Source organism: Acomys russatus, chromosome 9 (assembly GCF_903995435.1).
Source record: "Acomys russatus chromosome 9, mAcoRus1.1, whole genome shotgun sequence".
Taxonomy (NCBI): Eukaryota; Metazoa; Chordata; class Mammalia; order Rodentia; family Muridae; genus Acomys; species Acomys russatus.
The window spans coordinates 29,923,919-30,212,276 of record NC_067145.1 but is presented as its reverse complement, the minus strand read 5'-3'; the positions used below and the strand labels follow the sequence as shown (position 1 = coordinate 30,212,276).

At 44.6% G+C, this 288,358-nt stretch overlaps 1 protein-coding gene across 2 annotated transcripts; it reads left to right on the top strand.

Moving 5' to 3' along the window:
• The first annotated feature begins 148,394 nt into the window (after positions 1-148,394).
• On the top strand, positions 148,395-266,495 carry Adamts16 (ADAM metallopeptidase with thrombospondin type 1 motif 16). 2 transcript variants are annotated; one of them, XM_051151063.1, is made up of 23 exons: positions 148,395-148,661; positions 148,772-148,865; positions 154,606-154,940; positions 185,217-185,478; positions 188,681-188,880; positions 190,569-190,652; positions 192,880-193,039; positions 194,342-194,447; positions 200,559-200,696; positions 214,259-214,412; positions 216,543-216,638; positions 219,086-219,234; positions 220,153-220,325; positions 222,044-222,174; positions 223,532-223,655; positions 224,207-224,451; positions 227,926-228,064; positions 239,413-239,539; positions 256,817-257,018; positions 257,151-257,345; positions 258,765-258,989; positions 265,310-265,457; positions 266,288-266,495. In XM_051151063.1, the coding sequence occupies exons 1-23, from the start codon at positions 148,602-148,604 to the stop codon at positions 266,401-266,403; spliced, it is 3,663 nt and encodes a 1,220-aa protein (XP_051007020.1). In that variant the 5' UTR covers positions 148,395-148,601; the 3' UTR covers positions 266,404-266,495. The 2 variants fall into 2 exon arrangements, with proteins under 2 accessions (XP_051007020.1, XP_051007019.1); XM_051151062.1 differs by having other exon boundaries at positions 148,769-148,865.
• The last annotated feature ends 21,863 nt before the right edge of the window (positions 266,496-288,358 follow it).

The following is a 288,358-nucleotide window of genomic DNA, read 5'->3' as shown; positions in this document are numbered from 1 at the left end:
AGAGTCTCAGAACTATCATCCTCTAGGCCCACACTCTTTCTATGTCAAAAGACACACAGGGCATTTCCACTTCTGTCCAACAGGAATCTCAGTCAGCAATGCCTCCTGAAAGAGTTTTTGGCAGGCCATATCCCACCATTAAGAGAGATGAAAATTCTGCATTGTTTGGGGTTACCCTTGTGGCCTGCAGTAGGAATGGTGACCCATTACCCTGAGGTCAGTCCTCCCTGCCTGGGAGCTGCAGGAGACAGAACTGTGTGATGTGTGTGTGTGCACACAGGTTATATTTTTGCTTGGTTCATGGGGCATTCGTTTTTATTCAAATTCTTTTATCATTATCACACCACCTCTAGTCTTTCCGTGTGGACTTGAAACCTGACTCTCAGAGTCCTAATTAGTAATATCCAATGGGGAAACCATACATTCTATCAGTGTCTGCCACAATAAATCTTTCTAGAAGTTGCTGTACTCCACTGAGTCACTTCTCATTACACCAAGTGTCTTCATAAACTGATGTGACAGGTTGTGTGACCACACAATTCATCAACTTCAAAAACAGGTTTGGATGGTAGCTCATAGAGCCACAGTGTGCACCATATTAGAGTGGATAAGTAGAGTGAGATCACGTGACTTCATAAATAGCCACTTTGATATCCCCACGATAAACAACTGTCGGCAGATCACCTTCTATCTGAATAAGGAAAGTAAAAAAAAAAAAAAAAAAAAAAAAGCCACGTATGCTACACAGGAGGCAGGGTCAAGGAAAGATGGTAAAGATTAAATATCCTGTGGACTTTAAGGAGAAGGGAAGGTTTCTCCCTAACTGTCAGTTTAGAGCAGTAGGGAGATTCTCATTCATTATACATAAGAATGAGAAGCTAAGGCACCCCCACATCTTCCTAATGAGTCTCCAGAAGTTTCTCTGGTCAAGGGAAATGACGTCCAAATGAAGAAGACAGGTAACATTCACACTAATGCTTATATCCCGAAACCTGGTTGTTAGTATGTTGCCTTGTCAAGTTGGATCTTGGTATTTTTCTTTTTGCCACTTGAATCAATATATTAACAGATGGATAATTATAACACTGAGAGATATTACCTAGATTGGGTGTGTGTAGAGTGATTTATCTAATGAAGCAATATTAAGAATTCTGTACAGTTTATAGGTAAGATGCAACTACAAATGAAGATGATTTTCATGGGCGTCTCATTATCACAAGAGACAGCTGCACTTCAGTCTCACACAAAGACTCTCATTACTTACTAAGTTGATTTTCAGGTGGCACCAAGGTCATTATTCTCTTGCTAAGAGAGATCCCTGAGAGGTCAGAGATCTCAGGATCAATGGGGAGGTGAAAATTTTGGAAGAAAGTCAGAATCTTCTAGTGAAGGGCTTCCAAGTCAACATATGTGAACTAAGGCATCACTGGTCTCCTTAGGAAGTGAACACAGTGGGCTCGGGGAGATGGCTTGGTCAGTAAATGCACTGGGACAAACACTAGGACCTGAGTCCATATCCCCAGAAATCAAATGAGAAGCCAGGATGGCGAGTGCATGCATGTAAGGGCTAGTGGTGGAGACAGCTGGGTCTTTGAAACTCATTGGCCAGTTAGTCCAGCTGAATTGAAGAGGGTTTGGTTAATGGAGAGACCCTCTATCAAAATGAGATACAGAACGAAGGAGAAATAAACTCTGTCAACTTTTGGCCTCCAAACATACTTGCACACAGCCTCATGGTAACAAATCCATAGACAGCGTACACACACATACACACACACACATGTGCATACACACACACACACACACACACACACACACACACAGTTTTAAAGAAAGTATCTAGATATGCCCCTTCAGGTAAAGGCAGGAAAGAGTGGAGAGCAAAACTGAGCAAGAACATGAAAGAGTTCTAAGAACAAAACAAATTCTCGACAGAAGTGCACAACACCATGGGTGAGTATTTGTGGCCAGAAAGGAGCACAGGGAAACCCATTGAGACATAGGAGAATAAGTATCAAAGGATAAAATAGAAACTGAGAGTGCACTGATAATTTGTAGTGAAATCAAGGCAGACTTAACCTCTTTTATTTGCTGATGATAAATCAAGTTATAAGCAGATCTGCACTGTGGCCCTTGCTCACAAAAAGGGTAGGATCAGAGACCTCAAGTTAAGTATCTCAACAATAACATGAAAGTGACAGGAGAGGACGGTGGATCTTACAGGCTGAGGGGAGGGAAACATGCGTGGGTCTCACAGGACCTGTAATTGTGATGCAGTTTAAAGTAGACCCTGCCAAACAGAGGAAAAACAGTGTCACATCGCATTTCCCTTCCCAAAGCCAACAAAATAATGATAAAAAAACCACCTTATCAAAAATGAGTGAACACACAGACATACACAAAAACTGTCATGGGAACCTCCTCTACTATTCAAGTAAAACCTCTAATGAATTAAGATATGTTTCAAATAATATTAAATGAAATCAGTAAGGTTCATGGGTATGGAAACTCAATAACACATCTATTAACAAGTGGACTAGGTTGGTGCTGACAAATATAAATCACAGTTGATGCTAACGTGGTGCTCAGCAAAATTTAGCATCGACTTATTTCTAAAATAAAACGATCTTAAAATGAACATAGAAATGTTTTCTAAAACACAATTAGGCAGTCAGATGAGCAGGCTGTTCTTGAGTGTTTGAGATAATGTGTTTTCTGTTTCTCCAATCCCACTACCTGCCCTGGCATCCCAGAACCCAAAAGATAAGGAACAAGGAAGTCACACATGCAGTCATAGGACAGCAGGAATGCTCAACACTAGAGACTCAGGAGTCACTCAAGAACCAGCCTCATTTCAAGTGACCAGAGTTCACACTAGGCCACCTCCAGGAAGCAGATGCATGGGAGCATAGACACAGAAAAGCAATTGTAATGTAACACGAAATGCTTCTGCCCTTGACTTACCCAGAATCAGATGCTGAGTGACAGGAAGTCCAGACTCTGAAGTGGCTCTTAGGGCACAAAAGAATGCTGCTTCACCTCTTGCCGGGATCCTGAGCAGAAGCAACCATAGGAGGTGTTGGTACGCATGGGAGCCAACGGTAATAAGAAGGAATGGTGTCAGATAAACATGGAAGTGGCTCGCGAGCCTCAGGTCCCTTCCGTCCCATACATCAGTGAGCCCAGTCAAATGCTCTTATGGCTTTACGGTAGATGCTGGAGTGAAGATGAAGAAAAGAGCATTGCTGACAATGGGGTAGCAGCACACAGGCCTAGAACTTGATGCGCATCCGACACCATCAAAAGCGGTTTACCCAGACTGATCTATCCTCAACAGCAGGACGGAGTAGATACATGCCACACCCGCTTTACAGGCTCCTGCCTTCTACCTTGGGGTGTTGGTCATAATTTCTGCTAGCCCAGTTCTCCCCTGGGGTCTGTTCTGTGCATATATTTTCCCCTCTGCTTCTGTTTCTAAAACCAGATACCTGCTGCCACATCTCAAGCGGGTAGGCCTGTGGTACCTGTGGAAGGCATGCGGGCTCTGGAGTTGCCCTGTGCACACGCATACTCAGTAAGGAAGTGAGGTCTGCCATCTCAGAGAGTAAAGAAAGTCAATGTGTGAAGGTCTCTGTCGTCTTGAGGACCATAGACTGGTTGTCTGGACTAAGTGTCTAGGCCAGGGGCTGTTTTCCATCCCGACATTTTGCAGCACCCAATCACTTTGAGATCACACCTTCTTCCAGGAACATCAGTCTATTATTCACATCATACAAATATGTATGTTTTAACATGTCTAAACAAGGAATGGCCACTTTCTGTCTTGTGTGCTCAAGGAGCTGCTGGGCGGCGACTTCAGGATGAGGTATGTTACACACAATGTGTCATTATTCCTCAAAAATGGCTTCCACTGCTCCCCCATCACAGGCAGCTATACCACAGGGTTCCAATTTTATCCAATAGTTTGAAGGAAAAAATTAACTTTAGTAACATGAAGATATTAACCACTCCAAACAAAATTCAGGATATGCATGATTTGATAAATACAAAAGAATTTGTCTCTTGGGCCATTTCAGCTTCTTCTAGAAATTTTAGGTAAGGTTTAGGCAAGGCTGTGTTTTCTCATAGCTCTCAACTGGTCAGCTCTTGCTTACTGTTTGCCCTGATGCGTGGTGTGTGTGTGTGTGTGTGTGTGTGTGTGTGTGTGTGTGTGTGTGTGTGTGTATCATATATAATATATTATATATATAATCTACCTCTTGTTAATTTTTTAATAAATGTTCAATTTTACCAATAGTGACTCAGGAACCAGATGCTGGGGTAAACGCCTGCTAGCTCAGAGAGGCAGAGAAAGCACCCAGCTGACCTTCTTCCTCAGCCTATGTCCTCAAAGGAATGTTCTTTTCCCATGCCATCTCAAAAAAAAAAAAAAAAGAGTACTTCCTTTTCCCTTCATGTGCGTCTCTCTATCCATCCTCCTGGCTTCCTCTCACTCTCTATGGTTTTTTTCTCCTGTGTTCACTCCCTGTCAAATAGCTTGCTCCACCTCTTGACCTACGGTTAATTTTATTTAATCCTGTTTACAATATTCAAGAAGAAAGTTCTTGAACTAAAAATGTATGCTAAGTGGACTGGACCACACCACAACTAGAAACAAGTTTTTCCAGTAAACAATACTATCTTGGGGTTCACAGTGTGATCAAATATCCTGCAACATCCTAAATTAAATCCTTGGTTAGCCAACTCTTCAGAAATCATGATGTCACAGACCCTGAGACCATGAAACAAAAGCTGAAACTGACCTCTTCCTGTTTGGGTCAATTCAGAAAACTGGGCCTTATATATGTAAATAAACCAACTGGAGCATTCACAGGGTATGCTCACCTTCACCCTGCTCTTAAATCTTCTATCTAAGCACAAGGGGCTGCAATAGGAAAGACAACATTAAGAAGTAAACATCCGAGTACACCTTTAATCCCAGCACTTGGGAGGCAGACAGATTGGATCACTGTGAGTTCGAGGCCAGCCTGATCTATAAAGCAAGTCTAGGACAGCCAAGGCTACACAGAGAAACCCTGCCTTGAAAAAAAAAAAAAAAAAAAGTCAACATCCAACCTCTCTCAAAGGGAGCCACAAAGAATTAAATCTTTTGGAATTCATTCCAGGCCCCACACCCACCTCCCGCCAATATTCCTGTGTGAATGGGTAGCACTTGTCTCAAAAACTTCAGCCAACATCCATGAAAAATTTTACACCTCTTTCTTCCTAAACTATCCAGGTGGTTTCTGCCTGCAAAGTTTTTGAGTGTTGGGAAAGAGGGCACTGAGCTGGGGGGGTGGCGGGGGGCGGGGTGATCAGCTCATATTGTGCATTTAAGGTGTGTGTGTATGTGTGTGCGCGCGTGTGTACAGAAAGAAGCACCTCATACCCATTCATTCGCTTGTTTGTAAAACACCATAGATATTTTTACTAATAGACATGGCATTAAAAAGGAACACTTGCCCTTGTCCTAACATGGAGCTGATCACAAGCCTTCCAAAGTTTAGCTCGGAGTGCCCTCTCCTGGTCACAAAAAATCCCTAACTCAATAATATGGTACACCTCTCTACATCAGGGGCTTGCACTTCTTTTTCTTATTTATTGTAGTTTATTAACTATTACTTTTAGTTTTATACTTACATGGCCGAGTGGGCTAGTTTAGTGAGTGTACTAATATGTAATTATTACAGAAGAGTAATTAGATTTTCATTTTCTTTTTTTTTGTTTTGTTTTGTTTTTTAGATTTTCATTTTCAAACATATTTCTTAGCATTCTTTTCATGAGCTCATAATTATAATTGCAATGAACATATTATAGAATTTCTAATAATTTTAACCACATAATAATGTATAGCTCTATAAACAAGCTTCTCTGGAAGGTGTTAGTTGCTAATTAAGAACTTTTCTGACAAAGTTGGTGAGTTAGATAAGAGAGAGGCAGAGTAAAGAAGACAGGGAGATTGGCTCTGTGATCACAAGCATGTTTTTCTGATCTTGGATTCGCACCATCCTATGTATTCTAGCACTCTGATGGACACTGTAAAATGGATATAAGGATGTGGATGGCATTCCACCCCACCTTGACACCACAAGTCCTATCTCTTAGTACTACAGGAGGTGACTTCCTTTGAAGTTGGACTGGTGCAGACATTAGCCGAGATGAAGTCAGGCTGGTGTGGGTTGCCCTAATCCAACAAGTCTGGGGTCCTTATAGAAAAGGAGGATTTGTTCAGAGACACACAGGACAATCACTGGCTAAGGAAGGGAGGGGGTGATGCACCTGCTCTGTCACCCAAGAGTGATGATGACCACACACCACAGCCAGGGAGCAGCTGGCACCAAGTGTCCTTCGCAGCCTCAGGAGAAGCAGGTCAGCCTGGCAGCCTCGCTGCATGCAGGACTTCCACCTACAGCACTGCACGGCCATGCTTCTGTGACTCTCAAGGCTATTTGTGGTACATTGCTAAGGCAATCCTGAGGGACAGTATAAATCAAGGGTCCAAAGCATAGAGTTTATGGAATGTTGAGGGTGCAAAGCCCAGGGACATAGCTCCATTATGCTAAAGCCCGTAGCAGACTATCAGCCCTATAGGGCCATATAGATGCCACCGTGCCTATTTACCATGCAGGAAAAGCAGTTGCTCAAAGGCACAGCAGCCAGGTCTGCTGGAGTTCAAAACTGGGACTCTTGCACTTGTCTCACAGCTCATGGCGTGTGTGTGTGTGTGTGTGTGTGTGTGTGTGTGTGTGTGTGTGTGAGAGAGAGAGAGAGAGAGAGAGAGAGAGAGAGTATGTGTGAGTGTATGTAAGTGTGTGTGTGTGTGTGTGTGTGTGTGTGTGTGTGTGACTGTGTGTGTGCAGGTGAACTCACAGGAATTCAAATGGTCAGTTACACAGCCAATGGTCAGACAAGCTGAAGTCTAAGCTAAGGAGTGTGAAGCCAGTGGTGCTTCTGTCATGTGTGTTGGCTCTGGCTATTTGATAAGGATTCTCTCTCTACCCTCAGCCCTAACTGTACATGTGACCAACATGCTTGTGTCTAAGCAGTAGCTCCAATCTTATTTGGTGTCTGACCTTTTGTGTCCTCATGAGGTTTTGCTATGTGGTTATTTCTTTGTTGTGATCTGCAAGGTGAGTCTATGTAGCCAAGCAGCCAGTGTGTGGTATTCCCGTAGAAATCCACTCAGACTGCTACAGTGAAACACCACAGGCTGAGGTGTCAATGAAAAACAGAATGTGTCTCTCACAGCTCTCTGGTGGCAAAGTACGAAATCCTGGTATCAGGAGATTAGGGGTTCTGTTTACACTGGATTCTGGTTCCCACCTGATGACCCTCTTGCTGTGTTCTCATGTGTGAGGCAGCTCTCTGAGTGTCTTTTATAAAGGCACCTACTTCATTCATGATACCGCAACTGTACAACCTCGTCATCTCCCCAAACTCCACAGCCTAGTATTTCCAATTAGGAGTTCAAATGTTACCTAATAAAACTTAGAAGACATAGATACACACAGAGAGACCACAGGCTTGGTGGAGAGTGTGCTGGCATCATGGTGTGGCCAAACAAATTGGCAGACATTAGTATGCCCAGGACAGTGATTTCTCCCTCGGGATGGATGGTGTGTTGTTTAGTCTTAAGCAAATTTGACAGAGGCCAGGGTGATCTGGGAAGAGTCAGCTTCAGATGAAAACTGTCTCTAACAGACTAGCCTGTAGTCAAGTCTGTGGTGGCATTTTCTTGATTAATGATTAATACGGGAGAGCCAAGCCAATGATGGGTGGTGTCATCTCCCCTCCCGCCGCCCCCCCCCCCCTCGCGTTGTATAAGAAAACAAGCTGAGCAAGCCACGTGGAACAAGCCAGTGAGCAGCATTCTTCTATGGTCTCTATTTCAGTTCCTGCCTCCAGGTTTCCCCATTGAGCTCCAGGAATAGAGCCCAGGAGGAACAAAGCCTTTCCTCTCCCCCCCCCCCCTACTCCAAGATGATCTGTCCTGTAGAAGGGTCAGGCAGCACCTGAGAGAGGAAGAGGATTCCGGGACCAGGCAGGCCTATAGCTTAAGGACTCCATGGGTTAGTCACAGCATCTGGATTGATACATAGAAAACAAGAAAGGCCATCATGGGTGCTCCTGGGAGGGTGAAAAATTAAAAGGTGAAGTAGCCAAGTTCTTAGGGGCCATAACTGAGCCTGCCCTAGGCCTGGAGGTGCATCAGCCCCTTGTCCTGAGCCCTGGAACAAGTGCTATGGAACCAAAAATCTTACGGACAACAGGAACCAAGAGTTCCAGCGGGAGTAACAAGCATTGATTGGGTGCCTCGTGTAGCCTGGATACTTAGAAACCTGCCCTTTGCTTAGAGTCTCATGTGATGCTTAAACTAATTTCATGAAGGCTAAAATCTATCCAATGAAGGGACGTGCTTTCCTCTTCATTTGTTTCATTTAGTTCAATACAAACAAAAATAAGATGTAATGCCAGTGAGTTTCAGTTTTCTACGCAAGCTCAGACTCTTGAGAATAGTCACCCAGAATGGACAGAAAGAATTGGCTGTGTAAAATAGCCCTCTTACCTCCACATGGAAGTCTACATGTACAACAATAGCAAATAAGTAAAGTAATTTTTAACTTAGCCATAGGGCTAGGAGGATGGTTCTGTCAGCCTAGTGACAAGCCTGAGGACTTGGGTTCAAATCAAATGGCTAAGTGCAGGGTGTCTGTACCGGGGTGTCTGTCTGTAACCAGTGGTGTGTGTGTGTGTGTGTATGTGTGTCTGTAACCAGGGTGGTGTGTGTGTGTGTCTGTAACCAGGGTGGTGTGTGTTTATAAGGCCGTGGGTGGGGTGTACCTGTAACCAGGTGGTGTGTATGTGTCTGTAACCAGAGTGGTGAGTGCCTGTAACCAGGGTGGTGTGTGTCTGTAACCAGGGTGGTGTGTGTCTGTAACCAGGGTGGTGTGTGCCTGTAACCAGGGTGGTGTGTGTCTGTAACCAGGGTGGTGTGTGTCTGTAACCAGGGTGGTGAGTGCCTGTAACCAGGGTGGTGTGTGTATATAACCCTAGCACAGGAAGTGAAGATACAATCAAGGAAAAACACCCATAGAGCTCTGGCTTCCACACACAGAGGCACCCACATGCACACACATATACATTACACATACACTATATCACACACATACATGCACACATACATGTACAAACAAATAATAAATATATTTTAAATGTGTGCTATAATAAAAAGGAAGAAAAATAAATTAATGAAATCTCTGTCTAATATATAGTCAGTGGCTGCCAGAATTCCATCTAATATTTGGCTCTGTCCTAACAGAATGACATGACTTTGCTTTTTAAGCTCCAGTTCTTTAGATATGTGTTAATCATAAATTTTATAAGCAAGGAGATAAGTTTTTAATTTTTATTTTATTAATTTGTTCAGATTACATCTCAATTGTGATCCCATCACTTGTATCTTCTCATTCCTCCCTCCCTCCCGCTTTCACCTTATTCCCCTCCCCTAGGTCTATGACCTAGATAGATATTTAAGGCATACTTAAACCTCTCCAGTCCTCCAGGTGTGAGTAGTGTGGTTCAGGGCCAGCCCTCTACTTACCACCAGACGGCGGCGCTGCCGAGCTAGGAAAGACTCCCTGGCCATGCAGTATACCAACCACTTGGAAAGATTTTTGTCCCTTCTCTGAGTGAAAACATTTTTTATCCAAACCATATTAACATCTCTAAAATAGATAAAGGACAATTGTTGGACAAATTTTGTTTCTAATAGTTTTCTTCTTGCTCTCTCAAAGTCCCTAAGCGAGTCACTCTTTTTATTCTTCTGTTGATTATGTACCCTGAAAATACTTGACGGTCTTAACTGGCCAGCAGCAAGGATCACGTCCACAATCCTAAAGAGGATTCCTAGTCCTTGGGCAGAGTCAAAAACTCCAGCCTGGGGAGCACAGCTGTTCCTGCTTCCAAATAGGTGCTTCCGGGAGCCAGAGCACCGGGACAAGAGCCATGAGTAAAGGCAAGGGCAGCTGTGCAAGGCCCGGGACAAGTGTGCTGTGGGCAGGACAGACCTGCTGAACTGCAGTTTGGTCGTCTTTTTAAAGAGTGACACAGGCCTACACCGGATGCAGTGTGTAGGGGAGTCTCTGGGTCAGACGTTACTCACTCTCTATGCTGACAGTTAAGAAGCAGACCGGAGGGAAAAGGCATCCTAGGATTCAGCAGTGCGGGCTGACTTCTTTTGTTCGAGAAGAATTGCTTTCCATACACTACCTCGTGATCATGGTTTCCTGTCTGAACATGGTCCAAGAATGCGTTGTGAGAGGACAATTCTGAGTGCTTGTGAAAAATATTCCTAGAAAACAGGAGTCTTGTGACCTCAGTTTCTTAAAAACAACAACAACAACAACAAAACATGGAATTGTTCTTGACATGAGCTTTTGTGACCTCACACCTGTAGCGGGTAGGAGTGAGCCTATTTTAGACTGTTCTTTACAGCTGCTATTGTTAATGTGCACCTGCGGCCAAGCATTGTCTTTGTCCTGTGTGGCTTGCCTGCCTTCCCTGTGTGGCTCTTCCTTGTGACTGGACACCTTACTCGGGTGACTCTTCTTAACCCTCAGAGTACAAACTGCCTGGTGCTCTGATGAAAGCTGGCTACCGCATGAGACTTTAGTCTGCTGTGGTTTTAGGCTCCACTCCCCCAGGCTCACACAACCAATTAGAGCAGAGAACAGTTTCGCATCCTTCACTTCTTCCCAGATCCTCCCTGCCTCCCCACCTATCCGGCCCTGCGTCCTCTTTGTCTCTCTTTAGAAAACAATAAGACAAATTATTTTAAAAAATGAACAGAGCATACTTTAAAAATAAATACAAAACAGAAGAAGCACAAACACACAAATCATAAAAAACATAAAATCAGAAACTATAATGGACTATTAAGATTTAGGGGGCGGGGAAAGCCCAAACAAAGCTCTATGAGAGCCATCGACACCACCATTGAGTTCATTTGTGCTGACATCTGCTGCTGGACACGGCGTCTGTCCCTGGTGAGGTTTGTGCACCTAGTGAGACTCCATTGGAGAAAATGGTCTTTCCTTTGCAAATAGTTGTCAATTAGAGACAGTTCCTTGGTTCACGATGGGTGCGTGTGTCTAATTCGCCCCTGTCAGCACTGGAACTCCATCTGGCCTGAACCTGTTGAGTCCTGTGCATGCTGCCAGAGTCTCTATGAGTCCGTGTGAGCATCAGTCCTTAGCGTCATCCATCCCCTCTGGCTCTGTCTTCTGCTCAGTTTTCTGAGCCTTGCAGGGAGAGCCCTGATGAAGACATCCCCTGAAGACTGAGTTACAAAGCCTCCCGTTCTCTGAGCAGTGGCCAGATGTGGGGCTTCCTATGAGTTCTCATACACTACAGGAGGAAGCTTCTTTGATGATGCACAAGTGAGACCCAGATCCATGGGTACCGCACAATACTGTTAGGAGTAACTTCATCGCTGTGTTCCCTTAGCAGAACAGCCGTATTTGGTCTCCCACTAGGCTCATGGCCTACCCAGTCTCATATTCTCAGCCACCAGAGAAGTGTCAGGTTATACTCCATGGATCACGCCTTAAATTCAACCAGACAGTGGCTGCTTGTGCTGCTCTTGCACCAGTGTGTCAAGCAAGCAGGCCACTGTTGTAGGTCATGGGGCTTGTAAGTTGGTGGTTACCCTTCTGCTCTGGTAGCAAGCAGAATAAAATTTCCAGAACCATGAAAGCTAGACAGCAGGAGTGAAGTCTCTGGTTAGGCACCAACTTGACTTTTCTGTGTTCAATGACATATGTGAGTTTTGTCTCCAACAATAGCACCTTACCATCCATTTGTGCAGAGCAACCAATAGCTCAGGCTTACTTCTAACTAAAAGCAAAGCTCTAGTTTGGCTTAGTGCTCACAGGTGAGTTAATCCTGCAAGGTGCTAGCTAACCATAAGTTTCTGGTGTAAAAGATGAATTTCACTGGGGCCCACCGTGAAAGTGGCCTATATGTAGATGTCTCTTTGTAGAAATACTGTGATAATTGAAGACCCCACTGCAAATTCCTGTAAGATCAAAGGAAAGAGGCATGCAACTGGGACTTTTTTTTTTCCCTCATCCTGTCACTTTGAGGACAGGGCAGACTTCCAGATTCATGTGTGGGCACAGCTTGCGTCTCAACTTCTGTTGCTCTTTCCTTTGAATTTGGGCTTCTCTGGTGTTCTGGATGTGCCCTCTGAGCCGTTCAGGAGCCCTATTTTACTAGTAAATCTCTTCTATGACTCCTAGAACATCCTGTCTGACACACTGCATTGTAACAGAAGACCACACGCCCCAAGGGTCGGGGGCGGGGGTGCGTTGAGACCTATCATGGGAGAGCGGGAGCACACCTTGGTCAAAGCCATCCACGCTATGCAAGCAGCCGCTCAGAGCGCTCAATCTCTAACACAGTGCTCGTGGGTCTCTCTTTGCTTAGCCTGATGTGATCAGAGTGAACGTGTATTTCAAATTGGTGGTGGGGAAACTGTCTCCCCCAGTTACCTCACCCCCTGTTTGAACAAGAAACGTTTTCTGAGCACTCGCAAGGTGTGCGAAAGCTTGTGAGAGACACTAACCTACTGCATTGGTTCTTTCCTTCTTTTCATAACAAAACAGAAAGTTAATTAGCTCAAGCCCCTGATTCTTCTACCTTTCTCACCCCTCAACTCAGAGGAAGACAGGTGGTGGTGAATCCAAGATGGTGATGGATGGTTCTTTTCTCTGAGTTCTGGCCTCGATACTTTGCATCTAAGTCAGTGTTTGAGACTGGGGGAGCAGCCTGCTACTGGTCTGTCTGCCATGGCAGGATGTCTATCCACTCAGCTCAGTAGCTCTCTCATCATGCCTAAGGCCTGCCAGGTGCGAGACGATGAGCAGCGGCTTCCCTATGTGAGGGAAGGCAGACAGCAGGAACAACTTCTATCATTAAGGGGACTGTGGTTCTGGGGGAGCCATTACCGTGGGATATCCTGTGAGCTGCCTTATGTTTACCTAGCCCCCATGCCACCCATCTTCTTGTGTCCCTTCTACTCCAGCTCAGGTGTACAATATCCTCCAACCCTCCTCTTCTTTGATGGCCAGAGTCTTCTCCAGGTCACTCAGAGCCTGGCACCAAACCAAGGAAGAGTACTCACAATAAAGAAGCTTCCATAAGTGTCAAGGAATCTGGGACTGTGAGTCTCTGAAAAGCTTATGAAAAGGGGAGAGAAGTCATTCAGCCTCCTAGGAAGTACGAGCGTCTGCAGCAGGGGGCTAAGCCACCACTATAGAGGGTTCAATCCTGATGTGCTGCTATGCATAAACTAATTCTATCCTCTTCGCCCAAAGTGGGGGATATGATATTGAGGAAGTTACCACAGTTGTCCAAATCACAGACAGTTCTCACAGTATCAACAGCAAAGACTGGCTCCTGGTGTGGGGAGCTGGGGTGGAGGTCCTCAGCCATGGTGCAGTTAATGACAGCAGGCCAGCATTTCCGTTCTCCCTGAAAAGGCGTTAATAGTGTGTCTTCTGTACTCAATCCCAGCTCTGCCACTAACTCCCACTCAGCAGGAAGATCATGACAGCCATGGGTTGTGAGAACTGTGGAGCTCCCAACAGGCTAACCAGGCCCAGCCTCCTGCTCACAGGCAACAGTTCTCATATTCACACAGGCGGGAGAACTCACACTGCCACCCCACACACCCTCACCACCATGTCCTTCACAACATTTAAGGAACTGAAGGGGGATGGGGATACACACAAATGTGTACCAAAAGGCTTAAACTTTCAACAGCTTTGCCAGGAAGAAAGAACTTTGCCCTCCCTTCACCTGCCATGGCAGCAGCTGTCTCAGCTGATATTATGTCCCAGATATAGCGCAATGTTAGTAGTGTCCACATCTGTGCATGTCAGCATGCACACACAGAACCACAGACACGTGGTGTGTGTGTGTGTGTGTGTGTGTGTGTGTGTGTGTGTGTGTGTGTGTGTGTGTGTGAGAGAGAGAGAGAGAGAGAGAGAGAGAGAGAGAGAGAGAGAGAGAGAGAGAGAGACCTGTGCTTTTGAAAAATTACTTCTCTTGCTTTGATTAAAAACCACGTCAGTACTTTTGTCCAAGAATTAGACAATAAGGCAGAAGGTTTTGAAATGTCAGCTGCGGTGAAATTGAGCAAAATTTTTACAGAGTTGACATTGTTCAATGTTTGCTTAACTGACCCAGTGTTTTGCTCTCTTTCTTGTCTGGTTTCAGGAGGTATACATTTCAGAACAAAGCTAGTGATGTCTGTTGCTGCTAAAAGGCAGCTCTTGATTCTTGGGGCCTGTCTCCCTGGCAACTGCCCACTACCTTGACCCGGTCACCTACAGGCAGCAATTCATGGTCAGGACGGCTACATTTTCTTATGGATCTTTGACTTCACATTTGTAAATATTTGCTTAGGTTTTACTTTTTTATGTTCTCAGCTTAAAAAGTTTCCATTTGGGAAAAAAGATTTGAAAATGTCCCTTTCACTTTAAAAGAATGGCCAGAACTCTCTCCCACAAGCTGCCTGGTGTAATTACCAATGCCATTAATCTGCCCAGGGGAACCTTTTGTGGGTTGTGACAGCATTGGGTAAAGAATCCTTGGCTGAAGAGCTTTCTGGGCTCTGTGGAGAGGTCAGGACCAGTGGCTGACAAAGCTGCTGGCTCTGGGCCCTGTACCTTGCTGGGAATAAAGAAACCCAGCCAGCCCTTCCTTTGCCCAAGCCTTTCCCCAAGCTGCCTCACAAAGGTCCAGAGTGTGACTGCAAAGCATTTGTGTTCTTTTCCTGACAGGTGCCTACATCAGCCTTGGTCAGTTGGTGGGGAATGAAATGGCTGCGGTCAGCAATTCCAAAGCAGGAACGGTACCCACCGTTCTCTTTTCTCTCCAACCCTTATCTCTCCTTGGCTGGTGCCATGCTCCCCTCTCCTGAAACTTAGCCACGCAGGCATCATCCATCAACGCCCTAGATGGTTCCAGAGAGAGAGATCAGTAGTTGGCAAGAGAGATGCCTGACCATGGAGGTGCCATGTATGTGCCAACCAAGAGAACATAAGAATCTATAAAAGGAATTCTGTCTCGTGTTTTACATTACAATATTCTCAACAGATAAAGTTTTGCTCGTAAAGGTTGAAAGAGGCATTGTGGTCCAACCTGGTTCATTTTCTTTTTCTTTTGTTTCTTTTCTAAACATATACATTTATATTATTACATATGAATAAAATAAACCACATACAGCAGGAAGAACCATGAGACAATCAAGAGTTATATAAATGTTACATTCATAGTGAGTTGGCTCTTTGTATTTGTCAAACTTGAAGACAGCATCTTTCCTATCTTGTTGGGTCTAAATTTCTGAATGAAAATCAATATCTATCACATCTCATCTCTATTGATTCTTATTGTTTGTGTTGCTTTGTTTCCTTATTTCAACAGCGGCATTTCATGGTACGCTCGCTAAGCTTGATCACTGACAATTGACAAGTTCTTCTGAACTCATAATGGTCATAACATCACTGTCCATCCAAATAAGTCAAAAAGCTGTACATGGAGTGCAGATGCGGAGTGTATCATCATGAGGTAAGGGTCCTACCTTCTGGGCTGGTCCCCTGTCACCCCAACAGGTACCGACTCACCAGTTTCCCCCAACTCTTCCTGATTTTAGTCCCAAAGGCCCTGTGCATCTCAGACCCCCCCCCCCAACTCACACCACACACACACACACACACACACACACACACACACACACACACACACACACAGTCCCAGGCAAGTGACCTTGTTTGAGCCTTTTTGCCAATAAAGGTCATCTCACTCAAGCACTTCAAGGCTCGGCCGCCAGAGGGGAGCACAGGACTGTGGCTGGAAAATAGATGCACAGATGCTTCCGTTGTGGGAACTCTCAGGCCAGGAAGATTCCTCCTGATAGGCCCTTTGAAGGGGGTGGGGCCACATCTGTCCTATAAGCCTGGCATTTGGATGTATGTATACCATGCCTAATCTGGTCCTCATACTCAGATGGTTCCAAATCTCCGTAACCTGCTTTTTATTGCATTTGAAAGACTTACTATATATTAGCAGAAACAAATGAACATTAAAGTACTTTTCCTGAAAGTCACAGATTAATGTGTGACTTTAATGTCTCCTCAGGGTCATAGCGATATGAAGAGATTGAAAGGAGCATGAGGTCCCGGCCCCCTGGGGATGGAGAGAGGCCATTATCAGGAGGTGACAGCACAGAGGCAGGCTCTCCACCCTGTGTTGCTGACAAGGCTTCCAGGTGAAAGGGGTGGAGCTTTCTGGCTCTGCCAGGACTTGGGGATGCTACCCAGAGCAGCACACATATGCCATGGTCAATCTCAGCGACACACTCCATTCCAGGAGTCAGGCTGCTTGGTGGTGAGTGTGTTCTGGCATCAAGGGGAAATGGGGGTTGGGGGGAGCACTTTTTCTTCATGCTTAGCACAGCTACGTGTGGCTCAAGGAGGGCACTTTATACTTGTCTGTTAGTTGAGCCATATTCGTAGCTGAGGGACTTCCTGGACAGAGATCTCAAGGGTACCTGTCTTTGTTTTGCTTTGATCCATGAGTCTCATGCTGGGCTATATTCTGCTGCTCCGTAGCACAACCATGACAAATTACCATGAAATTGATAGCTTCCAACAGTATAAACTAATTCTTCAGGGCTCTGGAGAAAAAAAAAAAAGACTGGAATCAAAGTGCTGGCAGGTCCCTACTCACGCCAAAGATAGCTTCCAACAGTATAAACTAATTCTTCAGGGCTCTGGAGAAAAAAAAAAAAAAAAAAACCAAACCTGGAATCAAAGTGCTGGCAGGTCCCTGCTCACGCTAAAGATCTCTGGGCTGGTTCCTTCCTGCCTCTGCCAGCTGCCCATCACTCTTGGCTTATGGCAACTCCTCCCCCAATCTTGTCTCTATCTGCATGGGGCCTTGTCTTACCTTGTCTCGTGTCTCTCTGGAATCTGTTTCTCACTTGGGACACATGCTCACATCTGCCTCCCCTCCAGCCCATGTGCACTCTGCAGGCATGCTGTTCAGCTCACTAGGTGTTCAAGCCATGAAGTCATGACAGTGCAGGATTCAGTAACAGGCTCTGCTGAGTAAACACCATAGAGCACCTGTGATTAACAGTCTGATATGTCACTGTTCAAGACCTCAAGTCAAAAAGGTGACAGATCTGGGGCTAAGTTGCAAATGGAGCTGATCCAGAGAACCACCTGGAGAGCCAGGATGCCTTGCCAGTGAATTCCTACCCAGAAGGCCCCTCTCACACATCTCAGCTTCACCAAGGAGTGCTCAGACACCTGGGCACCTTTAGTGAAGGAAGATTGATTGGGAAAACGTGTGCTTTCTAATTGTTGGACGATTGTATGATACAAGAGAAAACCTAGCTGTCTGTATGCAAACATTCATCTACTCTTGTTCTTGGTCCAGCACATCCCACAAGGAGTCTTCACTGGTCCTCTTTCCTGGAAGTGAAAAAGATAAGTCCATCACTTGATGCAGTTGAGGACGAGTAGGACAGGTGCCCAGTGGGGCAGTGTGTTTGGGCATCACAGGGTTCCTGATGTGGATGGCATCCCACCAGGCAAACGCATAACAAGTGGGACCACACCTGCCAACTGCTGGTCACAACCCTTCATAGCACCCACCACAGTGCCCAGACCTTTACATTGTGTGTCCTTAAGAGCAACAGCCAGAATATTCTAGAAAGGCTTGACCACGGATTCTCCTCCATGGTCTGTTTTGTGAATCCTACAGTACCTCTGCTCATTCTTGGACAAAGATCCACAACTCTTTGTAAGCCCATGAACCCCTCAAGCAAGCTCATACTTTTCTTCAGGAACCAGGTGCAGCTGCTCTTCTTGGTTGTTACCTTGACAACATTTGGAATTACTTAAAACCCAGACATGGAGGGAACACCTGTGACAGTTTCCTGCTGTATTTTAAGTGGGAAGATCCACTTTAAAAAATTATTTTTGTTCACTTTACATCCAGATTGTAGCCCCCTCCCAATCCTCCCTCCGTCATATCCCTTCCTCCCCTAGTCCTCGTAAAGGGAGCCTTTCTCCCCTAACATATGGCCTCAGCCTATCAAATCTCATCTGGACTGCCTGTATCCTCTCTCTCTCTCTGTGGCCTGGCAAGGCTGCTCCATCAGGGGAATGTGATAAAGTGGGGACCAGAGTCCATGTCAGAAGTAGTCCCTACTCCCCATACTATGGGACCCACAAGGAGACTGTGCTGTCTATCGACTACATCTGAGCAGAGGGTCTAGGTCCTCACCATGCATGGTCCTTGGTTGGTGCATCAGTCTCTGCAGCCACCCCCCTCCTCTGGCCAGATATATATACTCACTTATAAGCAGATATTAGGCAAATAATACAGGATAACCACATTACAATCCATAGACCAAAAGAAGCTAAATAACAAGGAGGACCCTAGGGAGGATGCTTCATTCTCATTCAGAAGGGCAAATAAAATAGACCCTGGAAGCAGTTGAAGAGAAGGGACAGGGTGGGGACCTATCATAGAGGTCCTCTGAAAGACTCCACCGAGCAGGAATTCCAAACAGATGCTGAGACATAGCCAAACCCCAAACCCCAGGGTGGAGCACAGGGAGTCTTATGGAAGAGTCAGGGATTAGAGGGACCTGGAGGGGGTCAGGGGTTCCACAAGGAAGATCCACCTCTAACCCAGATTATTAAGGTTGGATGACACCTTTAGTCCAGGCCACACTTTCTGCATGAGGCCTGTATAAGGACACAGAAAAAGGAAGCCTCTCTTTGCCTACTTGCTCTCACCTCACGACCAAGTGCATTTCTTCACTGGCATTAGAGCCTGCTTCGTGGGGATTACAGTGTATACTGAAAATCAGTTGAGACATTCAGCCTTGGAGATCTCTGGACCTTCCAATCACAGGCAGCCATTATTAGATTAGGTGGATTAGCTGGGATATAGCCTGTAAGTCATTCTAATGAATGTGTGTGTGTGTGTGTGTGTGTGTGTGTGTGTGTGTGTGTGTGTGTGTGTGTGTAGAGAGGCAGGGAGAAGGAGAAGGAGAACTCTGTAAGTTCTGTGACTCTAAGGACCTCTGACAATACACCATGAAGCCACCCCAAAGTCTCTTTGCTCATTTTCTCCTGCAATAGTGACCCCGCATCACCCTGCACGTTGGTGTCTTCCAGTCACAGGATGTGAGAATTTGTGCTTCACAGATAATGCTGCCAAATGCATCTGACCAAGTGGGGTGCAAAATCATGATCAAGACCACAATTCTGGGGCAAGAATCCCCCTAGCCTCAGGAGCGGTGATTAGAATCCTCTCTCAGGAAGTCTAGTGGAGACTGAGCCTCTGAGGAGACCACCCTGAGATGGAAATCTATGCGCCTGGACAAATGAGCCAGAGGCAAGACATGGATAAAGTGCCAAGAGGGAACAAGATGGATTTTCCTGAGAAAATCTAGTGGAGAGATCCTTGCTTACTGAGATGGGATTGGTCCAGCACAGGGGATGTCACTGGATAGTCATGAGGCTGGAGAGCCTGGCCACTGGAGATTCAGTCAGGGAAAAGATATGCCGAACGTGGCAACACACAGCTCAGGATGGCCACTGAGCTAGCCTTAGCTGTGCATGCCTGAATCTGAATCCTAACCCAGCTGGGTCTGTGTAGAGTGCACCTTTGTACCCTGTGCAGAAATCCTCAAGGTTCAGCCTTGCAGAGAGGGCTAACAGGGACCAGAGGAGACTTGGGTTCCTAGGTCCTGGCTGAGAAGCATCTGCCCGACCCGCAGAATTGCTGGGAAGCCAGGTCTGGCCTCTCCTGGAAGTTTGACTCCAGGCGTGTTCAGCTGAGGTTTTCTTTAGCTTTGTGATATCTTCCCAGGCCTTTGGTCATGTGCACCATGGCTCCTGCAGGATACCCAGGACTCACTGTGAACAGAGCTGAAGACTCACCGTCTAAAGTTCCACGTTGAATATTGGCTCCACAGGAGAGAGGGAGTGTACAGTCTGCCAAGTGGTGTGAAACAAATGAAGAGCGAGGCCTTGAGGCCTTCAGCCTTCAGAGAAACAAACAAGATAGATAGATCTTCAGTGAGCAAGCGCAAGGGCATGCTGTTAGTACCACAAAAGGGACTGAGGTCAGGGGATCATATAACTGTCACCTCCAGAAAGACAGAGCCTGATGCATGAATGAGTCAGGATGTGAGTCCTTGATTCATATTCAATTCATGACATTCACCAGCATTTCTGTGCCAATACGTTTAATTTAATAAGCCCATGTGTCAGGGGCCACTTCAGATGGATCGCAGCTGCTGCCTTCCACACCCTTGGCCCTTGGGAAGTTCTGTTCTCTGGCTCTCCTTCTTTCCACTGTGTCCCAGGATGCTGTGTGTTTGCAATCACTGACTTGTGCCCTTCTCCACTCTGGACACCCTGGACAGGAGATTCCACTCTGAAGATGATCCACAGTGTTTGGGGGAGCATTTTCTCTGCAGGGAAGAAAAATCCCAAGGGATATTATGTATATACATGATTATATGTACACATAAATGTACATATAAGTACATACACTCAATTGAATTTGATGACAAATATGAATATTTCTCAAATTTCACGTTGAAGGCATTTTTATCATTAGCCATCTCACCCAAGAATAAACAACAGAAAGAAAACATGTAGGTTGTGCTTTCTGAGAGGAAAAGGCACGTGGGGCTGGGGAGTGGTTACGACCACTTGGGGCTCTGCTGAAGGACTAAGTTGCTTCCCAGAATCCATGGCAGGTGGCTCACAACCACCTGTAACTCCATCTCCATGGTATCCAAGGTCCTCTTCTGGCCTCTACAGATACCTCCACACATGTAGCGCACACACAGAGCGATACACACACATATCTGTGTTACAGTTATTTTACCAATAAGGCCTGATAGTGTTTATTATTAGGCCTAAATTATTATCACAATAGTATTTTCTAAAACACTAGTAATCAATCAAGACACAGACACCTGTTATATTTTTAAATAGCTTTAGTTAACCTGGGGCAGGGCAGATATTAATCCTCTAAACTATCTCCCATAGAGGGGCAGGTATCCCATACCCTGCCTCAATCCCTTGCCATCTGCTTCTAAAAATTTCTATCAAGATACCTCCCATCCACAATCCCAAGTACTTGCTAATTATCATCATCTGGGCTAAGTCTCCAACCATGCCAGGAATGTGTTTCTCATCCACCTAACCCATGGCGCAGCATTCTTCCTCTCCTTCCTCCAGTCTCCTCTCCTCCCAAGATTCTCTCTGTCTCCCCAAGCCCTGGAACCTTAGCCACACCAATCACATTTGCCCTGCTCAGGTGTGATGGCCTTTTATTGGTCAAACAGGTTAGGCTCTTAGGCAAGCTACAGGTGGGGCAGAGATAGGAAGCAGGAATTAGCATCAAAATACATCCGTCCAACCGCCAGTATATCTGTTAGTAAAAATAAAGACACATTTATAAAAGAATAAATAAAAACAGTTAAAAATTTCTTGTTCGATATAGAGGTTATTGGGGCTTATCCTTATACACAACAAAGAAGAAAGGCTAATCCTAAAAATACAAGGGATATACATTTGTGCATGTGTGCCTTCCTCTCTCTCTCTCTCTCTCTCTCTCTCTCTCTCTCTCTCTCTCTCTCTCTCTCTCTCTCTCTGTGTGTGTGTGTGTGTGTGTACATGCATGTGTACACATGTATATGCATATACATGCATTTGGTACTACAAAGAATTCGTTCAGGGGGACCTCACTCATGCTAGGCTAACACCCCAACACTGAGCTATATCTGCAGCCTCAAAATATTTATTTTCACAGCTCTAACAAGGCCATAAATGTATCCAAGATAAAGGATAATATTTCCCCACATTTCACAAAAATCCCACCCTTAAGCAAACATACACAAAAATATCAGAAGAAAAGTAGAATTGAGATGACTTACAACGTGCGATGCACAGAGGAACGACGTTGGGGCCAGTGCTCCTTTGGGCTGGGAGCGCTTCTTCAGCCCAGGTCATTGATCTGTCAGCGGCTTGATCAGTGGCCCTCTACGTTTGTTTCTGAACTAATCTTTTGTTCAATGATCAATTTTTGTTTTCTACACCCAGGAACATACGAGAAAACAAACAGACATTAAAGCCCCACAGCTTAACATGACAGAGCCTGCACTGCAGTGGGAGCTGTGTGTAGTGTAGTGAGAATGAAAAAGCTGTCTGAACTAGTGTGTTCCAACAACACCGCCGGCCGACTCCAGCCGCTGGGCTCTCACCTATCAACACTCATCCTCTCCTGGGCTGCTATTTGTGTGGTGTTTGCCACTGCTTCTCTTTCTCTCTGCGTTATTGACACTGCCTTTTCTTCCTCTGAAGTTTTCCACCTGCGAGAGCGCAGGTCGTCAGTGCACTCCATGAAATCTTTGGGATTCACTGTGGTGAGCTTTCATGCTGTCTGGTTTACCTGCCAGTGTCTGCTGCATGACTGCTTACACTTTTTCCTCCCCCTCTCTAACTTGAACAGCCTAAGTATTGCTGGTTTGATTTGTGGCAGGAGACAGCATTGATGTCACTTCCTAGGCACCCTGTCTTAGTTAGGGGTTTCATTGCTGTGCTGAAACACCAGGACCAAAGTGTAAATTGTAGAGAAAAGAGTTTGTTTGGCTTATACTTTCATATCACTGTTCATCATGGAAGGAAGTCAGGACAGGAACTCAAGTATGACAGGAACCTGGAGGCAGGAGCTGATGCAGAAGCCATGGAGGGGTGCTGCTTGCTGGCTTGCTCCTCATGACTTGCTCAGCCTGATTTATTACAGCACCCAGGACCACCAGCCCAGGGATGACACCACCCACAATGGACTGGGCCCTCGCCATCAATCACTGATGGAGGAAATGCCTTACAACTGGATCTTATGCAGGCATTTCCTCAACTGATGCTCCATCCTCTCAGATAGCTCTTAGTTTGTGTGTCAATGTGATGTTTAAGATTAGCTTGCATATACCTAAACACACAGATTCTGACCTGATAGCTGCCAGGATCCCAAGCTTTTCACAGCCACTTGCACCCTGACTGTCCACTGCCTGTTGCTTCTCTTAGATGAGGTCTTTCAGCACAGTGGGTCAAACTGGCACACAAGGAAGTAGATATACGGAAGCAGGTGGTGAGGGAGCGATGTGCTCAGTTCCCTACCAAGAAGGGCTGACTGCAGAAGAGCAGTTGAAATCTGAATCAAAAACACAATCTTGTCTAGACAGGCAGGGCAAGGGGAAAAGAGTCATATTTTAGACAAAGCGGGGAGGAGGGTGAACAAGGCTAAAAGGGAGAATAAAAGTAGCGCCCGTGTGTTAAAAGTATTGCTCCATGGAGAGAAAGAACAGTGTGAGGAGGCACAGAGGTGACAGATGGAAGCTCAGAGTGGTCCGTGAGAGGATGTCCTAGTCACTGAAGCATACAGCCCCAGTGACCAGCAGGAAAGAATCCATGTAAGTAAGATTACCTGCGCATAAGCAACTGCGAAAGAAACTGTTGTGGTTGGTACCTGCTGTAGCCAGGAGGCAACCCCCTGGGCATGTCTGCAAGGGGCTTTTTAGACTGAGTTCATTTTGGTAGAAAGACTCACCCTAAGGGTCTCCTACAGGATCACATGGGCTGGGGTCCCCCAGACTGAATACAAAAGAGTAAGTGAGGAGAGTGTTCATCTCTCTGCGTCCTGACTGTGGGGCAGTGTGACCGGTGCCTCCTGCTCCTGCTACTGTGATTTCCCCAGGATAGACTGTCCCTTGCAACTGTGAGACAGGATAAACCCATGGCTTCCTTAAGATGTTTTTGTCACAGTAGTGAAAAGGGTGACTAGAACAAGAGAATGGCTCCAGGACATCACAGGCTGACCAGCCAGAGGGTTCTTTGTTGGCTTTGGCTATTTGAGTTGTCTCCTGTGTGTCACACTGTCCCAAAGGGGAAGCCATGAGCATCTATCTGAAGGAGTGCCACACTTACAGCAGGGTACCGCAGATACAGAATATGGGATACAGGATAGAATGCAGTGAGAAACTAACACAGGGAAAGAAGGTGAACACTTGGCAGTCAGAATTGCTCCTAACCAGTCACCAATAACAGAAGATACAAGAGAGAAGGTGAGATGATGTTCTGGGGGGAAAGACTGCAAGTAGAGAGTGAGCAGAGGTGGAGAGTGCAGGGGGATTTTACACTCAGTCAAAAGTGATGGGCAGCAGACAGACCCAGGAGAAAGAGGACCTGATTTGTTTTTGCTGTTTGGAGTTGAAATTAATCCTGGAGATTCAAATTCCTAGTAAATAAATCCCTGTTTATACTTGGGTTTGAAATCAGTTGAAAAGTAAGTGGAGGTGTTGAGATTTACCACTGAAATGAACTCCATGGGATATAAAGCTTAGGTGTGTAATCGACATACCTCCCTGGAGATGTGGAGACCAGGAGATATGGCCAGGAGTACACAGTGCGGAAGCTGAGCTGGGCACCTCTAGGTGCTAGAAGCATAACAACCAGGGGACATTTCTCAGTGTGGCCCCGATCGAAAGTCCATGCACAAAGACACACTGAAGATATACTATCGGCTTACAGAGGAAGAAATCTCAGAGGCCAAGGGGCCCCAGAAGGAGTGTGGCTTAAAGAAAAGGTGTTTGAGGCTGGAGCCCTCAATTTCATTATGATCTAAAGAGGGACAATCAAGGAGATAGAACCTATAGAAGTATAAAGGCAGCTTGGAAATAGAATTCTAGAGGTAAACCAGAAAGAGGGGGTGACAAAAAGCCACCAACAAACTTTATACACTCAAAGGCAAAACCTTACATGCTCGTGCTCCATGGTAGTGTAAGCACAATGCGTGACACCCAGAGAAAGAGCACCCTTTAGCATGCTGCCGAGAGACTCAGCCCAGGTTTGCCATGCACCTGCTAATGTGGTACTATTAGGAGGTGTGGCCTTCCTTCCTGGAGGAAATGTCTCTGTGGATGGGCTTCGGGATTTCAGAAGCTCAAGCCAGGGTCAACGTCACTCTCTCCTCCTGCTGCCTGCGGATCTGGTTGTACAACTCTCAGCTCCTCTCTAGCACTGTGTCTGTCCATAGGCCATCATGCTTCCCACCATGCCAATAATGGACTAAATCTCTGAACTGTCTGCCAGCCCCAATTCAGTTCTTCTTCTCCTCCTTCTTCTCCTCCTCCTCCTCCTTCTTCTTCATCGTCGTCGTCATCATCATCATCATCATCATTCCCTCCCTCCCTCCCTCCCTCCCTCCCTCCCTCCCTCCCTCTCTCTCTCTCTCCTCTCTCTCTCTCTCTCTCTCTCTCTCTCTCTCTCTCTCTGTTTACAAGACGCGGTTTCTCTGTGTAGTCCTGGCTGTCCTCGACTCACTTTGTAGACCAGGCTAGCCTCAAGCTCACAGCGATGCGCCTGCCTCTGTCTCCCCAGCTCTGGGATTAAAGCCATGCGCCACCACGCCCAGCCTCATCATGTCTCTTTGCAGCAGTAGAAACCCTAAGTAAAGAAAAGAAGGGTGCGTGGGACACAGAAGCTGCCTATACCCTGTGAGAAAGCACAAGCCAATGACCTAGAGCAGAGCTATCTAGTGTTGACGTCCAAAATAAAAACTCTTCCCGCCAGCTGTGCTCATGGGAGGGGCGTCACGCCCTGAGTCTGATTGTCGCACTGTGTACTGTGTCAGCTAATAGTTTTTTCATCTTTGCTCTCAGGGATCTGAATAATGTAGGTTTCTCTCAGGATCCACAGATTTGAAAATTGACCTCACTTCAGCCTGAATATGTGTGAACAGAGAGACCAAGCTTCTCACTCTATAACTGATGCTTCCGCTGGACAAAGATCCTAAGCTGTCGCTGGAAGTTTGGAGAATATTCATAGAGACTGGAGGGCAGATCTGTACAGAAGTCACTGAATAAATTAAGATTATGTATGCAATGATAATCATTAAGAAATAATAGTTAATGAATTAGAGATAGAGGGGAGGAGATGGGTAAGAGTGGGGGAAGGGTAAATGATATCATTATATTTTAGTTAAATAAAAAGATTGAAATGTTTTCCACATAGGTAGAAAGCATAAATGTAAAGATTAAATGTTTGTCTCATCTTGGCTCTAAATTTTAAATTTAACCAAGTTAAACTTAATACAGTTGAAATATCTTTGAAAGAATAACACTACAGTCTGAAGAAAGTTAAATCAAAAGTAATTCTTTTGAATATCATCGAGTTAAATGGGCATGACTTTTTTTTTGCCTGTAAAAAGGAATAGATTAGGATAGTCAGCTTCAAGAGTGGCTCCTAACAGGTGACACATCTTCACTGTAGGCCATGCAGCAGAAAATATAAATAAAAAGGGTATGCTTCCATCAACCGTGATTTATATGCATGTATAATTTTATATTTAGTTATATAACATGCTCTGTTACACAAGGTATGGGGTCCTAAGAGAGTTATCTTTCTAGAATTTTCCCTAGGTTATGTAAGACAGCCATTCATCTCTGTCTTAGCTGACAGCTTGACACAGAGGTAGGGGCCAGTGGGATGGAGTGCTGAGAGTGGTAGGGACTCGGCATCTGAAAAGCAAAGGGACTCAGAGGGGACAGGCTAAGGCTTGCATCCCCAAGAAAGGAAGTCATGTTGCTTAACACCATTGATAACAGAGGTATGAGTGAGCCCCAACCTTACGCTTAGTCCATCTGTTTATAGCATTTGGGAGAGTTTTCCTCACTGTGCTCATTCTCAGTTTTGTTTTTGTTTTTGTTTTTGTTTTTGTTTTTTGCTGTATTTGTTTTAGTTTTTGAAATGATTTCTTCATCTGTTATATTTTCCCCATTTTTTGTTTGTGTTTACTGATTAGTATGAGAAATGTACACACCTGTTTTGTGCTCCTTTCCCCCACCTACTTCTCACACTCCCTTTCCCCTGCTCCCCGAGTCCCCTTCCCACTCTAGTCTTTTTTTCTACTTTCATTCTAACTCAAGTATCCTTACTTTCCACCTTTCTCTTTCCCTAACATTCTCGAGCACCAAATGTTGAGAGTGCTCAAGCAAGGTGATGTCACACCTGTGAGCCCCCCGTGAGACCCTCAGACAGGAAGGCTGGTGGGTGTGTTACATTTCATATAATTCTCAGAAGTTTAGTGTCTGAATAAACTAAGGAATGGCGAAGGATTGTGGGATAGACGGAGTGTCTTCTAGGAGATTTCTTCGTGAGGGGCTGATCCTGCTTCCTTCTACTCAATGGCATCGCCAGTTTGCAAAGTGGAAGCAATATTATCCTCCTTGTCTTTTTCTCCAGCTCCTAAGAGTACAATGTACTATATACACGTTTCTTGTCCCATTGTTGTTGACATGGGCAGACAGGACGACTTCCAAGTGATTTTCATGGCTTTCCACTGTTTTAAACCCCAGAGGTGCAGGAAGAACATCTTTAAAATGTTAGCAATAGAAACCAATATGTCTTAAGACAGGAATGATGATTTTTCTACTCAGCCTCAAAGCTCAGCATGAGTCCTGGGACGTTCCAAGGCACGCTTGGCCACTCCAGCAACCGCAGAAGCCTCAGGACCGTGAAGGCATTTAGGTTAAGGGCCCTGATTCCAAGGTAAGACAAATGGAAGTATTTTACACAGATAGAAAATGTGCCATGGAATGAAAGCCCTTCTTGCTAGTTTGTGAAGTGTAGAATCTGAAGAGAACAGGTACACCATACATCCCAATCCATAGGGAAGTACAGAGCATACAGCCTCTTAAACAGAGACAACGTGCATCCTTGACTATACTGAAGCTTGTAGTCCTTGTGAAAGGATGGCAGATCCTCCGGCTGATGTCAGGACCAGACAGCGCCAATGACTCCCAGGCCCTCTTTTACACGAAGAAAGGGAATGCTTTGAGATGTCTGGGAATACAATCCACAGAAAACAATTCCCTCATTTCCAATAAAGCACAAGGCCCTGCGTCTTCCTACTTTTAGCTACTTTCACTGTATTTGTAGAGCAAGGAGACACGAGGATCCATGGCTGTCCACCTCAGTGACTGAGGAACTCAATAAGGATTAAAACAGATAACTACTCCTGGGCTCCAGCCTAAGGGATGCTGACCGGTCAAGTAGGCTCCCAGACATGTAACTCCTGATATTTTCTCTTGTTCTAGAAGCCATCTATTCTCTCTCATAACTCTCAAGCATGCCTTCTTTCTACCCCAAGATGAGATTCAGCAGCCCAGCTCAACACATCTGATTCCCTGGACTGCAAATCTGTTTACCTCCAAGCTCAGTCATCCAGATCCCATTGGCTTCTACTCATTAGATTTAATTTTACATCTATTGATTATTTTATCACTTCGATAGGATATTCTCAAATGTCTGTCCTATTAGAAGGTGTAATTAAGAGTGGTAACGTTTTCAGAGGCAAATGCCATTATCATTCTGGTAGTACACACACACACACACACACACACACGCACGCACACACACACGCACGCACATACACACACATACACACACACACGCACGCACGTACACACACATACACACACACACACACACACACACACACGTTTTCTAAATTATCTAAGTTAAATAAAATCACCCCAGGGAAATAAAGGCAAGCTGTTTTCCCACTGACTCAATGGCACTTTCACTACACCGTCATCTTTCCAGGAGTTTCTCTCTTCTTCATGAAGGCCCTGTGGGAAAAGTTGTGCTACAATATTGCCTGTCTGTGGTGTGGTTCCTATATTGGAAGAAATATAATTCAGAGCACTTGGAAATATACTGTACATCCCCACGAGACATATAAATTTCTGTAAATAGTTTCTTTTAGTTTCCCTTTCAGAACTGGATTAGTTCATCCCAAATGAGAATGACTGCCCTGGGTCTATTGTTTCAGAGCAGCACTGTAGCATACAGCCCTGTGAAAATGGTTATTAATGTATTTGGGAAATACAATCACTGGACACAGATTATTTCAATTAAGCTTTACCTAGCTCACATATTGTGTCCCATTTTGTTAGGGAGCTGGGTAACATAGCATAGTTCCTACTGTTATATTTATTGGTGAGAGTTTAAGTGTCCATCTCTAAGGAAATATTCTGGGTTGTATGCATGCACCTGGTAGCAGCTGAGAAAAGGCTTATCCTCCAAAGGTAGAATGCATGTAATGTCAATGCTAGGCATTAACAGAACAGAACAGAGAAGGACCACCACCACTCAGGTCCCAGGGGCAGACCAGTGTCCCATCATAGAACCAGGGCCCATGCTTTGAAAACCAGGCAAGTTGATGTAATACAGGGTGTGTGTGTGTGTGTGTGTGTGTGTGTGTGTGTGTGTGTGTGTGTGTGTCTATGTGTGTGTATGGTGGAGTGTGTGTGTGTATGTAGCGTGTCGGGTGTGTGTGTCTATGTGTGTGTATGGTGATGTGTGTGTGTGTGTGTGTGTGTGTGTGTGTGTGTTCAGGGCCATCTAACTCAGCTGTCTACTGCTTCTCCGTTCTGTCTCTGGGGATGTGACTGATCATTCACTGTTAGATAAAAGCAGTTTCTTTAAGTTTATTTGTTTTTTCAATTCTCTTAAAACAGCACAGTTCTCAGAGTGATTTCAAAAAAAGAGCTGGCCATGTTTTCTCCATGCCCACCTTGGCTACCAACTGTTCCCTTGTTCCCTTGTCTATTGATTAGCCGGGGGAGGAGGGATCATACTCTCAGGCCCAGCCCATGGGTGTCTTGGGAGTGTGGTGGCCTTTCTATATATAACCTGCTCTTCTGTGAGATGACCATGTGCTGTGAGCTTCCTGCTATGGCTTAGAAAGCTTTTCTAGCAGAGGATACATTAATGCTGGCCCACTGGCCGTTGTTGTCCCTTGAATTTTTATTTTTTTAACCTGTGTTATTTTGTTCATGTTAATTTGATAAAGAATGACTGAGTCTGACTTCTTGCAGGGTTCCCATCAGTCCCCATCATCAATGTGTCCCAGAATAAAGTCAGGTGAATATCAGTCCCAGCCATGTGGCCCAAAGGGCACCAGGAGGGGCTTTCGGTGCATTTACAGTCAAGTGTCTTTCTAAAAGTTTGCAAAGGATAGCTTAACTGCTGTTCAATCCTGGCCTGCTACATACAGGTTACCACCAGCCCTTGCCAGGAGTCTCCCCTCAGCTAGTGAACCTGAGTAGCCACTGTCATTTTAGGGACAAATCAGTAGGATGGCTTTAGGGACACAACTGGCCTGTCATTTATCTGATGCATGCCGAGGGTTTGCAGCTGCTTCACTGTGTGACATCCATTGGCTGTGGTCGCTACTGACTCAAAGGGCATCTGCAAAGAACGTCACTATAGAACAATCTCTCAGCATTGGTACCAAGGTTTGTGCGAAATGAATGACAAGGCAACTTTAAAACATGTGGCTCTATTGATTAAAAAAAAAAAAGGAGGCCACGAATTTGAAAGAGAGTAAGGAGCGGCATATGGTAGGGTTCAGAAGAAAGAGAGGGAAAGGGGAAATGACATACTATAATCTCAATTAGTAAAGCACATGCCTTTAGAAACTTGTCTATAGAAGTGACATTTATATCTTCAGGTTCATAAAATTATAAACAAATTTCTTCATCCTATGGGGACATTCTTAGTAAGAAACCACTGATAACGTATCAAGGATATTCATTAACACTTTAGAAGTAAACCTCATAAAATAAGACTCCACCAAGATTGTGTTGGTAGGGCACAAGCTAGTAGTTCACAAGCCTATTTGCTGGCCTGCTAGCCCATCTGATCTGCTTTTAGGTTGCTTAACAACCTCTGACATCATCATCTGCCACCTGAGGCACCTCTTTCTTGCACTCTCTCTAAGGAGTGGCCCCCCTCCTGTTGGCATAATGTTCTTGGGGACTGTGTACAGTTTACCCTGTTCATTCAAATGTTGACTTCTCCACCCCACTCTCTGGATCAATCTGTACATTGCATTGTGGTGTTTATTTTAAGTATCTCCAGTTTCAAGTTTGTTTAAATGTGTCACCATTTGTTCTCTGTCTTGCCAATAAAAGCGATTAACCAATGCTGAGCAATAACAGAAAGTAGGGTGGGACATCCTGATGCAGTGAGGGGAGGAGAAAGGAGAGGAAGGAGAGGCTGGACCCAGAAGGAGAAGACCTGGGGAACATCAGGAGAAATGAACCAGGCTTAGGAGTTAATTTAAAAGCAAGTATAAAATGGGAAATCAGAATGAGAGCAAACTAGACTAGCAAGGAGGGTTAGGATGGAGTAAGTATTGTGCAGCCTTGTGCTATAGGCTAATTAAATAGATCCCACTCTCTCTGCGTGGTTATTTGGGTATAAAGCTGGTTAAGGAGTAACCACTGATTTTACTAAAACAATAATTCAATATTAAATATTCAATATTCATTCAATACCCTCCTATTGTCTCTCTGTCTCTGTCTCTCTAAACCCTCATGGCCCATGGCCCACTCAGGCCCTAACTCCTATTCCTTTCTCTTCCAAAACAAATCTCTCCATAACATATTTGTTGCATGTCATCTCACTCTTAATCATAATACCACCTCATACCACAACTACAAAAAGCAAAATTCTTCAAATTTTGCTTGGTTTTATATTCAATGGTTTAAAAAAATATGTATTTAACAAAGGGCAAATTGTTTTGCTCCTTTAAAAAATTCTGCCCTTTAAAAAGGTGGCAGAAGAATAGGAGCCTATAATGTGCTGAAAAAGACAAAATCTCTAGTGGTGCCCTATCGAAGTACTCAGGTATGTTTCTGATAAATTGAGATTTTTTTTTTTTTTTATGGTTAGTTTTATCCCTCAGAAGCAATGTTTTCATTGGTGCTCTGCCTTGCTTGTTAGAAACAAGCTTCAAGTTTCACAACAGGAACCATAAAGAGGTCTGCAGGTCCTGCTAACCCCCACTCCTAGCCTTCCCCACACCACCTACCCCACACCACCTCTCCCCCACCCCTACCTCCTGCCCTGGAGTGTTGCACAAGCAGGCTGAGGTATCCTCTCTTCTTCCTGTATTGCAAATCCTAGTTCCCTGTAGCCTCCACTCTTCTGGCTTTCTGTCCCAGCATTGCTCAGGAGTGTCACAAGGCACCTGCTTGTTCTCCAAGCCTCTGGCAGGGCCCCTGAGTCTCCCCCATGGCCATCCATTCTCCTCCTCGTAGACTTGTTTACAATGCTTTGTCCCTGATCCCTGGCAGGAGATGCTTACCTCTTCATCCCCGCTCACACACTTGCAAGATGACATCTTCCATATGTAACTTGGCTGGCCCATCGCCCTCTGTCACCAAGGCTCCCACAGCTCTGAGACAAACTGGTCAGGAATCCCTTTGCCTTCTTGGCTGTTCCTGCCACCATAGCACCCTTGGGTCTACTTCTGAGTTATGCCACTTTAAGGTCCTGAAGACAGGAACGGGGACTTTAATTTGGCTATTGGCGCAGATGGACTGAACGTGGGATTGTGAAATTGTGCCAAAGAGGAGTCTGATTTGCAAATCTGATACTAAACCTTAGTTTTTGTAATCATGATTTGGGCTCGATGTTGTGGGATGCATTTCCTTCACTGAATCCAAGAGCAGGAGGTTTCCTTCATCTAAAGAATGACATGTTCTCAGTGAATGTGTTGTCTTAGGTCAGCTTTCTATACTGTTTCTAACAGTGAGCCTCTATGTTCACTGTGTACCTCTGGGATCAACTCTCCAAGCCTTGGTTATTATTTTTTTACACAGTGAACCCTGCCTCACTTTTGTATCTCCTTACAGGCAGATGTGCCGCCTGGGATTGTTCTTCCAGACCTCTCCATTTCCTGCTCTGTCAGCATAGCCCCTTGTGACTCTACAACACAGACCTCAATCATTTCACCTGGCACAACTAACATCTATCCCACATCCCAACAAAATAGAACATTGTCCCCCACTCTTAGGAGTTCCAGGTTCACATCAGTGTGATAAAACCAAACCCTATCCAGTCCCAGAAAGACCCAACTTCCACTGGGAAACTTATGTCATCCCAAATGTATTTACTCATATAGACTGCTAAGTCAAGTCTGGATTTTTCTTCTTCCACATCCTCCATTGCAAATCTCTCTGAATTTATGAAGTGCCTTTCTTTACTGAAAAATATCGCAATGTAAGAGGATAATTCTAAAATAATCAAGATGCCAGTGAAAGGATGTGAAAATACTCAGGTTGGGGAGATGTGTGTGCCTCTTTGCAATTATTTGACTTTGTGTGCACCATAATACACAAAGAGAAGTTTGCTGAAAACTTAGCCTGATGCTTAAAAGATGCATGCTTGGAACTTTTGTTCATAGAGTCGTATTAGATTAGAATGCATTTAGAAGAGGCATTTTCTCTGGTTGGGGAGAGGTTCCAAGCATTTCCAGTACTTTCTGGTTGGGCTTTGTGTTTCCTGTAGAACACATAGGAGGTCAGCTTGAAATGTTTCACAGAACTGCCAATATAAAGAGAAAGATCAGAGTCTGCAAGTATCCATGTTAAGTCCCTTCCCAATGAATATTCTGACCAGATACTAAGTCCTGTCACTCACCAATGAAGTTAGAAAAGGCATGATGAAATTTGCAGATAGCTGTGGCTCTCACTCATCATCAAAAAAGCTTATTTTTGCAACAGTTGAAGACTATTACAGAGAAACAAAACTGATCAAATTGAAGGAAGAAAATGAGTGTGGATATTCAACCACAACTGACATGTCTCAGTGCAATCTCTACACCTAAGGCACAGAAGGAAACATGAAGAGAGGGTAGAAAGAAGACCAGGGCATCTATTTGTTGATGAACATTTTCCCTAGAAATGACAGCGAAAATATACCCAGGAGCTCTCAACAATATAGTTACCCGAACAAGTCCAGTATAATCACAGCACCACTTGGCAAAAGCAAGGACAGGAAGAGTCTGACTCCTGGCACGCCCTAGGAGAAGAGCTACAGTTGCTCATTAGCTCCTAAAATGGAGACTCAGTTTTACTCAGGGACAAGATCCATCCTAGTTATCCAAGCCCATGTGGTCATCCCTAGATAAATGCACATATTAGCAAAGCTAAATTGAATCAGAAGGTTATATATGCATGTGCGGATATATATGTAACAATAATACTTAAAGATATCATGAATTTTGAAGGGAAAAGAAGGAATTAGGGGATGGAAGGGTAGAGTGATATAGACACAGGGCTTACAACTGAAATTATGAAAAAATCTATTGAATTTAATTAAAAAATGAAAACAATACACAGAAAATTAAGGCATATAGAGACATATAAGTAATATTGTCAAAATGTATTGCTTCTTTGAGAGTAGTGCTCACATTTACTTCTCCCAAGTATAGCAGGCCTAACACAGAAGTCTTATGTACAACTTTGTGTCTGTTTTATTTTTTAAAGTTTTCAAGACCCAGTGATATTTTTAAATTCAGAAAATTTAACAGAGAAATGACCACAATGTGCAAGCACAAAATTTCTGACATAATAGCCTGATATGATGAACACCTGCTGACTCAGTGAGGACCTTCTGAACCTGCATTTCATCGAGTATCCCAAGTAGACCCTGCAGGTGTGGTGGTGCACACCTTTAATCCCAGCACTTGGGAGGTAGAGGCAGGTGGAGTGCTGTGAGTTTAAGGCCAACCTTGTCTACAAAGTGAGTCTAGGATGCCAAGGTTACACAGAGAAAGCCTGTCTCAAAAAACCAAAAAAAAAAAAAAAAAAAAAAAAAGCGTCTCAAGTAGATGATCAACAGAGAGACAGAGGAGTCCACCACTGTCCTTCTATGGTGATGAGGCAATCCTCCACAGACCTTTCATGGTAATGAAAAAGTCCTCTGCAGTCCTACAATGATGACGAAGAAATCCTCCACAATCTTACCATAAAGATGAAAGGAGTCCTCCACAGTCCTTTCATAATGACAAGTTCTCCACAGTATTTCCACAGTGACGATGAAGTCTTCCAAAGTCCTTCTATAGTGATATGGAGTCCTCCATAATCCTTCCATAGTGATAACAGAGTCCTCCACAGTCCTTCTATAGTGATGATGGAGGGCTCCATAATCCTTCTATAGTGATGATGGAGTCCTCCACAGTGTTTCCATAGTGATGATGGAGTCCTCCACAGTGTTTCCATAGTGATGATGGAGTCCTCCACAGTCCTTCCATAGTGATGATGGGAGTCCTCCACAGTGTTTCCATAGTGATGATGGAGTCCTCCACAGTCCTTCCATAGTGATAATGGAGTCCTACACAGCCCTACCATAGTGATTAGGAAGTCCTCCTTAGTCCTTCCATAGTGGTAAGGGAGTCCTCCACAGTCCTTCCATAGTGATAATGGAGTCCTCCACAGTCCTTCCATAGTGGTGAGGGAGTCCTCCATAGTTCTTCCATAGTAATGATGGAGTCCTCCTTCACCCTGCAAGGATCGTCTGTGGTGATAAAGGAGTCCTTCCCAATCCTTCCCTAATGATGCAAAGAGCAGAGTTGATGCAGGACATAGATCTGTGCTCTTCAAATCCATAGTGTTGAAAAACAGAAAATGTGATAAAGGCACATAAATTAGACTCTTCACTTGTAAGTAAAAATTCTGTTCATGCACATAACTCCATGTATAAATATTCACATATAGTATTAATAACTTTTCTCATCTGGGCTGACAGTGCTTCCTCCCTGAACCAAGGACTACTTAGCAAAACCCCTAATGCCAGACATGAGATGCTCTCCTCTGAGTTGTGATCCAGTGATGTCCAAGACACCTCCAAAACACACAGTCTTTGCTGTTGCTCTGGGTTACCTCCCATAGACAGAAGTAAGTCCTATTTGCTGAAGAGATCATGCACTTCAAAAACAGAGCCCAGCAACTCCTCAAGTGGAGCTGACCCAAATGCCTCTTCCCTAATGACTAGTTTTCATGGTACCAAAAGACAACATTTACTCTTCCAAAGGAGGGAGAAACCCAGAAGTCCTACCCAGCTGGAATGTCTAGAACTACATCAATGACTAGCATAATATGATAACCCTAAGCTGAAATAGCAGCACGTATACCTTTGTGGTACCCAATAGCTCTCTAATTGGATGTAAGACTCGTGCAACAAGAACAGAGTCATAATACCGGCCCCTAGCCGACTGATCAGTGCTGGTGAAGTCATAGTTGTTGGAGGATAATCTACAACAACTGATTGACTAAATAATCCCTAACATTAATCCATAAACATTTGTCCTTATACTCATAGGGAAGTGTAATCCTCGCCCTTACAAAGGAAACGTCTCTTGGCATCATACAGAAACACTGCAGAAAACCACAAGAAATCAAAATGCAAAGTTGTATAGCCCAGTCCCAATAAATACCTATACAAACCAGCCCCACGCCTAAGGCTCATTGCATAAGTGGGGTGCAAAGTCTGTAAGCCAGAAGACCAGGGAGTTCGCTGTATGATGTTGTATCTCCTGCTTAGATCAGATGTTGTACCTATCCAGTCTCGCCAATATGACTACCCAAATGTGAGGCGAACAATAATGATAACAATGGACCTGACAAAGTCAACAGGGAAAATCCCATGAGGCCTCATCCCAACATAACCCACTACGGGCAACAGAGGAGAGGGGAGAGTGGGCATAGTCTTCCCCAAAGAAGATGGCACCAACCAGTTGTTCAATGTCAAATGTCCAGCCCTGAAAACATGCAAACAAGTACAATTTACATTTTATATTACATTTACATATCATACATGAACAGGTTACATTTAGGAATATATATATATATATATACGAAATAACAATTAGCTAAGAAAATGGCCATGGATTTGAAGAAGAGTGGGGAGGTTTAAATGGGAGAGTTGGAGGGAAGAAATGGAAGAGAGAAATACTGTTATTATATTATAATCTCAAATATAAAAGACACCTTTCAGATGAATTAAAATCAGTGTGCTCTGCCGCATACCTGTGTGCTAACTACCTAACGGGCATCAGGCACTGAGTCACTGAGTGTTTTGTGATGACTTCCCCTATCCCAGGCTTGATCACTCTCTGTATATTACAGTGTATCTGCTCTGTGACCTGACAACTTTCACTGTAATTAGCTCTAATTTCTCCCTAACTGTAAATGTGCACATACACTACACTCATGTGCACCTGACCAGGGTCAAGCACATGCACAGTCACATGTATATGACGTTTACTCCCTATGGATGAAGGCTTTATACTTCTAGATGTAGGCTTGAGATCGGAGAACCCTACAGCCAACCTGGAGCTCAGGACAAGGGTCTCACCTTGCTTGTCGCATGGTGGAGGAGGAGGCCAACTTGCTATATTTCACCTCCTATCTCCCCAGCTGAACCTTCACTGTCCACAGAGCAGGTCCCCCTTGAAGCTTCCCTTTCCACACATTCCTTTACTCATCATCATCTGCAGTGGCTTGTTCTGTGAATGCTGGGGTTTGCTTGGGAGAAGGAGGAGTATTGTGTCCATATCACTCCAGTGGAATGTATAGAGAGGACAAATGAGTGTGAGGTCAGGCCTCTCTGTGGTGCCATTGTTGGTATCAGAGAGAATGGGGATGGAGAGGGAGAAGTACAGAGATGGAGATGGATGGAGATATGTGGCGATGGGGATGAGGATGAGGATGAGGATGGATAGGGATGGGGTAGGCATGAGGATGAACGGAGATGAGGGAAGAAATGACTGTATGGATGGAGATGAGGATAGGGGATAGGGATGATGGTGGGGAAAAGGAACGAGATGAGGATAAGGAAGCAAAAGAAGAAGAAGCTGGCAGCTATCCTACGCATCTTGCCTTTTATTTTTGCCTTTATTTCCCAAGAGAGAACATCTTAAGATGTGGGTGAACAGAGCCTGCCAGAAGCTCTGTATAAGTAGAGGGAAGCAATGAAAGGGATCCAAGTCGGCACCACCAAGCTAGAAGTCAGGAAGCCAGCTGCGGGCTGAGATGTGCTGGATAGAGGACACCAGAAGGCAGGTAGCATTGTAACTAGTGGGCTGTGACCCAGGAGCCTGGATGTGAGGGGAGTCCAGAGGAGCTCTCAGAGCCTCCATGGCAACAAGAGTGTATGTTAGCCGCCAGACGACCCAACAACCACACACACACACCAGAGAAGAGGATGCTGTTCTTGAGATCCAAGTGGGCAGTTGTGCTTAGGAAGGCGGCATTCCCATGGGGACTTGGAATTGAAGTTTTTGTATTGAAGAGTTGGCTCTTTTCCGACAACTCCTGTCCTTAAACAGAGTCTGTGCTCCAGGAAGCTGATAAGGGAAACCAAGGAGAGTGTCACCAGCGAAACATGTGCAAGCCAACCAGTGTTATCTCTCCACACATGCCTGGCTACCTGGCCACCTTGGAATCCCCAGCAACTGAGAAATTCAACTCATGTCAAGACCTAGGGACACAACATCCTGTCACAGACTGAACATCTCTATCCCATTTACTCGTTTTGAACAGCTGTGTCCCTGATGGGTTGAAGATGGGAATAGAAATGTTTAAACACTCTCATAGCATGGAGGTTACTTGCAAAACTGTGACCCAAAAAGAAGACATTCAAGAAAAACAGTGACCAAGAAGAAAGAGAAAAAGAGTTTAGCACCTTAAGTTGATTCAAATATACTTCATCCTGTTAAGGAGAATTATATTATCAGAAGCTACCTGACTGATTTAAGTTATGCTTCTCAAGTTTCTTGAGATTGTGTTTACTATAGTCCAGAGTGTCTTCCAACTTGCCCAGGTTGGCCTTGACTCTTTCTTTCAGGCAAAGACCTTGAATTCATGACCTTTCTGCCTTCACCCATGAAGCACTGGCATTAAAGACTTGTGTCATAACCATTAGCTTGGACTCAATGCTGGGTACTGAACTCAGGAATTCCCTCATAGAAGTCAAACATCACCGATAAAAGTACAACTCCAGTCCATGCTTCATTTTTAACAAACAATTGTTTGTCCTACTCCTGCCCAAAAGAATAGCTACCTGAAAATATGTATTCACAGTGGCACAAGTTTTCACATTGCGGGTCTAGATGATTCTTGATTAAGGCATTAACTTCTTCAGAATAACAATAGCTTCAACGTTTAATCTTTTAAAATGCTAAGTGAATTTTGTCCATTTCTTAATGGCGCTTAAAATGATGCATGAAATGGTGCATAATCAGTGGACAGGAATAAACTCATCACCAAATTCATGGGACAGACTCTGGCAGCCTGTGGCCTGTTAAAGCAACTGATGACTTCCTCCACACTGAGCTCTTGGGTGGCTTGGGGCCACTGTGCCATGTGCTTTGAGTTGCTTCTTCTGGTGTCATGGAATTGGTCTGGCACAACTGCTGCCTCCAACCTAATGTCCTTGTGTCCAGAGACATGTGTTTACAGAAAGATGTGTATTGCTAGAATGAGACCAGTGACTCTCAGGCCTGCCAGATAATTGTTTCCTTGTAGCCTAAGAAGGTTGTCATTGTGACAGCTGTACACAAATGCCCAGACTCCATGAAATGCAGTCTCCAGTCACCTGGAAGTAAATATTGCAGCAATTAAGAGGAAGCAGAGTCACACCTTTGGTCTGGGTTTTCTTTCCCTTTGCTATGAAAAAAACAAACAAACAAACAAACAAACAACAACAACAAAAAAAAAAACGCCCTAACAAAGTCACTTAAGAGGATGAAGTTTACTCAGCCTGCAGGTCCAAGTTCTAGTTCATCGTGACAGTGGTCAGTGGTCAGATCACTTCCACAATAAAGAGCAGACAGCAATACATGAAGGCATTTATTCTGATCCTCAGCTCACTTTCCCCATTATATAAGTCCAGCATCCCTTGTCCCAGAAATGATCCTGCCCACATTGAAGATGGATCCTCCCATTTTGAATAATTTAGTCAAGAAAATTTGCCACAGACGTTTCCAGAGGTTTTCCTTAATCTAGAAAGTCCCTCACAGGCACGTGCAAAGGCCTACGTAGCAGGTGTCAAGTTGCAGTTTGTGTCACCACACCTCTAGAGTGGCTTTCTGGGATGAAGGCAAGCATAGGTGGTCAACATTCCTGTGTGAAGTTTGTGCTCCTCTTGCAGTTCTCCCAGAGGGTCTCAGGAAGATGGAAATAATAAAGACATTGTCACATGTCTTATGCCAGGGCTGTGGAGACAGCACAGTTGGTAAAGTGCTAATTCTGCACCCTTAAGAGCCTAAATTCATTTCCCAGAACTCAGAAAAAAATGCCACATGTGGTGGCTCCCTGTAACCCATCACTGAGGAGGGGGAGACAGGATCCCAGCCAGTCTTCCTTAATTGGGTTGCCTCATGTCCCAGCGAGAAGATGAGCAGCGTCGGGGAAGCTCACCAAGCTTGTCCTCTGGCCTCCTTGTGCACATGGGCAGTCACCTCAACATTCAAACACACGCACACAGGGAACACATCTTTTTTAAATGTTTTTAATTGAAGTAGTACTGCATCACTTCCCAGCTCTGCTTTCTCTGTCCAAAACCTCCAAGCTATCGTCCCTAAAGCCCTCATGCCTCCCACTATTGAATTAATAGCATTTTTCTTTGATTATATATTTATGCTTACACAAATACATGCTATACCAAACATTTCCACAGAGTGAAAATTGTAACCTATTCAAAAAAAATTAATATAGTAAACTAAACCCCAAACATTTCCAAACAAATTGAATTCCAAGTCTTTCATGAAACTATTTCAAGTAAAATCAGAACTATAGCCCAATATTTCCAGAGCATTAAAAAAAAAAAAAAAAAAAAAAAGAGGATTTCAGGCCTGTTTGGAGCCAATAGAATTAAAGGACTTAGACCAAAGGACTTTTAATGTTGAATCTGATAGAAAATAAAAGGAAGAAGTCATCCCTCCCCTCTTCATTCTGGAATATTTTCAAGATAGTGAATTATTTGAAAATATGCATTCCTCACAAAGAGCTGTGGGGAAAGGCCAAGGCAGGACCTGGCAACTCATGAAGTTAGCATGTGACCTGTGCGATTTGTGTCAGGGGAATGTGGGAGGAAAGGAGAACCAGTGCTAAAGAGACGGTGGTATCCTCTAACTCGGGGATTTGAAATCTGCAGCTTTTCTGTTAGCGTGCCTGAACATGGCGTGACCTGACTTCAGTGAGGTTCCTTGGAAGCAGATACTACGCTGTAAAAACTCTGCAGAGCTCCCCCCAGTCAACTGTCAACAGGATGTTTTAGACTATCCTGGTGACAAACACACACTTTCAGCTCTACTCTAACTATTTTTTGAAAACATAGTTGTCACCTGCTGGGGTCTTGGGACCTTCTGCACAGCGACTGGAAGCTGCCCACAGAGCTCTCTGGTAACCTAACCTCTGACCTCAGGCTTATGGGCACTGTCAAGAAGTACCCAGGACCAGAGCCATCTTCTTGGATTTGTCTCTGGCACAGATTGGTAGAAAGGCTTGTGTGTGTCACAATCAGCAATTTTGTAACAATTTTAATAGTTATTTACAATTTTTGATGGCTTGCAATTTTAATAATTCTTTTTCAAACATTAAAAGATGAAATATTCCGTGACCCATGAATATTACTCAAATATTCCAATTTCATTATGTACATAAAACACACAGGCAAAACACCAATGCACATAAAAATAAAATAAAACAATTGAAAGGTAAAAAGTTTTCATTCTACACATAAAAAAAAAAAAGCTATAGTACTCGTGATTCCAAGACTAGCTTATTTTGCTTGACGTGATGGTCTGCAGTCCATCATCATCCTGCTAGAAAAATGGTTTCATTCTTGCCTCTGGCTCATTAAAACTCCGTTGTGTGGATGCACCACACTTTCTTTGTTCAACCCACCATTAATGAGATTAGGCTGATTTCATGACATAGCTATTGTGAAACATGAATGTGCAGGTGTCTCCATCCTACCCTGACTTAGCGTCTTTCTGGAATGTACGCAGAAGTGGGATAGTTGGAACACATGGCACCTCTGCTTTCCCGGTTGAGTGAACTTCACCCTGGTTTCCATGGACACTGCGTTCCTTTACATTCTCTGACTACCATGGCAGGAATTACAAGTCCAGTGTCATAGTTCGGGTTTCTATTGCTGTGAATTAATGCCACGACCACAGTAACTTTTATAAAAGACTCTTAACTGGCACTGGCTTACAGTCCAGAGGTGTAGCACATTGCTGTCATCATGAGAAGCATGGCAGCATGCAGGCAGACATGGTGCTGGGGAGGCAGCTGAGAGTTCTACCTCTGGATCAGTGGGCAGCAAGAAAAGAGAAGGAGCCCCTGGGCCTGGCTTGAACCTCTAGGCTCACCCCAGTGACACACTTCCTCCAACAAGGCCACGCCTACTCCCACAAGGCCACGCCTACTCCAACGAGCCCACACCTACCCCCAACAAGGCCACGCCTACTCCAACAAGGCCACCCATCTCGATCCTTTCTATGAGCCTATGGGGAGGGGTCATTTTCTTTTTTCTTTTCTTTTTTTCTCCACTTCATCACACTTGCACTATTTATTTTCCTTATGTGGCTTTCTCTTCTCCCCTCTTCTCCCATTCCTTCTCTCCAGTCCACCTCCCCTCCCTTCTTCCTCCCCCTCTCTTTCCCTCCCTTTTTCCTTTAATCTCCCCCTCTCTCCCTTCCTCCATCTCTCCCTTACAGAGGGTCTCCTGCAGCCCAGGCAGGTCTCAAGCTTACCATGCAGCCAGGTTGTCCTTTAGCTCTTGATCCTCCCAAGGCGTTGGAGTTACAGACAAGCACTGTTAAGATCAGCTTGATGTAGTCCTTGTGAGTATAATCTCCCTAGCCAGAAGCTGTCCTTAAGAATGAAGGTGCACTTTCATTCAGGAGTGTACGCAGCCTTTCATTTCAGGTCCCTTCGTGTTGCTTGTCTGGGATTGTTCATTTCCTTGTTGTCTACCTCTAGTGACCATGCGTGTGTAACACAATACCTTGTGCCATGAGCTTCCCTACACTGTCAGAGACACTTGAGGGAAAGTGACAAACAGGTCTTCATTTGTTCAAGTGAGCTATTGGCAGTCAGTAGAATGTACTGTCTTTATGGGTGGAGGCACAACAAGACACTTGATTTCGTGACTGGGAAAGAGTATTTTATATTCCATCAATGCTGGAAGTTTAGACCACTGTATCATTCTGTGATGTACCTTTATCCCTAGTCACATACACAAATATGGGCAGAAATCTTCTTCTTTTTTTTTTTTTTTTTTTTTTTCATTCAAAACAGAATATCCTGTTAGAAGCAGATCTCTAGGGGCAGTGCGCTCTGGCAGTGTTCTCCTAAAAAGACTGTCCTTTGTCAAACATGAGTGTGACCAAATCAGGGGGTGAAAGTGCAAATTACTAATAACAACGGCTAAACGCTAAGTACTCACATTCTTGCGGAATGTGAGGGGAATGCTGAGCACATTTCCTGTGAGCCAAATGGCTGTGAGCCCCGCTTTCCTCAGGGGAACCTCTCTGTTCCAGTAACTAAGGCTTCTGAGAATGGAGGAGCTACACCGTGGCTCTTCAAGATTCACACCAGATTTTGCCATAGCACTTGGAGGCCTGGCCTGAGTAAAGCAGCCAATTGGTTGCAGTTGCAACAGGCTCCTCCACCAGGCAGGATTGGGATTGGCTACTGGCTGCAACACCCTCCTACAAGGCAAGTTTGGGATTGGTTGCTGGTTGTAACCAGGCAGGCTTGGGATTGGTTGCTGGCTGTAACACCCTACAAGGCAGGTTTGGGATTGGTTGCTGGCTGTAACACCTGCCTACCAGGCAAGCTTGGGATTGGTTGCTGGCTGTACACACTTCTCCACCAGGCAGGCTTGGGATTGGTTGCTGGCTGTAACACGTGCCTCCTACAAGGCAGGTTTGGGATTGTTGCTAGCTGTAAACCTTCTCCACCAGGCAGGTCTGTGCAGAGCCCTATCTCCAGGCCACACGTGAAGTATCAGACCACATTCCATGCCCACTGAGACTTATAAGTCTATCTAAATTGACAGTTAATAATACTGGGTCAGAATGAGAGCAGAAACTGAGATGGCACTGCTCTTTAACAATTAGCCTAGTGACTACTGTTTGCCTGGAACCCTTGCTCACTGCTGCACAAACTAGGAAACCCATTCACTCTCCTTCGTGCAACCCAGCAGGCACTGAAAAATCTCCGGCCATTCTGATGCGGCCAGCTTACCCAAGTGCCTGCCCAGGTACCCATTTTTTGACCATACTTGAGCATGGTCCCAGATCTAACTGACATATAACCATCCCTTGCCTAAGATCTATATAATCAGTTTCGGCATGAGACTTCCAGAGCCCTGCCCTTTGGTACCGATAGACTCGCCCGGGAGTAGCATCTTAAAAACCTGCCTTCATTTACTTTTATTCTGGTCTCATCTGTTTTATACTGCATCAGCAGAGAACACACACACACACACACACACACACACACACACACACACACACACACAATTCATGGGAGGCAGGTGCACAATAATCGGTCCATGCAGAAGCTTAGCATATGCTTATCCACATTTCAAGCTCTCCACCTACCACTTTTGGCAAGATAGCCCTGGAACCACTGCAGCTTCTTTAAAGCGAGAAGAGAGCTGGGAATCCATTGTATGTCAATGACACCGTGGGCTGCATGGAAGAGGGATCTGGGCATGAGTTTATAACATCTTTACTTGTTGCTTGATTCAAAACATGTGCAGGCAAAGAACGCAGTGGGACTGTGTACAGCCAAAACACTGGCCAAAAGATGACAGCTTTTATGACCCTGACACTTGTTCCTATGACAGTAATTAGCATTTGGTGTGGACCAGGCACTCTGTGTCACTTTCAATCTTGTTCTGTTACTCAAGAGCTTAAAGTGCAAACTTAGCATGACATCACCATCCCATGTTGAAGACCCAGGAGACCCTGTAGTGCTGGGTATGTGTTATTGCTGCCACCTTTTTTTTTTTCCCTCTTGGAAACTATGTTTGTGTGACATCCTGGGGCAGGAGCACTTGGGTGCATTTGGTTCCCTGTCATCCCTCTGGTACTTCAGCCAGGCTGACAGCTGGTTGGCGTAGCCTCAAGCTATCCTCCATACAGACAAGCCAACAGTCACCACAGTGCACAATGGCGGCTCCATCCCTTGAGTTCTTTGCTGTGTGGCAGTCTCCTTGAAAGTGCCACACACAGAATGCCAGTCTTTTCTCTCTGGCATCAGGTTTGTGCCTCCTGTTTATTGCAGAGAAAGATCCTGGTGATTTTGAATTCAGATCCTGGGAGAGGCTCAGAGACCTGTCTTCTGTCCTAGCCTGGAGGTCTTTGACTGGGGAATTAGTCATTTTGTCAAGCATCACTCACCCACCCGCCCCCCACCCTGAACCAGCTCACCAGTGCTAGCATGGAGAGCTGTCAGCACACTCTTTTCTTCTTACATTTGGGCTTGTTTTTAAGGAGGCACAGTGCATTGCTTACTGAAGGAAGCCCCAGGAACAAACAAGCTTCTCAGCACTTAAATGCCTGTGAGGTGAGACGTGACCTGATGCCAGCTTCTTTTCAATCCTTACTGCCTCCTTAGTTTAGTCAAGTACACAAGTGATTACAAACACAGACTGGCCAAATCCCCGAATCCCCACATATATCTATCTCACCTGGGTCTCTGCAGCGAATCAATGCAGGAGAGTTCAATAGGCAGAATCAACCAGCATCTGTGGCCCTGTTAAAGTCCTCAGAATCCTTGGCCAAATAAACAAAGAGAAAATGCTAAGTGCAGGCAATGCCGAGGTCCTTTACCGCACCATCCAGCCCCATAGGCGTAGGGGAGCACAGAGTGGGCTGCCGTCCAACTAGGCTTAGCTCCGCCTGGTGCCACTACACAGTGAAGGCCGCTACGCGTCGTTAAGTACAGTGGATGTGGTATGCTCCTTACAGGTTTTCAGCTGTTACATTATTAGTTTGTTGTTGCTATTACATGTGTGTCCTTTGACAGGAATCTTGCTGTTTAGCCCAGGATGGCCTCAACTTTATCATTCTCCTGCCTGGAGGCTATGGCATGTCTGTCTCATCGCCCTCAGTCTAATTTAAGAATTATTAACATTAAGTCGTTTTATTAATTCTTTATTTTAACCCTTCAGTCTAAAAAAAAAAAAAAAAAAAAAAGTAATGTTTATTTTCTGAGGTCTGTATTGAAATGCTATTACCAGGTTGAATGCCTTTAAAAAACAATAGCATAGACCTGTCTCTGTTATAAAAACATAGCTATATGATGTAGGTATAGGTAACACAGGTAGGATTGTGTCCTTGATGGAGCCTCTTTAAAATGAGAGAAAAGGTGTGCCACTCATAACAAGGATCTTAGCACTGGCTGGACTTTTCTGTGTGAGTTGTGTGTTGAGTTGAGAGGGGGTCTTGTAGAAAGAATATATCAACTGACACTTTTTGGAAGGATAGCTCAGCTCTGGACACTGGGGAATACGTAGGCCACCATATCACATTTCATCTCCAGGCTTCTCTGCATTCCTGGGCCTTTTCAGCAGCTGGGCATTTTTTGTAGTCTTCCCCACGGATTTTCCAGTGAGGCCAATATCTGCTAACATGTGTGTGTACACACGAACACACGTGAAACAGAGTTCAAAGGGGAAAGAGACTGGTTGTCAAATGCGGCATATTCACAGGAAACAATGAGGTGGGCATGAGGTATAGGAGACATAAAAAGGGTTAAGTCCTCCGAGTTTTTATATGTCATGAGCATCATTACAAAATTGGCCCCTCTTGAATCATTGTCTAAGAAATTGAAAACCAAGTTCTAAGACTACATGCCAATCGATGCACTGGAGAGTTGTCAGAAAACCCGGGAAATTTTCTGTTTTTATCACTGAGTGGGAGGTAGTGCACTAACTTCTTTATTGCACCATATATTTAGGTTTTCTTAATAATTTTGCCCTGAAAATTTAGAGATCAAATATCATTATTATTTTCATAGAATCTTACATTATAAAAGCCTGGCTTTTCCCAGGTGAACACTCAAACGATAAAGTTGAGGACACATTTACTAACCTAGAGAGAACACAGGATGTCTGAGTTTGAAGCCATTAGACACTAGTAATATGACACTTTGATTAAAACTTTTGTGGAGTTGAATATGGATCACACGTGAAGCTAAAATGTTCTTCCAAGTCATATTATGAGAATGTTGTACTGTGGGAAAGAACACACAGAAGACAATCATATGTACCTATAAATATATATGTGTGTATATATATATATATTCATATGGACACTTTATGCTGGCAGCCAAGAAGGAGTTGTTTAATTTCAAGTTTTATTTTTATGAATAGGAGATCTCCATAAAGAAGGTACCATTTCATAATTACAAGGAGTCACTTTATTAAGTGGACACGTAACCATGTGTGCACACAATAAGACTCTAGAATACACAAAGCCAAACCAAATAGAACAGAAGAAAGAAATTGTCTGTAGTTACAGTTGGAGATTAAAATTCCTTTATCAACAATTGAGAAAATTTACAGAGGAAATCCATATGGACATGGATTAGATACAATGATCAAATGTCCATGAATACACTAAACAGCAAGGCACAGGACACAGGCGTTTTAAGGAACCACAAAAATAAATCAGCAGCAACAACAAATCCTCGCTGAGAATGATTTTACTCTGGGACACTACACAAGTTCCAGTGGTATAAAAACATGCAGATGGGGATGGTTTCTGACCACACTGCAATTAAAATAAAAGAAATATCTCTATACTTAAAAACTAAATATAACCAATAAAGAAATAAAGGAAAATGTAAAAATTCTCATACTGGAATGAACTACAAGAAAAATTGATTGTATTTTGGGTGCTTGTGATATTCATACCATAAATGAAGAATTAATCAGTTATGTCGACATTTACCCAAGAATTACAGGAAACAGATACACAAGTAGATAGAAACCAATGTTGACATGCCCATAGCCAGATTAGTCAGGCAAAGAGGGAGAATTATGAATGGGCGCCATCAGGCTGATATGGTGGAATTTCTTCACTAATTATCAGGGAAATGCAAATCACAACCATGAAGAAGTGTTACTCCTGCTCACTAAAAATGTTTAGAGTAAAAATAAAACAGCAAGTCTGCTGATACTCTGAGGAAATCCTTCAGGCACACTCTTCACAATAAACTAAAGGGTCATTGGGTATGGTGAACAGGAACGTGGAATCCCCACAGGTACCCAGAGACTCCTGTGAGCACAATACAAAGAGATAAAGCTAGGTTATCAAACATGCTTGCATACTGATGCTTGCGGCAACGTTATGTGACATAGACAAGGTATGGGAAACCCTCATTGATGCAGATGGGTGAATGCGTAAACAGATGAGGTCTGTTCACAACATGGAAAGCGGAATTTACGACGTGTAAGAGCCTGTTGAGCCCTGGGGCCTTATGCTCAGTCGGCTAAGCTAGTCAGAAAACGCTAGCTGCCTTTCCCCCCTTTTCTTTTTTGAATATAGTATTTTCTGTTTGTTCTTGGAAATTTTCCTACATGTGTGTATGTGTGTTGATCACCTCCTCCTCCTCATTCCAACCATTTTTAATCCACTTCCACCAGCTCTTCTTTCCAATTTTTTTGGTTCTTTGTTGGGTTTGTTTTTTTTAAAAAAATATTTATTTATTTATTATGCACACAGTGCTATGCCTGCATGCACCACTGTAGATGGTTGTGAGTCACCATATGATTGCTGGGAATTGAACTCAGGAACTTCGGAAGAGCAGCCGGGCCTCATACATAACCTCTGAGCCATCTCTCCAGCCCCTGGTTTGGTTTTTTGAGACAGGGGTTTTCTGTGTAGCCTTGGGTGTCCTGGACTCGTTTTGTAGACCAGGCTGGCCTCAAACTCACAGGAATCTGCCTGCCTCTGCCTCCCCGACTGCTGGGTTTATAGACATGAGCCACCGCACCCAGCTTCCTTCCAATTTTGTAACAGCCCCCCAGACAGTAGCACAATTGATGCCACAATGGAAGTACCACTCAGGCCTCGGAACCCAGCATGTAGGCAGTACCACCCTTCCAGAATGAGGACAAAATTCTAATCCATCAAAGTCCATAGTTCTGAGAAAGTCCCTAAATATTCTAACCTTGCTTTTTTGGCTTCTGTAGATCTGCTGTCTGGATAACTGTTTTTGCCAACTGAATTGTGTCAATACAAAATACAGTTTTTGTGCTTAAAACCTCACCATGAGAAATGCTCAGGACTGCCCTTGGGCCCTGTACTCCCACTGTAGTTGCCAGCTGTCTAATAAAGACGTTCTATTGGCCTGAACATGTGTCTGAGTAGTCTTCCCTGATGGATACCTCACAATGACTTACCTTCATATCTTCTTTTAAAAAATTAACCCACTGAGCCCCCATTAGTGCTGCCATCGTATCCATGGCATCCACGAGAACATGCCAGGCTACCAAGTGCCACAACACACAAGAACTGACGTTCAATAAGTCTCATGAGTCATTTAGAGAACCCACATACCTAGAGATAGGACCTATAACAGCAGTCTCCAGAGTTAGAGGGAAGGACACAGGTAGATGCTTCAGTGCACATGAAGCAAGATGAAAGACGCCGGGGATGACTGCACAGTCATGCAAATGCATGCAACGTGATAAGATGTGCTCAGAGTGTTAAAACAAATGAAGTTTTACAAAGGCAGTAAGGAAATATTATGAACACTTTTATGGTAGCAAATTTTATAAGTTAAAGTGAGATGACCAGTCCTTCTGAACAGAAATTTCTAAAGCCAATTTAGAGAGACAGCTGAGAAAGAGACGCCTTGTGTGTGTGAGGAGTGAAATTTGTAGTGAAATAATTTCCCCCCAAGAAGACACAAGGCACCAATGAAGACAGAGATTAATCATCCTCACCACGGGGGGGGGGGGGCGGGGGAATGATTTAACTCCACAGAAACTCATCATAAGAAGCCAACTCTATGCTAATTTTATAAAGAAGACGGTGGTGGTGGTAGTGATTGAGGAAAAGGGAGAGTGAGAACAGGAGGGGAGCAGGAAGAAAAGGAGAAAAAAGAAGAGGAGGAGAAAGATAAAGAGAGAGTGGGGTGGTTGAGGTGAGCTAGGGGCAGAAGAGCAGCTGGCAAGGAGAGCTCAGTCCTGTGCTGCAGTGGCAGCTGCTGTGAGTTTCTGAGTACAGGGGTCTTATCATGTCCAGAAGACCCTGCTTGTCTCCAGTCTTCTGAGACCTCTGGCTCATAGAATATCCACTCCTTCTTCTGCAAAGGGTCCCTAAGATCTGTGTCATGTGCTTCATTTGTGACTCAGCACTGCACAGGCACTTGCTCTGTGCTTTTACTAGTTTCTTCAATAACCTCTGTACACTGTACAAAGAACCCTCATGGTGATGTCTGAGCTTCACTAACCTGTGGGTACAGACATATGGATTTAGAAGGCATTTTGATGCTGTGTCCATTTAGCAGAGTCCGAGGATTGAGTTCACCTTGGGGCATGAGAGCTACACAGTCATGAATTCATGGCCAGACTTACAGGCATAGTCACGAGTTTACACTTGTGGAATGGACCGAAAATCTAACCAGAAAGTATTTGGTTACCCCTGTAACATTCATGCTATTCTTGTGCCCCTGGGAATATCTTGACGGATTTGTTATTTATTTATTTATTTTAGTTCACAAAGTTCACAGCTATGTAGGATTAGAGGTGACAGGCAGGCTCCAGCCATAGCTGACTGGAAAACAGCATGGCACAATCTCTTTGGAAAACAGTATTCTTTCCAAAAAGCAGAATGTGTACCTCTCTAAGGATCTAGCCATTTTATAAACAGTCATCTGCTTACCTGACAGAAATAAAAAAGGACTTCCTTCCATGCAGACCCTGTTCACATGAATGCATAGTTGCTTTATTTGTCAGAGCTGAAAAGTGAGGACAAAACAAATCACTGTCAATGGGCTAATATCTATCCAAGGCCAGCTTCTGTGAAGCCCTACACAGCATTGCGGAAGGACACTCAGGACGCAAACAACAAACAACCTCAATGGATCTCGAGCAGCTCAGCAGCTAAATGTATAGAGAGGGGTTTGTATCCTCTCATTTCAAAAAGTCTAGAGGAAAAAATGAGTGTTTGGTGACAGAGATCTTACTAGCTTCCTGGTTCTTGGAGAGCTCGGAAGAAAGAACATTTAGTAGAGGCCTCTAGGAGTAGAAAAGCACACAGGAAAGCAATTTGTATTAGTGTCTGTTATCTGCACAGGTATATCATCCCACCTCACTGCTACAAGTGTCCTGCATGCCTTTGTGGCACTTATATTTATCACCTTTTACTTAAAAAAAAAAAAATACTGAGTCCAGTTGGTGCTCCTCATATGTGAGTGAGTGTAGGGTCAGGTCATCCACTGGGATGTGGACAACCTAGCAATGGCCACACACACCCCAAAGAAAAATGGCTCTTCCTCCCCCCAGCAATGAATGTCCCTGCATCTACAGGTAAAGCCTCCGAAGCCCTTCCTCCTTCCACCGATCTCATGCCGACGCATGTAGGAAACCACAGCTGCTGTAGGTTGTGTGCAATCACTGCATCTACAGAACAGCATTTCATTGCTCCTCTTATGCCAACCCCCCAGGATGTCATATGCTTTTCACCCTCTCTTCCATGATGCTTCGTGAACACTGGAAGAAGATGATATGCATGCCACATGTGTGGCTAAGCACTCACACTTGATTATTCCCAGTACTCTGATCAGTTCCAAGCCTCTGCATTGACCTCTGCCCACTACAATGAGAAGCGTCGCTGGTTAGGAGACACACAAATCTACTGGCGTAAATGTATATATTTAGAAAGCAGTTCAATAATAGGCCTAATTAGAAAAACAGTATGAAAATGTTCTCTCTTTGGCCGTGTGACCCCCTCCCCAACCATGGGTTTTTAACCATGTGTACCAGGTGTGGAACTTGGTGATATTCTTCATCCTCCAGGTTTAGACAGGACATTGATAATCTTGATAAGGAAATATATGGTGAGTACAGAGTGGGAGGGGTCATGCCCCACCCTGGGTAGAAGCTCTGTGTACAAGAATAACACACTACCAGCAAGCATTGTTTTGAAGCATCTCCAAGGACAGTGGCCTGAGAAAGAACATTTGTACCCCAGAACTAAATATGAGATTCCCCCAGAACCCACAAATGCCTCTGAGGGGCAGCCCTTTGCCCTTCTGCCTTGGGAAAGCACGAACATTTCTAAAGCTGTTGAAGTCAATGAGAAGATGAGCCCATCTCTTAGAGACAAATGATTCTTCAACTGTGGAAACTGGCTTGTGAGGTCAGCAAACCCGAGAACTGCCTCTGAGGATACACAGGGTGTGGGTAGCGCCCTTGTAACCACTTGCCTCATGATAAAAGATGAATGTAATTCCTCAGAAACGGTGAATAATGGATCACATATGCAGCTCCGGAGCTGGGTGAGCCTCTGTTAGCTGCTCTCAATGTGGTCCAGTGTCAAGGTCCATCAGCCTCGCGGGAAGATCTCAGTTGTTGGCCAGCTGGGATGGCCAGAGCATTCCCTAGGGAACAATATCTCTGCAATATCTTTCTTTTTCTAGCTGCCCGATGTATTGAAAACGGCTGGAGGAGGAGGAGATCAAGACAAATTGACCGTGTTATCCGTGATTCTTTCTGATAAAGCATCGCCAAGATCTGGGAGAACCTTCCAAGTTATTAGATGAACTGATACAAATGTCACCACGGAGATTAGCTAGTCTGGCGATGGTTGCTGTGCTTGTATATGCACTTTCTCCTTAAAAACTAAAATGAACAATTGAATCCAGAGTGACTCTGAGACTTTGATCTCAGCAAGATGCTGCTGGTGCGTGGTAGGACAGGGAAGGGAAGCCATCCCTCATTGCACCTTTGCTTTGCTCTGACATAAATGAACACTGCTCCCTTAGTCACAGAGCCCAAGACTCTGGACAACCAACCCCCTCAATACCAAGGATAAGATCAGCTTTGTGATCAAGCATATCTTTATGTGACCAAACAGACAAGGGTAACAGAGGCAGAAAAGACTAGAATTTTTTTTTTTACCCACATCCACACTCACACATGGACACACCACACACTGTAGGCAAAAGAACTTATCTCTGCCATGAGGTTTTAATGATCGCTCTCTAGAGTGATATATATCTCACTACAACACCCAACACATAAGTTCTGGAATTGCCTTTGTTGATGGCTAACAGTGGGTGGCTGGAAGCCCTATGCTGTCCTTGAGAATACTCTGGCTCTTTAAGAACCAAACCACTCATGGCAGATGCTCCACAAAATACAAGAACGTCCTCCCATGTGTCCAGCCTGGCAGCGACCATTCTATCTGCACTTCCCAACGTGAAGCATGGGTGCCTTTTGAACAATACTGAGGAGGCAGGTCTCTCCTCTCAGAGAAGTCACACTGCCGTGGAGGGGAAAACAAGCTACACAAATGCATTATTACTATAGAAATACATATATGGCGTGGCATGGCAGGGCGTACTTGGCAAAGGATTTTGAAAGGATGAGGCTGTGTTGATAAAAGACTTACAATGCCCAGCCCAGTGCATCACCAGGAATGGCTGGGTTGAGCCCTCCTCACTGTAGCACCTGATGCTCCCCTGAGTCTGCTGCAGGACCCCAGGGGCTTAAGCAACCAGAATGCAAGTAATAAAATCTATCAGAGGATATGGTCTGCACACCACACTGAAGACAGCATCCTGCACTTACTAACTTTGTTAGTAAAGAAGGAATTACCCTGGGGAGTCAAACAGTCTGCCATCCAGCAGGTGCCTATCAGAGCCACGGATGGCATGTGCCATCACTTGTTAGGACCTCCAATTCTTTCTGGTTCTGCAATGAAATAATCCAAGGCATGTTAGTTGAAAGCCCTACTAAGTTCCTGCCTGCCTAATGACATGTGGAGCTCTGCCGAGCAATGGCAAACTCCCTATGAGGTATCAAGTCTCTTCTTGGCTACTTGCTGTCCTTCCTCTGAGTGCCACCAGGTCTCCCCCTCCAGGGGACATGGTCAAATGTGAGGCACCAGAGTAAGTGAGAAAGTCGTATCACACTCTCCACTCAACTGTGGAGAATATTCTGACCATTGGCTAGATCTGGGAAGGGGTTTAAAGTTTACCTCCTGGAGGATACAAGGGATGGGATAAACATTGAGATGTAACAAGAATAAATTAATAAAAAAAAACAATAAATAAATAAATAAATAAATAAATAAATAAATAAATAAATAATAGCAAAAAAAAAAAAAAAAAATCCCTATGAGGGCAATTCCCTTATAGGCAGGCATGGTAGGACCTGCTCTTGGGAAAAATGGCACAGTGCTGTGTGCCATGTCTTCCCGTGTGTGGGAGGAGCAGGATATGTCTCTAAAGAGGGAAGGGGACCAATGCAAGCAGGAACATCTGGGAAATATCAAATGCAATCAAGGGCCAGCCTGGCAGTAAAAGAAGTGAGAAGAGGGTGAGCCTGTCTCTGACCATCCAGAGTAAGTTTCCACTTCACGGCCAGCAATAGGGATGTGTTCTGATCGCACTTGGCTTCCATGCCAGGAACAGACAGAACATGTTCTTTCACCCTGCCTCTGCTGCATGCTACTGCTGTACCCAGGAAACAGCATTCACATAGATCTGTGACAAATGCAGCCACCTCAGAGCTGTAACTCTAAGAGGAGGAAATTCGCACTGCAGCAACTGCCCCAGGGCCATAACCAGAGAGGTGTGAGCATGTCTCAAAGCCTTTGTCTGTCCTTATGGGCTGCCAGGGCCCCACAAAGGAATCTGTGCATGCTTTAGTTCATCTTACTACTGGCCTTAGTGAGTCCTCTCCAAAGAGGCTGAGACAATAGGCTCTCCATGGGTGTGTGAGGGAAGAGACAGAAAGCAGAGACTGAGCTTAATCCTAGAGCTTTGTCCACACAGTTGTGGGGATTTGCATTCTAGGCTCAGACAAGATCTGACATTGCCCGTCTGATATTCTCTGGGCACCAGCCTGGAAGCATGAAGCAGAGAGAACACACTGGAAGCAGTGGGAGGCCTTCTTATGAGAGGCCGGCCGCAGTGGCACACTTCTTCTGTCAAGGTTGTACCACCTAAGCTATCCCAAATAGGACTCATACTGGGAACCAACCACTCAAATGCCTTAGAGTACAGGCTGCTTTTCTCTTTAGAAATCACTGCACTTACTTAAAGCACTGAGGTATCATCCTTAATTGTTTCTGACCAGATTGCATAGCCCCTGATGAATGAACTTGGTAGACAGCGATATTATATTGCAATGCCTGGTATGAGTTTCCTAATTTCTGTCCCAGAATGGCTGTGGCCAAGGCTGGGGACTAGGGACTGAAAGCTCACACAACTGACTCTCCAGAGTTGGTTCAGGAAGATTTGCTTCTGGGGTGAAGAACTGCAGTGTGGACTGGGAGCACCTTGCCACACCAGGAAGAAAGCAAGCTCACAAAGTCTCTTTGACATATCACTTCGCTGCCATGGAGAAATATGACAACTGGTGGTGGAGAGGACACAGGGCAATAAGAGTTTTACCCACTTCTGTTGGGAGTGGGAACACGTGCAGCCATCATGGGCATCAGTATGGGGGATCCTTGGAAGAGTAAAAGATAGAATAACCACACAACCAACTATTCTACTGGTCATAGCACAGGCTGGCTGGCACCATGGAGGGACATTGCCACCAGCCCTCTTGGGATCTAGCGCACATTCTGCTGGGAAAGATGATATGACATCTTAAGGGCCACTTACCACTGCATTCATCCAGCTTTGAGGAACAAGAGGGAACAATCCCTTACACAATGTGAGTTTTTTCTTTTCTTTTTTTTTTTTTTTTTTTTTTTTTTTTTTTACATTCTGCCCAAGTAACAGACATATGGGCTCCTTATTTTCCACCATAACTGCCTGAATTGTTCTAGGAACTCATGTCTCAGGCTGGTGAGAGTGGTGTTTAAAATAGAATCTAAGCTAAAAATAATTAATTAGCCTGTAGCCCTTCTCTGCTGCTTACAGACTTTGGAGTGCTGATCTTTGCGTTTGTAAGAGTCGTGGAATGGCCTTACTTCATTTCATCTAATTTTCAGTGGCTATTTCCTAGAAGTCTCAACACTTCTACCCTGTAAATAACTCTCAACATGCCTGCTTCATTCCCAGCTGCCTGCAGCGGAGTGCGTGAGCTGCCCCACTCCTTCCCCGGCCCTTTGGGCACTAGTCCTTCCTGTGATGACCTTGGGAAGCCCTTGACATCTGCCAATGGTGGATCCCTAAGAGAGTCGCTGGCATGACCTCGCCAAGGGAAGGCTTTGCCTGCAAACACGTGTTGTAAGTAAGCAGCGAGCCTTTTTCAGCTAAGAGATGGCCTAGGGTTTTCTTAATCTGCCTTTGTCAGACTGAGGGACTAAAGTGCATCTATTTGTAAAATGAGTCCTTGGTGTTTCTGTCACACCAGCCCAACTATGGGAGTTCCCTTGGCTTTGACATCATGCGGGTACGGGCTGGAAGTCACACTGCCAACTTCTGCCGGGCAGATGTGAGTCCAGGGACGGTGATTGGTCACAGACCCTGAAGCACCTTGTGATGGTAGTGACAGTTACACTGTTGCTGCTGGAAACCAGTCTCTAGGACCCAGCAGGCAAGGCTCTAACATGCGACCACTGTCCTCTTCTGCAGCAGGTGCAAGGGAAACCTTTATTCTCACAGTTGAGGGACTTCACTTCCTGCGATGGTGTGTGACATCATCAGTGCAGCTTCTGCATTTAATGCCAGATGGGAATTCGGAGCACCCAGGGAACTATAGAACAGCAGCATGTCTCCTCCTCACGGCAGCTCTCTTTGCACTTCTCTTCAATGAACACCTCCCATTCCTCAGATCTCAGGTTGCACATAGCGTCATTCTTGTCCTTGTCCTGTGGCAGCTGAGATCGAAGGCTCCATCTACTCCAACAACTATCTCATCTTTCTGGGCACTGTGAATCTCCTGCATGTAGCTGCCCTCAGCTTCACACATCCTACAGTGAGTTAGTCTAAAAGACTTGTATGTTGGAGTTGGGACACTGCCCCATCGTCTGAGGTGGGGAAGGGCCAAAGAGCCAAGTTACTGACACAGCAGGACCACGGAGGCCTCCACTGTTATTTCACGTGTGAGTCATGTATAATATACATGACATGTGATCTTGCAGAGTCGTCTAAATCCTGGCTCTAAGGCAGTTCATTCGATGACAAAAGATGTGTCTTTGGGGACTCAAAGATAGCACAAAGCTTTGCTGGCTTCCGTTGTAAGCTCTTTCTGCTTTGACTTGGACTGTCAGCTGTCGTGGTGTGGCATTAAGATTCTTGAGTCTGAACAGAACCAGCAGATGAGGGTTCTTGCTCCTATGTTGCTCAGACTCCTTCTGTTTTGCCCTGATGGAAGGAGGGAATGGGGCGCTTGCTTCTGAGCATCCGTGAGTACAACTGCAGTTGGGCTTTGTGGCTGAGCCTGAGCGTCCTGTCAAGTACCTCAGGATGCTATTTCATGAGGTGGACCATAATCTCTCCGAATCTTACCTGGAGAGAGTCTTCAAGACGAAAAATCCAAGAATGTCTAAATCACATCCCAGGGAAAGGGTTCTAGTGGATAGAAAGTGCAAAAACATTGAGAAGGCGCCTCTGACATGAAGGTATGTTATAGCTGGCCCTGCGTGTGCCGACCTTGGTTCAGGCTGCCCTATCCCACCCTGACACACTGAACTCTGTAAGGCAGAGTCACTCATGATGTCATGACTGTAGCTAAGGAAACAGTAGCACCAACCCCCAGGTCAAGAGCCTCCCGATGACAGTATCTCTTTAAGATGTGTAACATTGCCTGTCACCCCTTTTCTCTGGCACCCAAGAGTGTCAGGATACCACCAAGGCTGACATCTCCCCCTCCAAAGCGCACCTCAACTCCATTCTTAAAGTTACACACTAACATTTCTTACTGTCAAAGAAAAACAAATTCAGTCAGATGATTGGAGCCCTGGCGTATGAGGCCTTCTGTATTGCAAAGCTTTCCCCCAGCTGGTGCTGGGTGGGTGGGGGGGCGGGGGAGAAGTCAGAGATGAGGTGATGCCTCCAGCTGGGACTAAAAATACTGCAGCCATTCGTGTCGTGCATCACGCTCTGTGAGTGCTGCATCCAGCCTTGTAAATGGACTTGCAAGAAGTAGCCAGATGTCAGACTGTGGGCATCTCGTTCACAGATGGACCTCTGGAGTGCATTCCCGTGAGTAACTTCCTGTTAGAAGAGGCACTTCGCTTGGTCGAGGGCAGCTCTGTTCCCCTGTTACATGGCTTTCAGGTATATTTAGTGAATGTCTCAGGCAGGCCAGGGACTCTCACAGGCTTTGTGGACTCAGAGAGGATGGGACCTGAGGCCTTGTCCCTTGGTTGATGGTTTTCCTGCACACCTATCTGGGAGTAGAATTGCTATTTGTTCCACAGGTTTTCCCCAGGATATAAAGATAACACCCTCAGACCATGCCGCTGTGGCTGGGTGTCCTTGTCTCAGCCCAGATGAGACTTCATAGGCTTTGAACATATGATGGGGAAGGAGGTCCCCTTCTGTCACAGACCTAGGGGATGGGAACAGGGTGAAAGAGAGAAAAAGGGAGGACTGGGAGGAGACAAACAAGGGGATAAAAATTGAAATGTAACCTGAGTAAATTAATAATAAAAAAAAAAAAGATAACACCCTGAAGAGGGAGAGAAAGTGCCTCCTCCTGAGCAGAGGAAAGGCTCACTGGCACGACAGTATACACAGTACCTTCCTTCAGTCCAAGGACACTTGTGAGGTTTTACAGAGCTGGAATAGTATCCCCTGCTTATGAATTTCTTAAGGGTGGAAATACTCTTCTTCTACATTTTCCAGTCGCATAGGAGAGGAAGGTGTCTAGATGAGCCTGCATTGCCTACAGGGAATGTCCATACTCAAAGACAACACATCTTTTTCCAGTATAAATTACCAAGGTTTCTGTGTGAGGGAAACCACACCTGTCAGGATTCATGTTGTGAACAATCTGCTGCCACTCACTCTATTTGGAATCTATGTCATTGTTGTTTCTAGTATATTTTCTTATTCACACATACAGTACTTACGGAGAAAACGCAATCAAAAATTTCATAAAAAGACAGAAGCAATGTGCTTTCTATGGAAGTAGTCTTTGAGTTGATAAAAGGCTAAACTCTCGGCCCAAAGAAATTATTTAAATACTTAAGAAACAGATACAGTAGATTCCATTTTTACTGTTCTGTCACTAGACCCAATTAATATTCAATCAATAAAAAAGAAATCACCTGAAAGGAAGAGAGAGCATCCTCAGCAGCTCCTGGGGTATCAGGCTTCCCAAGAGCAAGAGCAGCCCCAGAAGCTGCATCTGGGGAGCCAGCATCATCCCCACTGCTTCACCAAGGGGGGGTGGCTGCTCTTCCACACCCACCCCGGTGAACATACTGCTGTCCCCAGTTCATTTCCTCCTAACCATGGCTGCACACAGTGGGTGTGGCAGTGGGCGTGGCTCCATTATTGCAGCTTAGATCAATGACTGCTGTGGGCATTTGAAATAGTAATTGATTTCCATACTCAGTTTGAAGTTAATTTAGTAATTATTTATAGACTCTGTTTTATGAGGACGGTGGCCCTGCCAAGTGCCACGAGCTGGAGGACACCGCAGCCGAACTGACACAGGCCTGGCTCAGCGGGAACCTTGCCAGAGCTATAATAGTACTGTGTACACTTTGGGCTGTGTCACTAAAGAAGTAACTGCCCTGATGGCTTATTGAGTTGGCGCTCCATGGCAATATCACGTTTTCTTACACTTCTCTTAAAAATTCAATGTGTAACTTGTAATATCTTTAAAAGCTATGACATCATATACTTATGTTTCAGCATTGGGTTGATATTCTTAACAATTCCAACACCAGTATGGGTACATATTTGTGAGACTCCATATCAACACACGCACACAGACACACACATACACACAGACACACACACCAATTATGAAAACAAGCATATCTGGGCCTCTTTCTTGGTGGGGATAGAAGCCAATGAGAGGGCAATTGCCTCATGATAATACATGAATGATTGGAAATGAAAGGTGATGGGTGAGACTCAGCCTAGCTATAAGAAGGTCCTGCCCAGTTTTCTCTGATGCTGTGAGCTCTTGTATATTAATTTTTATGTTCAATATTTGTGCTAATCAGCAAACAAGGTTCAGAGAGAGATCCTGTTAAAAGTAAAAACAGAATACAAGGTGTAGAGTAACTGAGGAAGACAGCTAGTGCCAACCTCTGGCCTCCATATGCTTGGTCACACATGTGCACACGCACGCACACACACACACACACACACACACACAACTAATGAAGCTTCCCTTCATAGCCCCTTTGAAGTTGGGGACTTGCCTTGTGTAGAGACAGAATATAGTCACGCCCAGGTCCTGGGGCTGTGCCATCTTCTTTTTAGGCAAGTATGAGTTACACCCTTCTGAAGCAGCTCAGCCCCCACTGTCAAAGCCACTGACGACACTGCCCACCCCTCCTCTCCTTTCCTCTCCTCTCCCTTCCCCTCCCCTCCTCTCCCCTCCCCTCCTCTCCTCTCCCCTCCCCTCCCTTCTCCTGTCCTCTCTTCTCCTTTCTGAATCATAGTATCATTCTATCTGAACTCTGACCTCAGCCTTCTGCATTTCCAATAGCTCACACTATCATGGAAAATCCAGACCCTGAGTAAACTGCCGTTCCTCCTCTTGCTCCTCCACCACCAGCACCATCACCACCACCTTGACCTTCTGACCTTCTTGAATGCCCTCCTTGAGCCTTCTGTCTCTGTTCAGCTTGCTCCCCTAGTTCCTATGACAGTCTCCCTCCTCGGTGGGAATCGTTCCAAGAAGGAGGCTTGCCTTTTGATGTGGTTGTGATGTCTGTCCATGGAGACTAGGCTTGTCCCTCTGGAGATACCACCCTACTGGCCACACATTCTGCAAGGTCTAAAGACCCCTAGCATCTTGACCACCTGGCCCATTGGTGTGATGCTGCCACCTAGGGGTCACTCCATGTGCTGCAGGAAACAAGCCACAGTGCTGTCAGTTACTGGAAGGAAGGTCCAGCTGGCTCTACAGAGAAAACCGGGCAGGCATTGGTCATGCATTGGCTCTCTGCAGAGCCACTTGTGAAGACTGGCCTAGATACTCTGTACTCAAGAAATGCCGACACTATGGTCACCTAAACAAGGCCTGCACAATGACAACACCAATTGACATGCTGACTTGGGTGGGGGAATATCACAAGGCCTAACCCTAGATGAAGAGCAACAACCAGTTGATGACTGCTACGAAAGGCAGAGTTTTCTCCAAGGATGAGGACATTGATCATCCCCAGTCTTCGGTTCTAAACAGATATACCTAAAAGCAACACTAAATGTACTCACTAAGTTGTATTTATATATACACATATATGTGTTTATGTGTGTATATAGCAATAATGACTAAAGAAAAAGAGGTCATGACTTTGAGAGCGAGTTGGGAGGATACTGGAGGGAGGAAGGGGTTCATATATTGGACTTTTAAAATAACTAAAAAATGATACTCTGTGGGTATCTATATGTACAGTGGGCCGGTAGCAGAAGCGTGCAGGTTGGCTCACCCTTCCACGCTTTTCATCACGCCCTGGCCTGTAGCCCCCACAAGATTCCTGAAGCATCTCTAGCTGGCCTACCTGGTGCTACCAAGAGTATCCTATGGAGTGAGCTATGACCTAGGGAACAGTTTAAGGTCTGTGGAAATGATGGTGGAGTCAGGGAGGACAGAGCTTTTTGACCTCAAGGCAAGATCAGGAGTGCGGATTCTCCACAGATGGCAAAAGGCAACAGAGGCCCGAGAACAGAGGTGGAAGATGCCTGAGGGAGGGGACTGATCTATCAGACATTGTACTGGTGAGTTCCCAGCATCTTGATTCTACACAGAGCTGGTGTCAGAGTTAGTGAGATGATCATCATGGGGAAGGATGCTTACACTGAGAGTCTAAACACTAGAGGCACACTGTACCACCTGGAGGCACTCAGTAGATGCAGCATCTGCCTTGGGGAGAAGGAGAGGACTATGGGGCGCTTGAGTTATGGCCCTGGGTTTGGCTGCTTTATCTGGCAAAAAGCACAATAGCGAGCTTCTTGGCAAGTCATTTGCCATCTCTAGAAACAAGTCACCTTTAGGAGGGGCAACTCCTCCAGATCAGCAAAGTCCTACACGTTTCAGCACCAGAACACTGAAAATAAAAGATAAGTGCCGAGCTATTTCCACAACAGAGGCTATTTCCAAGACTCATTCCCTAGTCATATGAATGCAACCCCAGGTCCTGCAGGTGATATGGGGCCCCGGCTCTTCCTCTCACTGGGTGACCACACTAAAGCGGCTTATCCTCTGGCTATGGATCATCTTTGGCACAGCGGAGACCATGGTAAAGCCTACTCCAGGAGCTTTCTGTGCAGGTGAAGTGAGTACCTATGTCATGAATGTTTAACAAAATGCACAACACCTGTCGGATTCTCTAGTCTCAAGGCTAATGAGTTTCAGCTTGTGATTGATGGCCATTGGGGATGGCGATTTAGATTCGTGGCCCATTCTTTGGAACCTGAGGATGCTCCCCTCCATGAGAAGTTCTGCACAGGAGATTGCTCTTGGTGTCTCATATTCCACTGTAGCTCTCTTTCTATGCTCTCTTGAGAGTTCCTGCCTCCTAGTCTTCAGCCAGCAGGGAGGGCTTTGCACTGTCTTCTGCCATGTGAATGCCACCATGCTATAGAACCGAGAAGCCTTGCGTGGATTTTCTATGATGTATGGAGGTGGGATGTTTATCATTGCATCACAGTCTACTGAGACCATGTGACTGAGCAATGAGGGTCCTGGAGTGTGTGTTCTCTCCTGAGTGCATTGCTTTGTCAGGCAGTATCTAGAATAGGGTGAAATTCCTCTGCATGTACTATTGCTGTTGTTATTGTTATTCTTATTATTACCTTTGTTGAAGACATGTGAGGTTGACCTTGCTTTTTGTCAACGGAGCCCTATATGTTAAGCACACCCTGGCTCTGTGCACTGAGAGGCCACCTCGCCTTCATTACACCATGACGTGAGTTGTTCTATAAGATGTTTCATTAGTAGAGGGAGAGAGAACACCGGGTTCACATAGATCTTTCTTATCTGCCACACTGGGGGAAGTTCTTTTCCTAAAAAATAACTGGATCCTCAAACTTCCAGAACAATCTGCAAGGATGCCTCATTACTCACCATTGACATGATGTATTTCTTTTGGCTCCATATAGTCTGATTTAAAATGTGCTTTCCCCCCCTTGTTCTTAGGAACAATTTGATCCTCTTCATTTTCCTATTTGAGCTCTGACTTCTGAGAGGCCAAGAGCCAAAAGAGTACTTTGGTCTCCCAAAGTCCCCAGCTGCAGCCTCCTCTCAATAAGTCTCTAGAAGAAGAATAACACTTCCCAGGTCCAAGACACAATTTTACAATTCTTTTTCATCTGCTGATGAAATGACAACTGTATTTTTGCATCACATGGGCCGAGGCTAAGAGAATACCAAGAGTCCTCCAAAGTAGTTGGCACCTTAGAGTATCTCACAGTAACTCCAGATTTCTTTGCACTTGAAAGCACAAAGCATTTGGTCACTGCAAAAAAGTAATATATTTGGCACAAGGAGGTGATGCTTTGCAAAATGTTTTAATTTGTGGGGAGTGAGTTAAAGACTTCATTTGTTCTCCTATCATAAATTTGATACAGACTATGATAAAATGCCAGGCCACTTTCTAGTTCATAACTTAGGGTCCTTTGATGTTGGCTTCTGTAACCCATTAGCCCATGTCTCTTTATCACAGCACCTGTGTGGTTCACGCTCTTCCTCTTACCTTTTCATAGTAGAAGCTCTGGCGAAGCCAGGATGGGTGGCCCTAATTGGGAGAATGAATGGAAAATATCCTTTGGAGAAATGAAGCCCTTCACGGATAAAATTAACTTTCCGTTGACTCACAGCCTGTGCTCAGTAGTCTCCGTTGGAGTGTCTATGTTGTCAAAGTTTCTACCCACACTTGGGATTATCATCTCCACTGGCTCTGAACTTGCAATATCCTCAACCTGACAGGAAATGTCTAGCCATCCATAAATGATGGTGATGTCACATTTAAATTTTCACTAATTTCAAAGTAACAGCAACGGTGCCACAGAATATGAAAATGCTTCTTGTGCAACAGTAAGAATCGTCACAGTGGGGGCAACGGTCGCTGTACCCTGCAGGGTGTAAAGAGAGGTTCATATCAATTATGGTTCTAATGTTATAGTTGAGTCACCGGTGTTCCAAACACAATCTGTAGGGACATTTTTAAGAATTCTGGAATTTTGGTATCTTTAAAGGATACAGAAATGTTTTAAGAATGTGCTTTCATATTAATCCCAGGTGTAGGGGTGTGGTGCCACTTAGGCCTGTCTGCATCAGCTGACTATGATTTGTCCCGTGCTCTAGCAGAAGCATGGTTCTGCCAGCTGCAGATAATTTCTGCAAGTGTGTGACATCTGGAATGCTGGGAATTTTTCAGAGGGCACAGAAATTTAAGGGCCCTGGGAGGCCGGGTGGGGGTTGCTGTCAGTTTAGGGGAGGCTGATTGTACTCTGTTAGTAGCCAGGGTCAAAGGAGCAACAAAACGAAAGAAATTGGATCAGGGAGTAGCAGAGGCTGCTACAACGATCCACATAGTTTATAAAAAAGGAGGTTTCCTTTCTAACGGCAGCATCAGCAGACACCTAGACCATAAGAGCAGTGTAGGTAAGACTATGCTTCTGGGACAATCTAGGATGAAGCTGATGGGTTGTCTTCATTATTTCAGCTTCGAGGCTTCACTTCACCAAATGTTCCCTGAGTACTCAGCAGCCTTCAGCTTCCAGCCAACCGCAGCAGAATGACCTTATACTCTTCTCAAACATCTCAGTGAAGCTTATCCCTGGCTGTGTTTATCTGGAAGCCCAAGCTGACAAGATGAACTGGGTTATGGAGGTAGGAAGGAGTTCAGGGGGTGGGTCCTGTGAGACACATGGTACCTGGACTCACTCTTGAAGTAAGCCCAAGTGGCCGGCTAGAACTGGAGCAGGTAATGCCGGAAAAGTTCATGGTAATTCCTTGGCTGGGAAATCAGGCTAGGAGATTGCACACATGGGAGAGAGAAAAGTCTTGCTTTAGTACTGTGATTCTCTATCGTGTGGCACTGTCTCACATTTGATCACCCCTTTGCTCTGTCAAGTGCACCTCCTTGAAGAACTAATGAGACCAGATCCATCTTCTTGGATGGTACATTTCAGACCATTTTAGTTCATTAAACAGGACATGGAGTGGAGCTAAGCTTTGAAGTATGAAACTGAATATGGGGAAAAGAGAAAGAAAAAGTTGAAGGAGAGGAAGGATAAGGAGGAAAAGTGAGAGGAGTGGGAGAATGCAGAGGGGAGGAGGAGAAAGATAAGGAGGAAAAGAGGCAAAAGGGAAAGGAGAGAAAGAGAGAAGGAACAGTTAAAGAAGGATGAGGCGAAAGTGAAGAAGAAGAGGAACAGGCACAGGAAAAGGAGAACAAAGAGGAGGAAGAGAAGACAGAGGAGAAGGTAAAAAGGAGGAGCAGGAAGGGGAGGAGGCACCTTTCTGAAGCATCTGAAGTATGGGTACCAGGCTGGGGAGTTTTGCAGGACCTGCTGCCCTCAGCACACAATCTTTTGTTGAGCAATTGTCTCCTTGTAACTTGGCACAATCCCAGGGAGACCTGAGCAGTGCCAAGGGAACCATATCATAGCACAGTTTATGTACAAAGGAAATCGAGCCCCTTACCTACCGGGTAACCACTCACACTGCACTGAGGCCGTAAGGGATAAGCAAGCATCTCTGGAAGTAGCCTCTGTGCTGACTAACGCTAAAGGTGACGAGTGAGCATCAGAGCCAGTCAGATTCAGCAAGAATAGAAACGCAGTGGCCCTCAGAGAGGCGACCCCCAAAGAGATACTTCATGCAATAAGGAGAGGAGTTCACAGGTTAAGATTCTCTGCTGCACGCTCACGCAAAGAAGTGGAAGGTAAATTAACACCCAAACCAGCAGCTTATAAATAAAAATCAGAAATTAGGAAGACAAGCCCGTCCACAAAATCACAAACTGACTAGGGATTAGTACAGCCACGGAGGTAAAAGACTAGATTCAACACCGAAGAACAGAGAGTGTGTTAGGAGGTGGAAGGCATCTTGCGTTCATGGATTGGCAGAGTTCATGCAGTGGAAAAGGACCAATTTCCTGAGCATAGGCTACAGGTATAATGTAATCTCAGTAAAAATTCCAATTATGTGTTTCATAGAAATAGAAAAAAAAATCCCAACATTCATGTGGAAATACACAATAATCCAAATGACCAAAGTAATTCTAAAGGGGGAAAGTAATTATGTTATAGACCGATCACAACACTGCCATTCTGCTACCTGAACAAAACTCAGACAAAGAAACCATGAACTTGACGACCCAGAAATAAACAGACAACAAGATACCCATCCCATTTTCAAAGTAAATATTGAACACAAGACCTTGGGGGGGGGGGAAAGACCCCTTCTTTCAAAATGTAATGGAAAAGGTGGATACCCCTCTTTAGAAGACTGAAGTGCACTCTTTCACCCGCTATGCAAAAGTCAGCGTGAAACAGATCAAAGCCCTCAGTGTACGATATGAAACCTTGAAATTGCCAGAGAAAAATGTATAAAATAGTTCAAGATGTAGACATTAGAATGGCTTTCTAGATCTGTAGTTCAGAAGATAAACAGTGAGAACTGACACATGAGATTTTGTTAGATTAAAAAAATGTCTGCCACAGCAAAGGAAAAAATTGCCAAGAATAGACAGCCTAGTGGGTGGAACCAAAGCTTTCCCCAGCATTTCATCTAACACGATGTCCACATCTACAGTGTAGAGAGACCACAAGAAATCAAATGTGGAAAAAGAACAAACCAATTAAAAATGGGCAAACAGATAGAAGTGACTTCTCTCCACAGAAGTGGTACAGACAGCCAACACATACATGAAGAGATGCTGAGCATTCTCTGCCAACACGAGCATGCAATCACCAGGCAGGACCACGCATGTCTATAGTCCCACCATCCCAAAGGCTCTGGTGCAATCATGGCAAGTTTGAGGCCAGCCTGGGCTACGCTGCTGTCTGCTAAGTTCACAAGCCAGTCTGGCTTGCGTAGTAAGACAATGTCAGAAGCCAACAGTGAATAAATGGACAAACCAAGCTGGGATTCAATCTCACTACAGCTTGGATTGTTATCATTAAGAAAACAATAAACATCATTAAAATGCTGGCAAGGACACATGGGAACATTACCCCTTACACACTGGTGGTGTAAAGATAAATTAGTCCCACTGGTATAACCATAGAGGGTCTTCTAAGTTACAAACAAAATGATAAGACAACATAGCCTTGTATCCTGGAGGATTCAAAATTAGAAAGCAATGGCACAAAACACGTACTCACTGGAACACTGTTCCAACAGCCAAGTTATTGAACCAGTCTTGTAGATGGATCTGATGTATCCTGGTGCTAGTTGCTGGCTCACAGGATCCTGTTACTGCTCTGAACCTTGCGTCTCTGATTGGCTGAATAAGTGTACCTGGGCAAGGCAGAAGGAAGGGGCAGAGTGAAGGTTCCTTAGGCTTGGGCAGAGAGGATCTTGGGAAGGAGAAAGGAGATTGGATGGAGTTAGAGGCAGGAGGAGAATCGCCACGGGATACAAAAAGACCCACCTGGGCCCAGAGAAGGAACTCTGAAGCTCCTCACGGAAAGAGATAGCCAAAATGAACAACAATAGCAAGTATTTGGGGATTATGGATAGGAAGTAGCTCGATAGAAATTACTAGAAGCAGATGGAATGAGATGGAGACTGAGAATTTATGGTGGATAGCTTAGGAGATAATATCTGCCTTGGCCCAGGTAAAGGCTGCTTATAATATACATCAGGTGTCTGTGTTTTCATTGATTGCTAGGGGGTTAGAAAATACTGTCTTAATAAAGCTTACTAATAAATATTTACTAGGCCATACCTTTAAATTAACAGCAACAAACTAGTCTATCTGCCCAACAACAGATCAATGGGAAGAGAAAACACACATGTGTTTATGTATACATGTATAATATATGTAAATATGTATGCAATCGAAGCTGTCACTCAGCTCCCTCCTATCCTGCTGTGTGTCTCATGTGATAATCCTGCCATATGTGCGTATAGTAGTGTGACCAAGAGGGTGACCCTGGGAAGAAACAGACCCCCACACACTCAATTTGGAATGTCACTTGTCTTAGTTAGGGTCCCTAACTGTGGTGAAACACCATGACAAAAGCAACCGGAGGAGGAAAGGTTATTTGGCTTAGGCTTCCACATCACTGTTTATCTCTGGAGGAAGTCAGAACAGGAACTCAAACAGGGCAGAAACCTAGAGGCAGGAGCTGATGCAGAGGCCATGGACGGGTGCTGCTTACTGGCTTGCTCAGCCTGCTTTCCTTTAGAACCCAGGGCCATCAGCTCAGGGATAGCCACCCCACACACACCCTCCAACCACATAGGGAGGGGGGGAGAGACAAAGAGACACAGACAGAGACAGAGAAGATTTTAATAGATTTTGTAATAACGTGGCTGCCTTTTATCATGGGTGGGGAGACAGTTTCTGCAGCAATCCACTGTCCTCAGACACAGCTCTCCTGTTTTAGTTTTTAAAACCCATCCCAAGTCATCTAGAATATTTTGCTACTTTAAGCATAAATCACTGATAACATTAATAGCTCTGATGGACCATTTTATTCAATTAATCAAATTGCTTGATACAATTCCAACCACTCACACACACCAGGGAGACTGGGTCACATACTGCACAATTTTTTTTTTAATGCTGATTCCTCTAATTACCACGCTTTAATGCAGTCGTTGGTCAAAAACCACAAGTGTGTTTGATTTAGCAAAGACTTCTTTCACCAGAAACAAAGCCCTTGGGTATCACTGAGGTGGAGATGCGCTCTCCTCCAGCATTACCTAATCTGATAAAATGCAGGCAGATGCTCAGAATGAAAACCCAGATACAGGAGAATGTTTTCAAAACTGCACTGGCCACCCTCTCATGCTGTGTCATGGCAGGTTTACAGGGTATGATTTAAAGTGAACCAGTAATGGACATGTTGGGCCTGATAGATCTAGCTCCAACTTCCAGGGGTGCAAGCCGTGTTTGCTAAAAATGTAGGAAACCTGAGGTCAGAATGCACGGGATATCTTCCAACGCAGAGCTGGACAAGCTGTATAGAAAATGCTTAATAGTCAAAGATGCTTCCTAATTCATGGAACGAAAAGCAGAGAGAAAGGTGAAGGACTGCGCCAGGTAGTGTGTGGAGAGAGGACAGGAGCAGGAAGGGAAGAAGGCTAAGTGCCATCCTTCAAATACAAGCCCCAACCCCTTTGTGGAGTCATGCTGCTGGGCATGAGTGCCTAAAGTGACCACGCCATAAGTGGGTTCCCAAGGGGGACAAAGAGGGGACTTATCTTTGATGGAAAATAAGAAATGGCTATTTTAGCCACATGGAAACATACTATTTCATGTTTCCAAAAATACACATACATAAAAAGATTTTAGATAAATTTACACTATGAGAGGAGGGATAAGACTCCTCCAAGAAGCCACAGTTTTTGACAAATGAAAAGTCCAGGCCAAGTACAGAGTAGTCCCTTCTAGTCATTGGTCAAAATGTGTTCCAGAGAGACCAAAACAACGAGGCGATTCCCGTTGCTCCTGGTTGCCCATCAGAACTTGATAATAAGACTCTATTGTTGAAGACACATCACATTTCAATCACAGGGCGTGGAGAAAACAAATTAGTACTGACCGAGAAGTCTCCTTATTGCTGGCCACATTTCACAGTTCCAGAAGGCTCTATGTAGGCTGCTGGGGGAGAAAGTCATCAACAGTTTTCTCATACAGCCATGAACACTGTGAACTATAATAATAGTGTGGAAAAAATATTCCCAAGGTGGCAATATGATATAAATGTTTTGGGGATAACTAATTTGTTTTCTGCTAGGATGTAAGGCCTGCTCTACAGGAGGAAACCCATTCTTGGTAGTATAAATTTTGCCAAGAACTCACGGCTGGGACCCCCTAGTCCCTAGAAGAGAACAAATCCTTACTGCTTTGCAAAAACAATAACATCATGAAAGAGATACATTTAAAAAAAAAAAAAAACCTTCATTCACAGAACAGAGGAGCCTCTTGTCCAGAGAGGGAAACTCTGCTCTAAAGATGCAGCTTTCTGGGCATGATAGTCCTTGCCAGGCAGTGGACCAAGTGGAGAGCTCCTTGTGGCTGACACGGTACTTTGAGGCCTGCTATGTATGATCTGTGTTTTATGGAGTCAGCATCTTTACCAGTTTGTTCTGAGGGCCCTTCTTTATGTCCGTCTGTAGCTCTGTGACGACACCGCTGACCCCATCTAGCTAGGAAAGGAGAAGATGCACCCTGGTGAGGAAAGTCTGCACTGAGCACAGGTCAGCACACAGGCAGCTGTGCTAAAGGAACAAAGGTTGATCTCAATGTTCTCTCCTGATTTACCACAAGGAAGGGATGTTATGTTCTGGGGGGAGCTAGCAAAGACTATTGGTGTAGGGCGGAGGGAGGGGGGAGCAGCGTGGTGAGTCCTTGACATTGAGAGGCTCCTGACTCTACGGTTTATTTTCTTTGTAATAAAGCCTCCTGTGTTAGCTAATTGGCACCTGCTTAAGTTAAAAGTCTATTTTCTCTCAGAGATTTCTGATGATTTTATTTCAAAATGTCCTGAAAAGAAAAAAAGACATGTTTGCAAAATTATAAAGATCCCTTTCTGTGTTAAGGATATGAAGGAGTAAGTTTGTACATATTTTTTATAAAGAAATTTCTCAAAATTAGGGAGATCAAAACTAAATTAGGAAGAATCCTGCCTGAAGTGTTAGTCATGCTAGGGGAACTTATGATTCTCCTACACTGATAAGTCCCTAAAGTAAATATCTGAGGGGTTATTCAAAATTGCACAAGAAAAGAGTTGTGTTAAAAAGAAAATAAAAAGTTAAACAAAGGTACAACCATATTTAGACAAAGACCAGGATTCAGAAAGCTGGGAACCAAAAGATCACAGGAGAAGCTGACACAGCAGGGAGTATCTGCCTGCGGACTGTGTGCTCTGGTGCATATTAAAGGGAGGCTGAGGTGACTGGGGAAATGACGGAACGGAGTATTGACATCAATAAGGCACAGCTGTCTCTAAGCAGCAGATTATCAAGTGCAGGGCCTTCCTCGTTCTCTTCAACCCCATGAGAATTGTTCTAGGTCCCCCTTACCCCCAGTAATGTGTTCACTCATTCATTCCCTCTCTCACTCCCTTACTCCCCCACCTTCCCTCACCCACTCACTCACTCACTCACCCACTCATTAACTCCCTCACCCACTCACTCAATATTTTCAAAAGGAGACAACAAAGTTAGCAGACGCTTCAGTTTGTGTCATAAGTCATGCTGATGAAGATGTACTGAATGTGCAGTGTGGTACATTGTAAGTGCAGTGAGGTACTGTGCGTGCAGTGTGGTGCATTGTGAGTGTGTTCTGAGTGTGCTGTGTGATTCATTTCAAGTACAGTGAGGTACAGAGTGTGCAGTGTGGTGCATTGTAAGTGCAGTGAGGCACTGTGTGTGCACTGTGGTGCATTTTAAGTGGAGTGAGGTCCTGAGTATGCAGTGTGGTGCATTACAAGTGGAGTGAGATACCGAGTGAAGATGTCCTTCAGAAACACTTTGGGAAAGCCTACAGAAGTTGAGCCTTACAAACAGGGAAGCTGATCCCTACATAATTACTCAGATGATTATAATATTTACACCCCTGTAGAGCATATACTAAAATGTTGGTAGCTTTTACCTGTGAGCATTGACACCTGAAAGTAACCCACACAAAGCTGCATTCTTCATCAACAGAGAGCATGAGTTGGTCTTATTTCCACATCAGTAAAAGACGAAGTTACTTTGAACAGGGTTTTTCCTTGATAAATACGCTACAATCCACAGACTCAAAGAACCCAAAGAGAGCCCAAGAGAGGAAGCTGGAATCTCACTCAGAAGGGAAAATAAAACAGACATCTGAAGTATATAGAAGGAGAGAGCTGGGTGGGAGAGGAGTTGGGGAGGGTAGCAGGGGCGGGTGGGCATAGCAGGTGTAGGGAGGAGGGGCAATCTTTAAGACAGAGGAGGCCCCCTGGAGTCTATGAGGATGACCCTAGCTGAGACTCTTAGCAGAGTAGCCCGAAGTGGCCACCTCCTGTTGCCAGGTGGGACTTCCAGTGGAGGGAGTGGTACCCCAACCCACCCTTAAAGCCTTTGACCCAAAATGTGTCTTGCCTATGAGAAGTATAGAGATAAAGATGGAGCAGAGATTGAGGGAATGGAAAACCAGTGACTGGCCCAACATGAGACCCACCCCACAGGAGAGAGCCAACCCCTGTCACTATTAATGATACTCTGCTATGCTTGCAGACAATAGCCTGGCATAACTGTCTTTTGAGAGGCTTCATCCAGCAGCTGATGGTAACACATGCAGATGCCCACAGATAAATACTAGGCTGAGCTCAGGGTATTTTGTGGAAGAGTGAGAGGAAGGACAGAGGGAGCTGGAGGGGTCAAGAACACCACAAGAAGACCTACAGGGTAAAATAACCTGGGCCAGTGGGAACTCAAAGAAACTGGACCACCAACCAAAAGAACCAAAGAACATTCGTGGGCTGTACCTAGACCCCCTACACATATGTAGTAGATGTGCAGTTTGTTCTGCATGTGGATCCTTTCAAAATGGGGCTGTCTCCTATTCTGCTCCTCGCCTTTGTATTCATTTCCCCTAGCTGGGCTGCCTTGTCAGTGGGAGAGGATGCGCTTAGTCCTGCTATGACTTAAAATGCCAGGGTGTGTTAATACCTCTTGGGGGCCTCTCTGAGCAGAAGGAGAGGAAGTTCGCTCTCCTGCTTCTCCTTCTGCTCAGGGAATGGGGTAAAGGGAGCATAAGGGTAGGACTGAGGTGGAAGAGGAAGGAGGGAGCTGAGATCAGGCTATAAAGTGATTAAATAGATAGATAAATGAGAAAAGTGCAGTATCACGGGTCCTTTGCTTGTTGGGGAGGAATGCCATTTTGTTCAGTGGAATAGCCACAAGGAACATGCCCTTGCGCCATCCAGCAGCCTGTCAAAAATACACAGGCAAGAAACTATTTAAACTCCACCAGCTGCTGAAAGTAGGATGGAAGCTCTTTGAGGAGGAGGGTACAGATGGGAAAGGGAGAAAGAATAGAGGGGTGAATAATTGCTGCATAGGAATGTTTAGGGTGGTCAGCTGTTGATATTCATGATGCCATAACCACGGGCTCATGGCCCAATGCCTTGTAAATGCTCATGAATATTTGAAACACCAAAAGTGAAGTGCAACGCCTGTGAAATATTTGAAAGTATTGTTCAAGAGGCCGAGGGTTCCTAAATTAAAGGGCTCATGTGGCAAGGCCATTTATCTGCATTACACACGTATGAAACAATCTCGCTGAAGGAGATAAGGAAAAAATTCCATCCCAGGCGCAAGTGGAGCTTGTAAGAAAATGGGGAAAGAATTTGGACAAAGTAGTGCAGTGCAGCGGATGAAGCTCCCACTTGGGGTTACAGATGAACTGCATGATTCTGCCATCCGTGTATACTAGAATACATGTGCACCAGAACTGAGTAACTAGGTGCATGGCTGAGAGAAGGCGGGAAAGAGCAGGGAAGCAAGAAAAGAAACCTGGGTTTGCATATGTGGCGAGGGATCGGTCTCTAAAGCGTCAGTAAAGGCTCGGCTTTGCCATGATGCAAAAGACGTGTTTGTACATGTTCCCGCATATATTTCCTGTGTGGGGGCTAGAATACACTGCGTGTGGATGTCTAATGCAGGGTGTATCCCTTGCTATGAGAGAACTAAATATAAGCAGCATAAGAGATCTTTATTTTAGGCTGAGGAAATGATTGTTTCTATAGCTGTGACCAGAGACAGCCTGAGCTTACCACAGCGTGTGGTGCACACGTGAAAGGCATGCTCAAGATTAGTAAAAATGTAAACAAACACCAGAGTGACAGCGATGTGTCAAAAAGACGGAGGAGCCAACGTTAGGTAATCTAAGCAACAAAGTCGAGTGGACTTAGATCCTAGGGTAGAGAGTGAGATAAATATTCACGAGTCCCTCCAGATAGAAATGGATAATTGAAGAAGTGTGCCAACGGAGAGGGCACTGTAAGATGGCCCGTCCTTTCACACACAATCATCTCCGGCAATCAGAGTTCATGCTCCACCTCTCAGGCACAAAACGCCCCTGCTTACATATCTACTACACGTAGTAACTTCCTTCCAGAGAATTCAGTACTTGGAATGGGGGAGGAGCGGGTTACAGTAGAGAAGTTTAAGTAGCTTTTCCTCTACTAGGAGAGAAAGTGATAATGGGAATTCATGCTGCTGGTGCATACATTTGCTGGTGCATGTAACAGAAATGGAAGCTTACCGTCTACGGTCCTTTGTCCCAAGTCATGAAAACTGAACCTAGTCAGAGGAAAACGCTGACAAGTCATAGTGTTGGTCAGTACTCCGCAGAACACCTGGGCAGGACGCCTCAACAGTGGGATGCATCAAAGCCAAGGTAGATGAGACCTGGGATCACCGGGCAGAGACTGAGGAGGCCTGACTCTGACCCGTAGCTGTCCTCCACTTACTTACAAATACTCATTGCTCCAGGCAAGGGTGCACATGTGATGCAACAGCAGTCCAGCAGGATCGGCTCAGCACTTCAGCATGTGTTCATCTGCGGATGGCAGAGGCCAGCAATAGGAGAACCTACCTGCATAGGAACTTTCTGCTTGTCATGAATTTTCTGTAAATCCAAATCCTAAATACATTACATTTGACCTTTAATCCCCTGAAAAGGAGAAAGATGAATAATTTAATTTTGATTAAAAATCTATAGACGAGACTGAATAGGTTTTATGACTCTATCACAGTACGAACTTTTGAACCAGAACCAAAATAGGTCTAAATGGTAAAATGTGTTGCCTTTAAAACAAAGTGTCAGAAAGATGATATTTTATATTTTCTGCTTGGTTTATCCAAACTATTAAGACATAAAGAGACTTTTACTTGTTAAAGTAAAAACAAATAAAAGTGATTTATCTTTGTTCATTTCTAGCCACAAAATAATTATACTTCTAACTGCTCTTTATGCTAAGATGCTTATGTATCTCTGACCATCACTGCCCTCAGTACCACTGTCACCTCATGGTCACTTTCATCATCACCATTGTGGCAAAGACTTCTGTTGTCAGTGCCGCTCTTGGGAAGTCTCATCTTCAGCTTTCCACTGCTGGGACCAGGTTTCTGAAAAACTCCACTTGAGAAGAACATGTATTTATTCGAGGCTAATGGGTTCTGAGTATCCAGTCCATGGTCGCTGGCCACATTGCTATGATGCTGGGCAGGAGTCTGTGGTATGAGAAACTGCTCGTCTTGTGGGGAAGCAAAGACAGAAACATGGAGCTAGGTTTTCCCTCAAGGCCAATGGCCTCACTTACTTCTACTTAGTCCCACCTCCTAAAAGTGTCACCACATTCAAACAGTACCTGAGTCTGGTGAGCAGACTGTTAGCATGTCTGGTGGCCTGGGGAGCACTGGGCATCCAAACCACAGTGGGAGAGTTACATGATTAATTCAATCACCCAGACATCACGTTGGGTACATCTCAGGAAGAAATCAGAGGAAGCGGGCAGCTGCTAGGTGTTCTGGGCAGTAAAATAAGTGCTGGATCCAGAAGTGACCCCCGGGCCAGGGCAAGCATATGAGATGATGCACCCCCGGGGAAGTTCTGCTTTCTGTTCCCAGCATGACTGCAGTAGGACAACATCATAACCTTTGGAGAATGAAAGGGTCTGGTCCTACTTTTCTCTTTGGTGGCCAGTCTGGAAAGGGCCTATTCCATCTTTGTGCTGTGGCAGCCAGCAAGTCTGGAAGACAACCGAGTGCCAGAGAGCCAGTCAACCTCTGTGGCATCTTAACAGACTCGCATATACACAGTGCTACAATACTTGCTCGGTGGGAGATAGGAGAGAGTCATGCTGTGGCTGCTGCTCCCAAGAAGCCAAGCCCATCGCTCAGAAAACATATGTCTAGCAGCTGGGGGAATGTGTTAGTTCAAAGGAAGTAATAAAAGGCAGTTGTGGGGGGTGGGGTGGGGAGAGAGTGTACTCCATCAGTTATTTACTTATAACATATGTTAAATAACTGTAATATGTTTGTTTTCATGTTTTGTAACTAGGAAATTTTACCTTATCTCCAAAAACTAGAAGACAGCCAAGTCACAACATGTCTTGCTTCTTTCTAAATAAGTCATTTATGAGTGTGGGTGAAATGCTGACTCTGACTGTATTAGCAGCAAATCCTGGCTACTTAAAACCAAGGAAATAGCTTCCAGACGTGTAATAGTTAGCAGGCTGCTTCTGCTTGAAATGACTCTGAGCCGTGCCTGTTAGTTATCCTGTGTGTAGAGCTCGGCAGGATGAGCAGGCTCTTTTCAGATTGACAGACATCTTGAGGAAGTTGGTCTCACCACCCATATTCCAAAAGGGCTGTCGGTCTTCAAGGGGCCAATCTTCTACCCTGATCCAGGAAGCGTAGTCATGTTTTCCCAGGATGAGATCCCATAAGAAAGAAATATTTCAAGTTCGGAGTCAGCGCAAAACTGGCACGCTCAGACTCATCATCGCCTCTGCTTGAGTCTCATATCCCAAGGCTGTATGTTAGCTGATGGTCTTGGGATATTAGGATCTGGATGACCTGCGGCATCCAGCCATGGTGTCAGCGCGGCTCAATATAGCAGAATCCAGTTCCACTGCTGTGTGTATTGTTTCCTACAAGATACCTCTAGAAACTGCGGTGCAGTTCAACCTAGTTGAAATCTTAATGGTAAGTTGAGGCCATTCAGAAGCAACATACGAAGGAAGGAGAGTGGCTACATGACGGTGTCATTTGATGGCCTCTGGGAAATCTTTTCTCTTACCTTAAGCCAGGAGCTCACCCTTCTGGCCAGGCTGTAATTGAGAAGGGAGGAAGCAGACAGGAAGAGATGCTTCCTAGGGCAGGAGTGTGAGTTTGAAGTAGACACAAAACAGCTTGAACAATGAACAAAAATCCTAAATGAAAAGGCATGCTCTCTGGGGGACAGACCCATGACTGTTGTTGATGTCTGCTGAATTCTGGGTAATGTGAGCCAGCCAGCCACCATGTCCAACTAGTAGATAAGAAAACTCTATTTGGTGGAGCCCCCTCCCCGATACACACAACAACCCACTGCTCATGATCGCACAGTCAAAGGAGGAAGCAGAAAGTCAGTTTTACCCAGCACAGGACATGAGTGCCTAACTTAGTGCTGTTCTGCCCAGCACTCAGGCCACGTTCTGAGCACTGCACAGGCAGTGCAAAAAATGGCTTATTCACAACGGCGTTGCTGTAGCCCTGCATCCTGCCAAATGATAAATATTTGTTAGATGAACGCTGTCTAGGTTGTAACTGTTTGACCCAGGCAATGTCATGATCAAATGGGTGTTTGGGGAGCATTAGTCTGATAGAGAGCAGGTTAGTTGGACCAGAACTGTGGGAGTGGAGATGAGAGATGCCTTCAGGGACTATTATAGTGCTATGGTGTGATGACATCTCAGGCAGACTTAGTGCTTAACTCTCCTGTTTCCACTGCATAGAGCACAGCTTGGGAAAACTACTCAACGTACCATGCTTTCCAGCCTGTGCCTTGTCACCTGCTTTCATGTCCAATTAACAATTTTTCTGTACAGTGTCGGAGACTTTGGTTACTCGGTACTAAGGTCTCCCAGTGGTGAGATTCGTTCCAGAAAACAAGTGGTGATTAAAGCCACATTCACTTTACATACCCCACCACTTAATTCTAGAACATGCAGAACACTTAGAATTCATTTATTTCCTGCTTAATTTCAAAGAAGTCTCGTGTCTAATCTACACTCTGACTGCCTGTACTGTAGCCAGACCCACAGAAGACTTGAGGAACATAGTTATTTCTACTCAGGGCCTGAGGGTTTACAGGGAGGCAAGGGAAGAAGACATACTGTAATTGTATTATAATCTCCACAAAATACACTAAAAAACAACATATATGCATTCGTGTAATGAAAATATTTTTCATGTGCCTACTATATGATGTGCATTTTCATTCATTCTAGAAACACAATGTGATGATTGCCCTTTAGTGACCCACAGTCCACCATTTATCATGCTACTGAGGAACAAACTGTCCTGCGTGCCAGGAGAATTACAGGAAACACTTTCCTCTACCCCTCAGCCTTCTCTCCTGACTTTCTCTTGAGCCCAGCCCTCAAGTCATCCCGAAAGGTGCATGTAAACACACATGCTCCATATGCATCTCTGACATTCTGTCCTCTGCTACCACCAGGTCCTGGAGCAGAGGCCAGCTCCTTCATTGCCTCTTGGGTGTCCATCTTTCTACTTTCAGCTTAGACAAAAACTGTCCTCCAGCCTCACCTTTGCATGGTCTTAGGAGCCAGTGTGTGGCTCCTTTCTCTACCATAACATTTTCAAGAACACTGTACAGTTGGCCTTTGTTGGTTATCCCTGTGGATGTGTTGACTTGAGGAAGGGGGTGTCTGCTCAACATATATGTGCACAGGGGGAGAACAGGAAGGAGGGAAGAAAGAAGAAGACAAGTCCCATCTCATAACTGTCCTGTGACAATGTGGTTGATGGCCCCATTTCCTTCCAGGTCACTTCTGTCTGTGTTTCAGTGTCATCTAGACATGAGACACTGAGTGCATGACCTCACTTGGTGGCAGTAGCAACACAGAAAGACCAACCTTCAAGTGATTGAAATAAAGAATCAATAGCAGCTGGTAACAGGGTCAACATCAAAATAAAAGACCGACTCCTTGCTCTGCATCACTGATGAGGCAGAGAAGAGTACAAGCCGCTTCTTTCCAAAGACAATTTCCATTCACTGAGTGAAAGCTGGGGACTTGGATTTTCATTTATAAATCACAGTGTTCAAAACAGCACAGAATACACATGTATTTTTTTTTTGTTGTTGTTGTTCTTAAATTTTTTTTTTCTTAGTATACTTTTTTTACTAATTTATTCAGGTTACAACTCAATTGTTCTCCCATCACTTTTATCCTTCCATTCCTCCTACCCTCCCACCCCACCCTATTACCCTCCCTTAGGTCCATGTCCGAGAGAGATCTCCTCCCCCACTTTATGGTCGCAGAATAACAAGACTATTGCACTAACCAAGGACAATACAAATAGTAAACACCGAACCTCTACTCTGATCTAGCCAATGGACAGGACATACTCCACAGTTATGTGGAGAGCAGGGACTCACTCTGACATGAGCTCTCTGGTACACATGTATTTAAAGCCACATATTAAAACAACTTCTACAGATAATGGCTTGAACTACACAGAACCCTTTGGATGTCCACCTTCATATTCAAGGCTAAATTCATAATCAAAATTTAAGTTTTCTTCTTAACTATTTTAAAGTCTTAAGAGAGTTATACAATTATGCCTCTAAAGATGAGGCAGACATGCAATAAAAGCATTAAGTGTTGAAGTAGCTGAATTACGTGTTTCACGTGAATTACATGAGAGTTGATATGGGTAAGGAAGACTGTGAGCTCTCACCCTGACAATGTAAGCTAAGAGCGTCAGGAAATCTAAGCACCATGGAAGATGTTAGAGGCAGGTGTGGGGAGGTGGGAGTGGGTGGGAAGGACATCTGACTAAGGGCATCATCTGTGGGCCTGAAGCTTTCACCCAGGGAGACCTTCAGCCGAGTACTCGCCTTTGTTTGTGTCAGCGAGTATCCAGAACAGATCCAATCGTCTCAGGAGCTCTTGAGGATTTATATGTTGCTTGAAAGTTCCTGTTCAAACCCCAGTCTTTAGGACACTACTGGGAGCTTCCTCTGTAGTCTCTGCAAAGCTTCTTCTTCTTTGTGGGGTAATGATACTTGCTTTCTGTGTCTGTAATGCACTTATCCCATCATTAAGTTGGCTTGCATTTCCCAGGCTCACACTGACTTACGACGGAGGCTATAACTATACAAACTCTTGGGGGACCACTTTTATATTGTTTTGTCTGGACTAGTTGCATTTGCTTTTACTACAATTTATAATAATTTTATTATTAAAGTGTCTTTGAGTTTATAATGCTTTCAAATACATCATCTCCGCTGGCCTAAGGATTTGGCACAGTTGTTAGGCATAGGGAACCATCTGGGGAGTGCAGATTTATAAGTCTATCATTAAGCTATCAACAAACAGACACTGGGTAGCTACTGCAAGCCAGTCACTACACTGGACATGTGTGGAAACCCGGAGAAGGAAAAAAATGTATAATATCACAGTGACAGGTGGTTAAAATAACTTCAAAGTGGAGGATAAAACAAGCAACGTGAATACCTAATTACCAAGAGAAATGTTTGTGCTTTCTGAAATATTACCCTTGATTTCCGTCATTCTTCTAACACACTTTCTCCTGGTGGGATGGACATTCTCACCCTTGATTCCACCCAGACGACTAGGATAGTGCCACGAGCAATTTATAGTCCAAGTCTCCCAGGAAGGACATTCAAGCACATTATGTCAATTTTGGATGGGTCACTTCCCCCAAAATCTATCCTTTGTCTCACATTTCCATTGCTGGTTACTAGCTGAATTTCAAATACTTTCTATTCATCACCCGATCCTCTCTGTTTCCATCTCAGTGGTTCACTAAGGAATATTTTTACTGCCACCAGGTATACTTCATAGATAGAGGTAGTTATGTAGAATATTACTGTAGCTACTAGAATGCCACTCAGCAAAAAGTTTGGTGTCCCTTGTCAGTGAGACAGATATGGTATGGTGATCTCTTAATAGGGGCTCTGCCTTATGGTCAGGATTGGGTCTGAATATGAAAGGGGCTCAGCAAATATGTGCTAAATCAAAGAATTGCAGAGTGTGGAAATCACAGGGTCATTTTTTTCCCCTGGTAACCAATTCTAAAATGGCTAACCAGATTATAGCTCCCCATGTACGCTGGTTTGTTTTTAGCAACTTGGCACCGACTAGCCCTCTAGGAAGAGGGAATCTTACTGAGAAAATGCCTGTGGAACATTGTCTTAATTAATGCTTGATATGGGAGGGTCCAACTCACTGTGGGCACTGCCACTACTAGGCAGGTGGCCCTGCAGGATATAAGAAAGCAGGCTGAGCAGGCCATGGAGGGCCAGCTGCCTAGTAGTGATGGCACTCCTCTGTGGTCCACTTCAGTTCCTGCCTCCAGATTCCTGTTCCCTGACTCCCGTTCGGGGTGGACTGGAAGCTGGAAGGTGAACGGACTCTTTCCTCTCTGAGTTGTTTTTAGCCATGGTGTTTTTATTAACAGCAATAGAAAGCACTAGAACACCAGAACATCCCCCCCAAGCTATTCAATGAAATGCCAACAAAGGCACTGAGGTGAACGGATTTTTTTTTATATATATATGTAATTAAAGTCTCAAGTTAGTAGGCTTCAGGAAAGGGAGATTGAGCTATTCAGGTGAACCTCTAGCAGTCATTCAGCATTTCCTAGCAGAGGAGACTTCAGAGATGTGAGCATCTTTAGAACAGCCACGAGGCTTTTGGCTTTGAAAAATGGGAAACATGCTTCAGAGATTGTGAGAAACCTCTAGTAGCTGAAAATGTCACCTCCCCTTCCCCCTTTCCCTAGCTAGACAGTAACTGGCGCCTTGTTCACCTGGTGCTGCCTTGGATAAGAGTTCAGCCTAGCATTCCAGGCTTCAGACCTGAAGATGGATGAGCTGATAGATAGAAAATGTTTCAAGGTTTCCACTTTTTGTTGGTTGTTCAGTAAGGCATGGATAATTAGCACACTTTTCTTCTACTTTAGCTTCTCAGGGAGAAACAGAGAAGTACCACTTACATGGCATAGGAACAACGTGAGTCTGAACAATCTAGACTTTGTTCAATGAGCATGGTATAGGATGAGCATTCTCGGGGGCTCACCAATTGTTGTAGCAATGCTCCTTAGCAAGCCTTCACGCATATCGGAGCAGAATAGTGCATTCCATGCTGTGTGAGTCATATATCTACAGGTGGTTCAGTGCTGGCTGATCTGGGATGAGCTGGGGAGGATGAGTCTGCGGCCCTTACTGACCTCCTCAGAGGTACAAATAATCTGTGATTTTTTTTTTTTTTTTTGCATCTACAATAATCTTGGCTGGGTATAGCTCTACCTCATCCATCACTAATCTTCATCCTGAAATAGGCTAAACCTGATGTGTGTGTGTGTGTGTATTGCCCATGCTAGACACACACAAGAAAGTACTGCAAAAACAACATGAAAATACCCCTGAGGGCAAGAACAGGATGCACCTGAACCACACTCATCTTCAGGTGTTCAAAAGGAGTCACATGGAAAAATCTAGAAGACCCAGAGGCCATCCCTTTACAGGCAGAAGGAAGTAGAGGTACACAGAGCAATTGACATGAGAACAAGTCGGGGGTTGAAGACTAAAGATGATCATAATGTGGGGAATCTAAGAAAAGATGAGACGCTATGGATGCACTGCTACTAGTTTCCTCATAATCTCTCTTCACTTTCTCATAATAGGCTATGAAAATAATGAGATTTAAATCCACTTTCCTCAAAATAGCTTAAATAGATCAGTTTGATGAATTACACTAACAAAAGTATTGCATTTGTCATTTGATCGCAACACTCAATTTAATAAGAACTACTCAGCAAAAAAAGAAAAAAAATAAGGAAAACATGGAAGAACTGCATTGAATAGAATTTGGGTTATCTGAGTCCAAAACCATGAAAATGTCAGCATGTGCTTTGAATTAAGTACAAGCTGCATATCCGAGATTCATTAATTTCTCAGGAGAGATTCCTCCGTAGCTGTGAAGACACATTGAATTATTAAGAATTCTTATTATTATGAATTATTGAATGCCAGTAAAATACAAATGGTAAAAAATTACAACAGGCCACCAAGCCATATTAAAAGAAAAACAACATTCAGTGTTCCATTAGAAGTTTTAAAGTTTATATTTTTGGATCTTAGGTCTTGGCCACCCATGTAATCCACTAAAGCAGTGATATATTATCCTGAACCCAAAATCACTCACAACTTCTCACACAGTGTTGGCTTCAGACCCATGTCACACCTTTCAGTCAATTTGTTTTCACTTCTATATAAATTAGAAGGAATTTGTCAAACAATAGTATTAATGTCATGAGCTTACACTGAAGAAGAAATATTTCCCACCACTCTTCATGCCAGAAGCCATCTGAGTCCAGGGTCCTCTGTGACAGTTTCAACAGCATCCACTAACCTGATCTCTCTGTTTGCTCCTCTGTAGCTGAGAGGAACATTATGGCCAGAAAATGCAAGTAGGGAACAAAGGGATTATTTGTCTTACATGTCCTAATCAAGTCAAGGTTGGAAGTCAAGGCAGGAGCCTGAAGGCAGGAAACTTTAAGCATGTTCCTTTTTCTTACAATACTGCCTGTGTAGGGGTGGTGCTGCCCACAGTGCGCTGGGCACTCCCACATCAATCCCCAGTCACAACATTAACCCCACAAGCCAATCTGATGGAAGAAATTCATCAGTTAAGGGTCCTTCTTCCTAGGTACTTGTAGTTTGTCTCAAGCTGACAAAAAAACTAACCAGCACAGAGCTTCCACAAACTGCTAGCAAATACTACAACACCTAGAGCGACACAACAGAACCATCAAACGATGTCCAGTAAAATATCCAAGTGAGTACCAGCTTCATAGTTCTGGATATTTTCCCTTTTTCTTTAAAAAAAAATATTTATTGTACTTTCTGAGATTATAATTACATCATTTCTCCCTTCCCTTTCCCCTCCCTCCGAAAATCCTCCCAGATACCCCCCTTTTTTAGTTGTTTTGCTCTTGAATTCATGGCTTCTTTTTTTTTAATAAATCGTTTTTACATATACATATGTATATACATATATATTCCTAAGCACAACCTGATCAGTATGTAAAAATATTTCTTGTACATTTTTCAGAATGACCATTGAGTGTTGGATAATCAATTGGTGTAGTCTTCCCCAAGGAGAACTATTTCTTCTGCTTTCAGCATTCGTTAGTTGCCTATAGTTCTTTGTGTAGGTTTGAGGCTTTCCCCATCTATCTTGTTGACTGATATTAGCCTTGGTGAGCTCATGTTTACGTAGCCATGTTGGTAAGACTTAGTGTGAGTAACTTCTGGCACTCCTAGGAGACACAACCTCAAAGCAAACTCCCTGATCCTCTTCCATAATGACCCCTAAGACTGGGGTGCAAGAGTTGTGTTGTAGATGGATCCATCAGGACTGAGCTCCCCAACTCTGCATTTTGATGGGCTGTGGTTTTCTATAATAGTCTTCATCTGTTGCAACCAGAAGCTTCTTTGGTAATGGGTAAAGTCTACACTTACTTGTGAATGTAAGGAGAAATATTTAGAATGTAGTTATGGATTATACTAGTTTAGGAAAGTAAGTTGTAAGTTTTCATCCAAAATCCATGACTTGATTAGGTCTAGGTAGTTGGCTAATTTTCCAGCTCTAAGAACAATCTCTTTCTTGTTGGGCATGTCTGAAGTCAATATGGAGAGCTATGGGTTGCTCCCAGGTTGTGTGTGTGCCACTACTGCATCCTTAGGGTTATTGTGTCATAATGCTCATTGTTATGGTTCAGAGGTGTTGTACCTGGGTGGGATTGCTGGGTACTTTACTTCCTGGGAAACTCAGACAATTTTCTGAATTAGACTAATTTGCCCATGAATTAAGACCAAGAATTGACAAGTGTGACCTCATAAAACTAAAATGCTTCTGCACTGCTAAACATTCAGTTGGGAGGGGGAAAAGGCCACAGAATGGGAGGAAATCCTTGCCACTCTACACCTGACAGGAGATTAATATCCAGATTATTAAAGAACAGTAACAAAGTAAACATACAGTAAAAATGCACTGAGGCCTGAATAGTGAGTTTTTAAAATTTAAAAAAAAAATGGCTAAGAAATATCTCAAAATAATGTTTAGTGTCTGAGCATTCAAGGAAATGAAAACTAAAACAACTTTGATATTTTATCTTAGTCCAGTCAGAATGGCAAAGATCAACAAAACAACCAACAGCAAGTGCTGGGGAGGGTGTGGGGAAGGGGGACCTCATGAACCACTGCTGATGAGACTGCAAAGTGGTACCCCGACTATGGAAATCATTGTTGAGAATGTTCAGAAAGCTAAAGATAAGTCATCCATTTGACCCAGTTCCCCATTCCTTGGCTTATTCCCAAAGGACTTCACATCTGACTCCACAGATACTTTCTCAGCCATATCTGTTGCTGCTCTGTTCTCAATTGCTTGGGAATGGAAACAGCCCAAATATCCTTCAACCAAGAAATGGAGAACAAAAATGTGGTACATGCACTATGGAATGCTATTCAGCTCCAAAGAAAAATGAAATCATAAACTTTTCAGGTAAATGGATGAACAGAAAAAAAGATTATACTGTGTGAGGTAATGCAGACCCAGAAAGACAAATGTCACACACTCTCTTACTGGAGGCGCCTAGCTCCAAATCTTCAGATATGAGCACATGTCCTGGAGTAACTGCAAAAGCAAGGAAGTTAAAAGACAACTGTTACTGGGGTGGAGGGGAGCAGAGGGAGCAATCAAGAGGGGAGTAATAGAGTGCATGTCATCTGAAGAGGAAATGGGGAGAGTAGGCTCTAAGGAGGGAGCAGGGTGCTAAATCCGGAAGAAGAAAGTAGGAGGGTAAAATAACAATAGATATCCTTAGAAGTTATATGGAATCATACGATTAGCTATCTAAAATACCTATAATACATATTTCTACTGATAAATATACATAGAGTTTAAGTGAAAGTTTTCCATCTGAGCTAAAAATGCTCCCCCCAAGAGATGAAATCCCTCTTAAAGAAACCCAATACCAGATATGAAAAGCCTTCTTTGAACCTGTTGTTCAAGGTTTTTCAAGATAACCCCCAAATATACAGGTTATTGCTTATCGTCCTAGATTGCCCCGAGAGGTGAGAGGTAAGTCCCTGTTGCTGAAGACACCATGAACTTCAGAATTAGAGCCCAGTGGCCCCTCAGCTGGAACTCACCTGGAATTCTCCCTGGGCAATTTTCAGCCACCCACAGTAAGTAGTCTCTTTTTTTTAATATATAATTTTATTAATTTATTCATATTACATCTCGATTGTTAGCCCTTCCCCTGTTTCCTCCCATTCTTCCATCCCTCCCATTTCTCTCCTTCTCCCCTCCCCTATGTCTGTGACAGAGGGAGACCTCCTCCCCCTATATATGCTCTTAGAATATCAAGTCTCTTCTTGGTAACTTGCTATCCTTCCTCTGAGTGCCACCAGGTCTCCCCATCCAGGGGACATGGTCAGAAAAGGGGCACCAGAGTTCATGTGAGAGTCAAATCTCACTCTCCACTCGATGGTGGAGAATATCTAAATATAATAAAGGCTATATACAGTAAGTAGTCTCTTATAGATAGAAATGTTCAATCAATTTCCATTCAGAGTGGCAGAAAGACACGCGTAGGTATTCATTGTGTACACATTTGTGCAGAAATATGTGCATGTGTGTGCATGCATGCCAAGGATAGACGTTGATGCCAATATCACTCTACACCTCACTTTGAAACACAGTCCCTTAAAGAACTGATCAATCTAGACTAGCTGGCTGGGCCACTCCAGGAATCTCCCTCCTCATCCTTTCCAGCACCAGGAACATAAGCACTCATCTCCAGGGAAAGAGACGTTGCTATGCCATGGGAATCATATAGGTCAAGCCGTGCACGGAGCTCAGATCCCCAGCAAGACTCTGAACCATGCTGTATGCTGGACTCAGGATTAGCTTTGAAGATATAGCTCAAACATTGTTGTCCCTCCACAGAGGAAAACAAGACATCTATCATATATACCATAGATGAAGGCCAGGGAAAGCTGGTGCCACAGAGCTGTGATGTCTGAGGAAGGCACCTCAGAGGCTAAGGTGAGAGGAGGGTGGTTTACAGGGGTATGTCTTTAATGGATGCTCAAGAGAAGAGGAACAAATGCTTGAGACAGCTGAGGATGCCTGGGAGACACAGGGCTTATGGGTGTTTTTCCACCCAGCACTGGCTTACATTTTTAGATAGAGCTCCACAGTGACACCATGACCTTCCACTGTATCTTATGGGTGCAGAGGTGTCTTACTACCGAATTCTAATGATTGTTGGCTATTTAATTGCAATTTCACATTTGAAATTAAGCAAAGATAGTAAAAAAAAAAAATTACACACTAACACACACATACAACTATGCACATGCATGTGCACACACACACAACCTTGCACATCAAACGTAAGGTGAATGAATGCAGGAGAACATTTAGTGCTTTTCCTCTATTCTGCTATGAACATGTTTTCCTTCTTAAAAATCTCTAAAACCACATGGAAAGAGCAGACGTACGTATAAAATCTCTTATTTCTGTCTCTGGCTCTCCAGTCATTCCCACTATAATCCCATCATGGATCCTGCTCATAAATGGACCCATTAAAGTGTCCTCAACCCGACTCCTTACTGGTTACACATTAGTTCAAATGAGGCTTGAATAAGGAGCATGTTTCTAATATCAGGAATAAAGTGTTTCCATCTCTAGTTTCCTTGGCTTCGGCCCAAGCTGTACAGTTGTGGTTGATTCAGTATTGTGTTATGTTCCCTCTCTACCATTAAACTTGGGGAAAACTACCCATCCAAGTTGGACTTCCTTTAGGAAGTTTACTTCTTTTAAGAGTGGATGGCCTTCATATCAAGTAGTGAAATGCTATCAAATACAGACCAGCTGACTCTTTTTTAAACAATGGAAGTCAGGTTCCCATCTATTTTTGGTCCTTCAGTAGAATATACGATATCTAATGCAGAGGCATGGCAAAGAGTATAACTCATCTCAACCGTAGTTAGCGACAAGCAGTGCTGAGCCACGTCTAAGTAGCCGTGGACTGAAAGCAAGAACTCAAGTGGCTTCAAATAACGTGGTCTGACACGGAAATGGTTCTGTAAAATCTTTCCATATTCAGAATAAAGACAGTCATAAATCAAGGCACTGTGTAAATGGATTGTTCAGAATGCACCTGGGCATGTTGCAGGAAAGTGGGAAGCCTGCACCCTCAGTCTTACCTTCTGTGTCAAGGGAGGCCTGTGGCTTATTTGGGTTTTACCTGGTAGTTGAAAGGAGGGTAGAGTCGATTCAATAGAGAAGCCAAGAGGATTTAGCTATAGGTCTGCAGCATTCCAAATGTCCACAATCATGGAGTTCTCATCCACCAGTCATACTTGTGGACCTTTAATGTTAGGGGACTTTTTTCTTGGAATCTCTACTCAATGTTCTAAAAGTCCCCAACATCAACCCCCACAGCCTCGGGTAGCTCATTCGTCCGTCCTCAACACTGGTAAATGAAGACCCTCATTTTGTTTTGTCTATTTCATGAAAGGGGCCATCTCTGTGTACATTCCTATTCTGTGAGCTGACCGGTCCATCGCCTCGGGATATGTGGGCATCATTTGTACCACTGACACAGGACAAACTCATTAGAGCATTAAATGATGATGGATGGATAATGGGATGGATGGATAGAATACATGATCTGACAAAACACTGGAATTCAAAGTCAAGGAGGACATCAACAAGTCACAGTGTCATGTGATCCTAACACTCCCATCTGTTAAAGGGTAAACAGAGAGACCCCAAGGACAATGTAGAAGCTTGGTCCTTGTCAGTGAGCATGGATGGCCACTGCACTGTCTTCTCTCAATATATGCCAAGCAATGTCTAGTAAAGCAGGGTTGTCACCCTACACTTTTCAAAACATTTCACAACTCTTATCTTCCTTTGTTTAAAGAAAGTGAGTGAGAGAGAATGAATGAATAAATTTAGTGCCCTCTTCAATTAAACATCATTTTTTTCATGTACTGTGTTTTTCTTTATCATATTTTTTTTGTTTTATCCAAAAGTAATTGATGTTCCTTTCTTGTGGAAGTAATTTTTAGAAATCAGCAATTACCATACACAGCTCCTTCGTTAATTGTCCATAGACATTTTCATCAGGCTTTCAGGACCCATGCTGTCCTAATTCAGAAGCTGGACCTGGGACAAGCATTACCTCAGCTTGCAGAGCACTGCTGTAGAAAACAAACAGGAGAGAAGGAGAAAGCCACATAGAGCAGTGTCCTCATTAAGCTGTGGCCGGGAAGTCATGGTGCCCATGCAGCCTTCACGGCACTACAGTGAGCAGATGGCTGGGAGTGGAAACACAGAGCAGACGTTGGGATGTGTACAGCCTCCAGAGACACAGACCTGGGGCAGAAACCTAACTCTGACATGTCTTGTCTCCTCCAAGGCACTATGTTCTGAAGGTGTGTGTATGCGTGTGTGCATGTGCATGCGTGTGTAAATGTGTGAGTGTGTGTGAGATTGTATGTGTGAATGTGTGTGAGTGTGTCTGTGTCTGTATGTGTGAAAGTGTGAGTTTATGTGCATGTGTGTGGGTGCATGTGATTGTGTGTGAATGTGTCAGTGTGTGAATCTGTGTGAATTTGTGTGTGAGTGTGTGTGTGAGTGCATGTGATTGAGTATGTGTGTGTGAATGTGTGTGAGTGTCTGTGTGTGAATGTGTATGAGTGTGTCTGTGTATGATTGTGTGTATGGCTGTGTGTCTATGTGTGATTGAGTATGGGGTGAGGGATGAGCCCATATGTACTGAGCACTTGATGAGCTCAGGTCATGGGAAAAGGAGCCAGCTTGAGAGCCTGACTGGTCACCATGGATGCTCCTCTCTTCTCCTTTCCCTAAGGCATATGCTTCACTTTGCAACATCTCAGATCTGATCCTCTGGCCTATGCATGACTCTCATGACAATCAACCTGCTGCTTTATGAAGGAGTGTGAAGACCCACAGTAACGATGGAGACGTAGCTGTCTAATTTCACTTGACATGATCTGCCTGTGTCCATCAACTACTTGGTCAGCTTCTTCCAAGTCCTATGCCCAGAACTCTTCTTGTGAGGAGCCAGAAGCCTACCTTCCCGCATGCTCCCACCTGTAGAAAACAGGCATAAGCTGTGGATAGGAGTAGCCAAGCCTGCCTGCCTATAACACATAGTCTCCACTGCCTCCTGAAACCAGCACACAAAGGCCTTGACAGATAGGCACTCACGCTTATTGAACTCCATTTTTGAAAGACAGACCTCTGCTTGCTGTCAGTCACATGCAGAGATGCAGTCTCCTGAGACTCCTGCTTCTGCGTTTCCCCACCAGAGCTGCATCTTGTTTATCTGGTTCTAGTACCCTGCACGACTCATCTACGGTTCACTTCTGTCATCTGCTGTGTCAGCTATCTTTTGCAGTTCTGTATTGTGTGCAACAGTTATGAGCATGCTTTCTGTGCCTTCATCCAAACCGACTGGGACTTAGCATGTGATGAAGAACAGGACACTGCTGCGTGCTCTTAGAGCTTTCCCCTCTGCTTGACCCCAATTAATTAGTGGAGGTCTTTGAGCAGGTTGGTGGAAACAGCTCTGACTGGCTGCGCTGTGGTCTCTGAGTACACAGGGATATCAGATGGACACTTCAAGCCAGGTGACTCAGGAAGCCGGAGGCCCACGCGTCTGCTGCTCCAGCTGAGCAGTCTCCTTCCATGCGGAGATTGCTCATCATTACCCTGTCGTTATTGGTACCCAGCAGAAGCTGATTAGAGGAATTAAAAGAGAAAAAGCCACTGCCATCTGTGAAGCCAACTTAACTGGATCTTGTGATTAGGGTCTCTTGGTGGAGCCCTCTTCAGCTTGTTCACAAGTCCTCAATTCTGTCAGAGTGGAACTCGCTGGCCCTTCATCTCCGGAACTCATCTCTGCCAGTTGTAAAATTGACAAATGCATTGGCCTCCTCTACTTCTCTGGCTTCTCTCCCTTACGTCAAATTCTTCTTGTGTAAAATAGCTCCTCTGTTCTGAGAGATGCTCTTCTGCCCAAAGCATGCCTTTCATGGCCTGGGGCTTCGCTCTGTTGTGGCACAGCTGACCTCTTTCTTGCTTACCTACTTCTGTAGTATGGAGAATTACTAGTTTAACATTTCTACTGCTCTACCTGGTCTTCCCTCTCACCAAAATGGAGGAACAAAACAGTCATCAAGGGGGCATGCCCTCTTCCTGTCCTGTCCCAAGAAGGGCCCATCCTTCTGTTTTCTTACTCACTCATTCTATGTACACCAAGCAGTTGTGCATGATGGATGGTTGATAATAAATTAGAAGATTCCTCAAAAATATGAAAAGTGGGGAGAGTTTGGGGAGTTGCCCTCACTTCAATTTTATGGAGAACAAATATGAAGTAATATGCACTAAAGTGCTAAACAGAATGAGTTTTCTGTAACAAGTAAAACTAGAACCTGGGACACAAAGGTGATGAATATACAAATTATAACTTTAAAACCTGAGTCCATAATAGTCTCAAAAAACTAAATATAAAATAGATGGGTGGAAATTTACTGTCTGTTCTTGTGAATTTTTATTTAAGCATATGAAAATAACCAATTAAATATTAATCACACTGGTTATTCTTAGCAGACATAGTTAGGTAGATTATAATAATGTTAAAAAGAAAACTACTGTCAAAATACACACACACACAAAAATGGAATGTGCAGGTTCCTTCTGTGCTTGGACATGAGTCTCTCAGAGGACCTAGGCTGGGCAAGTTTGTCATGCTGGCTATTTTTCCAAGGCTACGATTTGTTTGGAAAATCTTCTGGTAACTGATTCCTATTCTTCTGGCAAACCACCTGTAAGCTGAGGCGGAAGCTGAGGAGGAGTGGACTGGGTGGGGTGGACTATGTTTTCAACATTACTTCAGCCTGCTGAAATGCAAGCGCAGAGCTCCTGGGTCCACACATACTTGAATGGGGTGTGTGGTTGATTTATTAAAGCTATTCAGGTCAAGCAATCTGAGCTCTCTGTTCATTTAAGATTTCTTTTAAGAAGAGACTCCTTCAGCGATGTCTTGAATGTGTGATATTCATTAGCAACTGACACTGGTAACATGAGTCAATATGAAGTTTGAAATGCCAGAGCAAGATAAATCTGGCTAAGAGGAGGATTAGTGCCTAGAAGTGACTGTTTATTGACATCTATTATCCATTGTAATCCAATCAAAAGTGGGTAGAGGTGAGGCATCTCTCTGTTTTCTTTGATATTTGAATTGTAATTATAGAAAGGGCAATTGACTTCAAATGACATTCCCTCTTTGTATTTGCAGTTGTGCTATGAAAAAAGGACAGGGAGAAAGACAACCTGCCGTGCTGGGAAGCAGAGCAACAAGCAGTGGACAGCACATAGTGTGCCTTCCTGGCCCTGCTGACCAACCATAGAGGAAAGTCCAGACCCATTCTTCTCATGTGTGAGAAGACCCCAAGGCCACAGACCAAGACCAGGTAGAACCAGGAAGCTCAGTTTCCTTGACTCCCACCGGCTCCGTGGTCCTGCTCCCAGATTGTCCCGCTCCATGCCATAGTGTGCAGATCACCCAGGACATACTCCTACATGAAGAGGCCCCAGTGGCTATGTTGAAACAGCTTTACTGAAAGTCCAGGACTAACTCGTGCCCAATATACACTGAAGAACAAGGAGAAATAGGCCAAAGATAAGCTCGACAACTGGAGGATTCACACAAGGCAGATAATGAGATCTTATAAATGTAGTTCTGTACAGATGGAGAAAAGTGCAGTGGGGTGATGATGACATTAGTGGGCTTTCATTAAGGGTGGTACCAGACATGAGTGTGTCTGCATCACTAAGGATCTTCTATTCAAAGAAGGTATTTTCTTTACTTTCATCACATTGCCAAGGTACCAGTTAGTGAGGATACATACTAGTCAGTGTCTGCACCTGATATAACCTGAGTTCAAATATGAATACAGGATTTTACCTTCTACTTCAATATCACCATTTTAATAACTGCACAAAATGTATATGAATAACATATGGCACCTTCTGAGTTGTTCTGCTGATCTGTGTGTTGGGCAGGTCATCCCTATGAGCTTCAGGGAACAAGCCCCTTCCCAGGCACAAGACTTTATCAGAGATTGTTTGTAGCATAGTGGTAATAAGTATTCAAACAGGCTCATGCATTTCATTCCAAATGCCTTGGTGAAAAGGGGATAGTGTGCAAAGGGTAGATGAAAGGCCAGTGGTACACAAAGGACAGACAGAAAGTCAAAGCCTTACCTTATGGTCGTGTCCAAAATAACTGCTGGCTAAAGGCAGATAGGCTGAACCAGGAAGCCATACCATGTTTCACTGCCACTTCACCACCTTGTCCTAAAGCCTCTTCCAGGAAGAAGAAAGTCGTGCTAGCGGTACTGTGCGTCCATAGTTGGTCATGGAGAGGTTCTCCTGATGTTATTCTCTGGGTGCTTAGGGGCTTCTACAAACCCTCTCAGTGTCCTGTGGGCTCCTCTGCCATGTGTTCCATCACTAAGAAATGTGTTTTAAAGATATAGGCTTCCTTGGCTATCTATTTGTGTGTGTGCACATGTACATGTCATGCCCTTGCACATGGGAGGTCAGAGGACAACTTGCAGGAGTCAGATACCTCCTTTCACCGTGTGTGTCCCTGGAATTGAACTCAGGTCACCAGTGTTGGCAGCAAGCCCCTTTGTCTATTGAGACAATTCACCAGCCCAAGGGCATGTATTATAAGGGTGGGGTGGGTGGTGCATCCTCCCTTTAATCTCAGCATTCCAGAGACTGTGGCAGTTTAGAGAATACAATCAACCATCGGAGGAGATCATATGTTTCCTTGAGAGGCCACAGCTTCAGTTAGGACAGGACACAGATGTCTGAAGAAAACCAACAGGAAGCATTGTCCTTGCCGATTGACTAAGGGCCACAGTACATTTGTTTGCAAATGCTGTCACCACACTCTCTGATTTTGCCATCTGTTCTGTGAATGACCCAAATGTACGATGCGCACTAGCTCTGCTTCTGTTTCTTCTCACATTCCAATGCCTCTGACAGACTTGGAAGCCCAGAGAAAGTATTCTAACTCACTAACCATGCTTAATTTCCCGACAAAGTTATAACTGGTCCATCTAGAAACCTGCAAAGATGGTGCTGGAGGCCCACCCGAAACATCATGTGGTAGTGGCTATAGGTGCAACTTGACCATGACATGGAGCTGGTGGGAACTCTTGTCTGAGTGGTGCTAACATTAGTAAGATTAGGTCACACACAGACAGCCTACCCAGTGCTAGTGATCTCCTGTATTCACAGAGAAGCCTGGTCTGAGCACAGGGCCGAGTAAGGAAGAATTCTCTACGAATTCTGACTGTCTTTAAACTGGGGCATCATTCTTCCCTTGCCTGTGATATGAGCTACGTACACTGACTCTCTCCTGAGCTCCAAGGGTAGATCTTAATAATTCTCAAGCTCTATGACCAGCCATTTCCTTATAGCAATCCCCTATTTTTCTTTCTCTATCCTCCATTTGATAAGTATACATATTGTTACATATGCTAACACGTGTGATACTATATATGGTTTTGTAAATTTTCTAGCTAGTATTTCTGCTTTTCTGGGGAATCCTGAGCACATGTCATTTTCACCAAAAGCTCCCATGACTTCTCACCCTGATGTCTATGCCTAGAAGTGGGGCTTTATCTATAGTGGATAAAGTGAATAATAAAATCCCATTACAACCCATACCCTGATTGCAGAACTCTACACCAATGAAAGAAAAGGCCCAGTCTGTCACCTTTCCTTCAACAGGGAATGCTTTCCCACTAGGATGAGAGTGGGGTTCTATCCATTCAGGCAGAAATGCTATAGAGGCGATTTGTTTGATAAGTCTGAATATCACATGATGAGAGGAAGGGCAGAGAAAGCATAGTATAAGGAACCAGATCCTCCCCTCCAAAGCCCATTCATGCCTCTGACCTCTCAAAAGTTCCCTCCAGCCTAAATCCTGTTCTGGGCCAGCATGGAAGAACAACAGAGCAGATCCAAAGCCAAGCCTAGAGCAGAGAGTCTACAAATCCAAAGAACTAAGACCGTGAACACAATATATCGAGACTCTAGAGCAGAACAGGTTGACGTTGTAGACATAGCACCTTTTGGAAGCAACGCTGTTCCACTGGGGACACTCCACTGGGGACACTCCACCCTCTGACTCCTATAGTGCAATAGAATCTTAAGCAGCTAGCCTAACGACCTCTGAGCACAGTGTTTAGAGAGGGAGATGTGCAGAAGTATATAACCCAAATGCAGGCACCAGAACAGTGGCTTGAAATGAGTGATAAGAGGAATGAACTCCTTCTCACTGCAGGGAATTGATATCCATCTGTTTTCTTAACAGAAAGGCATTAGAGACGGAGCCATCAATCTACCAAGGTTGCTGTTCCCTAGGACGCCCTTTCTGCTACAGAGCCTATGGGGCACCTCACCCCACCAGGAGCTTGCAATTAAGTGTACCAATTAATAAATTAACAATGGCCCTTGTCAACCCAACTCAGATAAACGTAACCTTAGTACAGGTGGTTTAACTTTCTAGCACTTGACCCTCACTGTGCTGTGCTCACCTGAAACCTAGAATCGTCTGCTTTGGCAGGACAGAAGCCCAGTTTCTCCCTGTTATTCATTTGCTTGTGAGTTTAAAGTGAACTGAGTTTAATGGTTCAGGAATGGATTTTTCTCAAGGCTGTGATTCCATAGTCACAGAACATCCAAGTCACTCTCAGCTTGGGGCAGGTGCATAGGTGCTGGAGTGAGCTGTGCTTGGCTCCTCCAAGCACCTCATCCAGGGCTCTTGTGAATCCCTAGTCTCTTTCTGCTGTGCAGGCTCACATGGAACAGTACACACAGCTCGCTGAGCTGACGGCGCTTGAGAGGGTTTTTCCAATTAATTTATAGTGCACAATTTAATGTGCTGTGATTTACAAGTCATTCCTTTGAAGTCACTCTGGAGTTTCCTTTTGATTTGGGTTTTCTAACTTGATGGCTATAAGCTGGAAATTAGAGTATTTAACAAATCTATTTGTGTATGTGTTTGATTCATCATCAAGCAAACTGTTTAGTCTGAGAACCCACTTATGCAGATGGTTACAGTGCCAGGAAGGGTCTCGCAACCTGGCCTGGGGCTGGGAAATGCCTCCTCATGCTCGCCTCATTGGTGCAGCCTATAAAGAACAGCTGGAGTTTTACAGAGGGTCCTGCTGTCTCCAGCCTCCCTCCACCAGGCAGGTGGGCTCACTGAAGTGAGCATCTATCTTCCTGCCTGGTGAGCACAACAGAGCTCTAGTTGGTTCTGAACGAGAAGACACTGGGTGATTCCCTTTGGCCGCACTACAGCACAGAAGCAGATTCTCCACCACTGACTATATGTTCTTTGTAAAAAGCCCTGGATGGACCCAGGCATGCCTCACGGAAGCAGAGGCATTTGCTAACACATTCAAGAAGCAGCTGGGGGTAAAGAGGCTTTCATGTTTACTACTTCTCAGTGGGATACTTTGAAAACTCAAGTGTCTACTCAACTTTCTTAAACCAAGCTTACGTGATGTCACATGGCCTTGCAGCAAAATCTAAATTCTCATCTTCCTTACTTAATCGAATGAGTGAATTAATTCAAGAGGCTGTGTAGAGTTGTTACAGTTTTGTTTTTTTGTTTGTTTGTTTGTTTGTTTTTTTGGTTTTTTTTTTTTTTTTTTTTTTTTTTTTTTTTTTTTTTTTTTTTTTGCTGTGTTCATGTAATCTCTCCCCATCTTATCATACAGGAAATGCCTCATTAAATGCACATGGGCTAATCTTTTCCATAACAGAATGGGACGGTGGGAGCAAAATGGGCATAACTCTGTTCTGGGTAGCAGCCCTGTCTTTAAGCCTCTGAGCTTCCAACACTTTTGTATAAAAGTTTCCATTTTTAATGTGCTTAACACTGTACTTGGGTTATATTACTAAGCAAAAGTTACGAACTGGGATTGGGGAAATGTTGGCTCAGCAACTGAGAGAGCATACTGCTCTGATAGCACCTACATTCAGTGGCTTACAAAGGTCTGTAACTCTAGCTACAGGAGATCTGGTGCCCTCTTCTGGCCTCCACAAGTCTCCACACTCACAATCCCACACACAGACACATTAACTAAAAACAAAACAAAACAAAAAAGCAAACAAACATCTTAAAAAGAGCATAAACAGCAAATCATCTCAAGAAAGGAAAGAACAGTAACTATTAGAATTCTCATCATTAAGAACAGGCTCTATGCTAGGCATGGTGGCACACGCCTTTAATCGCAGCACTCGGGAGGTAGAGGCAGGCAGATGGCTGTGAGTTCGAGGCCAGCCTGGTCTACAAAGTAAGTCTAGGACGGCCAAGAACATAGTTAAGCAAAGAGAGACTCCACTCAGTGGGGAATTGGGACAGATGCTGGGACTTGCTGCTGGACTCTGGGCAGAGCACTGAAAGTGGTAAGGAAGAGTGGGAGGATGGAAGGACTCAGGGGGTTCAGGAGCCCCACAAGGAGACCATCAAGGCTGATGGATCTGGACCCCAGAGGGAGGGGCTGTACAAACTTTCTCACCCACCAAGGACAATGCTTGCAGTAAACCTAGACACCCCTTTCCAATATAGCCAATGGACAGCTCATTCTCCACAGTTGTGGGGAGAGCAGGGACTGCCTCTGACATGAACATTGGTGGGCCCCGATTTGATCACTTCCCTTGAGTTGGGAGGCCTGGGAGGCACACAGAAGAAGGAGAAGCAGGCTCTCCAGATGAGATCAGATAGGCTGTGGTCATATGGTGGGGGAGGAGGTCTCCTTCTGTCAGAGGACTAGGGGAGGGGAATAGGGCAGAAGAGGGAGGGGAGGGTGAGAACAGGAAGATACAAGTGAGGGAATGACAATCGGAATGTAATCTGTAGAAATTATAATAAATTAAAACAACAACAACAAAAGAACAGGCCCTATTTCTAATAAAAACAAGCAAGCCTTGTACGCTCTTTTAGAAGGCTCCTTGAACACCTGAGAAGGTTCCTTCCACACACATAATAAAATAGGAGAAGGATGTAACAACAGGAAAGAGAGTTAGAGATGTGGTCCTGGCCTTTTACTTGCTTTTATTTCAAAGACAGCACTGCTGTTCTTCCTTGGTCAGCTGGAAGGGCTAGAGCTCCCGGAGAGAATAAACCTGACTGGAAGAACAATCGAGTTAATGTAGCAGAGAATCAAAGAGATCTTAACCGTGTAACTCAGAGAAACCCTGAAATGGAAAGGGGAGAGATTACCACAAGCGTTTACATAATAACCTAAATATAAATGGTCCTAACACCTCATTTTGGAGTAAATTGAAAATAATTGTGGCACCCAGTAGGCTGGTGAGAGAGGACCTCCACCATACTGTGAGTTCAAGGCCAGCCTGAACTACATAATGAGACCAGTGAGTGTCAAGCAGATTAACAGCCAAAGCCAAGACCAACAGTGTTCCCTGTACAAGGAATACACCTCACTGGCAAGGACATAAACAGATGGAAAGTAAAGGGATAAAACGCTTCCCAAGCAAAAGTAATGAGAAAGCAAGCAGTCAAACCTAAACTCAGAAGTGATACAGCAAATTGTGAGCCAAATGACTCAGGAAAAAAAAATCAAAAAACAAAAAGCGACAACAAAAAAATCCAAGAAATTGTCACTCCAAACTAACAAAGGGAGCAATCCATCAAGATTGTGTGTGCGTATGTGTGTGCATATGCGTGTGCGCGCGCGCTCAAGTGCATATTGTGTTTTATGCTATGGTGTGGATTTTGCTCACTTTAGAACACTTTTACTTAGAAGGGTCCATGTTCTAAGCACAGTTTAATAAACACTGGGAGAGTAAAAGCCCCCAGCCAATCCCATTCTAGCAAGAAGGCAAAAGGGGAGCCTCAAGTCCCCCCTAAACTGTGGACAGTTTGTGGCTTCTAGGGGAGACAGACAGACAGATGAATGAACAGACAGACAGACAGACAGAGTTTTAACTGAGAATATGCCTTCTGGTAGGTGACTAAGCTCCAGTGGGTGGCCACACACCTAAAGATAAGCACAGCACAATTCAAATCTACGTTTATTAAAAGAAGAGAAGAACAAAGAGCTGGGGGTGCAGGGAGTTGGACTGGATTGAGGAGGAGGAGTTGGGGATGGAGGAGAATATGATAAAAATACATCATATGGAATTCTCAAAGAATTAACAAAAATGTTTTTTTTTTTTAAAAAAACAGAGGCTCAGTCAACAAAGTTAATTTTATCAAACAGTAATTAAGACACATTTGTGTATTTTATATGCTCATTGGATAAGACGCTCCCCTATCTCATATATACTGCTCTTTTAAATTTATGACTTTCTGTTGTTATTACATACGCATATACGTCTACTATGGGAGAAAATGCATGCATGACCTGGCAGCCAGCCCACCTGTAGCCCTGTGCTTCTCAATAAGAATCATGGTCCACCACGCTCCTGGATTCTGAAGTAGCGGTGAGTAACCTGTAGCTGCCTGCAGATGAGTCTGCCCTCCCCATGTCTCCTTTAATGTGCTTCCTCCACATAGAGACCCCGGGGGTATGAGCACTCGATATCCAATCCGAGGTCATGTGCTAACCAGTCCCAGCCAATAGGCTTCCAGTAGATCAGTGGTTGTTCACGTGTATGTAATAAAGCAGACACACTGTTCCCTGGAAGCCTCTCTGGGGTGGTTTAGTTCTTTGCTCTTTACCCACCCACAGGCATGGCTGTCTTGTTGGAAGACTCCTCAGTAACAACAGCAATTACAACATGACTTCTACACTGAAGTCTCAGATCACTGTGGAAGTGGGTGTGGAAAGACTGTATGAGCCAGAGACATGGGGAGTGTGCCGTGAGATTGGGTCTCTTAGCAACTTCAGAGGCTACACCCATAAAGTCTCACCAACTGACATGATTTTAGAGCCATGTCTTCCCCCAACTGTACAGCTACAAAGTGAAACAGGAGACGTTCCCTTCCTCCCTTGGCTGCAGGACACTCAGGCTCAGAAACAATTGATAGGGATATGTGTGTGGATAACTCTTTCCACATCTGAGGACATGTTGAAAGAGGGCTTTTAATTTGCATCTTGGAAACAAACCACTGTGTGCACGCCTGAGCATGTGTGTATGTGTTTATGTTTGTGTGTGTATGTATGTGAGTGTGTGTGTGTATGTGTGTGTTTGTGAGTGTGTGTGTGTGTTTGTTTCCTGGCCTGGAAACTTCCTTGGCCCCTTTTCTCTGAGCAGCAGATTTGGGGCTTCGTGCTAATTCCAGCCTTCACCCCCATTGATACGTTCAGCCTTGAACAGGATCCTGCCTTTCAGACCTTCAAAGGTCTAGAGTGACTGTTCCACTTCCTTTACGGCAGGCCGCTGGCATCCTGCTCCCTATAAATGTCGTGTCTAGTGTTTTACAAGATCCTAAGAAGGTTTAAGAAAGTATTTTGGACAGAGAAGAGCCTACTGATGGAGAGTTGGACAGGCCCTGAGTAAGGTGGTGGAAGCCAAGGGAAAATGCAGGAATGATCGGTGGGTGGGGTGTTTCAATGTGTGGGCTGGCAGATGGGGAGACAGCTCTCTGCCTGCAGATGGGAGCTCAAATCGGAAGCGCTCTGGGGCTGCCTACTGGTGTCTGTCAGCATCCTCAGCTGAATGAAGAGGTTGTATCAGACCCCATGAGGGCTCCTTACTTAGGTTTTTCTACTTGAGACACTTTTCATTCCTAGACAGGGAATAGAAATGACATCTGAAAGTCCTGGGAGGGGAGGATCCCAGGCCAAGCCCGGTTCCCTAGGACTGTTGCGGGGTTCATGGTTACAATTCTATTCTATGCGTTGGAGACTTTGACTCAAGAGAAGGATATGGCCACTCCGGACACCCTGCACTCTAGCCTTAAACACCTGTCTGCGCTCAGCTGATGCAACTGCAGTCTCCCGGTTTCCTAGGAAAGCGTCCCTTGGCCCCGTGGTAACTCCATTAGCTCTGAGCAAGTACGTTCATTGTGTCCTCACCGTTCACAGCTCTAGGACCTCTGCCTTCAGGCTAAATATCCACAGCTTTTTAGTATCTGTGGAACTTAATATCCACAACCTCTTGTTTTGCCATCAAACACACTGCAAGTATATAGATAAATGCTCCATTCTATGCTTTGGCTTTCTATCACGGAAGGTGCCCATGGGCCCCACCCCTTCCTGAGTGGCTGGTGACCACCGATGTTTCTGTGGGAGACGAGGTTCTGTTCTCCACTGATGTAGCCATGGAGGACTAGGCAGGAAGGAGGAAAATATCGGAGAGAAAAGAATATGAATACCTGGGGGAAAGAGCGGAGTAAATACAACCACGGTGTATTGTATATATGAATAGAGCTGTCAATGGGACCAAAGAAAGAGAAAACAAACGCACTTACAGTCTACAAAGACTGAAGTTTAAATGCATCAGTGAACAGCTCCACTGAAAGCCAGTGCTGGGCAGCCATTGTGAACTGGAACATCAGAGTGAAACGTTCCAGGCTTTTGAAAGCCTGTGAGTGACAATATGAGCCCAACAATGTCCATATAACATGCAGATTCAAACATTTAAGCAAAAAGACAGAAAGATAAGTTCTGTCATATAAATGTTATTCAAACCCAAGGAGTCTGAAACTCTAGCCTTTGGTAGCAACTGAAAGTAATCAGATCGAATTACCAGCAATTCTGGAATCTTCTCTTTCTGCTATACTCTAAATTTTAATTTATGTATTTCCCTTTGCTATTGTCTTGCGGTTGCAGAATAGCAACACTAGCTACCATTTTCACACTTTCCTCAGAATAATCTTTATTATAATTGACTTTCCTTGGCTATTCATTAGCTGATGAAAATGCAAGAATACCCCGATTCTATGATTTTGATAACTAAAGCAATTTTAAACACAAGCAATAAAAAGACATTAAAAATGCATAAAAATAAATGCATGACAATTTGGGTTAAATTTGATTTATACTCTAAGGAAAATCACTACTGGCATTAGACAAAGAAGCATCACCAGGATAGGGTGCTGGATAAGCAGCTAAGAAAGATCACCCGCCACTCCTGAGAGGTACAGGGACCACCTGCCACTCCTGAGAGGACCAGGGACCACCTGCCACTCCTGAGAGGACCAGGGACCACCTGCCACTCCTGAGAGGTACAGGGACCACCTGCCACTCCTGAGAGGACCAGGGACCACCCGCCACTCCTGAGAGGACCAGGGACCACCCGCCACTCCTGAGAGGACCAGGGACCACCTGCCACTCCTGAGAGGACCAGGGACCACCCGCCACTCCTGAGAGGACCAGGGACCACCTGCCACTCCTGAGAGGACCAGGGACCACCTGCTACTCCTGAGAGGACAGGGACCACCCACCACTCCTGAGAGGACCAGGGACCACTCGCCACTCCTGAGAGGACCAGGATTCTGTTCTCACAGCCCATATGGTGGCTCAGAACCTTCTGTAGTGCTAGTTCAGGGCATTTGACACCCTCATCTGGTCACCGTGGCAATCAGGTACAGGTGACGGTTTCACTTATATATGTGTAGACAAGACACATGAAAGAATAATAAATAAATCACTAAAAAGAACTACTAAGAGGGCTTTTTTTTTCCTACTCTTGTGATAAAATTCCAACCCCCCTCCCCAAAACAAGCAAAATAAATACGAAAGGCAAAAGTTTACTTGGCTTACAAATCTGAGCTATAGACGTTCATTTTGGAGTAGCTAAGGCAAGAACTCAAGCAGCTTGTCAACTCTCATCCACTGTCAGCAAAGAGAGAATAAATGCATTCTTGCTATTCCTCACCCAGAATTCTCTTCTCTTACACCGTTCTGGACCCTCTGCTTAGGGAATGGTGCCACCTTCAAGGGGCTGGGTCTCCCTGTGTCAATTAATAATGAAGGCAACTCCCTGTAGACCTCTCCACATCTCTGATCTAGACAACTTCCTCAATTTAGACTGTCTTCACACGGGTTCTAGGCTGTGCCACCTGACAATTAAATGTAACTAGCACAAGTCTGCTCCTTGTCAACTTGATACACAGACTGCCACTTACCCCTTGTGACCAAAGTCTTGTGCCGATCTTATAAAACGCAGTCTGTCTTAACTAGGGTTTCTGTTGCTCTGAAGAGAATCATAGCGGCAACTCTTTTTTTTTTTTTTTAAATTATTTTTTTTTATTAATTTATTCTTGTTACATCTCAATGTTTATCCCATCCCTTGTATCCTCCCATTCCTCCCCCCTCCATTTTCCCATTATTCCCCTCCCCTATGACTGTTCCTGAGGGGGATTACGTTCCCCTATATATTCTCATAGGGTATCAAGTCTCTTCTTGGCTACTTGCTGTCCTTCCTCTGAGTGCCACCAGGTCTCCCCCTCCAGGAGACATGGTCAAATGTGAGGCACCAGAGTACGTGAGAAAGTCGCTGTCAAGAGAACAAAGCGGCAACTCTTATAAAGGGGAGCATTGGATTGGGGCTGGCTTAAAGTTCAGAGGTTTAGTCCGTTGTGGGACGCATGGTGGCACGCAGGCAGACATGGTGCTAGAGAGGTAGCTGAGAGCTCTACACCTCGATCTGCAGGCAGCAGAGGGAGACAGTGACATGCAAGATCCAGGCTTGCGCATCTGAGACCTCACAGCCTTCTCCCAGTGACACACTTCTTCCAACAACACCACACGTACTCCAACAAGGCCTCACCTCCTAATAGTGCCACTTCCCATAGGCCTAATGGGGCCATTTTTTATTCAAACCACCACATTCCACTCCCTGGCCCATATAGGCTTGTATCTGTATCATAATGTAAAATGAATTTAGTCCAACTTCAAAGGTCTCCCATGGTCTATAACAGTCTGAAGCTGGTTTAAAAGTCCACAGTTCAAATTTTCTTCTGAGACTCTTGCAATCTCTTAATTGTAATCCCCTGTAAAATCAAATTTTTAAAAAGCAGATTGCACACTTCCAACATACAAAGGCACAATGTATCCCATGGCTCTGGCATCTCCAACATCTGGGGCTCTCCAAGGCAATCCAGGCTTCACCGTCACAGGTTCATGCAAAGGCCTCTCTGGGCCACCATGCAGGGACACCCTGACACATGCCTGCCCTCAGCAGCTTTCCTTAGTCACAGAGGGAGACTCCACAACCCTTCTCTTTTATCCTTGACTCTAAAGCCAGAACCACATGGCCAAAGCTGCCAAGTATGTTGTTTGCTGGGGCCGGAACATGGCCCCTTGTTCAATTGCTTCTTCGCCACCTTTCTGGTTTCAACGGTTTCCTTCATTGTCTAAGCTTAGCTGTCTTAGAACTCAATCTGTAGCCCAGGCTGGCCTGAACTCAGAGATTCTTCTGCCTCTGCCTCCAGAGTGCTTGGGTTAAAGGCCTGCACCACTAAGGTTTATTTTAATGTCTTTTCACAAGTTGGAAGCTTATCTGGGTAGGGTCTTGCTTGAGGTCACCACTCCTTTTATTCTACTTCATGTCAGGCTTTCTTTTAGTTTATGTCCTTGAATACAATATTTAGCCCCATCCCACTTCCTGGTGCTCCTTTTTTCCTTGAATTGCACATTTTGTAACTTTCGTTTCTCAGCCTGTTCCTTTTCAGTACAGATCTGCGTAAGAGTGACCACTAATAACCATAAGAAAGAATCAACACTAGGCTGTTTTGAGATTTCCTCTGCCAATGCAATTAATACAAAAGTGTTCCGTTTAGCCTCCGGCAGATTTTTGGATAAGGATAAAAAGCAGCCACATTCTTTGCTGAAATATCACAAGAACCATCTCTAGATAACACACTAAAGTCTTCTCCTCTGAGGCCTCCTGAGCCAGGCCCCTTCTGGGTTTACAGATGACTATAGCACAGGAGTACCTGAGTGATCTGAGCCACGTCCCGTGCATGGCCAAGGGCATCTCACCTGCACTGAAGGCAATGCTATGTCTGGCAGGCTGGGGCACAGCAGATACTTCATGCTCACCTCAGAGTGTGGGAATTGTGCTCACGTCAGAGTGTGGGAATTGTGTGCTCACGTCAGGGTGTGGGGATTGTGTGTGGCAGGAAATGCGGGGTCCAGAGGAGCCTGGAGCCAGCACACTTGACACATAGTTCCAGAATATGAACTAATTACTCCGTCAGAACTAGAAAAGTTAATAAAGGATTGGCTGAGCACTTAGGAAGGTTACCTGGTGGAAAGTTGAGGAAGAACTTCAGACAGTTTTAGACAGCTTTTGAGATATTATGCATTTCATGGTAGCGCTAACTGTGACTTGCTTCTGATAAACAGCTTGTAATCCATTATCATACCACGTTTGTGTCTGCAGGGGGGAAGCGGTTTTAGCTCAAGACTTGTGTGAGAGTTAGATTCCTTTTGTTGCAATGAAATATCCAATAAAGAAAGCCTGAAGGAAGAGGTTCATTGCAGCCTCTGGCTTCTCCTTCATACCTTGGTGAAGCAGAACGGCCAGGCTAGAAAGCAAAACTCTTTGCTGTATGATGACCAGGAAAGCCAAATGGCATGGGGAAGGAGGGGGATCACATACAAAATAAACCCTTTGAAAGACAGTTTTGCAAGGATCTAGGTCCCGCCCACTATGTTTCCATCCCTCCCCAATAAGCTGCCAGTTATGAATCCTTCAACAGTAATTCACTGATGGGGTCAGAGCCTCCTATCCAATCAATTCCCTAGAGCACTTCTTATAAACATTGCTCAACTGGAAGTGAGGCTTTTGGGGACACATTTCAGATATAAGCACAGCATGGTGGGTTGCCAGGCTTATACCAACATTCTTGCTTAACATGGGTGTCAGTACACACGCAAACACAAGCATAGCAGAGACAAATGATAAAATTTTCCATGGCAGAGTTTCTTGTCATAGTATCTTTTCTGTTAAGTAATAAAAATTAAAACATTCACTTGGTTCTAAATGCTTCGTGTTAGGCTTCTCTCATCAGCCTTTTCCTGTTTATTTGACACTCCTCTCCTGAATGAAGCTTCAGTGATGAAGCCCCTAGGAGCCTCCTGGGTGGCAGGAAGCTGTTTCCATCCTGAGGTCAAAGACCATAGAGGACACACAGGAAATGAAAATTAGGAATGTGAGTCCAGCGCAGTGGCACACACCTGTAGTCTCAGCACTCAGGGAGGCAGAGGCAAGTGGATCTCTGTGAGCTCAAGGCCAACCTGGTCTATAAAGTGAGTCCAGGACTGCCAGGGCTACACAGAGAAACCATATCTCAAAAAACCAAAAGAAAAGAAAAGAAAATTAGGAATGTGAGACAGTCCTGGACATCACCTTGCCAGGCTTCCTATCATGGTTTCTAATTATTATTATTTTAGTATCGATGCTGAATTTCCTAAGTATATTTTATAAATATAATACAATGTCTGAATATTCAATTGTCTCCTTTATCTCCTTAAAGAAAATTATATATTCATTAAATCAGCATTTCTGTAAGGACCAATTTGTCCTCATTCTAAACTAAAGAATCATGATACTGCCCTATCCCAGGCTCTGGAAAGTCCTGGAAGAAAGAATGTAGGAGACAGAGGATGGGGGGAAGGGCTGTGAAACCTTGTCTTAAGAACGTGAGGAGGCCATTGTATTCATGACCATGACGCTAAGGCAGCCTCCTTGCCCACACACAGGAGTAGGACTGACAACACTTCTCTCTCAGTGGGTCAGAAGCTTAAGAGTCTGTGGGTGGTTAATAATTCAGAGGGACAATGTCATCTTCTTTAGCGGTATATGCACTGAGAAGTTACCCATGCCCCAGCAAATAAAACTCACTGGGACATACCAAATGCTTGAAAAAGACTGTAGAGAGGGGAAGAGGAGGCAAAAATGACGAAAATTCAGCAGATAGCGGAGAATGCAATTGGAGGAGAGTGCTGAGTTCGTGAGTTCATGGAGAATATTCACCTCGTGAACTCGGCATCCAGGCCCTATGCACACAGTGTGGGGGCAGGATGTCAGCCACTCCTTATCTGAACCACATGCCAGGCCCTTCCAAGAAGGGGGACACCTGCTCCCAGCTTTCGGTGATGGACACTATGCTGTGCTATGGAGACAGCGACTGAGTTTTGATAAGATTCCCTGTGAAAATGTGATTTGGAGAACTTTACTTTGTATGAGTCTTCAGTATGTGAAAGTCTGTTTTAAAAGCTGTGACTAAGAACCACTGTATGCCACCTGGAATTTGATCCTGTTCATATTTTTCTATGTTAACTAAGACACCAATATGCTCCTAGTGACAAATCATTCTCAGAATCCATGTTTAACCCTTGTGGTTCACTTACTACTTGCTCCTTATTATGTGTTACTTAATTTAAACCTTTACAAATATGTCTTTATTATTCTAGAAGTAATATCAAGGTCAGGCTATCTATGGGGAAAGTCTGATATAAATGCTATATTATCAAAGTGTATACCTTGTGCTGTTTTCAGCTCTTTAAAGTACTGATGATTATTAATTTCATGGGCATTGATGCTAGGGACATGTGTCTCATCAAGCTTGGATGCTACGCCCTTCCCATAAATTCAGGAAACTGTTTTCTACTACCCAAAGGATTACTTAGAATTTTCCACAATTATTGTCATACCAATGTCAAAAGTTCAACTTTTAAGTTTATAAGTTTCCATAATATAAAGTTTATTATTATATTTTAAGTTAATCCCTTCTCTACGGAACACCATTTTCATATTTTCTTTAATAAGCTGCTTTAATAAAGTCACTGTTTTAGCTTTTAGCTGACTCATTCAGATAGCCTGGCTATTTAACTAGATAATCTGAAAATAATGATAGCTTGAATTTCCTCATTCCAGTGTTATTGGAAATGTACGATACCTCATGCCCACTGAACTCTGAAGCAGTACTGCAGAGTGAGCGCTTGTAACCAGATGAATGCTGGTAATCAATTTAACGACTGAGATGCCCCACATCAGGACTCTGCATTTTCTTCAATTACACAGTCCTCATGCAAGGCTTGGGGTGGGGGGGGCAGCTGATGCATCAGACCAGCTCTGACTGGTTAGTTGGTGAGTGATGGATTCAATGAAGGAGATACTTCTGGGGCAGGAGAAGTCTGACCCAAGAATGCTGCTTTGTAGCCCAGGGCTTTATGGGAAAAGTCAGTTTATGTCTTCATTCTAATCAAATGTCAAGTCATTTCATAGGAATTAAAGGAAGTAAATGCAACCTTTATGTAGCCTTACAATTACAATCAATCCTAGAGACTGATAGACAGTAGTCTTTAATAATCATGTACTAAGAAAATCTTCATGTGGTCTATGATCTCGAAGGCAAATCCTAATCCTTTGTTTTAGCTTCTGTTAACTCCACTGGGTCTTTTGCAGTTGGCCTCCAGCCGCAGTCCCTTTTCCACTGCCACATACCCAGGAAGCAGTCATCCGTAGTTGTTGGCCAACCTTCCACTCAATCCTGCCCCCTAGAATTATCTCACAAACTCAAGGCAGTTTCTAGACCTCTTGGTTCTCCCTTCTGGAACCTCCTAGTCCTCCCTTCTGTAACAGAGTCTTGCTGTCTCATCAGTACTGATGTCAGCCCCCTGCTGGCCTTCTGGAGAGAGGATATGAGTTCACTGACCTCCTTGTGTGGAGTCTACAGTCAGGACGCACTGAGCTGGGCTGGAGGCCAGGTCATGGATGCCCGGCAGTCTGAGCTGGAGCACTTTGGCATGACACTTCTGACACTTGGAGACTGAGCAACCAGGGAGTATGGCAGGCAAGACTCCTTCCCTAGCCAGCCTGCTGCCCACTCTAGTGTAGACATGAAATTCGTAAGCAGCTTCCAAAATGAGAAAAGAAATGACAGAGACAGTTGCTGCCTGAACAGTCACCCAAAACTCTCTATGTTGGAGCATCATCTTCAGCATTCTGGACCAATATATCTGACAGACAGATATGTTTGTGAGGCAGGAACTATTGAGGACTGGCTTACCCTATCTTGGCAAGGTATCCCTTCCCCTCTCCCTCATTTTAGAAGCTGCTAACCTGCACTTCTGGTGCACTCAAGTAATTAAGTTTCATTCCTTCCAAGTCTCTGAAGGGACTGAAGACCAGATAGTTTAATCTTACAATTAACCTTAGCTATTTAGGGCTTAAGATGCTTTTAGGCCTAAATAGATGTTTTCAGTTGACAGAGATGAGATATGATAGATATTGATTCTCATTCAGAATTTTAGAATCACCAGGATAGGAAAGGTGTTTCCTACAAGGCTGCCAAATACAATTAGCCAAAACACCATGACTGTAACATTCATATAATCCCTGACTGTTTTGTGGTTCTTTTTGTTGTATGTAGTAATAATATACATGTATATGCCAATAAAATAAAATAAAATCTTTAGAAAAAAAAAAGAAACTCATAAGCAGGCAGCTCTCTTTTATGAGTCCACCATGGACTCAGCTCAAAGCCTCTCTCTGGTACCCAGCATCCCACCTTCCGACTGGCCAGCTAACCACAGAAACACCTAAGGAGCTGTCATAGAAGCAACATGTGAAGTGAAAACTGAACAATCACAGGTTCTGGACCTGAGTCTCATAACTGTTGAGAAAAAACAATCCATCTGAAATGGAATGCAGATGAATTCCCATGCTTCTGTGGAAACAGACTTGGTGGGAAAGCTCTTAAAGACCAGCTTGTGTTCACAGTGACCTTTAGCTTCAAAGGGCGTGCAGACGGGTCCAGCACTGAGCATTCATATAGCCCAAGATAGTTGAACAGCAGGATGCCCTCTGCTTTGCTGTGTGGGGGCTCTAGGGACAAGTGTGACCCCTTCCCCTAACTTGGGACCCTGCCAGGCTGGTCCCAGAAATAGCATTTGGGCTGAAGGAAATGGCTCCAACTTCCTCCTCCAGTTTGGATTTGTACTTCTGTAATAGTCAAAGGCACACATTTATATCTTATAGATAATAGATAAGTATTATCTGTACAGAAATTGGAAAAGAATCACTTTACTGTATGCAGATAATTTGATAAAAATAATACATTTTAAATATTCTTACCACACAGAAAAAGAGCCTGTGTTAATTTCCTTGGCTGCAGTAATCTTCACTGTGTGTGCTATTAAGTATCCCCTTACCTCATATTGTTCCTTCTGAGTTGCAATGAAACCAGTAAGAATGAGAGCATTTTAAAACTTTAGGTTGTTCAAACAGTTGGCAAAAGATTAGACAGGAATTTGAAATATGGTTGCTATCTATTTTAGAACCTGCTAAAAATACAATGACTTTCCAATGGCAACCTTCAGAGGCACTGTATCAGCACTCCGTGCATGCTCTGTGTCTGCAACTGGCTGTCAGCCAATGGGAAGCCTGGGCAGCTGGAGCCTTCCCAAGGGTTCTGCTGTCTTCTCCTGCTCTCTTGTCTCTGTTCAGCTTACCAGCCTCTGGTCTGAGTTTCCCTCTGTGGCAGAGCTCATGGCAATGAGGAACAGGTGTTGACCGTCATCTGGATGGTCTTCCTCAGCCAGGACACATAGAAGCCACAGCTCTCACAACCACCACTAGGATGCTGACAGGGAGATGTGCATTAGGGTCTCTCATGGTACAGTCAGTGGTAGAAGTGGGAGGCTGTGAAGGAATCACCTCGCCACCAATTCTGTATGCAGCCAGGGTGACTTTCAAGGACTAGTGTTGTGCATGTATGTGTGTCCACACAAATGCAAACATACACTTGTTTACCTGTATAAGTACATGTATACCGGAAGACATACCTGTTTCTATCGGCTGTTCTGTCGCTTTTTCTGCCCATGGTTTTATTTTGCATGATGATTATTATAAGATAGAATTATTCAAAAGCTACTCAAAGACATTGAGGTGTTTAAAAACACACCAACAGATGTACAACGTAAGGAACAGGAGGAAAATCCCACAGCAGGGAGAGCTGCTCAGCTCTGTTCCGAGGCAGCCTCAGGAGCCTTGCCGTGTGCTACACAGCTCACACATTCCTCCGGGGATGGCAGGAAAGTGCTAAATACATTCTCCTCTTGCCACTTGACTCCATCCTCCCAAAATCCTTTGCTTCAGATCATCTGAGACATCACAACAGTCAGTAAGACTGTTTCCTCATAGAAGAACCCCAGCCACCAATCTCTTCCTTTCCAGAAAAAGACAGAGGATGCACTGAAGGATAGCTGTCCACTGTGCCCCGACACTACTTGCTATCAGTCCATGTCTGTCAGAAACCCTGCTCCCTGCCTGTAAAGCATTGTCATATGCACTAAGATTCAGGTCAGGAGTCTTGCCAAGAGGATTTGAACCAAAAAGAATCCACTAGGAGGCTAAAGTTCAAGCCTGGAAAGAGAGCGTCACCACTCACCCCTGATCAAGCAACCAGGCAATGTGGACAAATGGTGAGTTGTAATTAGGGCAGGGTTGAGGCTTGTTAAGCTAATAGCTGGTGGTTGCCAGCCCTGCCCAGCAAGGAACAGCGATCCCAGAGTAGGAAGCCAGTGCTAGTCTTCCCGTGGGGCAGTGGACAGTGCACAGTAGTTTCCTCAGATACAAGCAGAGAGCAAAGCTGTTCCCAACTAGTGCTGATGGCTGATCCCTCTATGTCTACTACATACTGTCTATTCTCAGCTAGCCAGGAGGGGAGGAATTCAAGGGTAGACTGTGCAGATACAGCTCTGATCATAGAAAATCCAGCTGCCATCTGCGTCTCGGCCCATACTGACCCTGATCCAGCCCTTGGGTCACAGTATGGAACAGAGATACCAAACCTCTCACTAGCACTTGCCTACATGTTCTGCGGGTTGTTTTAATGAGAGGACTTGGCCATCTTCTCAGAGGCTGTCTTTGAGACTATAGCACATGTTGGTAATGTTCTCCAAGGTTACAAATTGGATTTTCTATCCTCATCTTCGCTATTTCAGTCTTTGAACTTAGACATCAGAAAGTATCCGAGGAAGAGGGTTAGAGATGTGGCTCAGTTGCCTAGAACCAAATAAACCAGACCCCACAATGCATCACTGTAATTCAAGCACTTGACAGGTAGGAACAGGAGAGTCACAAGTTCAAAGTCATCATTGGCCATAGAGTGAATTCAAGGCCAACTGGACAGGCATGACAAAGAAAGGAGGGGAAGAGGGACAAGAAGGGAGGGGCAGAGCTATGAGCTGGCTGATGATGTCGTAGATGGCCCTGCATGGATGGCCTTCGTCACAGAGCTGCTGTTACTTAACCTGGACTCGGCACTTACATCTCTCCTCTGTTCTTGTTCCCCGCATCCAGAACAAAGCTGCTTAAAGACGAATGCCATATGTTCATTTGGGCCTCTTGATTTTTAGAGAATCCACTGTATTCCACAATCTTTCTAGCCCAGTGTTTGGTTCTAAAAGCTTCTATCCAAGCTTGGTTAAAACCCTCAGCTCTCAGTTTTAAGTTCACCATGTCCCAGAGAGTGGCAGCAGCTTGCTTTCAGACCCTTGTGTGCAACACTCAATGAATCATGGAAGGTGGGACCTTGAGAACACCAAGGGCTGTTTTGAAAGGTTCTGCCAGTGAAGAGTTCTCTCCCTGGGATTAAGCCTCGAAGTAGCATTCTGAGAGTCAGTGGCTGAGTCTGCAGATTATCTTGCTGTGCATGAGACAACAATTTAATATCACAGAGAACTGAGTAAGGCCGGGGGGGAACTTTTATGTTGCTCAGCCAGCTGCAGGTACTGCCAGCTCCAACGCCACACTCCACTTGCAAAAGAAATCCACCTTGGATTAGCTAACAAACAAATAAACAAACTGCTGGAATTTTAATTGTTTTCTCTATCCAGGATAAGGCACACCCATGCTATCTGAGAATTGCTTTTGCACAAAAGCCCTAGCAATGAAAAACAATTTATTTGAGTTTCAGTTACTCGGAAAAGCTGAGTGCTGCACATCTAGGCTTACATCTGTGGTGTGGATGAGTCTTGCTGTGATTTTCTGAATAGGTTTTTTCTTTCAGTCCTGAAAAGCTATTTCTTCGGAGCTCTTGGCTTGTGTGTGAAAACCCGAGTGGCCTGAGAACAAGAAGGGGGTTGACCAAAGCTGTTAGAAAGCTCTGGAAAGGGCTCTCGTTGCACTTGCTTCCTTTGTCAGGAACCGGAGTCTGACCCTGCTCCATGAATCAGCATGCACAGACACCAAGTACCCCTGGCCAGGTTCTTCCAGGCCGGTCAGGAGGAGACCGTGGGAGGGCTGTGCTCCCACACTCACATCCTCTTATGGTTTCTCCACCGTTTTATCTGAAGATGAAACTTCTTCCTCTCACTCAAGTTCCATGAAGTTAACAGACTGATCCACACTATTAAATATTAACCCAATGCCAAAACTCTACCCAATGTATTTATTACCAAGGTCTCTTCTATACTTAGCTCTAGGTATCCATCTCGAGTGAGTGCTGGGTTTATATTCATCCGGCTAACAGGAAACGTTTTAAATCCAGGAACGCCAGAAAACATTTCTCCTTTATGGCATTCAATATATAACTCGCACATACCAGATGGTTGAAAATGCTACCGAAGCAGGTCAATTTGTTTTAGGAATTCAAAGAGCCAAAAGAAAAAATGTATACATAGCTGAGCTGTAAGTTTAGAAAATAGTTTATGTTACAAAATGTAACATTTTAAAGATATCATCTGTTTTCTCCATACTCCCAGATTCTAGAACCTGGAAGAAATAAGTGATACAATAAAATATGTGTCAAACAGAGAGACTTTTCTGGTGAGTAAGGTGACTAAGAGGTCATGGGCAAGGAACATCCCAACATGCCAGCCTGGCAAGTTTACTCCCCGAAGCTTGGGTGCCAAGTGTCTGCTTCCGCATGAGGGTGGAATTGCAGAGGGACAGGTGTGGAGGGCACTTTGGATACATGATTATCAACATCCGCCCCTGCTGAAGGCTCCTGCCCACATCTTACTCATGCCCACCAGAGTGGATTGTTGTTCTAGGAATCCATCTTCTGAGCATTGCTCTATTGACATCAGAGAGCTGTAGATGTGCGCACGAGTGCCCCTCCAGACTGGCACCACAAACATTTCTTTCTGGAACAAGGGAGAGGAGGGAACACAAGGCTCATGAACTGTACTAAAACCCTTCTCTCTCCAGAGATACACTGTGCTAACAGTTCTGGGGACAGGAAGCTTCATCTTAGTTTCCTTATCAGTGCTGCTGTAATAAAATACCCCGAGAAGCAACTTAAGCGAGAAAGGGCTCACTTCAGTGTAGAGTTCCAGGTTGCAGTGCCTCGCAGCCGGAAAGTCAAGGTGGTAGGAGTTTGAAACAGTTGCATTACATGCACAGTCAGGAGCGGAGAGCAGTGAGTGCATGCAGTGTGCTTGTCCCCAGCTTAGCGTCCGCATTCCTATACACTGCAGATCCTCCCAAGCAGGGACTGCGCCACTCACTGTGACTATGTGTTCCTACTTCCTCCTAGACAATCAAGATAACCCTCTCCACACAGATGTGCCCTACAGACCAACCTGATCTAGATGACATCCTCCCCCAGGTAACTCTAGATTGTGTCACTTTGACAGCTAAAACCAGCCACCACTCTCTTCTGCAACAGAGTCCTGTCAGGTGTCTGTATTCCTGTAACTCTCCTCACCCTTTTAGTAACCCCAATGGACCTGCTATTTCACCAAATTAGATCCGAGGAGGAGTTTCTTTTGTCTGTCTTTGCTCTGTCTGCTGAACAGAATACACACTCACAGGAAAACACACAATACAGATCTCACATCCTCAGCCTCCTGGGAGGTGACGTCCATCAGACAGACCAGGCTTACCAGTCACAATTCTGAACAGAGATTATGGGCCGTGAGCCAGGTATCTGAACTCCTTAGTATTTAAAGCAGCTTTCATGTCTTATTCTCAGTCCTGCTCAGCATGGTAAAAGGATGCCTGGGCCAGGCTGTCCTTCATCCTGTTTCCAACATCCCTCACAGGCCTAATCCCGGGGTTCCCACTCCTCCTGAGCCTGTGGCTTGTCTACCTACCCTCTTTCCTTATCCTACCTATGCCCAAAAGAGGGTCTCTTTTGCACCCTTTCTGCTCCCCACTGCAAATAAAGCTACAGAAGTAACTTAAAATCACTTTAGAAAACACCATTACATAAATAGAAGGTTGTTAATTTCATGAAACATTTAGGTATGTTAACTAATAAAACATTGTCACTCCAAAAATATAAAAACTATATGCAGCGATTTGTAAATTCATTGCTTGAAGGCTAGTGTGAGTTCTACCTACAGTTTGTCGTTCAGACTGGCTAGCCTGGAACTCACAGTGATCCACCTGCCTCTGCCTCTCGAGTGCTGGGATTAAAGGTGGTGCTGTGCACCACCATACCCGGATGAACTGGCTCCGCAGTAGATCCCTAAATGTGTACCACTCTAGTCAAGAGAAATCCAGATGCTGGTTGTTCCTACTGGCATGTGAGTCTCTCTTCTACAGCACAGTGTATTTTAGATTCACTGTACCATGATTCTTTGAAGCTTCATAATTCCTTCCACCTACTGCTGAAAACAGTGAAAAACAATGAACTAAATATTCTTGAATTGCCATGGAGAGCCCTCATGGTATATGCAGTCGTATTTCCCCTCCCTTCTTTTCTAATCTCCAATCATACCTTTCCCCCAGTGCCCCACAGGACTCTCTCTTCACCCATGCCCACAGCAGCTGCCAGCACCTGGGATGGTGACAGCAACTGCCAGGACCTGGGATGGTTGGTCATCTCAGTCACCCTGACTGGATTGGGAATCAGCTGGGAGACACACCTCCGGGTATGTCTTTGAGGGAGTGTACAGAGAGATTTGTGGATACTGTTCCATGAGCAGGGAGCTAGATGGAATGACAAGAAGAAAACTGAGCCCCACAGTCATCGCTCTCCGCTCCTGGTTGTAGACACAGTGTTGCGCCTTCGCAGCAGGGTGTGTGTCTATTGGCTGGGCAGGGCTATGCTCATTGTGACCTCAGTTCAATGTCAGAGACCTCTGAGCTGTGTTCTGATGTGACTCCCCCGACTGATGGTCTCCATCAAGGTGACCCACGTTTTACGAAATCACTTGTAAGTTTCCAAGGGATATTAAAGTTTTTCTGTGTGTTTGGCAAGAGAAGATGGTAGTACTTAGCAAGAAGGGGGCACAGGAACTTTTGTAGAGAGGGTCCACCTGAGGTCACCTTATGTCTCCTAGTGGCCACTACACATCATGGCCATCGGTCTTGTGGCAGTGTCACAGGCCTAACAGCATAGTTTTTAGTCTGTACCTCTACCCTCAGATCAGACCTTCACATAGTGTCTACTGGCTTGATTCTTCAGTATTGATGTTCATCATCCTCATGAGGGATGCAGAACGGTCATTTTGGACCACGCTTTAATGTCAGCGGAAATAGATGAAGAGCTTTCCTGTGGGTGGCCAAGATTGAGTTTTTCTTTTAAATAATAAATGTTGTGCATTCATCTTTCTACCGTGTCTGATCTTTAATCACAATCAAGGAAGAGAAAATGATGAAATATGACAAAAATATGCTTCTAACTTTGTTAGTTTTTGTTTTTGATTTTGCTTTTGTTTTTACTTTTTCATAGACAATTTTATTTCTCACCTGGAGTCAAATTGCTATTCCAGGTTTAAAGCCAAGTTTTCCAAATATTCCTTTTAGACATCACAGGGGAGTAGAGGCCTAGGATGGAAGTTACAGGGTCTGTGGGAACCCAATATACAAGCATTCAGTAATCATTAATAATTACTTAAAAATGGTGTGTTATAGAAAATAAGGTCTGCAGATTGGTTCTTCTCAGGAAAAGAAGACTAAGAAGACTGACAAGACTGTGCTAACACTTGCAGAGCTCATATCTGCGAACAGTAGCCTGGCTGTGTGAAAGTGCTGCAGAAGCAGGCCCGTGAGATCGCCTCAGCTCATATGCACAAACTTTGCCAAAGCATTTCACAGTAGTGAGTGTGTCACCATCTTATCCCAAGACATTATCAGGGCACTCGGTTCACACTTGTCTGAGTTGTTCATCTGTCTCCTCACGTTTGTTCCCTGTGGGGCGCAGTGCCAGCCAGTGCAAGCTTATGCAGCTGACTGGCTGCCTCCTTGGTCAGGTGGTTGGATGCTAATCATAGGGAACCTAAAGCCATTGTCTACCATCGGAACACCAACTGGGAGGTAGGGAAGTGGGCTGGGTACCTCAGAGTCATCTTACGCCTGTAAGCATCGCTCAGCATCTGCAGGTTTTGTTCTTGTCATTAAATGAGCTAAGTCCTTGGTGTAAGCAAAATAAATCCCCAGAGGATGGCCGACCTTGGCTCTCTGCTCTCCCCACAGGGAGGTTGACCTTGGATTCCTCATGACTAGAGCCCCTGGGCTGTGATCCTCCTCCCACAGGCAGTATCATCTGACTGGTTTTCCTCCTCGGTCCCTTGTTCCATTGCTTCGCTGGGCCCAGTAGGGAGCTAAGCAGAAGCACCTGGTTTGCAGGAGTTGGATGAAGACTGCTGCTGGCCAGTGCTCCGTAGCTCCCAGGGGAGGGGCAACCAGTGATCCTAACAGGGGCCTTATGCAGTAGACAACCCCTCATCCCCAGGAGCACCAAATCCACCATAGCAACACAGGCCAGTCACGTCAGAAGCTGGACAGTGAAGCCAAGGCACCTGGCTCCTGCCCTCAGCTGAACACTTGTTATTACCTGCCTTGGCTTGGGAGGGGTCTCAATTAACCAGGCGTTATGCCAAGCTCTCAGTCTGTGAACATACTCTGGTTTATGCCTCACAACACCTACTGAGGAACACACTACCATCACCCCTTTGCACACACAAGAAAACAAGATCTTTACTGGTGACTTATTAAGCTGGTCACCAATTAAGGGCATAGCTGGGGGATGAAATTACATTTCTCTGACTGAGCGCCACTTACAAGAGAACTCAGCCAATATTTGCTGGGTTTCGTTGCAGACCCTCATCTTTCTTTCTGAAAGTTTCAACCCTGCCACTCAGTTCTCTGCAGAGCTTCTTTGCTAATGATTTTATGAGAGCTATGGTAGTTAATTGTCTTGGGTCTCACAGCTGTCCTGATGGAGTGCTGAGCCTCCCAGGGCTGTGATGTGCCCCCCTCCCCCAGCCCCACCCCCACTCTGGCACTGCTCTGCAGTCCTGGAAGACAAGGACCTTGGCTATGTACTGTCCTGCAGAGATTATCATCGGGTTGAGGAATACTGTTAAAAATGTGTTTGCAAGGATGTTGGCCTGTATTTTTTTTTAATCTATTTTATTGGGTTTCTTATCCCTGTTCCTCCCTTCCAACCCTTATCTGCCTTAATCCCTTCCATCCCCTCAACACTAGGTAGGAGATAAAGGTTAGAGGGAAAGGGGGCAGCATATATCTCTTTAGAGCACTTCCTTCTGGTTAGAGTTGTTGGGTTCCTCGGGGCAAGTCCAATCTTCATAGTCAGGATTTCTCCAACTTCTCATTCAAACCACAACAACAGCAACCAGGAGCAGTGTGTGTGTGTGGGGGGGGCTGCAGCAGGGGGAACAACAGTAGCCTTCTTTTGAGCACCCCCCCATCCCTCTCTGGGCTCTGGCATTTATACCCTCCCAGAGTTCCCCCCATCTTCCCCTCAGCAGAATTAAACTATCCACAGCTGGCAAAGATCACGTCCCTCTCAGAGCCCACACAGGCAAATATTGTGCTGCTGTGGGCAGTCTGAAGCAACCTCATATCACACACCCGGGACTAAAACAAAGGCATGTTGACATGACATAACTGAGTTTCAAAGACACCAAAACTCTCCTTACACAAGGAAAAGAAGAAAGAGAGGGAGGGAAATATTTTATCATTTTTATTTGCATTAACTGTCATCCACCAAATAGTGCTATTAATCGCTTCTATCAGTCTGCTGTGTTTACTTGTGTGTGTGTGTGTGTGTGTGTGTGTGTGTGTGTGTGTGTACATGGAGGTGAGAGAATGATGGGTGAGTCCTCTGGAGGATAAAACTCAGTTCATCATTGTTTGTATAACAAGCGCTTTTTAAGGCAAGGGAAACTAAGAGGCACCAACGACAGTTGACAGAGGAGGAGGTGCAGGGAGCCCACACCGGCATCTCTGGTGAGCTGAGAAAGGGAAGAAAAAGGGAGCCATTCACCTACGCATCAGATATTGAAAGTTTTGAAAACCTCCTATGGGTCACTCAAGGAGAAGTGAGAAAGAACTGAGCAGGGGATGGGGGTAGTGGTGGTAGGTGCGCATGTTAAGATACAAGGCATTGGCATATATAACACCAAAGCAAAGGGGGAAATGTGCAGGCTATTACCAGCAACAACAAAGGGAAAGCTAAAAAGTGCAGTTCCCTTAAGTATGGCAGAAGCTGATTAGACAGATTCACTGTCTTCCAAAGTTGCTGCACGTGAGGTTTCCCACCGCCCCCTGGGGTGCATTATCACTTCAGCTTCCTCCAAAGTGTCTTCTTCTTCCCAGTGACTGGGTGACATGTCTCACCATCCAGCACCAGGAAAACATCCTTCTATACGGCACCAGCACTCCAGCTCTGTGTAGTAACTTCTGCATGGGTTACCTGCTGTCAGGATGGCAATTTACAGACTCCCTAGAAACACCTGCCTCTAAAGTATATGCATGATCAGCTGCGTACTGGGAGATGGCCCGCTCTGTCATGGTGAGTTAGCGCTAGTGTTGACTTTGAACTCACTACTCATCATTTGTATTTGACTGCATTAGTGAGGAACCAGTCGTTCAACAGGACCTCTGACTCAACGGATGGACATGTTTCAATGAGGCCAGCTTCTAAAGAGAAACACAGAATAGTGTGTGGGGGTCGGGTACACACAGAATCCCAAAAGCTGACTTAGAGACTTTGGACTCATTTGCCTCCAGAATATATAAGAAAATGTTAAAGATTTACAAGGAGAAAAAAGATCAAGTGTTTACCCAGCAATGTTATTGCAGTGCCCTGCATTCCGTTCCCACCTCAAAACAAACAAGGTTCTTGCAAAGAAGTCATCAGACAGTGAAGATGACTCACTAGTGGGGAGTGGGAGGGTGGGGGTGGGAGGGGATGGGGGTGGGGGAGTGGGGGTTGGAGAGTCATGTTGCACACACTCTAAGGACTGAGGGCATTCTGAGCAACATAAGACCCCCCCGGGAAGCTTTAGGGGTGCTTTCTTTGGGGTATGTGGGAGACCAACTTCAGTAGCAGGATTCTCCTCTGGACAAGTGGAAGATGGAGGCCAATGAACATGGCATCCCGGCTTCCCACTAAGGACATGCTCCTGGCTTCATCATCAAGTACGTTCCCGGAGCCCATGCAGATGCTTCCAGAGTAACTGGTTTTGGATCTTGGGAGAAGAGCTTAATAAAAACACTGTTTTCCAGGAAAGATCCCACAGAAAAGAGCCATGAACAGCCTAGAACGGAGGTTAAGGGCACCACAGTCGGTCATGCAGGAGAGAAAGGATTGGCTCAGAGGGAGGCAGTAAGCTTTGGGGTGTCTTGAGGAGAATGCCAGCTCACATGCCCCACAGAGCATGTGCAAACGGCAGCCTGCCTGCTGATTCTTAACTTCCCGCTTTATAGCTTTATCACTGGCCCTCAAGCCAGGGAAGAACTTGGGGGAGCTCATCCCTGCCTCGCATTCTCAGTCCTGAGCTAGCCTGTTCTACCAAGTACAGGTGATCAGAATGGCATAAGGATTTGGAGGAAGGGTGTAAAACAGCTTTCACTTGCTTGGTTGATAAAGTTTCAGCTTACAGTAACTCAAGAAGACAGAAAAATCAAGTGTGCTAGGAAGCCCCTGAAGTCCGTCTGAGTGTCCCTCCCTCAGCTGCTATCCGAACAAGGGCGTGAATTAGATACACTCCCTTGTAGGATAAAGCAGGGATGCTCAGAAACTCACAGTGCTTTAGGATGGAAACTGCCACAGTTTGCACTCCGCTTTTTTATTAAGAACAGAGTCTTTAAAAAGAATTCACGAAATAACTTGCACACTTCCCGGTAAGATGTCACTGGCCTCCATAGTACCAAGCCCCACCGTCCCCACAAGGCCCATGCTGCAGGTGTGGCACCGGAGCCCTCTCTCCTTCTGCAGCACTCTTCTTCAGGGTGGCTTCTCAGGAGAACATGTGGCCCCTGTGGTGCCAGATGAGGCTATACCTATGCCTGCAGGCAAGCGCCAGGAGTTTGACTTGGAAGAGGGGTGGCATCTGAGAAAAAGCTAACAGACAGGCTTGGGAAAACACAATATAGGCAACTGCACATCCTAAATCAGCTGCGCTTGAGAAGACTGAAGCTGTATGCAAGCCGACCAATCTCAGAGGCACCCCAGCCCGCCTCAGCACTACCCTGTGCCTTTCAAGACAGGACTCGCAACACGCGGCTGGAGACTCCACTGTCTGACTGCATTTGGCACTGCCAATGTATCCAGGATGTCTGGAGGAAAGGCTTCCCCAGACAATGGACCAAGGAGACCCAATTTGTCCTTGAGAGCAGTGGCCTTTGAGAGGGAAAGGAATTCCACCAAGGGCAAGGAAACCATTTTCAAGGGTAGACACCGGACCTCACTATCTCCTGTGTGTCTCAGTGGAAGCTGCCCAGGAGACAGACCAGGGGTGGGGGTGCCACACAAAGCTGACATTGTATTCTCCTGTTTACAGACACACTTCTCTAACTGTACTAAGGGGACTTAGTACTGGCTGGCTAAGATGTACAAACCCTATTAGGAGTTTTTCCTTTTTGTTGGATGGTGTTAGTCCCCAGAATCACAAAATTTACCATTCTGCTTTTCAGTCTAAGAGTACAACCACCTATTCTATACTCATGTGCAGAGGCTCACAGTTTCCAGACTTTTCTTCTTAATTCTCCTCTCTGTACCCATGATTGGTCAGCCTCACTGAATCTTCTGCTCCAAATCCTTCTCCAGATCTTCAGTAGCTCTTTTTGAAGCTGGTTTTTTTAAATGTTAGCATCAAGTTAATATAGATGATATATGTTATATGTGTGTCAATATATAATATAAGGTAATATATTATATTATATATAAGATAAATGAACTGTAAGAGAGTGAAGTCACTGCTCTGTTTACCTTGCCTGGGGCTCCCTCTTTACTTAACTGTTGGGCTCTATGCTTTGCTATTTGAACAAACCAGGGACCCTTCTCATCACAGCAAGGGTTCAAGGCAAACACTGTTGTTAAAAGAAAGGGGAGAAGAGTAGGGGAAAATGGGAGGGAGGGAGGAATGGGAGTATACAACGGATGGAATAACTATTGAGATGTAATATGAATGAATTAATAAAAAAAGAAAAATAAAAAATAAAATAAACCACACACAAAAAAAGAAAGAAAGAAAAGAAAGGACTAAGGATCATGTCCTGCAGGAATGACAGTTTTTAGGCCAGCTGTTCCACCCCAGGTACTCTGAGACCCTAGCCATACTTCAGAGAACATGCAGATGGTTGCAGGGCTAGAAGGACAGGTCCCACATCTCAATGGTCAAGGTCATAGCAAACAGCAACCCCCCTTATGAGTTTTCTTGTCTTTGCTCCTCCTCCTACCCCTCTGCCCTTTCCACTTCCAAGTCTCTTTTACAAATGTGGAAGCAATTCCATTGACTCCCAGTGCCACTTAAAATGAAACAAGATCCTCCACTCAACTGCACAAGTTACCCGCTATCTCTTTTTTCTCTCTTTATCCAGAACAACAGGGCCAGCCTGTGCTTTCCTTAGCAGAATATACCAATAGAACCCCAGACCTGTCATACTTGCATGACCATTTCCTAAACCACCAAGAATGGTCTCAGTGATAAAACCCTCAGAGGCATGACTGCTTGGAGGCACCACCATCCTGTGACTCCATTCACACCCTCCCACTCCACACTTCTTTCCCTATTGGGCTCTGGACCCTTTCTGGGATGCTCAGGGCTCCTGTCCTGACTCAGATGCAATTCCATCTCCAACTGTGCCATGCCTTCCTGCTGCCTGAGATAAGAAAGGCCACCTGCAGGGACAAGAGAATTGTTCCCAGGGGACAGGAAGTGGGGGAAGAAGCTCCATCTCTCTCTAGCACTGTATGTGGCAGCAGCCTCCTGCCAGCCCTTCTGCAGACCCCAGGGATACCTGCTGGGTATGCAGCTGGGGGCTTTCTGGTCCTGTTCACACCTGCTGCTGCCTCCTGGTGCCATTTCTGCTACCGATGAATCCGCATCTCAACTCTCTACCAAGGCACTTCCTGCTAATGCAGAGGTCAGAGGTCGCTTCTCCATTATGGGATGCTTCAGGGGCACACAGACTAAGCTGCCCACCATTGTGGAAAGTGCCAGCCTTCCTGGGCTTCCTGTGCACCTGATTCTGCTACAGAGATTTTTTGAGGGGGGAGGGGAGACAAAACAAAGACCTTCAGGAGCGTCTCCATTCTCACCCAGATCTCAGACTTTAGAGCTGTGATAAATGACTTAGAGATACGATAGGCACTGCATGTATACATGATTATGCATGTGTGTGTGCTTGTATGTATATACATATGTATGTATATAATATGAATTATATATATAACTAAAAGCAATATATATATATATAGAGAGAGTATATATTTACATGAGATAATGTTAACAAAATGTTTTAAAATAAAATTACAAGGCACCGAATAAATGTTGTTCTCTGCAAAACACACTCTCTCTTGATTAAGAAAAACAACAAACAACAGTGTCTGTGGATTCCATCAGTCTCTGGCAGTTTCCTTATGCTGAGATAAAAGGCAAGCGGGTACCCATTTCTAGTGACAGTTCAGTGCCAGTTAGTGCATTGCCAGCAGTGCGTCACTCCCACCAGGACGTACTTCCAGAATTGTCTTCTGCCTGCGCTTCTTCCCCCTGCACTCAGGCATGACCAGGGACTGGTGCTACCTCAGAGACCACATTATTTTGAGTGCAAGGGCTCAACAAATGATAGGGCTGCTCTGAAAAGAATCCGCGTCCAACAAGATAACTCAGAGAAGCCAATAGCACCAGGTACAGCCATTTATTTTGTTTGTTTCTTTCCTAGATTTTACTTTTTGAGGTAAATGAGCAGAATCTGTAATCAAAGAATTAGGTTGTGGAACAAGCTGACGCTAAGTTTAACATTGCATCAGCTCTTCTCCTTTCTTCTTCCTACCAGGTAGGTATATGTTATGTCTCAACACCATTTAAAAATAATTACCAATCTCTACATTTCAATGTGCACATTGATGACCATCACTGTGAGCTGTGAGATGCACATTGTGCTTGCAGAGACTCTCCCAGTCTTCTTGGGCATGGACCTTCTAAGCTATAAAGAGCAGTAACAACGAAATTATGCGTCAGTAACAAGCTGAGTGCAAGGCAGGCACTGGTCCCTTGATGATAGCCCCCATGTGTCTGAACTTCTGTGGTGTAAATACATAATGTCATTTGTTTACTGAACTTTTAAATTTGCCAGTGGTCCCTCTCCAGGATACCTGGTGTTGGAAAACCGAAGGCAGAGCCTTTTGCCTTGCAATCCCAATCTAGCACACTGTTTCCTAAAGGAAAAATTAACAGGTATGAATCCCCTGTGCCCCAGGGCACAGGGTATCTGGGCTGATCTCTGTCCAGTGAACCAGGTGCCAGCCTATGTGGGGCTTTCCTTCCATCCATCAGCATCAGGGCTCTGATCTCCTGCCCTAGGAGTGCACCTGGTTGGCCTAACCATGAATATCTGAAATAGATTTGATCACAAATTGCTTTAATCAAGAAATGACTTTCGGGAGCCCACCTGGAGTGTTGCAGATCTAAAGACTCTGTGTAGGAAGAATTTGGATACTGGTCATGAAGTTCAAAATCAGGAAAATCTTAGGAAAAAAAATCTAAAATAAACTGAGCATGGTGGCACACACCTTTAATCCCAGTACTCGGGAGGCAGGCGTATCACTGTGAGTTTGAGACCAACCTGGTCTACAAAGCAAGTCTAGGACAGCCAAGGCTACATAGAGAAATCCTGTCTTGAAAACCCAAAAGCAAACAAACAAAAAAACCCCTAAGATAATCAAACTCAACAAGGAATATGAAATTCAAACAAAAGTGGGCACATGCCAAAGCATGCTTACATAGATGACTCAACACAAGGGCACCCTAGGAACAGAATAACGTATCGATCACACGTCTTCTATGACTCTTGTCCCTTAACCAAGTGACCATCATTCACCTTGAAGTCACTCCTAGGCACCCCCAGAACATGCCCCAGAAATAAGAATATTATTCTCCAACAGAAACCAACATTTTCCTCAAAATAAATGTGCAAACCTGGAAGAACAGCTGGTGAGTGTTGATGTTTTGGTTGGCACCCTAAGTTGTACTATTTGTTTCACTGCAAGGAAGCCAGACTGTTGGTGTAGTGATTCCCTCACACTTTCTCATTTATTAGCGAAAGAATAAAAACTAAGGCACCTAGTTGGAGCCATGTGTTTGACACAACAACGCATTGGCAAAGGCTTACGCAGCATCAAGAAGACCTGATTGTCCCAGTGACGATGCCTGGAAGGGCAGGCAACCACTCATAAAGAGCCATACTGCAGCTCACTATCTACCTCACAGAACTGTTTTCTTGATCATAACAAGATTTGGGAAAAATTGAGGAATGTAGCTTTGTTAAAGGTGGCTGAATGCACAAAGAATTAGAAATGAAGTTCCTATTACTTGGGAAGAAAGATCTCACAGATATATATATTTTTTAATTTATTTGATTTATTTGTTTTAGTTTACTTGAAAATGTTGGCTTTGGACAAACATTTAAGCATTTTCTTTTTTCTTTTTTTTTTATTAATTTATTCAAATTACCTCTCTGTTGTTAGCCCATCCCTTGTATCCTCCCATTCCTCCCTCCCTCCTGCTTCCCCCCCTACTCCCCTCACCTATGACTGTGAGTGAGGGGCACCTCCTCCCCCTGTATATGCTCATAGGGTATCGAGTCTCTTCTTGGTGACCTGTTATCCTTCCTCTGAGTGCCACCAGGCCTCTCCATCCAAGGGACATGTCAAATATGGGGCACCAGAGTTTGTGTGAAAGTCAGATCTCCTTCTCCACTTAACGGTGGAGAATGTCCTGTCCATCGGCTAGTCTGGGTAGGGGTTCGAAGTTTACTGCCTATATTTTCCTTGGCTGGTGCCATAGTTTGAGGAGGACCCCAGGGCCCAGACCTGCCTGTAGTTTTTCAGGACCCTCTGGATCCTTCTATTTCTCATTCTCCCAGGCTTCGCACACCTAAATTCTCAATAGGATGTCCTCCCCTCTGACCCACTTTCCTGGTAGGTAAAGTTTTTCATGGGGACGTACCACTTGGACTAGTGTCTCGATATAAGTGAGTATATACCATTTAACTCTTTTTGCTTCTGGGTGAACTCATTCATTATGATAATTTCTAGTTCAATCCATTTGTCCACAAAATCAGAAATTCCTTGTTTTTCACTTAAGCATTTTCAAGATTGCCTTGCCTTGATGATTTATAAACTTATGTTCCACAGCTGAGTGCCAGAGACACCCCAACACTGACCACTAAAGTGCAGCAACAGCGCTGAGAGGATGGGGGAAGCATACCCTACCTCTGTGTGCCCTTTCTTGTTGCCACACAGAGGGTTTGTAGCTGGGGGGTTCAGATGTACCTCCTCAGATAAGGTCATTATAGCCTTGCCCTCCCACCCAATCAGCAGCTCCCTGCCACATGGGCTGCAGAGGAACCGGCTTGTTCGGGAGCCTCCACTACAATCGTCAGTGATGAGCCAGCCATCTTCCTGGAAGTCCCAGTGTCAGCCCTGCAGGTGTAAAATGGGCATCTATCAGCTGAAGAGAAACTCAGTTTCCAGCATGACCCATGTGGGAGGCCCTAGAAGCCTTAAAGGGACAGTGCATACCTTGTGCAAATCTATGGTTACTCAATGACAAGGTAGTGGATGGAAGAGTGGGAAACACCACTTGGGGCTAGATATCACTCATAGAATGAGCACATGATTAACCCAGCTTTGAGTAGTGCCTTTCTCTTGGGTGTCCTAATGCTCTTGAACCAAATGAGACGCCTGTGGCTAAGGTAGGAGGCTCTCTCTCCCAAGGTCCGTGTCTATGGGCCATGAGGTGCCGGCACCAGTGTGTCACGCCACTTCTCCTCTCACATCCTGGTGACTTCACTCTGTAGGCAGCATTAAAATCCCAGACATGCACTGGGGAGATGGCCCTACTGCAAAAGTGCTTACTGGCAAGTGTGAGGGCTATGGTTCAGATCCTCCCAAACCCATGTAAAAGCCAGATGGATGTAGTATTCATGAATTACCAAGGATGCTCTTTCCATATTGATCCATGAACATCTGGCGTTTCTCAGTGATGGCTGGGCCACAAAGAGTAGTTCTGAATCTAGAACATAACACAGAGGCAGTTTGATCTAGGCAACTGATGGGCAGGACTCCACTCCCATTTGCAGCAAAGAGTCTCCAGGCCCTGCTACATAGAGAACCCTTGATGACACTGGCATGGAGAGAACAGGAGTGACAGACTAGGGCCCCTTTGCCGACACAGCTCACAAAGATCATTAGCTGAGTTCACAGAATCAAGAAACCCAGGTGTTTCGTGTGTTGGGCAGGGGGGAGGGGGGATGTTACTGCACGCACAGCAAGGCCCTTCCATCAACCCGCTTGTACTAGAATCAACTCCTTCAGTAGGCACAGCCTCCAAAAGGTCCTTGGAAAAAGCACAGACGTGACCTTCCAGGAGCCCCTCAGCCTTGGCTTAACTCTGTGGATATATGAATGGAGGCGTGGTCACTCAGCTTCTGGGTATGTTGATAGTTTGTAGTTTTGGCTTTGGGGGATTTTGAACACTCACCCCTCTTTTCTAAGAAGTTCCCCCATAAAATCTATTTGTATATTTCAATAATTCTTAATGGATATATTTTGAGCCAGATTTAATGATTTTTAGTCTCATTATTTTGCACTACGCAGCTTTCATATGCTTTTCCATGCTAGAAAACCATCCAATGGCGCTGAAAATCAAACATCAAAGGGAAGAAAACTTGGGCCAACCTTGTGAAGTGGCCATGTGCCAACATGAACTCAGAGCTGCATTTTCCAGGGGCAAGCTGGGCACAGCAGGGTGTGTGCAGATCAATTGTCCAGAAGATGGTTAGTGACTCGTGAAAAACCTTGCCCACATATCTGTTCCTTGGATTTTTTTGTCTAGCAATTTATTCTATAAACACACACACACACACACACACACACACACACACACATACACACACACACTTTTTTAAAAATTATTTTCTCTATTTTCTTGTTGATAAATTCTCATTTAAAAGGTCATGCTTAAATATAGATCCTATTTAAACTTTCTTTTGCAAACTGTGCTTTGTCCCTCTACTTTGGACAACAGGCAAGTGACTTTCCTAAGTGACTAGTTTGGAGGTGAGGAAAAGGTACTCAGGTATCCAACTCTAGAGTTTGTTCATCTTTTACGGCAACTGTGAGCTGATGGTTCCATCTAGCCCATCCTCACACTGATGACATTAGGGTAGAAGTGGGCCCCCTCTTATATCGCAATAATGTGACGGTTGCTTTCAAATGTCTAGATGTTATAACCTAGAATCACCTGGGAAGATAACCTCAACTGAGGAGGTATCTAAACCAGGTTGGTCTGTAGGCATGTTTGTGAGGGATGGTGTAAGAAGACCCAGTCCACTATGGGCAGCACCATTCTCCAGGCTAGGCTCTGAATAGAGTAAGAATGAAGAAAGCCAACATGCAAGTAGGTAGGCAGTACAGCTGTTTATTTTATCTCTGCTCTGTATTAAGAATGCAATGTTTTAAATTTGGGATTTAAGTTTCAAGCAATAATGGACTCTAACCTAAAATTTGAAGCCAAATAAACCTCTTCGCTCCTTTTTCACACACCCCCAGTATATTTTATCATAATAACAGAATTGAAACTAGGGCACACATTCCTATGTCAGTGATTTTCATTGGTTTTCCCAAAGAAGAGATATTAAGAGAAGAGTTCAAGTGCAGAGAGCTTGTGGACCAGTTTGAAAGAAACACTGGCAGAGAAGCCAGGAACACAGACACAAAGCTAAGAAAGGATGCTTGAGCCAAGAGGTTCCCAGCTGGATGACTAAACAAACTCCAAGGGAGTGTTGAATATTTCTGTGGAGCCCACACCACAGAGAGCCTTCTCAGAAAGAGGGAAAGCTGAGCAGCTGCCCTCCCCACATTACCCCACCCACCCTTCTCCTGAGCACTACATATCAGTGGTTTACTGATAGGTTGGGCTACTGGCTCCACAGCTCCACTGCTGCTCCACACGTGTGTGTCCTGAGTGCTCCTCAGCTTTGCACAGAACCAATTGTCACCTTGCCACTAGGGCCCCTGACCTAAAGAGGCCTAGAGAGAACCATTGTCTGGTACCAGCCATGTCCTATGCAAATTCTCCAGCTGGCTCTAGCTAAAGAAGTGACCGGGACAAAAGCTTTGGGCATTACCCAAGTGTGAACCATTCAGGGATGCCCTGACAACAGGCTGGTTTTCATCTCTTGTTTGCTCCTTGGCAGGAACTAGAGATGAAAGAGGCCAGGAATGAGAAAAACTCCAGACACTGCTGTGTCTTTAAGAGTGGTGGATGGGGTGACCCACAGTCCTGTTCCTGCAGGGATTTGGTGACAGAATAACACCACAGCTCCTTTTGGCACTATACCTAGGCAATTCCATGGTTTCTGCTGTGATCTCTTCCTGTGAAACACTCAGGACTGTACCACCGTCCAATTAGAGGGAAAAATCCTTCAGGTGTATCACCACCCCTACCACCACCAATACCACAGACCCTTTAATTAATAAGGCCAGTATTAACAGGGCTTGAGGATACACCCATCACTATTAGAAGCCACCATGCTCATAGCAGAAGTCACCAAACTGTATAAATCCCCACAGAACATGTCTATACCTCAGCTGCCTGAATACATGATTGGCAGATAGTGGATCTCTACCACCCTGACACATTATGCCCTGTACTTAAATTCACTAAATATAGCCAAAGAATCTATAGGGAGACTACACTCTGGTTCCCAGATGATAAGCAAGTCCATATAGCATAAAAATTTTGGTACCCTGGGAAACACCTTTGGGACATAATCATTTAGTAAGAAATTAATCCCACAAAGTAGTATCCAGTTTACTAAATGTGCACATCTAAAGACACATGAGAACTGGGGAAAAAAACAAGAAAAAATGTCACCTAGAAAACTAAAATTTACTGGTAACAGTTCAAAAAAATTCAGATTGAGAAGATTTAAAAAAGGATTGGTGTTATACTGTATACCTGTAGTCCAGCACATGGCACATTGAAGCCAGAAGACTATGAGCTCTAAATCTAAATAGTTCCACTCTACACAGCAAGATCTTGTCTAGAGAACACGGGGGGGGGGGGGGGGAGAGAGAGAGAGAGAGAGAGAGAGAGAGAGAGAGAGAGAGAGAGAGAGAGAGAGAGAGAGAGAGAGACCCCACAGAGGAAACAAAAAGAGTGATGTTTAAAAGATCAATAGAATCAACATGATTTGGTTGAATGAAATTAAGAAAACTGCAGAATGCAAATGAGAAAGTCAGCAGAATGCTTTGAAAAAGAAACAGGTGGAAACTTTTGAAATGAAGAGCTCAAAATGTCAAATGAAATTTCCAGTTGAAGGTCTCAGTAATAGGTGGTATAAATAAAAGGAATTATTGGAGCTTGAAGTCAAGTGTTTGGAAATACTACAAAGTTTAAAAAAAATAAAAAAGATAAGAGGGTATGCAAAATGCTTGGAAGAAAATTAAAAGAGTAAATATCTCTGTCACTGGAATATCTACCTGAAAGCAAGAAGATGGAGGATAATAGCATAGAAAACAAGTACATAAAATAAAAACAAAACTACTTCACCTTGTGAAAGCCATGTACATCATGTGTAGGAGGTCTGTGAATCTCCTGTAAGCAAGGCCACCAGAATCAGGAAAAAAATCTCTTCACCATCACATCTTACAGCTCAACTGACAAATGTGTGGGACAAAGAAGGAATCTTAAATCATCAAGGAAAAAGCACAGAGGAAATTTTTAGAAGAGCAGAAATCATGTAGACCATGAGGAAAAGGAATAACATAGTTACAACTTCTCAAAGAAAAATAATGACCCGAATTTTTATACTTAGCAATGCTATCCTTCAAAAATAAATAAATGAAAACTTTACAAGATTAGCAGAAACTGAGGAAAACTATCCTTTCTGCACAACTTTGTAGAGGATGCTTAGAGGGAGGCCCACATGCAGAAGTGAGAGAGAAAGAGCTACCATCATGGCAATGTTATTTGGATCATCAATGTCCCACATCACCAAATCACACAGATGGTCAAGTGGGTAGAGAAGAAAAGGAAAACAAACAAGCAAACAAACAGCATCAACATCCTAAATGGTTTGAACATGGACAACAGTGGAGTAGAGTATATATGAGATACATATTTAGCTAAATAAATTTTGTAAATAACTCAGTTGTGTATTGCCAGCAAGAAATCCACCCTTCCAGTGAAATCTCTCAGGCTGAATGTTAATGGCAAGAAAAAGATTTTCCCGGAAACATCAGATCCTAAAGTGAACACATATAGCTCCACTTAAGCCCTCACAAAGTAACTTCAAGGTGAAACTGTAAAGAGAGTGTGGGTGTCATCACAGAGTGGACTCACCAGGAAGACGGCACCATTGTGGATCTGTATGCATCTAACAGCACAAGGTTTATAAAATAAGCAGCCTGACCTAGAAGGAGAAATATACACCAGAAAACAAACAGTGGGAAACTTCAATTCCCCACATTGACCAGTAGATTACATCATCTGTCCAAAGACAATCAACACAGAAGTATCACAGTTCAACTAATCTAGAGATTAAAACCAAGGAGTAGACATTTATGGAAAATTCCACTCAATAGCTGCAGAATACACATTCCTGCCCTTATCACACAGAGCTAGTCCTAGAATAAACAACAAATTAGGACACAAAACATGTCATAATAATACTGAAAATTATATCCTGTAAAGTGGAACCAGTAAACATATAACAAGGGAAACTTTAGAAATTATATACATACAAGAAGGTAAAATAGTACATGTTTTAATGAGCAAGAAGTCATTGAGGGAGTCAGAGGGAGAATTTAATTTTTTCTTAAAGTGAATGGAAATTGAGAATCATATCAAATGCTGCTGAACGCAGCAAAAGCATCAGTAGGGGGAAGTATACAGAACCGAGAATACATCAGAAGTAGATGTCAATCAAACATCAACACCTCAGCAACTTAGAAAAAAAAATCTCATAGAGGAAACAAATAATAAAACTCAGAGAAAATATCTAGCATGCAAAAGATCTATAAGTCAGAGTTGGTGCTTTGAAGATATAAATAAGATTAAGAAACTTTCACTTAGGCTAACCAAGAAAAACAGAGAATATCCTAGATAATAACAATAAAAGTGAAAGCCAAAAAGGAGACATTACAACTGATTCTATAGAAGTTCAAAGGATCATTGAAGATGATTCTGAATAAGTACATGATAACAAACTAAAAAGTATAGAATAGAATATGATTCTCTTCACATGTAACCTACAAAAATTAAACCAAGAAAACACACACACACACACACACACACACACACACACACACACAGTGAGAAACGAATGGGGGGGGGAGCAGGATAAAGATGGAGCAGAAATTGAAGGAATGCCCAACCCATGACTGGCCCAACTTGAGACCCACCCCATGGAAGAGAACCAACCCTTGATACTATTAACGATACTCTGCTATGCTCACAGACAGAAATTTAACATAACTGTCCTCTGAGATGCTCCACCCAGCCACTGATCAAAACAGATGCTGAGACCCACAGCCAAGCATCAGTCAGAGTTCAGGGAGTTTTGTGGAACAGTGGGATGGGGAGAGGGACAAGAATAGATGGTCCTGGAGGGCACAATAACTCCACAAGAAGACCAAAAGAGTCAACTAACTGAGGACCATGAGGGCTTACAGAGACTAAGGTACCAAGCAAAGAGTATGCTGGACTGGGTCTAGGCCCCCTACACATGTATATGCAGCTGATGGGCAGCTTGGTCTTCCTGTGAGTTCCCTAGCAAGTAGAGCTGGGGCTGCCTCTGTCACGGACTCGGTTGACTGCTTCTTGATCACTTTCACCTAGCTGGGCTGCCTTGTCTGACCTCAGTGGAAGAGGACAAGCACAGTCCTGAAGCGACTTGATGTGCCCTGGTGGGTTGTGGGGACCGGGGGTCCCCTTTTCTGAGGAGAAGGCGAGGTGGGAAAGGAGGAAGAGGGTGGGAGGGTGAGACTGGAAGGAAAGAAGAGAGAGGGCTGCGATCGGGATGTAAAGTGAATAAATAGATATATTTTATAAAAAAATAAAATGCAAAAGAAAATACAAAAAGAAAATAAATCAGACTAGACTAATAAAATGGAGTCCTATTGAACTAGTAATAAAAATATCTGTCTAGTAAAGAGTAGAACTAGATGACTTCACTGTTGAGTTTTACCTTTAAATAATTATTAGCATTAATGTTTCCCAAATGATTCCATCGATTATAAATGTTTTGTTTTATTTTTCTGTGAGGTAAGTATCACCTCAACCTGGCAAAGTTGCAATAGAAAAAAAAAAAAAAACATGAACCAGTCTGCCTGATAAACAGAAATGTGATGATCCTCAGGAAGTTACTCAGTAATTTGAATTTAGCACCACAAAAAGATGATCAATCGATATGATCATTTTGTTTTCATCAGAATAATGCAAGGATATGTCAGAATCTGAGAATACATATGTCACAAATAAAATTAATAATAGAAATCATGTGATCATCTGAACAAATGAAAAAAATTAAATATTAAACATTTAGTTATGATTAACACATTGAAAATTAAATGCAGAAAGATTAAATAATAAAGGTATTATCTAAGACATCCACAGCCAACATCATACTGAATAGGGGTGAAGCAAAGCATTTCTTCTAAGTCCAACAACAACAACAACAACAACAAAATGGTGTCTGTTTTTACTGGTCTTTGCCAATATCATACTAGTAATTTTCGGTGCAGCAACAGGGCAAGAAAAATATATTAATGGCATGAAAGAGGCAAGGAAAAATCAATTTAGCCCTTTCTGTGGATGGTATGATTTCCTACTGTTTGGAAAGGGGGAACCTCTGCTGAGCAAACTCTGCCATCAGATGGTTTGTGGTCAAGACTGTGGTGCATTTTCTTACCTCAGATGCCATAAATCGCCAATAGCTTCTCACCTGGGGTTGTAGGTCACTAAGTCCCTCTCATCCACTCTGTGGTCCTGCGTAGGACTGTCAGAGACAGTCTTAGAGCTATGAGCTCATGTGTGCAACTGTCCTGCCATGTCCAAACATCTAGCAGATGTTTCACTGAGGCTATGCACAACCATAGGCTCCTTTCTGCTGCATCTTGATCCATGAGCCTCGGGGAGGAGCGTGTGGTAAGGAGATCCCATTTAGAGGCCGGCGCTCCAGGGTTTCCATTCAGGGCACAAGCTTGAAGAGCAGTGGGTCTCTGTAAGCTACAGAGCCACCACCGCCGAGTCAAGCACAAGCGAGTGAGACAAGCTTCCAGGTTTAGGTAGAGCCAATAAGGGGTGTGGAGCTTAACCACCTGAGACAACATGACCCCTTACCCCTTCCCTCCCTCCACTCTCTGGCGAGCTTGAGAAGTCAAGCACCTCGTCCTCAGAAAATCAACTGTCCAAGTTCACTTTGCTGCAAGGCCTCATGTTATAAAATGACAGCAAGCGATGTTACGTAAGCGAGGTCCTGTAGCATTCTGTGACACTTCTAACTCTAACCACAGAAACCTGAAAACTTATTGTCTGAGGCCAAATAACTAAACTAATGAACAAAAAAACCCAACATGGACGCTACAGTCAATATGACAACCATAAATCACATAATGTGGTGGTGTGTGGGGTCCAGTTGGGGATCTCGCTTATCACATATAGTGCAAGTGCTCACTCTGCAGGGAAATGCACAGTTCGTTTTTTTTTTTTGTCACAATAAAAATTTAAATATTTAGAAGAACCAATAAGCACAGGGGTGAAGTCACAACATGAAATCAGGTCTTACAATATGTACAGGTAATGAGGTAGACACCCCCGCCCGGCTGTTCTACTAGGAGATACACAAGCACACTGAGAAGCACCGAGTTTAAGTGACCTCAGAGCCACTTTAAGAGGAGGACAGCCCCCACTCCCCATTGTGTCCTGCTTCACAGCCTCTCCCCTGCCTAGGAATTCCAGAATGTCCACTGAGAAATTATGGAATGTCCCAGTGTGTCATCCTTGGGAATATTTACTCTTCAAGTGCATACTGTGGGAAATCAGCAGAGCTAGAAATAGGAGATAATATTCAAAAGACAAAAAAAGACTTCAGTAAGCAGAAAAGTTATACACGCCCCAATGATATCTTCAGCAATCCAAAGATATGGGAGAACATTTTAGAAAAAAAACCCACAAGAGACAAGACAAGATCAGAGGGCAAATCACCACAAATTGATTCCTTGTTGAGGTTCACATCAGCAAAAGCCAAGGGTCTTTCTTCTTTGCTGCCACGGGGCACCCATTCCTTCCCAGATGGGGTCATCAAGGACTGTGTGCATGTTGCCCATGACAACTCTGGCTGTCAGTCACTAATCTCTACATCTATCAGTCACTAACTTCTACCCATCTCACCTGCCAGTCATCCACCTATGCCTACTTCACCTGTCAGTCACCAACCTCTGCTCATCCCACCTGTCAATCACTAACCTCTACCACAAATACACGCTTATTACTCTCTGAGCCCTGCCCATCTCACCAGTTGGTCATTAGCCTGTGCCCACTCCACTTGGTCACCAATCTCTACGTGGCAGATTTAAAGCTGACAGCAATTCCCCGTGTGCATAGGTGAAACGGGACATCATTCATCCTCCATAAATGAGGTCTCCATGTGCTTCATTTGCTTGGCTGATCATAATAAATAATCAGAGAAAATCAAAGTAGGCACAGTCCTGTATTCTAAGTGCTCATATCGCGTCATTTAAAACAGAATTCTCAGTCCCCACCAGGTAGCTCATCCTTTTGTCTATTTCTCATTTGTTCAAGCTGTGAGACTAGAGGCGCTGTTGGGGTAGCCTGGCCTGGAGTTCCTGGTGTATCCAGAAGCTGCCCTCTTCCCTGTGAGTTCCCTGGACTCCTTATGTACTTCTGATATCATGGACTTCAAAGTGTAGCAATTCACCCTGGCTTCTCGCTCCATCCCAGGGCAGGTCTCAGTTCCTGCCAGGCAACAGGAAATCTTTGTGCATCAGCCTAGGATGTTCCCTTCTCCAAGGCTTAGGCTGAGACCAGTGAATACTGCTCCTAGCCAGTGACAGCTCAGTTTTCCGTATTTTTGAGAAAGATAATATCTCTCAGAAATTGATTTTCAGCTGAGTGTGGTGACTTCACATCTGTAATCCCAGTATTTGTGAGGTTGAAGAGGTAAGAGAGTTTCTGTGAATTTAGACAGCCTGGGTCTCGTCTCGTCTCTTCTCTTCTCTTTTTTCTTTTCTCTTCTTTTCCCTTCCCTTGCTTTCTCCCCTTGCTTCTCCTCCTCACCCATCTCTCTCTCTCTCTCTCTCTCTCTCTCTCTCTCTCTCTCTCTCTCTCTCTCTCTCTCTCTCACACACACACACACACACACACACACACACACACACACGCATGCATACACACAAACATGTTGAGCAGAAATTTATGATCTTGTTCCTAGCTCCTATATAGACACTTTCTGTTGCAAAACATAGACTCAGAGACATCTGTTCCAGCCTGTGGGTGTCAGGTGGCATCAGCAGGAGTGTCTTCTCATAGTCATACATGACAAGTGGTTTCAAATGACTGCAGGGCCACTATGGTCACCCAGCCCACTGCAGAGCTGCCGAGTGGTTTACTCAGGAGCAGTGGCCTAGGCTTAGGGTTCAGTGCCCTCATAAGCCACTTCCTTTCCATACCTCTCAATCTCTCCCTTGGTGCTCCTGACTGAGAGCAAGACACTTTCTCTGCAGCAGACATCTTCCCACCCACAAGGCACCCAGATCACTGTTCCACATACTTCTTCCTGAGAGTGCAACCCCTTGACTCCTTATCAACCCATGGGAGCAGTTTGTGGACTCCAGTTCCCAAAGTTGATTTTCTGCAGCGTAGCACACACTCTTTGTTTCTCGGTGGTGATGCTGCCTCTGGCAGGTCCACTGCTATCTTCTAGTGCAATCTATGACCACAGAGGTGTGTCGGTGTGAAGAAGAAAAGTCAGTCTTTTTGACGTAGATGTGAGTAAGGAATCATGACTCCTTATTGGTTCCTACCAGGCTTTGTGAGGAACAAAGCTGACTCACAATTCTGTCTTTCTAACCAGGGCTGGAGGGTAGGGGTGGATCTTACACCCAATGCCCCAGTGAGCTTGCAGGTTCATGGAGCTCCTTCCCTCAGACCCTCATCTCAGCAGGTTGTGTGGCATGGCTGCAGGTCAGGGCTGGCCTCTCAGGCATGCATCTAGCCCCGTAGCCAGCACCAGCAAGGATTCATTCACATTCACACTTGGAGGTTTTAAAAGTATACATTTTTCTCAGCCAGAGCTCCTAAAAGACACCCCATAACATACACACAATGAACACATCCTACTTGTAATAAATTGAAAAGTTGAATAATGGGGTTCAGGGGCTTGGTCCCTGCTCCCAAAACCCACAAATTGAAATTAATTTTCTTTGCAGAAATACTGAAATAATGTACTTGGTTATCTGTATAGGCACAGCATTCAATCGCAGTTGCTCTTCAGAGAGGCAGAGGGATCTGGCCCTAACTAAGGGATGCTGATGGCCTCTGGGCGCTATGAAAGGCAACAAACAGGATTTTTCTGGAACCCCTGGGGACACTTTCGTTTCAGTGACATGACACTTTTAGAGTGTCTGGCTCCTGGAACTGTGAGGAAAAGGAGTGTGTTCTTATTTGTTACTGTATTCCCGGAAAACACATGTTTATAGGCAAGAGCTCATGGATAACTGCATGAGCTATCACCATGACCAGCAGTTTTGATGTGTAGACACTAAAACCCAGAGATACCCAGAGCCAGGACCCATGCTTGAGTCATTTACTACACAGTATCTGAGGCCTTGGTGGAGGCAGCTCAAAGACAGAGCTGGGGCTGCCTGCTGATTCCACTCTGTCCCTGCATGTCAACACGGTTTTGAGGACTCAGGACTACATATGCAAGCTATGTATAGGCTACACTCCTAGGAATCTTGGGTCACTCTCCAGCTGACCCAGCTACCACAGCCCTTCTGTTGAGAAGCATGGATTTATTTGTCATTTCTGTACAGAGGACAAGAGGACTCATTGGAGAAATGTTGTGAGTGGAGTTTTACAAATGACACATTGTGGCTTTGGCTTGCAGAATGTCAGAGTGTAGGACACTCACAGAGTCTAGCAGGCCCTTGGGAACACAAGTGTTACCCAACTGCTGTTGGAGATGTATCCAACAAAGAAACATCTGCTTCCTTTGCATTACCTGATCTCAGCAAATCTTAGTGCATGCACAGAAGAACATTGCTCACTTCGTATCTTCCAGGCCCCTAAGGAGTGTACTAGCCAGGGCGTTGGACAGAGGCATAAGATCATTAGACACTGACCCATAAGGTGTGTCCACGCACCCAGTGGAGATTATTGACCATGAACTCTATGATCTGTTGCAACATTGTGAGTCACAGAACAAAAACTCACCTGTCGGACTCTTACACACATTGGGTGTTGCATCATCAAAGACCACAGCCCATCCAAGAGATGAAGGTAGACAGTGGAAGAAGTTGCTGAAATGAGATCAGCCTTGTTGTCACTTCACTGAAGCCCTAGGGCATCTCAAGGCGAAGATGGTCTTCTCTGGAGAGCTGCAGTCTCTACCAGGCAGGCCAGTGCCCATGCCTTGGGTCTCTCCCTTGCTCCGAGTTTGGATTAGCTTGTGCCCATGCTAACTGCACCCTCTTAGCCTTGGGCCACTCTTGTCCTTTGACCTAGTCTCACTGCTGTTGCACGTGTATCTTGGTTGTGGTTGTTGGAACCAGAGTGTTTGCCAGATGCCTGCTGAGGGCTGCAAGCACTGCAGGGCCCTCAAGTGGATTAGATGGCCTCCTGGAGCCACCCAATCTTTCTTTCATTACAGTCAGTCTACCCGGAAGATGACAAGGGTAAAACCCAAAGAATGGGAAATAAGTGGATATAGAGTAGATCACAAAGCTTAACTCTGCTTCCTGTTCTAAAACAGGAAGGCCCAAGCTAACTGCCAAGAGCACAGGTGAGGAAAGGAGCCAGGGATTAAGCATCTGCAGTTAAGAAGCATCTCACCAGAGAAACTGTGTCTCCCATGGTGGCCCTTCTGTTCAGGGTAGAGAGATTCAGGTTCCATGGATCCACACACTCACCACACGGTCACGTCTGCTGCATTCTGCCTGCCATGGAAACAGTTTGAGTACAGCCTGAGAGATGTCAGCCTTTCTTTTTTAAACATAACATTTTATTATTGGAGAATATCATTCATGCTACATATTTTTATTATTTTCAACTCTTACTCCTCCCAGATTCTCCCTCCATATCCTTCCATCTCTCTCTCTCTCTCTCTCTCTCTCTCTCTCTCTCTCTCTCTCTCTCTCCCTCCCTCTTTCTCTCTCTCTCCCTCCCTCTCAATATTAGATTAATCAATCCTTAAAACAACCTATGGGGATAGAATAGAGAGAGGGCGTAGGGAGAAAGGAGAGAGAGATGGAGAGGGACAGGGAAGGAGGAGAGAGGGAGAGAGAGAGAAAGAGAGAGAGAGAGAGAGAGAGAGAGAGAGAGAGAGAGAGAGAGAGAGAGAGGTCCATCTCAGGCTACTCTCCAATTCTCAGCAAGTTCTGGGATTTTGGTGTGAGCAGTGTGCTTGTCCATGGATTCTACCTCCTATCATACCCATTATAGAGATGAGAAGCTGAGGACTCCTCCAGAGCCATACACTGCTCTCCACTTTATGTTTACCTAACAAATATAAATTAGTTTATTATTATGTAACAGTCTTCTTATGTTCACCCAACAAAACTAAATTATTTTAGTTTAATACTACTCAAGAGTATCTCACTTTTCAGGAGATATATATTTCAAATATACGATTACCTTTTACTTCTGAAAGGAATTCTAAGGCCTTTGCAGTCACACCTGAGTCAGAGCCAGCCCTGTTTAAGCATCTTCTGTCCGTGCGGCTGCCTTCTCATTTTGCCACCTGTGTTTTATTCCTAAGCAGTCTCTTTGTGCTTTTATCCCCCACATGTTCTGTATGCCTTCTTTACTCACTTTGGGGAGTTGTTCCCAAATAGGGTGGAAGATTGTGCATGACGTAGATCTCACCAGCGAGAAGCATGGTGGGCTAATACTGGTTCTTAATATTAATGTTAATTCTAGTCAATTTCTCGTGTTCTTAAGCTTCACAGTGCATATTTTTATTAGAATTTGACTTCTCATTTCTGCCTTCTCTTCTTTTTCTGAGCCTCACAAATGCTATTGGAAATACCAAACAAGCCATTTTACTAACCTCATATACACACATGTACGTACACATGCATTATGGCTATTTCAGTAACTGTCCCGGTGATTTTACGGGTTCACTGGTGCCTGCGCTATCACTTTCTTAAAGCTCACTATCCCTCACTTAGTGTTATATCTCACCACCAGAAAACGTGCATATGTGTAACAATGGCTCCCAAGCAGGAGGGGCAGGATCTGAGTGTAAAGTGTGAGCTCATTATGTTCTGGGCAAGACACTCAGCCAGACAGACCTGTCCTGCAAGGCACAAGCTTGAAGCTGCTAGAGAGCCCTCTGAGGATCCCATGAGACCAGCAACATGGCTAATAGACAAAGCAATGAAGCCATGCTGACATCCAGGTGTCCCTCTCCAGAGGAAGTGCCGGGGCAACAGCCGCACCCCTACAAGGAAAGAACCAAGCTCTGGAGTCTTTATTACGAGTCACATTGTTGGTGGTCACGGTGGGAATAAACCTTCCAATTATGCAGTGTTTACTCACACAATACGCACTTACCAGTGTATAGAGGATAACTGTGTGTGCCCTACTGTTCATTTATATGCTCACTGAGGAAGGGTCTTTCATTATACACTCATCAGGGCATCAGCATTTATAATTAGTACTCCTAGAACTTGGAAGGCTAACGTAGAACTGCTGTGTGAGTTTGAGGCCAGCTCGGAACTATATAATAACATATAGGCCAGCCTGCACTATAGAGTGAGATACTGTTTCAAAACAATTGAAAAAAAAAAAAAAAAGATTATTAAGCTTCAAAAAAGAAATCTCCTTCTAGGAAATATACATTTTAAAATTGCTTCAAGAAGAAGGAAGACTCTCAGCCTAGTGGTGCATGCCTGAAGTCCCAGCACTGGGGAGACTGCAGAGGAAATGTAATGAAATTTGAGATAGCTTGGGCCGCAAGCTAAAAGGCCCTATCTCATCAGAGAATAAAATAAAGAGGAGGTGGAATTGGAGAAAGAGAGAGGGTGTAGGGAGAGATGGAGGAAGGAAGGGAGGGAGGGGAGGGAGGAAGGGGAGGGGAAGGAAAGAAGGAGAAAAGGAGAGGGGAGGAGGAGGAGAGCAGAGAGAGGGAAGGAGGGAGGGATGGAAGGAGGGGAGGGAGGGAGGGGAGATGTAGATGATTTTAACTCCTTATAGACTCTTACAGAGGAAATGGAGGTCCTCGCCAGCTATCCCTGGAGAAGATGCCTGGAGGTAAACAGGAAGGCTGACTCTAATGGAGCTACTGTAGCTGTGGTAGAGCATAGCTGCTTATCTATCCTCAGCCTGATTGTCCCTGGTCAAAGGCAGAAAACACTCTCTGAAGGCCAGTCCACATCTCAGGTCACTGAGTGGGGGGCACGGCCCTGCGGTTTGAATCTGACCTGTCCCTGCAAGCTTGTGCTTTGAGCACTAACTGGTGGCTCCTTTAGGGGATAGATCCTGAATGGCAGAAGCAGGGTCCTGGAGAAGGCCTTTGGAGGTCACAGTTGCCCCAGCCTCTCTTCTTTGCTTCCTGGTCCAGACTACACAAACAAGTCACTGCCTATGTTGCTGTCACCACATACGAAGGGGCTCTGCTTTACTTCTCACCCTGAGGGACTGTGATTCTCTGAACTGTGAACCCAAATCAGTCTTCCCCCCCTTTAAGTTGCTGGATCATAATGGAACAAATACGAATACATACTGAGAAAGTAGCACCGATATAAACCTGTGTGTGGATGAGGCTTTTAACAGCTCATGGCAGCATGCAGGTGAACAGAGCCACTGTCCTCTATCCTTGTCTTCACATGGCCTTGAGGCTCCACTGGAAAGCCATTGGGTGCATCCCCCTGCATCAGGACAGCTTGTGGGAAATACTTTTGTCAGCAACACTTAGCAGAGTGGCAGTCTGGCAATCTCAGATGGAGTCCTGTCCTGTTTCTCATGCAGCGGCTTCCAGGCATCACCCTGACAACACTCCCACGCCGGCCTGCAGAGTAGAACCAGGGGCCACGGACCCAAGTGAAATGCAAGAGAGCAAGCCAGTGGTCCTCCCACTGCTCCCACTATACCTCTTTCACCTTCTGATGGCTTCCTGTGTGGCAGCAGCTGATTGACAGCCAAGACGCCCCAGTTATGTCACCTCTGGGTCCAGTGGAATAAAGCTGGTCAGCTAAACGCCCTACTTCGATGGACCACGTGTCTTGGCTTGGGAGAACAAGGCTGGGATTTTACTTTCAGGGTGCCTGAGGGGCAGCTCTGTTATAGAGTCCACATTGCTGGAAGAGGAACAGGGCCATTGCTGCAGGGGCACATGGAACGCTGGCGTGGGGTTTCATGTGTGGAGGTGGGTTTTTCAATTCAGGATGAAAAACTAGTACAATAACTAAGATCGGGTAGGAAGGGGAAATACGGAGGATACAAGGAAGAGAAAGAATGCCACGACCTGGGGTCTGACTGCAGCCTCTCACCAGCTGGGATTCCACAGTGGCTGTAGAGTTAGTGTTTGTGGTGAACGCAGTCAACACTCACAGTACTCTTTTCAGATAAAGATATTTCCAAACAAGAACGTTAAAATAGCAGTGAATCACACTTACTGCCTGAGGATATATGACCTTGAGGGTAATCTTACTCCTTTCCCAGATGTTTTTCAAGAATCTTACAGACAAAATGCTACATTGAATACACCCTGGCTTCCTGTACCCGCCCCCCTTGAGACAGAGCATTTTTATCTGGTCAGCTGTAATTCTATACTGCCCGATGCTCACAGGGACCAACCACCCTGTGAATTTATGTAACTCCTAGTAGGCCTTTAAAGGTAATAACTTCAGAAGCCAGCAAGCCCGTAAATGCCACAATTGCAAAGACAATGGAGTGTGGCCCTCATCCGCAACATGATTCTGCGCATGTCCTGTTCTTCTACCACTTACATCTATGTGTTAAAAAGAAAAAACTCTTTAATAAACTAACTCTACTTCATGCTCTAACTAGAAATTGCCTTGTGCAGTGAAATCATGAATCCCACTGTGCCCTGAGTGGAGGTCTCGGTCAGCACTGCTGGGTTGTGCTGCCTACTGCACCATTGCTCATAAAACCAGAACTCATACACTTTTAATGTAAACATTTATAGATTGAATAGTATGTATTACAATTCTTGATAGCATAATCACAGGAAGGCAGTACACCACCGTGCAAAGCTGTTATTGTCATCAGAGGTCAGCTTCTCCACATTTAGTTAGAGGAAGGGGACCGCAAGCGCAGCTGTGAACTCAAACCCCGGTGTTGTCTGCCCTTCTTGCTTTCAATTTTTCTTTCTTCTCTTATCTGTGAACTGTGACATCTCAAAGTGAGGAGGAATGAAAATCTTGCCCGAACTCCTTACCTACAGTGCTGCTTTCTGGTGAAAAAAAAAAAAAAAAAAAAGGCTCTGCTTCTTCAGGCATGGGAAAAAAGGCTCAGCACTCTGCAGCTTCTTTATCCCAGATGTTTGGCTAAGCAGCTTCTATTTTCTCTTTGTCACTGCCTTGAATGACCTCCTTTTCCTGTGCTGCTAAGAATGAAGCTTGTGGCCTCCCTCATGCTAGGCAAGTGTCTACCACAGAGGCACACCACCTACCTCTCCATCACAAGCACTTCTCATCCAGCCCCTGCCTGTGGAAGGCAGACAATGAGAAGAGGCGGTGCATCTGCATAGTTCTTCCACAAAGAACCAACAGTAGGCTGCCTGGTCTGCACAGACCACTGGAGTTAACTGCAGTCATAGCCGATCTGTAAACCAACGGGCCAAGTTCCAAAACGCCTGTATTCACAAAACCAGGTGGCAAGGCCGACTCTGTCCAGGCTGTAGCAGGCTGATCTGCTGCTAAACAAATGGAACACGGCGTGTAAAGTGCTGCTTCTCAGGAAGCTGCAAAGGGAAGACTGTCTGGACCCTTGCAATATGTGTCCCCAGTCCTTTGGGGTAGGGGTGCTTTTATATTAGAGCAATTCACATTCTGACTTGAATTCTATCTTCTCTCTATACATTTGGAAGACCTGACACCAACATTGTAGGGTCAAACCCCATGAAATGTGGCCATTCAATTCCACCCACCCCTTTCAAGGAGGACCTGCATTCTGCTGTTTGCTTTCTTCTCCAGCCTTCCCTGTGGCTTCTCCTGAGACTGGGAATGGGGGATGGTGTGTGTGTGTGTGTGTGTTGGGGGGTGGGCACACTAGGCCTATGACCTTCTGCTCTTCTCAGTCTCAGTCAGGGTATGTGCTGTCCCAGGGCAGGGCTCTAGGATCAAGACAGGATCCCTGCACAGGCGAGGGAAATGGAAAAAGTCTGTCCTTGTAAAAAGCATGGCCTCTTATTTCCCCGTGGAAAGAGTCTCATTAAGACTGTGCTAGTTACATTCTAAGAGTGAATGTTAAATGTCAGCCATTTGTTCTTCTTGTGAGTGACAGAACTTGTGAAAGAAAGCCCCTGGAATCTCAACAGGACACTCTGGCTCCATTCATGTCACCCTGGCCAGGACTGGGGAAAGTTAGAAACTGCCACTTACCAAACACATGAGGCTTTACTCAGAACTCCTTCTCTTTCTGGGGGGGTGGGGCATTTTGGAGAATTTCAGGCACTGCCCACCTTGGTCTGTCTGTGCCCATGGGTAGGAGCGTGCACTCTGAGCTTTGAACTCAGAAAGGAGGAGTCGGAGAGTAGTGACAGGCCAGTCTCAAATTCAGACCTTGGCATAAAAGTAAAAATGTCCTTTCTGTGACTAAAGCTGAGAGCAACACTGTTTTATGGTTGTACTGGTTGAGTTTTTAATCTCAACTTGATACAAATTGGAGTCACCTGGAAAGGGGAACCTCAACTGGGAAAATGCCCCTACCAGATTGGCCTCTGGGCAAGCCTGTGGTACATTTTCTTGATTGATAATTAGTGTGAGAAGGACCAGCTTTGTAGGCAGTGCCACGCCTTGGCTGGCAGTCCTGCTTGCTGTAAGAAGGCAGGCTGGGCAAGCCATGGAGAGCAATTCAATCCTCTGTGGCTTTCCCACCCATTCCTACCTCCAGATCCCTGCCCTGCCCTCCCTGGATGATGGAATACAAGCTGTAAGCTGAAATGAACCCTTTCCTCTCCAAGTTGACTTGATGGTAGTGTTTTATCACAGCAACAGAAACCTTAACTAAGACAGTGGGTATAAGCATAAAACTTGAGCGGTCAGTTTGACCGTGTGTCCATTCAGCAGCTTTAGGTCCATCCCTAGGGCCTCTAACATCCCCAGCTATGAGCTTTGACCAGGTTTATGGTATCCGATGTGATTTCTTCCCGTGATGTGGGCCTAAAATCCAACGAGAAAGCACCTGGTTATCCCATAGCAGCTGTGCCACTATTGTACCACTGGGTAATTCTTGCCTGGCAGATTGGCATTGTGATCTATAGCATCAGCGGTGGCTTGCATGAAACCTTGTAAGACTGATCCCATCCAAGTTCCACCACAGACAAGCCTTGTCAGCCCCTCTGCTCCCATAGCCACAACAGAGAGTAAAAGGTTGCAGGAGTGAGGGAGTCAGACTCCTCCATGACATAGCCACTGACACATTGCCCTTGCTTCAGTAAGTAACCTCCATGTTCATTCAGGAAGTATGCACACACACACACACACACACACACACACACACACACACACACACACACACGAGGGGGGGGGAGAGACTGGAACAATGGGAACAAGAGAGATCTGGTGGAAAAGAGGGGGGATAAATAAGAGAAGAAAATGGGGGGCTTTGAAGAACATAGTAATGTGTGCATAAAAATAATAAAACAACAAAACTGTACTCTTTGAAGATATTTTGAGGGGGGGAGAGAGAGAAACTAAGGCAGGAAAGGAGGGGAGCAGGAGAGAGGGCTGGAGCCCTGGCTATGCATACACAGATATATCTGTCCACTCAACCCTGGCCTGCCCTTTCTGAAATGTATGACGCTTTGGGGCTATAAAGGCCACTCTAGGGCTTTTCGGCTCAGTGGAGGCTGGGATGAGCACACTGCAAACCACAGCCAGTACTGCCTGTGCCATCCTCCTCTCAGCCTTGCAGACCAGGCAAGGTCAGCCCAGCTGCAAATGGAGGCCCCTAGAATCACAGCTGTGTGGGAGCCTGGGACCTAAGGCCAGCAGCAGCTTAAGTGGAGGGCAGTCACTGGCAGCCATATATGTGTGCAAGCATCTGCGTGTGCACTCGGTGCTGTGTGTACCTGTAACCCGTACTGCAGCAGGCTCTCTCGGTCGTTGATGGCCACGAAAGATGCTGCTGCTCGAAAGGACACACAGCACTGGACAGACCAGAATACAGGCAGGCTGGAGGGACAACATTCACTGGTTGCCTTGGATAGTGCTGCTCTGGTCCAGGTTAGGTCCCCAGCACTGGACAGACCAGAATACAGGCTGGAGGGACAACATTCACTGGTTGCCTTGGATAGTGCTGCTATGGTCCAGGTTAGGTCCCCTAGAGGATGCCTTTGGAACCCTACGATCTGACCCCCAGCTCCCACAACAGGCCAGCCAAAGGCTCAGGAGCACCTGAAACCAGCCATGGCTGCCCAATAGGAAACTAGCGATATGGGAAACCAAGCTTCCTCAGTTGCCTGCCGAGCCCCTTCCTGCCCCGCCTGGCCTCCATTCACCCCTTTACTTCACATGCTCCCAGGACAGCTAAGTACTCACATTCATTTACAAGATCCACTCCTCCCTGTATATCCCCCACCAGAAGGGACAGCAGGCTACAGAGAGGTTGCAGCCAGGGCAGAACACCAGGACGACAAATGCCCTGCTCCTATCTATCTATGTCCCTCAATCTTGCCTTTAGGTGAGAAGTCCCACTGTGCTGCAGCTGTAGCATAGCTCTTTGGAGTCCTACACCAAGACAGTTATTCACAAGGATGAACGACTGATAATAGCTCTAATAGCTCGATACTACTCCATCTTGGCCTTGTCTCTACCCTAAGCTGGCACGCAGGTGCACAAAACACCCTCCTGCTGTGTTGTGGATGTGAAGGATGCCCAGTCCTTACCATGGCTCTCTTGCTGCTTGATCTCTCCTCCCTGCCACTCCTTCCGACCCCTCCTCCTGGTACCCCTCCTCCCTGCTTTACTCCCTCCCCTCTCCCCTCCCCTCTCCTCTCCTTTGCCCTCCCTAGCCCTGGCCCTGCCCTCTCCTCCCCTGCCCTCCTTCCCGCTGTCCCACGGTTGGGGCGGTTGCTCTGCCACTGCCACTCTACCCCCGGGAGCAAAGCGAAGCTGCAGTGATAACTTTGGTGTGCATGGTGGAGTCGCTGCCTGGAACCCTTGGCTTCTGCCGGGTTGATCTTCAGTACTCCAGCACACCCCTTGCACCGGGACTATCCTGAGACCCAGCCTAGACCGCTGAGAGGAGTCCTGCGAGCCCTCGGGGCAGTAGGGGCGATGGAGCCCCGTGGTTGCACAGCGCTCTGGGTGCTGCTGCTGGCGCAGGTCAGTAGTCAGGTGAGTCCCGCTAGGGCCAGCAAGAGTCTCTGAAAGCGAGAAGTACATTCTGCAAGGAGAGCTCAGCAGTCCTAGCATTCTCACTGAATGGTTCTCACTTTTTCTAGCAGACACCTGCGTGCGCCCTGGGATCCGCAGCTGCAGCGTCTGAGAGCCCAGGAGCGCTGCATCCTCCGCCACCTTCCAGCTGGTTGGAAACCGGAGGTAAGTCCGAGAGGTGGGGGCTCTTGGATCCTGACAGGTAAGCGGCCAGCGGGTTGTCAGCACCCTGCCACTGCTGTACCAGCCCCCTGGAGCTCGGAACGCCAAGAGCTTTGAAGATGCGATCTTGCTTTTTCTTTACACTGTGAGGGAATTCATGCTCACGAATGACTTCCCACCAATGTCTGTATTGTTTTCCTAGCAAAAACGGTAGTGGCTTGCCAGCGTTGCATTGGAGAAAGGGTCTGAACTTAGGAAGACTCTAGATCACTCTATACACTAACGCATCATTAATGTATACACCAAACCTATCATAGGCTGCATTGTCGCACTCCAGCACCTTCCCCCTCGTCTTTCTTTCATACCTTTGATCTTCATAAGAGGAAACAGGAGGCGACCTCCTTAATATCACTAACACGTTAGTGTTGTGACCTGGGCCTTCTTGGATATGGGCTTGAGTCTGAGTCTTTTGCTAGGTATAGCCACCGCCTCCGTTGTTCACTAGTGGCTTTTCCTTGTGAGGTGCCCTAGCAACGACGCCTGGTGACTAAAGAGGCAGGCTAACGCACTTGGTCTGTATGAGGCTGTAGTCTGGGCTGGGTCCGCAGCAAAGGCAGGCCGACTTTACTTACCGCGTCTCTTCCTGGGATGAACTAGCTGGAGAGTGTTAGCAGGATTGGCGACCAGAGGCGAGCCAGGTTTAATCTTCTCAGCGGGTGACGCTTCAGAATTCCTCATTATTGCTTTCTTCAACGTGAAGTGAGTTCCTTCTGCTGAGGACAAGGATAGTTAGGGATAGATGAGTCTCGACCTAGAACTCTTGAGCGCCACTGGAGGGCGCCAAACGCCAACTGTACAGTGTTAGACTGGGCAAGGGACCTTTGACTCGCTGGAAGGCCATCTTTCTGTCACCTTGCTTCTGTTCTTTTTTGCATTCTGCAACAGCATGACCCACAGGGCGTGTTAATGCTCTAACTTTGGATTTTGCTATACTTTCAGAGTAAAAAAATCACGAAAATCCCATAGGGATTCTCGACGTTTATTTATTGTGTGTGTAGGGTGCAGGGAGCTGTGGAGGTCAGAGGACAGCTTGTCCAGGGATCAAACTCTGGTTGTCAGGCTCAGCACAGAACAGGCTGAGCAATGCAGCCATCCCACTCAGGACATGTTTATTTCACCAATGAAGTGTTACCCAAGATGATAACGTTATAGACAGAACATTGTTCGGGAAGGGAAGACTAGCTTAGTGCCTGAGGCCCCAGGCTTCTCAGCGCTTCGCTTCTCAGTTCCTAATCCCAAGAGCAGAGTTTGCATGGCGGACACTTACCTGCCTGATCAGAGCTTGCACCTGAGGGAGTGAGTTATTGCCACAGTGGTGCTAACTTTGGGGAGACGTGATGCTTTCCCACTCTGTCCTGGTGCTGTCACCCCTTGCTTATCAAAAAACAAAGTGAGAAAGTGGACAGCAGTCACACAGCTGAGGCAAGGGTAGAGCAACTGGGCCCAGAACACTCTGTGACCTTCAGGTCTGCATAAGGCAAATCGCTCAGTCTCCACAATACAAGCTGATTTTTTAAAATTAACTCTTTTGAGCTGTAAGTTCGGCCTAATGTGAGGCCTGTAAGGGTCTTGCTATCTTGCTGCATGTGTGAAGTAATTATGCAGTGAGAAAGAGATCCTCTCATGAACCTTGAGGCAACGATAAAATACTAAATTGAGAGATAAATTTGGTTATCAAACATGAATGCATCAATTTACTTTTTCATAACTCTATTGTTTTTTATTTTTGATTCCTCAATAGTTTTCTTCCATTTTTGTCTTTGTAGTAACATCCATGTTTCCCACCAAGAGCATAGCACAGAATTTTAGTTTTTTAAAAAACCCTGGGCTTTCTGATCTCAAAGCAAAGTTCAGAAGTTCTTTAGACATTTAGCTAGAGGGCAAGAGAGACAGCTCAGATGTTGAGAGTGCTTACTGCCTTCTCAGAGGGCCTGAGCTTGGGTCCCAGCACCTGTGCGGCTAGCAGCTTCCTGTAACTTCAGCTCCAGGGAATCTATCAGTTCTTTTATGGCACCTGCACACACACACACACACACACACACACTCACACATAATCACTCACACATACATACACATACACATTCACACATGCTACACACACTCACACACATACACTCACACACATCATTTTTAAAAAGCACTTTATGTAACTATACATAAAGGATACATACTTGTGTCTATATATTCCAGGTTTACAGTGATTTATATTCTTATATTCAGACATATATATCCTGAGACAGAGGGACCCAGACTGTGCTCATAAGTGTTTGGGGCTTGTGGTGGGGCCAGAGCTTTGACCTGTGACCTGTACTGATTCCTGTGTTGTGAATGTTTCTACCACGGCCATTTCAAACAGCCAGTGTGAAGAGAAGGGAGGGTTGTATATCCCAGATCAGCCCTCCTGAGCTGGTCTTCGCCGGCCTCTATACTACTAGGTGGTCCCTGATGATCTGGGGTGGTCCCTGATGACCAGGCATGATCTCTGATGACCTGGGGTGGTTCCTGATGACCTGAGGTTGTCCCTGATGGCCAGGCACACACACACACACACACACACACACACACACACACACACTCACTGGTGTCCCTGAACTTTTTGGCATCATTTTCAAACAGGAGCCTTCCCAGACTTGAGTTGTATATAAGAAACTTCTTGTAGTCAAGCCACTGGGGGTTCTGAGTCAGGGAACCCTTTGTGAACGTTTTCTCATTGTAAAGATCTACACAGGAAAGGTCTGATTATCAAACTGCAGAAATCTTGTTTCTTTTTAAATAACAAGTCATTGGTTTTGGGAGTGATAACCTTAAACATTAAGCATTAAGATAGGCTATAGCTTTTGGTTTACTGCAGTTATACTTTGACTTCACTGGTCCAGCAAGTGTGGTAGGATGCTTGCCTTCTGAGCTCACTCACTGAAGTCTCCATCTCTGACCGACCCTTTCACATGCATTTGCAAGGAATTGACTTTCTTGATGAAATCAAGGCTTCTCAGCCTTGGCAGGAGTGGCACTTGGCTCCTAAGGGGCTGTGATGTCAATATTCAGGGTCTACCAGCCACTCTGGATGCAGGAACAGCATTTTCCTTTCCCCTTTCGTGTCAGCAAAGATCATCTCCACAGCAATCAGGACACTTTCTTTGAGGAGAGCAGTCTTGCTGTGACCACTATGCTGCCTGGGAGGCAGGTCCTGGCCACAGCAAGGCACTCTGTCACAGTCTGGCACATAGCTTCTGCTGAGAGCTGGTACAGACCTTTCTAGAGACTTGTGTAGGTACATTGAAATGAATTGTATTACAAACAATTATTAAATATCAAAATGCCCAAAGCTCACAACTTAAAGCCTCGAGCATTTAAAACTTCTTGATGCTGGAGTTACTAAACCCTGTTTATAGTAGGGTCCCCTAATGTCGTCTCTCTGTTTCTTAGTGTCACACTGGTTGTTTAATGGTCTCCATAATAAGAGAAAAGATGGCATGTTTGTTTTTATGACTCTTATTTTACTTACTATAATGATCTATGGTTACACGCACACATCATCCTGTAAGCAAACAACTTGGCTATTTACCCCTTCTTGTGTGTGTGTGTGTGTGTGTGTGTGTGTGTGTGTGTGTGTGTGTTGTCATCTACCATTTTCCATATCTGTTCACCCAATTACCAACACCTAGGCTGATTCCATAGCTTGTCCACTGTGGAAAGCATTCAGTGTTCTTATAGCATGCTGAGTCACTTGCTAGAGTCTGCAGCCTACCAAGCCAGGTGCTCCCACCTGTGTAGTAGGGCTAGAGCTGTAGGTTAGGCTCGGGACTGGAAAGAGACATGCCAAAGTGTTGAACCTGAAGAAGAGAGAGTTGCAGGGGCAGAAACCCTGGCTCACCCTCTGATATGTAGCAGGTACCATAGACTTGCCATCCTCCTGTCCTCACCTTGGTTTGCCAGCAGGAGAATCCCAGCAGGGCACCATGCCTCTAATCTTTAACCTTCCCTACCTCTGAAAACCCAACCAGAAACCTTTTGTGGCATGTCACCGGCTTCCGTCCATGCTTCTTCTGATCTACCTGTCTGTTGCTTGGCAGGACAGAATAGCATCACGCGGAGTAATTCCTGTGCCCGCTCGAAATAAACTGGGGATAGTTACCTGGATATTTCTCACCTACAACCAAATAATGCTTCACACATGAGTCTGAGAAGTGGGTGAGAGGAGGATCCCTGAGCACTGAGCATCTGGAGCTACCTCCTGAGAGTCTGTTGATGACACAGGGAGGAAACAGAAAGATGCGTTTAGAATGTCAGAATCAGTAGGAACGCCAAAGGCTCTGCATCTCCAGTCTGGAGGATGCCTTGCTGCATCATCAGGTTAGATCCTGCTATTTCCCATGCTTGGAGTGGTGTGCTTAACAAAGACACCTCTGACATCATGCAGGCATGCTATGTGTGTTTAGTGATTAGAAAAAAATACAGGCACAAAAACCAGCCAACTCAAAAGCAATTGGACACATACACTCCATGCTTAATTAAATATTTCAAAGACACAAACCAAGCTAACTAATCTCAAGCTAAAACATTAAAAAAAAAAAAAAAAAAAAACCTTGGCCTCAACAAAGCTTCCTTGGCCACAGGTCTCGGCTGATAACATGGCTGAGCAGCCAGCTGTGACCTTGATAAGGAAGCCCAGATACTTCCTCATGGAAACAGCTGTCCTTGGATTCTGGACACAGAGAAGGTTTTGTAAATGGTGGTAATGAATGGGGAAATACCTAGTTATCATCTTAAAAAATAAAAAAGGTGATTTCCCAGAGTGGCAGAAGCCATTTTGATATCCATCAGCCTGTGGTGGAGCTCAGAAACGCCCTCACCGCCTTCTGCAGAGGGTGCTGGCTGCAGGTGCAGCACTAGAAGATTCTGTGGTTTTAGGTCTGACCGAGTCTTGGTGGGTCCTTCTAATTTTTATAAATTGGCTGAGTTGAATGCTTCTCAGACCACAGAGTAGAGTGGTAAGTGGACCCAGGAATGTGGTGCTACCAGTAATGCCCCGAGAACCCAGCTGGATGCAAGGGAGATCAGAGCAACAGGAAGGCCCACTGTGCTTCAGGGGTGCAGCATTCAGGGGTGCAGCAATGTGACTGTCTCTGTATATTGATCTGTGAGTCCTGGGGTGTGTCTGTAGTCTGCCTTTCCTCCTGTGTGTTCAAAGGCTTCAGAATTAAATGAAACAGCAAGAAGACTCACAATGGTTTTTTTTTGTTTTTGTTTTTGTTATTTTAATTATGGCCCTTGAAGCCAAAATTTCTTGTCAGTCCAGTGAAGGATGTTATGCAAATCATAAAGTGTGTGAAGAAGGGGGATGCTTCACTATTTTCATAAAGTGTAAGGCCACCTTTTCATTTCCAGCCAGAAAGAGAGAGGGAAGGAGGGTTCCAACATCCACTCATCTCAAGTTCACATGGAGAGATAAACAGCAGAGCTAATGGAGGAATTGTTGGGAGCACACCCCAGAAAAATCTCTTTATTACTGACACAGCAAATTCTACTACTCATAAAAGGACGAACAAGTACCACATCAAAGAGAACTCCTCTTCCAGTGTTGTTCTCTGTTGAATGATGGAGCAGCTGTCATGTGTAGTCCTCCTGAGTGTCTTCCCAGAACCCTGACATTCCTCAGCTGCTTCTCTTCTCTCAGTTTCAGACTATGACCTGGTGTCTGCCTACGAGGTGGACCACAGGGGGGACTATGTATCCCATGACATCATGCACCATGAGCGACGACGTCGGAGGAGAGCTGCTGCGGCCCAGCCTGGAGGCGATGCCCTGCATCTGCGGCTGAAGGGCCCCAGGCATGACCTCCACCTGGACCTGCAAGCTGCCAGCAACTTGGTGGCTCCTGGATTCATGGTGCAAACTCTGGGGAAGGGAGGCACCAAGTCTGTGCAAACGTTTCCACCAGAGGAATTCTGCTTTTATCAAGGCTCCTTAAGGTCCCAGGGCAATTCCTCGGTGGCCCTTTCTACCTGCCAAGGCTTGGTGAGTTCAGACAGCTCAAGCTGTGACAGGGAGGGAAATGCCAGTGTCGGGAGTGGGGAAGCCAAACCCTGTTCCTGGATAACATGTCCACTTGTTCTGTTACAGTGGTAGACATTTCTGTGACCTGTGACCTGTGACAGCAGCTGGGGTTTCTTGGGTCGATACAATGGTGTCTACACCCACCCTTTTGTTGTTAATTTTGTGTGGGGGCCCCTAGTGGAAACTGAAAAAAAAAATTGTCATTGTTTTGAACCAGTCACAGTGTTAATTTCTACAACAATTAGACCTTGTGTCTGCCATCTTGACAATGGCTGCCATCTGCTTACAAATCAGGCCATTCTGAGGCCACGCCAGTCTTATCAGACTAGGAAGCTATCTAGATGCTTTCTGATCTCTGAGCATCTAAGCAGATAACGTGCCCAGCCTCAGGAAATTTGGAATAAAGAAAATGTGGATTAATAAGAAGCTGGGATTTTGTATCTTAGTCATTTTTCTTGTTGCTGTGACAAGACACCTTCGCTTTAGAAAAGAAAGTTGATTTTGTCTTGCTATTTTCAGGACAGTCCATCACAGAAGGGAAGTCATGGTGGGAGGTGGGAGGCAGCTGGTGATGCTGCATCTATGATCAGGAAGTGGAGGGAGATGAATCCTGGTACTCAGCTTGCTTTCTCCTTTTTGTATACTATGGGCCTCCTGCCCATTGAATGGTGCCATCCAAATTTAGACTGAGTTGTCTCACCTCAGTTAACCTAATCTAAGTGGTCTGACACAGGAGCATATGTTTCCATGGCAAGTCTTAACCCTGCCGAGCTGACTACCAATGCTAACCATAACTAAAGGAACTTCTGAGGCTTCCCAGAAAGAAATCTGAATGGGTTTTTTTTCACTTTTCTTAAAATACTCATATTTTAGGGGGAAAAGGCTAAAAATGATTTTAGAGATGAATGAGTAAAGTGGAACTTAAGGGATTGTGTGTGTGTGTGTGTGTGTGTGTGTGTGTGTGTGTGTGTGTGTGTGTGTTTATAGTCAAAACATTGATGTTAAAAATTTACCAGAAAACATTTGGCCACTGATTGCATCTCTAGAAAAGGCTGCTAGTTAGCCTTATTCTGAATTTCTCTTTGGAAAGGGAGAGTTCAGTCACTGCATCTTCTGTGTATGTGTGTGAGAGTGGTAAATGCTGAAAGGCTGTGTTCATATGCTCTTAACCAGCTCCTTACAGTACCTATGCACATGCAAGTATTTTAAAATGCTTTTAAAATATTAATATTCTATCTTTGGTGGAACTTGATAGGAGCTGATGTCATGCTTGCTTCTATTTGTAAGAGACTTTTGGTTAGAGAGTGGACACCAGCAGCTGGCTGAGCTAGGGTGGTGGCTACTCAGCATTCTTGTTGAGCATGAGGGCACATGGGTGATTAATTCCACATTGTAAAAAAATAAATAAATCCTCTGTGGTTAAAGACCCAAACATCTCAGGTAATATATACACTCACAAAAGTAGGACAGCCTCGGCTTTGTTTCCAAAAGAAGTAATCCAGAAAAGGAAAGTGTCTGTAAGTCACCGTGGGGAAGGTGCTTATAGTGAGCTGTGGAGATGGACTCCCACTGATGACCTAGGGGCAGCAGGCCTCTCCCTGGCAGCTGCCAGTAGTTGGAGAGTTTGGATTCACTTTGAACTTGATGGGAGTTTAACAGCAAGAGTTGTAAATGTGCTCTGATGGGAGATAGAGAATGAGAAAGGGTTGACCAGAAGGCTGCCTTTGGGCAGTAAACAATGGGTGCTGATATTGGGACCAAGAGAATGTGCTTCACCCTTGACCTTTGAGATGCACAGAATTCAGCTTTCCTTCCTCTCCTAGAGAAAGAATTAGAGGTTTTGGGTCTAATTAAGACAATTTAAAGGCATTTTAAACAAAATCATACATGCCCTCCATCTTCAGACTGTACAAACATTGAGCTGGTCCCAAAGAAGCTGTGTTTTATGTCAGCTTCTGGAGGGAACTTCAATTTAGAAAATACCTCTATAAGATCCCACCATAGGGCATTTTCTTAATTAATGATTGATGGGGGAGGATCCAATCCATAGTGGGTGGTGCCATCCCTGGGCTGATGGTCCTGGATTCTGTAAGAAAGCAGGCTGGGTAAGCCACACAGAGCAAGCCAGTAAGCAGCACCGTCCTTGGCTACTGCTTCAGGTCCTGCCCCCAGGTCCCTGCCATGTTTGAGTTCCTGTCCTGACTTCCTTCCGTGGTGACTGTTACCTAGAAGCATAAGCCAAAGAAACTCTTTCCTTTACGCCTTGTTTTTGGTCAGGTTTTTGTTTTTGTTGTTGTCTTGTTTTGGGTTTTTTGTTTGTTTGTTTGTTTGTTTGTTTTGTTTTGTTTTTGTTTTGTCACAGCAATAGAAACCCTAACTAAGACAAGCTGATAAGTCTGTTCTGCATTCCTGATTGTGGCCACTCTATCTTACAAGTCTATGCACAGTGAATGACAGCTCCTTTCATATCCATTGTCTGATTGACTCTTGTATTCGATTGAAGTCAATGGTACACATCAGCTCTCAGATGAATTCTCTAGTTGTATTTGTTGTTTATACCGAGGATAGGACCTGGGGGCTCGCCGCTGCCAGGCAAATGCTTTTCCTTGGGAAGTGCTGAAGACTGGAGCTGAGATTCACACAAGGTTTCTCCCACTGGAAGGAAGCAAGAAGCTTTTGCCTTGTCCTTGCTATGGAGCCAAGGCCCGGTGATGTGCACCCACAGTGATACAGAGATGGGCTGCACTGTTCTGTCAGTCAGCAAGGAGAAGGAGCTATAAGCTCCAGTTGGCCTCGCAGGCAGGCCTGTGACAGGGGATTTTTGTGGGGTAAGAGAGAGGAGAAGCAGTTATTACTCAAATGATGAGGTCAGGTTTTTGACTCCTTTGTGCAAACATGGATTGTCTCTGTGGTTTTATGCAGGCATGTCAGGTTCTGCTGGGGAAATGCTGAGCTTGTGATAGCCAAAGGCCTTTGTATGGATGATCAGATTCCTGCACATATCCAATCTTGTAGAGAGAGCTCTAAATTGTCCTCAAATGGTGTCTGGGGGCCGTGTCTGGAAAGCAGCTTAAGCACTTCATGATTTAAAGGATTTATATCTAGTGTGCATAGGCCTAGCCACTGATTTCACTATTACCCACACTTTGGCTGAGCCTGGTGGATATACTGGAGACAATATCTTGTCTAGTAGGAAATGTTGTATGCCCCCTGCTTAACCTATAGGATGAAAATATTACTTTTCATTCAAAAACATACTGCTTCAGTGTGTTTACCATCCAACTAGAGAAAATGGTATACGGCTATAAAAAAATACAATTTCAAATGTGTGTGTGTATGTCTGGTGTATCTGTGTGTGTGTATGTGTGTATGTCTGTGTCTGTGCATTGTGTATGTGTGCATGTGTCTGTGTGTCTGTGCAAGTCTCTCTGTGTATGTGCCTCTCTCTCTCTCTCTCTCTCTCTCTCTCTCTCTCTCTCTCTCTCTCTCTCTCTCTCTCTCTCTCCTCTCCGTGTGTGTGTGTGTGTGTGTGTGTGTGTGTAGATCCACTGCTCCCTTCTGCCTCCATCCTCAAATTTTGACTGTGGAAACATTCTCCTAACTGCCCTCTAGGGGAAGAGGATCACTGTGGAAGTTAATTGGTAGTATTGTCCTGTTGGTAATAAATATTCACCAGAAAAAGACTAAAAAAAAAAAAAAAAAAAAAAACTAAGACAAACAGTTCTTTATAAGTTACTACTGGAGCAATGGGACCTGGCCTGGTTAGTTTTTATTTTCAGCTTGATAGTAGCTAGAGTCACCTGGGACAAGAAAACATCAGTAGAATAAACTGCCTCCATTGGGTCGGCTCATGGCAATGTCTGTGGGAGACTGTCTCGATTGGTGGTTAATGTGGTGGGGGCAGCCCACTGTGGGTGGCACCATCCCTAGGCTGGGTAGGAGAGAACCAAACATGCACTACAGAGCAAGTCTATAAGCAACATTTTTGTCTATTCTCTGCTTGGGGGATTGGCTACATCCTGAACATGGAAGCTGAGATGAAACTCTTTCCCACCAAGTTGACATTAGTCATGGTGTTTTACCACAGCAACCAAAAAGCAGTCTAGATAGTTTCAATAACGAATGACCCCTAGCATGGTAATTCTGCAGCTTGCACACTCTCCAGGAGATGCTTGCTGTCTGATGGGAAGGACAAGGGGACAGGTAAGTCCCCCACAGGTGAGAAAACAAGAAGTGGCGGCATGAGGAGAACTGGAAAGAGGGTGCCTCAGCTCATCTTGGTACGGAGAGGGCAATATCTAAAAGCCATGTCCAAGCTCCAGTCCGATGTGGAGTTGGGTTGTTATGAACAGAAATAGAAACACAGCAAGCAATGTGTGTGGAGTGGCTGCTGACCCTGCTAAACTTCGGAGCCTTATAATAGCACTGCCTGGGAGCCTCGGGAGACTGATTTTTACATATTTAATGTAAGAATATTGGCCTGGATAAGATCCCAAGGTGCTAAAATTATTTCAAAATATCTTGGTACTGCCTCCAAGTATTTTGGTTAGAAGTACATTTTGCTAAATAAACATACTTTCTAAAAAGATGTATCTGTTATGCTGCATTTTCTATCAAATTGAGATCACATGTCTGCTGTCATCACCTACCATAAACGCACTGAGGTGTAGCACTCAGTGGGCGTCTTCTGGTACTTTTACAGCATAAGAAACATTTTGAAGTGTTCAGTAACTAGACTTCCTTGACAAGGGGTAATAATGGAAGTGCGGCAGTAAGAGTAATATTAGCATGGAGAATGTGTGTGTCCATGGAACCTTCTAAGTCAGAGATAAATACTACCTGCTGGGTTCAAAAGCTCTCCTGAGAATGCATGTAGCTCAGAATCTTTCCACTTTAAAATGTGCAATGCAGTGTGCTTTGTGCAACCAGAATTCGGCCGCGAACACCACAACTCTAACCAGACCCAGACACGTCAATCCCCCAGAATCTTAACACAGTTTGCCCCCTTTCCCTGGTCTCTCGCGCTTGGCTTCTGTCTATCCATGTGTGTAACTACCCTACCCTGTTGTGTCCAGAAATCACAGATTCACCAGTCCTTCACTGAGTGTGGGTCTTACAATTTTCAGCCCCCTCTTCCATGACACTCCCTGGGATTGGGATGGATGACCTGGATGTGGATCCCCTCAAGGCTGAGCACTCTGCAGCCTCCTACCCTTTGCTCTCTGACCAGAAGTGAGCCTCTGCATTCATCGACATCTGCTGTAAAAACACCCTCCTCCAAGGAGGGCTGAGAAATGCACTAATATGTGCACATAACAATAAGACATTAGGAGCTGGTTTATGAATACTTAGCACAAAAAATAGCTTTCGGCTCTCCTCTAAGGCCTGTGACCTTCATAGCCACGAGTTCATGACCATGTTAGAGGTCCCAGCTTGTTCAAAAGTATTTGTGTTCTCATCTTTGTAACCTCAAACTGTTATTTACTCACTAAAGTCATTTTTCTTATAATGCATTGTTTTTTCAACTTCTAAACTGAAATATTAGGTCCGGGAAATAGTACAGCTCCATAATATGTGCCAGGCACATAGCACACCTGGACTCAACCCTGAGAAAGGAGGAGAGGGAGGGAGGGAGGAGAGAGAGAGCAAGAGAGAGAGTGAGAGAGAGAGAGAGAGAGAGAGAGAGAGAGAGAGAGAGAGAGAGAGAGAGAATGCTCCCTACTTTTTAGGTGGTACACATAAAGATAAAATTAGTTTTATAATCCATTTCATCTGATTTCTCTCTTCAATTCATGCTGAAATCCCTTTGAAGTCTATAGTTAAAGTGGTCTGATTGGCCAATGACTCTGTCGTTAAGTAGTTAGAGTGGTCTGATTGGCCACTGGAAATTTTAATACAATTCCTTTAGAAGCTCTAATAGTCAGTACTTCCAAATGAGTTTGTTTAGAAATCTGCCTTATTGAATATGAAAAGAATAGGTTTTTCTTAAAGAATTTCAAGCTAGTCCTGTATTTGTTTTAGCCTTTTACCTAAAAGTTAATAGGATTTCTTAAATCCACATGGCATAATATTTGCATAAAATTTAGTTCCTTTGATATAAAGCATTATTTTTGTTTTGGCATTGTTGTGTAAAATAAGCATCATTTCTCCTAAAAATTAAGTTATTCTCTTGCTTTCACAAATATTTCAAAGAAACAGAAATATCACCATGATCAGTCCCCTCACATGGCTGGAGAATTACTTGGAGAACTGGTTTGAATTGTACTCAGTTGTATTTCCAGCCACAAACTCCAGGAATTCCCTGGAAACTCCAGCCATTGAGAGATTTTTCTAAAGCAGCCAATAAATCCTAGAAAATGCTGACATTCTGCCAAACTTTCAACTGATGGAAAAATGTTCCTGGGCCAGGAAACTGAGAAAGCAGGAGTAGAAAGGAAGGAACTGGGATTGAAGACAGACAACAGAGATGCTACAAGCACTGAAACATTGCCTGGCAACAGCATCTGCAGATACTTCCTACACCTTGGGAGGTGTGGCCTCTACTCAAAGTTGGTTATGATGAGGAAATTTGTAAGACAGTGGTAGGAACATACAGGGTGCTTTCAGAAACCTCTAGTGGTTACATAGGAATAGAGACAATGTGAAAAATTGTTTGTTTGACTTTTTGTTTGTTTTGAGTTTATAATTAAATTACACATCTCCCTGCCCCTCCCTTCTTCCCTCTAAACCCTCCTGTATAACTCCCCTTGCTCTCCTTCAAATTCATAGCCGCTTTTTTCACTAATTGTAAGCATGTATGTATATACATATGTAATCCTCTCTATAGCCTATACAGTTCATGAAATGTTACTTGTATGTATGTTTTCAGGACTGACCATTTCATGGACAGTTGGGCTGGATAACCAATTGGTGTGATCATCCATGGGGAAGACCATCTCTCCCACTTCCAGCTTTCCTTAGTCGCTTGTTGTTCTTTGTGTAGAGTAAAGGTCTCATGGGCTTTTCCCATCCACTTTGGTGTGACCATTGGCATCATCCTTGTTCACGTTTGGGCAGTCATATCGATCAAACTTTATGGGCATAGCTTCAGATATTACTAGAAAACATAACCTTACAGCAAACTCCCTGACTCTGGCTTTTATACTCTTTCTGTTACTTCTTCTGCAGTGTTCCCTGAGACTTACTTGCCCTAGTATTTTGTAGATGTAGCCATTGGAATTAAGTTCCACAACTCTGGATTTTGATTGATTGTGGTTTTCTGTTTTGGTCTCCATTTGTTTCAAAGGTATATTTTCTTGGTTATATTGACAAGTATTTATAGATTCTTGTTAAGGATTGTGTTGGTTTTGTAATTTAGTGGTTCTAGGTTATTCTCTATTAACCATGACTTCCCCAACTAGCAGGGTTTCCAGTAACAGCCATGATTTCCTTCTTGTTGAGGACCTTAAGTTCAATAAAAGAGATGTTGGTTGCCACCAGCATATGTATGCCACTATTGCACCCTTAAATTGAAATAAATGCATCATCATTAGAAGTAGATCAAAGCCATGCTTCATGAGATACCCTTTTGTGTTTTAACGGAATATGGATTTTCCTAGGGGCTCAACATGGAATGCAAATAATAATTAGATAATTAGACAGGCTTAACTATAAAATATATGTTTTATTATTCTTGCCTCACTTTTTGAGATCTCAAGTGGAGGTGCACTTTTCCAGCACTCCATGCCAGGGTAGAGTTGAGACAGTCTAGGATGAAGTTATGGAAAATTTTCACACAAGGCTCTGTTCATTGTAATCTTCTGTGTGATGTTACATTTTTGTGAAAAGACAAACAATGGAAAGACATCAAATTCTGGACTTCTTGCAGAGACCTTGACAGGAAAGCAAGTGGAGCCTTGGCCTGGACCATGCACCAGGTAGCAGGAGGGGAGGATAGAGTGGCAGGCTTTCCTCATGGTTACCCTGTGGAGGTTCTAATGTCCTTCTGGGATGAGGCAGTCACTCCCCTGGTACCACCAAGGGTAGCAATCACATGCTTTCTTACTGTGGTCAGCCTTATAGTAATGGTTTCTATAATGTCATGGGGTCACAGTGCTTACAATCCCAGTGTAGCCAGAAGAGTCTTCATGAAGAAGATCTCTCTGAAACCAGCCCAGGGGACTACCTCAGATGAAATGAGCATGGTGGCTGTAATTGTTGACTCAGAGGGATGGATTGTTTGTGGGACTGTTTGGAATAAGGGTGCACAAGGGAGTGGAATAAGGGAGTAGATGTGTGAGCAAATCCTAGCCCAAAGCAGTGTCAAAGGAAAAAGAACCTCTTTAGACGCCCCTGGCTGTAGGCTCTGAACAGAGGAGCCAATGGCACATGTTTAGCTCATGCAACCTTTCTTTCTGAACCTTCATTGGTGTGGTGGTGGTGGTGGTGATTCCCTTTCCTACCCATCCAAAGTTGCTTGAGACACACACAAAGCATCATCACAACCGCCTTCACTCTACCCCACAGCTCCACACACTTCCTATGCCTGTTTTTGTTTTCCATTTATCGTCATGCATGAAGTATACAGAGAACAGTCCATTGTGGAGACAGAAACTACATAAAATATTAGGAAAAAAATTAGTGTAGTGCCTTAAGAAGCCACAGGAGAACCGAGAGTTTAAGAGACTCTGAAGTGGACACTGAAGGGCAAGAAGCAGCAGTATTAAAATTCAGAAACTGGCCTCCAAGCTCTGAGTATAAGGAGCCGGCTAGCTGTTGCCAGAATTAAGAGGTAGCAAAGTATGTCAGCTGCTTCAGGAAAACTGTGATCCCGAATGACAGGCTTCCCTCATGGTTGGTTACCCCGTGGAGGTTCTGGTGTCCTTCACCTGCCGGAGCCAACTGCCGCTGTCAGGCGGAGATGAGTCTAACTGAAACAGGAAGCAAACAGGAAGTCCCTGGGAGAAGGCAGGAAGTGAGAGGGAAGACTGGGAATGCACAGGAATAAAGAGGGAGAGTCTGGAAGTCAGCCTTCCTGGATCCAATCTCTTGGCCTCTTTGTGTCGACCTGGCAGAGGTAACTAAGAAGCTGGGGCAAAAGTGAATACAAAATTAATTAATATAAAAAAAAAGGAGGGGCAAAGTTCAGTGGGACATCAAGAGTACACTCTTGGCAACACACACACACACACAAACACACACAAACACACACACACGTAAAAGAAGAGAATGGAGACAAGCTTTTCATTGTGAGGATGTAAAGGGTTGTCTATCTGCATTTTCTTCCTCATGTCTTATATTTTAATCTTGCCAAGTGCAAACGTGCAATAAGCGTTCATCAAGTGAACAAATTGATTTAATGCCGAATCGAAAGTTCTGTAGCTTAACAAGAATAATAGACGCAGCCACAGGCTTGTGGGGGCTGAAGAAAACCCCACAAGTTACTCACCCTCTTTGTGCCCGGGGAAGCCACGCCTGTCTCAGGGGGCAGTCTGTAGGTGGAACAGAGCTGCAGAGTCCTGGTGTGCACAGGTGTTTCTCCCAGGCTGGCTGTGCTTGCCCTCTCTTACCACCCTGGTTACGCTCTGTGTGTGAAATGAAAAGCAATCTAATTTTTCCCAAGAGGCTTTCAGGCTGTATCTAATGACATACGCGGGGATAAACTGGTGCTCGGGGACTTGTATGTACAAGTGCATGTGTGTGTTTCCCATCTGTGAGTTTGGCAGCTCTAAATCATTCCTGAAGGAGCAACTGGGGAGTCATTATCCTCGACCTGAGGCCGTGGTCTGAATCAAAGTGAGTTTATACATCAGCAGAGGCCTGTGCTTCTTCACTGTAGACAGTTCTTAACCATCCACACCTCAGATAAGAACACTGAACCAGCAGCCACCATTGCTCTGAAGTCAGTCCGAGGTTCTTTTTAAGGTGTGTGTGTGTGTGTGTGTGTGTGTGTATTATTACAGGCTAGAATAGAATTGTCCCTTGGCACTTACTGCAGTCCTATGTTTTGTTGCTGGCTGTTGTTTTGTTCTTTTTGGGGGGAATTCATTTCTTTAAAATCTTTATGAAAGAATATCACATGTTTTGAAAGGCATCAAATCAAATAAATCAAAGCATTTAAGTCATTAGCAAATTGGTGATAATTCAAAAAAGTTAACTTGAAAGAATTATAGGAAACTAAATAAAAAGATAGCTGTTTTTCTTTAAATCATTCTAATTTTGCTTGTGAGCCTAGCGCTTTAGTGGCTAAGCCCTTTCTCCAGTTAAGGAGGCACAGGCAAGCAGATCCCTGTGGATTAGAGGACAGCCTGGTCTACACAGAGAAACCCTGCCTCGAATCAACAACAATAACAACAATCCTAAACAAACAAAAGATAATTATAAAGAAATTAATGTTGGGTTTCTATTTATCAATCAACAATGAAGAGACCTAATAGAGAAATGATAACATCAAGTCCTAACAACAACAAATGAGCCAATTTGTCTCACAACTGAACATTCTCTGCGCTGATTGGTTTTCAGCTTTATGCGTGTGATGAAAGGATTGCCAGAAAGCTTCACTTAGATAGTTAGTAAATAAGAAGCCTTCCCTTGGTCTTTGGCTGACATAGACATGGATTAAAAATGCCTTAGGACCCAACACTCAGAGAGGCTGAGGCAAGTGGATCTCTGTGAGTTCGAGGCCAGCCTGGTCTAAAAAGTGACTCCAGGACAGCTAAGGCTACAGAGGAAAACCCTGCCTCAAAAAAACCACCACCACCACCACCACCACCAAAACCCTTTAGGGGACTCCACAGAACCTGTCCAGTTCTGTCTTTGTGTCCTTCATAGCAGGACAGAGACACAACAATGGCTGTGTCTCGGCCTCTCACACGTGCATCATTAATCAACAGGCACATGGCAGGAATGCTTGAGCCTCACGTGTTAGTATTCGGAGAAATGGGCCTTCCTACAGTGAAAGCTGTAGTCCTCTCTGAAAGCTGCAGGTGACATAGCTTCTGTACTGGCTTCCCGGGACAGAGGGAGGCTCTTTGGTATAAGGTAAAGGGCATATTAATGTCTTATTTCCTTCAGTCAGGGAAGTGAGCCCTGTTGGAAACGCTTTTCAAACAATGTGCAGGATTTTTGCTGTTCTCCCATGCGTCTCTCATTTAGAGTCCCAATAGGATGCCTTCCCCTCTGTCCCAGTTTCCTGGTAAGTGAAGGCTTTCGTGGGACATGCCCCTTGGGCTAGTATGCAGATATAAGTGAGTATATACCATTTGATTCTTTCTGCTTCTGGGTTAACTCACTCATTATGATCATTTCTAGCTCAATCCATTTATCCACAAATTTCGGGAATTCCTTGTTTTTAATAGCTGAGTAGTATTCCATAGTGTATATGTACCACAGTTTCTTTATCCACTCTTCTACTGAGGGACACTTAGGCTGTTTCCATGTTCTGGCTATTATGAATAAGGCTGCTATGAACATGGTTGAGCAAATTTTCTTGTTGTGTGCTGGAGCATCTTCTGGGTATATTCCAAGGAGTGGAATAGCTGGGTCTTGAGGAAGCCCTATTCCCATTTTTCTGAGATAGCACCAGATAGATTTCCAAAGTGGCTGTACTAGTTTGCATTCCCACCAGCAATGAAGGAGTGTTCCTCTCTCCCCACATCCTCGCCACAGCAAAATAAAAGGATCCAGAGGGTCCTAGAAATCTACAAGTAGAACAATATGATAGGCAGATTTGGGCCCAGGGGTCCCGCTCAAACTAAGGCACCAGCCAAGGACAATACAGGAGGTAAAACTTTAAACCCCTTCCCAGATCTAGCCAATGGTCAGAATATTCTCCACAGTTGAGTGGAGAGTGTGATAACGACTTCTCTCACATACTCTGGTGCCTCACATTTGACCATGTCCCCTGGGAGGGGGAGACCTGGTGGCACTCAGAGGAAGGACAAGCAAGTAGCCAAGAAGAGACTTGATACCCTATGAGAATATATAGGGGAGACGTAATCCCCCTCAGAACAGTCATAGGGAGGAGGGGAATAATGGGAAAATGGGGGTGGAGGAATGGAGGATACAAGGGATGGGATAAACATTTGAGATGTAACAAGAATAAATTAATAAAAAAAAAAAAAAAAAAAAAAAAAAAAAAAACAATGTGCAGGATAAAAGACTCTGAGAGGATCACACATCTGTTTTAGGGCACAGCTCCAGGGTACAGTCTAGGACAGTGTGAAATTAAGAAGCTGAAAGAAGTGATCACAAGGGCAGAGAAAGCCTGGCTACTTCCCACAGTGTTTCCGACACCATAAGTCATGGTTAGTGGGGAACTCTGGGAGCACATGAGGGCTGAGTGAGGCCACAGCAAAGTTTCTATACAGTGTACAATGCAAGCATGGGGTATGGTGCTACCCACTTTAGATTGGGCATTCCCATGTCAGTCAACATAACTTAGACTGTACCCAAAAGGTGTGCCACAGACCATCCTGATCTTGACAGCCCCTCATTGAGACTTCCAAGGTGACATGACTAAGAAGTTAACATGACATGCCTTATAGAGCACACCCCACCGGGACATGTGGGGCTTACCTCGGGGAACAGCCGATCGATCGATGCACAGTCAGAGAAGAGACTGATGGAGATGCTGGGTGACAGCACAGTAGAGGAGGAAGGAAAAGAACACAGTGTGGGTGTGTGACATGTTTTTATACAATCTGATGCCTGTCACTAGCCCAATTGCTTGCACAGAGCTCCAGACTCCCTTATTTGTGGTTAGTGGGGACCTCGGGGAGCGGGTACATGAGGGCTGAGTGAGGCTACATTAAAGTCCCTAGCATAGGACATGGTGCAGAGGAACTGTGTGATCCTGTTCTCCTCAGCCTTTCTCTGCCCATAAGTAAAGGATATGGCATAGACAAGGCTAAGAAAAGCCTCACACCTTGTCATTCAACTACAGCTGATGCTGACGTTCAGGTAAAGTCCCATGACGGAGTGCAAACGTGACTCCAAAATATTTTATTTCCTCCAGAACCATGATTGAATTAGAAGTATAAATACGGAACCTTTGTTCAGTCTTTCTCTAATGTAAGGCACTGTTCCCACACTTTTAGGAATGTTGTTTATGCCCACACTTTTGAAAGAAAGATCACCCACACCTGGGAGATCACTTTGTGTCTAACAAGGAGTCGTAAATGAATAAAGTGCCCAGAACAGCTAACATCTGACTCTGTATTCCCAGTGCAACAGCCAAAAGAGCTATAACCTTGTTTTATTTGCAAAGATTATGTAACTGAAGCTTAGGGAGTTATGGCTATTCTCTCTGCGGGTCATCACTGGGCAATAAAATAAAGAGAGATGGATTGTGAAATAATAAGCCAAAAGAGAAGCTTGCATATTTTATAGCCTGGCTCGATTTCTAGTTGAAGTGCACACTTGTGGAAGACTCAAGAAAATAAATAGTAAATGCCTGATTATAAAGGGTAGTACGCATGCCATGTGCAACGTCACAGTGATTATCTGTTTCTGAAGGGCAGTACTTAACCTATTCTGTGCCCATCCCTCCCCTTTGTCTGCATCTCTAATGTTTCTGGGAGACACAGCATAGCTTGCATGCTTACCAACTGAAAGTGGTTTGGATCTACTGTCAGCAATGGCTTTCCCACCTGTCCTTCCAGCGGTCAGGAATGGCCCGAGGACTCAGGCGTCCTCTTCCTGGAAGAAGGTACAAGTAGCTCGAGGTTTCTGACAGTTTTATTTTTTAATTTTTTTATATTTTTTAAAAATTAATTCCTTCATTTTACATCTCAATAGTAATCCCATCCCTTGTATCCTCCCATTCCTCCCTCCTGCCTTATGCTCCTGTATATGCTCATAGGGTGTCAAGTCTCTTCTTGGTAGCCTGCTACCCTTCCTCTGAGTGCCACCAGGCCTCCCCATCCAGGAGATGTGGTCAAATATGGGGCACCAGAGTTTGTGTGAAAGTCAGACCCCACTCTCCACTCAACTGTGAGAATGTCCTGTCTATTGGCTAGATCTGGGTAGGGGTTTCGATATTTACTGCACATGTATCCCTTGGCTGGTGCCATAGTTTGAGCAGGACCCGTGGGCCCAGATCCGCCCATCCACATTCTGTCAAGGATGGGGGAGAGAGGAACACTCATTCATTGCTGGTGGGAATACAAACTAGTACAACCACTTTGGAAATCTATCTGGCGCTATCTCAGAAAACTGGGACTAAGGCTTTCTCAAGACCCAGCTATTCCACTCCTTGGAATATACCCAGAAGAAGCTCCAGCACACAACAGGGGCATATGCTCTACCATGTTCATAGTGGCCTTATTCATAATAGCCAGAACCTGGAAACAGCCTAAGTGTCCCTCAGTAGAAGAATGGATAAAGAAACTGTGGTACATTTACACTATGGAATACTACTCAGCTATTTTAAAAAAGGAATTTCTGAAATTTGTGGACAAATGGATTGAACTAGAAATGATCATAATGAGTGAGTTAACCCAGAAGCAGAAAGAATCAAATGGTATATACTCACTTATATCTAGACACTAGCACAAGGAGCATGTCCCATGAGTCTTCACTTATCAGGAAAGTGGGACAGAGGGGAGGATATCCTACTGGGACTTTAGGCAAGAGAAGCATGGGAGAATGGGGGAAATAGAAGGATCCAGAGGGTCCTAGAAACCTACAAGAAGAGCATTATTCTGACAGTTTTAGGATGGCAAGTGCATTTGTTTTCTAAACCATCCCAACTCTATTGTTCAGAAATAACAGCAGCATCGACACAGGACTCAGCAGAGCTGCAGTTTCCAATGAGTGTGACTGGAATTATGCAAAGGTTGGCATTTACTTAAGTTAGGGATCATACTCCTACTGTTGACTAAAAACTGTAAAAAATGAAAGGTAAAGAGTTGAGAAACCTCCAGCAGTGCCTCTGACTGAGTCCTGTGTTCAGTGGAGCCTGGGAGCTGAAGAATTCAGCTTAGACCTCACCTGGGAATCTAAGAGCCATGCGTGCCCTGTGCTACAACATGCATTTGGGAATCACAAGTTCTGAGAGAATGCAAACACTTTAGTTTTTTAGTGTGAGCAAATCACTAATCTCCAAGACTGCAATTTAAATGTCAAAAAGCCTTAGCAGCATGCACACCTTTCAAATGATAGTATCCAGAGGAGCTCTCACAATGTGTATTTTACACTATGTGCAAAGCGATAACACTGTAAATGACAGCAACAGTAAGATATGCATCTTTTCCAAAATCCATACCCAGCCGTGATGGGAGTGGATAGCATTACTTTAACAGTGTACTTTGCAACTTAAACCTCTCATTTGGCAATTATTCACAGGTTACATTTCACTTTCATGGCAACTACTGCAAAATGGATTCGATTTCCTTTTCTGTTTGATCTTAGTTTCGTTGTCAATCTGCAACCACTTCCACTCTCTCTGGTTTCACCCCTCCATCTGACATATTGAAGGTATGGTTGTATCAGGCTCTGCCATGGGACAGCGTGGCCATGACTTAGCTACCATGAATACGGCACACACGCAGACACACACACACACACACACACACACACACACACGGTGAGGCTGTGGAGTTGTTAGTGTAATTGATACTTTATTCTTGCATTAAGAGATGTGGCTAAAGATTCAGCTGGTTACATTGGAGCCACAGTTGGTGGGGGAAGCAGGGACCAGGCACTGCTGCTCTTTAGTTGCCTTTCTCCTTAATACTTTTTATTCAGTCAGGAACTACAGGCCATAGAGGATGGGTGTTCCCTCCTCATGTGATTCTCTTCTGAACTCCATCACAGCTGTGCTTAGTGTTACTTCTAGTAGTTGATTAGGACCCTGAGTCAGGCTGACAATGAGTAATAAGCATCACACCATCTTATATAAAGGAACCAAGCTCATTACCTGCCAAAAGCTGACTTCTAGCAGCAAGAGTCAAATTCCAACCCCATGTCCTTAGGGCTCTGGAATGTGAGAAATTTTCCACCCAGCGAATGTCCCTCCTCTCAGGGACATTTCCCATCAATATCTTTTGAGTCTCAATGATTGTCTGGGTAACAAAAGGTGTTATCAACCAAAGAATTTACATATATACAACCCATGCCTTAATTACATGGTGTGTATGTGGGGTACAACCTCCCTCAGTAAATCTGTTCCTTGAAAGAACTTGGAAGGCATCTGTGGCAGTCACAGCTCTAGTGCTCACACTCTTGACCTAACTTTATTTAGTGGTGGGGAGAAGAGGGAAGAGAAGAGAAAGAGGAGAGAAGCACAGATAAAGTAATGTAATGCATTACATCAACAAGCAACACAGAAGCCCAGGAGCTTAAATCACAGGCACAGTCAGCTCTCTACTTCTGGTGCTTCACAGCTGTCTGGACCTGTGCACAGCTGTGGCCCTGGCAGTAGTTCTTACAGTGTGGCCGGGCTAGCAATAGACATGGGAAAAGTGCCCCATTAGCAGCAGACTCACATACTCCAACCTGGACACTCACACAACGTACGCCATCACACATTCACATACACATTCTCACTCTGCGCACAAACATGTGCACACTCATACACACATGCATGTGCACACCCACTCACTCATACACACACACATACACACACACATACACACATATTCATACCATGCCCACGCACACCCACTCTCACACACTCATATGGAATGGCTTCACAAGGCTGTCCCTTTCAGAGACTTTGTTTTGGTGAATGACTCCAGAGCGCCCTGGGAACAGGAAGCTTGATGTCCGGGCAGGAACAGCATTCCTGTTCACTGTTTTAAGGTTTTATGTACATGCTGGCCACAATATTTAAATATAAGGCTTAAAAGGAGCTTGCTTTCCTGAAAGAATAACTACAGATATCAGGCATTCGTATCAGGGCTGGGCTCAGAGCTCCTGCGTGATGGAAGTGGACTGCAGGAGAGGGGGCCTATACTACTTAGAGCCCACCTTCAGACCTCGGCAGATGTTGATGTCTATGAAGTGTGGTGGCATTCCAGAGGGTATATGAGATGACAGCCTTTGGAGCCGGAGGATTTTCCTTTGAAATTCCACACCCCCCCCCTTTCCCCAAGGTGCTGTATCTGCCTCCTAATTAATAATTTGCAAAGTGTCTATTCAGAGGAGCCAAAATATCCTTTGAGCCAAAAACATATAAAGAACTGGCAAGTGTGTGAAGGCTGCATGGAGCCATGGCCATCCTCTTTTGACTTCTCTGCAGGTCCTGATTCTTAAAAGATGGTCATCAAAGCCATCAGAAGTTACTGTGTGAGATGATTATAGGAGAGATGGCATAGATTATGCTCAGCTGCATTTAGGGTATCTGTGGTTGAGACAGCTGCAACCATTACAGCTAATAAAGAAGTTCTGTAATCAATATAAATATATAATAAGTCAATTATAGTTCTGGTTATCATAAACAGTGCATTTAGCATTCTGGGCAACATACGTGATTATATTCTCCGAGACTGTTTTTCTGGCCATGAGATGGGAGGAAGAAAACATTGTCGTGTCTTTGGGACTCCTCTGAGTCCACAAGGGCAACAATATCCTCTGCTCGCTGGAAGCAGAGGCTCCCAAAGACAGCATAACAGTAGCTTAGTGAGACAGAGACAGCATAACAGTAGCTTAGCAAGACAGAGACAGCGTAACAGTAGCTTAGTGAGACAGTGGTGAGTGATGGCAGCAGCCAACTTAGACTGGGTCTTCATTTACTAACCTTAGTTTCACCTTTGCTTGTTTTTTTTTGTATTTTACTTTTGTTTTTCCAGAAATAACAGGTCCATCCAGGCACTTTAGCAGTAAACAATGCCCGCATAGATGAGGAATAGTCCAGGTTTTTGTGGGATAATTGAGCTACTGTGACATCAGTATTTCCAGGAGAAACACAAGATGTTATTTGCACAATAAATTCTTGACAACTGCTTTTTTTAGGGAGTTGCTGCTTAAAAGCCCATTTTTTTTTTGTATGCATTTCACATCTCCTAGAGTATCAGTGGCCACATCAACTTGTATGAAGATCATACAATTTGAGTTTAACAGTCTGAAAATACTGTCTGTCCTAACATTTATAATCCTCCTGGGATGTTGACGTGACCAAGAGCATATGCAGCCATATGCATAACTGAGTCTGGAATTTATGAATGGGGCAATTTGGTCTCCATAGTAACAGATGTTTAAAGCAACTGCCTAGGTTTTTACATGTGTAGCAGAAGTAGGGTAAAACGGTGCTGGAACAGATGACGGTCTTTATGCTCTTAGCAAATGGCCTCTGAAGACCACACGTTTAGCTCATAAGGTGAAGGCCGGAGACAGTGGTCAGCTTGCATTTTGAAATTCCTCAACGAGCTTTGCGTCAGGGACCGTATGTGTCTAGGGATAACTTGCTTGAAAATAAATTAGGAAATACCCACTGTATTGCTCTCTATAAAACCAGATAGTATTTCATGGATGACTTAGAAAACCACACTTACCTACAGTAGTAGCATCTGCCCAACTCTCTATGCACAGATGTGGAAAAACACAGAGGACAGAGCACAGGCACATACAATGTGCAAGGCTCATGGCTGTCTTGGTGCCAGACTTGTGAATCTCAGGGAGGGTTCATGCCTTTATAGCATGGCCCAAACCAACTGATTCAGCTCATCCGGAGAAGGGGAAGTGTCTCAGATTCCATCAATAAAATGGATTGAGCCATGGGTGTATGTAGAGAGGGTAGCCGGCTTTTATTTTATTTTATTTATTTATTTATTTATTTATTTATTTATTTTGGTGAAGGCACGTCCAGCTCTTGTCCTGTACCTAAAGCAGAGAACTCAGGGGCTATCTCACCACCTTCCACTAGGGGCAATGTCAGGAAGACCATATGCTTGAAAGCATGACAGACAGATTTCTCTGCCTATTTGCCATCAAGGGAAGCTACTTGAGGCCATGCCTTCCTCGCTTCTGGGGCTGGCTGAGTCCTCACTCCCTCCTTGCTTTTGCAGCTGTCTTTTTGCAGATGCTGGGACCCTCAGTCAGCATTTAGAGCTGTGTGTTTTTCTGGCTAACTTATGTGTCTTCCTAGGATGCTTCTCAAGATGACTTCATCTTAGCTCCCCTGCACTCCCAAGAGGCAACTGACATAGACAAAGTAGTCATCATAGGATCCCAGAGCTGCGGAGCCCCAACTTCTCAGTCATACTCCTAGAGGCTCGGGTTTCCTTATTTTCTAAGTGTTTGTTTGAGTTACAGTTGATGTACTAGGACCGCTTCAAGTGCGTGACTCGCTAACATTTGAGTAGTTTACATTGCCATGCAAAACATTCTCTATAATCTGATTTTAAAGGTTTATGCCTGTGAGGCTGTCTCTCTGTGTGATTGTATACCATATGTGTGTGGGTAGCCCCTGGGGCCAGAAGGGAGTGCCAACTCCCCTGGATCTGGAGTTACAGGTAGCTGTACCATTGACACGAATGCTACGACCTGCACTCAGGTCCCCTGAAAGAGGAGCAAGTACTTTTCAACTGCTGATCCATTTCTCTGGTTCTCATGATATGATTTTAGCTATTGTTGTTGTCCTTGGTACTTAAGCCCTGTTCCAACTCAAGCCTGTCAACCAAACAGCCTGTTTCCCAGGTCCACGGTCCATTTTGGATATCCCACTCTTCCCACATCCACTGTAGACACTTTAGACATTTCACTATTCTCACGTCCACTGTCCACTTTAGATATCTGACTGGCTGTGGACTGTTGCTCTGACACCTCTCTCAGCATAGTGTATCTGGAATCATCCACAGGGCAGCATTTCTCAGCTCCTCAGTTCATTTTGTTGTTGAAGGGCATCTACTATACGAGTGTGTCAGGCCTTGTCTGTTCATTCGCCAGTGGATAGACATTCAAATCCCATTTCTTCGTAGCAGGCACTGCTAAACTCCACTGTGCATCTGCTCCACAGGCTCCAGATGACAACATGGGACAGAAGGAATTGCGTTATCAGTAATCAATGAAAGAACACAGTCCTCTGACGTCCGTAAATGCACAGTACACCCACCCTGGAGCTCAGGGAGCTCTGCTGTAAAAGCTGTGCATAGCACGCTGGGGAGAAAGGAAATGCTGCCCTAGGGACTGAGTTGAAATGGAAATTAAAAAAAAAAACAAAAACCCAGCTGACTCATGAGCTAAGTGTCAGTGGCATGATCTCATCACAGACGTCCCCAGCCTCTCCTTAAGTAGAGGGACAGGAGCCCAGCTGTCACACAGGGGTGCTGCAGTGTCCAGGGGAAACTCACATGACTTTAGAACCCTACTGCAAATGCCAAGTGTCAATAACCTCGGGGCACGGGGCTTCTACTCGAAAACACATGTGCTCTTTTGGCTTTTTCCAGAGTCCCCTTGCCTCTGTGGCCAAGTCCTTCCAGAATGTACCTATAAACAGATGTCCCTGGCGATCACTGTCCTCTTCTGTGACTTGCCACACTGCCCTTTGGCTTTTGTTCATTTGCCTACCGCACTGAGTCCTGTGCAAGCTGTGTCCATCTCTTTTGCAGGTTCCAGGCAGTACTTCTTTCTTCAGAATCTGTCCTGTGATCATGACAGCTAACTTTAATTTTTCTACCCACCTTTGAAGTAGGCATATTGAAAGCGCACAGTGACACAATAAAGCAGCTACAGATTAATCCTCTCTCCAAAAATAGAAAGCGAGTCTCTCAACACAAGCATATGTTCTGATACACACGGGTGGCACACAAACACACACGCAAAGCTCAAACCCTGGATAAAAGTACAGGAAGTACAGGAGTCATGCCCACTGCAAGCTACAGTGTTGGGAACAAGGCCTTGGCCCAACAGCTGTTCTACAGGCCGGCTTCTCCTCTGGGCCATGCAGACTGAAGGAAGAGAAAGATCCAGACAAGTGGATACCTGAGGAGCTGTGTGCCAGGAGGAGTGGGAAGTGAGATAGAAGCCTCGAGACCAAAGAACCTGTGTGGTCCTGCAACGGAATGACGGCTGACATGACAAGCGTCCTAACCCAAGTGATGGGGGCCAATGGAAGCCTGGGAGGAATTGAGCCAGACTCAGGATTCAGCCTCGCCTGCGTGTTGTGCCCATCCATGGTGTCGAGGCTATCATTATGGAGGGACCTGTTTGTGCTTCTCCTTGTAGAAAATCTAGAGGAAAAAAAATGTAAGTGGCTGGGAAAGGTGGTAGCCAGGGCATGAGGACATCCTTGAGGTGTGAGAGCTGGCTTGGACTCTAGACTCCACCTCTAAATACTGACCTGCTCCTTCTGTGATGAGCTGGAGGGACTCTTCCCTGTTGTAATAGAGAGTTCTTCGACTGTCTTGAGGACTGAGTGGAGAATGTGCCCATGCATGTAGGACAAGGCACACGAAGAGCATGCGCTGCGACATGCAGCCATGGAGCGTCAACAGTGGCTGATCCCTTTCTTCTGGTCCCAAGCCCCTCTGTTGTCTGTGTAGGAGGATGGTCATCACATCCGCAGCTTTGTGGAAACACCACCTCCTCCAGGAAGCCTGACTAGCGACTCTACTTAGGTCTTTCCCCGCATGTAGATACCCTTGCTTAGCCTGAGCTGTTTATTCTGTAAAATCAAGCCGCTTAGATGGCAACTCTGCCTGCAACTCTGCAAACACTAAACAAGAAGTTGCTGTGCCTCTTCCTGTGTCATCAGGCTTGTAACCCAGGCTGTAACTTAAGCTCTGGGGCAACGGGGACATCGGTCTGTTTGGGAAAGTGTCTGGATCACTCTGTGGGATACCTGGGGTGCCTCTGCTGATAACTGACCCACTGCAGAATGGGGTGAACAGATATACACATGACGTCTGGATTAAAAGGACCAGATTTCTTCCACTGTTTGGAACTGAGCTGCTGCCTAAGTGCCAGACAACTTTAGAAAGAAATCTGTCACAAAGTGTCATTATGTTGGATAGCACCAATGCGTTCCAGTGCCTCAAGTAGATGGTCACTCATTTAAACATGTCTGTCTATTGCTGTAACTTTGTATCAACCCAGAGCAATCTTTCTGTGTAATCAGTCAGGGCAGCATCTTCCAAAGGTTTTAACTGGGACAGTATGTAAAAATGCTACATTATGTGGCGGCAAGGATTGTCCCAGTGCTGACTATAGCTCAGTGGTGAAGCACCTGCCTCAAGACTATTGAAACAAGCTGTTCACTGTTGTACATCATATACTCTCCACCACAGATAGAGGTTGTAAGAAAATCTCAGGCAGTGTCTTGAAAGCTGTCCATCAACAGCGGCATGCTGACATTGTCCAGGAGAGCCTGACATCACGATGGGAACACATGCTGACTGATATGGCGGCTACATCTGAGGATGGAGGTGTAACGTGAAACTTCACTTTCATTAAAGTTGGCCCTGGATGCCCATGGTGTCTACTGAGCAGACACAGAACTGAATTTATTTATTTTCAATTTCCATTAAATTTAAGTTTGCATAGCTACGTGTGATGATTAATTGCCATATCTATGTGACAGTGCAGGTAGAATGTTTTCTGTAATGGACTAAATGCTAGCAGTAGGTAGGTCAGAGAGAGAGAGCATAAAATCGCCAAGTACAGCAGATTAATACAGAATGTAGGCAATGGCATTTAATCTCTGAGAGTGTGGGACCTGCCACTGAAATGCTCGGCCATATCTTAATATGGCATCAGTTCTCTAGTCTTTTTTTTTTTTTTCATGTTTTTGCTCATTAAATACCCATGAGTGGTTCCCACTTCAGCATAAAACCCAGATCTTAGGTGTTGAACATCTTCTGTAGTCACATTGATTTTTTTTTTTTTTTTTTTTTTTACTATTTTCCTGATTCATTTATTCTAAATTTCTTTTCCATCACCCCTTTCTGGTTTTTGGTGGTCATTCACTGTGTTTTTAAAAACTCTTGAGTTATAGTTTATAACTTTAAGTGGTCAGCCCTGCACATATGCATCTGACCAATGATAAATAGACTCATGCATGTATATGTGTCTGTTTATGTATACATAGAACAATAATAATTATATAAGAAATAGTCATGAATTGTGGAGGGAGAGTTGGGGTCCAGGGGAGGTGGGATTGATTGGAGGGAGGTAAGACTGATGTAGATGCAGGTCTCACATATGAATTCCTCAAAACAATAAAATGAAATTTTAAAAACTCTTTGGTTTTTATTAATGAGAGCACTCAGAGCCTGCAAATAACACCATGTTGGTCGCCGAGCCCCTTTCCTCATTGGCTAATGCAACATCAGGGCCTGGCATGGACTCTTGCAGTGAATAGCGGCCATCAACTCCGCAGAATGCAGCCATACTCTCATTTGCTCCGACTGAGCTGGTGTAAGGCATTGTCCCTTATCTGCTCAGGGACTGGGATCAGTGTGGGGAGCTGCCTTAACATCCCACTTTCCTTGCTGTTTCCTCACTCCAAAGCCTCCACCATGCTCACATTGCTGTTATTTGCAGGGGCTTACATATGACCCTGACCCTTCTGTAGGTTGACTTTACCAATCATGTTGGAAAGAGGATGGTCAGTGGGGGCCTGCTGGCCATGCTTTATGGTCAATGGTTTTGTTCTCATCAGGGAAGCTGTCTCTCTCCTAGGGCAGAGTCACTCTCAAACGTGATGCCTAAACATGTACCATTCTTATTCCATTTGCACGACTCTTGTTTGAGTACTTTTACTGGGAAACTAATGATTTTTTATTAAATTTATTTATTTATTCATTGTATATCCCTATTGAAGCTCCCGTCCTCTCCTCTTGTTCACACCCTTCCACCTTCTTCTCCCTTGCCTCCCCTCTCCTTCTCCTCAGAAAAGGGGAGCCCCGTGCCACAGCATGCCAACTCATCTAGCACATCAAGTCACATCAGGACTAAGTGTACCCTCTTCCACTGAGGCCACACAAGGCAGCACAGCCAGGGGAAAGTGATCCAAAAAGCAGGCAACAGATTCCATCTCAGGGAGCCCTTGCTCCACTTGCCAGGGGACCCACATGAAGACCAAGCTGTCCATCAGTTACATATGTATGTGTAGGGGACCTAGGTCCAGTCCATGCATGTCTTCAGTTGGTGGCTCAGTCTCTGTGAGTCCTCATGGTCCTCGGTTAGTTGACTCTGTTGGTCTTCTTGTGGACTTCTCGTCTTCTCCAGATCCTTCCATCTTTCCTCCCACTCTTCCACAAGACTCTCTGAGCACCACACAATGTTTGGCTGTGAGTCTCAGCATTTGTTTTGATCCACTGTTGGGTGGGTCCTCTCAGATGACAGTTGTGCTAGGCTCCTGTGTGCATGCACAGTAGAGTATTATTAATAGTGTCAGGGGTTGGCTCTCTCCAGTGGAGTGGGTCTCAGGTTAGGCCAGTCATTGGTTGTTCATTGCAGCTTTGTTTGTAATAGCCAGAAACTAGAAACAACCTAGATGGCCCTCAACTAAGGAATGGATAAAGAAAATGTGACACATTTACACAATGAAATAGTACTCTTCTATTAAAAACAAGGAAATTATGAAATTTGCAGTCAAATGGATGGAACTAAGACAAATAGAACAATGCTTCAGAGTATCCAAGGACTGTGTAGATTCTAGAAGGTTCTGGAATAAACTCATATAGATGGTGATCTAGCACAGCAAGACAACCATAGTGTGTTCTTCAGTTGTGCAAAGAAATGACAGTTCTGCCATAAAACAACCCCAAAACCTGAGTAGCTCAGATCTGAGATCAGCACATCTGTGCAGCATGGGAGAAATCACCCAGAGTACAACGGGTCAAACACAGTTGTTAGAGCTATGCTTTTGGAGGAAGGCTCTTTGGAGGTCTCCTTGGAAGGAGTGAGGCCACATGCCTCTGTGAGTGCTGCCATCCGCTGGCAGATGACTCCCTGCAATCAAGGCTTCTCTTCCTATGGTTTTTTTCTCCCTTTCTTCTTTCCATGCCCCAGAAGTCAATGCTCCAGCATCGGAGGTGTGAGGAACACACACTCAAGTGTGTGAGAGACCTGGGGTTGAGTCCTCTTCTTTGCATTCTGGCAACATGAATAATGCCATCACTAATGAGATTAAATTTAAACAAAAAACCTTGTCAAGGTGTCAAGTGTCAAAATATTAGTGTTTCAGGTTGACAGGCAAGCAATTGGAAAGTGTCCAGGAACCAAGTAGAGACCTGGCTAAATCAAAGAAACTGAGGCTAGGTTTGGGTTTAGGATGGCAGTGGCCCTGTGAGCAGGTCCCATTGTGAGGCAGCAGCACTGAGAAGTCCAGCCTTAGCCAGGTGTGACGGTAAGGGTAAAAGAATCCAACCCAACATGCCTTGGGGAGAGGGCAAGCGTTTTGGCTTAGTTAGCTTTTGCAATGACTTTGGCTGAATTTTTGTTTTCAAACCGTCATATGTCATCTTGGAACAAAACTGACTGTGGTTTGGAGCAGATGTGGCAAGTGATGTGCTGGTCTTGGGCCAGGTTCATTTTGATCCTGAAGTTATGAGGAAACAGTGAGCAGCTGGGCTTTGATAAACGCTTGTTGGATGTGGAGGATTTTGTGCCGTTTCTGAAGTACCGCTAAGGACTCCTGGAATGAGAAGCGAGTTGTGCCTCGGATCATTCTCTCAAAAGAGAACAGAGGGCATGTTCAAGTGGAGTCATTTGGGAATTAGACATATTGTCTGCTGAACACAACCTTTTCCTCACTGTCCACATGGGTGGACAGCTCTTTGGAAAGAGCATGTGGTGTCACCTGAGATGAATGTAGGGGCTGATCAGTGGAACTCTATCACACTGCAGGAGAGGTGGCTCAGGGGTGAGATACACAACCACTTCCATACCATCTCCATGTATGTTTGGTTGGAGCTGTTTACATGGATTCCTTACATATCCATACCTATGAATGTAGTCGGCATATGCACAGGTCATAAAAACCAACTTCTAGTTGTGACTAGCATATATGGGAAAGCAGGCGTTCTGCTTTGACACACTGGTTGTCTACTCACATTGCTGAGAAGCAGCAGGCTTCAAGATTAACATGCCTGTGTCCTTCCCTTCCTCATGGGGACAGCAGGAGACCCCCTAAGTTTCCAGCGACAATGACTGACAGGACTGGCCAGCCATGAGATGTGGACCCTGGGAGGTATGCAAACCTGGGAGGTACCAAGCTCTGCTGAAGCCTGATGAACAATCCACCCTCTGGCACCACTGGGAGGAGGTGTAGGCAGGCGTGTGCTACACGCTTTATGAGTCCCCAAATTAATCTTTTGGCCCAGTAAAGAAACATTTTGATAGGGAGAAAGCATTCAGTTTTCATGATTTACCCATCTTCTTGAATAAACTGGCAGTCAAACAAGGCAGTAGAGTGACATTTTTAAATATTTCATCGGGGCTGGAGAGATGTCTCAGAGGTTAAGCACACTGGCTGCTCTTCCAGACATCCTGAGTTCAAGTCCCAGCAACCACATGGTGGCTCACAAGCATCTATAATGTGATCTGGCCTGATGTACATGCAGACAGAGCACTGTATACATAATAATAAATAAACAAATCTTTAAAAAAATATTTTATCATCCACTGATTTTCAGTAGTTACCAAAATATCATTTTCATCAGTTACTGTGTTCTAGATGTTTAGTGAAATTGAAACTTGTTTAGATATAAAATATTATAACCAATTAAGTTATTAATTAAACAAATGTGATGCTTGAGTACTTGGTAAGTAAAAATCCACAAATCCCCCCTGCTGTCTCAGTACTTCATTACCTGAGCATGAAACCCATGAGCCTAAGCACCTGAGACCAGCTTGAACCTGGGGAAGCGAAGGATGATACCAATCTAGACAGCCATCACAGAACACAAAGGCCCACACGGGCACCTAGAGGAAGCCCAGAACAAAGGCATGTGGGGGATGATTGTGGTGTTAGGTGCCACAAGAACCAGGACTTCTGGGGGACTGGAAAAGTCTTTAGGAAGCCCCGAGTCACCAGAAGAGAATCTGAGGTCATCGGGGATGAAGAGCAACACGTTTTGTTCCTTGCCTCGCTGATCCAGCCGTCCTTTCCTAACTCTTTACTACCGCTGTGCTTTGAATACACTACTACTATTTTCAAACTAGTAGAAGATAAAGAAAAAACTAAAGACAGGCTAAAGAAACCATCCAGGGTCACACAGCAAATGAGAGTCCGCCTTAGATCCTCCTTGGGCTCTGTGGAGACACAGAGGAACATCTGTGCTGGGTCATAAGGATCTGAGGCTTTCTTTCTCTAAGGGGTGGTTTAGAAAGCAAGGAATTGCTCACAAACAAGAAAGCTTATAAAAACAGACTACAATTTCTTTTTTTTTTTAATTCTAAAATTTATGCAAACCGGTTACCTTCAATAATGTGGGAAAATAACCTGAGTAGCACACGGAGCTAAGCACACTCCTGGTTGCTTATGCTCCTTGAGGGTCCACTGAACCGCCAAAAGAACAAAACTTGCCTGGCGAGGGCTGCAGTGGATTTCCAGACGCAGCTGTTCCCACACACTGTAGAGGCCTCTTTCAGCTGGAAGTTCCAGAAGCCGCAGTCATTGCTCACGGGGAGTGGCTTGCCCTTGCTCTGCCACGTTCAGATTAGACATGGCAAGCTTTCCCACTTCTCACACCTGGGTGGAATCCGGGCCCCGGGAGGCCAACCCCACATGGTCCTGATGGCTTTGCTGATAATTCAACCAAGTTTTCCTTTGTCCTTTCTGCTTCTCCAGCAGGAGCTCTCTGGCTAATGCTTAACTTCCCTTGTGTGGGAAGCCTGGGCTTGCCATTAGACCTCCCACTCCAAATCACTGTTCCCTACAGCTCAAACTGGCCTTTCCTCCAAATATCTAGAAAATGTTTCTCTATGCTTATCAACCTAGCCTTCTTAAATCCTCAAGCTCACAGGGACAGCCTGGCAGCAATGGGTCCTCATTTGGTGGGCATCTGTGTGAGAGAGTCTGCCCCAAACCTCCCCATGAGAATGAGTCACAGGTTCCTGAAATCATAGACAACCTTAGCCATGTATCCATTTCATCCAGCTGTACCGGATCCTCCAAATGCGCTTGAGTGACAGCCACATAATAACAACACAAAGTTCCTGTGTACAAGGGCAAGAGAGAAGGAGTTTTGAATATTCTCCGGCAGTCACAAGCCTTAATGATACTTTTCGATGTGTTCTCTTCAGCTCTCCCACCAGCATGTGGCAATTCTCTGTGAGAGGAGCTTTTAAGATTCTGGCTGAACCTACTTCTACCTTCCTTTCCACACCTGTAATAACCAACTGCTTGCCAGGTTTCTCAGACCATTTCCCCAGTGCTACTGATTTTTTTTTTCTGTGTTGATTTTATACCTTGCAACTTTCCTGAATTGGTTCATCCTAATATTTTTTAATGGACTTTGAGGATTTTCTCTGTATAGCTTTTTGATAATGAGGACAAATAGGCGGAGGGGAAAACCGAGGCCACTCTGATCTATACATGCAGCATGGTAACTTTCTCCTTTCCTACTTAAATGGCCTTTATTTCCTTCTCTTGCTTGATGACCCTGGCTAAGATGGTCAATGATTTATTGAATAAAAGTGGAGAAATGGTGTTTGTGCCTCTCTGCAGGTCATAATGCACACACTTTTTAAAAATCATTTCTCCACTTAGAATCAGGATGCTAGGTCTGTGTTTGAATATGGCCTTTACGCTGTCAAGGTTCATTCTTTCACGCCTTACTTGATTGGTGATTTTATCATGAAAGGAAATTGACTCTTACCCAGTTCCTTTCCCATATCTGCACAGTCATCATATGGTCCTGGCCTTTGTTATCCTGGCACGATGTTATTAACTGGTGTATATTAAACCGCCCTTGCATCTCTGGGGTACCTTGCTTGATTGTGGTGAATTATCTTTCTAGCATGCTATGATTGCCAAAGGAAAACACGCTTACAAGAAATATTTGGCAGGGACTGTCAAGGCTTAAATCCTAGGGTCTAGTGGAGTGTATAAAATCCTGACATGTTAGATAGATGGAGCATGCCTCCTGAGTGTGGCCCGGGTCTCTGCTTTCAACTGTTTGTCCTCATTCTCACCAATAGCCGTGCTACCAAACTTGAAGTGTCTGCCACTTTAAGAGGTTAAGAATACAGCCTCTCAGTGTAGGAGATGGGGAAATAGAAGGATCCAGAGGATCTTAGAAACCTACAAGAAGAGCATCGTATCAGGTGGATCAGGGCTAAGGGGGGTCTGCCCAAACTATTGCACTAAGCAAGGACAACACAAGTAGTAAACATCAAACCCTTACTCTGATCTACCCAATGAACAGGACATTCTCCACAGTTATGTGGAGAGCAGGGACTCACTCTGACATGAACTCTGGTGCCCTATATTTGATTACCTCCCCTTAGTGGGGAGCCCTGGTGGCCCTCAAAGAAAGAATAGGCAGGCTACCAAGATGAGACTTGATAGCCTGTGACCATAAAGTGGGGGAGGAGATCTCCCTTGGTCATGGACCTAGGGGAGGGTAATAGGGTGGGGTGGTGGGGAGGGAGGAACGGGATGATACAAGTGATGGGATAACAATTGAGTTGTAATCTGAATAAATTAATTAAACTAAAGAAAAGAATACAGTCTCTCAGCGTTGTCTCCTCAACATATTTAAAGGCTATTTTTCTTATTCAATTCTACTATACAGGCATTTCCTTGTTTTCATAAAATCACTTCTCTCCTCTTTCCTGTAACATCTTCCTATGCTCTAAATGAAGTCTTCAGGGTTTTGTTCTGGATTAATTCTCTTTATATATTTTTGAGAATGTATTACATGCTATTAAATTTTTGAAGTTCATTTAAGTAGACTTCTGGAAATTAGTAGGATTTTAATTTCCTCTCTCTGCTGAGACTACCTGACAGTATCAATATCTAACCCCATGCCCATGTTTTCTCCGGACTCAAGTAACTGTGGCTTACATCTTACACTCCCCGCCTTTGCTGTGTTGGGAGGCCGCTCTCCCATGTTGTCTCTACGTCAGGCTAGGGAAGTATCCCATGCCCCCGGCAAGATGCAGATGAGGAGAGCTCAGGTCCTACTGCAGGGACCTTCCTGCTCTTCCTCATAGGCCTACGCGATTGAGCCCTTCTTACTACACAAGGTTTCACTGGCAGGGCAGCCATATTGGAGGAAGAAGGACAACAAATCCAGTGTGGAGAGCTAGTCTCGTTTCTATTTTAGACTTATCATTGTGTTTTCTCTCTCCCCTCCTTCTCTCCAGTTAGGCATGATAAGGACAAAGGATGCTGACTACTTCTTAAAGCCCCTGCCGCCACACCTAACAAGCAAAGTGAACATGTCTGCACAGGGCGGCTCTCCCTCCCACGTGCTGTACAAGAGATCCACAGAACCCCAGGCTATGAGAGAAAACGAAGTCCTGATGGTCGCCAGGAAGCGAGATCTGGCAGGATCTCACCTGCACCATGACAACTTCCATCTTGGCCTCCCACAGAAGCAGCATTTCTGTGGAAGACGCAAGAAATGTATGTAAGCGCGATTTTGTGTATTTAATGATTTAGACAATTTGTATAAGATAGTGGGACCCTTCCCCCTTTCAAAAGCATGACTTCTCACAAGGTGAAATGTACTGTGACTGTCACTGTTGCCATCGGGGTGACTCTAGTGGTGTCATATCTTTCATGGGTAGTGGATGGATGTGGCAGATGAGTCTTCTAAGAAGCTCGTCTTTGAGCAGATTGTATGACCCACTGCTCAGAAGTACAGAACCCGCCAGACATCTTAAAAAACTGAAATAAAAGCCCTGGCACCCCTCCCCCAGTAACTTTATCCTCAAGGTTTAGGCATATTAAAGCTCACATACTTTTCCCACTGAGGTAACTTATTTATATGCATAGTTGGAGCTTTACACTACCACATCAAAGAGGTAAGAGCAGGGCGACACTCACCTGCAATTTGTCAGCAAGCATTTATGAGCCTCTTGCCTTTCAGATCCCTTAGTGAGGGCTGTTTGCACTGCATGTCATGTTGCTCTCAGGACCCAGGAAACCACAGCTCTCTGTAGCCCTCTCTTTGCCTGCGTGCTCAGACATCACTTGACTGGCCCTTCCCAGGGAGTACATAGGAAGCTAGGCCTCCTGTCACAGCGTTCCCAGGCTCTGATAGCGACTTTTTCTGCCCCTCTGAAGCAGAAGCGAGAACCTGGCAGGCACTCTGTGGATCTTGGTGAATAAAGAGGATGGGTGAAATCGCTGGTGCTCGGTGAAGGCACGAGTGCCGCTGAGGAGCGAACCTGTGCAGTGCCGGCACCCATTTTATCTCGTGAAGGGCTGTGTTCAGGTGGACCTGCAAATCTCAGAACTAATCAAACTCAGTAGGATGTGTCTTTTGGCTTGCCTGGCTTCTTGTGGGGTGGGTTCTGGTCTTCTCAGGGGAATCTCGCTCCTAAAAAGACTGCCTTTGTAAGAATACCTGCTTTCAAACAACTGTGAGCATGTTCTTTGCACCCCTGAGGCTCAGTCTGGAAACAAGTGACAAGAAAGATAATTCGTTAAGTGGATGCTGAAACTGGAGCTATGATTGATGAAGGGAACTTAGTTATCTCAGCTTTGGGCCATCAGCTCATGTGTGGGTAGCTAAACTCACAGGCTCCCAGGCCACTGGGAAAGCACTGACCTGAGGCTCTCATAGTGTTTGTTCTGAGGGTTTCTGAGAGCTCTGGCCACTGACACACAGCCTTGTGGACCTTCTGCCCTCATGGCCAGCACTGGGTGTGTGGTTCCCCTGCCCTCTGTGTATCCTGCCTTTGTGTTGCACATATTTCCCCACTAGTTGGGGTTAAGACCTAAGGATCTAAGACCACATCACACATACCTGAAGTTCTTTAATAAAACACTGTCCTGGGAAGAAGCAGGAGCTGTCTGTGTTTACTCCCTCCGTCTCTGTGGTCCCACAGCATCCTGTACAGCAGCTCACACCGAGGCTGAGTGAGTGACCCAGGACAAGTTCCTACAAGGGCCTCCATTCATCTACAACTTTCTTTTTTTTTTTTTTATGTTTTTTTTAATTAATTTATTCTTGTTACATCTCAATATTTATCCCATCCCTTGTATCCTCCCATTCCCCCCCCCCCATTTTCCCATTATTCCCCTCCCCTATGACTGTTCCTGAGGGGGATTACCTCCCCCTATATATTCTCATAGGGTATCAAGTCTCTTCTTGGCTACCTGCTGTCCTTCCTCTGAGTGCCACCAGGTCTCCCCCTCCAGGGGACATGGTCAAATGTGAGGCACCAGAGTATGTGAGAAAGTCATATCCCACTCTCCACTCAACTGTGGAGAATATTCTGACCATTGGCTAGATCTGGGAAGGGGTTTAAAGTTTACCTCCTTGTATTATCCTTGGCTGGTGCCTTAGTTTGAGCGGGACCCCTGGGCCCAAATCTGCCTATCATATTGTTCTACTTGTAGATTTCTAGGACCCTCTGGATTGGTAATCAGGATCAGTCAGCCTTAGCTTGTTCAGGCTTGAGATCGACTAGGCTTGATTAGATTGAGCTTCCCTCAAATGAGATATTTGGAATGAGAAACCTTACATATTTCATCATATTTTGCATTGTAGCGTATTTGTGTGTACACATAATGAACTAACTTGGGGATGGAGTTCCAAACTGAACACAGAATTCATTATTGCCTGCGCACCTTAACAAGGACCCGGGGGCTAATTCCAGAGAATATTCTTAGTGCTTGTGGGTTTCAGCTTGCCTTGTGACAAGGACATGGGGTGAGAGCTCTACTAGTGCTTCATGTTTAAGCTCAGATGGTTTTGGAGATTAGATTACTTCTGGATTCAGAGTTTTTAATGTGGGATATTCGATCTGTACCCTCCACTAACCAATAAATGGAAAGAGTTAAAGCGCATTGGCTGTGAGGAGCAATAGATTGAGCAGAGTGTGTAGGCTCACAGCAGGTTCCATGGGTAAGCTTGCAGAGTTGGAAGATCATGTCACCAGGATGGGGATCGAAGTATGCTTCTCCAGGAAACGATTCTTTTGTTTCTTGGCCAGCTTCTAGAGTTAATTGTTTCTGACAGAGTGTTAACTTTTATAGTTACCAAAAGCATTTTAGAAGAACCCACTCTGCAAGGGCAGAGTGTGGCTTGCTCTGTAATTAAGTCTGCTAAGTATACGTGACATTTGTTTGAATATTCAACACCCAGTGAGTGTGCCTCCCACCAATGGTGTATGATTGACAGGAAAAGTATTGGAAAACAAGTATCAACTGTGAAAGGCATGCAAGCCAGTGCTGATGGCTGTACTGTTTGGTGTTCTTTGCTGCTCTGTCGGTAACACTGTGGAGGAGGCCTGCTCTGCTAGTCCCTGTGCCTTTGATCCTAGGGCTCACTCAGTTTAGATGCTAGGCTTCACTTCTCATTTTAAATCAGAACAAAACAATGTAAAGTCAGCTCTGGAAATGGTTTCCAAGACACTCGGATTGTATGAACATAATTTAAACTTTAACATGTCTTGTATGGCAAAGAATTGGCACTTCGGTGTTCCAATATGAGAATTCTATTGTTGTGTTTTGGTTTCGTTATATAGCCCAGGCTGTTCTTCCTCGGCATAAACATTCTTTTTTTTTTTTTTTTTTTTAGACATTTCTGTAAGATCAGCTATGCCTGTGGTTTCGTGTGTTTGCTTTAGCTTGCTCTCTGCTCATTCCTCCATAGACATGCCCCAGCCTCCCAAGGATGACCTTTACATCTTGCCTGATGAGTACAAGCCTAGCTCCAGACACAAGCGCTCCCTCCTGAAGTCCCACAGAAATGAAGAACTGAATGTGGAGACACTGGTGGTGGTTGACAGGAAGATGATGCAAAGCCACGGTCACGAAAACATTACCACCTACGTCCTCACTGTACTCAACATGGTAGGGCTGGCGTGTGTGTGTGTGTGTGTGTGTGTGTGTGTGTGTGTGTGTGTCCATCCTTGTGTACACTATATGTATGTGTGTGTGTCCTTGTGTACATTATATATATGTGTGTGTGTGTGTGTGTGTGTGTGTATCCTTGTGTACATTATATGTGTGTGTGTGCACTTGTCTGATTGTGTGTGTATATTTGTATGTGTGTCTCCCTGTCTGTGGCAATGTATGTTTCATTTCTTACTTGTATAGCTGTGTCTTAGTATAAGCAGCTCTCATTTTACTAATCAAAAAATAAAATTTCAGAACTTTGAAGAATGAAACATGGGGAAAGTAGTTTGATCACCACTGGGACTTGGTTTGTTTCTGAGCCATTTAGGATTCACTGATGTCTTTACACACTAGAACTCTCATCAGGACACTGACAATTTTTAGGCAGCAAATCTTTATCAGATTAACATGCAATTTTAGGTGCAGATAATGTGCCCACCTTTTTAGGAGTGTTAATGTCCAGGTGTTGACTATGAATTAATTTATCTGCAGAAACTGAAAAGCTCTTATTTTGGAGTATCGTTGCCGATGAAATGCGTCTTTGTCTTAAAGAACACCTGTGGGAATTATTGAGGAGCCAACCATGAGAGGGCCTGAGGGGCTCTGCACCTGTCACCTGTGACATAAATCCCCATCACAGAGAGGAAAACTGAGGTGCCCACATGTTAGTAAAGGAGTTAACGACAGTGTCTTAAATGTGCATTTTGACTTCTGTGAACAAAGTACCCCACATGGATCTGTGTCTCCCCTAGAGTACCCTACATATGCCTCATTCCCCACAGTAACCCCAAATTTTCTCTCTCCCCACACAGAAACTCATAGTGTATCTCTCTCCTCACAGCATAGCCACATGGCTCTCTCCTCTCAGAGCACCCGGCTCTGCTGCTGCACTCTGGTAGACAGTCTCAGGCTCCTGCATCTCTGATCTGTGGCAGCTGTCACTTGCCTGCACTCCACAGAGGTGTTCCAATATTTCTTTACCTTGGTAGCAAAGGGCTTTCTGCAGCCTCCATGATTGCCACATTGCCTCTGCTCCCAAGCCCGAATGCTACTCTAGGGCGTTATTGTGTGCCATCACTCCTAGTGTTCACACTCTCCTCTCATCTTGCCTCTGGTTCCTTTCTCTCTGTTGTGTCCTGTTGGTTTTGTCCTAAGTGTCTCCCGTGTGGTTCTGGAAGTCCTTGTGGGGCATTTGGCATATGCTCTCACCACTATAACTGAAACAATCCTTACAGTAAGACACAGTGGCCCCTGTCGTAATCCTAGTACACAGGAGGAAACCTGAGACCAGCGAGTGTGGTAGAAAGGCCAGCTAGTCTGCATATCGAGACTGTTGCAGTGATGATGACGATGACAAGGACAATGATGATTACGATTACGAGGAGGAGGAGGAGGCATTTTAACAAGCTGTCTCTCCTTCGTGATAGGCAACAGGTGCACCACTTCCTCTTCCTCCTCAAACTTTAGCTTTAGATTTCTAGGTTCCCACAATAAGGATTCCACATACCTATGGTATCTGAGAAGGGTACAGGCATTATACCCAGCTCAGGTACTGAGCAGCTAGGGTTTGCTCTTACAGGCAGGAAGTTGGGCTGCTGCTAGGCTACGATGCACCTAGAGCTAACGCAGACTTTCTGTTTCAGGTGTCTGCTTTATTCAAGGATGGAACAATTGGAGGAAACATCAATATCGCCATCGTAGGGCTCATCCTGCTAGAAGATGAACAGGTATTGCAGCTTCGGAAGCAGCAGTTTTGCCCCTCCCCCCCCCCAATCAATACAATTGCTCTGTATATTATTTCTCTTTTACCTGGGAAAAGAAGGGTTTCATATTTTGTGTTTAAAATGACTCATTTCTTTTCAGTTCTTCCTAATAGGGCATGTGTGTATATGTGGTATGTGTGTGTATATATATATATGTATGTGTGTGGGTGTGCATATGGAGTGTGCTTGTATATGAGTGTGGTGTCTGTAGGTGTGAGTGTGGTCAGAGGCTGTGTGTGTGGTGCATGTATTGCATGCATGAGTATGTGTGTGTGCACGAATGTGTGAATGCATTGTGTTTGTGTAGATGCTGTGCACATGAGTGTGTGCATGTGTAGGTGTGAGTGTGGTGAGAGGTTGTAGGTGTGGTGTAGGTATTGTGTGTGCACATGTGTATGTGTCTGTGTATGTGGACTCATTTGAAAACAGAACAGAGGATGTATTTGTCATGAGACTGGAAAGGAAACACACTGATAGTATGTGTCTTAAGCCACCCGAGCTGGCATGGATGGTGAACTGTACCATATTGTGCTGTGCTGTGCTGTGTTGTTTTACTCTGCCACCTTCTGTCACCTCCTGCTTCCCCAAATCCCCACAGTGCTCAGGTGTAGGTGTTTAATTTTTCTTGGAGATCCTGGAAGATGGAACACATTTTCCTTACTGGATAGCAATCTCAGTTAATGCTGTCTGGGTGGCAACGGGTGAGAGGAGGCCCTTTTTTCACATGGTGACCTCCTGTCACCCCACACGGCCACACACTGTACACCCCAAGGAGCGCCTCACAGCTTCAGCAATATAGAAGTTGTCATTAAAAATGACTCTCCCGACCACTTCTCTTAAGCTGGTTACTGATTCAGCAAAGGCATGTGGCTCAGGGCCTGCCCTAGCTAGACAGCCAGCATCTGCTCCTACCCTTGGTGATGTCTTCAGTGTCTCCTAGTAGCCACAGTGTTCTTCTTTATAAACAACAGAAAAATGTTTCCAATGGAATTGAAGATGATTCATAGCAGCTGTGGGACATCCCTTGTCCATGCAGGTGGGAGGCAGTGGGGGGGGGCGTGGGGAGGGGGTTGCTGTCTGGCCTGTCTAGCCCCATTGTCTGTCCCGTGAGTGTGCAGCTGGGAGGTTTCACTGAACTAGTCAGGCTTCTCAGGTGACAGGTTAATTATTCCCTGTATTAAAACGTTTTCACGTTGGAAGTCATCCAAGCTGCAAAGACTAAGCAAGGTTATCGTTTGATCATACACCTGTGTTAACTTTAATTAACAACAGTTTCCTGGAAGTCTCCAGCCAAGGAACGCAGGCGTGCTTCTGCGCTTAGGTGCTGCAGGTAGCTTAGATGCTTGTGACTCTGAGAAAACAAAAGGAACACTTAAGGGGAAAATGTCTTTGGTGGCTAAGGGGCAGCTTCTTCCCTAGTTAGGGCTTAAAGGTTTTAACACATTAACATTCTGAGATAGGGACAAGTAAATTGATACTCTCGGAGCACCTCTAGGACACTGTAGCAAACTACAAGTGGTTCAATATCTTGATGTACCTGCTGTCAATGGTGCTTCTGGCCCTACATCCTTCATCCCTTACAGCTGTAGACTTCATGGCCACAGCTCACCGGTGCACTGTGAGCACTCAATATATATGGATAAGGTTGATGGTATTCCATATTGTTTCCTTAAAGTTTATTTTTACAAACCAAAGCCTTAGAAATTGACCTCTTTCTGTAAATAGGTCACCTCAGCGTGGTGGAAAGGTTACTTGCTTAACACTGTTTCAGCAGAGGTGGAAATACTGTTGTTCACTTTGCTTATGAGGTGGTTTCCCCTGTGTGCACTGTAGAAGCCACACACAGAAGGTTATATTCAAATTACAATTTTGCATAGTATTATTTAAAGATGTCTTTATGCAGAAGAGTCATGCTCAGATGCTGTCTTTCCTAGTCATTGAATCCAGGAGTCAGTCAGATTCATTCCGATCGATTGTGACAAAGAGGCACATTGAGCGAGTTCTCGGAATCCATTGAGATTTGTATAATAGAGTCTTTGGGATGATGATGCGTCGCATGTAACTCTTACCATGTGCCTTCTGGGTGCATCTGTGTGTTTTGAATCTCCACTGGGAAGAGTCTGCTGTGTTGAGCATGGCTTGAGCATGCGTTCTCTACATTTCTGTGGGTGTCTTGGCCTCTCTTGCCTAGCCAGGGCTGGCGATTAGTCACCATGCGGACCACACTTTGAGCAGCTTCTGCCAGTGGCAATCTGGATTGATTGGGAAAGATGGAACTCGTCATGACCACGCCATCTTACTGACTGGTCTGGACATATGTTCCTGGAAGAATGAACCCTGTGACACACTAGGTAAGATTTTCCAGTATGATATGGAGGGATGGGGGGGGGCTCACTTTGGAGGGTGGTGTAGTTACCATCACCACAACAAGTAGTCTCCTTATATCTATCAACAAGAAAAAGCACATCTCTCACAATCCAGAGTTCCCGCCCTTCCTCAGATAAGAACTGTCTTTCTCCATATCTTCTTCCACTGCATATGGGACCAGGAGGTCCAAGCTATCTCATGCTGTGCAATGAGTAGTGGATTTGTTGACCTTGGTGATGATACCATGGTAATACTCTACCTTCAATTTCCATATTTCTCTGTAAAGATCTGATCATCAACAGTCCAGCCACGTTTTAAATGTCCATAGAGGGAGACACTTTGACACTTTTTTTAAATGGCCGAAGAGTGTGTTACTAACTGGGACTCCATTGAGCAATTGTTTTCTTACTCTAGCTCCTCCCTAAGTTCAGAAAGGTCAAGTTTTTATTATAGAAGCTTATGGGTAGAACCCCGTGTAGCAGAGGTGATCTCTGTTTCCTGGCAAGGCATTATAAGGCTGGCCGTGAAGGCTCACGGTGTCTGGGCAGCTTGAACACTCTGCTTCTTTCCTACTCTCTTTCTCTAGAGGTCTGGAAGTTTTCTGTGTGTCAGGCACCATGTACCTCCATTACCAGGTCCCAAGGCAACTGCAGACATTGAGAACCCAGTAAGGATTCTGGGTAGATAAGTGTTTGTGGTGGATGCTGTCACAGTTCTTCACTTGGGGACACCAGCATGCCCTGTGTGATGGCCCAAGGGAAGCCTCAGAAGCCCAGTGTGCTTTCTCCTCATGTCTCCCATGAGCTTTTCCTTCTTTGCTTTTTTTGTCTTTCTGCAGTATTAAATCATGAAACACAAATGGCAAGGGATTCTCATGGCAAATGTGAGTCACTGAGCTTGGTGTGTGACCATGAGGGCGTCACAACATATGCATTCTCCACTGCCTTTCCCTTCGAGGTTTTAGTGGACAGGTATCCCTAGGAAAAGACAAAAAACATCCTTGTCTGAATTTAATCCTCTCTTCTATTTTGTGCCAATTCTAGTCTTTTCCATGAGCACTGCATAGAAACTAAGCCTGTTTATCAAAAGGCAGAGTCTATGGGCCCCTGGGAATACATAGGATACACCCTTCTTCTCCCACACCAATGCAGCCTGTTTACATGGATGTCCAAGTGGAGCCCATCTCACATTTCTCCAAATGAAGATGAGAACCAAACTTTACCAAACACAACCACTGATTGAAAATCAACACTACTCTCTGTTTTCTTTATCTCTATGTCCTACAGGGTTTGCACCCATAAGCGGGATGTGCAGTAAGTACCGCAGCTGCACAATCAATGAAGACTCAGGGCTTGGATTGGCCTTTACCATTGCCCACGAGTCTGGACACAAGTGAGTCTGTTTCCTTGGGAAGGGAGTCATCTCCTGACTGGCTGATCTCTGCATTTCTGTTTTGATTCTGTGGGTTCATCTTATTTTCCAATGAGAGCGTGGCCGCTGAGAAGTTCGCCCTGTGAGGATTGGGTTGACTTCCCATGTTCTGGTGTTGACTTTTGAGCTATTGCTTGTGAAGTGAAATGAGGCACAACAGGGTGTGCTGTGATCTGGGTGACTCAGGGTGGGTTAACAGGGCCTTAAGTAAGCAGCAATCCATGAGGATGGTGTTGGGCCAGTGAGATGGTTCAGTGCGTAAGATGCTTGTACCAGGCCTGACTACCTGAGTTTCATCGCAGACACACATGGTAGAATGAGAGAACTATCTCCTGCATATTGTTCTATGACTTCCATACTCATATCATGTGTGCATGCACACACACACACACACACACACACACACACACACACACACGACGAGGCAAGGAAAGCAAACATGATGAGTGAGTCACTGGTGGTGGTCTTTATTCATGTAGAAGAATCTTACATTTATACTTAAGCTAGCTTATAGAAACTGTTGTTCCTACATAAAAATCTATACTCATAATCTTGCCAGCTGATTTACCTTGTGGCATGGTCTATTGAAACATTTTTAAATGCCCCATTTCCTCCCAAACCGACCATTCTGGACATCCTCTGAGGATCTTGAGACCTACAAGTCAACTGACATCATAGAAGTTATTTCTTCCCCTGTTGAGACAGTATCGAAAATTTTCTTAGAAAATGGGCAACTCAGAATCCTTCCTTTTCTGCTAATTATCTTTCGTGCAGTTTGATTTTTCTGGCAACAGAAAACCAAAGGCAGCGTCCGTGATTTGTGTTTTGGCAAAACTAGCTTTCCCCTCTTCTTTTGGAAAATGAATTCAATAAACCTGCTCTCAGAATCATGTGCATACAGGTGTGCTCACATGAGCTTGTGTACACACACACATACACACACACACACACACACACACACACACACACCTCACAGGTGCAAGTGTGTGTACCTTTTTCAATCCCATCCCCCAGAAGTCCTGCAGGCTTTGGCTCTATATGAACTGTTGACCTGAAGACAACGCTTACATCCATTTACAAATCCGTTCATTATCACAGGTACTGATTGATGATTTTATTGCCTAGAAAATTACACCTACACTTCATAAGGCTTTCCAGTTAAGACATGATTGTATTTTTAATAGTCTGCCAGAGTTAAAAACTTTCATTATTATAATGACATTAGGCTTTTGCTGTCCTCTCAACCATACCTGAATTTAATTAAACAATCAGGCCAAGAAACCCTTAAGTCACTGAGAATTCAGCCTGCTAGAGCTTGATCAGCAGAGAGATACAGGCATTGGCAGTAGTGGCCACTGCTGCAGGTGGCAAGTTTAACCGAAATTCAGCTTGATTCTTCCTAAATTGAACTCTAAGTCTTCAAACCCAATTGACTCAGTCACTCATTTAGAGAACACTAAAGAAAGCCAGCTCTTCAACCATCAGCTCACCTAGCGATTGGCCTAGTGATTGTCACTGCCCTCTGAGAAGAAGACCCAGTAGTCATGTTGACTATTCCGTGTTACCTCTTAAGATCTTCTTGTGTTTGAAGTCTATCCACCATCCCGACACACACACACACACACACACACATACACACACACACCACATACACACACACCATACACACATACCACACACACACACCATACACACATACACACATACACCACACATACACATACATACACCATACACACACATACACACATACCACACACACATACACACACACCATACACACACATACCACACACACACACACATACCACACACACACACCATACACACATACACACATACCACACACACACATACACACACACCACACATACACATACACACACACCATACACACACATACCACCACACACACACACACACACACACTATACACCCCCACTGTTAGTATGGGAATGGGTGATGTACCAGGAGCACAATGCATATTCCGTGTTATGGAAGGTTTTCTTTTTTAATATTTTATTAATTTGTTCATATTACATCTCAATTGTTATCCCATTCCTTGGATCCTCCCATTCCTCCCTCCCTCCTGCTTTCCCTCTACTCCCCTCCCCTATGACTGTGCCTGAGGGGAACCTCTTCCCCTTGTATATGCTCATAGGGTATCAAGTATCTCAGATTACACAGGAATAAACTGAGACTTGGTGAGTTCAACAGTTTGCCCAGTACCAAACAGCTCATGTGTGATTGAGCCAAGATGTTAAGTAAGCACCTTCCCTGCCTCTATAACTCTCATTCACTCCAGCAACCTGTCTGATGTCTCCTAACTGTGGTCTCCATGTCTGCCCCTGTCTCCTGGTGAGGAAGTCTATGTGGGCATCCTGGTCCTACCTACAATCACCTTCATCTCCCCAAGGAGACTCAGCATCTGGATGGCATTGCTCCATTGTCACACCCAAGGGCATCTCACCTCCTTAGCCATACTTTCCCAACACCTTGCACCATTCACTAAGGCTTCTTGCTGTCCTTCACCCTGGAGATCGGTTAGCGATGAGTAGGTACTTCCTGATAGTGATAGGATGATGACTCAGAACCCCGGAAGATATGAAAGGCACTGAGGTCTGAGCATACTTTTTAAAAACCAGTTCATCAGAAGTTATGTTTGTAATTTTTGTTTTCTTTATGTTGTAATTATTTAGTTGTTGTACAAAATGATAGGATTTGTTGTGATATTTTCTTACAGGTATATGATAGTACCCTGTTTTTATTTGCACTTTACACTGGCTTTCTCTACACCCCATCTTGATGGGATGGGTGTCCTCTTCCTCCCTGTAGCCCCTTTCTGATTCCTTGTCATATGTTTGTGTGTGTGTGTATACATGGGCATACATTCCTATCCCCCATATAAGAAAAAGCACACACCATTTTCTCTTTCTTCTCCCATTGTCCTGTCTTTTCCTTCATCTCTTTATAACTCTTTCTCCACCCTTATAGTCCACTTTATACTTCCACTTCATATGAATGTGTGTATGTGTATTTATGTACATAGGTATGTATATGTGTGTGTACACATATTTAAATCTAGACTCCAAGCACAAGATAAAATGCATACTCTTTTGCTTCTCTTGGCTTATTTCACTTAGCGAAGTGAGCTCCAGGATAGTACCTTTTGTCTGAGTCACAGTCGTCCCTGGAAGATTGCCCTTTAGTCAACAAACAAAAATGAAGATGCTGCTATGGACTGTTGTGTTCACAGGCAGCTTTGTGAGCACATGGGTAGATCCTTTAGAAATACACTATTAAGGACGAAGGGACAAATACTATTTATGATAGCTTATGAGGTGATAACCATTTAAAATAGAGTACCATGATGTGTGGGAAAGGAAGTTTTATCTGGCATGCATATTTGAATTAGACTTCTCTGTAACAAATACCAACATTATCTTTGAGATATGGCTACATTTTCACCCATGACTTAGAGATTAATATCATATGTGGCCCCTATGGCATTTTTATGTGGTAGACACATTCATTGCATCTGTGTATGATGTGCTGATTAGGAAGTTAACTCAGGCTATAGTAGGACACAGATTTTGTAGACCCCTAGATGACATGGGGTGGGTGAGCACTCCATTGCATGCTTGCTCCTACCTCACAGCCTACTTGAATGCCAAAAATATCCCAGGGAATGCTTTGGGTAGCTAAAATGTATGGTGTATTTCTACAATGTTTTCAATATTAGCAGAATTTGAAATTTGATCGTTGAAAATACCTTCGATAAAAAACGAAAACCAAGAAATCTCCAGACACCAGGCATTCATTGTTATTTGAATTCCGTAGGATGTAGGCTGGAATGGTAGTAAAATTATCTAGGTCATGTGCTGGGCTGTAGCATTCACCACTGAGAGCAGGTCAAGGGCCAGCCAAGACAGCATGCTTTGGCATTCGGTTGTCAATGCTCTCTCCCCAGAGCAGCCTCCCTTCTGGGATTTCATCCCAAATCCTTCTCACAGCCATGACACATTTCCTCTGCCATGTGGCTGCCTTGGCCTTGATTAATTGCCTTTAATAGAACTTCAGAGAATGGGTGGAGGTTAAAATGACCACATCCACATCACCCTTGGTACTGACCAGAAATTTTGCAGAAATCTGACAATATTTGCCTGCAAGATCTCCTTGGATACACCCTCCGATCACACTCTAGCTAGAGCCTTGTGTGGATCCTACAGGTCTTGGCATCTGACTGTCTGAACTCTTGGTTTCACTCTGCATAAAGGGTTTCCCCCCCCCCCCCGGTCTTTGTTTTGTCTTCATTTGAGATAGAGTACAGGGAGGTAGCAATTATAAGTCATATGTTTAATACCATACCTGTAATGGTGTTTATAAATACCTTTTTAAAAAACTTATGTTATCATGTGGCTCTAAGCAAATACCTAAGTGCATGTTTGTGATCTCTGTACATGGATGCATTGTTTTATTCCCTGTAGGGCCCACCCCAGCCCACTGAGAGTCTTCCTGTCCACGCTGTCTTCCATCTACTTATCATGGGAGTCTGGATAGTGATTCCCCCCAATCAAGTAACCATCTTGCCCATTTCTCATTTCTCTCATGAGCCTTTCCTCTTTCCCATTAGTCTCACCTATTCAATACCTGTTCCTGGGAAATCAATATAAGGACAGAGTATCCAATAGCAATAACCAGTAGTAAGTGGTTCTCCAATAATGAATATGCTTACACTTTTAGAAGTTTTCAGGGCCATGTGGCTCTTCAAGGTGACCAGGCTTTCCTCTGAGGTAAGTTTGTAGGCTGAAAATGGTGGTGAGTCCTTCTGCAGGCAAAACTCTAGGACTGTGAAAGATGCAGAGCTTTGGTAGGAGGTGGCTATTTTGAGTCACTGGTCCTCGTAGGTTTGTCACAACTCTCTTAAAGAACTGATGTTGGGCAGAGGCGGGTACATTGGGCATCTTTAGTACCCTCTTTCATAGCAACTGTAGCTTGAAATGTGTCCATATAGGAGATCAGGGTAGAAACCTCAAACTGTTCTGGTTTCCACTCAGTCTGAATGAGTACAGACTTAAATACTTTCCACCAGTCCTTGTGAACTTGTTCACTCTTTTCAGAGAGATAGGTATTTGGGTCAGGGAGTCAGGGTATCTTCCACACCCTCCAGCTGTGAGGAGTTGGTACCAAGGAGAAGCTCAGCATGGTTGTGGAAATGGATATCACCTCCTTAGTGAGGACCTCTGTCTTCTCAGTAGTTCTAAGGTTGACTTAATCATCCACATCACTAGGAGAGCTTATTTGAAACCTCAAATATCTGAATCTTTTCATCTGAGTCAAGAACTTCTGGATGGAAACCTTACTTCTATGTTTCCTTTTCTCATTCAAATTTTTATTTTATTAGAATTTCATAACTGAGTAACTGTATTAACATAATTTCCCCTCCAACTTCTCTTGTATATAACCCACTTCCTCTCAAATTCATTACTTCTTCAATAATTGTTGTTACACATATACACAAATGTATATATACAGCTGCACGTATAAATACAAAATGTTGAGTCCATTTAATGTTAATTGGAAGTTACAAATATGAAATGTCAACAATATGGTCACCTAAGCAAGACTAGGACAATGACACCAGTTGACATTTCAACAGGGATGGAGGGCCACATCCCAGATGAGGAGTTTCTGGCAATTCATGGCTGCTGTAAGCAGGAGGTTTGGTATACTCCAGGGAAAGATCCCCGATATCAATCAGATCACAAGTGGTAAGCCCTACACACATACACATGTGCCTCCTTTTTCTAACAAACATCTCTGAAACTGCTGGCAGTCCTGGTCGCATATGTGAGCTCTCTGGGATTTGATATGTTCCCTGTTGAAGCTATGTGACGGGTCCCTCATTCTCCCGAAATTTTCCATGAGGGCACAGATACCCTCCACAATTTGGCTGATATTGTTTTGTTTTTGAAGAGGGGTAGTCTTCACACAGGTGACTACCCTCACAGTATATATTAGATACTATGACCCAATTGGTAATTTGATATAGCCATTTTCTCTCTTCCTTAGCTTTGGCATGGTCCATGATGGAGAAGGGAATATGTGCAAAAAGTCTGAGGGCAACATAATGTCCCCAACACTAGCAGGACGCAATGGTGTCTTCTCCTGGTCCTCCTGCAGCCGTCAGTACCTGCACAAGTTTTTAAGGTATGGATCCTTTGAGCTGGCTTTGTGATCACTCTGAGCTTTCAATGACCTTCCCTTTTTTCCATCAACAGTCTTGATTGTTTAAATTTTTATTTTGTGTTTTTATTTCAAAATTTTATTCATGCTTTGACAATTTCATGCATGTATATAAAATGTATTTGTGTATTTTGGTCATTTATACCTCCATTATCCTCTCTTATTCCCTCCCACTTAACCCAAACCATCCCTTCTTCCCAATAAGTCTCTATTTTTCTTTCTGTTCCTGTCTCCATCCTCCATCCATCTCTCTGTCTCTGTCTCTCTGTCTCTGTCTGTCTCTGTCTGTCTCTGTCTGTCTGTCTCTCTCTCTCTCTCTCTCTCTCTCTGTCTCTCTGTCTCTGTCTCTCTCTCTGTGTGTACGTGTGTGTGTGCTGTTTGTTGGTGTGTGTGTCTGTATAGGTGTGGGGTTTGTGGGGATACACATGGGTCTCAAAACCCAAGGTTGACATCAACCTTCATTCTTCAGTTGCCTCCCACCTTTATTTTTTTTGAGACACTATTTCACCCTGAACCTGAAGCTCAGGTTTGCCTATGTTGGGTTGCCAATGAGTTGTGGAGTCTGTCAGCCTCTGTGGTCCCTGGCTCCCCACAGCCTGTGAGGCTGAGGTTGCAAGCACCTGTTGCTTACTTGGCTTTATATGAGGGATTCTGGGATCTGAATTCAGATCCTTGTGCTTTGGCATCTGGCACTTTTCCAACTAAGCAATTCCCCTCAGCCCTCCATATCCCTTTCTGTTGTCATTTTCTGGTTTATTTTCTTATAGGTTTAATTTTGTGACCCACTAGTTTAATTGGGGTGGCTTCTTTTTGCAAGGGTGAGGTTTTTTTATTGGAGCATGGCTACAGGACTGAAGTTACTCTGCCATCCTGCAGTGACCTTTAAGTGGCTACAGGTCTCTATGCTGGGAAGTCAGCTGGTCCCAGGCTTGCCTTGCACAGAGAAGCAGAGTTTCTGTGAATTCGTGGATACAATAGCCATGTCATTTCCAAAGGACATCAACATTTTATAGCAACTCACCTCCCTCCCACACCCTGGACCCCCTGGCTCTTACATTCTTCCTGTACCCTGGTCTTCAGTGTTCCTTAGGACTTGGAGGGGTGATGCTGATATCCCACTTACAGATGAGTACTCACAGCCATTTACTCTCAGACTTTGACCAATTATAACACTCATGCTAGCTGCTGCCACTTTACACAGAGGCTGCTTTGAGCAAGGCTAAGTGAAGCAGTAACTGATTCATGGCTGGCTCTCATCTGGACTCTCCTGTCCTTATTTCCTCTACCGGGAGTTCTCTATGAATCCCCCAACACATTGGCGGTGGGTTGAGGTGTCTTTAGCTCTTTCTTGCAGCTTTTCATTTATTTTCCAGTGTGAGCGAAACTTTTAGTAATAAAAAAAAAAAAATACTTGCCCTTTGAAGTGTCTCTGCTCTGATTTGTATTAACAGGGGCGATTTGGAGTTTCTTTATTCAAAAGTGTTTCCATAGTTTTCTTGATTCTTGTTCTAAATTTTACAAAGCTCTCTTTCATCTCAATCTCTATGAGATAAACATGCCAACATTTTTACAGTTTTAAATTATGATCTGACATCTTGTAAAGTTAGGGGATGAAAATTTGGATGTGTAGTTGGAATTTGCATCATGAAAGAGCCTCAAAGAAGGTATGAGGACGCATGGAAAGAAAACCATTGCCCAGTCACAGAAAAATAATTTGAGGACATTGGAAGTGGGTTGCAATCTTCAAATAAGAATGGGGTTCTCAAAATTATTATTAGGATTCTAGAATTAAAATCTAGTTTTGTTCACCAAATACTTAATGAGGAAAAATAGATGCAGAAGTGTGCTGGCTTGGTTTTATGGTAAACAATAAAACAGTTCTTCAATAATTTTTTTATTAATTGATTCTTGTTACATCTCAATGTTTATCCCATCCCTTGTATCCTCCCATTCTTCCCTCCCTCCCATTTTCCCCTTATTCCCTTCCCCTATGACTGGTCCTGAGGGGGATTACCTCCCCCTGTATATGCTCATAGGGTATCAAGTCTCTTCTTGGTAACCTGCTGTCCTTCCTCTGAGTGCCACCAGGTCACCCCCTCCAAAGGACATGGACAAATGTGAGGCACCAGAGTACGTGAGAAAGTCATATCCCACTCTCCACTCAACTGTGGAGAATGTTCTGACCATTGGCTAGATCTGGGTAGGGGTTTAAAGTTTACTGCCTGTATTGTCCATGGCTGGTGCCTTAGTTTGAGCGGGACCCCTGGGCCCAAAATCTGCCTATCATAATGTTCTACTTGTAGTTTTCTAGGACCCTCTGGATCCTTCTACTTTGCTATTATCTCATGCTTCTCTCATCTAGAGTCCCAATAGGATGTCCTCCCCTCTGTCCCTGTTTCCTGGTAAGTGAAGGCTTTTGTGGGACATGCCCCTTGGGCTAGTATGCAGATATGTGAGTATATACCATTTGAGTCTTTCTGCTTCTGGGTTAACTCACTCATTATAATTTCTAGCTCAATCCATTTATCCACAAATTTCGGGAATTCCTTGTTTTTAATAGCTGAGTAGTATTCCATAGTGTATATGTACCACAGTTTCTTTATCCATTCTTCTACTGATGGACACTTAGGCTGTTTCCATGTTCTGGCTATTATGAATAAGGCTGCTATGAACATGGTTGAGCAAATTCTCTTGTTGTGTGCTGGAGCATCTTCTGGGTATATTCCAAGGAGTGGAATAGCTTGGTCTTGAGGAAGCCCTATTCCCATTTTTCTGAGATAGCACCAGATAGATTTCCAAAGTGGCTGTACTAGTTTGCACTTCCACCAGCAATGAAGGAGTGTTCCTCTCTCCCCACATCCTCGCCAGCATGTGGTGCTGCTTGAATTTTTGATCTTAGCCATTCTGATGGGTGTAAGATGGAATCTCAGAGTTGTTTTGATTTGCAGTTCCCTGATAACTAAGGAGGTTGAGCATTTCTTTAAGTGTTTCTCAGCCATTTGATATTCCTTTGATGAGAATTCTCTGTTTAGTTCCAAGCCCCATTTCTCAATTGGGTTATTTGGGTTGGTGGTGTTTAATTTCTTGAGTTCTTTATATATTTTGGATATTAGACCTTTGTCAGATGTAGGGTTGGTGAAGATTTTTTCCCAGTCTGTAAGCTGTCGCTTTGTTCTCTTGACAGTGTCTCCTGCCTTACAGAAGCTTCTCAGCCTCATGAGGTCCCATTTATTAATGGTTGACATTAAGGCCTGGGCCATTGGTATTCTGTTCAGGAAGTTGTCTCCTGTGCCAATATGTTCCAGGCTCTTTTCCACTTTTTCCTCTAAGTGGCTTAGTGTCTCTGGTTTTATGTTGAGGTCTTTAATCCACTTGGATTTGAGTTTTGTGCAAGGTGACAAATATGGGTCCAGTTGCATTTTTTTACACATAGACATCCAGTTAGACTAGCACCATTTGTTGAAGATGCTATCCTTTTTCCATTGAAAGGATTTGGATTCTTTGTCAAAAATCAAGGGACCATATGTGTGTGGATTCATATCTGGGTCTTCGATTCGATTCCACAGATCAACCAGCCTGTTGCTGTGCCAGTACCATGCTGTTTTAATTACTATTGCTTTATAGTACAATTTGAGATCAGGTATGGAGATTCCTCCGGAGCACCTTTTATTGTACAAGATTGTTTTAGCTATTCTGGGTTTTTTGTTTTTCCATATGAAGTTCAGAATTGAACTTTCAATGTCTTTAAAAAAGTGTGTAGGTATTTTGATAGGGATTGCATTGACTCTATAGATTGCTTTTGGTAGGATGGCCATTTTTACTATGTTAATTCTCCTGATCCATTAGCAAGGAAGATCATTCCATCTTCTCAGGTCATCTTCAATCTCTTTCTTCAGAGTTTTGAATTTTTTTTTTCAAACAAGTCCTTCACTTGCTTAGTTAGAGAAACTCCTAAATATTTTATATTGCTTGTGGCTAATGTGAAGGGTGTGGTTTTCCTAATTTCTTCCTCTTCAAGCTTGTCATTTTTGTATAGGAAGGCTACAGACTTTTTTGAGTTAATTTTGTATCCAGCCAATTTGCTGAAGGTGTTTATCAGCTTTAGGAGTTCTCTTGGAATTTTGAGGGCCACTTATGTACACTATCATATCATCTGCAAATAGGGATAATTTGACTTCCCCCTTTGCCATTTGGATACCCTTAATCTCCTTTTGTTGTCTTATTGCTCTGGCTAGAACTTCGAGTACTCTATTGAAGAGATATGGAGAGAGTGGGCAGCCTTGCCTTGTTCCCGATTTTAGAGGAATTTCCTTGAGTATCTCACCATTTACTTTGATTTTGGCTATTGGCTTGCTGTATATAGCCTTTATTATTTTGAGGAAAGTGCCTTGTATCCCCGATCTCTCTAAAACTTTAAACATGAATGGGTGTTGGATTTTATCAAATGCTTTCTCTGCATCTAAAGAGATGATCATGTGGTTTTTTATTTTCAGTTTGTTTATATGGTGGATTACATTGATGGATTTCCATATATTAAACCATCCCTGCATGCCTGGAATGAGGCCTATTTGGTCATGATGAACGATATCTTTGATGTGTTCTTGTATTTGTTTTGCAAGTATTTTATTTAGTATTTTTGCATCGATGTTCATAAGAGAAATTGGTCTGAAATTCTCTTTCTTTGTTGAGTCTTTGTGAGGTTTAGGTATCAATGAGACTATGGCCTCATAGAATGAATTTGGTAATATTCCATCCATTTCTATCTTTTGGAGTAGCTTGAAGAGTATCGGTATTAGCTCGCCCTTGAAGGTCTGGTAGAATTCTGCACTGAAACCATCTGGCCCTGGGCTTTTTTTGGTTGGGAGACTATCAATGATTGCTTCTATTTCTGTGGGGGAAATGGGACTATTTAGCTTGTTTATCTGTTCTTCATTCAATTTTGGCAAGTGAAATTGATCAAGAAAATTGTCCATTTCCCTTAGATTTTCAAATTTTGTGGCATATATGTCTTCAACGTAGGATCTTATGATTCTTTGTATTTCTTCAGTGTCTGTTGTTATGTCTCCCTTTTCATTTCTGATTTTGTTGATTTCAATACTGTCTCTCTGCCTTTTAGTTAGTTTGGCTAATGGTCTGTCTATCTTGTTGATTTTCTCAAAGAACCAACCCTTGGTTTTGTTGATTCTTTGGACTGTTTTCTTAGTTTCTAATTTGTTAATTTCAGCCCTGAGTTTGATTATTTCCAGACATCTACTCCTCTTGGGTGTTTCTGCTTCTTTTTTTTTTCTAGGGCTTCCAATTGTGTCGTTAAGATGTTTATGTACGATGTTTCCAATTTCTTTTTAAAGGCACTTAGTGCTATGAATTTTCCTCTTAGCACTGCTTTCAATGTATCCCACAAATTTGGGTATGTTGTTCCTTCATTTTCATTGAATTTCAGAACCTCCTTGATTTCTTTCTTTATTTCTTCCCTGACCCAGGTGTCATTTAGCAGAGAGTTGTTTAGTTTCCACGTACATGTAGGCTTTTTGTTATTTCTGTTGTTGGTGAATTGCAGCCTAAGAGCATGGTGATCTGATAGGATACAAGGTATTATTGCTATCCTCTTGTATCTATTGAGGCTTGCTTTGTGACCTACGATGTGATTGATTTTGGAGAAGGTTCCATGGGGTGCAGAGAAGAAGGTGTATTCTTTCTTGCTTGGGTGAAAGGTTCTATAGATATCTGTTAGATCCATTTGACCCATGGCATTGGTTAATGATGTTATTTCTCGGCTTAGTTTCTGTTTCAATGACTTATCCTTCAGTGAGAGTGGGGTGTTGAAGTCTCCCACTATTATTGTGTGGGGATCAATGTGTGGTTTAAGCTTTTTTAGGAGATCTTTTACAAATGTGGGTGCCCTTGTATTGGGAGCATAGATGTTCAGAATTGTGATGTCATCTTGGTTGATTTTACCTTTGATGAATATGAAGTGTCCTTCCTCATCCCTTTTGATTAATTTTGGTTGGAAGTCTATTTTGTTCGATATTAAAATGGCTACGCCTGCTTGCTTCTTGTGACCATTTGCTTGGAATATTTTTTTCCAACCTTTTACCCTGAGGTAATGCCTATCGTTATGGGTGAGATTTGTTTCTTGAATGCAGAAGAATGTTGGATCTTGTTTATGCACCCATTCAGTTAGTCTGTGTCTTTTTATTGGAGAATTGAGGCCATTGATGTTGAGAGATATTAATGACCAGTGACTGTTAAGAGTCTTAATTTTGATGTTGTTCAGTCGAGCGTTGTGTACTTGTGTTTTTGCCATGGATAGTTATCTATTTCCTGGGTAGTTTTGGTTGTAGCTTGACCCTTTGGGATGGAGTTTTCCTTCTAGTACCTTCTATAAAGCTGGATTTGTGGATAGATACTGTTTGAATTTGTTTTTGGCATGGACTATTTTGTTTTTTCCATCAATGGTTATTGATAGTTTTGCTGGATAAAGTAGTCTGGCCTGGCATATGTGGTTTCTTAGGGTTTTCAGGATCTTTGTCCAGGCCCTTCTGGCTTTTATGGTCTCTGCTGAGAAGTCGAGTGTAATTCTGATAGGTTTGCCATTAAATGTTATTTGGCCCTTTTCCCTTGCAGCTTTTAATAGTTTTCTTTGTTCTGCATGTTTTGTGTTTTGATTATTATGTGACGGGCAGTTTTTCTTTTCTGGTCAATTCTATTTGGTGTTCTGTAGGCCTCTTGTATGTTTATAGGCATCTCTTTCTTTAGATTGGGGAAATTTTCTTCTATGATTTTGTTGAGAATAGTTTGTGGGCTTTGGAGTCTGATATCTTCTCTATCTTCAATGCCTATTATCCTCAGATTTCTTCTTTTCATGGTGTCCTTAATCTCTTGGATGTTTTGTGTCAGGAGTTTTCCAGATTTGGCATTTTCTTTAATGGTTGCTTCAAGATCTGTGATTGTATCTTCTAGACCTGAGATTCGTTCTTCCATCTCTTGAATTCTGTTAGAAAAGCTCACCTCTGTGTTGCTCACCTTCTTCTCTGATGTCTCATGTTCTCGTTTTTCTTCTGTCTGTGTGTTTATCATTGAATCCATTTTCATTTTCAGATCTTGAACTGATTTTTTGATTTCTTTCATCTAATTGTTTTTATATTTTTGAGTTTCTTCCATTCCTCTTTATATGTCTTCAGAGCTTGAACCGTTTTATTTATTTCTTTCATCTGGTTGTTTGCATTTTCCTGAAATTTTTCCAGTTCCACTCTATGTTCTTCTTTTATGTCTCTCACCTGTTTGGCTGCGCCTTCCTGCATTTGATTACGGATTTTATTCGTTTCTTCCATTATCATCCTCATTACTAAGGATTTGAGGTCATTTTTTTTGTATTTCCATTGTATTTGAGTTCTCTGGGTTGTTTTCTTTGGGATAGCTGGAGACCGGAGACGCCATGTTGTTTTGGCTTTTTTTTTTTTTTTTTTTTTTTTTTTTTGCATATGCTTTTATGCTGTCCTTTAGACATCTTGCCATCTTTGTGTTTGTTGAGTAGCTTCCAGAGTTGGATGGAGGGAGTCTGATGATAGATTCACTTGTTTTCTCACGATTTCCCTAGGCTGGGACCTCTAATGCTTCACTGGTGTGGATGGTAGGAGGTTAGCCCTGTCGTTTTGGACTCTGACAGCCAGTGCTCCTCAGCTCCCCTGTGCTGTGGGTCCTGCAATCGTTCTTGGTCTCTGAATGAGAGTTGGGTCAGATCAAGGTATCCACTGCCTTCTTTGTCCACTGCCAAGTCCAGCCAGGAACACTGGGCCCGAACCACGGGCCAAACTTAGCTAGATTTTCAGGGCCTGAACCATCTGCCGAGCTCAGTTAGGGATTCTAGGCCCAAAATGCACACAGGATCCAGCCAGAATTTTTGGGCTGGGACTGCGCACCAAGCTCAGCTAGGGGCTTTTGGCCCAAAGTGCGTGCTGTGGTCAGTTATTGACTCAGGGCCCGAACTGTCCACCAAGCTCAGCCAGGAATTCTGGATTCAAACTGCACACTGTGTCCAATCAGGGCCTTAGATCCGGGACTGTGCCTAAAGCTCAGCTAGAGTCACTGGGCCCAGTCTGTCTGCCAAGCAGTTAGGGACTCTGGCCCCAAAGTGCACGCTGAGCTCCACCTGAGTCTCCAAGGCGGAATTGTGCACCGAGCTCAGCCAGGGACTCTGGACTCACACTGCACACTGAGTTTGGCCTGGGACTCCAGGCCTAAACTGCGTGGATAGTCCAGCCAGAGTCTTAGGGCCACCGAGCCTGTGCACACAGCTCAGCTAGAGTCTCTGGGCCCAGTCTTGCCGGCAAGTCCAGCTACGGCCTCTGGGCTGAATCTGCGTGCTGACCTCAGCTTGTGTCAGCGCCCCAGAACTGCCCACCGAGCTGAGCTAGTGTCTCGGGCAGAACTGCTTGCTGAGCCGAGCCAGCGCCTCCGGTGGAACTGAGCACTCCGCCCAGCCTGCGCCACAGTAGGAGAACTGCAGCTGCGCTGAGCTAGTGCCTTGGGCAGAATTGCTTGCTGAGCTGAGCCAGCATCTCCACGGCACTGCGCACTGAGCTGAACCCAGGACTCTGGGGCCGAACTGTCCGCCGAGTCCAGTCTGGGTCCCAAGGCACCACGCGACCCAAGTCCTGCCCAGAGTCCCCTCTCCCGCAGCAACTCCCACCGGCCACCACACCAATTGCCTCCACCGGAAGGCTCTGAGCTGCAAACCTCAGCCACCGCCGCTGCTGACGCTGGTGCCACTGGTGCCGCCACTTCTGCTGCTGCCTCTGCCACTGCTGCTCTGATCCGAGAAAATCTGTGCTCCTCCCATGTGCAGGGGCATGCAGGTCCTCCGCACCCTGGTCCCTCCGAACCGTGGAGCACTCCCGCTGCCGTGGTGTGGGGACCTCAGTGTTCCTGGCTCAGAAATCTTTGCAATTCCCTGAATTGTTCATTGGAGCCTCCAAACACGGTCCACACTGCTCGCTGCCATCTTGGATCTCTCCTTCAATGATTTTTTTAAATGAAACTATCTTTAGGAACTTTACTAATTTCTATAGGTTTTGTACTTATACATTTATACATAATATTTTACACCATCGCTTTTTAATGTCAAAATACACAAAGGAGCACTTAAATTGATAACAGTTTTAAATTGGACAGTCACTGTTGTGTGAAACCTAAAGTTTCACACATAAGGAACCCGAGGCTGTCTGGCTGTCTGGCTGCCTGGTGTGGTTGCCAGCTTACTAAATTCAAATAGTAAAAACAGTGTTGTATCGTCCACCGATTAGGTGACCACTGGGACCCAGTCCCTGCCATGAGTAAGATGCTGCCGCTGTCCTCCACCCGGAGTGGAAAAGCATGTGACAGAGAGACCAGACAGGAGTCTGGTGGGCCTGGGGTGGTCAGTGCAGCTCTTCTCCATACCCAGTGGAGTCAAGGAAGGCAGGTATTTGTTTGGAGTCATGCGCTGTTTCCCACTAACACACACAACGCTCTTTAGTTAACTCATGTCTAATTCAGTGAGGTCCATGACCCAGGGAGATCCCAGCCAGCCAGTCGGTTACTCACATCAGCAACCAGGAGTCAGTGGCACAGGGAGACTGTAGGCTGTCATATTGCATTTCACAACAACAAGGACTCATCTTCAGTTTATTACATTTCTCCATTTGGAATTGTGTCCTATGGAGCCCTCTCACAAGTATAAATCTGTGAGTCCAGTGTACCACACATGGCAGAGGGGCCACCTCCATGAGCTGCAGGTGTGAGAGGGCGTGAATTCCCCTGCCATGCTTGGTGCCATTCTGTGGGTGCGAAAACGAGATTTTCACTGAGACCACCACTGGGATGCTTGAGGGATGCATGCCAGCATGGCCTCTGCTTATGACAAGGGTATGAGACTAGAGAGCAGGGCCCCCATGTAGGGAAAGAAAAATACAGGGATAAGAATTTGTAGGCAGAGCAACATTTTTCTAAAATCAGCTCTTGGAGGCATCTGTGTTAGTAGACTGAGTTTTCTGAGATCCCCCACTTTCTCATGTGGAATAAGGTGCTATGACTAAGGTAAATAATACCAAGCTCTTCGTGTTATATGGTTCAGTCATTAGCACAGTGAAGGATTTTTGAAACATCCATACACTGTCTCTGGCCTTAGCCATTGCCTTTATAACATTATTTCCGTCACCTATAGCACACAGGCAGGCAGATAGGCAGTAAGGATATAACTCTGGCTTCCTATGGTGGTCTTGGCCTATAAATGCTCTCAGGTCAGGCTATAGAGCCTTGATATAGACCCCTCACTCTTCTCCAGACAGTATCTCCCCAGCAATGGCAGGTCTCCAAACACAGATGTTCTAGGGTTAGTTTTTTGTGTATTTTAATTTGCTGTGAAAAGAATCATGAGATACATATATGAGAGAATCATCCTAGTTGAGTAGATATTGAATTAGTTCATTTATTTTTGTTATGTAAACATACAAAATACAGCAGTAATGAAAAATTGAACTATTTTATCTAAAATCTGAACTTTTGTGAAAATGAGAGGAATTTAACTACCATAAATTTATAGCAAACCTTGAAATCAGATGTGTTAATAAATAAATATATAATTTTATAAGAATATACATATATAATTTGTATGTGGATATCTGGTTATTCAAGCTTCATCTGTTGAGTACATCTATATGGGACTCTCTCTGTCTCAACAACTTTGCCCCACTGATTGAATAAATAATATTCTTTTGTCACTTTTTAGGATTATTGTGAGTTTCCACATAGACTTTAGATTGGAAGGTATCCCCTTCAACTCTGTTATCCTTAAAATTTGCTAAATTATTGCTGATCCCCTTCTTTTTCATATAATTTTGAGAGTCAATTTTCATATCCATAAGCTAACTTGTTTGGATTTTTGTTGTAATTACACTAAAGCTACAGAATGAGTCAAGAAGAACTGGCACCATCTCGCTGTCGTTGGCTCTCCTGGCTCTCTGAGGACATTGACTGTTTCTGCATTCACTCAATTCTCTTATTTTGTTCATCAAAGCTTAGTACATCTCAAGTTAAAGCTATTATACATATCTCTCTAGATTTACACTCCTGTTCCATTTTGAACTGTCAGTGTAAATGACACTATTCTTGTAACTTCTGGTGAATCTACTTTCCTTGCTGGCTCATATAAAAGAATCAACTTTGTGTATTAGCCTTTCATGTTGCAGCATTCCTAAACTCACTTATTATTTCCAGGAAGTTTTCTTGGTGCTTCCAAATGTTCTCCATAGACATCCATGCCGTGTGCACATACAGGCAGTCTCGTTCATTTCCTGTCCCCATATCTGCAGAGTCTCTTCTTGTGTTTTTGCTGTTGACTTACTAGGACATCTAGAACAGCACTGTAAATGACCAATGAGGGTCCATTCTGGTCTCAGTGGGAAAGTTTCATCGTTTACAAAATTGGTTGTGACTTTAGCTTTTGAAGATAATCTTTATCAAATTGAAGGGATTTTCTTTTTCTCCTAGTTGTCAAGGAATGGGTTTTAGATTTTACTGCATTTTTCTTGCAGTGATTGATAAGGTCAGGTGATATTGACAAAGTTGATTATGCCAATTGACTTAAAATTTTTTTAATTGTTATTTTATTTTATGTGTATGGCTGATTTGCCTGCATGAGAGTATGTGTACCGTATGAGTACCCAATACCCACAGAGGCCAAAAGAGGATGTTAGATCCCTTGGAACTGGAGTTATAGACAGTTGGGAGCCACAGTGTGGATGCTGGAAATTGAACCCAGGACGTGTAGAAAAGCAGACAGTGCTCTTAAAGACTGAACCTTCTCTCCAGCATGACCTCCTCACTCCTGGTGACTGACTTTTGAATGCTAAACCAAGACTGAGCCAACAAGGCTGTGACAGATACTGGAGTTTTGAACCTAGGACTAAGATCACTTGGTCGTAGTATATAATTTATCTTATGTGTTCTGTTATAGACTTTTGTAACTATCTTCATGACAGAGCTTGGACTGTAATTTTTTTCTAATAGCTTTCTCTGGGTTTGTTTCTGAGTAGTGGTGGCCCCAGATTGGTTTTATGCCCATCTTCTGAAGAGATTGATGAGAACCACTGCACTTTACCTCACAACAGTGAACCTGTGGGTCTATGATCTGATTTCGATCCAGACCAGTTGGCTACAAGGTGTGGGGTCTGAAAGAAACACTATGCAGATGACAGCCAAAGATCTCCTACTCAGTTTAGGTGACACTGAAAGTTTGCAGGATTCACTCTGCCATCATTATAACATTTGGGGTTAGCAAGATGTTTAGAGAGATATAGGCTCTTGGAACTTATAGCAATGATGTGTCTGCTACTTACAAGCATAAAACATTCACTGCAAACGCACAAATTACACCAAAAACATGTCAGGTATATGCCTTTATAGCATGGAATGCTGTTAATTGAAATGTGTTGCTGTGCTATCACCTGAGAGAGATACTTTGAAGGAAGGAAAGGTGTTCTGAGCTCAGGGTTACAGACATTTCAGTTATGAATTGCTGGTTTTGAGCATGAAGCAAATTATCATGGTGGGGTATATGTTGAAAGAGACTGTTCCCTTCTCAATGGCCAGAAAGCAAACAGAGAAATGATGAGCTATGACCTCCTTCAACTACAACCTGACCTTGTGATATCCTGTTCAGGAGGGAAGGCTCAGTAGTGTTTTAATCCATTGACGAAGTCAATGGCCTCAGAAGCCAATCACTTCATGATAGGCCCACTAGTTGGGGATCAGACTTCAACTCTCAAGTCATTGTGGGGATACGTCATATCCACAGCCCCTTAGAGATGCTGTGTTTGTGGACAGAGGAGTTGTTGACTGGACCCTAGGGGTGTACCAGTGAGAGTTAGCAGGATTTAATCCCTTCTGGACTTGGAAGTCTACCCAGAAATCACTAGTGCACGTAATGGCTACTGGATATTCAGTCCTTGAAGAGAAAGCTGTAGATGCTGCGCAGGTACCCCTCAGCCTGAGCAGAAGTGGAGGGAAGGAAGAAGAGATGGGAAGGTAAAAAGGAGAGGAGGGAGGAAGGGAAGGAAGGAAAGAGGGGGAGGGGGAAAAGAAAAGAAAGGAAGGGAAGAAAGAGAGTTGTCATATTTAGGATAGTTTAATTATGGTTTGATTTTCACAGCCATTTCCATAGTCCAGCTGATTCTGGCAAGAACGTTTATGAACACTTCTGTGGGAGAAGCCCATCACATTAAACATCTGGTTGCAATTACTCGTTTTCATTTTCCTTGACGATAAGCTTGAGATTTCTAATGAAGAGCAATTTGTCTTAGATAGGTAAAGGATCTCATAAATAATTTCAGAAAATGAGGCTTCTGTATTTAAATATAACCGAGAAAGATATTGCGCTGAACCTCAAGGGAAAATGAGTTTCTCCCAAAACAAAATCTGTCATCGGATTGCATGAGAAAGAATGCCTAATTGATTGTGTATCCCTTGGTAACTCATCCTGTTTTCTTCAGCACTGCCCAAGCAATATGTCTTGCTGATCAGCCGAAGCCTGTGAAAGAGTACAAATACCCTGAGAAGCTGCCAGGACAGTTATACGATGCAAACACACAGTGCAAGTGGCAATTTGGAGAGAAAGCCAAGCTCTGTATGCTGGACTTTAGAAAGGCAAGTGGTTGCTGTCACACACTCACTGCACCATGATTCATAAAACTGTTTTATTTAGTGTAACTGACAGTGATATATTCCACATTTATTGGGTACCTACCAAATGTCAAATTCTATATGCTGGGACTGGCCCAGTGTAACAGGAAACACATGCTGTTCCTGGCGGAGTGGACCGTGGTAGATACTGCTGTGGGTATCAGCTTTCATTTGAGAGTTGACTTGACTTGTTAGGTCAGATCTTTCTTTCTGATTTATCATGTGGGAGCACAGTAATAAGTTTTAGTTGGTTTAAGTTGGCAAATTAATACTCTGCATTTTTCAGATAGTATTAAGAAAATGATGTTCCCTGCCTCCATCCAACATGAGCATCGTCTCCTGGAAGGCAGCAGTGCATTATGGGGCTTCTGACTATTAAATTTCTCAAATAAAGAATTTATAGAGCAGTTCCTCACAAAAAGGTGATCCCTCTGCAGCCCTCAGGGTGTCTCTTTGGTGATTTCCCACGTAAATCCTTCACAGAACACCATACACACTCCAGCTAGACAGGGAATGTCCAGATTTAGGAATTTGCTCTACTCAAAACCACAAGGAAAACTATTCATAAATCAATGAAAGTCACTAGTTTTGAGGTTTCTTTTATTCTAGTTTATAATGAAATCAAGAATAAAATAGAAAATATATATGTAGTCTTCTAGAAAGCCCTCAACACTTCAGAAGTACTATCGTGTCCTGCCTCTCTCCTTTCCAGCACAAACATGTAAGCTTGAGATTTCTAATGAAGAGCAATTTGTCTTAGAGAGGTAAAGGATCTCATAAATTATTTCAGAAAATGAGGCTTCTGTATTTAAATATAACCGAGAAAGATATTGCACTGAACCTCAACATTCTCCTAAGGGCCAGTTGCCCTTCTGTGGGGAATACCTAGAATTTTTTTTCCTATGTTACTCTTGTATTTGTTAAGGGAGAAAACCCATATAAAGCTATAGTTTTTTGTTTAAAGATTAGACTTTCCAGACTGCACTTCTGGTCTCTACTTTGTGACTTTGGACCATGTCGTCAATGATATCTTAATGCTATTTATAAAATGTAAGCATTATCAATATAATTGTAGGATGTTTGTTTATTGTTGATGAAATGTTTACATGGAGTGAAATTAAATCACTTTAACGCCAAGTTTTTATAGCATATGCATTGCCATATCAGCATCCCAAACAAGGTATTGATAGAGTATATAAGCCACAGACATTGGGACATCAGTTCTGAGCATATTTACTGCTCAAGGAGTAACTCATCTTTGTCTGATGACGTTGCTATGCCTCCAGTCCTCCACGTTGCCATCTGTTGCATCAGTTTAATAAAGAGATGAAAGACCTCCCTCGATACTGATACTCCTTCCCCTTACCCTTTCTCCTCTTGTTCTGTTTCCACAACCAGCTGCTGCTTTGTGTAGCCAGAAACTCTGCAAGCAGCTGCAAATATAGTTAGAATTATGTCCCTCCTTGACTCCTAAATGGATGGATCAATGGGTGGGCCCATGGGCACTTGGATCGATGCATACATGCAGACACAGGTGATTAGATGGATTGATAAGCCAACAACGTCTTAATCAGTGTTAATTCAATTATTGGAGAGTAGCTATAGTAATAAGGACCTATTGCCTCAGAGGCTTGGGACACTGAGTTAAAAGGATCATTTGATACTTTGAGTTCAAGGACAGCCTGAGTAATAGAAAATGAGTCTGACTCTAATTGTAAAGGAATTAATAAGGAAAAATTAAAATTTTTGTATGTGTGGAAGTTAATCAAAATAGAGTTGACAAAGAATACATGATAAAATTATATTTAGATTTTTTTAAATTACATTTTTATGAGTTTTCATGCCAAGATTAAGCCTGTTTTTACCTTTTGGTTTAGAACATATTATTTGCATACTTAATGATTGAATAAGTACAAACAGTAAAGCTTCCTGGATGGAGTTCAGAGGAGCTGAGGCCAGGGTTCAGGCTTTTGGTGTCCTTTGACTTTTCCTCCCTGTGGCTGAGGGCATGTTGCCTTCCACTTGCTGATAAGTTTGGGACCTTACCACAGACGTGCAGAACATTTATAACAGTGATGGCGTCTCCTCCTTTAGGACATCTGTAAGGCCTTGTGGTGCCATCGGATTGGAAGGAAATGTGAGACTAAATTCATGCCAGCTGCAGAGGGCACCCTGTGTGGGCAGGACATGGTAAGATGCTGCCTCCAGTAGAGTCCCCATCTTTGACCTCAGTCTTGCAGCCCCCACACCCCTCCTCCTCTTACACTGGCATTTGAAAACCAGTATTTCTCATGCACATGTGATGTGCACACCTGCATCCTTGCTAAGGCACTGTGACTCCTCTATGGCGCTATTAATAAGCTATGGAGACTTGGTAGACTGAGCAGCCAGGCAGTAGGTGATGTCTGGATGTATGCCATGAAGGGAAAGACTAAACACCCAACCCCCACTGGCCTGAAGTAATATACACACAACAACAAGAGTGGACTCAGCAGGTTGTATTTATTTGCTTGTGCATATATATTAGACAACCGATTAGGGGGCTCCTGCCTGGGAGGGTCTAGCTCTCCCTCTCCCGGCCATTGTCAGCAGTCTGTAGATCCTTGTCTAGTGGTTGGACCCTGTGAGATTGTTTCCCTTCCAAGTTCTCATATATATTGATATCGTCATTGTTCAGATACTGTTTGTGCAGCCATTTCTATGAGAGACAGTTTCACAGCACACTTTCAGTCTCTTACACTCTTTCTGCTCCCTCTTCTGAGATGACCCCTGAGCCATAGACGCCAAGAGCTGTGATGTAGATATATGTGTCCTTTAGGGTTGGACCCCAGATTCAATTGATTTCTGTGTTGTGTCCAGTTGTGGTTTTCTGTGTTGGCCTCCATTTACTGCAACACGGGGCTTTGATGAGTGTAGCTATCTATGAATGCGAAGATAGGGCGTAGAATGAAGTTAGGAGTTACGCTGATCTAGCAAAGCAGGGATGGTCATCGATTCTCTTCCAAGACCCATGACCTCAAAGCCCCAGGCAGGTCTAGGTTTCTAGTGCTGCTTTCAGGTCAGATCCAGCCTAAATCATCCCATACCCTAGCTGTGTAGTGTCTCCAGCGACAGGGGCTCACCTCCAACATCTGAGAGGCAGTCGATGGCAGCTGCCACATTTTGTGTTGTTTTGAGCTTCACTTGGAATACTCTGGCCAAGCATTTTAAAGGGGGTTCCTAGTGCCTAGTCCTGAGGTGTTTGTTAGTCCTTGGTTTTTATGGGGAGCACTTTCAGCCTTAGTGGCATAACTGCCTTTACGCTACACACACACACACACACACACACACACACACACACACACAAAGAGAGAGAAAGAGAGAGATGTATATATATATATATATATATATATATATATATATATATATATATACATGTGTGTAAATGCACATACTCATTTTTATTCTGTATAATTTTAGATAAATATAAACTAACATGAATCCTTGAGGTTTTATCAAACAGTCTGGGTACTATCTGTGCCTCTTCCCTCCCTGTCCTTCTGTACTGACATCCCTCCTCCCTGTCTATTTTGAGTCCCTGTCCCCATCTCCCCATTTCTTGCTTCATCTTACATGGACCCTGCTAGTGCCTCACTATTTACTGAAACAATTCCCATGGGTCAACAACGCTCGGATGTCAGTAGCTGATCAGACATGTCTTACCCCATGCACCAGCAATAGGCCATTGAAATGGTGTCATTTCCCTTTTTCACAAGTAGCATTTCTTTCTCTCAGGACAAAGCTGTTGACTCAAATCCTAGAGACAGCCCCATTGCCTGGACATACTGTCCATAAACCAGGCTCTGTTTATTCAATGCAGACAGCAACCAGGGAAGGCATTTATTTTCCCTCCTCTCAATAGATATCCTAGATCACTGTATTTCTTGAACTCAGTGTCATAATACAATACTATGGAGAGTCACAGAATACAGGATTAAAAAGTACGTGTGTATGTCAGAGAGTTCAGTGGGAACTGAGCTCAGCGAACCATTCTTTTACAGAAGAAAAGCAGGTAGTGCCTCTAAACATCATGAGAGGAGGCAGAATTCCTGAGCAATTACCTCATCTCTGTAGAAAGCTGGGTGACATCTAACCTGCCCTAAATGAACAAGCTGGCCTCCTTGAGCCCAGGTGTTTTGAAGTAAAGTCCAGGTGCTGACCATAAATGACAAGGTGCTGAGTCCCAGGCCTCCCCCAGCTGGGCTCATCCACTAGATACTGTCTTCAAAATGAAAGGTGAGAAATGAACTTTGTTTTTAGAAGTCAGAGGTCATGGCTTTGGAGATGAGCAATCAGACCAGATGTTCATGTACATGTTTCAGTTATGTCAGCCTGCTCCAGGAGCTCAGGGTTCTGCAGTGACCAATGCATGCATTTCATGTCTCATGGACTCCTCAGGTGATGGTGGGTTGGAAAGAGAAATTTTAAAAAAAGAAACACTAATTGTGTCTTTAGTAGATGCCACTTGAGTATAGAGAATCTAATGTTTGCATATTTTACAAGATCCACACCCCCACCCCCGTTTTACAAATGTAATGAAATGAACTCACTATGCGGGACTCATGAAAATCACTTTGAATTATGTTTAAAATGTTTAGTGGTGTCGGGGAGGACAGTGTGTGAACTACGGTGATGAAGGCCCCAAACCCACCCATGGCCATTGGTCAGATTGGTCCCCCTGGTCCCCCTGCTCCAGGACCTGTGGGGGAGGAGTGTCTCACAGAGACCGTCTCTGTACCAATCCCAGGTATGTACACGACCTGCTCCATTCTGAATGAGCCTTCCCACAGCATCTGAGCTTGCTAATACCAACACTATACCTGACACAACACTGAAGAGAACACTAGGAAGGGAATTTGCTCTGTTCCCTAAGCAATCCTCTCTCTTTCATGTGGTTTATGATGCTTACCACTTCCTGACTCCCAGCAAAATATCACTGAGCCAGCAGGACTGGCTTTTATATCTATGACTTGAACTAGAAGGTGAGATTCATTGGACTAATTTATTCTTCTTAAGGAAATGAAGTCTGAATGACTCTGATAAGAACAATTCTTTTATGCAAAAAAGGTATTGTTTTTTCCACCAAATATATTCACTTTTCCAACAGGCAGCGTAATTGTGGGGACTAGACTTAGAAAAACTGTCACCCAGCTGAGGAAGTAAAGGGCTCTTTTCTTGCTCTTGTTTCAGAAGTAAATCATGTTACTCTGTTGCCTCAAAATCAACATTTGCCCCACTGTCTTCTTAGTGCCCCCTCTTAGGCTCATGGGGTGTCAGTGATGCTCAGACTTGACCCACAGGCCTAATGTCCTGGCCTTGCCACAGTGAAGCTGGTAGTAGAACAAATGCTATGTAGGTCCCCTGCCTCGGTGTCTTTCTCTAACTGGGGCATCTTGGAAGGCCAGCCTCTTTCCCATCAGCAATGCCCCAGCCCCCTGTGTAGGATGGGAAGAGAAGCTTGCTTTCCTGCTTACTCCAGAGGATGCTGGAGGACAAGTGCACACATGCCTGAATCTCGAACTCCACCTTGTCCTCCAGCATCAGGACCATAGCACTCAGGTTGGACTCAGGAAGATGCCTCCCTTCACTACCCTCTCTAAGTGGGCCACCTGAGTGAAAGTAATGTCCAGGAAGAACTGATTTCTGACTGCAATGTGCATTCCAGACCATCTCACGGAGGGAAGTTCTGCCAGGGCTCCACACGCACTCTGAAGCTTTGCAACAGTCAGAAATGCCCTCTGGACAGTATGGACTTCCGTGCCACCCAGTGTGCTGAGCACAACAGCAAGCATTTCCGAGGGTGGCTCTACAAGTGGAAGCCTTACACTCAGGTGGAAGGTAAGTATTCACTCTCACTTTATAGGGTACCCACACCTTGTTACACGTTTTTAATACATCAAATATCTAGTACTGTCATGTTCATATAGGCAGATACTGTAGACCTAGGAAGCCTTTATAACACGCTTCTTTTGGGAGGATTAATTTGCTCAGATCTGCCCCACTGTCATGGCCTCTTACCTACACTTGACATATAGTCAGCAGTCCACAGGATAGGTATGGTGAATGTGATTATTAAAAATTAATAATGACAGTAGTTGTTGCTAATAGTACCATAAATACATCACCTACCACATACTCAAATATTAAAAGCTAAAAGAAAATTGTAGTATGCTTTGTAGAAAATGAATACTTTTTCAGGTATGCTATAGCAATAAAGTCTTTTTTTATTTTTTGCAATAAAGTCTTAATCTATTACTACACAATATAAAATTTATTCATGGAGTGAGTTAGATTTACACTTACAAGTGGGAGAGAAGTAAGCCAGATGTTATGATATAGTAACTAAAATTATAAAACTGTTGGTAGTTCAAGAAACACGATTCAGAGTATTTAATGGACATATGATTATCTCGTTATTTGGAACTGAGAATTCTGTCTAGACAAATGTCCACCATTTCAGCACGTATGCTCATAGTGATGGGTTTCTGAAATTACTAAACCCTCTGTAGGGCGTTGCAAGCACTCTCATAGAAAACAGATTTTGTGTAGTTCTTATGCATAAACTGTAAAACTAAAGCCCACAATAAACATAGCACTGGGCCAGATGAAAACCAGTCTATGGGATGTGAGATACGGGACTGACCTGTGATGTCATGGTGAGATGTGTGTGCTACCCAGACTTTGCTAGCCTGTGGCAAATCATCATATTTGCACATGCAAATTTTATTTATTTTTTTAACCCTTAGCTAATTCTCCCATCTTGAATTAGAGCTCAAGAACCTGTGAGCAAGTTCCCTGGGGAAATTCCCAAGTCAGTGAGGCTTTCCACAGCTAACTGTCCCAGTTTTCCCCAGAGAGAAGACAGAAGGTCCCTACAGAAGCTTCAGTTGGCCATATGAACTGTGAGGTCTTAAAGCATGAAGGAGTTCTACTCCCTGAGGTCCTTGTGCCCCAGTATTCCTATAGAACACATTGTATCTTGAAATTTTCATTTAACATTTCTTATACCAAATTAAAGACAAAGTTGAATATTTATTACGCCTTATTCATGAGAATTTTGCATAATGTTGCGAAACACTACTGATGATTTTACATACCTGTGACACAGTCTTTATATAGTAGGTTGTGAATGTTTTTGTCCACTCAGCCAATGCTTACTGAATGCCTACTGTGCACCAACAACTATATAAAAGAAATGTTAGGCAAGGAGCACTAGAAAAACAGTAACAGTTGAGTATTAACAACAACGATGACGATGACAACGGTGATGATAATTTGAAGGGTTTTACCAAAGATGAACATTAAACATTTTTTGCAAGGCCCAGAATGGTGGCACATACATTTAGATCTCTAGGTGTTCAAGGTCAGCCTAGTCTTACTACCACATTCCAGTTCAGCCAAGGTTACATGGTGAGACTCTGTCTTAAAGATGAAACCAAAATGTCTTTGAGATGTTATTATGCGGGACTTAGAAAAGTCTATCTAAACCTCAGAACAAAAATAACCGAGCTTAAGTGTCTTTCTTATTTGTGTTTGTGTGTGTATTTCTTTTTAAGATCAGGACTTATGCAAACTCTACTGTATCGCAGAAGGATTTGATTTCTTCTTTTCTTTGTCAAATAAAGTGAAAGATGGGACTCCATGCTCGGAGGATAGCCGTAATGTTTGTATAGATGGGATATGTGAGGTAATAATGATTGCTTATTCATTCAACAAATGTCTCCAGACAGTCTGCCTTGTGCCAGGTATCCTGTAAGGGCTAGGAAAAACCAGACATATGAGAGAAGCCCTTTCCCTCCAAGTCCCAGCCCAGGGGGAGGAAGCCAGAAGAGCTCATGGTGATGTCACTGCTTTGTGATGGAGGTGTGTACAGAGCATGAGCAAGGGGTCTGGAGCATCTGTGGGTACCTAGGAGGCGGGAGCATCCACACCTGAGCTCTATCTGATAGGGTACGCTGGCACGAGGATGCTGAGAGCAGATCATGACAGCTTCAGGAAGACAGTGGGGTACTCAGAAGGCAGCAGAGCTCTCTTGGGGTGCTAAGTGGATGAAGACATGAACAAGAACTCATATGGGGTGACCACTGCCGTGTAGATTAGAAATTGTGCTTGGGAACAACAGGGCAGCCTGTGGGGTTACATTTCGGCTATTATAATGATCTCCACATGAGGGAAAGTGCAGACCTCAGATGCAGCAGGGCAGAAGGATTCGAACAACTCACCCAAGTCTGGAAAACTGATCCAAAAACCTATGTGAAATTTGGGAAACTTAAATTTGTTTGGTGGCAAATTTTCCCTGCACTCATGTATAACTTTTGTTGAGCTTTCTTCCTCCCTTCCTCTCTTCCTCAAGTAGAGATTTACAGTATAAATATTAATGAGTCATCTACAGAGGATGGCCTCAAGCCCAGCAGAGGGCCCATACATGATAGCCGACTTCATGCACTTGACCTTTCTATATTTACACACAAAAGCATCATAAAATACATCTGGCCCTGAGGATTTCCAACAAGGGACCATAATTGCTTTGTTTCTGATTGGATCTTATTCTTTCACATACCTTGATCAGAAATATAAAATCAGCAAGCATCATGGAAGCAGTTTTAAGCTCCTTACATTCTACAGCTCTGCGTAGCTCCATCCTCTATAAGCCACTGATGGGGAGACATTCTGTGCAGTGTCAGTAGCTTCTGGTTACAAGCCCAGCTTAGCAGAGCCTTGTGCGAACACACTGACAGCCATCTTCCTAAGTCAGTATTGATCTGAAGTTCACCCAAACATAGTCAAGAGCTCAACTTGGGGCTCAAGCCAGAACTCAGGAGGAATACTACAGCAGGCAGGAAGCACATCACAGGAAAAGAAAAGGAGATCACGACCACCCATGCTGTGCACATCCTGCGTATCCAACACCTATTTGTTAACTGTCCCATGTTGAAAATTTGTTCATCTGGAGTGGGAGGAAGTGTTTCTCATGAGGTTGGTGATGGTGCTGCTTGTATTGCCTTTTCTTTCATGAATGATACATGACCTTGTGGCGCCTCCAGAAGGTTGGCTGCGACAATGTCCTTGGATCAGATGCAGTTGAGGACTCCTGTGGGGTGTGCAAGGGAAATAACACAGACTGCATGATGCAAAGGGGACTCTACAGTAAGCACCACCATACCAACCGTGAGTACCTCTGAGCTGTGTACATCTGAGCAAGGAAGAAGTCAGAGCTTTTGTTGGGGGGTGATAAGAGAGCCAACAGTGGGTGCTTAGAAGGCTGAGGTATTTCACTGTGGCTTTTCCTTTGCTTCTGGAACATCGATTGTTAGTCTGGGGGTCGAATGACCCTTTCACAGGGGGTTACCTATGAGCACTGGAAAACACAGGCGTTTGCATGATGATTCATAGCAATAGGAAAAATCATAGTTATGAAGTAATAATAAAAATAGATTTATGGTTGAAGGTTGTCAAAACTTGAGGAACTGTATAAAAGGGTTGCAGGAGCTGTTGGTCTGGGGCTTCTGGTTTTGTCTGGAAATGGATAAAAGGCTCTTTGAATGAAAGTAGTCCACAGGAAGAGTGCAGATCGGAAGGCCTCTCCCCCAACCGCAGCGAAAGGACACCTACAACTGTCTATAGCAGAGCTGGCAGCAGATCTGCCAGTTCTAAACATGGACTTGCATGTCCAGCTGTGGAGAGGCTAGGTGAAACTGAACAGTGCACTCCTCTTCCAGAGTACTACCATGTGGTAACCATTCCTTCTGGAGCTCGGAGCATTCGCATCTACGAAACAAACACATCCACTTCCTACATCTCTGTGCGCAATTCTCTCAAGAGATATTACCTGAACGGACACTGGAGTGTGGACTGGCCTGGACGATACAAGTTTTCAGGTACCACCTTCAACTACAGACGGTCCTACAAGGAGCCTGAGAGCTTAACCTCCACTGGACCAACCAACGAGACGCTGATTGTGGAGGTAGAAACCAGCTGTTGGTTCTGGGACTGTATCTGGTGAAGGAGAGCTTTTGTAGGCTTACTGTTGTGGTCTTCCTGGGAAGGATGCAGAATTGTAGGTATCAGAAACAGGAGCAATCCATCCAGCAGGCTCAAGGGGGCAGTAGACTTGTTGTTATTGTCTTCCCTTGCTTGGCTTATGAGCATTGTGTATGTGTTTACCTGAATCTTTATCAGTAGATTTTATGGGTGATAGCTGTTTCATTTTAATTAATATTTTAGCTAGCACACAAATTTATAGGTTTTGTTATGACATTTCTGGTCACGTGGGTCCTTGTGCTTTGTTTGTATTCACTCCTTCATTGCCCTCTCTTGTCCCTCCTCCCCTCATGCTGTACTCAAGCCACACAGTCACCCTTCTGATTTATGGTCCTGGATGGAGAGAAAGAAAAAGATGATAGACAAATGAGAAGATATAGATGGGTAGATAGATAATTAATATAAAGATAATAGATCACAGATATAAAGATGATAGCTACATTGATGAAATAGAGATTTTTATATATAGATAAGATTGTAATAATAGTTAGGTGATAGATGATAGACAGATAGATAGATAATAGGTAGAAATCACATATAAAAGTGGGATTTTGTCTTTCTACCAATCCCTGTGTCTTGATTTGCCTCTTCCATCTTATTATATTTATTTGGTCACTGTATCATCCCTTGTCTATTTTCATGTGATATGTGTGTGTGCACATATGTATACATCCTAGATAGGAGATAAAGCATGAATATTTGCCTTCCTGAGATGGGCCTATTTGCTTTCATTGTGACCTCCAGTCCCATCCATTTTTCCCTGAATAGCATAATTTCATTTTTCTTTATGGCTAAATAAAGCCTAGTTGCGAATATGCACCACATAGTCCTTAGCCACTCGCCTGTGGATGGACAGCTAGACTGATTCCTATCTTGATCACTGTGAGCATCCTACAATAGCCATGGGTGTGCACGCATCTCGGCGGTGTACTGACTTAGAATCCTTTTGTATACATTGAGGAGTGCTGGAGCGTGTGTTGTCCTAGTGTTCATTCTTTGAAGGAGCTTCATACCACTGTCTACAGTGTCCGCATTGCTCCTCTTCCCAACAGCAGTCTATCAGGGCTCCTCTTTCCCCACAGCCTTGACAGTTACTAATCGCCAACTGCCACGTGCCTTCTTGAGCGTAGCCATTCTGACCGTGATGAGAAACTTGGAGAAGTTTCAACTTGCATTTCCTTGAAGGCTACAGATGCTGGACGCTTCTAACACTTTGTTGGTCACTTGTATATTTTGGTTTTTGTAATTGTTCAGTTCATTTGCTTATCTACTGATTGGATTGTCTGAGTTTGTGTAATTAGTTTTTTAAAGTTCTTCTTTATACATATTAGGAATTAATCTGGTGCTTGTTTCTGGCTTCACTCCCACAGCTTCCCTTTGTCTCCTCACTTTGATAGTTTTCTTTTGCTGTATTATTCTTTTTTTATTGACTTTTTTCCTACAATATATTCTGATTATGGTTTTTCCGTCCCTCAACTCCTCCAAGATCTTTCCACCTCCCTACCCACCCAATTCAATACCCATTCTTTCTCTCTCATTACAGAACAGACATCTAAAATAATAATAATAACAATAATAATTATCGTTGTTTGTTTTGTCCTATTCTGTTTTGTTTTTATTTTATCTGATGTGATTTTTTAAAAAAATATTGTGTAATTCCATCCATCAGCCTTTGCTATTTCTTGACCTGTGGAGGCTTTTTTTGAAGTGTTTCCCTACAATTATATCATAAATGTAGCTTATGCTTTCCTTTAGCAACTTCTGAGATCCTGATCTTAGAGTTAAAACCATTGATCCACTCTGTATTGATACATATTTTACAAGATGAGAGCTGTGGGTCTAGTTTAATTGTTCTGCACAAGGAGATGCAGTTGCCCTACCAACATTGAAGGCACTGTCTTCTCGCCAGTGTATGTTTTGGAAACTTTTTGAAAGTCAGCACACTCTATCTGAAAGAGTTTATTTCGTTCTTTATTTTATTTTATTGGTCACTATGTCAGTTTTGACCAGTACCAGGCTGTTTTTGTTACTGTGGCTCTATAGTATAAGCTGAAACTAGGCATTGTAAGGCTCTCGGTATTGTGCTTTCTGTGTGGATTGCATTGGCCATAGAGGATGCTTTAACTTTTCTCACAGTATTAATTCTGCTGAACTATCAGGTAGGTCTTCGTACATTCTAACTTCTTTTTACTTTTTTATAAGGCAGTCTAAAGTTGCCAGCATTTAAGTCTGTCAGCCACCTATTTAACTTTATTCCCAGGACTCTTTTAAAGGTGTTATAAACAGAACTATTTTCTTGACTTCTTTCTTGGCATGATCACTATTTGGAGAAAAGCTACTGATTTTTCTATAGTCGTATGATAATTTCCATTGTCTTTTAGATGATATGATCTGTAGGTAGCTGTTAAGTCCCTATGATCTATGCATGTATACGTCTGAATTTTCATCATTGCTCCTTTTGGTCTGAATGTTCTATTTGTCAGTGTTTCCACACTTGTGGAAAGTGTGGTGTTGAGGTCACCCACTGTGACTGTGGCTGGACCAGTCAGTGCTCTATGTCTGTTTATGCTTGTTGTATGAAGTTGGACTTGGGAGTGTTTGATGCCCATGTATATATGGTCCCTATACCATCATGATTGATTGTTTTCTTCATTAATATGTAGTGACATTTTATATCTCTTCTAACCTTGGCTGGGTGCCAGTTTATCAGAGAGGATGGCTGTCCCTGCTTGTTTCTGGCTTCACTCCCACAGCTTCACTTGAGTGCATCTTTGACAGCATCTTTGCCAGCAGCACGTGTTTCTTAGAAGCAGCAGCTGGTTCTCACTGATTACTTCAACCAGCTGCTCTGCATCTGTCAACTGGACAGCTAAAAATTTACCATTGAGAGGGATTTATTGAGTCCTGTAATTTTTGGGGGGGTTCATTTTTTCCTTTTCTTTCTTCTTTATTCATATTAGGCTTTTGATGACCTACTGTGTGGGACACTGTAATGTTCTCCTTCCCTGTTATTCCCTGTTATAGTGTTATTCTTCCCTGTATGTTTGTGATGGGTTCTATCTTTCTTCCTTGTCTATGTGTAAAGCTCCTTTAACTATCCTCTGTGACGGCTACCTGTGGCCATTTCTTGCTTCAGTTGGCACTTGTATTTCAATGCCTTTAGCTCTCCATACATTTTATTGTATTTCTTTACTCATTAATTTGTGTGTATTATTTCTGGTTTTTAGAGGAAAATGGTGTTGCATGTGTCTGATGGACATTTTAGAAAATAGAGAGTATTTTATCATCATAATTAGTTTTGTAAGGTGTTACTTTGTATAGCTTAAAGCAAACTGGTTATCAGGTAGTCATAATTTTATTGTAATTCACTGTGTGTTTTCTCTTTCTTCTTTTGCAGCTTTTATTTCAGGGCAGGAACCCTGGTGTGGCCTGGGAATTCTCCTTGCCAAGGTCAGGTGCTGAGAAGACACCAGCTGCCCAGCCCAGCTACTCATGGGCCATCATGCACTCTGAGTGCTCTGTCTCCTGTGGAGGGGGTAGGTCACTTCCCATGCTGCCCCTGAGGTGATGGGTAGATACTGAATAACATCAAGCCACAGGTGATGAGAAACAGAACAATACAGGGACAATGTAGTGATAGATAGCAATATTTTTAATCTCATTCATGAAATCAACTATAAAAGAATTTATCAACTCACGTACTCAAATCCACCAAGAATGTCATGAAATGTTATTAAAAAATTGCAATGATCATGATAAGATGCATCATGGCAGAAAAATATAATAGATAATAGATTCACTATCTTAGTATCACAGAAGTTTAAGAGAATGGGATCCAAGAAATTATTTCCTTTTTTAAAAAGTTGTTGGGATTTTCTTTGTTGTTTAGGTAAAGTTCTGTGGGCTTCTGAAAGTAGGTTTGTGTTTGACTCTTAGGTTGAGTGTCCTGAAGGCACATTCAGCCTCTGGCCATGTGCACATGATGAGGAATGGAAGCCATTTAAAAATCTCAGCCTATGGCACAGATTATACCAGAGACACCTCTGGTTGGGCTGATGCAAAAAAATCACAGCCTGTTCCTGTTTTGTCTCTATCACTGTGACAAAAGACGACAGCAAATGGTGCCTCAGGGGAAAGGAGGCTTGCTTTAGGGAACAGCTCCAGGTTCTGGTCCATCACTGCTGGAGCTGGGAGTGTCTGGTCACATTACATCCACAGTCATGATCTGAGAACTTGCTTACGCTCTCCATTCTTACATAGTCTGGGACCATGCATGCCTAGGGAATGGCGTCACCCACAATGACATTCAAAGTATCAATTAACTTAATTCAGACAGCCTCCCCTGACATTCCCACAGGCCAACCCAACATAGAAAAGCCTTTAATGAGACTCTACCCAGGCCATCCAACTGGACAATTAAAACTAACCATCAAACAGTCTCTGTCTTTCTCTCCCTCTGTTTCAACTCTTTCCCTTTCAGCATCCCTTTCAGTACCCTATGCACATGACAGTCAAGATTAAAGTCCCACATCATTGCCATTTATGTATACTTACCATGGTCTCATATACAGTATCTTGTAGCAAACACCAATTGAGGTTCAGAGGAGGAATCTGGAATCAGATGGAAACACTTGAGACTGCCTTCATATCTGTGACATTGAGGATTCTGTGGCAATAAATGCCAGTCATCCTCAGCATCTCAGAGATCTTGTTATTGCTGCATCTTTCTATAGAAACCAGTAGTTTGGAAAATGACACAAGATCACCTAACAATTAACTTAGCTTGAACTCGTCCACTGAGTACCATCTGCATGTGTTTCCCACTCCAACAGAGTGGAGTGGGAATATAACTTTTTTAAAAGTTATATTTACTTATGTGTGATTATGTGCGGTGATGGTGTTCATGTACACATGTCATCGTGGTATACAGATGAAGATCAGAAGACAACTTATTGAAGTGAATTCTCTCTTTCCACCATGTAGGTCCCAGAGAGAAAATGTGGGTCTTTAGGCCTGACAGCAAGTGTCTTTACCCTATGACCTATCTCACTGGCCCAGGATACACTTTAGAGAGTTGACGTACATTCCTAGTTCACAAGAGGCTTGTATCCAGCAAATACAATGCATTCTTCCACCGTCTTCCTTTTCTAATATTTTGGCAACACGTTAATAAATGTATGCTTCACCAGCAGGTGCTGGAACTAGTGCCCATTAAGTATTAATTCTCACATTCTCACTTCCTTTATTAAATCTATGTTGGAAGCAGAAATGGACAATCCCCCTACTTATTTACTAACTGTTAATTAAAGTAATTTATTTTAAAGTTAGGATGTTTACTCTCCTACATTTAATCATCCATTAATTCTGAGTGGGTCATCTTGATGAAATAGTTTATTAAAGTGTATTGCCTCTCCCATTCTGAACCTTCAGAATTTGAAAAATCAATGAAATCCAGTTGCATACATCTTTTTGCATGCATCTAATGTATTTCTATCATATTCTCACACAGTGTCCCCTATTTTGGGCCTTTCACACTAGCCAATCCCTTTCCTCTCCCCTAAAGAGCCTCCTTTTCTAAATTCATGTCATTTCATGTAACTCAGTGAATGGCATTGGGGTTAATTACAGGACACAAGCCCCTTACCAATAAATACATTACTAAGGAAAAGGGCCTCCCTCTCTTATCAAACATTAACTGTAGGCCTATGAGTCTTTCCATCTTCCATCATGAGTGTTTGAGAAGCACAGTCTCCCACCAGTAACCATGGCTTTTCTAAGTCAGAGAAATCTAATTAAAAAGTGATTGGTTACTTCCAACACTGAACTGCCACTATTGTACTAGTACTTCTTTCCTGGTTGCTTAATACTTCTGTACATGGGGTCCATTCTGAGTAAGACTGTTGATGACAGTCCCACTCCAAGTATCTTACAGAGAAGCTTCTAGAACTCTGAAAACCATCCAACCAGGAGGCAACTTCCAGCCCAGTTCTGGGTTGGTTTCTCTAAGTCCTATGACCAAGGATGTAGTGTGATACCATATAGCCTTCAGAATGGGATCCTTACTTACCCTAAGTCTGTAATATTGTTTAATACATCCATGCTGTTGGAACTTTCTAAATCACGAAATCCAGGAAAGATTGCTGAAATAGATGTTGCTTGAACATAGTCTATTTGCCTGATATATGATCAGGATTAGAGCATGAGAAAACAACATCAGTGTCGTTTTCGTATTCCCAGCTCTTCGAGAACAATAAACTCCTGAGTCTGAGAGTATCTCTTGAATGGTGTCCTCCTTTCTCAATGGCTCTGCACAGTTCATTGCCTGGAGGAAATTTTAATATTCATATACTTTATCCTTTCAAGATCATGGCTTGTATAGACTTTTCAATATGCTGGGTTTTTAACATCCAAGCATCATCTTCTTAGCTATCTACATATAGGTAGTGCCGAACTGTGAGTGAACACTTGGAAATAGCTTCATCTCTCGGTTCAGTAAGTGCCACCTGGCATCAGGAGGAGGGATTCTCCTTCTGGGTTTACTAACAGCCATTTTATCTTCTGTGATGGTCCTGACCAATGATATCCTGGTGGCCATGAGCAGCCACTGCCCTTCACCTTTCATTCTGGCTACTTTGTTTACTCCTTAATGTCTGTTCTTTATTTATGACATAGTCATACTTTAGTTCACTTTTCCTGCTCTATGACACTCATCCAGCCCCTGAAATGTGACTGTGGGAGCCAGGAGTCTTGTGGCTAGCTGATCTCATGGTGTCTGTTCCTGTCATGGAGTTGCTGAGCTCACCTCACAAAGTCATCAGCTTTTCTGCAAATTTTTATAAAATGTAATTTTCAAATGTCTCTTCTACGATTCAGTTGGGCTCATGCATCTCCATCAACTACCTGTAAGCGCCTGTCCATGCTGAAATGCTTCCAAAACAGGGATCATGGCAGCGGTCCAAGCTCTCCAATGTGCAGTGGGCATTTCTGAGGGAGAGGCTTTTCTTTAAGATGAAAACACTCACCTAATTCCTGACTCACATTTCCCCAGCAGCTTTAACCCTAATGTTGTAAACCTTGTGTGTGTTTCCTTAACACTCTCTTCCTCTATAATGTTTCTGGGGCTTATGCCTTAATTACTTTAGGAGTTAACTTTGTACAATTGAAGAGAAGTCATTAGCAACCTTGCCCTTATTTCAAATCATTCATCCACTCATTCAAAAATTTCATCCCTCAGCAAATGCTGAAATTAAGATCTGAGAAGAAAACTTCTTAAAGCTACCCAAGTACATGCAAAAGACCCAAGAGACCATGGATTAGTTCCCCCTGTGCCTGAACTGAAATCTCAACATGCTCCTTGATTTTCATGAAAACGGATTGGTGACTTTTTAATGGGTAGCCAATAGCAGTGCAATATACTAAGACATCTCCATGAAGAAAGTGGGTGTTTCTATTAACCCATTGTTTCTTAAATATATGAGGCCCAGTGTTGGGCTCTGAGTCTATGAAAATGATGCCTTTATGCATAAATATTAAAAAGATTTTTAAGAGAGTGTATGTGCGTGTGCGTGCATGGTACCTGAGGAAGCCAAAAGAGAGAACTGTATCCTGAAGATACGCAGTTACATTGATGCCTTTTTGGGGTGAATAGCAATGATTGTGAGCTACTCAACATGAATGCTGAATATAACCTCTGATCCTCAGTAAGAGCAGTATGCATTATTAACCAATGATCCATCCCTCTAGCCCTGGTTTTATACATGCTTGATCCACAAAAAATACACCCAGCCTGGAGGGCAAGTTTCCCAGTGTCCACGTGTGATGCCAGAAGATTGTAACCCTGTTCTATGCTATGATCCGTAAGAGCTCACAGAGACCTCAAGGCTGTGGCTCAGAGAGCCCAGTGTGACATCACAAGCATGTGTCCTATAGAACAGTATTACAGAGACAGTGCCTGGAGATCAGCTGTGTTCTGGAGTTCTACTGCTGTAATTGCCTACATAGCCTCTGGATGTGACCTGATTCTAATTACACCCTCTCACCTTTGCTTTATGTGTTATAGTGTTTGGAAGCTCAGGGTAACTTCCCTTGTTTGAACTTCACGAGGAGAGCAAGGTGACAGAGATTAACTGGAAGTTATTCTGGATTTTCAGTCACCTCTGAGCTCATCCACTACAAATATCTGTTTCCTTGGCCAAGACACTGATAAATTCAAAATGAGTTCCTGTCCTCAATTCTATCTTCCTACCTCCTACAGGAAAATAAGTGAAAAATAAAGAAAAGTGGTGTGAGTTCTGCAGAGGGAATACAATTTCTTCAGCAGACCTGAAGTTGGATCCATCCCCCACAGGTTTCTTCAAGTATTCTTAGACTTGGAGGTGAAACAAAGTGTCCCCGCCTACCAAGGAGCAGCCATCCTTCCTCCCACAGCTTCTCCATCAGGGTACTGGGGTCAAGTGTCTGCTCCGGGTCTTGGGTCCAGGACACTGGCCTTATCCTGGTGAGCATAGCCAACTCTTCTCTAACTCCTAGCAGGATGTGTGCTCATACATGTAAGACTTCATGTTTGTACATTTGGAACCCGAGAAGGTGGACCGTTAGTGTCTATGTCAATGCTGTCTACACATCTCCTCATTATGGATTTATTCCCCCAAATTCACGCAAGAATTTAAGTTCCCAAGGCCTCACGTTAATGCAATGAACAGAGTAGGAAATTAGTTCCACTATAGTGGTTGGGGAGGGACCATTGAGAAGAGATTATACTAAGCTGCTCTAAGTATCCTTCTGTGGGAGTTGCATGCATGAGGAACTCCTGAGGATGGACAGCATGGAATAGGATACACTGGAAGCACAGAAACTCACAGGGAGGAGGGATGCTAGTGATGTTTTCAGCACCAATGCAAAGGTGAGCAGATATCCCTGGAGGATGCCCATCCTGGACTCTGATGGCCTGAGATGCAGGAGTATAACTGCAAAGATGAGAACCTAATCATTTACTAGGTCTGGGAAGACACTGTCCTCAAGATCTTACTGAGTGGCTCTCCTCACAGGTCCTAGCCAGTACTTAATGCTGTGGACTGTCTGATGCCAAGCCTCTTATAGCAGAAGAGAGCAGATATGTGGGGACCTAAACAGGCTTCATAGCCCACAGGCCAGCAAACTATATGAAGTGTTGAACTTCTGCCCTCTTCTGTCTGACCACAGTCCTCAAGCTGTCCCTACTTAGTGACAGCAGGAAGAGAGTTCACTTCCAGGAGGGGTAAGATGTACGTGTTGAAATTATTTAGCAAAGGAGACAGCAGTCCCTGGCGAAGCAGGGACACTCTTCATTGTGATCCTGCAGTGAGACTTCACTCCATGCATGCTGTCTCCCCAGGGCACTTCATTCACATTCAGATATCTCTGCCATCTCTAGTGTTTAGGAGCCATCACAAAGAAACTATTACCCTGAAAGAAACTGATTCTTTAAAAAGGGAAGGAAGAAAGAAAGAGAGAGAGAGAGAAGACAGAAAGAAAGAAAAGAAAGAAAGAAAGAAAGAAAGAAAGAAAGAAAGAAAGAAAAAGAAAGAAGAAAAGCAATGAGTTCCCTGAGTGCAGAAACTAGGAATGACCATCAGAACAGCTCTTCCCGGGGGCACTGAGAAGGAAGCCATAGCAGCATTTTGGAAGATGCGCTGTAGATGACTAGGAGTGAACTCTCTCAAGACTTGCAACTCGGGACCAGCAGCTGTGATCAGCCTCACTCACACATATGACTTTAATCATAGGAATCTTGTATAGGAAAATAATTTCTGCTAACAAAATTCCCAATCCTGCTGATATTTATAGGCTGAAGTCAACATTTTAACAGCACAACAATGCAAACACGGGGAGACCCTCATGGAAAACAGCTAGCTGCAGCGCGCTCCCTATTGCACTCGCCCACCATCTGCAGCATCTTCACATATGATGGAGAGCTTTTGCCCTGCACAGGGAGGGCTGTGCCACCAGTTCCCACCAGCCTCAAATCTCTCTTGCTCCTTGTCCTTTACTGGACAGTTGAAACCCAGGAGCGTGATTCTCCCCCTGCAAGTGTAACTCTACAGGGGGAAGGCCTTTGTCAGGTCCCTCCTACCATAATAACCCTTCTCTAGCAAGGCTGTCTTCTGTCATTCTTGGCCCTAAGCTCGATCTTAAGATGAACTCCTTCCTTCTTCCCGTTCCTTCTGTTTTGCCTTTTATGACTCTTTCCATGCAAGTCCTACTCCTGTGCTCAACCAGGGCCCTCTGCTCATCTTGCAGACCTCCTCATGGTTTCTTGCTGCCAGCTTCATCTCTGAGAATGTCCAGTCAGAACCTCACCGAGGTGAAGACCTTCTCAGCATCTTTCTTGATCCCATGGCACTCAACTGCTCACCGTGCATTCTTCTCAGGGCTTGGGAAATGTCCTTACCCCACAATATAAAGCTGCTAATGAACTGGACCTCTTTCTTTACACCCTCCCTAAGAACCATAGCTTGTCCTCACATAATCATCATCCCTACCCAGGAGGGATCTTGGAGCTTCTTCCTGTGTCTCTGCACTCAACACGTCCCTTTGATGGTCCCTACTGGACCCTCTACTTGGACTGCACATCACAAAAATCCCATAGCATCTTATGGAGCATCAATGTCCTAGACAGCAAATTAAGGCTTGGCTGTTTCTGATTACCCACAAATTTCTGATGGTTCACTTTTCTCTATCTGAATCCTCACTGACTCAAGTCACATATGCATACCCAAGAGCATCCAGTTACCAGATACATTTTTATAGCCATTCTCCAGAATGTCTTAGGCATGCAATCATACCACATGTGCTTCCCATGTTTCTGTTCACATGTTGTGTGTAGCCTTTTGCTTAACTGTCTAAACCAACATTCCCAAGATACTTTTAGTGGTAATCATTAAAGGGTTTCTTATTCATAACCTCAAAATTATTTCTAGTGTTTTTCATAGTACTGCTTGGGGCTTACGTCAAGTATAAACATCTGCTTTCATTTTAAAAATGAATTTATGATATTTGTAGTTAAGTTCAGGTTTATTTATTTGATTCATTCTGTGGTGAAGTATGCTTGCAGTGTTTATAGATAGTCAACCATTCTTACGTTCTTGCTATGGATTGTTATCTGGGGACAGACCTTCTCAATGTGCTGTTGGACACTCCCAGCCCCAAACTCAGAAGTATTTTCTACATTAGGGCTTTTAATTATTACCCAGCTATAGTTTTCTTTCATGTGGGAAAATGTACAAAATTTATTCTTTCCATGCTGAAAACTTTTTTTTTATATTCTAAAGCAATTTAAATAACTTTTGTATTGCATATATCTTAATTTTCAGTAGAATTTATAATTGAATCATGCTTTTTATAAGAATTATATCTTAATATATTTTTAATTTTGATAGTAATTACATCACTTTATTTACCCCCTTTGAAGTTAGGTTTTTTTTTTTAAGCTGAGCACATTTTTTTCTACAGGATTTCACATTTTATCTTTACTTGTTTAAATTGAATAACTTATGAGATTATATTTGATTATCACATATTTGAAACATTTCTCCTTTTGATCTTACATATTTTGGCTCATTTTTTACAATATTAAATAAGTATATTGGCGATCAGTTAGCCAGGAAGTGAGAAATTATTCTAAATAGTTAAATAAAAAGGTGTTTTATACAGGTGACCTAACGCTTATAATACAGAAAGAGTGGCCACAGATAGTCTCCCATATATCTCTAGTCACCCTCATATTCCAAGATCCTCGAAACAGAAAATTCTAGAAGCCTTTGGTGATAAGAAATCAAGCAACTCATATAAGCAAGTGATGACCAAGCAAGTGTCCACTGCGGCACAGGGATGTGAGCCGGGTTCCTCTCCTTCGCTCAAGGGCTTCTGCTCAGGCTCACGCTTATGAAATCCAACAATACTATCTCAACCGAAGCTAATATGCATACTGCTTTGGACACTGCAGAGTGGGCCTAGCCTGTCCAGGGAACGCAGGGCTCACTTAGGCTGAAGGGCTCTAAGAAGGGATGCCCTGCTCTGATTTGGAGGAGTGGAAAGCCATCTACCAGGTAAGAGCAGAGTCAGAGCAGTGGAGAACAGCATTCTGATTGAGGACATCAGGAGGACAGGCTGGACTGCCAGAGGATGCCACAGATCAGGGGTGTGGTGCATCCATCTGTTTTTGGAAAGGACATTCACGTGTAGAATAATGATTGCCACCAATGCCCAACAGAGCCGTGTAAGGACACAATCTGGCCAGACCTTGATCATGAGCCTTTTGCCTTTTAGTATGCGAACTGTGACATGGCTGTTCACACAACCCTTTCACTCACACCACACCCAGTCTAAGTGGACTTTCCCTTCACAGTGCTTCTCAGTGTGAGGCCCATAAGTGTCCGCACCTGTAATAGCACTCTCACTATGTGGCAACTGAGTGGGTCTCTGTGACCACTGGAGGGTCTCAGGTTCTTCTTTTACTCCCCTCTATCTCTAACAGCAGACTTGGCTCATCTGTGGATCTGATGTTTGGTCATCTGGACTGTATTGTTGGACACACTCTGTTTACGGGTAGTTTATATCACCACAGAATCATGCCATGTGGCTTTTCTCCATCTGGATCACGTGGGGTGGCAGACCCTTGGAGGCTAATCAGTCATGTTCTGTGACTCCTAGAAAAGAGCATGGATGTACAAACTTGCCAGAATGTGTGTGTGTGTGGGGGGGGGGTGTTGTTAAGTGGATAACAATTAGATCCTATGTTCAATCCCCCCAAAGCATTGTGAATGATGACATCTTACTTTTTCATGATTAGTGTTCAAGATTCAGTATTTTTACATAAGTATTATTTTCCTTTACAGAGCTTTTTATGGTATTTATCAAAGTTGAATTTTAAAATAAACCACCCTCCTCAGAAGTCATTAAAATAAAGTAGTTTCAAATTCACACTTGGGGAACTCCAAAGAGGATAGGCTTAAGCTCAATTTTATATGTAATGAATTCAGCCCAGTGCTGAATAATTTCACAAATGGCAATGGCCACAGGTGAAGGACACCCCTCCAGAAGTGTCACAGGGTAAGGGCTGGGCCTCGGACCACAGGCTTACAGCAGACCTAGTCTCTAGCTTTCTGAGGAAACTGACCCTAAGACAAGTGACATTTCTGCTGATAGCCTCACTGCTCCAGACAGAGCAGCATGGCACCTTGGTTTTCATGTGCACTTAGAGACTTCCATTTCTTTGAAAATGCTCAGCTCCAGTGAAAGGGAGGGTTAGGAGTTGCTGAGATGCTTTGCTTCCTGGACACCATCCGGTCCATTTTCTTATGAAAAGTTATGACAACTTATGACCAGAAAGCAGGGTTGGGGTTGAGAGGGACATGATAAGATGTCAAGCCGAGCCCTACCAGGGTTGACAGATAAGCATGAGAAGGGTATATGCTGACAAGTTGGACTCAGTCCCATGGAGGGGGCTCCTGATGGTCCTCATGTCAGATTCAATCTTGTGGAGGGATCTCTTGATGGTCCTCATGGACTCCTTCACCAGCCTTTCAGGCAGAGCATTCATCTGTTCTACACGTTTGTGTTCATCTTACACTGTCTCTAATGTATTCTTTCTCTCTTTTTTTTTGTTGAAAAAATTTAATTATCATCTTTCAAAGTATATGTCTAGTAAGAGCATATATATGTGTGTGTGTATATACACACACACACACACATATATACTATATATGCTTGTATGTGTTATATGTTATATATTGCATGTATTATATGATATATCATACATATATTTATATATAAAACATGAGATTTACTGTTTTAACCACTTTTGAGGGTACAGCTTGACTAAGTTCATTTTAGTTGCTGTACATTATCCCCTTGCATCATCAGGACATTTTGGTCCCCTCCTCCCCACATCTCTGTGTTCATTAAACGCAAAGCCCCTGCCCTCCATGCTTTCTGCCCTGGCAACTTCCATTCTGATTCTGTCTCTGTGTTTGGCCATTTCTGAGAGCTGGTATATGTTCTGTGGGGAAATGTAGTTAGCTGAAACATTAACACATTACAGGGCACTCACAAAGCCTCAGACAGGCTGCATAATGAAAGCTGAGCACCACACCGACCTTCAGTAGCAACCCCTTGCTCCAGTCCCTGAGCCATACTGTGAGAGGGTGGCCTCGCGATATTCAGCTATGGGTTCTCAGATGATACACTGCTCATCATTTTGTTGTTTGTTTCTTGCTGATTTATTTATTATTGGTTCCTCTTGACAGTTTATGAACAGAAACATGAGACCAACATAATTGATATTAGTATTTATTTAAATCAGCTACATAGGTTGATTGATATATATATATATATATATATATATATATATATATATATATTTAAAGAAGCTGAGGTCATGAATTTGAAAGAGAGTGAGAGGGGGCATTGGAGTAGAAAGAAAAGGGGTGAATTGATATAAACATAGTATTCATATACATAATTTTAAAAAATTAATTAAAAGTATGTGGGGAGAAATTAGATTTTTTGCAAAATGACTTCATTTCATTAAATAAAATAACAGCATTGGTTGTTAAAAAAACAACCTGTTAGATTGTTTATTATAGTAACCTGGAATTGAACCCAGTTCCCATGCTGTGAAGAAAGCATCCTACTATTCAGCTATATTGTCAGCCCCAAACACGTTGAATGTAAAGATGTTGAAATAGAGAGAGAAATATTTGAATTCTGAAACATTGGACATTAACACAAACACATGCAAGCATGGTTCGGGCTCTCCAAATGATGTTTAAGTGTTTTGATAGCTATTCTGCGTTTTTATCTCTTGGCATGGCTGCAAGTCTCCATCACACTTCCCTTTCCACAGGCAAGATGAACTCAAAGGAGAGATGCTACAGAGACCTCACGGTTCAAGTGAATGCGTCCTTCTGCAACCCCAAGACTCGGCCTGTCACAGGGCTGGTGCCCTGCAAGGTCTCCGCGTGTCCTCCCAGGTAAGAAGGCTCAGGGGTCACAGATCGTTCAAGTCTGGAGAATGAGTACTTCCTGTTGCCAGTTCCTGGTTCACTGCAGCAAAGAGGCAAACGGAAGAAGAGCTGCCTGAATGGAGAACCAGGAAAAAAAAGTCTTTTGGGTAAGAAATAACCTGGACGTTCTTTCCCCTATAAGAAAGAGTTCTTCCAATAATGTCCTGTTGTTTTTATGAGCGTGTACATGTATGAACAAGCATATGCTATGGTGAGGGTGATGGATTCTCCCAAAGCCTGTGCGTCGATCACTACTGTTTGCTCTTTACTTAGTGAAGGAGTAGAAGAGCCACCCCTGAGGCCTGTCTGGCTTGTAAGACGTTTGGGACTTCCTATCGCAATCATGTGCACGATTGAACTGGGTTGTCTGTCATCTCCTTCCTGCCCTCAGTGCTGCTGCCTCTTTGTTCTCTGAGATGTGGAGGTAGGTGTAGTTTTCTGAGAGACAGGAGCTGCTGGTTATGTAAGACCTGATACAGAGGTTTCGGTGTCTTTTGTCTTTATGGGAGACAGGTCACAATAGATGGTGAAAATCACTTGAGATGAAGAAACTTTATCTTCAGTGAACCCTTTCAAAGAGCAAAGGGAGCTCAGACACTTAACAAAGGCAATCCAAAAATATCTTTATATAAAGATCCACAGAGCATGCCAAATGGATCCCTGGTGGAAAGAAACACTCTGCTAACACACATGACTATCTCTGTGTCTCCAAGATAACTGATGACAGGAAAGTGAGATGCCGGCTCTCTGCTCTCTTTGGAGCTCCAACTGTGCCCAGGTTCTCTCAACATAGCAATGGAGACACATAAAACACTTAAAAAAGCTTGGAGTTGCCTCTATCAAAGTCAGGCCCTTCTCTGGAAAATGATATCCTTTCCAAAGAGACGTCTCCAGAGACGATGAGGACCTACCACCTTTCTAGGCCACCAACCCCACCTTAGCCATGGGTCCTCGATGTCACCAAAGTCCCTTTGATGTCCCCCTAGGGTGTGTCCTAGAGTGAAAAGATGGTCTTGGAGACCATGGGAACTGGGCACAATGCTCTTGACTGGGTCTGGTCTTACAGCTTGCCGATGGAGCCCAGCAGACTGGTAAAAGTCAGCTACGGGCCACCTCTGATCTTCATGTCCTATGGGCTGAACTTAGACAGAAAGAGCACAGTACAGCTTGCTCTGGGCCTGTGCTGGTCTCTAAGTGCAGTCATGTCAAGAGCAGGATGTTCAAGAAGTTAACCTGATGGCCAGCACAGGAAGTAGAAAAAGGCCGCTGCAGATTACAAAAGGGAAGGAGGCTGCTACTTGAAGGACAGAGGGATAAGAGGTACGGCATGTGATGTGGGATGCTAACTGAAGTCAGAAGAGGTGTTTTAATTAGTGGTCACTAGCGCAGGAAGGAGTAGAACCCAACATGAGGCGAGCTCAGCTGCCACCTGCAGGTGGGTGTGTGGAGGACAGGTGGGACCAGTACACAGGAAAGCACTTGGTGTGGGACGAAGTGCAGCCTTCTGAAGCCCCCTGTGATGACTGATCTCACAGACCTCAGACTCCTACTCTTCTGGAGACCTGTCCTCAGCAGCCTTGCTTTGCTCAGGGCAATCACTGGAGATCCATGTCCTCAACCTGCAGTCAAGGTTTGTCAGAAAAAGAGTTCAGAAGATCCTGGAGAAAAAGAGTTCAGGAGGGATGAAAGCCTTGAACGTGCTGTGCCCTCCTGGCACTCCACCCATGGGAGGGATTCATAGTCAAAGACATGACTGCATTTTCCTGTGGCCAGTATAATATATGTCACTCATTCTGATATCACTTGGTTAATGAAAAATTCTGTCAAGGAGCAGTGTCTAATGAACAAAAACTCACAGTCCATTGACCAAAGGGTCAGTCTAGGGTCTGGGTGGGCTAAGGTACACATTAGCACACAGAAGACACTAGACTGTGGGGGTCCCCAGCTTCCTGATGATGGCGATGCCTTCTAATCAAGCTCCTTACTAAGCAGCTTGGGTTTTAGAATGCTTGGAATACCCCCATGAGAGAAGGCATTCTGAGACCATGCAAAACTCTCATTTCTAACCCCAAACCATGCGATCCTGGCTAGGCAGTTCTTCAGGAGACAGAAAACACTCCTGAAGTCATTTCCACATTTGCTCTTCATCCCAACAAGCTGCAGGAGACCTGGCCGCAAGTGGGAACCGATAGGTTTTTAGTCAGCTGAGAAACAAGAGAGTCCACCTACAGGGAGCTGCTACAGGGGCAGGGCTATCTGAAGACTACAGGGCAGCAGGTGACAGGACACTGGCAAAGGCCCAGCCCAGAGCCAGGACTGCTCTGGCTGCCTTCACTGATTGGCTATCACCCAGGTCAGAGAGGAGCCTGCCTCAGAGCGTAAGGTGGGGCTTTAGACAACCCATGTTAAACCTAGACTAAGCCATGGAGTTTTGTCATTTTCTTTGTAGATGGGGAAATATTTTCATCAGTTATGTATTGATTCTATAAGCAGAATAATCAAGGACAAAGCAGAAAACTGAACAAGCACCACACGCTAATCATTACAATCTGTTTATCTAATCACTGCCCTTCTGCAACTGTATTGGGAAGAACAGATTTTCCTTAAAATATTGTTTTTCCTCTGAACTGTAAAAAAATGCCATATTCCTCTTATCCAGGTACATTGAGTTTGAATGTGCAATGTCCATCACAAAACCATGTATTTGAACACTTGGCTCACCATTGAGAAGGTCTTAGAACCTTTAAGAGGTACAACTTAGCTGGAGGATATATGTCACTGTGGGTGACTTTGAGAGCTTATAGCCTCATCCAACTTCCTGTTCTTTATTTACTTCCTATGTTGGGATAAAGATGGGATTGGCCAGCTTCCTCTTCCTGTTGCCATGCCATGATTCTAGCAGGGTAAAACTCTTCCCCACTTGAATTACTCCTGGTCATGAGGTTTTTAATCACAGGAACAGAAACATCACTAGCACACCAGGATGCTGGTAACTTTTATTGCTGGGTATCAGGCAGCGAGCCCATGAGTACTTTTCTACCAGTGGAAGGTGTGTTTGTGACCTCTTTACCTCCCTGTGTAGTGCTCTGTCGCTTTGCCAGGCCTTAGTGTTCTGCGGCACAAAGCACCCATGGTTCTTGTTCCTGCTCTTGATGACTCTAAGTACAGGACATGAGACTTGAGGCTTCATGATAAGTGTGAAGGAGGGTCACTAAGGACATAGACTGTGACTTTGAACATACCTTAAGTACTAACATTGTAACTTAGGTGACAAAGGAGACAGGTTCTGGTGCTAAAGAGCTCTGGCCTCTGGGTCAGCATCTAGAGCCTAGGACCAGGACTCATGGTGAACTCCGTCAGATGGGATGCCCCAGAGTCTCTGCCAAGAGTAGGGAGTAGGATTCCAGAGTGAGATCCTATCGGTCTCCTGACTGTCTGTCTAGATAGATGTGTGCATGCTACAGCCAGTTTAAGCACTGTGGCTTAGTAAAGGACACCAGCCAAGCTTCACGGCCTGGAAAGAAAGAGGCAGCTAACGTTGTCCTGGCCTCCTCTTATTCGTGGTTCTACCCTTGCTCCTGGCCTTGCGGAGTCAGGCAGCTCACATCCCTGATGCACGTCCCCTGCTCATGCCCCATCTTAGCAGAAGCCAGGCACTTGTATCGCATGCTTCCCATGGCCAGAGTGCTGACCATCACAGCACGGGACCACGTTATCACTTGCTTTCAAACAGCAAGCATAAGTCATGTGATTTGTTTCCGTTCTGCTCACCAGCTTATCTAAATGAGGAAGCTCAAGTGTCATTTATCTGAACTGTAGTTTTCTTAGCACAAGTACAGATAGCACACCTTCCTAGAAGGTGAACTGTAGATAGGTGAAAATGCCTTCCAGATGGCGTGAAGTCTCTCTGAGTTCTCTCTCTCTCTCTCTCCTCTCTCCTCTCTCCTCTCCTCTCTCTCTCTCTCTCTCTCTCTCTCTCTCTCTCTCTGTGTGTGTGTGTGTGTGATATGTTACATATAAATATATATATTCTGATACTTAAAACAGACAAGCTTCAACTCTTTCATGGTATCTACAAATGAGGTCACATCTGTTCTTGATATTCAATGGACTGTATTGTATTTGATGCACCCACATGACCTCTTACAAACTCCATAGGGCTGCTCTGTTTCCAACTGAGATACATAGGTCAGGTGAGCACACTTGGATTGCGCACAGCAAAAACAAAATGCAAGAGTGAGCAGGCTTCTTCTATTAGTTTCCTTCTCTAAAGAGCAAGAGAGGAACGCATTTCCTTGTTTTCTTCCTCTCATCTCCTATACACATGAGCCTTACAAAGACTAGCCACCCAGTAGTGTATAAGTCACCAAGGCAAGGAGATGACCGTGAAGATGGTGCCTGCAAGACAGTTTGGCTCATATGATGCCAACCAGCTGCAGGTCATTTATTCATCCAAGTATCTGACCTCTCACTTCACCATGGATGTCTCCCTGAACCTGAGACACACAGAGCAGCCTGCCTGAGACAGGGCTCCATACGTCTTCTCCTCTGCTATTATTGACATGAGCTGAGTGACTTCCAACAGGGGGTCCACTACTTTTACTTGTCTCTAGTTCCTATGAATGACATGACATATCTGGTCCTTCCCAGAACCCCCAGTAATTCTATCATTGATTTCAGGAATACTTACAAATGATGATAGAATGTCTCCATGTTGATGTTTTGCATTGGTTTGGTTTTGCATGTCTGGTGTCCTTAAGTCCAGAAGCTGTCCCACAGGCTGTCATGTTCAGGGTTTCTCATGTAAGACCACATTGGTAAACATGGGTGAAGGAGGATGTTTGTCTGCAACCCTCTTCAAAAGCTGTTTTTCTCTTGTCAGAAATAAGTATGTCCAAGCACGGTGTGCTGGACCATAGATATGCTCGGGTTTGCCATGGTGGCCTTTACATACTACAAAGAGCTAGGAGGAGGCCTTCCGTATGTGCATAGGCACTGTTCTACCTCAGGGGAAACACAGCCACCTGAGTAACCACTATCCTGAGGCAGCCGCAGATGACAGGCAATTCGTTCCCCAGCAGTGTGTCATGGGGAAAGCATCTAACTCATCCTGTTTAGTCAGAGAAATCAAATGCCCACACATCCCTGCAGTCACTAGTCTTCATCCAGCTTCGTAGCTAAGGCCTAGAGCTGCTGGTTCAGGTCATAGTACCCCCTACATAAGATGTACAGTTGGGCAGGGGTATGGACACCACAGCAGAAGGCACAATGCCCTCCTGCCCCCCTCCCCCACCCCCAGGCGAACAATGCTCCTCCATATCAGTGCTGTAAAGTACTAACTAGAGAGGCAGGTGTGAATACAGCACTGATGAAAGACAGGCTGAAACATGGGCCAGCAGAAACAGCTGGAGCCAGGCTCGTGTGCTAACCTGCTGGAATACTGACCTGAGAGACCAGGGTGGAGCAGAGAGGACGGAGTAAAGTTTTGGTATGTGAATGTAACATTTCACACCTAGAAATCCTCCCTGTGGGTGTGGGGCGGGGTTCCTTCCCTATTTGGTACTCTGAGGGTTTTGTTTGCTTCTATGTTATGTTTGTAATTTTATACGTTTATTTAATGAACTTTCCTGGCAGTTTTAGACTCATAAAAGTTGAGAAGAAACAGAGCTTTGCCACACACACCCTAGCAGTCAACAATGTCCTCACTTTGAACCTATCAACACTGCTATTGTGTGATGCAAGTCAGGTACATAACCATTTGTGTGTGTTTGCGTGCCTGTGTGTGTGTGTGTGCATGCATGTGTGTGTGTTTGCGTGCCTGTGTGTGTGTGCATGCATGCGTGTGTGTGTGTTTGCGTGCCTGTGTGTGTGCATGCATGCATGTGTGTGTGTTTGCGTGCCTGTGTGTGTGTGCATGCATGCGTGTGTGTGTGTTTGCGTGCCTGTGTGTGTGCATGCATGCGTGTGTGTGTGTGTTTGCGTGCCTGTGTGTGTGTGTGTGCATGCATGCGTGTGTGTGTGTTTGCGTGCCTGTGTGTGTGTGCATGCATGCGTGTGTGTGTGTGTGTGTGTGTGCATGCATGTGTGTGTGTGTTGCATGCCTGTGTGTGCTGTGGTTGGCATGCATGTGTGTGTGTTTGCGTGCCTGTGTGTGTGTGCGTGCATGCGTGTGTGTGTGTTTGCGTGCCTGTGTGTGTGTGTGCATGCATGCGTGTGTGTGTGTTTGCGTGCCTGTGTGTGTGTGCATGCATGCGTGTGTGTGTGTTTGCGTGCCTGTGTGTGTGTGCATGCATGCGTGTGTGTGTGTGTGTTTGCGTGCCTGTGTGTGTGTGTGTGTGCATGCATGCATGTGTGTGTGTTTGCGTGCCTGTGTGTGTGTGTGCATGCATGCGTGTGCATGCATGTGTGTGTGTTTGTGTGTGTGAACAAAGGCAGAACAATGTCTTGGAGACTTAAAACTATTTCTGTTTTTCAGGAAATGTCAGAAATTCTTCAGGTTAAACCATATATAAAGCTTTCATAATATTTCTATTATTATTCTAAGTCTCAGTGTGATTGACTCCAAAGTTTTCACAGACCCTTGTACCCAGCCATTACCTGTCAGTCTAACCTATGGCTCATGCTTCAAATATTTTATAAGAATATAAAAAACTGATAGACGTGAGTAAATATATAAAAAGACCTACTTACATATGGTGATCAATAAATTAATCGAGATATGCCTAGATAGATGATAGATGAAAGATGTATGGTAGACCTTAGACACTTGGATTTTTAGATAAGTAATCAATTAATAGACAATATATTTCTAGATATACAGATGGATACAAGTAGATAGATAATAAATAACAGGTGGGCGTGTAGAGGACAGATACCTACATGCAACATACATAGATGACACCCAGAGAAGCCGGTTGTGCCACTACCTGCGTCCATTTTCACATGATAATTGCATGTGCGGCTAGAAGCTCTAATCAGAGTTGGGACTTCAGGGGAGGGTATCAGGCACTGTTGGTGCCATTCCTTGATTCAGCAATCTTGACATTATTTAAAGTTGTCTCTGCACTCCCAAGTTTATTGCGGTTCCCAGATGGGGATTGCTCTCTTCCAAGCATTCTTATGCTGGAATCAAAAAAAGACTTAAAATTATAACATTGGGGTAGGGGATCTTTAGTAGCTGGGAAACGGAAGGTTTTAGGACCCTGTGCTTGATTCTGCAGGAAAGCTGTTTATATAACCATTGGGTGGAACTCCTAGAGTGTTTATTTAAATCCTTTTTGCCCTCATTTCTGTCTGTCCTGTACATCAAAACCTCACGCAATGATCAACCATTTTCCAATGCCTCCTGATAAATGTACTTCATAGTTAACTTTAATTTGTCCCATGCCTGTCGAGTTGTGGTTTGCTGTGGGTTGTCCTGTCATTCAGTAGGGACCATGGCTGCTTTCTGCTTGCAGTTTTAAGTGGAATAAATACTATGGAGTCACCTTCACGTCCTGTGTCTCTGTTCAGGATTCTGCACCCCAGCTCTCTTCATTTTTAAGTACCTGTGCATATTCACCCAGTGGATTTTGATATTGAGACCCTGAGGGATATCTTCTTATATGAAACTTAATCTACTTGTGTGAGCTGTGGCTATTAGTAAGGTCACTTTGTATCTATCTGTTTAATTGTGTCTTCCACCTATTGAGTGTTTTCTTGTACCTCACATTTCCTGCTACATCTTAAAGCCCAAGTCATATTCAGAATATTTTTTATTTTTATAAACTTTTTTGAGAATTTTATACATGTATATAATGAAATATGATAGCACTCATCCCCCATTTCATCCGCCCAGCTCCTCCCGTATCCTCCCTGATGAATTGCTTTGTAATTTATATTAACATTTAATAAGAATCCAAGATACATTTTGATTTGTTGAAACATTTAATTATTGAAACATCTATAAATAAACAGTGCTTTTCAAGCGTCTTCCCTTATGATGTGAGAGTCTAGAAGAAAAGGATTGCTCATGACCTTTATTACATGGCCAGGACATTTTTTAAAGATGACTGAATCTTAGCATTTTCTCATCCTTTGTCCTCCCATCAGTATCTGTTTATGCAACCCATATTTAACTTGTGACATTTCCAGGAAATCATACATAATCTTCGTTGCTTCCAGGAAGCATCTATATATTTTAAAACAATATTGCTCAGGTTGTCTTTCATGTTCAAAGCTCACTTTTCTAACAAAACCTCCTATCACTGAGTAAAGCAGGATCTCAGAGTGAGAACAAGGCCACATGACTGCATGAAGCATCGGGAAGTCCATTTGCGCTGTTTGTGCTGGTCCCATCTAAACTCAGCGCTCTCCTTCTCTGCCCCGCTGGTCTCAGGAGCCCCCACTACATAACATGCCTGGTGTCTTTATCCATCCACTCTGCTCTGTATTGTTGTCACCCTTACACTGCATCTATCTTGTTCTTCTTCTTGTCTGGTTTTCTTCTGTTGGTGAGCTGAGTTTATCAGCTGTTGGCTTGACTGGAAAAAAGAAAGAATCTGTACTGTTTGTTTCATTCAAGTCATCATTTCCACAATCCCTGCCTTTATTTTTCATTTTAAGAAAGGGTGAGAGCTGTGCTTTCTTTATGAAGTTAGCAATGTGACTTCCACTTATCAGCCATCTGCTCCAAATTCAGTATGCCCATCAGCAACAGCCTTACTCATATCTGAAGCCGTGCCCCAAGCCCTACCTGGATGAAGGATGCTAGTGAGGGGCTGCACTAGAGGGTGCCACTTCCTCTTGGTGCCCATTGTGGCCACATAAATGGTGTGTCTCTGCAGAGAACTCTCATGATCATTCGGAGAGCAGGGGATGCTCCCAGACTATGCCTGGCCCTGACTCTGTCACCTGCTCCTGCATATTGTGGGTACATTTGAACCTCGGTTTCACTGCCTCTGAATTGGGCACAATACCTTTACACCCATCATAGATATGTTGTACAGATTAAAATTCTACAGATTATTATATTCCTGCATTATGCATTTCATTAGCCACTAGCTATCATTGCTATGATAATGAAAATCAATAAAATAGATAGATTTTAACACTTGAGTTACCAGCACAGATTATTTGCAGGTGTTTGAGAACATTGGAGTGTGTGTGTGTGTGTGTGTGTGTGTGTGTGTGTGTGTGTGTGTGTGTGTGCACATGCACAAATAACCTATATGTTGTTGTTAAATCCTGCATACAATCCTTTGGAATGAATTCTCACTAAGTGTTCCTCTGATTGGCTACTGTCACAGTCTGAGTCACTGAGACCTAGACTAGTGCTGAGCTAGAAAATGTGGTCCTTAAACATGGATTTTCTTTGCCCCAACTTAGTAGAAGGATATCAGGCATACACAATAATTTCAAATGCTTGTGTATATAAAGTTAGCACTATTGACTACATTTTCAATATTGACTGGTGATTATGCAAATTACGACACAATCCATTTTTAAGGAGACCCACGTCCTGCAGCTCTCCTCATTCCCTAGACTTCCCCAAGAGTGACTGAAGAACAGTAGATGGTGTGACATTTGCAGCATGGATTACTTGAAAACTTGTTAATGTCAAGATTAAAACACTTCATGAGGGGGACAATTCCAAAGAACCATATAGAAACTATAAATTAAGTATTTAGTCAGTGTCTTGGTCACTCTCCTATAGCTGCGAAGAGACAGCAGGACCACAGCAAACTCTTATAAAAGAAGTCATTTATGTGCAGCTGGCTTACCGTTTCAAAGATGTAGTCCATTGTCACCATGGCAGGTAGCATGGCGGCGTGCAGGCCAACATGGTGCTGGAGAAGTAGCTGAGAGTTCAACAGCTGCATCCGCAGGTGCAAATAGAAAGAGCCCCTGGACCTAGCCTGGGCTTTTGAACCCTCAAAGCCTGCCTCCCCTTACCCCACCCCAGTAGCACACTTCCTCCAACAAGGCCACACCTCCTTCTTAAATAGTGCTCCTGTCTATTAGATGCTTAGTGTCTAGTGACAAAGCATTCAAATAGATGAGCCTGTAGGGGCAAGTCTTACTCAAACCACCATGGTTAGCTAGAGGCAATACCTAAAATGTTATCTAATTACATCTTCTAATGATATTGCCAAGGGATTCTGCCCTCTGATAGCTACTAGTGTTCAGGACCTGATTGATGGTGAAGAATCCAGCCAGAGGGTACCTAAGAGTAAGAGAAAAGGAAGTTACTAGTCTGTAGCTGTCTTGAGACAAGAGAAGGTGTCTGAAGGGGTGATTTCCAGGGATGGGAGCCTGGAAATTATGCCATTATTGTCCTACCTGTCCTATGGGTTTCTTTCCTTGATTATCAGTCTCCTCACAGTGCCACAGGGAGACCTGCTTCCTGGAAAAAAAATGGAATTATCTAAGCTTTCTCAAAAAATGACACTTCTGACTTTTAAAAACAGATATTCTTATGGAACTCTGACCACACACTGTCTAGCCGACTAGAAAGAACTTCCCCAGAATCCACCAGCCTGCCACGCTCAGCTCCCCACTTGGCAGTTGCTTGAAAGCTTTAAAGATAAGACAAAGGGACCCTGAGAAATGGTGAAAGTCAATACTGCTGTCACTGTGTAGCAGCCACAGTGACTATTGCTGGGTCTGCTGCCGCCACCTCTGCCTTTGTTTCCCCATGCTCATCTCCACACCCTACCATCCAGCCCTGACAGACAACTCTCAGTTTTATAGAAAGCAAGGAAATGCTCAGTATTTCTTAGCAAGCAAATCTCCCTGAAGGTACCATGGACTATTGCTGTGATGGGAATGTACGTATGACCTTCTGCATCCTTCATCTAGAGGGCTGGTACTGAAGAGACTCAGGGAGAACATGGGCTGACCTCACACAGTACGTCAGAAGGCTGGGCGCTGAGTCTGAGAAAAAGCCTGGTCGATCTGTTTCATTGTTTTCTCTCTGAAAACTTATTGTATTTAAGGCAATTTGTGGTTCCTTGTCACCAGAACACTCACATGGAACTTGAGAAGGACCTTAACTAGAGCCTGCTGGCTTAAGTCCTTGAAGTCTTCCCACTGGGCATGATCCCAAGCCTCAGGGACTGAGCAGCTGTGCTCCAGGCTCCCGCAGCACAGAGTCAGTAGATACAGAACACTTGAAACATACTCAGAGGGCTGGAGAAATCCTGTGTGCATATTTACCTAGGTATAAACATCCAAGAAGCAACAGGGTAGAATGTCAAAAAAAACCCTGTGATAGAGGGGGTGACACCATTGTGCTCTCATGTTTGTGGTAAAAGGAAGATGCGCAGCAAGGAAGTACTGCCTCCTCAGAGGGGCCCCTGACTCGAATACTACCAAATCTGTGTGTATGGGGAGGGTTATGGCTGTAGTTGATGTGGTACGAACCCCTCTGCTTCTCAAGGGAACAGCACACACTCAGTTAAACAAAATGAAGCCATTACATGGCGTGAATCCCCACAGCTGGGGAGAGGAGCTTTTCTGGGGAGTGGGATGGTGGCTGTGGTTTAAAAGAGGATGGCCAGGAGCCAGCTCCAGTGCAGGGTCATGCAAGAGTAATGGCTGTCAACTGGAGTTGTCTGTGCATGGGGGTGGGGGGGGGGGCCTTGCAGGGTGAGCCGCGGGTCATCAACATAAGGCCTATCTACCCACTGATTTTAAACACTGTCAAATTTACAAGATACCCAGATGGCCCCAAAATTATTTTCTCTTGTGATCCATAACTGTCTGTCATTTGCTGATTCTCCAACCGCTTTTGACCAATAGGGATCCACCCACCCACAAGTTCAGAGCACCTGGGTTTCAGTTTGAGCTTCTGAGACGAGGATGAACTGCCCCTACTCATCTCAATGCAAAATCACTTCAGATTATTTGCATTTTCTCCGTATTTTACTTTTTCCTCAGCCACACCTAATTTGCAGCGGTCCCACATAACAGCAGGTCTTTACTGAGTCATCCCCAAGATACATTTTCTTAGGAACAAGCCTCTTTTTTTCATGCCCATGTTTCACGAAGCTACACCAGACCTAATTACATTACACAGTTCCAGTGACAAGATCAGCTGGCATAAACAGGTTTTAAAGGCTGGTGTGGGTGGAACCCAAAAGACACCAGTGGCAGCAAAAGGCTGCGGACATCCAAAGGCAAACTTGGCATCTCCAAGGTGTTGCTTCAGTGGTGGGTGAGGACAGAGAGTCCCCTCAGGAGGTCAAGAGGAGTCCCAAGGGGTGGATGTCTCTGCTCAGTGTGAGTGCACATCAGCCTCCAGTGAATCCAAAGTGAGCTCATGGGCAGGGTGGAGACCACCCAGGCCATACAACTGATGGCTCAGGAAGAATGCAGCAGGCACATGGGACTACCAGGATAGAAGAGAGGGACGAGAGAGGGTATGGTGGGAGCCTGCCAGTGCCTTGGTGTTTTGGTGGTAGGGGAAGGTAAATACAGTCTGGGTAACCAGGGGCCAGGCCGCAGCTGGGAGTATCCTGAGTGCCTCTGCCTGCCTTGTCCAAGAACAGAATGAAAAAAAATCCATACTTTTGCCCTCCATGAGCACGAGAATTCCCTACTTCCTAAGGTGAATGAATCATCTGGGAAGCTTGGAGGGATAAACTGTTGGAGATGATTTCCCCTAATTTCCCAGGTAACTTGCAGCCTGCCACCAAGGCACATAGGTGGCAATGTTCCTGGAGCAGACCCTAAGCAAAGAACTTGCAGACCCAAGTACCCAAGGAGCAGCTTTCTCCTCTGTGGGAAGCCAGAAGGAGCTTTTGAAATTTGACCATGGAAAGCTCTAGTTATTTCCAACAGAAAAAAGAGGGCAAGTGTGAGCCTCAGTGCAAGTGGGGACAGAACCTGCCCCAGTTTCATCTCAATCGCTCACTAGCCACCTCACATCTTAGACTATACTTTCTCAGAGACAAGGCTGGTAAACAGGAGTCACTTCTGTTGCCCTACCAGGCTCAAATCCACACCTTTCTCTTCCTGTGCCTGGTGGAAACTACATGAAGGGTAGATTCCCCAGGGGTCACGAATCCACCTTCATTCAGGAACAATTTAGTCCCTCTAAGAGGCGTCCTGAGAAGTGTAGTGCCACAGCCCAGTGTCCAGCAGGGAGAAAGCTTTCAGCTGGACAGCTTCTGTGGAAACAGGGACAAATTGAGACCCTTCAGAACATGGAGGTCACCTTGCTGTCTGTGTGTCTCCCAGAATTCTCTAGTCCTTGTCTTTGCCTGTGTAAATGAAGCTCTGTGGTCCTGACTGATTGCTTTTATGATCATGGCAATGATAGGACAGTAAGAGAAGAAAATCTGGTAAGAATAATATTTTGGCCTCTGATAAGTAAACCTTTACACGCCTTTGGTTCCTTGCAGTTTATAAAATTAATGCCACTTCGACTCCTTTGGAGCAAACTTTTGTTGTCTGGCTCTGCCTGTTTCAGCAGAGAAATCCTGCATCTAGACACAAAAACAACTCTGGTCTGGCTCACTATAAATCTGTCCTTGTGCTCTACAAAGGAAAAAGAAGTGGGGTAAGTTTTTCAGGCTAAGTGGCAATCCTCAAGGTGCTGGAGAGGGCCTGGCTTCCTTTGTCAGGCCCTCTCCTGACAAAGCAATTGTCCGGGGTGGACTTTCTGTTCTGACATAGAATGCAGGGCCAGACACTGGACAAACTCCTAGACAGACGCATCACAGGAGACAAAAGAAGGTCCTGACCTTCTGGTCAGTGTGTGTATGTCCTCTGTGTAAACCACCGTTAGTGAAGTAGGGAGGAGATAGTGCACCGCCCAGGCTGCACCCCGATTTCTGTGCCTCCTGTGCTGGCTGCATGTTAGAAGGACGTGGAGAGTCTAGGTGCGTTGTTCAAGAGATCAGTCCTTGAAGACTGTGACAGTCTATCAAGCCTATGACTGCCAGGCTCCACATCTCACCTCTGGTTACATAACAGGCTCCTGCAGAGTTGGGACTTGCTTTGAAGCTGGCATTCAGAGACTGTGGGAGAATGCTCTTTGGCAGAGACCGATCCTAAGTTTCCATCACACCTGATAAGAAAGGAGATCTGCAGGGCCTCAGCCACATGCCTCCTCCTCCTCCTCCCTTCTGTCCCCTGACCCCAGGCTGTGTATAGCCTGCTTATGCTCTAAATTGTTTTTTTATTGTCCCCCTATGGAAAGGGCAGCTTCTTCAAAGTGCCTATGTGAATTGTTATATTTAAACCATCTCCTTTCGAAAGGAGAAGGATCTCACGTGACTTCCGTATATGATGATGGGACTCCTGTGACTCGGAGCTTAGCTAGCACTCATTCTCTCCAGAAGCAGCCAGCAGCACGTGGCTGCTACATGCTGAGTGTGCATGTGCCCTGGTTGGGAGGGAGGCATCACAGAGCTCATCAGGGCTCACTTACAGATGTGTAGAAGACCGTTTAGTCATAAGAAAACTGATTGTGTTGACAATGCTACTGTCTGTGAAAGGCAGGCTAAAGACACATCTGCGGGTATGGAAAAGACTCCCCTGGTAGTAATTGCTAAGGCCAGAGCCTCCAGGCTGTTATGGCTCTCTGTGTTCTCATGTATCAGATGAGGCCTAGGTACGTGCACCTGACTCTCTTCACAGCTTCCTATGGAGGTGTTGTGACTGGGATTTGTGTGGCCATCGTTCTCCACGCTTACTGCACCCAAAAGCACCCACTGAGGGTTAACCTGGAAAACATAGGACAGAGTGCCAGACCTTGAAGCTCTAACAAAGCTGATAGAGACCAGGTGAAAGCCGCATGTGAGAAATGAACACAGGAGGTATTTACCTGGGAAACATCTAGTATCTGGTGTGTTAGTCAGTGCTCTGTTACTGTAACAATGGCGATGAATGAACTAAAAAGGAGAAATGATTATTTTTAGCTCACGGTTCTGGAAGTTTCCATAGCTGATTATTGTGTTGCACGGGTTTGTAGGGAAACATGGCATCATAATAGGAAGGCAAAGGTGAGAAAGCAGTTACCTCATACTGGCCTAGAAGCAGAAGAGAGACCAGACCAGCTGGAGTCCCAGCATCTCTTTAAAGGACATTCCTCAGTAACCTAATTTCCTGTCACTCCCCCCCCCAAGACCTCTTAGTATTTCCTGCATATCACAATTGCACCAAGGGCTGGTACCAAGTCTCCAACACCCCTAACTATAAGGAACATTCCAGATCCAAACCTTAGTAGCTGTTGGCCAGTACAGACAATGTGAAATGAATGATCCCAGGAAATACAACTTACAGTCTGAGAGAAAAAAGCAACTCTCTCCACTGCTCACAGTGGAGGTGAGGTCCACAGGAGTAGCCCTTTGAAAGAGCCCTCCCGGTGAAAGCCACATACACCAATACACCATATCCTACCTGGGAGCCCTGACTGGCTGTTTCCACTGGTAGACACAGGTAGGTTAGACAAAGCAGGGGCTGCTGTGGTCCCCAGCCAGCTCCTGCTCAGGAACCCTCATTAAGGCAGCAGAGAATCAGAGAGTACTGCAACTCTTCCCTAAGCTGCAGTGAAAGCACTTCTCCTGAGATCTCCCCGTGAAGCAAAACAGACTCTTGGCACTTGCAGACACAGTCGGCACGATCTCCATTCAGTAGGCTTTGCTCAATGACCTGCAGTTCAGGGAGAAGGGCAGAGAAGGGATCAACCCAGTGGGAACAGCTTAAGACGGAGAAGACAGGAGGAGGTGTGGGAAGCCTGTGAGGAGCCAAGATGTCTCTCACAGTCCCAGCATGGACACCGATTACCATTTATAAGGCTGCACGGCTGAGAGCAAACGTAAGAAATGGGAAAATGGAAGAGCAACATGAAAGCACACATAGGTGGCCAAAGAGCAGCCAAGAGGACTGAAATGCAGAGCTGTGACAGTCACACAATGGCAGCAGACAACAGTCCCTCGCGAGAGGGATGCGCCATTTACTTGTTTTTCATATAATAAAAAGCACTCCTCTTGCTGATACCCTGAGGTAAAGTGTTCCCACAGTTGACACGGGACCAGTTCCTGGAGCCCTTCTGTATTTGTTCTTTATGTGTCTCAAAATTTACATTACAGGCCTTTTACAATTTGCTTTAAAGTGTAATGGGATCTTCTCGGGAATAAAACAGCATAAGGTTTTTCCAGATGAAACTGAGTCCGCACAGCCTGATGCAGCTGAGTTTGAAGGCACCGTGGACCTCCACGTAGCCATCAGCAGCTCTGGGAAGATGCTATCCTTTCTTTTCCAGCTTCCTCTCCTTTCAGACTTACTGCCTTAGTCTTAGGACCGGCAAAGGAGTTCCAAACTGGACCAAGGAGATGGCTTAATGGGCAAAAGCACCCACTGCACTGCAGTGTGTGTCCTCGTGGTCCCTGTGTCCTGACTGAGCATCATGGCCACAAAGCCCTCTACACACCTTGCAGGGCACCACTGAGCTGCCCTAGGACTCGCCTCCCATTTCCAGCCAGCACACCTATCAACAACTATGCTTCTAAAACTAGAGAAAGAATCCACAGTGTAGCTTTGGGAGCAAACACTGAAGAAACTGAAATGATGATGAGGTGTGTCACCCCCTCACATTATCACAAGAATGTGACATGGCCGGAGTGACTGCAGGAGAAATTGAATCAAGCCTGAATTACCCAGCTGCTGAGGAATAAGAAAGAGAGAGATACACGCACGTGTGAAATACCACGGTGCATTAGATATCATAGTGGTATTGTGGTCGTGTTTTTTTTTTTTTTAAACACAAAGAATTTGAATCTTTCAGGACTGAATGCAGAAATAACCGTCTGAAATTTACACACAAAGGTCGTCTTGAAATAGCTGCATCTGAAGTTTGAATACGAATGTTACATAAGTTAAGGGCAGGTGTTAACTGAGGGCTGTTGAAGCTGAGTGTGTGTAAGCACAAAGGTCTTGTATTTGGTATAGGATTGAAGTTTTCTATTTTTACATTAAAAAATAAAATAAAATAAAGGCCGATCAGAGTTCTGTTCTAAGGTGGGCTATTTGCAAGTACAGAGAAACCAGATCTGCCTTAAAGGTTGAGAGACATACCCAGCGCCCGTAATATGGGCAGAAATGGCCTCTCTATGAAAACTATGGCCGGAAAACACTACATTTATGTAAGGTGTCACTAGGAAACCATAGGCCTCTGTCACCGCACACATGCATCTATTGTCTTTGAGGTAGGACACCATCCCTCCCCTCACTATGGGCTTCTGTGTCCCCTACCAGCTGGTCTGTGGGAAACTGGAGTACGTGTAGCCGGACATGCGGTGGGGGCACTCAGAGCAGGCCTGTGCAGTGCACACGGAGGGCACACTACCATGAAGAGCGCATCTCAGCCAGACTGTGTCCACAGCCTTCGCCCCCTGGCCACCAAGCCTGCAACTCTCAAAGCTGCCCACCTGCTTGGAGCACTGGGCCCTGGGCAGAGGTAACCAGGTGTCGGGCTGAGATGGGGTGGCGGCTGGACTCCACAGTGTGGAGTGCAAGCTCTGAGGCCTGGAGCATCCAGCCAAGTCTGAACATTTTCCTACCTTTGCTGAGAGTTTCTGCTCACTTGCAGTGCTCGCGGACCTGTGGAAAGGGATGGAGGAAGAGAACGGTGGCCTGCAAGAGCACTGACCCCTCGGCCAGAGCCCGGCTGCTGCACGACACTGCCTGCACTTCAGAACCCAAGCCCAGTACCCATGAGGTCTGCCTGCTCAAGAGATGCCACAAGCACAAGAAGCTACAGTGGCTGGTATCTGCCTGGTCCCAGGTATGCTCACCAGATTCCCTCAGAACAGAGTCAACCTCTCTTCCCCCAAGCTGCCTTGCTTCTGCCTCCTCTACCATCACTGCATCTTCTCACAGCATCCAAGTTCAGTTTCCCGAGCCTTCAGCCAATCTCCTCTCTGATTCCCAGATCGCCCGCCTCACTGGCATTTATGCTGACCCCCCTCAATGTCCAATCCATCCTCACAATGGCACCAGTAACTGAGGACCATCAGTCGCCCTTACCAAGCCCTGTGCAGCTCAGGAAGATGTGCTAACTCAGAAAGCGCTGAACCCATTTCTCCACATGGTCTCGATGGGCAGCCAGCTTATGTTTGTAGAAACGCCTTAGGTTGCTCAAGTGTAGCCAACCACAGCATGAGTGGGAATGAAGAACAAGTCCTCCTTCGTGCTGACTGGAGATATTTAGACACCACACAGGAAGACTAGCCATAGAGGTCTGAGCTTTGAATGTAAAAGTTTCCTTACCAGTTTTGGCCTAAGTGAGCCCAAAGGAGCCTCAGAAATCTTCCACACCAGCCACAGATGTACTGTCTATGTACAGTATTTAAAAAAAAATTATTGTTCTGAGTCCAGGACAGTCAAGGCTATTATGCAGAGAAACCCTCTCTTGAACTCACCCCCCACCCAAAAAAAAAAAAGAAAGAAAAAATAAAACAAAACACTGTTCCCCAAGGCCAAAGGGAAAGAAAGCCACTAACTGTTCCTGCTCCCACTTCCCAGAGAAGGTCCTAAGGTGTGCCATTTCCCGACACACCTCTGCCTATGTAGGAGCTGGGCAGAAGGACCACTCAGACTTGCCATGTATCCCACAGGGAGCAAAGGCTATCCCCCCTCCTATCAAAGCCTGCTTGCTTCCTTTCCATGAACCACACAGGTTTCTAAAGAAGGTTCCTGAACCCTGGAATACTCTAGGGACCCAGATTGCAGCTGCAGAGGAGGCATGGGGGTGATAGGGAGCTGTGATTCACTATGGATCCTTGTTCATAAGAGTTCTCTAATTTATCAGTGACAGGACAACACTTCAATTTCTTAGTATAAGTGTCCTCAGGATCACCCCTCACGCTGTTTCTGTCAGCACTGTCACTATTAATTGCCCATAATGCTATGCTTCTGGGCTCCATTGTTTATCGTTTGTTTTGAGGTAGGGTCTTAACTTTGTCCTCCTCCCGCTTTCAGCCTGACAGGTGCCATGAGTCCCTGTGCCACAGCACCCAACCTCAGATGCTCTTAATGTCGGATATTACAACGCCTTTTCAAATGCCAAGGCCCAAGCCGCAGAATGTCCATATTCATATAAGTGTTAAAGCTCAAAGGGAGACACTTTGGGCACTGATTCCACTCAAACGTCCCTCTTCCCCCTCCCCCTGCTCCCCCCAACCCCCACCCCGCTTCTTCACAGTGCTCTGTGACATGTGAGAGAGGGACTCAGCAGAGAGTTCTCGGGTGTGCTGAGAAGTACATCTCTGGAAAATACCGAGAGCTGGCCTCCAAGAAGTGCTTGCATCTGCCGAAGCCTGCCCTAGAACTGGAACGTGCCTGCGGCCTGTTTCCCTGTCCCAAGCACCCTCCGTATGCTGTTGCAAGGCCCCCAAGAGGCAGCTGGTTTGCCTCACCCTGGTCTCAGGTGAGATGCTGATGCACATGGCTGGCTCATATGGGAGAGGCAGCTCCCTGTTGGGTGTGTCCTCTGAAGTCCACAGAGCCTCTCAGGCCTTGCTCTCCTGCGTGTGGGTGGCCCCTTGAGGGTGGGTGTGGCATGCTGTGGATGGGCTCCACATGTTGCTGAACTATACTGGGCCCCTGTGTGTCATTGCAAATGTTTATGCCGACAACTGTAAGGAAATGTAATACTGTTGGTAAAACCTGGGCAGAGGTCCCCAGAGATGGGTGTGAATGGAAAAAGTATGAGTTCCATAATAAATCAGCAGTGCTTAGTTTACAGCCAGCCGAGTGGCTGTGAGAAGGACATGGGGATTTCGGGTGGTGCCTGAGCCCTTGGAATAGCAGGCTGGGCTGAGGGTCTGCAGGGTCCCTCCAGAGCAGTGGTTCTCAATCTGTGGGTCACAATCCCTTTGGGAGTTGGATGACCGGTACACAGAAGCCACCTAAAACAATTGGAAAGCACAAATATTTACATTACAATTCATAGCAGTAGCAAAATGACAGTTATGAAAATAATTTTATAGTTGGGGGTCACCACAACATGAAGAACTGTATTAAAGGGTCACCAGCATTAGGAAGGGTGAGAACCACTACACTAGGGGTTTTGGGTACACACACATTCGCCACCTCCTTACCCATTACGTCACCTCTGCTGTGACGTCTTTGGCTTGCCTTCCTTCCTTGTCTTGTTTCTGCTTGATTTCTGGGCAGTTTCATCCTGTGGGCTTCTGTTTCTCAGGCCCTGAGTTCTGAATGGCCATCATTCATCTATGCCCTGCCTTCTGACCTCTCACTGCCTAGTCTTGGTGCTTCCAAGTTGGGTGAACTTAGAGCCAAGGGCTGTTGAGGCTTGCATGTGACTTTTGTCGCTCCAACCACCTCTCAGGCCCCCATCTACTCAGGATGGTCATTTTATGGTACTCTGCTCAAACAGCCAGAGAGAGGCACACAGCTCAAGTCCTGCCTCCATGATCTACTCCCGCTAGCTAGGCCTCACCTCCTAAAATTTCCACAACATCCACAAACAGCCTCACCTGCTGACGACCAAATGTTGAGACACCTGACCCTGTGCAGGGTATTTTACATTTAATCCTCCCCAGTGGCTGCAGGGAACTCCTCAATCTGGCAACCACATTTCTTGTTCCAAGGCTAGAAACTATTTTCACGTAAGGATTTAAGAGCCAGGCAAAGTCACCACTCATTGCAAGCAAAGAAGTGTCAGTCTTCATAGTTTGTCCTGAATAGGAAATAACTGTTTGGAGGAATAGGTGCCAGGTCAAAGTACTAGACAGGGCTTATGGTCATGTGACCCACATGACTAGTGGAGTTGGCCAACCAAGGTGCTCCAGCCCAGCAGTGATGAACTCTCCAGTCGAGGTCTCTTTTCTTGGAGTGTATAAAGGTTTATCAATGCTTTCTTTAGACCCAAACCTAAAACTCAGTGTAGCTCTTCAATAGCTTTGGTGGCCCTGAAATGCCCAATCTGTCTAATGAGTCATTTGTATCCACTGGCTACAGTTTATGTCCACTGTGATTCATTTGTTGATGCAATACCCTTTAAGGAGCAAGAAATAACTCATGGCGTATATTTGCCATAAGCATTTGCAGCCTTGACCCTGCCCATAAACTGTGGAACTTTTTCAGGTTGTAGTAATACATGGTCCATGAATGGCTGGCCCTCCACTACAGACAGGTTACTCTTGTCCCAGTTAAAGGACATTGTGGCGATTTGCTATCTGGGGTCAGACTCAAATAGTTTTTGTTTATTCTCTTGTTTCATGGTGTACCATGGTATACGTTTAACCTAAATCATTTTAGACATGTGTACTGAGGACATGGTTCCCGTGCTGTGGAGTCTGGGAGTAGCTTAAGTGCGATCACCTGTTAAACTCTACTCACCTCTCATGTCAGAGATGAGGGTGTCAAAGCTTGCCAGAGCAGGGCCAATTCACCAGGGTAGTACAGATTATTTGGGAAGGCCATTGACTACGAGGGGTCAGCATCTGTGTCACAGATGACACTGTTGGCTTCCAAAGGTGACAACTATGATTGAAATGCTGTGACAACTACACAGAGAGAAAGGATGTGAAGCATACACAGAGTACTGACAGACCTGCAATGATTCGGGCTGGATGCTGCCCGCTGGATGCAACCGCTCACCAGCTCTCATCTCCCAAAGCCTTAAGTGGGGCATGGGAAAAAAGAACCAGCTCAGAGCCATTGATGGACAATCTGCAATTTACATCTCCTAAAGGCATGGTAGTTCATGTTTGGAATTTGCAGAAACTTCACAGGCCTACCCATAACTACATTAGAAGTTATTGTGGGTAAGGGTTCTGTGCAATCCGATTCTAAACAGCAAGGGGCCGTAATCTCCTTGACCCTTGGGAAAGCTCTAGATTTGGACAGGAAGATGCTAAATTCAGGGGAGGACTTAATGGTGCCTCTCAGTAGAGGCTCTAGAGAAGGTGGATAACAGGATGGGAACCTTGGTTCCCAGGAGCTGGCATGTGCTTCTCTATCTATTGCTCTCTGTGTTTGAAGGCCAGGCTGGGCACTGCATGAAGCCCATGGTATCCGTAGCCCTACGAGTTCAATGGAACCCAGAAGCTCAACACCCATCCTCACTGAAAAATTAGCAACTACCATATTCCAGAAAGACCCATGTTACAAAGAGGTGGCTTTGCTCTCATCACATTTGAAAGTGCCCATAGCAGGCACTGTTATTTGAAATGTGCCTGTTCCGGTTCAGCACTGAAAAGGGAGAGTGATCTTTTTTGCGACTCATCCAGCATGGAGCACCTCTGTATGTGAGCTGCTGGTCTCTCCAATGTGCAGATAGCTTCTGACCCAGAAGCATTCTGAAGTCTGAGAGGCAGGAATGGAGAGGGTTAGCCTTTTTGGATATGAGTGGAGGCAACAACATCCACAGTCTCCCAGAGAGCATGGGCTTGGTGCGGTGGTCTTCTTCTTCTTGAGAAAGGAAATGTGCTCAGCCTGGAGAAGATCACTCCAGCCTATAAGTGCAAGAGGGCCGACCCCACCTGATGGACCCTGGACAAGGGGGTGGCTCCTTCTCACATCTGGCCTTCAGAACTGGGCAAAGTCTTTACAGGAGTTCTTGGGCAGTGGTCTGTTATCTGAGTTCTCCATGTGATTCTAATCCGGGTGCCCGAGACTACAACCCAGGAGGTTTAGACAGGTGTCTGCAGCAGGTGTCTGTGGCAGGTGTCCATGGCAGGTGGCTGTAGCAGGTGTTTGTGGCAGGTGGCTGCATAGAGAATCAACTGAGCAAGCAGAGGTCAGGATGACCAAGCAACAGGCTAAGTCCTTGGCAGCTGCAGAAAAATGGCAAAGCTTTGAGGCTCCAGACTCTCCATTGAACATTCTTTCTCCCAAAGTTGCTGCCATTGACTTGCCCACAGAAAACATCACTCTGAGCCTCCTGGCCCCTGCTCCCTCCGTGCCTTCTCCTGGTCCCTGCTGTGATAAAAAAAAATCCTAAACGCATAACTAAGTTTGAAGCCACCATGTTTGAATAATTTATTTAAATGTTTCCATATTTTCCCCTTCTTAAAGGAATAAATACACATTTTAACTTCATAATTTCTTTTCATCTCTTTGTATATTACAATCTTTATCAATTCAGAACATTTCCAAAGTTTTGAGCAGAATTATCTTTTTTCATTTTGCCTATTGTTGAGAAGTTGAGAGGCTGTTTCTTACATGAACATGTTTTCAGTTTTTCATGAGGAATTCTCAAACTCTCTAAACCAGGGCTTCTGAATCACCAGAGATTGTGCCAAACCTGAAACAGGGAGGGGTGGAGAGACTGGGAGGCGAAGGTGCCAGAGTTGGCACTGCTGAGGGCCCAACCTCTCCCTGCTGCTGTCACTGCCAGACTGAGGACCACACTTTGACCAGTGGCTTTGTCAAGTACCCAAGGCCAAGTGCTGAGTCACTTGTGTTCATCACTGAGTATTGAGTTTCTAGAACATTGCCTGGTACAGGCAATGATGAATGATTCACATCTTAATTAAAGGAATCAATCAATGGCCAAACACATCAAACCAAATGTGGATGATTTTGAAACTGCGAAGTACATCCAATCTATGGCCCCCAGCCAGCAGAGGACAGCTGGGAATGCAGCCCAACTCAGAATCATAAACTTGTGTAAAGCATTAGGAGATTTTTTATAGGATTTACTTTGGTAGCTCGGGTGCACAGTTTTCAAGGGTGAGCCTTGTAGAAGATGCTATGGAAATGTGTTATAAAGTTTGGCACATTTGACTGTCACCCTGAGTAGAGTTCTCTGTTCTACTTGAAGATTCAGCTTGGAGGAGAGGCAGGTGATAGAAATGGCTTGATTGCAGGCTTGGTCCTGTTTGGCCATGCCCCAGGAGCCCTCAGTGGCCCATGAGGGGTTGAAGGGGGTGCCTGATATGCACAGAGCAAAGAACAAAGAAAGGGCTGAATTGAGCTTTTGCAGCATGTCAGAAATATGACACACAGTGGGAAACATCTGTTGACCCACCTGACCCTGATAGCAATTCAGAAATAAGACATGCATCTGCCCACAGCATTATTTGTTCTGGTTGCCACAGTTACAAGTTGAAACTGAACTGTGAGTGGCTTTCACTAACACCGATCTTGAAGTAAAGGAGTAAAACTCTAGGAAATGTTCCAGCTGTGGGCTTCAGGGCCATGCTTTACCCAAAGAGGGAGAAATGGGGGGAAAGAAAAGCAATTCCTTCAGCTGAGATTCCCAGCACTCTGTGTGCCCAACTTCCCTCCTGGCTGGAGAAGGGAAGGCAATTTGTTTGATGTGATACTAGTCCCTGGTCCCAGTGAATCTGAGATCATCCTGAATGCTCTGATAGTGGCAGGAAGTGGGGACAAGTCCAGCATCTGGTTGGCAGCCTGCTATGGGCAAGGGAGAGCTGGCTGCTGCTGCCTGATGCTCTGGTCCCTCCATGTGTTGCCTCACAAGTGTGGATGAGGAACTTGAGTGAGTCACGCACTTCCCGAGTTCTCACAGAAGGATTCCCGCAAGTTGTAGCAACTGTCCAGCTCATCTGCCGCACACCAGAACATCCCAACTGAGAATTGACCTCATCTTCTTCCAGGGGTCCCTTTAACTGCTCACATTCCTAACATACTTGAGCCGCCAGCCTTGCTTAAAGACAGCTTATATAATTCAGTCTAGACTTGCACTGTTTTCTTTCTTGGGTGGATCGATCTCCATGGGTCCTCTAGAGCTCCTCCATCATCGGTCTAGCTATTTGCCCTGACATTTTTGCCCACAGCTGGTGTCAGGTGGTTCCTATGCAGTTGTTGTGGCATGTGCTCCTTGACAGCTAGTGAGTAGTGATCTGCTTAGCTCACCCTCTGTTCTCCCTGTGCTACCGCTCTCTGCAGTGCTGAGGTTTGATGTCCTAACTGAAAAGCTTCCTGGCTAGCCTGCTGGCCCTGCCAATAGGAGTCTTGAGCCTTCTGTCCTGAAGGGTCTGGATTTAACACCCGTGTGGCTCCCCAGGCTGCTTGGTGAAGGTGCCATGTTGTCGCTAAAGACACTGTTCCCTCAGACCACAAGAAAGCAGCCTGGTATCCTCCTGCATGCACTAGTTCCCTACGACCATCAGACCACCAGTGACTCATCCAAGAACATTCTAGAAACAGGCTCATATCTGCAGTTAATCTTGAATATGGCTACCCTGAGAGTAGGAGTAGAAGGCAAGCAAGAGGACAATATATAGGGTTTTGTCACATGGGCATGATAAGGCCTGATTCAAGACAAAGCCCCACACAGGGGAGAAAAGTCCCTGGCATTGGTCTCAGGATCAATTTACAATCTCATGCCCTCAAACACCTTAAACAGAAACCAACATAATGTGGGGAAAGCTTCCTTGATGTTTCTATGTAAGAGCTGCCTGTGATAACTTCCCTAGATATAGGATCTGACTCTTTTTCCCCTTTAACACTGTCTATGATTCGAGGAACTCCTAGGCCAAGACGCAGATGCCTGTTCTTACTCAGTACAGCAATGCCTTTAGCAGGTATGTTGTTGCCTTAACATGGCAATCCCAGAAACCCATAGTTTAGGCTGCAGCATCACATCCTGACCTGAGAGCATCCTGACTCAAGAAGGGTGGATGCAGCCATACCCTGGAGCAGCCATATCACAGGCTGGTTGGTGGTGCTCTGATAGAGGGCTAGGCATGCCAGTGGGTGAGCTGGGCTGAGATCCTGGCAGCCTGTGACTGTTGTGCTTTGCCATTGCAGTGCACAGCTAGCTGTGGGGGAGGTGTGCAGAGAAGGACTGTGCAGTGCCTGCTGAGGGGACAGCCAGCCCCAGATTGCTTCCTGCATGAGAAACCGGAGACCTCCTCGGCCTGCAACACTCATTTCTGCCCAATTGCAGAGAAGAGAGGTAGGTGTCAGAGCCCCTCAGCTGGGCCTGGGCATCTCAGATGGTGATGTCAAACTTTGGGAGATGTTCCTTAGAAGACCTTGGGAGACAGGGGTGCTGGCTGAAACATCCTGGAGTTGGGGCCTTGTGTCTGTAATAGCCTTTTCTTCTTTAGACCATATCATCTGGGAGGCAGCCAGTGACTGGGCTCACCCTAAGAACTAGGCAGTTAGCATTCAGTCAATGGCCACGTTTTATACATCGAGAGAGGACAAGGAGTTGGATCAGTGTGTTTAGCACAAGAAGACCAGTTGTGTAAAAAGGGTTTTATGAAAACAACTGTCCTGCGGATCCCTTTTACACCTCAGTTTCTTTGCTGTGAACAAATACTTAACAGAAAACACCTTCAGAATTTGGGGTGTTTTTTTTTCTTCCTTTGGCTTATAGTTACCAGGGAATATGGTCCTGGTAGCAGGGATAGGCATGGTAGTTGGTGGCAGGAATGCGATGTAGCTGGTCACACTGTATTCATACCCAGAAAGCAGAGAAAGGAAAGAAAGTGAGGGTCAGGCTCTAAAACCTCAAGACCCTCCCTTATGGTACACTTTTTCTAGTGCAGCTCAACCCCCTAAAAGTTCCATAACCTTCCAGGATGCCACTACCAACTGGGAACCAACAATGCAGACAAAACAATCTATAAGAGACACTTCACATCAAGCCATAACTGCCCTCGAAGGAAGCTCTTCTTTGGCAGCAATGAAGTCACATTTCTTTGTGCAACAGAGGTAGCTAGTTGGGTACAGTCCTGCTCAGAGGAGTCCCAGGCTAACATGCAGTGTGCTTGTTTCCAGACACCTTCTGCAAAGATCTCTTTCACTGGTGCTACCTGGTCCCTCAGCACGGCATGTGCAGTCACAGGTTCTACAGCAAGCAGTGTTGCAACACCTGCTCCAAGACCAACCTGTGAGCTGGGACCAGTCCTGGCAGCAAGAAGATGATGCCCGTGTGGCAGAGAGAGGTTAGCCCAGATGCAGTGCAGTGTGCACTGAGGTGCATCCAAGGAAGATGCAAAGGAAGAAGAAGGACTGCTGGTCCTCTGACCTAGAGTGCATCCATGTGTTTCTGAGTATGGAAACATATACGTGAACCCACAAAGACATGTTCTGTTCCCCAGGTGGGTGGGGGAAGTGGGATCCTACTGGCTGGCCCTCTGCATGTGAACGGGAGAACCAGTGCTGTAATGCACAGGGAGCAGCTTTCCCTCATGTTTTCATTCGGCCAGATCCAATTTTAAAGACAGACAGAGCTAAGTTAGCAAATGCTGGATGTATTTCTAAATCAGGAAAAACGTTCAGAGCAATCTACCCCCTGCCCCACCCAGCACATCAGGCTCCCTGCTACATCGGAGACCCCTTTGCCTTCATGAAAGGTTGTGGACACTGAGGGGCAGGTGTGTTGTAACTCCCTCCTGCTCCAGTGGCTCCTGGAATAGGTCCCTGCAGAGGGCCTCTGACTTAGGACTTTGTAAACTTGGGAATGGAAATTCCCTGCTAAGGTGCTTCCTGCACTTCCAGCCTTTGGGCTGGAGGAGAAGCTAGGACACTCTGTTTTCTTCCTCAGTTATTTACAGTCAGTTCCTATCTCAACCCGTGCCTCAGTGTTGCTCTGTTTTAAATGAGGGATCAGAAGTACAGGCCACACAAAAATCTAGGTGCCTCTGGGAAGTCAAGGTCCCCAGGAATAGATGTCAATCAAGTGGCTGATGTGCTGCTAAGTTTTAAGCCTTAGGCTGTGGTCTGTGTGCTGAGTGGTTTTAAAAACACACTTCATGAGTTTGATTACTTCTGAGCTGAGATCAATGCCAGCGACCTTCAAATGAAAGGCCTGTGGCAACACTCCAACCTACTCCGATACCTTCTCTTTCATTATTGGTGCTTATGTCTGGTCTCCCCACCTAGGGCCTTCCCAGTGGGCACCTGGATATTTATAATTGCTGAAGTGTTATAATAAATTTTATATTATATGATGTGCTTTGGAACCGCATCGTGGTTTTTCATCAAGTTCACCACTGAGGTGAAGGGCTGGCAGGAGATAGCAGGAAAGCAGATTCTAAGAGGGTTTTAGAGTGTCAAAGAAAAGCTGCGACTGAACTAACAGAAAGTTCTCCACCTGTGTTGTGGAGGAGGAGGAGAGGGCAGACCTGCAGGAGAGATGGGCAGGGGCAGGTGATGGAGGTTGTGTGCTGTGTGGGGGCATTTATGCAGCAATGCCTACTGGTTCTTTTTGGGGCTCTCCAGGGAAGTTTAGAGAGAAGAGAGGTCATTCAAGGGACTGGTCACTGATTACAGAGCTTGGGCACCTTGAGTTCTGAAGTGGAAGCCTGCAGTTGCCATTTTGAATGTAAATCCCATAAAAAGAACAGGCTGCAAACTCAGCTATGACTTCCATTCAGGCTGGCTTTTAATGCCCTGCAGAGCCAAGAATGGCCATGAGCTCTTGGTACCCCTGCCTCCACTCCTCAAGTGCTGAGATCATCAGGATGTGCCACCATGCCTGGCTTATGGTGTACTAGAAATGGAACCCCTAGGCTACATTTCCTGCACCGGCCAACTCTTCAGGGATAATCTCTATCTTTTCAGCCTGATCAGCTCAGGCCCACTCACATGCTGGAACATGATCTCCTTTAAAGGCTAATAATTCAAATATTAAACACATCTAGGTAGGATGCAATTTTATTACAGAACATATTATCTATTTATTTGACCATCACATGCTCTGGCCAAATTAACCCATCACAATAGCCACCACAGCACTCCTGCTGTTTCACAGGTATCCAGCCTTAACTGGGGCCCATGGGAAGCCATTGCTACTCCTGTGACTGAGGCAGACCTCTTCCCACAGGGGGTCATCAACTTATCTACTGTGGGAAAGCCAGCTCCTCATAACTGGCTACTTACCAGGGTCATCTGCTTTGCTTGTGAAAGGCCTCTGCTGATGCAAGAGCACACCACAGCCAGCTCATCTACCTACATGGGAAGACTCCACAACCATCTTACAAACAGATTAAGAAAGAAAATCTATGTGGTATTTCCTGAAGGCACAGACCTCCCCCCCAAAAAAAAGGAGTCATGGGGTTCTATAGGATTTGTGGGAACTTCCAAAGCCTAGTTCTCCAAGCCTCACAGCCCTGTTTATTCACCAACTCTCTAAGGCAGCTCTCCAAGCCCCTGCCAAGAGGGCAGACTTCTACAAACCTGTTATTATCTCCATATATGACCAAGATGTGGTCCCAGTCCCACAATGAGATGATATGCAGTCACTAATTGACATAAGCAAATACAGTGGGGTTCTACTTGGGTAGGACCAGACACACAGGTGTTGGCTTCTCTCCAGGGAGCAACCATGTTAAGAGAAGGGCAGCCTCCCACCTGGTGCTGAAAATTAGGATAGAATCAAGAGCATGTTGGGAAGTGAATGGAGCAGTCGCCATCTGACTGTGGCTCTGCTCTCAGGGTAAACATTGAGTAGGGGAGCTGAGCCAGATCCACCAAAGTGAGGACTGGTGGAACATCCTGGTCTTCTTTAGAAGGGAACAGAGGGATCTCACCCAGGCTGGGCCAGGTGTGACCAGTGCCTTTATGTGCTCTCTGTGGTCAGCACTGGAAATGTAACTGTCCAGTTCAGCTGGGGATGTGTTTGCTGTTTGCCCAGTGTGGAGCACAGAGGTGATGCTGTGTTAAGCAGCTCTGAGACTGCAGCTTTCCTTGCAAGGGGCCATTCCAGTTTTGGGGGTGGGAGGCAAGAGCTGAGTGCACAGGCAGCCAGGTGGCTCCTAGGCCATCGGGCTTTAAGCTCCAAAACTGGTAGTTACTAGAAAGCAGGAGTCCAGCAGCCATGGCAGGCACAGCCATGGAAGGCATAACCTCTGCCCTTGAGTCCACAGCATATATTCTCATTCCATTCTATCTGGTCCATCCCCTTGGTGGATGTTCCTGTCCACACACTGCTCTGGTGTCAGGCATTCTCCATCAGGCCTTCTCAGTAAGGTTCTAGTCACCTATCTGCAAATGCCACTGACACTCTAAAAAGATGTAGACCTACTGTTACCCTACACTGGTCTCCTGATAGCCAGGGACCTCCCTAAAGGCAAGGGATGGACCTGCCCACTGCGCCTGGACTTCACTATACTTGTCCTCCAGTGTCCAGAGATATCTGGTCATTAGATAAGCTCTTCCGAGTTACAGGATATTTCTCAACCTTAGCTTGTGTGTTCTGAGGTGGTCTCTGGCTTCGGGCGAGAAAGTGGTTCTAAGTACAGAGCATAGAAGCACCACATCAGCAAAGCCAATTCCAGGGAATGGCAGGGACCCGCCTCTCTACCCTTAGCATCCCACAATCCCAAATAAAATGTTGACCACTGGGTACCAGTGGGTCATGGAGGTGCTCAATCTGCCTCTCCTTTCTTAGCACCTTTCACTTACCTATGCCTGCTCATACTGCCCTGGAATTATGGTATGGTTCTGAGCTCCATGAAGCTGTGGTCATGTGATTATGATGAATCCTGATGTGCTGTGTCCCACCCTGTTCTTAGTGGGTGACAAAACGGCCAAAGCCAGAGAAACAGAGAACTGAAAGAGACATCTTTTCAGCCTCAGCAAGCTTGGGGATTGAAGAGGGTGTATGCAGTGAGCGAGGGCTGTAGGCTCACTGGGGATCTAAGCAAAAACATGTTTATCTCTCCTTCAGAGGACTCTTCGCGGCACCTTCTCACGGGGGCTTAGGGATTGGCTCTGCTCTTTTGTCAATGGCCTTCAGAAGCTATGACAGAACCACAAACAGCCATTGTCCTACCTCACTGGCCTCTTGGGAATCAAGCCAGCCGCTACTCTTTGGAACCCAGTGGGGTGACCCCAGAATGTCCCAGCAACAGGAACCACAACCATCTGGGCTACACACAGACCCCAGGAATTCCAGGCTGTGAGGGAGTCAGACAAAACAAAGCTGCGGTGAGACAAAGCGAGGAGCCAGCCTCAGCCAGACAAAGCAGGGCAGGCAGCACCCTCCTCCCTGTCAGCCTGTCGGTCCTTCCAGATCCAGCCAAAGCTCCCTGCTGCAAACAGTTCCTCCCAGCCTAGCCCCACAACTCCAGTGCCCAAAGGCTGTAGGAAACTTCAAGATAAAGAAAATCTCCTACCCACCCACCCCTAAATTCCTGTGGTGAAACTCACCCATCTCTACCCCCAAATCCATATTGTTGCTTATCTCTGTAATTCTGAGTCTGTCTGGAAAGCAGCAAAGCCAAGTCTCAGATCCTGTGGGTGCTCATGCCTCTGTGTCTCACAGGACTCAGCAAGGCCCCTTGGGTCTGTTTCTAGCAAGCCCACTCTTGCCTTGGCCATAGCAGAACAGGAAGCACACTTCATATCCTAGCTCCCCCCTAGTCTTTCTTGGCTCTGTTCTTTGTACCTCAACTCTGGCATGTTGCCCTTCTCCCAAGCTTCTTGTCATCTTCCTTTACTGTACGTGTGTCATGCCCTTAGACCCGTTTCTCATTTACTTCAGGAGACTAAGGCTGGTGAACCCTACAAATACTATTCCCCAATGGGAGCAAAGTCCTGAACTATATGCTTCCTGCAGGCCTGCTACCCAGATGCCTGATCTGGGGGGACTTCCCATGCATTCCTGCCATCTGTTTCTTCTCTATATGCAAAAGGAGGGAGAGTCCAACCACTCCTTCTTGTGATGGGGTGTCTCTGGCTGAGTCTGTGTAAGTGATGGGCAGAGGCCAGGAGGGCTTCACGGTGAAGGATAGCCACTGAGTGTCCCTGTGAGCCTTTCCCCTGTGCCCTAGACATGAACCTAAACAAGGGCAGAACACAATGCTTGCTGGTGTGGTGGTCCTTGATCCCCACAAGGGTCTGCTCTGGAGGTTTGTGCAGTCTGGCTCCACCATGTATATTCTGTCCTTCCTGGGATAACCCTGGGGACTTCAACACAACATAACTCAAGCTAGCCTCCACCTTCCCCTTTCACTTTCACGTGTATTCATTCCTCTTGTCTGTACCTAGGGTCATACTCAGAGTGTCTGAAACCAGAAAGCGTACCATTGTTTCTTGGAGCTCTCTCCTAGAACAACCCCCAGAATCTCTAGCCCCAAAGCACTCACCAAGTACTGATGCTCCCTCATGAAAGCATGCATCCTATTTCTCTCTCTGCCCTGGATTGTCACAAAGATCACTCTCTGCAGCATTTCTTCTTTCATCCTCCTCCCAGCTGGTAGGAGCAAGGACCTGCCACATGGCGCATACCTCATAGGGAGGGTCTATACTGCCATTCAGAGCTAGCCTCTGGTGGCCTCCCCTTCATCACCTACTTAGCAGAAATCTTACACCACCCTTTGCCTAAAATTGTCCATTCTTTTCTAACACAAATAGAAGACTCCATCTCATCTCATTGGTGTTGTGATGAAATGCCATGACCAAGGCACCTTACAGAGTGAAGAGGAGCTTGTTTGGATATCAGAAGGATGAACGAGTCCATCACATAAGGGAAGCATGGCAGCAGGCAGCTGGAGCAATAAGCTGAAAGATCACAGTCCCACCCCATCTTACAAACATATACATTTTCAAAGCACTCCCCCCCCCCCAGTGATGAACTTCCTCCATAAAGGCTCTATTTCCCTAAAACCTCCCCCACAGAGCACCGCGCATGAACTCATGGGAGCATTTTTTATTCAAACCACCACACTCCACTTCCTGGTCCTCATAAGCCAAAGAAATGGTAACCACCAAGCAAGTATGATGGGAAGAGGCCAAAGAGAACAAAGACACTACATGGATTCGAGGCACATCCTGTGCTGAAAGAGGCCCAGAGTATACACCTTGGCATGGCTGGGTGCTAGTTATTGCACAGTGTACATGCATGCACGGGAGCCAAGGGGTCATGCTGTTGGAGCTATAGAGAACCGTGGTATAGGATCCTGAAGTCCAAGGGAGGCAGCATCACCAGGGAAACCTCAGAGCTCCGTGAGATCCTTCTTTCCTCTTTCCCTATATACATCAAGAACTCTGGAGTTCAGGAAAACCAGCCGTTCTTAGAGAGAAAAGGAAGTGAGCCTTGTTGAGCAACGTTTTTGCAAAATCTTTTGTAAGCAAATATTGTGTTAAGAGCTTGAGATTAAAAGATAACTATAAAAGAGCCTATGCAACAATTGTCCATTCAAGTCCCATCACGTTGGTTGACTGGCATTTAGCCTATTCCAGTATAGCAGAGATGGCGTGCCACACGATGAAGGCGATCAGGTTTTTTATGTTGTGGCAGACACAGTTTCCTCTGCTAGGAACCCACCACCAATGTTAGCACAGATCTACTGTGAATATAGCCACAAGAACTCCATGGGCATCCTCAGGACTGTAACGACCTCTGTTGGATTTTAGAATTGTCAGAGCCACAACATTCACTCTGTTTCTTCCACTGGAGAAGACTCAGCTCTGTAAAGGATCACCTTCATGTAGGCAGGATAACTCTGCAAAACAGTCTGAAGCTCGTCTTATGAATGGCAGATCCTTGCCCATTCTCTAAACTCACATGTGTGAAAGCTGGTAGCTTTGGTCAGTGGTGACATGGTGGAGCAGTTCTGCTGAGACACAGACAGGTCACGTGGGCAGACTTAGAGAGAAATTGTCATCCGTACTTCATGAAAAGCCAGCATCCAAATGAACTCTGTTGTTTCTCTTCAATATTGTTAATCTTTTGGTATCAGCTTGACTGAACTGAGGGGCGCCAAGATTGGTGATACAGCAGTATTTCTAGGTGTCTGTGATGCTTCCTGAGGAAAGACTGGCATTGGGGTTAGTGAACTTAGTCACCACCTTTAAGAGTGTGGGCAGCACCATATAATAACAGCCATAACCACCACCATCCCCCAAAAAACAGGTGAACTCCAAACCACTTTCCTTACTTCAGCCAGGATACACATTTCTCCTAAACACCAGAGCTTCTCTGGTTCTCATGTGGCCGGATCCCAAGACCTAACCAGTACCCCTAAGCCCTTGAGCCATCCACTTTATACTAAATACTGCCCTTATTCGTCAACTTGCAGACTATAGTGCTGCAAGCCTCCAAAATCGTCCCATCCAATCCTCATAATAAGTTTCCTTCAGTTTCCTATTTGTCTGTCCACCTCTTTCTTTGTCTACATATGCCTATATTTTTCATATATCTATCTAGAGAGCTAGATATCATCAATCTATCATCTATCTATCTATCATCTATCACCTATCAATCTTTCATCTATTATTATATTTATATCCATCAATCTATATCCTATCTCTCTCTGCCTGTCAATATCTATCTGTCTATACATTTCCCTCATTCTGCCCATATGTCTCTATCTACATCTCTCCATTTGGCTGTACCTGCACCTCTATCTTCCTATGAATGCGTCTGACCACCCAGCTGCACTGATTCAGTTTCTGTGGAGAACACTGCCATATTAGATTGCTGGTTTTCTTTTATAGCTCCCACATACATGTCATGACTCCTAATTTAATGTAGCCTGTAGTCTGCTAGTGAAAAAACCAGCATCATCCCTCCAAGTGGGAGCATCTTTCAGGTAAGCTGAGTCAGAGGAGACAGCAAGCATTTGCCCTACACCCAAACTCAGGTTTCCTTGGTGACTTAGATGTGGGGAAGAGAACTGAAAAGAGAGATTGAAGGCACAGCCTATTAATTCAGAACCCTACTTTGTTTCTACATGTTTGCTTAACTATACAAAGACAATACTTCAGTAATATGGCTATATTTGAAGTCAATTATTTTCTTATCAAGTGATTTTACTTATCTTCAACCAAAAGCTATTAAGGTCTTTTTACTTAACTTTTTAGTTAGATCTACTTGCTAATATCCAGGCAAGAGAGTTTTGTATTTGTGCCTAGGTTAACCCGAGGGTGAGCACATATTTCATTTTCAAATAGAATCCCCTTGCAATTAAGAGAGGTCATTTCCACCATGATTAACAACCTTCAGATTGGCTATTTCGTCTGTGGACTGCACAGGGCCTTATGGGCCTGTTCAGCTTCCAGCAAGGGCATACTGCTCCATCAACCCTCTTGGGGCTCTCACTCTCTTGAAAGACTGAGAAGCCACTGACCATGTCAGCTTCCCCTGTGTTTCTGCCATTCATGGGCACACTACCACTTGGGCACATGGTCCACTGTCTAAAGCAATGCGTGACGTCCATGAGGCAGGGAAGGAGTTCAGCAGTGTGGCCCTGTGTGACCATTGGCAGTGTAGGCTGGCTAACACATGGGCACTGAAAGGGACTAAAAAGCAGTACACGGCCACTGATGACACCTCCTCTGTACAAGGTCCCCCATGATGTCAGCCAAGGCCCATCCCTGGGACCTATAGTATATCAGGGGTATTGCATTATATCTGTTTATTTTACTGTCTATAAAAGAAAAAAAAAAATTCAACCCCTGTGGCATCTCAAAAATTCTAAGATGTTACCTTTCTATTTTACTAACTATCATTGAGTTAATTTTTTAAAAATATTTTATGATAGGTATTTTGCTAGCATGTGTGTCTGTGTACCATGTGTACTCAAAACTTGCATAGACCAGAAAAGGGCACAGATCCTTTGGAACTAGAGTTAATAGATGGTTATGGGTAGCCATGTGGGTGCTGGGCATCAAACCTGGTTCCTCTGGAAGAGTGACAAGTGCTTTTTACCTCTGAGCAACTCTTAATGTCATGAAGCCGCCTTGAAATCAGGGCCTCACTCATCGGGTAGTTTGTGGAAAGTGTTGCTTTAAATTAGAAACAAAATATGAAGAAATTCAGGAGGTTTTTCAGGGATAATTTTCATCATGTCTGCTGAAATCCTTATGTCCAAACTCAGGTAGAGCAGCAAGAGGTCAGGTGTGGGCTACCCAGCTATGTGGGAAAGGGGAGACGCATAGGTTGAGATCCTCCTGTCAGTGTCCCCTCAAGCAACCTTGCCCATGTACACAGGCTTCTTGACTGGATCTGAAAGCCGTTCATCTCCCTCAGGGTCTGAATGCATTGAGTGAAGCATCTCAGGCCAGCCACCTGGTGTTAGCACTGAGCCATGGCTCACAGTGATGGCTCACAAGATTTTCTTCTAATCTTGTGCTTTTGACAGCTGGACCAAGCTGTCTCCTCAGCTGGGGACTAAGACCCACAAAGGATCAGTGGCGGGTCTGCAGATATAAATGCTCATCTGAAGTGAGGGATACACCAGCGGCAACGCATGCCCTGTGTGTGACTAGGAGGGTAGAGAGAGCAAGAGCCTGCTCTGCTCCATAGGCAGGCAGCCTGGTGCTTGTACATCTCGTCACAACCGCCTTCTTTTCAGGCCCAAGAAATGCATGCCACATATGTCTCTACAAAACCCAGAAGGATTACTTCCTCAGGCTCATTTCTTAGTTGTGACTGTGCCAAAGGTGCCATTAGCTGCCAATTCTCACTCGTGCCGAACTCCATGTCTTCTGTAGAGGCATTTGATATCACAGAGCTGTTCTCCCTGGAGCACGCATCTACCGATACAGATGAGGTCACGCCGTTCGTTCTGTTTCTTCAGTAGCTGAGGCATTCCCAGGCCCCCCTCTTTACCCTGAGTTGTGAGTGTTTGCTCAGTTTCACTCTCCTCCCTCACTTTTAAGTGACTGCGAGAGTTCTGGAACGCACTCTGCCTTGCCATACTTCTCTCCTTGTTACTCTTGCTCCCAGGACCCTGGGAAGCCTAAGATCTCTCCCCCCAATGCACGCCATGCATGGAATTATGTGTGCACCCCAATTATGTGTGCCAACCTGATGGCATGCTGAGCTCCAGTATGGCTGCCTTTGGAGATAGGATTTTAAATGAGTTCGGTGATGTCTGATGATGTCATGAAGGTGGGACCTCCATCAATAGGACCACTGTTCTCATGAGAGAGTAACCCTCAGTCTCTCTCCTGCAAGCAGAGGAGAGGTCATGTGAGGACATGAACAGAGGTTGCATCTACAAGCCAAAAGAGAGGCCTTGCCTGCGGCCAGCCCTGGTGACACCTTGATCTTGAGCCTCTGGGTCTAGAGAAAGATCCACTTCTGCTGTCGGAGCCACCTACAGCTTGGTATATCTCCTTTTGCCTCTGACCTAATGGAAAAATTCTTTTTATTTCTTTCATTTTTGCCTTTGAATGAATGTTGTATATTCAATACCCCAATCAGCTCTGGGCAAGCTTAAATGAAAAAGAGAGGACATAGCTTATGAAGTTTAAAATATTGTTAGAGATTTGTGGTCACATAGAGGTTAAGATCCTTTTTTTTTTTTTTTTTTTTTATTAATTTATTCTTGTTACATCTCAATGTTTATCCCATCCCTTGTATCCTCCCATTCTTCCCCCCCCCCCATTTTCCCATTATTCCCCTCCCCTATGACTGTTCCTGAGGGGGATTACGTCCCCCTATATATTCTCATAGGGTATCAAGTCTCTTCTTGGCTACTTGCTGTCCTTCCTCTGAGTGCCACCAGGTCTCCCCCTCCAGGGGACATGGTCAAATGTGAGGCACCAGAGTACGTGAGAAAGTCATATCACACTCTCCACTCAACTGTGGAGAATATTCTGACCATTGGCTAGATCTGGGAAGGGGTTTAAAGTTTACCTCCTGTATTGTCCTTGGCTGGTGCCTTAGTTTGAGCGGGACCCCTGGGCCCAAATCTGCCTATCATATTGTTCTACTTGTAGATTTCTAGGACCCTCTGGATCCTTTTATTTTGCTGTTCTCCCATGCGTCTCTCATTTAGAGTCCCAAGATAAAGAAACTGTGGTACATATACACTATGGAATACTACTCAGCTATTAAAAACAAGGAATTCCCGAAATTTGTGGATAAATGGATTGAGCTAGAAATGATCATAATGAGTGAGTTAACCCAGAAGCAGAAAGAATCAAATGGTATATACTCACTTATATCTGCATACTAGCCCAAGGGGCATGTCCCACGAAAGCCTTCACTTACCAGGAAACTGGGACAGAGGGGAAGGCATCCTATTGGGACTCTAAATGAGAGGTTAAGATCCTTAGAATAGCCATTTGTTTCTGGAAGTTTCATCAAGGTCAGCCTGGTCTGCATAGCTAATCCAGCACAACCAGGGCTACATAGAGAGATCCTGTTTAAAAAAAAAAAACAAAAAACCATAAAACAAGGCAAACAAACAGACTCAGTCTCCACAAATAGGTTGAAAGCAAGCACTCAGCACTCAGTATACTTTCAATGTCATCATCGTCACTGGTGAGGGGACATCATATGAAGACATCCTTGACAGATGCATTGCCAACACTGAGCTGTGAAGCTCAGAGAGGGGTGTAAATACCCCCTCATCATAAGCCCCCTGTTCCAGGGTCCGAGGCAGTGGCACAGACTCCTGATTCATCTGCGTGCTTGTGACAGAGCCCCCTTGTTAAATAGTGAATGACAAGGTCATTTTCTCAGAAGTCACCAACTCAGACATTGTTTTTGAATCAGCATCTCTATAGAATCAGAGTCTCTGTGAAGTTGCATTCTTCCAGCTGCAGAAAGTCAGGACATAGCTCAGTCAATGAAGAATGAGGAGGAGGAAGAGGAAACAGAGGGAGGGAGGGAGGGAGGTGGACTCTGGACACTACTTTCGTTGAATTTTCCCAGAAGCCCAATTGCCAGCACGTGGCACTTCTGGAAGATGGTGGAACCATTTACAGGCCTCACTGCCTGGAAGGGATTCACGACAGTAGAAGCGTGCCCTTGAAGAGGAGCCAGGCAATCCAGGAAGCAGCTTTTCTCCACCGTGAGCTTCTCTTCTCTCTTCGGACCCATCACCAGCTAGGGACTGGCAGTGCCAAGGCTGAGTAAACACAAGCATGGCTTCTTTGAGTCTATATTCTCAAACTTCTCAGGCCCCAGAACAGTGAGCCAAACACTGTGGTTTGTTTGTCCCTCAAGAATCTGCTTGACAGTGACCCAGCAAATGTTTTCAACCTCACAGTGATGCAGATCTATCCCCAGACATGAGCTCTGGTTTCCTTTCTAGCAAAGCACTACGTAAATCACACGATTCATGCAACACTTTATCATAATGTACATAATACAGCTTTCATATTAAAGGACCAGGTCTATCTGTGGGCTAAAGTAAGTGTCCAGAATACATAGGATCCAGCCTCACCTGACCATGATATGTGTGCGCCTAGATGCATGAAATGTGCCTTTAGCTTAATGATGTTTTCAACTTCATGTACTTAACTGTGGCCTACCGACATCCTAACTCAAAAAGCAACTATATAATGTAATGGCCCCAAAGAGGAAGACCAGATCTACTATCTAGAAATGTGTAAAAGCTTTTAAGATAACAACAAACATGAAAATAGCTCAAATTAAAAAAAAAAAAAAAAAAAGACACACACACACACACACACACACACACACACACACACACACACACACACAAATCAAAAACATTTTCCCAGAGATCTGCAGTTGTCAATAAGAAGATAAAGAGATGGTAAATGTAGTAACCACTGGGGAACCACAGTGAGCCAGCACTTCACACCCCGCCAGCTGAGCTACAACAACAAGCTCATTACGTAGTCTTCAAGTGCCAAGTATTAAGAATGCAAAATGCTGCAGCCCCTGTGGAGAACAGCTTGGCAGGCCCTCAAAAAGTGGAACAAATTTATCACATGACACTGCAGTGAAACTTTTACATATAAGCTCAAGGAAATTGAAAACACATTCACTGAAAAACCTATGAATATTCATAATGGGGGTTTTTCATGAGGGCCTAGCTTGGACTTGAGGGTCAGCCACATACATGATTTTATGAGAATGAATCTTGGAGTCATGAATGACCCACTGTGATTTTTGCCCCTTTCTTATAAGTCAAGGAGAGCCTGCCCCATTAACACACAAACCCTCAGGACAGACAGCCTGCAGCATCTCCCACCCCTAAGACAGAGCTGCCCAGGTGCAGTGGTGGCTGGGAAGGCCTACACCACACTGGCCTTGTACCTCTGCTGTCTGTCACCAGGTCTCAGTAACCACAGGAATATTCACATCACTAAGGAATCTTCACATTCCTTCTTAGATGCAGACTCAGGGCCTGGAAGAAACAAGTTTAAATGCCCTCTGGGGCTTCTCCTGGGGTGTTTCTGTAGTCACTTGCAGAGTCAAGTCTAGAACTCCCAAGCAAACCTACCATTACATTTCTTTTTCATCACAAAAACAAAACAGAAAACAAAACACACACACACACACACCAAACAAACAAACAAACAAAACACCATTAAGCCCTTCCTGAATCAGGGCCCTTTGGGTGTTAGTTGCTGTATTTCATGGTAAGACATAAACTGTTCACAAAGTCAAAATTTACAAAGCACTTATCAATTGGCCTCTTTGATTTGTATCAGTAGAGTTTGGCATTTTTCTCTCTCCTAGAAGGGTCTGAGGTCAGAAGAGAACTGAGGGAGGAAGATGAAGATAGCTCTGAATCTCAAAACTATGTAACTGAAACAGCAATTCCTGTACCAACCCACGCAAGCAGAATTCACTGTGATGAGATAGCAAGACTACAATTAGCAACAAGGGAGTTAGGGACAGATGAGGCTAAACATTAGCATATTTTCCCAGCTTGCCCACCCACGCCCTGAGCTCTGTCCCACCAGGCCTTGCTCCAGCTACCTCCATTGCTGAGGTCCTCCTTGCATTTGTTTCCTGTTAACATAACTCATCTCAAAATTACTTGACTTTCACACGGCATGGGACCCTGCACATTCCCACAAGGCTACAGACCACCTTCCCTGACTTCTCCTTGTAATTGGTTTATCTCTAAGTTTATGGAAAATCAGTCACAGATGGATCCTTATAGCTTTGTCCTCTTTCTCTCTGCAGCCTGCATGGGTTCTTAGAGACTAGAAATGGAAAGCCCAATACTGAGCTCAGAGAAACAAGTGACCTTTGATTCCTGAGCACTAGCCATGTGTTCACCCCCTGAATGTGATGAGGTATTTATTTGGGAAAAAAACTGGCTATACAAAAACTGAGCAACATTAAGAAGTGATGAGTTGGGGAGAGAGAGACAGTTCCGTAGTTAAGAACACTGATTATTCTTCTAAAGGATGGTAGTTTAATTCCCAGCCTTCCATGAGAAGGCTAGGAATTGTTTGTAACTCCAGTTCTAGGTATCCAATGCTTTCTTGTGACTTCCTCAGGCACTGTATGCCAGGTGGCACAAAGACTTGTGGGAAAACACTCAAACCCAGAAAAATGAGAGAGAGAGAGAGAGAGAGAGAGAGAGAGAGAGAGAGAGAGAGAGAGAGAGACCCAGAGGCAGAGAGACCACAGACACAGATAGAGACAGAAAGAAAGGGGAAAGGGATGAAGAGGGAGGGAGGAAATTAGGGAGGGAGGGAAGGAGGGAGGGAGGGAGGGTAGAAAAGGAAGAAAGGAAAGAAGATAGGCTAATAGCCTGTGCCTCCTAGTGTCTTCACAGAGGAAGGGGTCAGGCCACACCAATCCCACCCTTGATGCCCAGTTCATGTGATAGAACCAAGCACTAAAGGAATGTTCAACATCTCTAGGGAACATCTGTTAGGGAGAAAGTGTGAGAGGTAAGGAAGAATAGGGAAATAGAAGGATCCAGAGGCTCCTAGAAACCTACAAGAAGACCATTAAGGCTGGCAGATCTGGACGCAGGCAGGTCAGCTCAAACTACTGTACTAACCAAGGGCAAAGAGTGCAGTAAACCTAGAACCCCTATCTAGATCTAGCCAATGGACAGCACATTCTCCACAGTTGTGTGGAGAGCAGGGAGTGACTAGGACATGAACTCTGGTGCCCCCTACTTGACCACTTCCCCTTGGAGGTCTGGTGACACTCAGAGGAAGAGTGAGCAGGCTACCTGGAAGAGACCTGATAGGCTGTGATCTTATAGTGGGGGACAAGGTCCTCTTCTGTCACAGAGATAGGGGAGTGGAATAGGATGAAAGAGGGAGGGAGGGGGAACAGGAAGATACAAGTGAGGGGATAGCAATTGAAACGTAATCTGAATAAATTACTTAAATAAAAGAAAACATACTTGCTTTCTACATGTCAGAGTCTGCCTCTCCCAGCACTGTTTAATTTCTAGAGAGAGTAAGTGGCTCCCTGGGAGCAAGCCACCTTCTTTAGCCCCAACACTAAGCCAGTATCTGTCCAGTCAGCAACTAGAAAGTCCTAGAGTCCCCAAACCAACCATATGCCCCTCTTCCACCTCCCCACCCCGACCCCACCTGCCTTTCCAACACAAACAAAGCAAGGGCTCCCCTATTCCTCTTCCTCCCTGCCTCCTGGCCACAGTGGTGCCTCTGTGTGTGGTCCTCTGTGGCCTGGTGTGCAACCCTGCTTCTTGCGGAGCCTAAACAATACAACCGTTTCCTTGGCAGTTTCTGTGCCACACCCTCCCATGTGAATACTCAGTTGCCTTCAGGAATCAAAGTTCTTGGTGTCTTCTCATTCTCCCCATGTGCACCACCGTTGATGTTGACCAAGCCACCAGGAATAGTAACCCCCACTTGGGGCTAAGGCTGGAGCTGGTTAGCTCTCTTGAGCCTGGGCCACCTCTTCCACTTCTACACCCCCATGTGAGCTCCTTCCTCACTGGACTGTTTCTTCATTAAACTACAGGTAAATCCTGCAGTAACAGGCACCCAAGATACCAGCAGAAGTGTGACTAAATTCATATCCAGTCACTGAAATGTTCCAGTTAGGGTTGGACGTTACACTGTCAGTTGTTCTCTTCGTTTTGTGGTTTTTCTGCAGTGGCCTCCATTTGTTGCAAAAAGAAGCTTCTTTGATGAGGATGAATGATATATATTTAGGATGAAATTAGAACTCATACTGTTTGGGACAGTAGACATAGTAAGTTCTCCACTGGGATCCTTGATCTCACCCACCACAGGTAGTTTACAGCAGCAGCATTACAGTACCAAGCATGAATCCTTCCTGTTCAGCTAGCCTTAAGTCCAATTAGGTGGCTGTTGGTTACCCACAAGACACAATGCTACCATTGCTCCATTGAGGACATCTTGCCACGTTGGTCATTGCTTGGATTTTCATGCTTCATAGCTAAATAGGATAGGAAGGGTAAAAATGGTGTAAATACAGACATCATACACAAAATTCGAAAAAATAATAATAATTAAAATAAAAACAAATTATCTGATGATGATGCACAGCTGTGTTTCTCTAATGCAGCTCCCACCAGCTAATTTACAAATGCCTCTGAGGCTTTCTCCTTCTCTGATTTCTTTAAAATTAAGACATAACACAGTAAAGTGCCTCCATAGCTGTTTTGGTATATCCATGGTTCTCTTCATCACCCAATTCCAGAACAATTTCATCATTCCACGAAGAAACTCCATCCTATAGCACTCAGCTTCTCAGCCTCTGGCAACCACTAATTGGCCTCATGTCTTTCTGTTTTGCCGACATTAGCATTTCACATGAGTAGACTCTTACAGAATGCGGCCACTGTCTATGACCTCTTCCCCTTGTGGAGGGAGTAGGGTGAGCTTTTTCTTGTCCCAGCTGATGAGAGCAGACACTTTGTTTATCCACTCATCCACAGACAGGTTGTCGTCATGCTTTAGCTGTTGGGAACACCACTGCTATGAACAGTTGTGTGTGAGTGTTTGGGTGAGCATGTGTCTTTGTTTCTTTGGGGTTTGTGACTAGGAGCACAGTGGGTCCTGTGGTCACTCTGTTTAATTCTGGCAGTCACATTCAGCTCTCAAGGAAGCTACACTGTTTCTCATGTGGGCCAGCAGTATATAGGCTCTTTTTCTTTTCTTTTTTTCCATCTTAGCACTCTGGTCCTCTTGTCTGCTGTTGTCTTCATATGCGCAAAGACGTATCCCATATTGTTTTTTTCTTATTATTTATGCAAATAGAGTCCTCTTTTATACCGACCACAGTTTCCACTCCTTCCACTCCTCTCAGTTCTCCCCCAGATCCACTCTGCCTCTATTTCCCTTCAGAGAAGAGCAGCCCTCCAAGAAATAACAACCAAACATGACAAAGCAGATGCAATAAGACAAGGCAAAAGCCCTCATACCTTGCTTTTGGCTTGCTTTTCTCTAATGAGTAGTAGATTGACCATCTCGTATATATGCTAAGGAGAGGTTTTATTTTCTTTATTGTCTATGAGAAACTGTTTGCATTCTTGAATGATAACTGTTCTTTATATTGTGGCTGTGATTCCCTTATTGAATGCATGAATATTTTCCTCTTTTCTGGGATTTTTTTCCCTCCTGTTTTCTTGATAGCATCCTTTAGACAGCAAAAGGGAAGTTTGATGGAGCCTGGGCTATCTGTGCTGTTTTTGGTTTTGGTTTTGTTTTGTTTTTTGGGGGGGGGGGTTCATTTTCGGTTGCTTGTCTGAGAAATGGCTGTCTAAAAAGAGGTCATGATAAAGAATGCTTGCTTTCTTGTAAGACTTTAATCCTTCTGTGGAGTAGATGGTCCCATGTGACCTTCATAGTTCAAGGAGAGTGAGAAAGAATTCAGAGAGTTTATCTCATTCTCTCCCAGTTCCCTAAGGGGCTGACCTCTGACCCAGGAGAGGAGCAGTGCTTAAGGCTGACGGGAAGTGGATGGTTGTGTGTTTGTGGGACCTTGTCGGTTTTGCGGTGTTCTTTCATTACACAGCACAGATGTCCTGGGGTCCTGGGGTGGACATTGCATGGTATGATTTAATTGAGTGATCAGCACAAGGTTATCAGCCTGTCAGCCAAGGGTAGTACAGGCTCCACTCCAAACTCCATCCGTCTCGCTGAGAATCATCTCTCTTGCATTTGCAGTCCCAGTGCTGCTCCTCCTGTGGCCTGTCACGTGACTGTCACATCCCCAGTGTGACATGCAGTAGCTGTGTTTCTCAGGATCACTAAACACAGTCTCTGCTGCATTTCCCTGGGCTGCAGGAAGATGCAACCATTCACAAGGACTCATCTGTCTTTCTTGGGTCCCCCTTGAATCATCCCACAGCCACTCTTCAGCTTACCAGGCCCGTGCTCTCTAGGATGTGTCTCACAATTCAGAAAACTAAGTTTTCCTCATCGGTTCAGGAAAAAGGCCTTGCTACAGAGCCTCCCCTCCTCACACACCTCTGCTACAGAGCCTCCCCTCCTCACACACCTCTGCTACAGAGCCTCCCCTCCTCACATACCTCTGCTACAGAGCCTCCCCTCCTCACACACCTCTGCTACAGAGCCTCCCCTCCTCACACACCTCTGCTACAGAGCCTCCCCTCCTCACATACCTCTGCTACAGAGCCTCCCCTCCTTACACACCTCTGCTGCAGCAGCCTCCCCTCCTCACACAGTATCTGGGTCTTCTGTGTGAATGGCCTATCCTGATCTCTTCTAGACTCATTTTCCCAGGGTGATCTCCCAGCATACATGTAAGTACACACTCACTGTTCTCTTCCCTCAGTCCTGCAGCTGTCAGACTGTGTCAACCAGCACTGTAGTCCTGCCCCCACGAATGTCACAGGCCTCCCTGAAACCCACCACCCCTGGCCTCTGGTTCTCACAACTGTCACTGACATCTTCAGGACATTAAGAAAATGTGAAATAAAAAACTCATTCAACGTACACATGCCCAGAGGCCAGAGCTTCTCATTAGCAACCATTGATTCCTGAAGAGGTTCGGCTGGCTTTTCTCTTGCCAAGCCTCAAGGGTCCGAGATGCAAAGCCAACTCCTAGCATGCAACAGTGGGAATGTCACCCATCCAACCTGTCTGTTCCTCCACCAACTTACTTTTGATGGGACAGAAAAAAGATACACACACACACACACACACACACACACACACATACACGCATGCACGCACATGCATAGGCACACACACTGCATCAAGAAGATCTCAAATGCATTCAGGTAGCATCTCAGAAACTAGTCACAATGCATACAAGTATGGCATATTAAATCTGTGCATTTATTGGAAGATTACACCATCCTATTTGCAGCTGCCCCTCTCTGTTCAGTAGGTGCTCCTCTCCCAGTGCCCTCAGGAGTCAGTGGACAGATCTCAAACAGTGTGAATGATAGACCCTTCCTAGAAGCTACTGTGCAACTAGACTGTTCACACTCTGACCAAGTCTAGGACACTGATCAATCAAGTAATTAAAAAAGTAAAATAATGAGGGGTAGATGGTGGTCAAGGGATTTCTTCTGAATATGCAAAAGGGAATATCAGAGATTCTCAAACCATATAAAGAAAGGATCACAGGCTCCTGCGAATAAAGAGGACTTTCCATAGAAACTTCCCCTCTAGTTTGAACAGTGATCGTTGCTTTGATTTGGAATCAGAGGCAGATAAATTTGTGTTTTGATCACAGATGACTATGAAACAAGAAACGTGTTACGGGTTTATATAGAGGGAAACGAAACTCAGAGAAAGCTATTGCCATCATTACAGAGCAGTTGAAATAGTCTATCTGACTTAGCTTTCACTTTGTCTTAGGCTTGACAACCTTCATCCCCGAAACAGAACCTTCAGGAAGGCTGTCTTTCAAATTCTTGGCCTCTTTTTTTTTCTCTTTAATTGTTATTACATACATAATGTATATGCATTATTCCTAAATATAACAAGTCATGTCTGTAAAAGGTTACTCGTATTGTGTTTTCAGGGCTTCCTGCTTGGCACCGGGTAGCCGATTAGCTTGCTGTTCCCTGGAGAATGTTATCCTTCTCCTTGCCAGCTTTCCTCGGTTGCCTGCAGTTTCTTATGTAAGGTTGAGGCCTAGTGATCTTTTCCCTGCCCACTTTGGCATGCCCATTGGTGTTGTCTTTTTTTTCCCCCTCGCGTTTGGGCAGTCATGGTGGTAGCAATTTATGGATGTATCTTTCTGGTGCTACTAGGAGACAGAGTCTTACAGCAAACTCCATGAAGGCCTGGCTCCCTCAATATTTCAGTGCCCTATTTAATAGTTTTCCTTGAGCTCTAGTTATGGGAATGTTTTGTATATGTGTCCATTGGGACTGGACTCCACAACACTGTGTTTTGATTGGTTGTGGCTTTCTGTAATGGTCTTGTCTATTGCAAAGAGAAGTTTTCTTGGTAATGGCTGAGGATTACACCTACCTGTAGGGGACAAGTACAATATTTAGAATAGTTAAGGATCATGTTGGTTTAGGAAACTGGTTTGTAGATTCTTCTCCAAGATTCATGACTGCATTAGCACTGAGTAGCTAACTAGACTTCTAGTACCAAGGCACAGCTTCTCTCTCACTGAGTGGGTCTTAGAGGCAGGTATAGTGGCGCATGCCTTTAATCCCAGCACTTGGGAGGCAGAGGCATGTTGATCGCTGTGAGTTCTAGGCCAGGCTGGTCTACAAAGTGAGTCCAGGACAGCCAAGGCTACATACACAGAAAAACTCTGTGTCCAAAAGCCAATTACAGAGCTATTGGTTACTGCCAAGGTGTGCATGCCAGTAGAGCACACCTAAAGTTATTATAATGTGCTGGTCATGTTGTGGTTCACAGGCATCATAGCTTCCTTTTGAAGTTGCATGGCAGCTTCTGGTACCATGAAAGCTCTGCCTTATGGAGGAGGCACTCAGGTCAGTTAACTCAGGGCTGTTTCTTCAGCAATAGGGACTTAGCTTTCTTCTCTGGGGCATGGCCACGGGTGGTAGCAATAGCCTGTGTGTTTGGGAAACTCTTGAAAAGCCCTGACCAACAACTCAGAAGAGGGGTTCCCATGCCTAGTGTTGGGGTGTTCATTAGTTGGCCTTTGATTCTTGGAGGGAGCACAGTCAGCATAGATGAGGAAAGCTCATTAAAATTCTATATGTACATTTATATACAGAACCAGGTGTATTACAAGGTTTTTCATAAATAGTGAATAGTATGAGCCCTGTTATCTTTTCAGAGTTCTTATTTTTATTTTGCCCTCCACCCTCTTTCACTATTAACACTTATCCCATTTTCCTGATTGATTACTTGTACCCTGCTATTCACCTTTTTAATGCCTCCAAGGTCCCTATCCTGCTTTTGCTTCAGTTTTCTGGGTTTTGTAGTTATTATCAGCTATCTAGTCACATCTAAGATTTGAGGCTAGGAGCCTGCAAAGAGAGAGATCATGTCATGTTTATCTTTCTGGCCCTGTCTCATCTCAATCAATATGATCTTTATTCAACCCAATCAAATGTCATGATTGTCAATTTTATTTGTCTTCAAGAACTCATTTTTATATCATGTACTAGAAATGCTTACAAATACATATAATGTATATATTTGCTTTATATATGTGTGTGTTTCAATTTAACTGAAATTAACTTTTGTTCTTCAGTATTGGTGATTGAACCCCAGGTCCTGCAGATGGTTGACAAGTGCTCCATCCCAGAGCTATGTTCCCAGCTCTTATAATGATTAAAAATGTGTGTGCTATATTTATGTTAACTTGGTCCCATACTATATAAAGACTCATGTTTAACTGAGCATGACCGTGTGTGCGTGTGTGTGTGCATGTGTGTGTGTCTGTGTGTCTGTGTATTTGAATGTGTGCATCTTAGAATACATTGGAATTATTAGTACATAACTTTATATGAGAATATGTTTGTTCACAGACCATCTTATCTTATTTTATTTGGTTTTTAGAGACAAGGTTTCTCTGTGTAGCATTGGCTGTCCTGGACTCATCTTGTAAACCAGGATGGCCTCGAACTTATAGCAATCCGCCTGCCTCTGCCTCCCTGAGTGCTGGGATTAAAGATGTGCACCACCATGCTCCACTCATCTTTTATTTTAACATAAAGAATCATCTCTTTATATAAGCTTGCTTAGCTCAGCAAAGACTTTGAAGGCTTATGAGGATGGAAAAAGAATGGAACCAGTGCTAAGCAC

Coding starts and splice junctions, on each gene's coding strand:
- Adamts16 (XM_051151062.1), top strand. CDS start 148,602: ATGGAGCCCCGTGGTTGCACAGCGCTCTGGGTGCTGCTGCTGGCGCAG. Junction 220,326..222,043: donor GCCTTACACTCAGGTGGAAG/GTAAGTATTCAC, acceptor TTTCTTTTTAAG/ATCAGGACTTATGCAAACTC. Junction 224,452..227,925: donor ACGAGACGCTGATTGTGGAG/GTAGAAACCAGC, acceptor CTTCTTTTGCAG/CTTTTATTTCAGGGCAGGAA.